Source organism: Leptidea sinapis, chromosome 16 (genome assembly GCF_905404315.1).
Source record: "Leptidea sinapis chromosome 16, ilLepSina1.1, whole genome shotgun sequence".
Taxonomy (NCBI): domain Eukaryota; kingdom Metazoa; phylum Arthropoda; class Insecta; order Lepidoptera; family Pieridae; genus Leptidea; species Leptidea sinapis.
The window spans coordinates 2,595,404-2,883,761 of NC_066280.1; the positions used below are offsets into that span (position 1 = coordinate 2,595,404).

General features: G+C 35.0%; 1 protein-coding gene across 1 annotated transcript; it reads left to right on the forward strand.

The window, feature by feature from the left end:
- The first annotated feature begins 11,913 nt into the window (after positions 1-11,913).
- Positions 11,914-211,875, forward strand: LOC126968590 (hemicentin-1-like). The gene is made up of 18 exons (XM_050813599.1): positions 11,914-12,123; positions 40,164-40,339; positions 61,090-61,231; positions 84,574-84,782; positions 124,690-124,800; positions 143,329-143,535; positions 145,427-145,572; positions 146,307-146,457; positions 170,163-170,293; positions 173,202-173,361; positions 179,043-179,219; positions 183,905-184,039; positions 198,832-199,014; positions 203,099-203,257; positions 207,391-207,648; positions 209,776-209,847; positions 210,094-210,170; positions 210,249-211,875. Exons 2-18 carry the CDS (start codon positions 40,252-40,254, stop codon positions 210,540-210,542), a joined length of 2,700 nt encoding a protein of 899 aa, XP_050669556.1. The 5' UTR covers positions 11,914-12,123; positions 40,164-40,251; the 3' UTR covers positions 210,543-211,875.
- The last annotated feature ends 76,483 nt before the right edge of the window (positions 211,876-288,358 follow it).

Consider the following 288,358-nt stretch of genomic DNA (forward strand, 5'->3'; position numbering starts at 1 on the left):
AGTCTTTGAGGCGAGAGTATACTATTGGAGGTCCCTAAGTCTCATGTATTCGTATTACCAGCTAATGCCTCAAAGTGGTTGTATGCAGCAAGAACTTTGTTGTGTATCGCGGTTTTCATTGCTACATATTAATATAAATGATAAGGACCAAATCTCGCCTTTTGTGTCGAACAATTCCTTTGAATACACCGCTTATTATTCCCAAATGGACATATTAAGTATGGATTTGAGTAATTTAATTTTTAACTCTCTCAATTGGATTGTTTTTTTTTTTTATTAAACTTATTACGTTGAGAATTATGATCCGATTTAGGTGATTCTTCTTTGGTTTATTTTAATTAGTTTCATTCATTACAGTTAGTAAAGCTGTTTTCAATTTTAAGGTTTATTTTGTTTAGGGTTTGGCACCTACTTCAAACCTATCAACTAATAATAGTATTTTATTAATATTAGAAGTTATTTAAGGCTTTGCATGTTTATTAAAGGTTTGCATAAGAGTTATATTAAATTTAATCTTTATAAAGTTAATTTATACTTTTTAGTTTTTGAAGTCGGTTTTTTGTTATTTGTTAAATCTACTCAAATGCTTCAAAGGAAAGGGATGCCAGCGCTTGAGTTTACAGTTGTTCTATTGAAGAGCGTATATAGTACTTTGTACATTCTCCGCGTCTCTGAAAATCATCTCCCAAATGACACAAATATGTAAGATATAAGACCGACATATTTGAAATGAAATGAAAAATCCAAAAATCTCAGGTTATGGCTTCATCTACAGGGTCTACTTTACAGTTGATAACCTACTAAACCCTAATATTTGCATATTAGGAAATTAACTAGAGATGTCGCTCTTATAAATCTAAACAATATGCTATGTTTATAAAGTGATAACCCTCACTTCTAGGATTAATACACAAATAAATTTTTGAAAAACAAAAATTCCTAATATGCAAATATTGGGGTTGGGCAGGTTATCAACTGTAAAGTAGATCCTGTAGATGAAGCCACAACCTGCGAGTTGAACAAAGCACACAAGATTTTATAACGATACGTTACTCAAATCAAAAAAATGTTTATTTGAAACGTATAATACACATAAATACAAATAAGTAAAGAAAAACTTATGAAAAAGGTAAACAATAAACAAAAAAAGAACAAACAAAATCTGAAACAAATACTACCTATACGTTACAAAAATGGTCCTAGCTCAGTATCTTTGCTGGTTTGTTGGTACTCCGTTAGGCCCTAAACAAAACATATTTTAGGTAGTAAATTAACGTGGCGAGAAATTAATGCTCTAACTAATATATTATAAACTTAAATGTATAATTTAATATATGTACTTGTTTAACCTCTCCGTTCCAAGAAACACTGATCGCGTGGTATTGGCGCTCGCGCAGCATTCTATCAATGCGTATTATATTACGTGTAGGAATAGATTGCTCACAATTATTATTATTTGAGTGAATGTATGAGAAAGCTATTGAAACAAGCTATAAGATAACACAAAATCAACCAACTTAAAAACAAAACAGGGTCAAAAATTGGTCAGGGAGTAGGATGCCGTACGGCAGAATCGGCTTTAATGTGTCTGAAAAGTCTAGTGCCCTGGCGCACTGCTGATTTGGGAAGCTCACGGCCGTTCCCAATATACTATCTACAGATAGAGATCATTACTATTTTCTACTGTCAGTAATTAGCTGTCAATAATCTGAAGCTGTCCCAAGAAACCCGATGAGTCATTCTTATCGCCTTATATTATAACTTCTATCGCTGATAAGCTATACGGCATCCCGTTGACAGACAGCGTGTACGGATAAGATAAGTTACCGTCCATAAGTTTATTGGGACAGAAAAGTCAACGATAGTTACGATTTTTATCTCAAGTATATATAAGAAGATTGGGAACGGCCGTCAGTGGCTGGCTCAGTTTGCGACGTTTTCTTTTCAACAAATCATAGTATTGTAAATATAGTTATAGGTATAGTGTTAATATGGAATACAAGTGTTTACTTTTAAGTGCTTCATTTGCATTCTTAATTTAACCAAAAACAAAAAATATAGCGTAGAATTTAGCGTTTTCTGCTAAAGCGCCTCTCAAAATTTCCTCTTTACTTCCATTAGGGAATTGTGTGATGTCCTCTAAGTAATACAATTTTCGCAAGATTTTAACAACGTTAGCTGAAAGTATTTTTTAAGAACATTTACTTCAGAACACTGAAAGTCTGGGCAGCGTAAAAGTTTACTGAAAAGTGAATTATGTTAAGCGACTTCAGGAATAGTAAATAGGAAGTTATCATGTGTATTCTGTACTTTTTATATTTGTTACTAAACAAAATTATATTGTAAAACTCTACCGTTAATAGGCTTCTTAAGAATTTTTTTGAAGTGAAAACTTCCTTAGCGGCTTTGATCACTTTTCTTGGGATGGGTTTAAAATAGTAAACTCGCGTCAGGACACGTGGCCTGATTGATATTTCGTAAGGCAGTCGATGAGATTATGGATGAAAGATTTTAACTTCTAACCAACTATAGTTCGGTTATTTCAACTTAATGATCATTGGACCAGTGTTTGAATCATTGTGATTGCGAAGCCCAAACACCGATCGAAGGATCGAATCTCAGCCGTGAAATATTTTTACAGTTTAAAATGGAAGAAAGTTTATTTTTCTGAGATACTCTTTAATGTAAAATCATTGTCATAGTTATTAATGATAGCGCAATAAATGAATATTTTATTTAACCACATAAATGCTAGTAATTCTATTCGGATAAATAAAGCAATTTGTGCGAATTTATCCCTAACCATTCCAAAATATTCAAAAATTCACAACGTTGATGATCAAGTTTTCACTTCTGCCGGCACTCCCGGAGTGCAATCCATATTTTTTTTACATTCGAAAGGGATGTAATTGGCGATGAAATCTATGACTTACAAAGGAAACGTCTTAAGTTTTTAGATACACCTTTTATACAATTTTCAATTCTAACAACAACAATTATTCAAACAAGACGGATAAAAAAGTTATCAATAACCAAATTCAAAAACTTTTTGTTACCACCATCCTACCGCAACCACCACAATTACTTATATTTTATTGAATATTTTCAAATATTAAAATAATAATATACATATATAGAGAATTATTAGATATTAATAGGTGTGTACTATATTTTACTAAAACATTTCCACTCAATTGACTAATATAAATAACATTAAAAATTGAAAAAAAAACTCTATGGTACGTCAATTGCTTTCGGACCGTTTGTCTCTTTCAACCGAACCGATAACGCATGTCGCATTCGAAAATGGAACCTTAAAGCGACAGTTTTCGATTTTAATTCCACAATGTAGTAGGAATTGGTCATTGAATAATTACAACAAGAAAAAATGAAATATGTACGAATTATTATAATAATTACATGAACTAGCACAACTTAATTACACAAAAGTGGATTATAATAATATAAGAATGAAATAATAATAATAATACAATTAAACAATAAGCCGATATATTCCCGGCTTGAATAACAGCGTGCACCACCATTAACAAGTAACAACAAATTTATTTATCACAACATTTCAGTTCTTGTCAAGTCTGAGGCATCGAACAAGATCGGCACAAACAAATTAAATGTAAATATGCTATCTGTACTTAAATGTAAATACTTGTCTTGTTATCTGTACTTCAATCATTATCTATTATGTCAGTAACTGTGTACCTTCACCTACCGGTATCTAACATAAGCACACACTAATTGCCAAGAGGCATACGTCGTTAAAGGATAAACAGCTGACGCCACGTCCCTTAGCGTTATCGTTTTACTGCAAGATAAACTCGAGCATATCTCTGGAGAAAAATCGGCGGCCCTGTCACAGTAACGCGAGGGAACCATTTCTCACCCACACGAATCACCGAGCGGAATATTATATTAGAGTGCGTTTACACTACGCCTTCAATTTAAATAAATTTTCTTGTTACTTACCTTATATTACCTTATCGAACCGATTGTCATTTAATTAATTTATGAGATGAACAATATTTGACTCACAAATCAATTAAAAATTTTAAATTCAAAGAAGTCCAAACAATGTCTTTTACTTATAGGTAAGAACCATCCCAATAACATCAGTTTTCTAAAATCGCATGAAGAGTTGTGCACTCTAAATGAAATTCGAAAAGATAAAAATTACAACAATTCTGATATCTAGGCTCACATTCACTAGCAATCGGAGGCTTCATTGCATGACGTGGGCTAGGTAAGTACGATGTCGCGCCTTTTGGTGCAAACATTATAATGTTTCAGTTTGCGGGGCGTCTTTGCTATAGTCCGACAACTTCGTGCGGGACTGTACGGCAGTCTCACGCGTTGCTCTTCCCTGCTACCCACTGACATCATAAGTTCACCGTCCACCTATGTCTCAAAGTGAATATGGTAATTATGATGCCACACAGAAATTTGACTACAACTAAAGGTTCCCCAGCGGCACATACCGAGGGGAACTTATTGGTCATCTCGTCAATTTTTCTTACAAAAAACAATAACTTGGGTTGGGTGAATTAATATTATATTCATAGTTATACTTGTCATCGTTGATTCTTCAAAGCACTATGCATATATTTGAATTAAAATAATATTTGCATTTAGTATAAATGCACCCTTACACCTGGCTACGAATTGCGTAGACACGCTACGCTTCGTCGCGACATATCGCCCAAAGCGCTACGGCGTCTCCTCATTAGTTGCTATTTTTTGTATATGTACAACAAACACATTTTTCCAGAGAACAAGTTTTGCATATTATTAAGTTAATATCACCTACCTCAGTGAGCACTTTAAGGATCCTGCACCTTTTAAAGGCTTTAGGCCTTGAGGACGTGATTTAGATACAATAATAACACAAATTATGCAAAGGAGAGTTTTTATAATCGTTTGCCCAAATCTCCTCACCACAAAGAGTGTGATTATTATAAGGGCGTGCTTCTGAGCATATTATGCTGATGCAAGTGCTTCAATCTCCAATATAATCAATCATAATATGATGTGATATGTAGAAGTGTAATGATAATAATCAGGACAGAAAAGTATTTTGATAAACAAAAACAATGATATTAATTGTTAATCAAATTAATATGAAAGTTACCAGAATAACATTAATAAACAGAATCATTAGAAAACTTTTAGAACTTTGAAATTTTAGCATTGTTTTTGTTGAAAATTCAAATTACAAACTCTCCACTGTAATTAGTATGTAAGATATTATAGTAATGTAACAATGCAATGTAATATTATAATATCAATATTCTTATTCAAAACAACCTACGTTGGTGTTAAAATATACTATTATTTGACTTATTGCTCAACTCATTGTCGCACAGAGGGCAATGGAAAGAGCTATGCTCGGAGTTTCCCTACGAGATCGAACCAGAAATGAGGAAATATAGCCCAGATGGTTGTGAAACTGAAAAGGCAGTGGATAGGGCACATAGTTCCACGGACAGATGACCGTTGAAGCAGTAAAGTCCTGGAATGGCGACCACGTACCGGAAGATGCAGTGTTGGTAGACCCCCCACAAGATGGACCGACGATCTGGTCAAGATCGCTGTAGTAGGTTGGATAAGGGCAGCACAAGACCGATCGTCGTGGCGTCCTCCGGCCGAATTGATGAATGATTATTTGACAAATTTACTGACTCAATAAATATGATATCTCTCTGCCGTTCAAATATTACTGACAAACAAAAGAGAAAATTAAACCGATCATAATTGAAGTTGCTTACTTCTATATAATGGAACCTTTAAGAGATTCGCTGGTATAAAGCATTATCTTGACGTCTAAAGGTCGTGCCTTATCTCTCAAAACCGTCGCAGACTCTGTCTGGTATTATATCTCGATGATATCTGGTAATTTATTGCCGTACCAAAATGTTCGCTGAGTGATTTAAAACTGCCACTAATTTAATCGTTTGAAAATAGACTTAAATTAAACATAGCTAGTTGCTATAAATACTCAGCAACTGTTTCTTGTTTCTCAGATATAAACGATTATTTCGGATAAAAATTGACGAAAAGAAAGTGAATACATTTTTTTGTGAACTACAGATATTATAATAAATAATAATAATATTGACACACTTTTACACAAATTATCTTACCCCAAACTAGGCATAGCCAGTACTATGGGTACAAGACATCGATAATATATTTAATACAATATCGTTACTTAAATATACATTAATAGATTTAAATATCCATGACTCGGAAATAAACATCCATATGGATGTTTATTGAATATCATCATATACATGATTGCACCTACCGGGATTCGAACCCGGGATTTCTACCTTGGTAGTCAGGTTCACTAACCATTCGGCTGCATCGTCAAATTAATTGATTAATTGTTATTGCTTTGTATTTATTAACATAAATAGCGCTTATTATCAAGTTATTCATATTATTTTGTTGCATCTCTTTGCATATATTGTGATTGAAATGAAAATGAAAAACTGTAATACCTAAGTTATTTTGAAAAGAGAGTAACCTTAGAGTTTCCCCCCAGATCTCCTCTAAGGAAATCTGCATATTTCAATTTTAATGTAATTTAAATAGTTTGTTATTGTTTTAAGTGATAACCCTCACTTCTGGGATTAATTACACAAATCAAATTTGAATACAAAATTTATGAACGATGCGTGACTCCAAATAATTGGTGCAAAACATCTACATTCAAAATCAAACTTATAAACAAACACACTTCTTCTGTCCATAATATTCGTGAGTACGTATTATATTAATAATAGATTCAGATTAGTTTTCCTTTTACACGGTTAGTATTCAAGACAAAATTCTGATAGAGAAGCTAGCAAAAACATACTATGCATATAGTTTTATGATAAAATTGTGTGCTTTGCCGTCACTATGTTGGCTTAACACTATGTTGTGTTAGTATAGTAACCCTTCGCAAACAAACAAATTTAATTATCCATTGAGACCCACGCCGGGATAATGTATGTATCGAACGTTTTACTGACACGATCTCTCGCGATCAAAAGCTCACTAAACAAACAGCTTCAGCTAAGAAATTAACTTTGAAAATCCAATAAAACTAAACTGTGTAAACAATTTTAGCTATCGACGTCGTGTGTTCGTCTTTTATATCCATTACGAAATCTTTAATACTTTGATAGCGTGTTCAATAATTCTATTAATATATAATTAAAAATTATTCTATTGACTAAATTTTACCCGTGATTTTGTCAAACTACTCTTACTCTACTCTACTCTACACGGCCGGCGCGGTGCTCTTCTACAATACAGCGGATATTCCTTGTCATTGTGGACAGTCTCTTTAATAGTATTTCCCTGCGAACTTTAATCTCCTACTTCATCTCCCATGTAGGACTTAATATCAAAAATGCTGGAACAAATTTTTATAATTACTTCTTAGCAAGTGCCTAAATACAAAGCTTAATGGTATTATCTCCGAAAATGACGAATTCCCATGCAAACTTTCATCCCTTATTTCAAACCGTCCATTTGTTTTTCGCTACAAAAAATTAAAATATTTCATCGAAATCGGTTGAGTGGTTTAGACGTGAAACCGTAACAAAAAAACATCCTATCACATTTTTAATATTAGCAGGGGTTATTGAAACGTGCCTTTATATTTGTAAATTAAAACCACAATATTTTTAATAAATCCGTGATGCTATTTAAATGCCAAAACTTTCGTATAACTCGATGTAGATATCCAGCAATGTCATGTAAACAAATAAATAAATAATATAACGTAACGTGTTAAACGCTTTAAACTAATGGAATGAAGTTTATTTGACTTGGAAGCAAACACTGTCACTTGTCAAAGTCAATTGTATCGCAGTGTGCTACCATTATAGGTGATTTTGTGATATACTACCACTTAACCCTAGGTAAATTAACGTAACAATTATTTTTATTTATATATGACTTTACAAATTTAAATACAACGCCTCTGTTATATAGATTACTTGCTGACCCGATAGACGTCTTTCTGTACATAATAATAAATAAAAACATTATTGACATTTTTTTTATGAATTTGTCAATAATATTTCATAACATGAAGAATTATTTCGTAAAATATGCTCCCTTTTGTTATAATGAAATTTTTTCACAGCAGAAACCGTTTTTTCAAACCCTGCGTCAATAATTTTTATAGAAAATATGTCCATACAAAACAAATATTGGAAATTAATATAATTATGGGTCCCTAATCGAAAAAAAAAACTATCCTATCTCTCAAGTTTGATTAAACTGCACTCCATGAAGCAATTCCCATTAAAATCCGTTCATTACTTTTGGAGTTCACTGGGAACAAACATCAGAACACTAGATTTATATTTATATATATATAAATATCTAAGATTATATATACTATGTATTTAATATATAACAAAACTATTGACATAGATACAAAGTCAAAACAATCTTCCAGCCAACAAACGTTCTGGTGGAATATGAAATGAGTTGAAGCACGTGTTTAACGAACTGAACATTATTGTTTTCTGTTCGCTGTTCCTCTGAATAAATCCAGCCTGTTTACTTTGCTGAAAACGTCTTAACATCTAACAACTGAAATTCAAGTTATATAGTGTCCTGCTTTTGGCAGTATAGCCAGTTGTTTAAAGGATTTTCTTTGGTATTAATACTAATTTAATGTTTACAATCAGCAAAATAATATAAAAGGTTAATTAAATTCTCATTATTAATAAAGATTCACTGAGATAATATTAAATAGTTTAACATTTCATGAACCTCAACGTAATACTCGAAATCAAAACTTCTTTTTTCTATTTACCGGTTTAGAATACTTATATTGGAGGACCCTTACAACTCAATAATTTTAAATGATATTTAGATCTCTTTAGCGACAATTTCAGACAAAAACTACATTTTTTGATCATAATAACTGTATACTTGTATACATTTTAAGGGGTTCAGTACCTTAAAAGAATAAAACGGAACCTTATTGGATCTATCCGACTGTATGTCTGTTACATTATATTTTTGTAAAAGTTAAATTTTAGTTTTTTAATTTCTCAGTATTGCCTTTGCCTTTGCCAATGCAAGTAAAGTCCTCGAAATAATTACTTCCCCCACACTTATTTCTTTTTAAATGACGAATACCTTCTTATGAGTTCAGGTTTCAAGGATATTAGTTTCCGGACATTTTTAATTAATTGACATATTTCATCTTAAGGTTGCATTTAGTGCTTGACCGACGGTCAGCGCTGACGTCGGTCAAGCGTAGCTAAGCGCGTCAGCGAAACCACATTCGCCGAACCGACGAGCTCAACCGACGATTCTCGTTAGCGTGACGTAGCTCTACGCGCCTAGCAATTCATCAGTGCTGGACTGAATACGTTCATATCTTTTCATAGTTATAGCTACGCTCGACTGACGTTTGCGCTAACCGTCGGTCGAGCACTAATTGCAGCTTTAGTCATATGGCGTCTCTTCAAAATCGGCGTTCGATTACACGCGAGCACGATCGTGTGGAGGGTTATTGGCTTATTATTCTAATCGTCTACAATCGTCATAGTTATCGCGGCGATCGGTGACTTGTCGCTTTTTGGGCACCCATCAAAGAGAATTCTCGTGTTGTTTCGTGGGCGCACCCACAAGATCGCCGGTCATTCATTTACTGGAGGACACTGGACAGTGAGCAAAGCCGTACCGACCACCCACAGTATTCATTGGAATACTGGGTGGTCAAATGAAGAAGCATTTTAATTCATTGAACTTTATCAGAAGTACCCAATAATATGGAATCCCAAACATAAATTTTGTATACTGAAATTAGTTGAATGGTAGCAGCAGCGATAAACTCCATGTCTATCTTGAAGGACTGCCACTTAATAAATGATCACGGACGATGCTTACACGATGATCAACGATTTACTTGCCGATAACCGACGATCATACAAGTAACGATCATCGCCGATAGTGGACAGGAGGTAAATGATTGGTGTTCTGTTGCACGACTCATCGCCTCGGGTCGTTGTGTAAGGTGATACGAGACCTATCATTTTGATAGTTGGATATCACTGTCGCTTATTGGCAGCTTGTTGGCAACCACGATATTTTGCAACTAGTCTAACAGATTTTTATGTATAAGTATGTATAAATACTGTTTTCAATATATTTGTTAATATAATGTAATTAAAATGAATAAAAATATAATCATAGTTTCCGATAATTACTTATATAATTTTTACGTCTGGAAAGACTGAGACATGTGTGAACGGGTTGAAAAAAAAGGCAGCTATCTGTGAGCTCCTTTTTTCAGCAATGCACTCACGCTAAAACAAAGTGACTGGCGTTTTGCGAGGTTAAGACTTAGCTGTCATTACACAAAAGTAGTAAAAATAGCATGTAGTCATGCGTTGCCTAACAGCAAAAGGCTCTATCTAGACGCATAAATTATCTAAGTCTGTAACAATATCAAACAAGAGTTTGAGAGTTTGAATGTGAGATAGACGACAGATAATAAAATTAGTATTAAGCGTTATCTTCCTTTGATATTGGTGTGGTAATAAAAACTTCTTAAAAATTAAAATGTATACCTATAAAAAAATGGGTTGAACTCTGGGAGTCCCGGTATTTTTGAATATTTTGGAATGATTAGGGAATAATTTCGCACGAGTTGCTTTATTAATCAGTATAAAAGTAATAAAGTAAAATAGCATTTATGTGGTTTAATACAATATTATTTTTGAGAGCATTCGTACACAAAAAAGACTATTAATATTACATTAAAAATTTTACACTTCGGAACTATAACAATTATTTACAAAAAAAAAATAATTTCAATCTCATCCATAATTTCAACGAATGTCTTAGGAATTTTCGATCAGGTCACGTCTTCTGACGCGAGTTAACATTTTATACCCGTCCCAAGAAAAGTGCTCAACGACGTTAACGAAGTTTTCACTTCAAAAATATGAATAATGCTCATACTACGAATTATAAGTATTACGATGATTTTTAAGATCATTTCTCAAGAACCTCTGTTCATTTATCAATCAATGTAAATTATATTTCAATTTTTTTATCAAAGCATGGAACTAGACGAGTAGGACGTTCGGCTGATGATAGTTGATACGCCCTGCCCATAACAATGCAGTGCGGCTCGAGATTCTTGAAAAATCCCAAAAAAACTGAGTGACACTACAACTGCGCTCGTCACCTTGAGACGTAAGATGTTAAGTATCGTTTGCCCAGTAACTTCACTAGCTACGGCGCCCTTCAGACCGAAACACAGTAATGCTTACACTCTACTCCTTCAGAGCAGAAATACGCTCCGTTGTGGTACTCATAATCTAGCCGGCATCCTGGGCAAGGGAGCCTCCCACTGGTCTTATCATATCTAACTAATTTTATGTATCATATAATTAAATGTATTATGTATCATATATATAATAAGTAGAAGAAGAAGAAGTACTTAACTGAATAAAATAATTAATTATATTATTTAATTATTTATTGTAAATATAAACATAATTATAAAATAATAACTTAATAAAATGTTAAGTGGAAAATATTATGGCCTTTGAATACCAACAACGTCTTACTTCAATAGAAATTTAAATTCAATGGAGTTAAAATTTTCCTGTTTTCTTCGGACTGCGAACGTAAATACAAGCTATTTGAATGATGTTGCTTTCAGGCTGTCTCGATTTCCTTTCAATGTATTAAGAAATGCCTTTCAATAAGAAATGTTCTTATTCCTGAAATATGAAATTCTTTCAACAATATATCGAGTCGAGAGGGGTGCGGCGAAAGTAGCCGATGTTGGACGAGAAGGGGCGAATCGCTTACCTTTGGAAAATATCCTCCAACGTATTTCAGTATTCGTTCGACTTTCAGCGTGAATGTTCGTTTCCCTGATGTCGAACTCTATCGAGAGAGTCGCGATACGACATACTAAAATATAATGACGTGATTAATTTTATGTGATCTGTGTTTTGTTAAAACTTCATTTAATAAATTTGACCTGCTCTTGACACCTAGGATGTTTTTAAAGCAATGGATGTTTCGTACAAAATATTTTAAAAGTTTACTTTTTTGAATATGTGTTGTAATGTAAGTACTTAGATAAATATTTGGTTAACGTTTTTATGTATATGTATTTGGAAAACTTTTGTTGTTGATATTGAGTTTAATTTAACAGAAGTTCAATTGTTATTAATATAAATATTTTTTTTGCAAAAAATCTAGTACTTATGATTATTGTATAATCTAGTAATTTTATCGTTGGCACTATTGCACAAGACTGCCATTTATAAATTATTAGACTATTAATTATACCATAAAATACTTTTTAATAAAAATTCTTACACTAATTTTGTTTCTGTCCACAGCATTTTCCTAATACTAGATTCGATAAAATGTTTACAATGACGCCTGAATTATTGTTATATAGATGTTATAATACTTAATTAACTTTCTTGCACTATTAATACTTAATACTATGCATGAGAACCTTCCAAAAGCGCAAGACTTTCTTTCCGAAAGCGGCGGTAATTACACCGCCAGTTAACAAGAGAAAACTTTTGATTTATCACAAATTGTACTTCATATATTTTTGATTGAACCACTTGATTACAATACTTTGAAATAGCCGGGCCCTCTATAGTAAAATAAAGATCTCAAATAACTTAATTATTTAAATTATTAACGTATGTCCTTAAAGATTTATTACAAATTACCGGAGACTATTAAAAGTCCATTATGAAGATGAATTTTCAAGCGACAAGTAATAAATAATTATAAAATAATTATTTGTGGAAGTCCAGAGAAGGTTTAAAAGGTTTTTTCTTTTACAATTAATTAATTAAACAATTTTGTTTTTCCTTTTATGTGTCCCCGTCGTTCAGTAATTAAATTGAAAGAATAGTTTAAAATGAATAACTAATAAGAACCTTTGTATCTGTCTAACTTTCTCAGGAGTTAAAAAAACAAACTTAATTTTAGCTACCTATAGTTGATAGATTAACTACAGTTCATGATGATACTATGATGGCAATACAACGATGCCGACTAGATTATGTGTACCACAACGGCGCCTATTTCTGCCGTGAAGCCTTAATGTGTAAGCATTACTGTGTTTCTTTCTGAAGGGTGCCATGGCTAGTGAAATTACTGGGCAAATGAGACTTAACATCTTATGTCTCAAGGTGTCGAGCGCAGATGTAGTGCCGCTTAGAATTTTTGGGTTTTTCAAGAATCCTGAGCGGCACTGCATTGTAATGGGTAGGGCGTATCAATCACCGTCAGCTGAAAGTCCTGCTCGTCTCATCCCTTATTTTCATAAATGATACGCCCTGCTCGTAACAATGCAGTTAGGATGCTTGCAAAACCCAAAAATTCTGAACGGCACTCCAATTACTTTCGTTGCCTTGAGACATAAGATGTTAAGTCTCATTTGCCCAGTAATTTCACTAGCTGCGGAGCGCTTCAGACCGAAACACAATAATGGTTACACATTACTGCTTCACGACAGAAAAAGACGCCGTTGTGGTACCAATAATCAACCGAACATCCTGTACCAAGTTACTACTGATAAAAAATGGTACACGATTGAAACTCGAAAACGAAAGGAATTGAATTGAAGCTATTCTTATAACGTACTGTAAATCAATCGCGTATTTCGTTTACTTGTAAATCTGACTATTGAATTCGATTAAGTTTGTAAATTCATTAATTTTAATCTAGACTTAGTTCGTTCGCCAGGACATATAATATATACACAGAGAGATTGAACCAAAAAAATGAATTAGTTTTCTTGTGTAAGAAACGCGACATGGTAAGAGCTGTTATTTTCATATTACAACAACTTATAATTTTATTAAAAGCAAATAATTATTTAAACAGTTATCGAGTAATATTTTCATTCGTGTAATTTCTGACAAAGATAAAAACTCTTGTAAGTATAACAGAAGTCATATTTCACAAGCGTTGGAAAACGGCATCTTTCTCAAACTCTATGAATGATAGAGGGTGCAGATAAGAAAGGCAGTTAGCGTGGACTGAACTTACAGCCTTTGCCTATTGCGGTTGAAAATGACACAAATCTTTGAGTTCGTTCAGGGAAAATGTTTCCCGCAGCAAAGAAACTGGGACGCCTTAATGTGACTGTGATTTTCTTATTTTATATCAGATAGGTTAACAAGTACAGCATGGTTTAGATGTTTTTAGGGCCAAAAGTCTAATGAGTAAAGGTCTTATCGGAAAAATATTTTTTTCCACGCAATTGCAGGAATAATTGAAGATATCGAATAGAAATGAAAAGAAGCTAATGTGACTGGATTTGATAGGAGAATACTAAGTCCATAATCTGTTGAGTTTAAGAGTTAATTACCAATTATAATAATAAGCTAAGCAATTCAATGATTCTAAGTTGTTAGTAAAATAGGAAGCGATGTTGAGTTAAATAAAAAGTAATGACAGGTATTAAAAATGGTATATTTATAGCACCAAGTACCAACCATATTGAATTACATACAAATAGTAGCGATATGTATTTAAAAATATATCAGCTTTTTATACTATAATTTCTTTGCTTCTTTTTTCGTCTCAAAGACCATCAAAATCAATATTGATTAAAAGATACCTTTTTACAATGTGTCGATAGTATTTTTTATCAGACTGGATAAGATATAAAACCAAAGTAATAAAAAACTTTAGGGTCATAGGTCTGTGCTGTGATACAAAACAATATTCAAATTTTAGAGTAAATCTTAGTCTTGAAGATGGTGAAAACTTCTTTGATTAGATTAGTTCTGTAATGATGCAATTTTAAATAAAACCCTTCAAATTCTTTTGAATCCTGAAGAATGTTTTGAAGCTAAATTCGTATTGAACAGCTCTTCTAGAGAAAAATTAGCAAATAACTCAAATTCCGCTTTTAAAAATCGTATAAATATAATAAAACTGATCAACAAAAATAAAAGAAGTTAAATTATAAGCTAGATTTACGTAAAGTGAATGTTAAAACAATAAAGATAACAAGAATATTAAAAGTTTATTTAATTGTAGAAAGTAGTTTTATAATCATATTATTAATAACACCAGCAAACAGTTAAATAACTTCTGTACTCATATAACTACCTAGGTGATGAGTTTTGCAATCGATCTCCTCGTGCTATAAATTCTAAAGTAACATTTATTTGAACTAGTTAGAACAAAGAGGCAAACTTTCACAAATTCGATCACCTTACTTTAGTTTTGCATATGCATGACTACTAACTTTTAGATTTTAATAGCAGAAGTTTTAGTGACATTTGTACCTATATGTTTTTTGAAGAGTGTATTGTTTTGAAGAAGGCACGCTGTGTTTTCTGTAACTGAAAATAAAACGTACCATATATTAAATAATAATAATAAATGTTTATTTAAGATACAAACCCGTACTGCATAATCTTACAAAAACACAAATACAACTATTACAATTACATAAGAATTACAACAGATATTCAAGAATGATATCTAGATGTTTCTAATTACTATGCACAGCTAATCAATATTTAAGAATGGGATGGGAAAATGTATCAATAATGTTGTTGCTAGAGGAGCCTATACGCGACCAAAAGGTTTCTATTCGTAATCTAATAATTGCTAAGAAATAATTGATGCCGTCTGCAACATGCGATACAAGTATGCATCATATACCTAACAGAATAATACGATTGCCTGGGTGAAGTAGAGTTAGCTGGGTGGGCTAGCCCTATCATCACGTAAGTCACAGAAATAAAGCAGATGAAATTATTGTGGGTATTATACACCACTTCTAAAACATAATAAGCTATAAAATCTTTAAAAATAAATAATTATCAACGAGTACATTGTGCAATTTGCTAGTAATATAAATTGAACGCTTAAGACGAGTGCTTTCTCGCTCACAAATTTGAAATATCACAACAATAATGCTACTTATTTCACCTTCTTTAATGATTCTATGTTAATGATTTTATGTTAGATTCGGTGACGAAATAGTTTCACCAGGGAGTCCCTTTGCCGATCCTCACCCGCCACGTACCGATGTATTTTCTGCTTTCGAATTCATACGTACGTTATTCGATGCTTTATAAGGTCTTGCGATTCCTCTGGTGTTACAAGAGAGTATAGGATGTGGTGATCACTTACCATCAGGTGACCCGTTTGCTTATTTGTCCTCCTCCTTCCATATAAAATGAGAAGGTAAAAAGGCCCGATCACTTTGTCGTATTTACTCAGGAGCATTAATTTCTAAGCAACTGCACACACAAGTATTAAATATTAATTTCAACTTGTTTACCTAAAAAGTTATGAGAGGCGACACATGAGACCAATAATTTATTATTTAATACATCATTTTCTCTTTTAATATTTCAATTTATACTGGAATTCGTCTGCGTTATTATCCTAGGCAACTCATCTAGTCAATTAGCCATGACAACCCGGATAGCCGAATGTTTAGTGACCTTGATTACTAAGGTGGAATTCCCGGGTTCGAATCCCGGTAGATGCAATCATTATACGCTTTATATTAGCTTCACCTGTATGTTTGTGACCGACTTCTTTGGGCGCGATTTTGACCCACTTTAAACGGCTAGATTTCGTTCAAACTTTGTAGATTTATCGAGGACCGATGACATTACACTAATTTGACTAAAAAATGAAAAATAAATAATAGTTAAAAAAAAAACTAAAAAGCACGCTTTATATAAAATTCAAATAAGAAATATAAAATAAATTTAAATTGAAAATAATGTAAAAAATATATATTTTATTGTAAAAAAAAGCGTGGGGTGTAGAAGAATTATTATTTTAATAATATCTTAAAAAGCACCCCACGCTTTTTTTACAATAAAATATATATTTTTTTAACTATTATTTATTTATATAATGAATATGGATGTTTATTTCCGAGTCATGGATGTGCATATGTATTTATGTATGTTTAAGTAAGTATATTGTATTAAATAGGGGCAAGATAATTTGTGTAAAAGTGTGTCAATATTATTATTATCTCATAATCATCATCCGATTGCTTCTCGGCCTTTCGGCTAAGAGCAAAGTTTTGCATAAGATTATTTGTAATAAAAGAGTTTTGATTCCGAATTTTAATCGTATCAAAATGCTCTAACACAACTACGAATGATCAAAAATCAAAAACACTTTCTAATAAATATCTCAAGGATATGACGATATATTTTCATCTGGCGATAATATGGTAATATCGGGCTTAAGCCTTAATAAAGACTAAAGTCGCATCAATATCGATAGTTACAATATTACCTTTTCTATCATTGCGTAAAACACGGAATGAACAGAAAATTATGAATAAAATAAAATATATTTTACCAGTGGGAGGCTCCTTTGCACCGCATGCTGGCTACATTACGTGTAACACAACGGCGTCTTTTCCTGCCGTGAAGCAGTAATGTGTAAGCATTATTGTGTTTCTGTCTGACGGGCGGCGTAGCTAGTGAAATAACTGGGCAAATGAGACTAGACATCTTATGTCTTAAGGTGACGAGCGCAGTTGTAGTGCCGTTCAGAATCATTGCGTTTTTCAATCATTGTTATTCTTGAGTGGCGATGGATTGTAATGGGCAGGGCGTCATCATTATCATTTACCATCAGCTGAACGTCCTGTTCGTCTCGTCTCTTATTGTCATAACACGGTAGGCACAAATAATAATGAATAAATTAAATTTGTAACGTAGTAACTTGCTGTTTAATTATTATTCCGGCTTGAACGTAAAAATACAAAAAGACAGAATATATTTTGTTTACAAGATTAAGATAATTTATGTGTTAAATGTCCCCTATTTTGTCATTTTTCTATATATATAAAATTGAGTTGCTGTTCGTTAGTCTCGCTAAAACTCGAGAACGGCTGGACCGATTTGGCTAATTTTGGTCTTGGATTATTTGTGGAAGTCCAGAGAAGGTTTAAAAGGTGAATAAATATGAAAATATTCGGAATTAAAAAAAAAAACCAACAATTTTGTCTTTCCTTTGATGTGTCCCCCGTCGTTTAGAAATCAAATTGAAAGAATAGTTAAAAATGAATTACTAATTAGAATCTTTGTATCTATCTAACTTTCTCAGGAGTTAAAAAAACAAACTTAATTTTAGCTACCTATAGTTGATAGATAAACTATAGTTGATGATGATACTATTATGGCAATACAACATTTGCTGGGTCAGCAAACGTTGTATACTATACAACATAATTACATAACCACAAGACATTCTCGTAATAAATTAATTCTGAGTAATACTGTATCCGTTTTATTGCACAAATTAATTGTATATGCAATAAGCACTGTACATTAATTCTTACAATCGACATATATATACACAAATGCCGTGTTCATTCCTATGTATATTACTAATAGTCGTCAATCAGCCGACGGCGCGTTTAACAGCTATTAAGCTTCGGACACGGCTTTGTAAATCAATAAAAACAGTTGGATACTACGTAAACTCGAATTATGTACAATGAATATTGTTAAGATGAGGGCAGTGTTAACTTTTTATATTATATTACTAGCTGACCCGGCAAACGTTGTTTTGCCAAATAAATTATTTTTAGAGTAAGACTGTTTCTCGGACATTGTAACATTACTTTATTTTTCTAAAATAAAATATTTTTTCTAAAATAAACGTACTCTAAATTACTCCTTATTACATCAGCTAAAAAACAACAAAAAATTTGTAAAAAAAAAATACTTTCGTGTATATTTATATATATACATGTAGTAATAAAAGGTTTATTTCAATATTACAAAACATACATTCCAATTTTATTTATATGTATATCATTTTTACTAGCATGACATGTATACAATTATCTTACGAAAATTTTCACATACATTACCTTCTTCAAAACGTCAAGCACAGATGACCAAATAGTAACATAGCTTTTGCGTTATGACCTTACTAAGGTCACTAGATAGTTAAAAATATCCATATCCGTAAGAAGAAATCGAGTCTTTTAATCATAATGTTTTTCACATTTATTTTGAATTATATCTGGGGGCATTGTAGTGCACCTCCCATGTCGAGCAAAAACAAGCCGCATGGCCGTACCATCCTTTTCTCGAAGCAGTTTTCGACACCCTATAAATTCGTTGTGGATATGATTAAAAACCTGAATTTTAAGTTAAGTTTAATTTTAAACACGGTATATTTTAAATTTCATTCGATTTCAACCAGTACTTTAAGAACTATAACTAGTCAAAATTTTACACTCACTGACTGACTGACTGATCATCAAAAGTTTAAGTTACTTCTACCAAACATGGAAGCTTTAAATTTAGAATAAGATTAGTGCTTAGTGTATAAATTAAGGAAAGACTAAAATATTTTGCAATATCGGTCCAGTTTTCTAGATACATCAAATGCATAAATAACTTTGTAATTCCATACATTGTATATGAGATTACCAAGTCTAAATGATATATACATCTATTGATGCAAATTTAAACGTTTCACCAAAACGAGTTTGATTGACGTGCTACTTAAAATAATATAATAATTTTACACTAAAATTTCTTTAGTTAATATATCCACAATGTCGTATGATTAGATAGAGTCTCTTGCTGTTAGATAACCGATAAAAACAGGCCAGGAATGTTAGTTTAGTGTGTGTGACAAGCTACGTCTTACACTCACAATTTGTGTTAGTGTGCACAAAATAGAAGTTAGTTCTAAACATATGTTTTTTCGATGTTTTCACATGTCTATCTAGACGCATAAAATATGATCTATGGCAATTTAATTGCCTTTATTTAACAATTGTATACCAATTATTTTCTAAGTAGACCTTACAATTTCAAAAATACGAAACAATCAATAAAGTCTCTTTTCGTATTCATGTAAAATATGCAAATGTTTTGTATGCTTCATAAAATTCAAATTCTGTCGTAAATCGTGAGTAGCGCTCGACAAACAATTACAGGTAGAAGTATACAACCCACGCCAATGTTTATTCGTTTTGGAACGCCCGATTCCAGTATCGTAAAGCGAATTTTCTTCAAACGAATTTCCTGATACTGCTTCGTGTTGGCCTAGAATTCAAGTATTACCATTCAATCGAAAATCACTTGTTATATCTTTCTGAAATCATTCAAGAAATTTCAAATAAGGCATTCCTAGTTACATGCATGAAACTTAAAAAGTATATTATTTAGAGTTCCTTTTGTATTTTCTATGACTATCGCGAATGTTACACATTTAAATAAAACACTTTTTTTTTTTTTTATGAAAATAAGGGACGAGACGAGCAGGACGGTCAGCTGATGGTAATTGATGCGTCCTGCGCATTACAATGCAGTGCCGCTCAGGATTCTCAAAAAACCCAAAAATTCTGAGCGGCACTACAATTGCGCTCGTCACCTTGAGACATAAGCTGTTAAGCCTCATTTGCCCAGTAATTTCACTAGCTACGGCGCCCTTCAGACCGAAACACAGTAATGCTTACACATTACTGCTTCACGGCAGAAATAGGCGCCGTTGTGGTACCCATAATCTAGCCGGCTTCCTGTGCAAAGGAGCCTCCCACTGGTTAATGGATTAAAACTTGTGTAATTGTATTTACATTAGATTTTTGCGTAAAACTTACATTTATATTTTAGTTAACTCGAAGTTTTAAGACATTTCCATTCATCCGTTTTCTCAGTCCCCCTGAAAACGAGATTTGGCAAGGTCTTGAAACGTCGAGTTAGCTAAAATAAAAATGTAACTTTTACGCAAAATATCTAATGTAAAAACAGTTATAATTATTACTTGCGTTATATTATTTAATAGTTCCATTTCTACCTGAAAGGATACCAACGGGAACCATATTTTATAGTGGCTCTAACGTCCGTCTAGCTATCTGTCTGTCAGCTAATTTTATCTCACACACTACAATAGTTTCACTGTTGGACATTTAAACTGTTAATATTACTACCATAAACAATCCAAATTTAAAAAATTCAAAGTAATACTTATGTTCTATAATATTTTTGTGTAAAAAGTTATGCAAAGTAGCATAGATGTGACCCACATTATGATAAGTGATCACCGCCGCCCACATTACAGCACTAGATAAATCACAGAAGTGTTATCACCCTTTTCGAAAATTGTATGCGCTTTTTTTTAAAGGTACACTGTCACTAATATAATTCTATCTTGCTCTTCTATACGTTGATAAGTTTATAAATTTAGATAATTTTTAGCAAATAAGTAGAGCCTCTTGCTTGTAGGGAACGCAGGCCAAGTTTATTACTTTAGTGTGCATGACAAGCTACGTCTTACACTCACGATATTTATGTCACTTTGTATTAGTGTGCGTGCGTTGCTGAACATTGAGGTTAATTTTTTCGACTTGCTACACAGCTGTCAGAGTCTCTCTAGTCGTATAAATTATCAAAGTTTTTAAACTATGCTACCCCAAATACTTTAAATACTTGTAGCTTACTCTCACTAACTCAACTTAAAGCATTATATTTTTAACCAACTTCAAAAAGGAGGAGTGTCTCAATTCGATTGGATTTTTTTTTATGTATGTAGTTATACACCTATTACGGTGAGATTTATGATCCAAATTAAAAGATTCTTCTTCAGTTTCATGCAGAATAATTCTGTATGTAGTCTTCATTTTATGAACATAATATTATGTAAATTTATTGAAGTAGGCGTTACTTTGCGGAAATCCATTATTATACAAATGATTTAAGTTTTCTTTAGTGTTAAATGTTAAGACTGGCACGTGCCAGACTTTGGCGAGACAACACGTCCTGAGGATGCCTCGTGTAGAGGCGAAACACGTGTCGAATTGTTTTAAATACAAATATTGGCGGAATTAACACTAAAGAAAACTTAAATCATTTGGTATAATATTGTGTTAACGTGGACGATGTAATTTATCATTTCCTTGTGTCTTTTGCTTCGGAACCGATGTAACGTTGGTAGAACGTATTTACATCTCAAAGAATTTCAACACATCTGTTTTTATAAGAAAATCAACGATGACCAGGGACAAGACGTTTACCTAACGGTAAGTAATACAACCTGCCCATTACATTCAGTTCTGCTCTAGATTCTTGAAAAACACAAAAATCGGAGCGGCACTGTAAATATGCTCGTTGATTTTAGACGTTAAGACTCAGTGACCTAGTATTTTTAAAAAAAAACTCAATTTTGGGATTCATTACATAAAATATTAAACGTGAAAACAAAATTTATGAATGATGCGGGACTCAAACCTGCAACCTCTCGCGTTCCGTGCGAGCACTCTTTTAACTGAGCTTTTGATATTTAATACTATCGTATTTAATGTATTGTGTATGCTTAATTAAACATACATAAATACATTTAAACATCCATGACTCGGAAAAAAACATCGAACGAACGGGATTCGAACCTGTGACCTCTAGCTCAGTAGACAGAATTACTAGCCACTGCGCTGTATGGTCGTCAAAATTAAATGGTGAGTACTCACCATACGACATGAGTTAAACTTTACCATAGCAAAGTAAATAAATAGTTGGAAGCATAACTATTTATAAAGTAACTAATATGAATATTACATTTTTTTTATTTTGGCCACAAATTTCGAATGAAAATTGAGATACAATTCTTATAATAATATAAATATTGTCTTATTACAATCAAGAAGTAAACATTTATTCATAAACATAAGAAATTTGAACTATTTAAATATAGGATTTTAAATCACTTATTCAACGTGAAAAACTACCACCCATTCGAAAATTTATGCATCAGACCTGAGAAGAAAAGAAAGACACTCAGCTGACTTCTTAATTTATTAGTAAAATTTTTAAGAAAATAATTTATGTAATAAATATTCGAAGTTGATTCAAGTCAAATAAATATATTATACTAGTTATAAGTTGACCCAGCAAACGTTGTATTGCCGATATTAAAATCGCGATGCAAAAGTAACTGTTGATCGTAGATGGTTCAAAATTCCAAGTTGTATGTATTTTTTAATGCTGACTCATAATCAAACATAAAAAAAAATGCCAAAAAAAAAATCGTGTGGACCACCCTTAACATTTAGGGGGATGAAAAATAGATGTTGTCCGATTCTCAGACCTACCCAATATGCACCCAAAATTTGATGAGAATCGGTCAAGCCGTTTCGGAGGAGTTCAAAGTTTAACACCATGACACGAGAATTTGATATATTATAGATTAATAGTATCCTCGCAGCGGTTTCTAATTTTATTTTATTTTCAGAAGCCAAAACACGCATCTCCCTTTATTCCTTTCACGAATGGTTCATTACCGTACCGGAATAATATTTATATTTCTCCCCACACAAGAAATCCTTAAGTTGAAGGATTAAGCGATTACAGCTAATTAGATTTTACCGACCTAATAAGCTAGCTTTAAGGCACTTTTCAGCTCCACAATCATTTAATATAACCTTTGTACGTAATTATTGCTATAAAAACCGTTAATTCAATCTTAATGATGGCACAATCGTCAACTAATCGTCTTAGAAGATTTAAAACAGACCCCGCGACTTTTTCGTCTAAATGAAATTAGCCGAAAACGTTCCGCCATTAAAATTACATTAGCATAAATAAGAGGAATGCTAATCTAAGAGAAATAAATCTTGCTTGAGAAATAAAAATAATCCCAACCGGCCGCTCAATGAAGCTGTGACAGATTTACATTGTGGCTAACCCAAGTGATATTATTGTTTTATAAAATAAGTTATAACTTTCTTTTTTTGTTAGCAAAGATTCTGTACCATTTTGCTATTCTGTGGCTATCTAGATATAATTTGGTATACTATTTATATAGTCTTACTATATAAAGAGTATATTGGATCTTAATGATATTTTCTATTTGTAATTAATTTATTTTGTTAGATTATTTAAGTTTTATTTTATTATTATTTATATAAATAGCGTTATTAATTATTAATTCATATGTAAATAATTTATAAACAAACATTAGTACATAAATAAAAAGTCTAGCTACATATTATATATATACTAGCTGACCCAGCAAACGTTGTATTGCCGATATTAAAATCGCGATACAAAAATTACCTGTTGATCGTAGATGCGTGAAAATTTGAAGTTGTATGTATTTTTTAATGCTGACTCATAATCAAACATATTAAAAAAAATGTAAAAAAAAAAATACAAAAAAAAATTCGTGTGGACCACCCTTAAAATTTAGGGCGATGAAAAATAGATGTTGTCCGATTCTCAGACCTACCCAATATGCACTCAAAATATCATGAGAATCGGTCAAGCCATTTCGGAGGAGTTCAAAGTTTAACACCATGACACGAGAATTTTATATATTAGATTCAAAATACTAATAAGTGATTCCAAACGTGGCTGACCGCTTATGCCTTGTCAATTGTAATCTGTTACAATAACAATATATTCGCTTTTATTTTCAATCTTACTGTATCATAATTTCCTGACAGACGGTGGAGGCTTAGGCAGTCATAATATATACAAACATTGTCGCATTTACTCGAGTAGTTTAAAATATTCTTGGTCATTAAGCATCAATGTAAAACATTCATTCAGTTCCGTTTTGGTTCGGCAATTGACAGTTGACACACGACTAATAAGAAAAGTGTACTTTATATTATCTTAAAGTCTCTCAAGTCTCTCGTACGAGCTGTTAGGTATCGGTCGTGTTACTAGTTTTAATCCAAATAGATTGAATAAGTATCATTTTTGTGTGAAGTCTCAGTCATTTGTGCAGTGTCATTGTAAATTAGCAGTGTAAGTACTGTATAATCTATCTCTCTCTATCAAGATACACTTCTACAAGAGGAAAAGAAAAACATGCTTCGCACACCAGAAAAACTGTACCATTCAAATCCCGACCTAAGTGCGTCAGAAGAGTCGAGTACATCAAAAATTACATTAAGAAAAAGAAAAAGGACTGAAAATGAGCATTCTTTTTCCTTTGAGAAATTCGAGGAATTAATCTCAAACAAAATGAGTAGTATGTTGTCTGATCTACGCTCTGAACTTTCAGAAAATATATTAAAAATCAATGATAACATCAACTCACTAGTGAAAAATGAATTAATAAATTTAAACACAATAACCAGAGAGATACGAAAAGAACTCAATGAAATAAGTGCAGAAAATTCTAGCTTACGTAGTCATATTTCTGATTTGAACTCGAAACAAGAATGCATGGAAAAGGATATATTGTCTTTAAAAGAGTCATTGGAATTTCTACATAATGATCATACTGAGTTGAAAAAATGTTCTAATGAATCTGCCTTAAACAATCTATCAGGACAAGTACAGTTTTTACAGGATAAAATAGATTCAATGGAGCAACAATCACGGCAATGTAACATTGAACTTTGCAATGTTCCCGAGAAGCGAGGTGAAAACTTATTATCCATAATTGAATCTGTTGGAACCGCTATCAAATTTAATATAGATCCTAAAAGTATATTTTCGATACATCGTGTTCCTCATGCCCGCAATGAAGATAACATTCGTCCGAAAAATATAATTGTCAAGTTATCATCGCGTGTGACTAGAGACAATATACTTAGTGCATTCCGTATGTCTAAAGGCCTTAACACTGAACAACTAGGTTTCACATGCAGTTCTCGTTCCATATATATGAACGAACATTTAACATTAAAAAATAAATGCTTATTTCGTGAAAGCAAAGCAGCTGCCAGAAAAAACGGATGTAAATATATTTGGATTAGAAATGCTACTATATTGGCTCGTCGATCGGACACATCACCCATTTTTGCCATTAAAAATCAAAATGATTTGTCCAAATTTACTAAGAGTATATCACAGTGCTCGTCCAATACCACTACTACGGGTTGATGTTAAAATAAAGGTAAAAACGTTATCCACTAATCACATTGTAAAAAATAATTATGTCTTTCTCTCAAAATCACCTCTTTATTACTACTCTTTTAATTTTTTCATTCACAATCATACCAGTATAGCAATAACTTTAAAAACTATATCGATTCACTTATTCCATATCTACCTTACATCTCAACCTTGCACACAAAGAACCGTAAAATCCAAACAAATAATTCACAAAACTGACACCTTGTTGTCTAAAATAGATCATAATAATATTACAGTAATTGAGCAATCACAATTTTTCTTAACTATGATTCACAGTGTTGACTGTATGTATATATATAATCGCTTTATTTCAAATACTTATATATTATTTTCATTTAAATACCTAAATACTGGCATTTACTTGCACTCAAACCTAGCATATGAAATTTGTGTCTCAATATAATGGCTAATAACAATTTTTCAATATACTTTCAAAACTGTCGGGGGTTCCGTACTAAGCTTCACACTTTATACATGAACATACTGTCACATTCATATGATATCATTGTTTTAACAGAAACCTGGCTTACTTCCGATATTAATGACGCAGAGTTCATTGATAACAGATACATAACATTCAGATGTGACCGCGATCGCTTAGCGACTAACAAGCTAGACGGAGGTGGGGTGGTTATCGCCGTAAGGCGCGAGCTCAAACCGGTTGCCGTGGCCATACCTAACCAGGCAATTACGGCTAGAGCTATCGAACATGTAATTGTCGCCTTGCCGTCCAGATCTCGTGCAAAGCAACATATAATTAGCGCAGCCTACGTACCACCAAATACTACTGAAGACTTTTATGCTATGCACTTTGAAACACTGCGTAATATAGTAGTACAAAACAACATTGAATCATTCTACATACTAGGTGACTATAATTTACCTAATGTGCAATGGATATACAGTGATTCCAATAGTTGTGGCATGCTAGGAATATGCACGAGCAAAACCGGTGACATTTTAACTGAATTTATGGCTTTATCTGACTCACGACAATTTAATGATATTAAAAATAATATTGGACGCATACTTGACTTATGCATATCCAATCAAGAGTGTTGTGTCCAACCGTGTGGCTACCTATTACCACCAGATAACTACCACCCCTCATTCAACGTAAATATAAAATTGAATGTTCGTTATAAAATTATGAAACGTCTTACTATGCTTAAATTTAACTATAAGGCTGCTAATTATGACACTATAAATACAGCACTGAATAAAATTGATTGGTCTATCGAGCTATGCAACATTGATACGGATATGGCTGTGCGTAGGTTTTATAATTTGATTTATGATATAATTAGATCGCATATCCCTACAGTCCGTTATAAGTCTACACAGTTTCCTTACTGGTTTTCCCCAGGCTTAGTACATATTTATAAGAACAAAGAAAAAGCCTGGAAAAAATGGAAAACATACAATAACATTTGCGATTACGAAATATTTTCTCTATATCGAACCAGGTTCAAAGAGGAGTGCAACAAATGTTATCTTAATCATATTAAATTAATCGAGGAAAATATCACCAAAAATATAAAAAATTTTTGGACTTACATATCTAAGCGTAAAAATACGAGTGCTATACCTGCCAACATGTATTACAAGAATAGTACCTCTGACGTCCCAATTGATACATGTAATTTGTTTGCCACATTCTTCCACTCAGTCTACGCACCTTCAACCTTAGACACTAACAACTGGCTGCCGAACACTACCCTTGCTGATAATTCCACTCTCATAACGGAGATACAAATCTCGATGACATCAATCACTAAAACACTAAGCAACCTAGACGAGTCTAAGGGGCCAGGACCGGATGGTTTGCCTGTTATATTTTTAAAGTCTACAGCTAGATCTCTGACAAAACCGCTTCATATATTATTCAACAATTGTTTAAAAAATGGCTTGTTTCCAGATATCTGGAAGCAAGCATATATAACACCAGTTCATAAAAGTGGCGATAAGCAAAATATCGAAAATTACCGACCTATTTCGATACTCTCTTTAATATCAAAAGTTTTTGAAACCCTGGTTCACAGCATTATTTATCCTAGTCTACACAGTGTGATAATCCCTGAACAGCATGGTTTTGTGAAACGTAGATCCACAACTACTAACCTATTAATTTTTACGAACTATTTGTTTGAGCATTTGGACCATCGCGTGCAAATCGATGCTGTATATACTGATTTTCAAAAATGCTTTGACAAAGTGGACCACGAACTGCTTCTCAATAAAATAGCTTTTAATGGTATCAGAGGAAATCTACTCAGATGGTTCTCCTCTTACGTAACTCGTAGAAGCCAGGTAGTTGTAATTAATGGTTATAAATCAGATATCATAGTAAACACAACTTCTGGGGTCCCACAGGGATCCATTTTAGGTCCTTTATTGTTCGTTATATATATTAATGACATAAAAAATTGTTTCCAGAACTCACAGTTCTTAATGTACGCCGATGACCTAAAAATTTATAGAAGTATTAGCAATGAGTCTGATGTCGACCTACTTCAGCAGGACCTAAATAGATTTATCCTTTTCTGCCATCGCAATAAATTGAAAATTAATTTTGACAAATGCTATTCCATCTCTTTTTCAAAAAATAAAAACGTTATAACAAATAATTACAAGCTATCTGACTCTATAGTAAAGCGCGTTTCATTAATTAAGGATTTGGGAGTTCTATTAGACTCGAAACTGCATCTAGATCAACACATAAGTACCATCAGAGATAAAGCGCTCAGATTATTCGGCTTCGTCATGAGGTCATGCAGTGACTTTAAGCGTCCCTCAACATTTTTAATATTGTACACAACACTTATACGCTCCCAAGTAGAGTATGCCACACCAGTATGGAACCCCTTATTTAATAAATATGCTGACACTTTGGAGAGAATACAAAGTAAATTCCTTAGTAGAATTGATATCCAATATGGGCGTACGAAACGAACGTACAGTCAATTGCTTGAAATTTATAAACTTCTTAGCTTACGCAATCGGCGTACTCTTTTGGGTGCAATGACATTGTACAATATTTGTCACAATATATATGATTGCATAGAACTAAACAATAAACTTAATTACGCAGTTCCACGCATAGCATATAGGCGGGCGGTGCGCACGCAGCGGCTATTTCACACGCCGCGTTACCGCACGCACGCTGGCGGTCGCGCCCCACTACACAGATTAGTCGACACACATGACAGACTTTTTAATGACCTTGACATTTTCTTTTCAACAAAACCAAAATTTAAAAAGCAAGTTAATGATATTTTAAGTGAACTGGATTAATAAATATATATATAGTTTTTTTATACATATAAAATCGCATTAGGTAACTCTTTTGTTTAAATATAAAGTAAATTTTGTAAATAACTTAGTTTTAAGACATCTAATTTTATATTTCTTTCCTCTTTATGTTTGTAAATATTTCTTTAATTAATGTTAAACTTTGTTATTCATCATGTAAGATACCAGTAACTATAAAATTAACCTGTGGATAACGGTGTGGGTTCTCACTAAAATTAATTTAATATCTACTTTAATTTGAAATTGTAAAATGTATTGTGTGAACTGTTTGTTGTCCCTAAGAAATAAAATAAAATAAATAAATAAAAGCACACTTTTGCTATTCTGCGGTCCTTATATGTCCTTATACATTCATTCATATTATATAAATACAGTGTCCTGATGTTTGTTTCCAGTAAACACCTAAACTAATGAACAGTTTTTAATCTGGATAGTCCAACTTGATAGATAGGATAGATTTTATTTCGATTTCGGAATAATTATTTTTATTTCCAATTATTGTTTTGTATGGACATAATATTTTTTTCTATGAGAGCATTTAGTGACGCATGGTTAGACAGTTCTGTTGTGAAACAATTTCATTATAACAACAGGGAGCTTATTTACGAAAAAACTCTTGATTTTATGAAATACTAGCTGACCCGGCAAACGTTGTTTTGCCATATAAAGTATAATTCACGCGATAGTTTTATAAATAATAAATAGCCTATGTGTTATTCTGGTGTGTAAGCTAAATTATTGTAGAGATTCATCAAAATCCAATCAGTAGTTTTTGCGTTAAATAAGTTCAAACATACATCCAGACATACAATACAGTATTTTATTTATTATGTACAGTACAACGTCTATCGGGTCAGCTAGTATAATATATTATAGGAATAAACATTTAAAGTATTATTAATCATTAAAAGGAAAGTTATAATGTTTTGTGTTAATGAAGATATTTTCCGAAAGTAATGCCACTTTCGGAAAAATCAAACACGAAGAATGTAGCTAATTAACTTAATTTTATACAGTATACAAAAAATTTTCTAAGATTAAGTACGCAGCCGTAGTTAACAAAAAGGAATTTTATCACTGGCTGTTAAGGTTTTCTATTTACTGTTATTCCAATTTACTACTCACTCAAGACTCTGATTTGCCTCGATACTTGTACACATTTTTTTATGTATGTTGAGAGAAATAAATTAATATAATATAATTTATAATTATATCATATAATATTGACTCGCTCTTACACAAATTATCTTGCCCCAAACTAGGCATAGCCTATAGGCTATGCCTAGTATGTGCCGTAGTATACTACGGGTGCAAGACAACGATATATTTAATACAATATACTTACTTAAACGTACATAAAAAACAAATAATCTTCCATGACTTGGAAATGCAATGCCTACTCGGTTGAGTCGAGTTAGTTATTCTTTTATCTTTTACATCCCAGAAAATGTACAAAACGAATGTGTTACGAAATTTAAGAGAATTGTTGAAAAACGTTGGTGTGGTAAAGGTTCTTATAACATAAATGATTTTCTTATTGATACCACAGACTGGGAATGAAGCGGACACCCTCAGGCTCTTTAAATTACATTGTAATCCAAACTTTTACAAAAAAAAGCCCGCTGATTTCTTGATTCTTCTCAGACCTGAGCCGATTTTGATAATCCTTTTTTTATTTGAAAGCTGGTGCTTCCCGTGTGGTCCCATTGTAATTTGGTCCAGATCTGGCAGTGGCATCCAGGAGTAAACCATAAAAGTCTCAAATTTACTATAGGTATGTGGACGACGAATAACTCAATATCGCCCCAACCGACTTCGATGATTCATTTTATTAATCATAGAGATTATTTTAGTAGAAAGGATATACTTCAAAGGTGGTTTGGTGGGAGTTTGGTTGGGTTTTGATTAAGGGCTCCATGACAGAGTAACGGAACTCTTCAATTCTTAGGAGCTAATAAACGATACTCGGCCGAATCTGTTTTATGCTTTTAAAATAATTATTTCAATTACCTACCTAACGTACATATGGTCAAGTAATTGTCGTAGTCTAATATGATGATCAATGGGACTCTTTACAGTAAGGGTGCGATCAGAGGCGGAATTTCTGTCTGTAATCAAATTGAAAAGCACTTACGTTCATTGCTGCATTGAAAATTTTTGTTAATGTACTTCAGATTCACCAAATATAAAAAAGAAATACAAAAATACATCCGACTTCTAAAACACTATTCCAAAACAATAGATTAATATGCACTAAAAAGTATAAAATTATTGCATATTTTTATAAAATCTAAATCTAGTTACGATTATTGTAATTTTTGGAATCGGTGTCAGCCAACTACCTACTATAATATGATGAGATGTGCTTGAGTCGTGAGGAGGCGAGAGGCGGGAGGCGGGAGCGGGTCGCGGCGGAAGGACACCGATTGCAAAAATAACAATAATCGTAACTAAAATTAGATTAATTAATTAGATTGTTTAAAAATACGCAATTATTTTTATGCTTTTTTGTGCATATTATATCTATTGTTTTGGAATAATCTTTTTGAAGTCGGTTGTTTTTTAGTTAAAAATTTTGAATAAAGATATTGGGTTACATACATGTGTGGTTAGCCTGTGAGGTTTACAATTTCTATCTCAGATACTTAAGAGTGTACTAACGTACATTCTTAAGTGAAGTAACGTACACTCTTAAGTGTTCTTATATTCTATAGAATAAGGATTAATATTGTGTAAATGAGCTTCCTATTTAACAAAAAATGTAAACAATTTGTTATGTTTTTAAAGTGATAACCCTCACTTCTAGGATTAATACACAAATAAAATTTGAAAACAAAATTTTATGAACGATGCGGGATTCGAACCCACGACCTCCGGCAGTTAAGATTTACAAGAGCGACATCTCAAGTCAATTTCCTAATTTGCAAATATTGGGGTTGAGCAGGTTATCAACTGTAAAGTAGATCCTGTAGATGAAGCCACAACCTGAGAGTTGAACAAAGCAAACAGAATTTTATAACGAGGCGGTAATCGAACGGTTAGCTCAGTGGCTAAGAGCACTGGCACGGAACGCCGGAGGCCGTGGGTTCGAATTCCGCATCGTTCATAAAATTTTATTTGTGAAAAAATGTAAAACAGGCTTGTATTTTTACAAACAATTGTATATGAACTAATTCATCAATATGATCGTCAAAATATAGTAGAGTGTACAGGGAATTGGGTAAATTTTTGAACTGTCATTTAGTAGCAAGCCTAACACTCTTTTATTTAAATTAGTCTTATAAGCCGGGACTTGAAATGCTAACGATGGACCAAAGCATCCCAAGGGAATGTAAATGTACCCAAATGAAGAGAGAATGTTATGAAGCATTTAATAGTTAATGTTAATCCTTATTCCCATAGAATAAAATAATGCAGGTATAAACTTTAAAAATCTTAATCATTATATCAAGCAACAAAAGACTTATTTACTTATTTTATAATTCTTAGAAATCATAAGCAAAATCCAACAGGTTAACTTACATCCACAGTTTGAAGACATAAGTTATTTAATATGATTTTTTTTTGGTGTATCATGTGATTGGATTGAAAAAAAAAATTAGTATATTTATTGATTTTAGGCTTCGAAGAACTGAGAAATAACGAGTTTCTAAGCCAGATGATAAAGACAAACATGAACAGGCATTAAACGTGTCCCCTCAAAGCAAAACACTTCTTCTTCTACAAGTACGTAATACTACAAATAAACGCTTCGCTAATTGGTTGTTAATAAAAACATGACAAGACGAAAAATCCCAAACAAAACACGACGTAAAATAATTTCCATACATTAAAAGACAAAACGGCGACAAAATGTTATAATCACCTAATAGACATCTCCAAAAAGCATACAGTTTTATATCTTTCACTCCATTTAAGAGCGAAAGTGCGAGCGCAAACGTACGTTAAAATATTCAAGCTTTATCGCGATTACACAGTGCTGGGAGAGCTCCAAAAATGACAACCATACCATATTTTAAAGAATTCCAGCCATTTACAAAAGAAGCTGCGACGAAGTTAAACGTTAAACGACCTGAAAAAATGTCTAATAATACGTTTACAGTTTGAAGGCTTCGACGCTGGGGCTGATTCTTAAAATATTTTTCGTTATTTAATTCTCTCCAAGCATTTATCTAACTAGGTGGTTAAGTGTATTTCATGTATAATTTCGACTGGATTGTGCACTAGTTCATATTCTATTCTAAAGTTTTCTGATGCTTGCGTCATTCGTTATTTTATTTTTTTGTTTCTTCGTTTCTTCGTCCATTATTAGGACAGGCAAAGCGTTCAAGCCCATACAGCCGTATTCATTATTTAATAATTAATTGTCAAAGCCATCTTTGTAAGATTTTTACAAAATTGTTCTTTTAAAAACGTAGAATAGCACGAGGAATAATAAATTATTGTAATGATTTTTGCTTCGTTAGTCCAAAGAAGTATAACTTCTTGCGTGCATACATAAGTACACACAAACTTTTTATTTGATTATTCATATTATTTTATTAACGTGCCTCAATAAGGCTACTGGAAACCCAAGCGCTGGCAGCTATTTCGGTCAACGGATCAACCTAGCTATACAACGAGGAAATGATGCCAGTATTCTTGGTACTTTCACGAAACGATAGTTTTAATTTGATGTAATCATATTACTGCAAATATAGTTATAATATTTGTTTTATTTGAATAATTTTTGATATTATTAATTAGGTATACCGATAAGAAGAGATACAGTGGTTACCGAAAAAATTGTTAAGAGAGTTTTATATCCCTACTACTGTTACTATCCGTAACCATTTTTACATGTTATTAATTACTTTTAAATGTTTTAATCAAGAAAAAATTAACGATCCATTACGTTAATAATATAATCACAAACAACTGTTAAGAAAGAAAAAAAAATAAGTGTAAATAAAATGGCTTACATTGCCAAAAATAAATTACCTTCAAAGAATCCGAATCCTAAAATAAAACCGTATAATACAAGTTTTCTGATGACACACAATACACCCATATCTGCTGTTTCAGCGATTGTATTCCCCTACCAACAGGAATATGTCGATTTCAATTCATCCCTAAAATATTCCACGTGCACAAAAATACTGGAATCGGCTTCGGCTCAAATCGATGGAATGAGGCGAAAGTGCCCGGGGAAATATCGCGTAATATAACAACAGATGTCTACGACGGTTACGTCAACTGGCCATCCATTCACAGGGCTAATAAAAGATTCAGGATTGTCGTTCACCTAAGGAAGGGTCCTTCCGAAGCATTGGCGTTAACTGGACGAGAAATTTCGCGGCCGGATCTCGAATATTATGAAGCTTTGTAAAATGTTCATGAATAATTTATTAATTACATTCAACTAAGTTAAATAGATTATATTATCTTTCACATAATTTTGAGATAAGCTGACTGAAATTTACTAGCATTCAATAGCAATGTTCGTTACAAATTAATGGGCGTTCGAATTGTTTAACAACTATGCAACCAGATGAAAATTAACGTATTTATTTAAGAATCAATTGACCAGAGACAAATCCTCGGTTTGTTTCAGTTATTTAAATAAATTATAGTCTACTTTTATGTATCACACATTTTTGGAAGAATTCCGCACATTTTTGAGACGTTGGATTATAATATTATTGCAATTTTTGCAGGCATCTTTAATAATTGTTGTAAATAAAATAGTGCCCATGTTAGTTACGAAGTCATACTTTGAAAATCGGTCAGGTTGTGATTAAATTTGTCGATAAAAAATTAATTATTACGAGTATCACTTAAGATAGTAAATTATGCACTGTTATGTCAATATGAAGAAAAAAGAAATATAGTTTGGTTATTGTTGGTGATTTCGTTTGCAAAGATAAAAAGTCTATAAATATTACTATAAAGGCAAATATAATATAAGCTATGTTTGTCCATCTGTTCCCTCTAATCTCCAAATCGGTGCACACTAACTCATGCTATAGTGCGTTAGTTATCATAATTAACCAATTACCAAGCTAAAATAACCTGACCTAGCCCAAGGAAACTAAAACCTTTCTACTAATCTCATATTAAATGTACGGGAGTGCTTAATATCAAATTTTTGGATACTTCTCATTTGATTTTAAAATAGTTATTGATGTCATTTTACTGTTTAGTTAACGTTCTTTCGATATCAGCTTAAAGTTTTTGATATCTGTAGTAGTTACGGAATAATCGTCTGGTCACACTTAACCATTACATCCTGTATATTTATTAGACGTTTAAGTGTTTTAATATCAAATGTGTGTAATAATTCTATATAAACACTAGCTTTTACCCGCGACTTCAGGCGCGTGCAATAGTTACCTTGGGCCTAACTTTGCAAATAATACAAAAGTGCTGTGGTTAATATATTTTTATAAGCTACCAACTACAGAACTTTCATCCCCATTTTTCTTATCCACACATGTCTAAATTTTAAAAACAGAAGAACAATTATTAATATTTAAAAGTTTCATGGTGTTATCTTCGTTAGTGACGAGCTTTCATACAAACTTCAACCCCCTATTTCAACCCTGCCAAGCTTTTTAATCGCGATAAAAGGTAGCCTAGGTCCTTTCGCAAGCTCTTGGCTATCTCTGTAATAAATTTCATCAAAATTGGTTCAGTGGTTTAGGCGTGAAAGCGTAACAAACAAATTTAGATTCACATTTATAATATTAGTAAAGAAAGTATTTCATTTACCAGAGGGGTAGGCTATGATTACAGTCATACATTTAAAATTATTGTTGTTTTTATATTCTTTCTTCTGTGGCTTTATTCATAATATATAATAAAATAATTCATGTTGCTTATTCTTGCAAGTGTTTCTTTAAATCTTTATTAATTTATAAATATTTAATCATTTAATCACAGATTGAACATGTAGTAACTATATAAGCTATATAGTTTTTAATTTGTTTCTATTTTCGATTTCAATTTCCGCTTACGTTATTAACTTTTCGACGGTTTTGCGGAGTCACTCTCTCTTTTACATGGTAAATGTAAAAGAGTGAGTAACTCCCTTGAGTAGTCCTTATCATGATATTAAAGAGAAAAGCCGATATTAAAGCGAAAAAAGTAATAAAATACATAAATTGTGTAAAGGCTAACTGAATACGACCTAACATCAAACAGCAATTGCCAATTTCGAGTCGGAAAGGTTCGAGCTATTATGTACGTGAGGCGGTCTAAAACAAACTTGTGTAATAAATAAATCTGTCCGATAAGAAATGGAGCTCTGGCATTTATATTCAAGGCGTTTGATAGTCTTAACCCGCGGTCTTAACCTACGTTCAGACCTAAAGCTTTGATAAGACCGATATTCGTTCTGAGAAAATTGCGGACTTTTAATAGTTTAACAAGCATCCGGGTTTGAGAAAGTATTTGTATAGCGACAAGCGACTAAGCGAGCTTGGATTTCTTTGAAAAATTTGTTTTGCATTTTATTGGGTTCGAGGAACGGAAGGCTGAAAAATGTTCCACGGAAATATTATAATGAATTAGTTTATAAGGAAAATTGCATTCAGTTTTTTTAGCAAATGACCCAATTTTATACCTATTATTATTTGTATTAACTTTACTACGACTTTATTTTATATCAACATTTCTCTTTTAAAACGTCGTTGAAGCTGGTATATTTTTTCCGGTAGGTACTTCATTAAATAAACTAAATTGGGACACTGAAATATTAAAATTTATTTTTTGAGATAATTCGTAATCGACTCTCAAAAAAAGAAGTAACACTAAATAAATAGTTCTTAACAGGCATTATTGTTTTTATTCTTCACAATTCATACATATTAGGAGAGTAAGTAAATAGTATAATTCTTATTACCATTTAGTTAAACAAGAACATACACAAAACAACAGCCATATTGAATTTGTTTATAGATATAATGTTACATGTGGTAATTTGGAAATATGTAGATTCATAATTTTATAAGTATTAAATAGATGAACTTTAAAATTATAAGCAGTTTTAGTTTTAGTTTTATATCTTAAAGAAAATAAGGGACGAGACCATCAGGACGTTTAGATAGAAATTAAAACGCCTTGCCCCTTTTAATGCAGTGCCGCTTAGGATTCTTGAAAAACCCAAAAATTCTGAGCGGCACTTGCGCTCGTCACCTTGAGACATAAGATGTTAAGTCTCATTTGCCCAGTAATTTCACTAGCAACGGTGCCCTTCAGACCGTAACACAGTAATGTTTACACATTACTGCTTCACGGCAGAAATAGGCGCCGATGTGGTACCCATAAACTAGCGCGCAAACTGTGCAAAGGAGCCTCCCACGGATATCTTATTGGTAAGTATTTATTCATAAATGAATAAACTAAATCATTGCCTCTTTATCTATAATAAAGACTTGTGAATAAAATATGAATCAATAAATCACACAATTTAATGGGATCTTGTATAATTTAGTCACGTTTCCGTGTTAAATCTACCGAGAAATCAAGTAAACGGACCCACTTACACCACCCTTTCCATTTGACCGAATGTTGTACAACATAATCAAAAAATAAATTTTTACGGTATTGCTCCGAACCTTCCTGGTAACTTTTTATTCCCCGAATAAGGGTTAGTCGTTTGTGTGTAGATTAAAAGACATTATTTACCCTCGTATGATGTATGTAACGCTTCAGAATTATGGCTGTGTTTGACACGGGTATCAACGTAGATCGAGTTACAGTATTAAGACTGTGATATATTTATAAACTTACATTAAGAATTGGTCTCCGCTCTGCTACAAACAGATACCGTACTACCTAAGAACAATAGCTTTTTTATTGCAGCAACTATTAGATGCTTGTGTAAATGGCATCTTTCAAATTTTGTAACAAACGCTTCGTGTTATTTTACATTTAAAATAAATAAAATGCAAAATACTTACTGATGCCATGTGATCGCAGTGTATTTCTTATTTCTTGCAGAATTATTAACATACTTTAACAGAACATGTGGCACCTCAACGTTACGCATTGTTTGAGACTGACTCGAGTACCCCCATTTGGGCGTAGTAAAAGTTGGAGCACAGCAGAGACCAATCTTTAATCTTAATTTGTATTGTAACATCGTAGTGTGTTCCGTCAGATTTTTATAGGTACTTACTATTTTTTCTTTGTAGGTTGCATCAGTGCATATAATTTTTTATGGAGGGGTTGTACCCCATTTTTTAGAGGACACATATAATATTATGTTTATATTTTATTTAAAAAACAATCAAACGTAAAGACAATACGCTGGTAATATCCCTCTATCTATTTCAGCTTATTCATTACAATATTTGATTTAGCATACTCATAGAGATATAACTAAAATTATGCGTGTTTATTAAGTCTGTAAGGTTTATTTAAAGTTTATAATTTCATTAAAGTTAATAAAGTATTAAAATACAAAGTCAGTTTTAGTGGTGATTAAACAGCTCTTTGTAGATACCAAATCTTAAATGTAATAATAATGCTACTGACACACTCTTACACAAATTATCTTGCCTCAAACTAGGCATAGCCTGTACTATGGGTACAAGACAACTATAATATATTTAATGCAATATACTTACTTAAACATACATAAATACATATAAACCATGACTATCCATGACTCGGAAAAAACATTCATATTCATCATATAAATAATTGCACTTACCTCTACCTCAAGGACCTCTATAATTTTGACTGAACCAAAAATTGCCGTCAGCTGACGTTAAACGTTGCTGAACATGTCATAATAGATGTAAGAAAATTTATTGAATTAGGCGTTACTTTGCGAAAATACCATAATTATACAAATAATTTAAGTTTTCTTTAGTGTTAATTCCACCAATATTTGTTTTTAAAACGATTCGACACGTGTTTAGTCTCTACACGAGTCATCCTCAGGACGTGTGGTCTCGCCAAAATCTGGCACGAGACTGTAGTCTCGTGTCTCGCCAAAATCTGGCACGAGACTACAGTCTCGTTCCAGATCAGTCGAATCGTTTTAAAAACAAATATTGGCGGAATTAACACTAAAGAAAACTTAAATCATTTGTATAATAGATCTAATTACAACTATTATATTTAGGCGCAATTCTTAATATCATATCGTCTTTTAACTGCACATACCAATAAACATTGACATTATTCACAAAAGTAAGGGAATACCTAAAATAAATAATTCGGTCTTATTAATTTTGGTTTTATTCTGAAAAAAAAAATGTTAACGTAAAACACTTACATTACATGCTTTCAGAACAACGAAAAATATCAATTCCTGGCAGCATAATGACGTTGCTAATTCGATGGCGAGATTAGAAAAAACCACACCTAATTTCTTATCACTTGTGCGTATGTAAAAACAAATGTTAACTTACTATCAAAATATTCCAATTAGGACGATTTCAGGTAAGGGAATGAAACAAAATATTACTATGTCACTTATATCTTGCTCGCGTCAGTTAAAAAAGAATAACTTAATATATATAAAGTACGTATCACGTTGTTTGTCCGCGATGGACTCCTAAACTAATGATCGGATTTTAATGGGGATTACTTCATAGAGTGCAGCTTAGTCCAACTTGAGAGATAGGATAGTTTTAATTTCGATTTAGGACCCATTACTAGTTTTAGTTTTGTTTTGTATAGACATACTTTCTATGAAAGAATTTAGTGACGCACGGGTTGACAGTTCCTCTGTAAAACAATTTCATTATAACAACAGGGAGCGCTTTTACGAAATAATTCTTGATCTTTTGAAATATTATTGGCAATTTCCTATAAAACAGTATTTTTTTTTACTATCAACAGAACAACATCTGTTGGGTCAGTAATAAATGTATTTTAATATTTTTAATTTAATTATATAAAGTACGAACATCCATTGATTTAAATCAAAATATCTAGGTAATGTTTCTACAGCTGAAAATAAAAGTAACTGTCTGTGTGATGTGCGAGTTATCGATAAGTGTATCATAATGTAATTAATGTGACCATGTGTGTGACGTGGATCCGGTTGTTGGTGATGCTCGCTGCTAGCTGGGCTCAGGAAGGTGAATGGAGCGAGGATGCTGAAGACTTGGGTATGTAGTTTCATTTTTTTTAACTAAAAGCTTATTTAATGGCGTTTGGTACTTAGAGAAGGGTTAAAAACGTTAAGCCGCGTCACCGACATGCTCATGTAAATGTGATTATTAATAACACATACTGTGTCTATGATTTTACGTATGCTCATTGCTTACTATTTTTAATTATAATATTTGTGTAAATAATGTTATATGTATATATTGATCAGTCAGTTATAATATGATTGAATTAAAAACACCTATAAATAAAAATAACGTAAGTGAAACTTTTCTTCACAAATGAATTAAAAAAGGCTATATTTGGCAAAAACAGAATAAATAAAATACTTTTAAAGGATTAAAACGCGTGAAATTGTAACAGTTTTACATTAGATGTTTGCGTAAAAGTTACATTTTTATTTTAGTTAACCCGACGTTTCAAGACCTTTCCAGATCTCGTTTTCAGGGGGACTGCAGAGTGAGTCAAAGATAGTATTTGTAAGTTGTTGTCGGGTTAACTAAAATAAAAATGTAACTTTTACTCAAACATCTAATGTAAAACCGTTACAATTACACGCGTTTTAATCCTTTAAAAGTGTTTTATTTATTAAGTTAAACAGATCTAAAATGGATGAACTAAGAATAATAATAGGTCCTTTTAAAATAGAAGAAATGATATCAGAATCATTATGTAGAATCAACACTGGAAAGAATAAAAAGTCCCTGGGATTGTACCATGTGACAAAGCTCATTCCTCAGTTGGATTATTCAAACTAACCCTAACTAGTTTGCACTTCTGAGGGGGGGAGATGTAAGTTTTGTACACAGTATGTGTACGCGGCCTAACAATTATGAGGTTACACATGAAGAATGACATTGACAGGAGCACACCGGAGAGAGAGAATTTAAGCCTGCATGTGGAGGGATATATTTCTAATTGTATAAAAGTATTGAAAAGAAATAAATTTCACAAAATAACTAGTTTAACTTAAGTAAAGTAATTCAGAGTCGATCTACTAAAATATTGTAAGTAAAAAACCTGTTAATTGTCGATTTTTATATTTTTAGGTTAGTAGATGCACAATGTGTCAATATTTTTGTGTGTTTTAATAGTATGATAACAAAAAATATTTCTATTTTCGATACATCAAGTTGTGCGTTATTTACTCCAGTATCATCTAAGATATTACATATAAATCACAATAATGTACCACACACAAAAAAAAAAAATTTACAATTACCCGCTTAGTAGAAAAGGATGCACCCAAATGTAGAAAGCTGCAGTGTTTGTTGTAACGATCTAAACCAAGAAATTACTGGCTAAAATGTAAACAGACAGATACATATTAAGAAATTTATTGAATAAGGCAAGAATTCAATAACAATCCAAATGTTATAGATTTTCTTTAGTGTTAACTCCACTAAGATTTTTCTATAACTAATTCGAAACGTGTTTCGCCTCTACACCAGGCATCCTCAGGAGATGTTGACTCTCCAAATGCTGGAACGAGACTACTTGAGTCTCTCTAATAAATAATGATAGAGGTATATAGTATTTATATTAACAGTGTAACAAGTCTAAAATTCAGTAAGTTTGAGATACGCATGAAAAATTGTTCTACGATAACCCACCACTATTACCAGAGAGAAACAAGTCAGAGGGAGTCTCCTTTACACAGGATGCCGGCTAGATTATGGGTACCAACGGCACCTATTTCTGCCGTGAAGCAGTAATGTGTAAAAATTACTGTGTTTCGGTCTGAAGAGTGCCATAGCTAGTGAAATTACTGGGCAAATGAGACTTAACATGTTATGTCTCAAGGTGATGAGCGCAATTGTAGTGCCGCTCAGAATTTTCGGGCTTTTCAAGAATCCTTAGTTGCACTGCATTGTAATGGGCATGGTATTAATTACCATTAGCTGAACGTTCTGATCGTCCCGTATTTTATAAAAAAAAATAATAACTAAACCCAATTTAGTTACTTCCTATATATCTGTATAAGTATAGGATATTATCGTTTCGTACAGTAACAACTGTAGTTGTTCTTACACGCTTTTTATTAGCTTCACCTGTATGTATGTTTGTTCAGATTTCGTTCAAACTTCGTAGATTTATCGAGGACCGATGACAATGCATTAATTTGGTAAAATTACTCTATTTTTCAATTTGCAAAGTTATTTTTTTGTTAATTTATGTCATTTTTCATCTATCGTCAATAAGGCAGGAATTTATGTTAATGTTAATTTTCAACCGTTATCTTTTCAACCAAAGCGTGTTTTTTAGTTTTTTCAAACTATTTTTATTTAAATTTTGCTTGAGAACTCTTTTGTGAATTGTTATTCTTTAGAACAATATTTTTTTTAAATACACTCAACCAACATCAAAATTTTCCATAGAAATTTAGGTTTATAGGTAGGTAGCATAAATCTTTCAGATTTTGTTTGTTTAATGTCTTGTATCGTAAGTTTTTTTTAAGTTATTTGTACGTTTTAAATTATCATGATTTCATTTCATTTTGAATATGCACTCTAAATAGAATTACTTCTAAAACTATTTTATTTCATTTTAAATATGCATTCAACTTTAAAATAAATAGAATTACTTTTAATAATAATACACAAAAGATTTATAAACGACGAAAGAGAAAAAAGTCCCACTTAGTTGCGTACTCGTTGAGTCTTACGACGTTATTCGGGGTGAAGAGTTCGTCTGTGCGCGCCCTTAGGAGTTGTCAGGCATTTGTCTCAATTATTCTTAACTAGCGGCTCGTGACTCAGCAACCCCTTTCCGCTGTTTCAGCAAATAATTCCCACTATTTGTTGTTATAACAACTTTTACTGTTTATTTCAACTTGTCTACGCTTTTATTAATGGTTTTTGTTTGTGAGCATATTTTAAATGGGTAGACTTTTAGTTTTGGAATATTATAAAAAGAATTAGTTTTTTTTATGAAACCACGATGTAAGTGAAACTTTTTTCACAAAATATACTTTTTAGGGCCGGCAACGTTCCTGTGGTCCTTTGGTGTGATAACAGTACAGTAGTTTGATCACTTAACATCAAATTAAATTTTGCTACCAAAATCTATGAAGGATGCGGGTCTCAAACCCGCGACTTTTCGGGTTCCATCCGTGCGCTCTTCCGGCTGAGCCAACCGTTCGAGTGACGTATGGTTCGTACATCTCTTAAGTGTGAATTCCGCTAAGATCCGTCTTCAATCAATTCGACACGTCTTTCGCCTTTACATGAGGCATCCTCGGGAGATGTTGACGCGCCAAATGCTGCCAAGAGACTGAAAAAGCATTTGGATAACTGAATATTAAAAAAAAATTTCAAGAAATAAATATTATGACTGTTTATTGTCAGTACATTTATGAAAATTTAATATATGTTCACAAAAATCGTCACCTTTTTGCTCTTAATAGTGATTTTCATTATTATAACACTAGAAATAAGGGATTGCTTGTAACTAATTCTAGTAGGCTTCATAAGATACATAATAGCTTTAAGGGTAAGTGTATACACTTCTACAATAAAGTCCCAGCCACTGTTCAGGCATTATCTATAAAGAAATTTAAATATTTTATAAAAAAATGGCTCTGTCGTAAATCCTATTACTCCACTGCTGAATATCTAAATGATCGGACAGCCTGGGACTAGATTGTGATTATTTTATAGCGATAGAAATGACTGTATAATATTGTATATTTTTATTGAAAAGAGCGCATAAAAAAAGAATGCTGGGAGAGTTTCTTGCGCCGCTTCTTCTCTCTCAGAGCGCCATTTGTTTCCGAAGCGGTAGTAGTATCTAGTAGTATAAGAAATGACATCAAAAAGAATTCTAAAGGAATCAATTTTGAGAAATTAAATGCCTTTTATGCCTTTATTATTCAGAGATAAAGTAATTACGGTGAAAATAGCATTACATAATAATATTATAAATATTGAGCAAATAAACAATTACTTTGTATAGAAAGAAAACTATCTTGTAGAAATATATTAACTAAGCAGCCTACTAACAAAGGAAAACTGTAAAATATAACCCTTCTTAAGAATGCTTCTTAGAAACCGGCGTCTGTTTATGACTACATAAACGTTGTTTAAATTAATATTCCATAATTTATTTTGTAAATCTAGCAATGGAAATATGTAGTATTTTTCTACCGTGAGTATTATGAATTATTTATTTATAACTCAGCAATGTTTTCAGCGGTTATAATTACGAATGAAAAAAGGTCCATGAAATTTGGTATGAAATAATTTTTTTATATTTAATCCCAGAAGTTAGGGATAATCTCTTAAAAATAACAAACTGCTTAGTGATAAAATAACGAAAAGTGCTTGTGTCCTTAGTTTATTGATATTATTGATCTCCGCAGTGCTCCAACTAGATACCGCACGACCTAAGAACAATTGCTTTTCTATAACAGCAACTATTAGATGCTTGTGTGCGTGGCATCTTGACTCTTAATGGAATCTTTCAAATGTTGTAACATACGCTTCGTGTTATTTTACATTGAAATTAATAAAACACAAAATACTGATGATATGTGATCCCAGTGTCTGTGTCAAAGTTTTACTACACATCCCGGCATTTTAGTTTCAAAGTTAAACAGAACATAATATGGCACGTTAACGTCACACATTATTCGAGACTGGCTCGGGTACGCTCACGACGACGCCTAACGTCGTATTAGCTCCCGCATAAACCTAAAAATTCTGAGCGGCACTACAATTGCGCTTGTCACCTTGAGACATAAGATGTTCGATGTTGATGATCTTCAGACCGAAACACAGTAATGTTTACACATTACTGATTCACGGCAGAAATAGGCGCCGTTGTGATACCCATAATCTAGCCGACATCCTTGCAAAGGAGCCTCCACTGGTGAAATGAATTGTGGAATGCCAGTTGTCAAAGAGATGCGGGATATGTCACATATTTACATTACATTAGTAAAAATATAAAACAGTGTATACTTATGACCACACGGCTGAAGTGAATATTTCATCAAGATGAGATTAATAATATGAAATACAAAAATCTCTCCGATAAATTTTACTTTGAACTTGAGCCGACGTGACCCGAAGCTGCGGTATTGCCCATCGTGACGATTTACTCTCGTGCAATACCTACAAAATAAAGTGTTTTAAACCTAAAGAAAATATTTTCACTTCATAATTGCTAACTTTAACATTGCTGTATACTTTGCCTTAGCTTAACTCTGGCAACAAGTAAAGAAAACTTTCTTAGGCAATAGGAAAGCGAACATAGAGAAAGATCTGTTTGACGTGATACTAAAAGCGAAACAATTTAGGTTATTAATTTGAAATAAGAATTTCGCTAAAACGCTAGTATAAGTCTGGTTAATATTAATTCGGTATGGATACCGATGAAAAAAGAAAAAAAACTTAAAATAAAACCGTATACGTTACCCAAATTTCATTTCCATTTCCATTTAAGGATTTTACTTTAGTAAGACGAAGGTTTTCAATCAGTTTGCATTGCCAGTGATGACTAACGGTACGTAGAGTGTGAGAAAACTGATGAAAAATGGTGGCAGAGGGCAATAGAGAGGGCTATGCTCGGAGTTCCTAAATGAGGAAAACCTAACTCATCGACATAGCCCAAGTGAAGGCGAAACTGAAGTGGCAGTTGGCAGGGCACATAGTTCAACGCACACATGGCCAGTGGAGCCGTAAAGTCCTGAAATGGCGACCACATATCAGAAGGCCCAGTAGGCCCCACCCAAGATGGACCAAAGATCTGGTCAAGATCGTCGAAATACGTTGGATGAGGGCAGCGCATGACTGATCGTCGTGGATATCTTTGAGGGTGGCTTTTGTCCAGCAATGGATGAAGAAGATCAAGTTATTATCAATTTGATTGAATTTGAATCAGAATACCATACTATGCACAATGCCAATATATATTTACACAAATTGCTTATTTATTTGTAACAAGATATGACGTGTATTTATACCTTTTGATTGTTATGAAAGCCACAAGCAAGGTGAGCAATCCAATTTGTCCAATAAGAGCCTTCCCTAAAGGCAATCAGGAAGAAACATGGGATAACGTGAACTGAACAAACTGAAATATACTCCCCATTTTAATTTTCGACAAGCAATCGAGCTTAATGGGTTGATCGCGATTCCCACTTGAATTTGTTCGATTTTGTTTAATTTGATCGCTTCGACGATTCATTGCCAGGAATGTAGGGAAATACCGGCTAAGTTATATATGATTCGGTTTGGGTAAAATCTTAATATATATAATTTACGTGTCACGTTGTTTGTCCGTGATAGACTCCTAAACCAATGAACTTCGTTTTTTTCATTCGTTCAGTCCAACTTGAGGGATAGGATAGTTTTTATTTCAATATTTGTTTCGTATAGACATATTTCCTATGAGAGAATTTGGTGAAGTACGGCTTGAAAGTTCCACTGTGAAACAATTTCGTTTTAACAACAGGGAGCATTTTTTACGAAATAATTCTTGATATTTTGAAATATTATTGGTAAATTCTTATAAAACTGTATTTTTTTTATTATCTACAGAACAACATCTGTCGGGTCAGCTAGTTACTTATATATTAGTGTAGGTATTAAGCTGAGTAGATATCGCTATGACGATTATTACAAAGATTAAGAAGAAAGGTTTTTGAGTGTTTTGAAGGTATGGGTACCTTATATATGATAAATAAATATGGGTATCGTTTCGACCCGGAAACACCGCACAAGGTAACTCATTCCACAGCTTGGTTATTTGTCAATTTTTATGACAATAAGGGTACAGACGTTCAGCTGGAGGTATTTGATACGCCCTGCCCATTACATTACAGTTCCACTCAGGATTCCTGAAAAATCCTACAACCTGAATGGCACTACAATTGCGCTCGTCTACTTGAGACATAAGATGTTATGTCTCGTTTGCCCAGTTATTTTACTAGCTAAAGCGCTCTCTGACCGAAACACAAAAATTTTTATACATTACTGCTTCACGGCAGAAATAGGTGCCATTGCGGTACACATAATCTAGCCGGCATCATGTGCAAAGAAGCCTCCCACTGGTAAAGTGGAAGAAATTTTTCTTGAAGACCGCACTGTAGAGGAATGCCACACATCCAAATGTTGGGGATGATATCCGAATTTGTAGGCGTGTCAAGTGACGGTCGAATTCGGCGGCAGGAATCAGGTCGAACAGCTCTTCGGAACTATCCCCGTGATAAATTCGGTAGAAGATACACAATGAACCGACATCCCAACGCAACGTTAAGTGATCTACTGCAAAACCAATCCAACCCGATCTTATCTGTTGCAAAATGTTTTCACTCCCGTCTTCTTTCAGTATTCCTACCTTTTCTTCATATGACGTTTCATGTTTTGTTTTGTCACTGTTTTGGGTCAAACTTTTTTATATAGCTTCAAACCAGATATAGTCCCAAACGCGCCAGCCAGATACTCGGAATTTACGAGCACTTTCGGCAACATGAGTGTTTATCACCGAGTTTTTATGAATGGCAGAAATTAGAGAATACGAACAGAGCATTTCAAACTACATTGAACGAAATTTGAAGTCAAAGTCAAGTGAACTTTATTCAATAAGGCTTAAATTAAAGCACTTTTGAATCGTAATTCAATAGTTTTAAAGTGTATTTCAGAAAATTAAGAGCTTGTAAAGAACATACAATTAACTTAATCTTTTAAATTAAATAGAGTATTTTACCAATTTATTCCTCTCCTTAACAAAATTGGGCAGAAGTTATTGCAAGCCATTTTTATTGTTAAAGGATATATTGTGTGAACAATAAACGAAATAAAAATTAAGGTACGAAATAATATTATAAACAAGACAGTTTGCAATTACAAGTACAATTGCAGGTCTATATTTCATCGTTCATATTAAAAGTCAATGTTCATATTGTTAGTTATACATACATACATACATAAAATCACGCCTCTTTCCCGTAGGGGTAGGCAGAGACCACTTCTTTCCACTTGCTACGATCCTTACATACTTGTTTCGCTTCGTCCACTTTCATTATTCCTTTCATACATACTCTCCGGTATAGGGTACTCTTGACCTGGCTTTTTTCAAGACGTCCTTGATTTGATCTTGAAACGTCCGCCTAGGTCTTCCCCTTCCAACAATTTCATTCTCACTGGCCTTATACACTTTCTTCGTAAATCGTTCTTCATTCATTTTCTCGACATGTCCAAACAGTCTCAGCATACCTTTCTCAATTTTTGTTACAACATCTTCTTTCAGACCACAACGTTTCCTTATCTCACTATTTCTTATCCTGTCACTCAGTTTAACTCCTATCATAGTTCTCAACGCTCTCATCTCAACTGCATTTATTCTGCTTTCATGTTTGTTCTGCCATACCCAACTTTCACTTCCGTACATGAGTGTTGGAACCAACACCGCCTCCAAACGAGCCTTATTAGACACCCTCTGCCTGTTAGTTGTGATCCGATTAAATTGAACATAAAGGTTCGAATCAGTTAAACATTTTCCGAGATTAACGTGCACAAATAGACAAATCGACAACCTGACAATAGTCTCAAGTCTTAGTAGTATGGTTAGTAAATTGTTTTTTTTAACCTGTTATAACAGTAATAACTGTAGAATCATTTAATTATTATATTATTACTATAAAATTAATAATTTAATTATGTATGTATTGTAATTAAATTTTTAATTTATGTCACAATCGTGATTTAATTTTCAAAACATAGAAATTTTTACTATTTAATGTACTTGCTTTTTATATAAGAATGTTATTTGTGCCTATAATTGAGGTAGCACTCAACTTATATTTTTTTTTTGGCATGATTTCGTGTGTTCTTTGTTGGTGCGATAAATAAATAAAAAATTTAATCTATATTTTTGGCTTTGGCAATACAAATACCAAGATTCAAATAAATCATTTACATATAAAGAATCTACGAAATAGCTTTAATAAAATAGCAAACTTAAGATAGATTAAACGATTGAAAATAAAAAACGACGCAATTTTAATTGTTCATGCATGGTGGAGTCTTTTCTATTGGAATTTTATTGAGGCGATTAATTTTATTGCGAAAATTTCTGGACAGCGGAACGAATGGAAAACGGGAACGGTAGCTTTACCGACCTTTTGCGGTTGGTCGATGGATATGTTCAGAGCCAATCTAATCAAAGAACAGAAAAGCAAAAAGCTACAACAACTGCCTTGTTATTGATTGTATGAAATGGAGTTTTAATGTAATTGGAAATTGTAAATGATCATTCGTTTTACTGTAGTGAACTGGGGTATTCAATATTGAATCATTGTCGATTTGTTCACAATAGCATTTCGCTTAACGTAATGTTTTTGTAATTTATTTAAACGACAATAATAATTTGAGGCGATAAATGAAGGTGACGTTAAAAAACCCTTGATGAAGTTAATGTTAAAGTAGAATGCCGATCCTTGTATTAAAATTGGGCTATACTTTCGTCTTAACCAAATCATAGGTAAAACATTAGAAATATTCTCAAAATTATGTTAAAAAATCAGTAAGATATAAATAGGAATAGGAAATTGTAGTAACCTGATTTTTAAATTTGAATTTTGATCAAATAAAGAATAACAAATACATAAATTATCAAAACTTTCGTGAGTCAATTCAATTTACAATTACTGTAAAAGGTGGGATAACGTTATCGCGAACCCACCACACTCACCCTGATGAAGGACCTCCGAATGGCCCGAAACTAGTCGGTACCGACACCGACAAAACGTGAGTAAAGCCGTAATAATAGATAATTAAAAAGTACATAAATAAATAATAATAATTAAAATATATACGAATTATAATTCAAAAGGAATATTTTGTATGCATACGAGCTTCAGACGCATTATAGTGAGCAATATAGCACATTTTCCGCCATTATCCTTTATTATGTAAAGCAAAAATGAGGTATATAATAGAGATGAAACTTTACGCCTTACCAGCTGATCCGACAAACGCTGTTCGGTCAATAGAATAAAAATGTGAGTACTCGGGAATACTGTAGTTTAAAGCAATCTGAAATGTATAATTACGTATTTCTGATTTAATCTAAATTATTAATGATCTTACGAATAATTTTATAATAATCGTATTTTTGTGTAAACAGGTTTTATATTACCGCTTTATAATTGCCAATTTTTTTAAAATATTAACATGGATATGATATGTTCTCCTTAAGAGATAGATATTATATACCATCTCGGACTTTTCTGTGGACCTTTATAAGATACACAATTCCATTATTTTGTTATATCTCAATGGGCTTAGACAGTGTTTTCGTTGCAATCTCCAAGACGGCTTAATTTTTTGCGACACCTTCAACAAATATCATTAATGTTTAAAAATATATATTCAAAAACTTTACACACTAAAACCTTCCTCGAGTACCATGCTATGGTTAATGCATGCATGAAAATCGGTGCAGTAGTTTTTGAGTTTATTGCGAACAGACAGAAGGGGCGGAGGACTTTGTTTTATAAATGTAATGACAAGATTACATGAGACCTTTGCACTCAATCGTCATATAAAAATAATAAAATTTATTAATACTTGAGTTCTATAAGTATGTTTAATTTATATGTAACTATCTTTCCCCGCTCTGTGGTTAAACATAATACTGTCAAATATTGATTTTCTTTTGCATCTTTTATTTGGAAAATTTTGCTTACTCGACAAATAATCTTGAAATCTAATGAGGGAAATGCCTAATTTGGTGTTTCTATCTATTGACAAAAAAGATATTATCAATTCATTTGTACAAGCCGGCTGTTTAGAATCTATGTACATAATAATTCCTAAAAGTATTTTGTCGTAATTTTTAACAAAAAATTTTCATATACAGCCATTGTAAAATACCCTAATGATTGAAAATCTCGTTGTGTTTCTTTTATGTTCTTCCCACGGGCTCTACTTTTTCCAAACATAATGGTAGATTCATTAATTTAATAGAAATATTTATAGTGAGCGCTTAGTTTAAGCCTAATTGAGTAAAGTATATTTGATTTTGACTTTGAATAATATAATGAGAGGCAATATAATATATAGGTAATATTTGTTATTTTTATAGCCATACCTCACTTCTAGTATTAATACACAAATAAAATTTGAAAATAAAATTTTATGAACGTTGCGGGCCTCGAGCCCACGACCTCTAGCGTTCCGTACCAGTGCTCTAAAAGAGTTTGAATAAATTATTAAGATTTACAAGAGCAACATCTCAAGTCAATTTCCTAACATGCGAATATTGGGGTTGAGCAGGTTATCAACTGTAAAGTAGATCTGTAGATGAAGCCACAACCTGAGAGTTGTTCAAAGCATAAAGGTCATATGTTGAAGATAATTTTATAAGTAAACGAGCGGTGAGTAGGTCAAGCTAAGCTTACTTCATGTACGCGTCCCCACAATAATTTTATTGATATTACCCCTGGAAACCTGTCATACGCTCCACCGCAGTCGTATATCTTCACAGTCGAGAAAAAATATGATATATCGAGAGAACGGGGACGTGAGAGCTTTCTTAGCAGTTCTTTAGCAAGTTTAATGTCTGTTAGTGTTGAAACCTTGTACTTATTGCACGAAGCGCTTTTGAAAACAATATATAAATGTTTATTTTCGTGAGATGCTCTTTGTAAAACTAGTATGGAATAAATCGTGTTTCAGAAATTTGTTATTGTTAAGTGGGATTCCTTTATGGGAGTAAATGTACAAATTTAATTTTATACTTAAATTAAGCTAGCTATACGGACGGTTGGCTTAGCCGGAAGAGTGCTGAAGCTGAACCCGAAAGGTATGGGTCTGAATACCACATTTTTCAAAAATGTTGGTACGATTAAATCTATAAATCATATTCAGTTTTCTCAGTAGATATTTACTCCAAATGGCTTTGTAGGCTATAAGATAACTTAATAAATAATATATATAAAACGTGTTTATATTAAATTCCCATAACTTTAGGATTATAATCTCTATCTAAAAAGAAAGAGAAAAGTCCAAGAAACATGTGTATTAAAATGAATATTATGGGTGTAAAAATGTTTTTAAATGTACATTGTGTCTTAATTTTCAAGTCCTAATCTTAGCGACGTCTTCGATTAGTCAAAGGACATAATAATCAATGAAACTAATATAGTGACATATTTTTCATTGATAAGTAGGTAAGTACAATTATTGATAATTTGAAGCTCTTACCATGTAGAGTTGCCAATTTTATCGTAAGGGCGAATTGTAAGAAACGCAAATTAAAAACAAAAAAAAAAAACAGAATACCTTAGAGTTATGGGAATTCAACATAAATACGTTGTATGTACACACATTAAATATGATCCAGTTTATTGGACGACCCCTATTGCCCAGTGGTTAGTGACCCTGCCTACTGAGCTATAGAGGTCACGGGTTCGAATCCCGGTAGGTGTAAACATTGAATATGAATGTTTATTTCCGAGTCATGAATGTCTGTATGTTTGTTTAAGTAAGTATATTGTATTAAATATATCAATATTTGTGTGTCAATATTTATTTATTTATATTTCAAGTCAAAAATCAATGACAACTCCGTACTCCAAGGTCAATAAACAGGAAGTGTTGTTCGTTTTCTATTGTTGACTCTATCTAGACTTATAAATTATCTGAGGTCATCACCTCAGATAATTGGTATATGTAGGGCTAATCAAAATTAATCTCTTTAAACTGAGGGCCTACCATCAACTTTTAGTTAGCGATGCGATTCCGATGCAGTTCAGTTTAGCTATCCAAACTGAATCGCTAAAATTCGTACCATGAAGTGCCTTTTACTGAATGGCGTTTGGATCGCTTATTAAGAATGAACGAAATAAATTTGTCTGTGTGAGAAAGAGATGACGCTCTACAGTCGTTGCATAAGTTTGTCTCTCTTACTCGAACCATATGCGTTGCGTTTCCAAACCTAAAATGATATGATTTTAGAGGTTTTTTCGCGTAGAAAATACTAAAAATACATTTTGAAATTGCGCTTTATAGCGTCAAAACCATTAAGCCCTTTTATGTACTTATTAAATGATAGTAATATAAATATAATATATAGTTCTTTGAATTACAAATTAAATGTTTGCTTAGGTGTTTTCGTTTTCATAACTCGTTATTCTTCAATAACGAGTTATGAACGCACCTCCATTGATGTTTAATTTGACAGGAGCACAGAGTACATTTTTTTTAATTCGTTCTTGCGAACAGGCTATACCCCGGGCCCATACTGCCTCGTCTTTAGTATTTTCATTTTCAGTATTAGTTGTTTTACCAAAAGTATTCTCACCTCATCTTTCATCAATAAAATTTTACTTTTCTGTATGTTTTCACTATTTTTTAAAAGTTGTTAATAACACGATTCACTTTCCTCTAAGGAAGTAGCAACTTTTTTCGAATCCGTCACTTTGACACATAAGCTATATATAGTTTAGGTTGAAATATTCCTCATGGTACGAATGAATGAACGAACTAAACGAGTTTGCATTTGCTTTCTGACTTGATTTGACGTCAACCTAAATTAAATAGCTCCAAACACGTCATGGTAAGAAATAGCAAAACGGTTCATTTTAGGTTGTCAATTGAATCGCAATAAGAGTTCATGGTAGGCCCGCTGTTCTGTAATTAAAATAGACTTTTGCAACAAGTGTACAAAAACATACGCATTTAGAATTTCAATTTAACTATGTTAATGCAAAATAATTTATTTATGGTCAAATTGCGAAAGTGATTTGGAAAGAAAGCAAGGCATTTTATTTTCTAATTACATTAACAATACATTTGGAATAGTAGCAACATTTTGTATTGCATGTCTACATCGGCACTCAACCCGCCGTAATTATGAGTGGCGCAATTCTTTAGTACCCCCAATCACGATATTATCCCTACATTATGGTACAACAATATATCAAAACCCTAAATCTTATACAATTTATATTTCCGATACGTTACTCGTTGCAGCTGAGAAATAATTAAGGGTAAAGTTGATACTGGATTTATTATTTTAAATAAAATACTAAGAGACCGAGGAATTTTTTGATCTTCCAAAACCTTACGACGAATTTCGTATTTTAAATTGATTTTGCTTACAATTCAACAAGCTTTGATTTTAATGAACGGAAATATCTACATATTATCATAAAAAAGCCATCCGCTACGTCTGTCTGTCTGTTCGCGATAAACTCAAAAAGCACTGCACTGATTTTCATGCTGTTTTCATCAATGGATAGCGTGGTTTTCAAGGAACGTTTAAGTGTATTATTTGTTTAGTTTTTATTTACGAACGATATTTGTTGGAGGTGTCGGAACACAATAAGCCGTCTAGGAGCTTTTAACGAATACGTTGACTAATATAATAATGGTAGAATTGTGTATCATATATAGTTCTACTAAAAACTTCAAGATGGCATATCTATCTTAAACATAACATACTATGTCCATAATGCTTTAAAAATTGGCAATTATAAAGCGGTAATGTAAAAGCAGTTTACACAAATACGATATTAGTCCTTATCATTTTATTACAACATATTACAAAATCATTTAAAATACGTTTTTGTTTCATTTTTAACTCATTTACTATGACTACACATTTCCGATGGCTTTAGACTACATTATTCCCGTATACTTAAGTAGGTACATAATTTTTCCAATTTTTTGACAGAACAGCGTCTGTCGTTTCAGTTAGTTCTATATAATATATTGGGGGCCTTTCTAAATCGATCGGCTTAGACTAATTCCAAATCTAATATCCTGACTACGGCCTTCGACGTACACTTGGTTCAAGTGAACATAAATATAATAGTGGTTATAGTAATATATTTGATAAAATATATCCAGATTGTGTTATGTTGATGAAATTTATCGGGACATGCGTGTTTACTGACGTCGCAATACTAAAGAGGTTTGCATTTGAAATAGTTTTAACTATGCGGCCTTACAAAATATAAACTTGGTATAAAGTGATACGCTGACAATGCTGTTGAAACAATGATAATTCTGACGTTTTCCGAATGTCAAACAGAATTGCAAATAAACGCGGGAAATGTTAAACGTCCAAATAAAAAAATCATAAGTAAAATTTCTATTTGTAAACATTTTGCTTGTTCCTGCTTTATTCTCAGCTATAACTTTATACCAGGTTTATTCGTAAGGCCGTTGTAGTTTATGTTTAATTTTAAACTTGTTGAACATAACAAGTTAATATGATAAAATTACAACTTAATTATCTTTCAAAATTCTTTCGCCAATATTAATAAATGGAACATTTTGTAAATGTTATTATTATATAAATAAAGATTTATAAATTTATTTATTAAGTATTTTAGTGTTTTTTTCGACACCTTTGCCAAGTTTTTACTTCTGTTGTCGTCAATGCACACTTTTTTTAATTTTCTGTGTTGTTTTGTTACACTCTCGGCTTAATAATCGCGCTCGCCTCTAGCAGAATCAAGAAACCTCTTGGATACAAAATGAGTACCACATCGAGCTTAAGGACCAATATTAAAACAAACTTGTTTTATAATGCGTTACTTAGAGTTGACAATGAAAAATACGTACTGTATACGATAATACAAATCTTTTCTTTTTATAATATTACTAGCCGTTCCCGACTGCTTCGCTGGGCGAATTTTAAAAGTAAGGAACGTTGGTTTTCAAAAAATTTGTAGCCATAAATCATCTAAGATAAATTTCGCATCGAATGGTGGTAGTTTCATATTCATACGATCAGTCATTTAGGCGTGATTGAGCCTCAAACAAAGACCATTTTCATTATATATAATATTTATTTTATGTAGATAAAAAAGAAGGTAGATATCTCATCAACTTTCTTAAACTGTGCTAAAACTGTGTAATAATGAAGTGTCATCGCAACGTGGTAATCTATCTTTATTTGGACAATCTTCAAGAGAGGTAAATTGAAAAGTCCAACTAAGTATGAATGATGGTGCATATTACTTGCTCGCAACACGTTGACAGAGTCTCGTAAAGAAAAGAGGATTATTTGATGCTGTGTGAAAGCGAGGCATTTTAATATTATTCGTATTTATATTCATGTTCCTTTTATTACAGACGGGAATCAAGGAATGGAGTTGGGTTGGCAGTGCTACAAAGATATTTACTTAGAGTCTTAATAGTATACTATAATTCAATACTTGGGGTCGAAGCATTTATGTACATTCGTTTCTATGTACTGCTAATTTGTACCCGATAATTTGAATTTCAGGGAGCTTACAGTAAGTCAAAACCAAATTTAAATTGGTTAAACTGTTTCTATGTGCATACACACAAGACACACCAACATATGTATTATACTGACCCCGCTTATAAATTTTTTTATATTGAAATTTTACTGTAAGACCTAAGCAATGTTTAAAGATTGTTGAACGCTAAAAAACAGAACGACATAGATTTGTAATAGAACTCTTAAAATCAAGTGTTCGATACATATTTTACTTTATTGTATATCACAGATAGTAGTTTATTGTGTACATCTGTTATTGGTACTCACATCGGTAATTTAAAGTCATAGAAAGATAGTATATTTATTATTAAGAATAAATAAATAAAACACTTTTTGAAGGATTAAAAATTGTGTAATTATAACTATATTTTTATGTTAGATTTTGAGTAAAAGTTACATTTAAATTATTATTTTTGTCAACCCGGCATTTCGTCATCTTTCCAGAGCACAGTCCCGCGAAGCAGATCGATCAGAATTTTAATACAACATAATATACCCAAGGTTCCTCTTTATTTTAATTTAAGTAAAAATTTAAAAAAATAATCAATTTCATCTGGTTTCAAAATTTACACATATATTACAAAAGCAATTTCACAACAGTTTGATCAATCATAATTTTGAGTAGTAAAAACCATTTTAAAACAGCTTAGTTTTCCCTGAGGTTGTAATAATGCGTTGTTGAATCAAGTCGTTAATTAAATGCTACGTATATTTCACACAAATTTAATTATTTTTCGTAAATGGCGGGAGTCTGCTCAAACACGCTTATGTTAATTGCTAACCAGAAGCGTGAATTTCTAATTACTATGACGTATTCGGTGAAAATAATGTTTTTATTATTATATAAATTTCCTGCTCAATTTCTAAGGGAGATGTAAATTATAATTTATTTGTATTCATTTAAAATTGTTTTGCTTATACTTACATTTAATCTTGATATAAAGTTATACCCGAGAATAAACCAAGAATATGCAAAATGTTGACCTTATCGCTGACAACACTGTCAATACAATGATAATTCTGAAGTTTTCCGAATGTCCAGCAGCCTTGCAAATAAACGCGAGAAACGTTATAAGTCCGAATAAACCAATCATAAACAAAATGTCTATTTGTAAACATTTTGCATATTCTTTTTTTATTCTCAGGTGTAAATTTATACTAAGTTTATTTGTAAGGCTGTAGCTGTCTGCGACTTTGTCCTCTTTAAAATGGTATCGCCTTAAACTTACAAATTTTGGAATAGTACAGCTCAAATATTTATATACTTAAAAATAAAGAAAACTTATTAAAGGAGAATGCCAGAAAATGGGCTATTTTGCTCACTATATGCGTCTGAACCAGGTATGCATACAAAATTTTGTTTTAAATTATAATTTTACATATATCTGTTTTAGTCAGATGCGAACAGGGGTTTAAATGTTATTTGAATAGAAAGTAAATAATCGTCTCGAAACAAGCGGAACTGTCATATTAGGCCGGAAACGTCACTGTCACTAAAACACTCACCGAATGATACCAGTATATTATGAACTCCCTTTTTAAAAGGAAAAGCAAAGATAACTACAAATTACAGGAAATAAATCGAATGAAAACCGAAACAAACCTAACTTTTTCCACACCACTGGTTAAATATTATTTAATAAAGTCATATTAATATGTTCCGTTTGCCGAATATTCAAAAACCTGCACACTGATTAAAAATAATATCAGTATTAATACAAATATATAATATGGATAGGTATCGATATCTTTTTAACTGGTATCTTTAGTATGCCAATTAGATCTACACTTCATGTTTCTTCACCTTATTTTTGGAGCTGTTTTTATGAAAGCAAAGTGTGCCTCGCCGAATATTTTAACTGCGACAAACAGCAGCAATCAAGGCCACAGAGTATTTACACTACCACTACACACACAACAGACTATTAATACATGTATCGTGTTGTTTGATTTTTTAACGCGTATCTAATTTTGAAGAAAATATAATACATACCATCCAGATCGTTAAGAAATCCTACGGGGATTAAAAGCTATTCATTTCACATTATTATAATACTATAATTTCCATTATACCGTGGACTCATAACACTAATAATCATTGACACGATTCTACTAGGTTATCCGTCACCACCGTTGAAACTAGGGTAAAACCAAAATCGTAAGTAGAAACACTGGTTGAAATGTCAAGATGATATGCCACTAAATAAATTAAAATTAAAAAAAAATTAAATGTCAAGATGATAGTTTTTGTATCTGTATGTTTTGTCAACATTGTCATCAATCAACTTAGATTAACGTCAATTCCAACAATCCTACACTAAAACTGACAACAATTTCGTTGTAAATTGAAATTGAAAAAATCAGATAACTACAAATTTTTGTTTTACATAATTTTAAGAATATTTCTAATGTTTTACCTACGATTTGGTTAAGACGCAAGAATAGCCTAATTTTCATACAAGGATAGGCATTGTCCTTTACAACTATACTTACCTACAGCAAATAGTTTATCTGTCGTCAGATATAACTTAACACAAATTGTAATAGGTATCGTTTACCTGATAAAGACGTTGCTGAAGGTTGCAAAAAATCTAGATACCAATCATAGATAGTGATGTTTTAGAAACAGCCATTTATTTATTTATTTATTATTTTCATTAATAATCTTAATATACAAAAAAGTAATTTGTTTTCAGGGTATCCAAATGGCAAAAAACGGAACGCATTCAGATTTTCACACAAAAATAGAAAAAAAAACAATAAATTTTGTGGGTTTCCCAAAATAAGTACTCAAACTCAAACATTTTTTTTCGTCAAACCCATTCGTATGGTCTTCAAAAATGATATTGAGGTTTCTGATATAATTTTTTTCTAAACTGAATAGTTTGCGCGAGATGCACTTCCAAAGTGGTAAAATGTGCCCCCCTCTCCCGTAACTTCTAAAATAAGAGAATGTTACAACTAAAAACAATATAATATGAAGTACATTACCATGCACACCATCACCGAAAATTGGTTTAAACAAGATCTAGTAAGTATTTTTTTTATACATCATAAATCGTATTATCAATAACTTAATTGAAAAAAAAATACACTATTATTAAAACATTGATCAAAGTTACAACGAACTGTAAGAACTATTATATTCTGTTACTTGCTGCTACGGAACCCTTCATGGGCGAGTCTGACTGGCACTTGGCCGCTTTTTTTTAATGTGTCCACTTTCGAAAGTAAGTGATCTTAATATAAATCAAAATGCCTTACAATTATTTAATTTTATTTAACTTTTACGAAATTTCATCTATAACTCTGTTAAGCCAGGTTCATATATTATGGATTCAGATGAGCAGCGTAATCCGATAACGTTGAAGCCCTCAGAGTTGGCGAGCTCAATTTATATTTAATCTCTTTAACATGCTTAATAATAATAAAACTTGTAGCAGCCGCGACTTTGCCCATAAACTTTTTTTTACCACGGGCACTTATATAGACATACATATATAGAGGTTCTTGCACCGTTTCTTCTCTCTCAGAGCGCTATTTGTTTCCAAAACGGTAGTAGTATCTAGTATATTAGAAATGACATCAAAAATAATTCTAAAGGAATCAATTTTGAGAAAATAAATGCCTTTTATTCCTTTTATAACGAACGATGTCAAAAGAGAGCTAACGAACTGTATTAACTACTTACATAGGTCATACTATTAATATTCTGGATTAGAATTAATAATGCTACATTATGTTTATGATTTTTTATTGTTTTTTCAAATATATATATATATAAACTTACGGACCTGAAAGACGTTATCCATAAAACACGACTTTAATTTGAAAAATCCGTCCAACCGTTAGGAGAAGTTCACTAACATACACATGCGCAGAAGAATTATACTCAAATATTTCAAATCTAAGCAGTTTGTTATTTTTAAGTGAACCCTAAATTCTGGGATTAGCTATTCAAATTAACCTTGTTATTAAGTTTGCATATGTAATTATTAATCAAAATAAATTAATATACCAGTGGGAGGCACCCCTTGCACAGGAGCCCGGCTAGATGATGGGTACAACGGCGCCTATTTCTCCCGTGAAGCAGTAATGTGTAAGTATTACAGTGTTTTGGTCTGAAGGGCGCCATAGCTAGTGAAATTACTGGGCAAATGAGACTCAACATCTTGTCTCAATGTGACGACCTCAGTTGTATTGCCGCTCAAAATTTTTAGGTTTTTCAAGAATCCTGAGCTACTGAATTGTAATGGGTAAGGCGTATCAAGCTAAACGTCCTGCTCGTCTCGTCCCTTATTGCCATAAAAAAATATTACAATACTTTAACTCAATTCAAATTGAAAAAATGTAATTTGGTGCTTAGATTAATTGCTATTGGATAGTTTTTCGTACTTACTATCTGCTACCATGCATTTAATACAGAAAAATGTACTTTCAGTCTATTTTTGATGTATGTCCTTAATGAGTTTGTTTGTTTCAGTGTCAACAATGGACGTTGACGCAGTACTCGGTCGAACGGCGTCACTGCCTTGTGACGTCACACCGGAAGCTAACGAGGACCGAGTCTATATGGTGTTGTGGTTTCGAGCTGGAAAAAGCACTGGAGGAAAGCCTATATATAGGTATGTTTTCTTTTTTAAATTACTATAGGTTATAATAATACGTATTGTTTTTCAGTATTGGTGTAGGCAGGGAGCCGGAGATGTAAGGTCAAGATTACATAGAGATTTAAAAATAAATTGTGCTTCGTAATTTTTTATGTGTATGTACAACAATACGCACACAATTAAAGTTTATTATTTGTTATTTTGCGTGGTATACTTTTTTTTAATTTGTTTTAATTTTATCACGAGATTTTGACAGTTCTTTATACTTATTATGAAAAGAAGAAGTAGCGAAACAAAATGTCTTCACAGAGTTTATTGAATCCTGATCCAGAAAATCCCAAAAATTCTGAGCGGCACTACAATTGCACATGTTACCTTGAGACATAAGATTTTAAGTCCCATTTGCCCAGTCATTTCACTAGCTACGGCGCCCTTCAGACCGAAACACAGTAATGGTTACACATTACTGCTTTACGGCAGAAAAAGGCGCCGTTGTGGTACCCATAATTTAGCCGGCTTCCTGTGCAAAGGAACCTCCCACTGGTACTTACTCGAGGAAGTTGAGAAAAAAAAATGTAGATTAATAATTAAAAGAAAACTTGTTGCTACAAACAGTACCGAATCTAAGAAAGTGAATTAAAGAATATTTGTCTCTTTGTCCGTTTTTCTATTTGTCTACTGCCAAAACTAATGAATATATATTAACTTATATAATTTATATGTCTAGATAGAAGTCTCTTGCTGTTAGAAAACCGATAAAAAACAGCCAGGAATAAAAATAAAATTTAAAGGCCGGCAACGCTCTTGTGATTCCTCTGGTGTTGCAAAGAAAATGTGGGCGGCGGTGACCACTTAACACCAGGTGACCCGTACGCTCGTATGTCCTCCTATTCCATATAAAAAAGAACATTAGTTTATTGTCCCTGATAATCGCTACGTCTTACACTCGCGATTTATATGACACTTTGTGTTAGTGTGTGTGAATTGCTCAAAATAGTGGGTAGTTTGAAAAGTCTATTGTTTACGACGTTTTCACAGCTGTCATGGTCTATCTGGACGTATAATTGATGACTGAATATATAACTAGAGATTGAGATGTGATAAATATCATGCTAGATTCAATCACAACATAATTAATTGTTACTTTACAGCGCCAATGCGGACGATGTCGATACGGAAGTACCTATAAGATAGTATTAAGTATTTAAAAAAATGTGTGTATGTACCTATACACGCAGGAAGTTAGTTTACTTCTTTGGCATAACAAAGCAAAAATCATAAAAATGGTTTATTCCTAGTGCTATTCTACGTTTTTAGAAAGAACAATTTTTAAAAATCTTGCAAAGATGGCTTTGACAACTAATTATTAAATAATGAATACGGCTGTATGGGCTTCAACTCTTTGCCTGTTCTAATAATGGACGAAGAAAAACGAATGACGCAGACGTCAGAAAATTTTAGGAACCTACTTCAACCTGTTACATTTTTGTTACAGTTATATGCGCGCTCCTTAATCTTTCACTCTCATAATTTTTTCGTAACGTGCCTAAAGAAGTATAACTTAAAAAAAAATATGCCACGATCACGGCATGGACCACCCATATTGAAGTGAAGAAGAAGCCACAAAGAAGCGCGTTTGCTAGTAATATATAAAAAAAAATAGGATATTTACTTCTATAACGATTAGCCTACTATTCCATAAATAACAATAACACACTTGTTTCTTGTAAGTAACGAAACGCACGAACTAATCCAATTCGCCCTTGGCCTTTATAGCATTCAAAGCAATGTTTAATACAAGTCTTAAACATTTTCTTTTATTGAAAAGGATCAAAGCCTTTATTTTTATTTCCAAATTGTTCATTCACATGATTGATCAAACTGGAGACAAAGTAGATATAGTTGAGAAAAAATGACGATCCATCAACTTTGCCATTTATCAATTCAGATGCAGACAAAGATCTTTTAAGCCGCTTACTCAATTTACAATATCCAAGACTATAAACTAGTCTATTTATGATATTATGTTTGATCCAATGTAGATAAAAATATGCGTAAGTGTCGTGGATTACTGGGTTGGAACGAAGTTCCTTTCGTTGTTATTATTATTGGTAAACTTATTACATTATGATTAACTCTATACAACAATAAAAGGCTAGGCTAAGAATATATATATATATATATATATATATATATATATATATATATATATATATATATATATATATATATATATATATATATATTGTTCTAATCTACGTACAATAAAAAAATAAATAAAAGGTATTTATTTCAGGCATAATAAAACCCATAGTTACAAAAAATTTTGGACACTGTCTTTACAGCCTACAGTCTTTACACCCCTTTGGGAGCCAAGTTAAAAGTAAAATTAAACTAACTAAAACTATATAAATATTGCACAAATTTGTGCAGTCATTTTTTGTTCTTGTCCATGTGAACAGAGATTCAGCGCTTAAACACTGGATTCCTGATGTCGTCAGAGACAGCCACGAGTATTTTGTTGTCTGAACGTTGCAGTCTCCGCCAGAAAGAGGCAACGCGAGACCGAATTATGGCGAAAAAGTCGGGGACCCCAGCGTCTGCGAACATGCCCGACGCGCTACAGCAACGCGGGAGCCACCACAACATTGTACTGGACTCTTATTCAACTTATTAACAATCACTTATCATTTTTTATATTACCCGATAAAGTATCTAAAGAAGGTGAACACCAGATCTAAGTCCATTGCGTGGTTAAAGAGGTATTTCCGAATAAACAGTAAGACAGATCCGGATCACGACTTTATTATGTTGATTTTTTATTACTATGTAGAGAAAGTCTATCTGTTATTGCTATTTGTTTAACAATACTGTCATTGATAAAATAAATTAATACAATTACTACCAGCGGAGGTGGAGTAAGACTAAATCAGATAATTGACAAGTCAAAGTCAGCTTCTCGCACTGCCCTCAGTCTCATTGTATGTACGTATCAGTACGAATCCCTGTTCATATCTATATTCTATATATATTATGTAAAACAAAGTCGTGTTAGTGACACCATTTATAAAGTTCAGAAGAAGAACGGCTAGACCATTTTTTCTGTTGTTTGATTTTTTGGGTTTCTCTTAGTCCGGAATAGGATAATAAGTAATAAAATGTCGAAAAAATCACAAAAAAAAATATAATTATAAAAACATTTATTTTCTCATACATTTTGTAAGGATTGACATTTTCATGACATCTCGAGAATAGAAAGAATTTAATGAAGTTTTTTGTTAGTTTCACGCTACATGAGTAATAAAATAGAACTGACAGTGCACGTCATGTTATTCAAGTTGACTGGTGCGTGCAATGACGTTCTTATGTATAGAATGTCATTGGGTTGGTGTGTTTGTTTCAAGTTTCTATTAGCTTATTGTGCCATCTTTCCCGACATAGAAGCGAGGCTGCCAGTAAACCTCAGAGATCAACAACTAGATATTTTACGAAATTCCATCGGCGAGAGTTTTCATTTAACAGATTAACGTCTGTCGGGTCCGCTAGTATGTATGTATATATATATATATATATAGATAAAGGACATATAAAGTAGTTATAATAATAAACACATTAATAACGACATGTTTTATACAAAGACACCAAAAAGATGAGTTCTGATGGACTGACTCAACCTGCGTCAACACTCTGGCTCCTTCTCATGGCCAAGATAGGTCAGTTGGAGCCGGGACTGCTGCTTTCTTTGATGAAAATAAAGGATGAGACGATCAAGACGTTCAGCTGATGGTAACTGATACGCCTTGCCCATTACAATGCAGTGCCGATTAGGATTCTTAAAAATCCAAAATTCTGAGCGGCACTACATTTGCGCTCGTCACCATGAGACATAACATGTTAATTCTCATTTGCCCAGTAATTTCATTAACTACGGTACTCCAGACCGAAACACAGTAATGTTAACTGCTTCACGGCAGAAATACGCGACATTGTAGTACCCATAATCTAGCCGGCATCCTGTGCAAAGGAGCCTCCCACTGCTAAAAAGACTTAGACTGTAAGTAAGACGGACGACAAGGCTTATACTGTCGAAGACAGCAAACTTCGTAAATATGTCTGTCTCTATGAGTCTTATATCTTTGTGCCGTGTGGTTTCGAGACACTTGGTGTCCAGAGACACAGAGAATGTACAAAGTACTATGTACGCACCTCAATAGGGCTACTAGAAACCCACGCGCTGGCAGCTATTTCAGTCAGCCTAGCTATCCAACGCGGAAGTTCTGTCAGTATTCTTTGTACACTTTCCCTGAAACGATGGTTCACAGAACGCCAGAGGTCGTGGGTTCGAGCCCCGCGTCGTTTATAAAATTTTGTTTTCAAATCTTATTTGTGTAAAGCATTGTATTTAAATATAGTCATTTCTAGTTATTAGTTATAGTTACAGACCAAAATTTGACACACGCTTCAATCATTGATGTACAATAATGAACGAGACTCACAATCACGCTCAAAAATTTTCTGAAGCAAAACTCTGCCTACGCGTCTATCAGGCAGAGTTTAATACTAATGGACTTTGAACATTACAGTCACGAAATAAGGTTTTATATTGAATGAATGTTTTAATGATATCTGTATAATTTGTATATACCACGCAGCTCGGACAGTTTTTGACGAATTTTAATAGGCGATTAGGAGTTTAGCTGTTTAAAGTATTTATTTATTTATTTATTATATACAGACACTTTATCACATAATATTACATTATATTTGGTCCCTACACTAGGCGTAGCCTGTCCTGTAGGCAACCAATTTACATCCTAAGGTTAACAATATGAACCGAAAGGTCAAAAAGTGCACTCTGTATATGTGTGTGTGTACACGTGTGTGTCTCTGGATGTGTGTGTATGTGTGTTTGTGTGTGTGTGTGTGAGGGTGGGTGTGAGTGAGTGTGAGTATCTGATTAATCATGTTACAAAGTATTAACATTATATGAATGCTAAGCTATCACTTTAAGAATAGCTTCCATGTCTGCATAAGTGAGTGTGTGTAACCATCTCTGTATTTTAAATTTGACCTCATGGACCGAGCAATTTTTAATAGAACATTTTAAATTTACCTTGTTGTATATATATGTATGTAAGAATGGGCTAAATCTACTTGCAAATGTTGTATTTATTATTGGTGTTGGAATCTTGTATGAACGGCTATCTAGTAGGTATTTATAATTAGGCAAATTCAAGACCTCCTTATGCATGCTTGTCATAACACGCAAGATAAATATACCTCGGACAGAAAGAAGTTCTAAGTCTTTATATAGTTTATGTGTTGGGTATCTAATAGGTTTTTCAAAAATCACTTTAAGGACAGCTCTCTGTGCTCTTTCTAAGAGTATCATGTGTGAAGTAGCTGCCCCTCCCCATACGGTGATACAATAAGATAATACAGATTGACCGATTGCAAAATAAATGGTTTTTAGCAGATTTAAAGATGCCGAAGCGCGTAAGTTCTTAAAAATATAGATCAGCTTGCGGACTCTTTTCGCTGTTGTATTAAGATGTTGCTTAAAGTTTAAGTTTTCGTCCATGACGACTCCTAAGTATTTTATATGAGTAGTTCTACTTATACTATTGCAAGAGCAAGGGCCAGACAGAGCAACAGGACATGTGTGGACTTTAATATCAAAAATGTGGGAAGGGGATGAAGTTTTCGTTTTATGGAAACAGATGTACTGTGTTTTAGTGAGATTTAAGGTGAGAAGATTATTTTGTAGCCAAGTTGCAATATTCCTCATTCCTTGTTCCGCTGTGTGTAGTGCAGTATCCCAGTTTTTCCCGTAAAATAAAAGAGCTGTATCATTGGCATAACAGATGACGTCAGAGCTGGATACTTTAGTTTTGATGTCATTTATATACAAAAGGAATAACGTGGGGCCTAATATACCTCTTTGGGGGACGCCAAAATCTATTGTACTTGGATTGCTTTTCTTATGATCCACTATAACACACTGAGTTTGGCACATTAAATAGCTTTTGAACCAGTTCAGGCAATTACCTCGAATACCTAGGAGCTCAAGTTTTCGTAAAAGTATAGGAATACAGACTGTATCAAAAGCCTTCGCGAGGTCTAAAAATACACCGATACATGCTTGCTGCTTATCTAGTTTGGATTAAATAATTTTTGTTACTAAGTCTACAGCGTTTTCCGTTGATTTTTTAGTGCGAAACCCGAATTGTCTGTCAGATATTATTTTATGTGCGTCAAGAAAACTTGTCAATCGCTTGTGTACTAGTTTTTCCAAAATTTTTGAGAATGATCCTAATAAAGAAATCGGTCTATAGTTCGTAGGATTCAATTTGTTACCCGACTTATGAATAGGAACAATTGCAGCCATTTTCCAGGCAGTAGGAAAAATGCCTTGAGATAAACTTAGATTACATATGCTCGTCAGGGGGGGAGTAATATATTTTTTGCTAATATTCAAAAGGCGGTTTGATATTCCATCCAGTCCAGGAGCACTGTCAAGATTAGAGTTACTTATCAAGAATTCAATTTCTCGTTCATCAGTGGGTCCTAAGAAAAATGATTGCCCGGGAGTATTTTCGAGTATTATCTTACTAGCGAGTGAAACGTCTGTTTCATTGCATGCTGTGAGTATCTTGTTTGCAAGAGTTTTACCTATGCCTGCAAAATATTCATTGGAATAATCCAGAGATTCCGTTACAGTATCTTTAAAATTGGTGAGTTCTAGTGGTACTTGATTTATTTTCTTGGTGTGGGAAATTGTTCTTATACTCTTCCAGAGCTTTTTAGGGTCGTGTTTGTTTTTTTCCAATTCAAATGACTCATGTTTGTGTTTTAGTTTTCGCAAAAGATCATAGTAAAAATTTCGGTAACGTGTGTAAATGAGTCTGACCGTGTTATTGTTGGGATTATTTAGTACATAAATAACTTTAAAAAAATCTATGAATTTATATCATAAGCCAACACTTTAATGTAATTTTAATTTAAAGATAACTTCAAAGTTACTAATTAGTAATAGAATAGTTACTAAAACATCGTAGATAATACAAAAAAAAGTATTTTTAAATCGACTGCTACAGATAATTTTTACGGCTGACCACATTTTAACGGCTTGTCGTATTTTACACAGATGAAGTTTTAAAATTAAATATATATACTATATACTTTCATAGTCTGTTAAATTACCTTTCTTGTGGTTTATTAATATTAATAATGTTGACACACTTTTACATAAATTACCTTGTACCAACTAGGCAGAGCCTGTACTATGGGAACAAGACAACAATATATTAAAAGGCATAAAAGGCATTTATTATCTCATAATTGATTCCTTTAGAATTCTTTTTGATGTCATGTCTAATATACTAGATACTATTACCGCTTCTGAAACAAATGGCGCTCTGAGACAGATGAAGCGGCGCATGAAACTCTCCCAGCATTCATTTTTTGCGCGCTTTATAAAATTGCTATTTCTATAAAATAAACATAATCTAGTCCCAGGCTGTCCGATCACTTAGACATTCAGCTGTGGAGTAGTAGGACTAACGACAGAGTCAATTTCTTAATAAAACATTTAAATTAATTTATAGATAATGCCTGAACAGGGTAAACTTATATCTTGTAATATAATTTAAGACGTTAATCTTCCGCATTTTACTCTACTGCATTGGACAACCTACGAGTACTACGCTATTATATAAAAGCGTCAGAAATCTTGGAAATAAGACAAACATCATTCCCCAGAGGTCACTGAAACTGCGGACTTTATAATTTCATTTCTCCAAGCTGTATTCCGCTTTGTGTAAGTTTTTACGTTGAATATTTCAAAACGCCCGCACTTACCACAAATTCCAACACTAAAACTTACTACTGCAGTCATAATTTTATTAAAAAAGTCACATAAATTTAATTTAAGCCAGAGGTATGAGCCCCTTTAATATTTAATATGTTGAATAGCCACTTTTATGGGTATAGCGGAATGAACAACTTTAAGTTTATATTTATTACCTCCTTAGATAGCCAGTTACAAAATTATTAACTCAATTTTGCAGATGAAACCACAACCTGAGAGTTGAAAAAGCATACAAAATTTATGAACCATACGTCACTCGAATGGTTGGCTCAGTTGGACAGAGCGCTCGCACGGAACGCGATAAGTCGCGGGTTCGAGTCCTGCATCGTTCACAAAATTTTGTTTTCAGTTTTATTTGTGTAATTAATCCCATAAGTGAGGGTTATCACTTTAAAACATAAAAATTGTTTAGATTTGCAAGAGCGACATCTCAAGTAAATTTCCTAATATGCAAATATTGGGGTTGAGCAGATTTTCAACTGTAAAGTAGATCCTGTAGATGAAGCCACAACCTGAGAGTTAAACAACGATACCTCACTCGAACGGCTCAGTTGGAAAGAGCGCTTGCAAAGGACGCGAGAGGTCACGGGTTCGAGTCCCGATCGTTCATAAAATTTTATTTGTGACATTATTTACTTCTTAATACTTTAACTAGTCTGTCGAGAACTTCATTAAATAATAATGAATTTATTTTTTATGTCGTAGTGACATCTCAATTGAACTTATTTTACCTATGTATTTTTTATTTATTAATGTATTAGAATAAAAAAAAGTGTACGTCTCGGCACGCCCTACAGAAGTTATAACTTAAACTTATCTAAGTTGTACTATTTAATATTGAAATTGCTTAACTTAAGAAAAACTTAGTATAAATTGTATTTGAATATGATAATAAGTTTATTATAAGTAAGGAATGTTTATTTATTAATAAAATCTTTTATTCATAATAAAATATATTTTATCCTTAGTAACAATCCTTAAGGATATTAGAATTTCGTGCAGTTGCATTTAGTGCAGTTTTGTTTTATTTTAACACTACATTATATTCTTGAGATTTTATATCATTAACTTTGAACTGGTCTCCGCTGCGCTCCAACTAGATACCGCAGTGTCCCAAAGTGCGGCAACTAATACTACGCCCAAATGGGTGAACTCCAGCCAGTCTCGAACAATGTGAACGTCACAAAGTTGACGTGCCACATGTTCTGTTAAACTTTGCTTATAATTGAAACTAAAACGCCAGGTTGCGTAGTAAAACTTTGTAAAAATAATACTACAAGAATTAAGAAAGACACTGGGAATCACATATCATCATTAAGTATTTTGTTTTTTATTAATTTCAATGTAAAATAACACGAAGCGTATAGTAAATTCTTTTAAAGATGCGATTGAGTGTCAAGGTGCCATGCACACAAGCAATAAGTAATATTTGCCGTAATAAAAATCTATTGTTCTTAGGTACCGCACTGTTGGAGCGCAGAGGAGAAAAATCCTTAATCTAAGGCTCTAACTACATGCTCATATATTTTTATACGCTTTATATTAGCTTCACCTGCATGTTTGTATGTATGATTGTATGTTTGTAACCGACTTCTTTGGGCGCGATTTTGACCCACTTTAAACGTCTAGATTTCGTTTATCGAGGACCGATGACATTACACTAATTTGATAAAATATTAAATTTTTCAATTTGCAAAATATGATTTTTGTTAATTTATATAATTTTCATCTATAGTCGATAAGGCAGGAATTGATGTTAAAGTACTTAATAGTTTTAAAAAAATACGATTTTATAGAAAATTTAACTAAAAAATTAAAAATAAATAATATTTTTTTTTAGTTGAATTTTATATAAAGCGTGTTTTTTAGTTTTTTTTAACTATTATTTATCACTCAATTTCTACTTCAGTGTAGTCAGGGCGAGGTACTAGTAATAAAAGATTCTTGACAGTAAATTAAAATCGTTCAAAGATCGTTTGACCAACAATCTAATTAAAAATATATTGCTCAGTACATAAACTAATGTATCACGCACAGTTAGTATCAGATCGTGTAAAGCAATTAATTATAATTACGAACACAGTAATAATTAGAGCGCGTGATATAATTAATGCATAGAATATATAAGTTATTCTCTTGCAGGTCATTTTGTGTACCATGTTGTGTGGATAATTATGTGCAGCCCGTTCCAGTTTTCAAAATACGAGAGTTTCTCGAAAGTTCCTACACTCGGCAAATTCAACCTACTTCTAGTATAAGTGAGAGAACGAAAATATAACGAGACATTATGGTTACATTTTTAATTAGCTCTTAGCATTTGAATTTTTGAATTAAAATGTCTATTTATTAACTGTAAGGTTAGCTTTGGTGCCAGTAGAATAGCTTAACGGTGTACAAAAATTAGTCATATAAGAATTCTTTGTTGGTATCAAAGTATTATTTTAAAGTACTGAAAATATTGTAGATAGACGATTAAATTATTTTTTTGCAATGTAGGTCCGACATTTTGCCAAAAAACATACCTGACGAGGAAAGAACCTCTGTATTGTTTTAAAAGGTGTAACGTCATTACTGTTGACATCACAATTGCTATCTTGCTGAAGATCACTCATTGGTTCTTCTAAAGAAAACTACACGAGTAAGTATTTTATTACTTTCGTTTATTCAACGTGTTTTGAAATAGGGCCGTATTTATGAGGCTCGGTGCACGTGCACGTGTTTTCAATTCATGTTGTAGTATTTGCGCCGATATACCATATATTTTACCATATTTTTCACAGTTTTACCGTCTTTCGAGCCGAGTTCTTACTTATCTAGTAGTACATTAATCGTCACTTAACAATGATCAGGGTCACTTTGATTCCACCGTCTATCTAAAACTTAATTGCAAAGCCATAGTTATTCGACAAAGCTCAAATAGAGAAGCCGCGCCTCGTGTCGGTCCTTGTATCATTCACGGTGTTACAAACTAAGTGTTATTTACATTGTTTTTCAAACCACTACACACATTGAACCGTTTCGGAAAGAGTCAGTTAATAACTTTATCCTAATGTGGGATTAACTTGTTTGTATAAGGGTCTAATTTATATTTCAAATTATTATAATATTTTACATCAGAAACTACAGACAAAACAAAATAAAATAAATGATAATAATATTAAAATAATCAGTATGATTTCGGAAACTAGCTTTTGAATAAATCATTTAAAAGTATTAGTAATTACATAAGTGAGCTATTCGTATAGTAAATCTATAAATAATTTAAACAGCAATGTTTACAAACGTGTTTTATGTGTAACACGAACGATAAATATTACAGAAAGGGCGTGTGTAGGTACCTTATCTTTCTGTGTGCGTGATTCAATAAAACAACATTATAAATAAGCTAAGACTTTAGTGATAGCTCACGGAATAAAAACTGTATTGTTAAAATGTGCAAGACACTAAACAATATTATTCATTGGTTGTCGTGAAGTCGAGCAATAAATAATATCTTATAATTAATTAGTTATGCCTGGTTCGATGCGTCAGTTACAGCAGCATCTGACTGCAAAAAACAGGCGTATCGAGCTTGGGTTGCGGCGCTGGGCGCAAAGGATCCGAACTGCACAGTTCTTAAGAGGAAATACAACCGTGCCTCCAGATTTTTTAAGTGGCAAATCGCCCGTGCAAAGTCAAAACACGTCGTCATAATCGGCGAGCAGCTTTCCAGTTACCCGACTGGAACACGCAAGTTCTGGTCGTTGTCGAAAGCTGCTCTTGGTAACTTCAGCCAGCCGTCCCTGCCGCCGTTGCACATGAGGAATGACACCCTGGCCCATATGGCAAAAGAGAAAGCCGATCTCTTGTGCACTCTTTTCGCCTCCAACTCGACTCTTGGCGACAACGGAAAAACACCGCCGACCATCCCGCGGTGTCAGAGCTCTATGCCTGAAGTACAGTTCAGACAGAAAACTGTTAGGCGAACTCTGTTTTCGTTGGACGTCAGGAAGTCGAGCGGGCCGGATGGCATTTCTCCAATCGTGCTTAGAACGTGTGCCCCTGAGTTGACGCCGGTGCTAACGCGTTTATTCCGGCACTATTATTCTAAAGGCGTAGTCCCTGACATATGAAAGTCAGCCCTTGTCCATCCGATCTAAAAAAAAAAGGAGACAGTTCGGATCCGGCAAACTACAGGCCTATTGGTATTACCTCCCTGCTCTCCAAAATCATGGAGAGCATAATTACCAGTCAGCTCTTAGTATGTCTAGAGGGTCACCAGTTGATCAACGATCGACAATACGGGTTAAGCCATGGTCGGTCGGCAGGTGAACTTCTGGTATACCTAACACATAGATGGGCAGCGGCTATTGAAAGCAAAGGGGTAGGCCTGGCAGTTAGCCTGGATATAGCGAAGGCCTTTGATCGTGTATGGCACAAGGCGCTCCTCTCCAAACTTCCATCATTTGGGCTTCCCGAGAGCTTGTGCAAGTAGACCTCCAGCTTCCTCACTGGGCGCAGCATACCCCGAAGCCCGTGAATGCTGGAGTGCCCCAAGGCTGTGTACTGTCTCCCACGCTGTTTCTTCTGCATATAAATGATATGTTGGACACCTCCAACATTCATTGCTATGCAGACGACAGCACTGGTGATGGCGTATACACTGGCCATGCAGGTCTCTCTCGGGAAATCGTCGACCAGTGCCGGGAGAAACTTGTGTCTTCTATCGAGTCCTCTCTTGAGAAGGTCGCGGAATGGGGAAAATTGAACCTTGTCCAATTTAACCCCCAGAAGACTCAAGTTTGCGCGTTTACCACTAAAAAAAACCCCATTTGTCGTATCACCGCTCTTCGACAACACTTCCCTCAAAGCCTCGCCTAGTATCGGAATACTGGGTCTAGAAATCTCGAGCGATTGCCAATTTCGTGGTCATCTGGAAGGCAAAGCCAATTTGGCTTCAAAGAAACTGGGCGTCATTAATAGAGCACGGCAATACTTCAAGCCGGCCCACATACTAGCGCTCTACAAAGCGCAGGTCCGGCCACACATGGAGTATTGCTGTCATTCTGGTCTGGCGCACCCCAGTATCAGCTCGATCCATTTGACCGCGTGCAACGCAGAGCAGCTCGAATCTTCGGGGACACAGTGCTCTGTGAACGGCTGGATCACTTGGCGTTGCGTAGAGACGTCGCTTCATTGTGTGTCTTCTACCGCATTTATCACGGGGAGTGTTCCGAAGAGCTGTTTAACCTGATTCCTGCCGCCGAATTCCACCTTCGCACGACACGCCACAAGTTAGGATATCATCCTCACCATCTGGATGTGTGGCGGTCCTTCACAGTGCGGTTTTCAAGGAGCTTTCTTCCACGTACTACAAAGCTGTGGAATGAGCTTCCTTGTGCGGTGTTTCCGGGACGATACGACATGGGTACCTTCAATAAAAGCGCGTACACCTTCCTTAAAGGCCGGCAACGCTCCTGTGATTCCTCCGGTGTTGCAAGAGATTGTGGGCGGCGGTAATCACTTAACAACAGGTGACCCGTACGCTCGTTTGTCCTCCTATTCCATAAAAAAAAAATAGATTTTTGCACATATCGAATACGACTTTATCGGTTGGAATCGACTTTGGTTTTACGGTTTTGCTTTTTATAACAGTTTCTCATAACTCTCTCAGATCGTCATTTGCTTCCATGTTGGTTAGAATTCTGAGGTTATCATTTTTGCGTAAACTTTAATAAATTTTACAATAGGTATCTAATCTCACGATCAATTTCTATATATTTAATATATATATTTCAATATTCTTCTATATTGTAATTGAAATGATTTGTAAATCGATGAAATTGTAAATCTTGATATAAAAGAGTGGCAATGAGTTTCTTGGTACTTCTTCTCATTAGTTCAACCTTTTACGAAGTAGCGGTAGATTCAATAAGAAAAATATTTTTTACATTTAATTGTCAATTCCGTGACCTATAAAGTGATTTTGATTTGATTTGATATTCGATGATAACCCAATCTGAAGGTCTCTAGAGTGACGTGTGCTTTGGGCAATATAGTGAGTAGTAAACGATGTTTTCTTTTTAATTATATCTTAAATTTTCCCTATGTCTGCTTTATCTGTTTTCTTCTTGGCATAAACCCACCCTGACCAAGCAGCAACTATCTTTAGCAGTTCTTTACTAGAATTTCCGACCATATGTTCCGAATTTCCATTTCAGTTTTCTTATCAGGTATACGAATTTTGGTGGGTTTCTTGATTCATTGATGAAATGAATGAAATATGACGACAATCATAGCCCAGTGGTTAGTGACCCTGCCTAATGAGCTAGAGATCCCGGATTCAAAACCCGGTATGTGCAATCATTTATATAGTGAAAATGAATCTTTTTTTCTGAGTCATGGATGTTTATATGTATTTATGTATGTTTAAGTAAGTATATTGTATTGAATTTATCGTTTTCTTGCACCCATAGCTATGCCTAGTGTGGGACAAAATAGTTTGTGTAAGAGTGTGTCAATATTATTTTCTACATTTATATACAAAACATATTTATAAAAAACAATATTACAAATATAAATATAAAAAATAGAGTCCCGCCGGCGTTGGTTCACGACAATTCCGCCCGTGGTTAGCGCGACAAACTGAGGAACTTCCGCACGTTGCGTGCCGTTCCCAAAACAGCTGCTTCCTGTAACTGACCCTTTATCCAGTTACTAAGTGAGAGACTCATGAGATGATGATTGAGGCTCTTTGCTATAAGACCGTTTACGAAAACGACTATTGGGACAATTATTGTTGAATCAACATCCTGCATGTCAGTAACCTCGTGTGCTAAGTCTAGGTACTTCGACAATTTGTCTATTTCAGCTTTCACAAGGTTATCAGCACACGGAACAGTGATATCAACAATAAATGCCCGACGCTGTAACCGATCTACCAACACAATATCTGTCGCCCCATAGTACGCTCGCATGACATTTTCGTTGATAATATTCGTCCATCTCATGCGGCGCACTGCACCACCGACGGCGGGAGCCGGATGCAGGACAGGGCGTCCCACTGACTTGTTATTATTATTACTGATTCCTTTTCTTTCTTACACATAGCATATATCTCTACAAGGTGGCATATAAGTAGTTTATAGTTCTGTTAAGACCCCAAGTCTAAGGTGTGTAAGTCAGTCTATAAATGAGTTAACCAGCTTCCATTTCAGTTTCATACTTAAATGTTTATTCTTCATTACCTACTTCAATTACCGCTTCCATGCTTTTGCTATTCGTCTGTAAACATAACTTTATTTAAGGTTTTTATGCTAGAAGTTGTACGTATGATTCATAGTAAATATGAAAACCATTTCTTCAAATAATAGTAAACTATCTTAAGTATGTTTCGCGGTTCTTCACTAGAGCTTCCGACTACATTATTTACATACAAAATTTTCAGCATTAAGTTCTCACCAACTATATCTTCGGTCTGTCCATAATCTCTTGCTTTGTACACCTGTTCATAAAACTTCCTTTTTCGACAATTCATTTGCTGTGCAAGCTGTTAACCTATGGAATTCTCTTCCCTCTGAAATCAGAATATTATTTATTACTGTGACAAATTCATTACTAGTTCCTTTCTTGGAATTAATTACTGTATGTGTATGTTTAAGTTATATGCATATCGATAACACCACCTTCTGTTATGTTTTCAACTAAAACTACTTCATTACAGGTTGCCTGCTAGAAATCGCTCTTAAGCGATAAGGGCGCCTATTGCTTTTTGTAGTCTCGATTTTTGTTATGTTTAATTATTTTGTGGTGTGCAATAAAGACATATTTCATTTCATTTCACTTTATTATCTTCCGGATTTCCACTTCAGTATTCTTACCATATAGACAGGATTTGGTAGGTTTTATAATTTTGTTACAGATTCCTTTTATGTACCTATTAACTGCATACTACATAAGAAAATTATAGACAAACAGATTATTCATAATTAACATTTACAAAAAAGAAAGAAATACAAAATAGACGCAGTAATGACCACTTCATACTACCTAAGCGAAGGACCAATCATGGACTAAAAGCAATTATCTACGATGGTGCTAAACTGTACAATGGACTATCTTCGGATATCAAATATGCAGGCACTTTTAATTTATTCAAACTACGTTTAGCCAAACCTATTAATATTATGCTTCCTTTATCTAGTGCACCCACTTATATTTAGTTTTATGTTTATCATTCGGACGATTCATAGATTATTATTTATAAATATTGTTCTCATGTAAGTGACAGTTTTAATGATTTTAATGAGAATAATTAATGATCTTAAAACCTATCCTATTACTTCGTTATCTACCTCAATGACCAGTACCGCTTTCATGCCTTTACTGTATGTCTGTCAATCTCACTTTATTTAAGTTTTGTGTAGTATAAGTTGTACCTATAAATAGAAAACATGAAAACGATTTCTTCAAAGAATAGTGAACGAACCGGATGTCGGAAATTCGGGCTCCATTATCGAAGTGCTAAATCGTAACACCGTGGGTGGGCCATTTATCATAATTCGTCGCTTGCCCTTATTATTAGGGTAACTGCCGAAGCGGCCTTTTAAATATTGTCTACAGCCCACGATAAAGTTCTGTAGTTGACATCAATAGCAGTAGCTAGTCCGTAAATAAGACTTGTGAATGGCTTAAGTATAAGATATTTTTTTTATTTAATGGTAATAAAGTGACTGACTACCTCTCCTGTCCATGTATGCATGCCTGGTGAACAAACCACATTTTCTATCTAACTCTATGGGAAATTTTAGTTAGCTTTTGATCCCGACTACCTAGAAACCTCAACTCAACGATTTTAAGCTATTATGGTTGCTGAGGAATATTTCAAACTACGTCTTTTTGCTTTATATATACAGAATGTTACAAAATACCCCAACAATAAGCAGCATTGTAAAATATTTATTCAAATCGGGTTTGGTTCGGAAAGTGACAGTTTACACACTGTTTACATTGTGCTTACATTGTCTATAAGCACACTTTTGCCTTTCCGCTATCAGACTGCGAATATTTATAATAATATAATTACGCACTAAAGAGTATACCTACTGTCATTTTATTGTTGCATAAAAACAATTTATTCGTGTTTTTGTTACTGAAGCGATGCAATGACGAAGTAACAAAATCAATGTCCGACTGAGGTGTCCCAAATGCTTTACTGTACTGCACTCTGGAGGCGTAATATGTTTTTCGAGTAAAGTTGACACCCTCTGACTGTAAGTGTAAAATGACGACCAACGATATTTTTTTAATATACAAAGTTGACCTAGTTTGATGAAAAATACGCCTGGCACCCGCTGAGAAAAATTAAAGCTATCTAATAGATAAAAAGCATGAAAACATGGTTAATAAAAATTGCACAGTTATTAAATACTCACTTATATAAAATCTTAATATTATTCATGCTAACATAAATAATATTAAGATTTTATACTGACGTTTTAGTAGATATTTCGCTGGCATTGCAGGCGCTTTTACACTTAAACCCTTAAAAATATATAATTTACTTATGTTAATCAAGAAAACATTACGAGAGAAATGTTATCTAAATAATTTATGTACCTATTTATTTAATAAGGGACGTGACGAGAAGGTCGCTCAGCTGATGGTAATTGATACGCCCTGCCCATTACAATGCAGTGTTGCTCAGGATTCTTGAAAAACCCAAAAATTCTCAGCAGCGCTCGTCACCTTGAGACGTAAGATGTTAAGTCTCATTTGTCCAGTAATTTCACTACCTACGGCGCCCTACAGACCAAAATTAATTAAAATTAAATTAATTCAGGCGCAGAATGACAAGCGCAACAACATTCAATTGATATTTTAGTTCACTCAAAATAAAAAAATATAAAGTTACTTCAGATGTATCAGATAAAAAAGACCTCCTTTTTGCGAAGTCAGTTGAAAAACCTTTGATTATTTGTAATAAAAGTGCTTAAATAATGGTTTAAAGGTGAAACGCAACATGGTGTAGTCATTAATTTCCACGGCAATTAACTGCTACGGGGAGACAACCGATTTATTTGTAGAAAAGTGTTGCCAACCACTGTAGCGCCTTTTAACGATTACTTGTTGACACATTTAAGTCAAATAAACATTAGTATTATGGAACTTAAGAATAAAAAGTTCCAGGTCGACCTGCTATAGTTATAAATATATAATAAATCATTGTATTTGTTGGATGCAATTACTAATTGTAACAGTTATCACGACCATCATATTCGCGAAGCATCCTTACACAAACAATGGGTTCAAGCTCTAAAGATGATGCATCCAATATACGATAATTTATATTTATACATTTAATTCTTTATTACTTTTCATAAAATATTTTATGTTATTTATTTAAACACGACTCATACATTGGACGCAGCACAGTACCAACTTATTTATTATATATATTCCTGCCATTGTAAAGTACTCTATTTGATTGAAAAGAGTGGCCATTGAGTTTCTTATATGTTCTTCTCAGGAGCTCAGGTTATTACGAACATAAGGTAAATTTAGTAATTTAAAAGAAGTGTGTTGAAGTAAGTAATAAGTAAGTGGAACTGACGATTCAAAAGCGCCTAGTTTATGCCTCTTTGAATAAACCTAATTCGACTTTGTATTTGGCTTTGAAAACTGAAATGTTTTCCGGATCTTTTTTATAATGTCGTCAAAATATCGACTACAAGAACCTACTTTGTTCTAGGAGAGATTTTCGTCATTAACCTTATAAGGTTAGTCCTTACCAAGTTTTTAGTCATCACCTTATCAAGTTATTCCTAACAAGGTTACAATTGACGACCTGTATAGCCGAGTGGTTAGCGATCCTACCTACTAAGCTAGAGGTCCCGTGTTCGAATCCCGGTAGGTGCAAGCATTTATATGAGGAATATGGATGTTTGTTTCCGTGTCATGGATGTTTAAATGTATTTATGTATGTTTATATGAATTTATGTATGTTTAAGTTAGTATATTGTATTAAATATATCATTACCTTGTAACCCATAACACAGGCTCTAAGTATGTGCTTAACTTGGGGCAAGATAATTTGTGTGAAAAAAGTGTGTCAATTTCCACGGTTTCCACTTAGAATTACAATAATCATTGTGTTTGGGCAGAGTTATCTTAGAATTTACAATAAGTAATGAGTACTCGAACTTAGCTCTAGCTTAGATAGTACACGACTGTCACCCGTAATAATGCTACCAACTGTTAGTTGGCACTACAGCAGTGCCAACTAACTTACACGAATCAAGTTAACTAAAGATCTGATTATTATATGCTATTCTAGTTATTTCTAATCATAGTGATAATTATAGAGAACAGCGGTACTAAGACAGTAATGAATAATATTAGTTAAATAAATGTAATTATTAATTGGGATATCTTATGGACCCATGTCGTTAATACCGCTTGTTAACACATGAACTAATCAATATATTAATATTGCTGACAAAGGTTAGGGCCTTAGCATACCGTAGTATTAAATATTGCGTATGTAAATCGTTGCGTGTCTGGCTGTCCTAAGTTTAACTTTAATTATATTGATCACGGCGTTTCGCTGATTTTTCCAACATGTGTGGTGATAATCAAAAAATAATCCACGCAAGTGCGTCTCTGTCCACGCACTGTTCATTATAATATATGCAAAATATATAAATTCCAATAGTGACAGTAAAAATATATTTGTATGCCGATATATTGGCGAATTGTGCTGTACATGCACATCTACCAATTGTTAAGAATTATTTTACCATGATTCATACAAATAAACTAATTTCATTTCAATTTCATCGTGTTATCGACGAAAATTCTATGTTGGATTCACGGACTAGTAAATAAAGAAAAAAATAAAGAAAAATACATTGTAAGTATAGACTTTTGTGCCCACTATAGTATGATAAGCACGGATTTGTAAGAAAATAAGGACTCCATGTCACCTTACATAACAGTGTAGCACCAAAACAAGCCGATTAACGTGTAAATACATAGCCCCACGCACACACTTACACTACAACAGGCCGATAGGCGGCCATTATGAGAATTGTCATCGTCTGTGACAGATCAGTGCGTCTCAATAAAATATTTTAAAAATGTCGGAAGTGTAAATCGATACTTTATAAGTATTTTTGGCCACATGTGATTATTTAAGGGAGAAAAAATTGTGAAACTTGTATCCCTCGTAACCGCACACACACTAACATAACGGTGCTTCACTTGCTAATATCACGGCGCGGAATCCTTCTTTTTTTACTAGTCCGTGGTTGAATTAAATTAAATTAAGAAGTTAACTACACATGAATATTCAATAAGTTAAATAGTCGATCTTTGAAGTTATGGCTCAAACAATTTGTACTTGAGTTTACTTGAGTGTAAGTATAGTTCACTGTTCGAACTTTTCAAAATATAGACCCTATTTTTATATACGTCCCGACACATAACTATATTCATAACTTATATCATGAATAATAATGTAATGGGTAGGGCGTATCAATTACCATCAGCTGAACTTCCTGCTTGGCTCGTACCTAATTTTCATTTAAAAAAATTTGTTTTTTTGTTTATTTGTTACGCGTTCATGATTGCCATTAAAATGAAAGACAAGCCCTTAACAAAATAAAACTTTATATTATAATAAGCTTACTTACTGTTATTATTAAGGTTGTCTGGCTATGCGTGTCTGTCCACTTGGGTTGTTTTGTTTTAGACGAAGCTATCCCGCTCAAAGTCACGCGTGGCGAGTGTAGGTACCTACTATTACATTTGGCTTGGCACCGACTTCAAAGCTATCAATAGGTAGGACATACAAATAATAGTATTTTATTAATATTAAAGGTAATGGTTTGCATAAGAGGTGTATTAAATAAAATTTTTAGTTATTTGTTACTTTTCAGTTTCTGAAATCGGTTTTCTTAAACGTAGCTTTTTTAATATTTTTACTTATAAGTGTCTGTTAATAATAACAATTTTTAATCAACCGGGATGAAAACTCCTATAAAAGCCGTACACAAAAATAAATTATAGCATCCGCGTACACAAAATTTTTCATATAATGAAAACTACTGCGCCAAACTATGTGAAATTGTTATGGGACCAAATGGCATCTATTCCGCATCGAACTTAAGAAGAATTATATAAATTGGATCGTAAATCTCAGCGTAATCGGTTTACATACATAATAAAAATATCGATCGATTTGAAAACCTCCTCCTTTTTGAAGTCGGCTAAAAAACTAGTCAACGCACACATTGACAAATCAAAATTAGCGTTATCGAGCCGTCGGGTCACCTATACGCTTGTATATTGTAAGTATCTGTAAGTATGTAAAGCGAATGCTCTCAGTTTTATTTTGTATTTGAACAAGACCTATTTAGAATGAAGTCACGGGTAGAAGTTAATTAATTAATAGTATAAGTAAATCTTACGCAGCTACAAAAATAATAAAAATAGTTTAAAAACTCTGAATAACACGCTTTGATTGAAAAGACGTAAGTTAGTTGAAATTTAAAATGAACATCAATAGCCTTATCCACGATACATGAAAAAATTATATAAATCAACAAAAATTGAAAATTATTTTATCAAATTAATGTATTGTCATCGGTCCTCGTTAAATTTACAAAATTTTAACGAAATCTGGCCGTTTAAAGTCACGCCCAAATAAGTCGGATACAAACAAAAATACATACAGGTGAAGCTAATAAAAGGCGTGTAAAATAAGATATATTTCACTAAGACAACACTGAATATAATAAACCCAACACTATATTGTAGCTATCATATTTTATAAGCTTACATTAAAGGTGGAAGCGGTATTCCGTTCGCGCTAACTAAGCCATCCCAGGGGAACAGTGTAGGTAAACCAGAACATAAGGCGGTCTACTCGTATACCTTAATCCAGAGCACAAACTTACTTGTAACCTACAACAACAGCCTTGTACAGATTACTTTAACCACATCTGAGATGTGCGTCTAATTAATTTTTAATTAAAACATTTTGTTTGCAGTAAGAAGCCTGTTACCGTTGGCTTTGTAATATAGTCTATGTTAAATTAAATCTTATTTTTAGAGGAATGAATGTGAAAACACAAAGTTGCATAGTTACATGATTGAGTTCTTATATTATAATCAAAATATTTAATAGGATGTATAATACGTTAGTAAAATATATTTATCGTGTTTTAATTAGATTGTCAAAGACAAATAAACTTTATTATTCATATACGCTTTTAAATCCTCACTACAAATATAATTGGTCGACCTGGCACCATAAGCAGCACCCGTTCACGAGTTGACGCATGACGCACCAACCATCGTTCACCTCGCACATATTTGAAGGAAGGTGTCGACAAGGCACACGACGCCGCCGCAAGATTTCCTTTTGGAATGATTATTATTAACAATATGGCAACAATTTTTAAACAGTTTAATGTTGATTATATTTAACGTAATATTAAAAACTCAATTACTATCCACTATAAGACATTTAGTAGTTTAAGTTGGACCACATGTTAGCGTTCTATAAGTTGCAGGTCTGGCCACATAATAACTGGAGTATTGTTTTCCTCTATGGTCTGGTGCAGCCAAGTATCATCTTGAATTATCAGGGACCCATAAGTATATTCTGTCAATGGCTCGATTATGTGAAGATACATCACTTCGGTGCACGAGTCAAGGAACCCCACATATTCACAGATTGGCTTTGTCAACAAGAATAAACAAGCTAACTAAACACTTTGGTTCAGCGTAGTCATTAATTATTTGTAAGATAAGCTAAATATTGTTAAATTAATTAATTCTAATTTTGTTAATCTGCCTGAACAAACGTATTTTGTAAATATTTCGTCGTTGCGTCCTTAAATCATCCCTTATGCCACTTTCATCTGGCAGAATGTTACGAAAATCTGGTTAATCTGACTCTTACCATTAAAACTCAAATATTAACTTAACTGTCAGGGATGTGAGGCATTCATCTATGGTTCAATTTTTACGGAACATTCTACCAAGTACAGTCGAGCTACGAAATGAAATTTTTCCAATGTTATTTTCCTGACGATACGATACGGGTACCATAAAAAGCGTGTACGAGAGTGTTGGTGACTGCGATGACTAACTATCAGGTTCCTAATGCTCATTTGTCTCTGGATCTGTATGTGTAGTGTTCCAGCACAGATCATTGCTTACGCAACAATCATCCTAGTGCATCCCAACTCTGATGGACCTTCATTTCATAACGCTTCCAAAGTCATGACCATTAAACATTTACCAAAACAGTGCATTCATTGATAATTTAGCTACAGTAGGCCATTATTTTCATATAAAATTCTACATGTAACTGCAGTCAAATTACAGTGAATGTAATTTTCTAGACCTAGTAAATAATCTTAAAAATGATTATTTGATTCATTATCATTATCTTTTCCTCTTTCTTTTATAATGTCTTTTATTCTTTTAATTGTTACAGTTTCGACGTCCGCGGCCGCTCTTTCAACAAAGCTCTCCAGTGGTCCGATCCTAAAGTATTCGGACCCCGGGCGTACTTCGCCACGGTAGCACGACCAGCGTCTCTGACCCTCGACACAGTACAGCTAGATGATGAAGGTGTATACCGATGCCGTGTCGACTTCAAGAACTCACCCACGAGAAACTTTCAAATACGGCTTTCTGTTATAGGTAAGGTATCGTAAGAATTGCGTTTTAGTATATAAATGATAACTTCTACGATATCATACTCAAAAGGGGTACTGCTGGAGTCATGGAAGTCAGCTCTCGTTTATCTGATCCCAAACAAGAGACACGTCGGATCCGACCAACTACAGGCCTATTAATATTAGATCCCTGTTCGCCAAAGTCATAGCAAGTAGAATTTGCTTACTATAATGCAAAAATAGGATGAATTGTGCAACATTCAATTGATTAAATTAAAGGTAGATTATTATACGGGGCATCATTAGCAGTCCAAAGACATGCTGAAAATACGCCTCCCCGAAAGACTTTCACAATAACGATTCTTGGGCAATATGCATTCTTAGGTTAGACACTGCTTAGAGAATTCGGCCTCACTCGTAGTACCGTTCTCCCCTTTGGGCGGGCGCTCGCTAGTACCACCTTCCTTAAAGGCCGGCAACGTTCCTGTGATTCCTCTGGTGTTGCAAGAGATTGTGGGCGGCGGTGATCACTTAACAACAGTTGACCCGTACGCTCGTTTGTCCTCCTATTCCATAAAAAAAACAACTTCTTCCATTTGACGGCATACAACGAAGAACGGCACGAATCATCGACGATTAATTCATCTCTGAACGGTTTGATTCTTTGGCGTTGCGTATAGATGTGGGTTCTTCCTGTACTTTTTTCCGCATACATCTCGAAGAGTGCTCAGAGGAGCTTTTCACAACCACGTGCTTAGCGCTGAGTTTCGCGTCTTCCACATCCACGTTTGCACCCTCTTATTAAAAAAAAAATTGTTCGTTGTCACGATTTATCGATTCACATCTTCCACTAAAATAAACTCTTTGGAGCCTCCAAACGCTGAGCTGCAATCCCTCGTTGCTTTTAATATTTTTTCTTTCTATACATTGATCGATTCAGATGACGTTGATCACATGCTTAATAGAAACGTAAGATCTATCTTTTTACTATCGAAGTCCATTTCATGGAGGGCTTCTACTTGAAAAAATAATCATAAATAGATTTCGTTGAAGTCAGTATTGACTGACTTCAACATTTGTCACAGAAGGTTCCTCGATCCAATCCGAAATAGCCCCAATTTTAGCCTGTACTTTTTCATTCCGTTGCCCTTATTTTATATTTTCTCCCATGGCTCTTAACGAATCCTTATACATCGCCTCCTCATTTTTCAAAACCACGACAAAAGTAGGAGGTTTGCTGAAAATTGCCGTTGGGCAATACATCTTCTGCCGAGCCTAGTAATCAATCATCGACATTTAAGTAATTTTTATTTTGATAGGCCATGCAAAATGTATTCAATTTACGGTGCACATAACAATACTCACACTATTCTATCCGTTAAATTAAACAGAGATTTACCTGGAGCGTACTAGAAAGCGTATTATATACTGCCATGTTATTTCTTTACTTGTTATACATATAAAGTTCTTCGTAGTAAATTGGCACGAAGATAATTTGTTCATCTAGAGGGCAACACAATATATAATAGTGACATATCGTCCTTAAGAATTCGTCCACACGAAACATCCAGATACGGCTCATTGTTATCGGTAGGGTCACGCAACACCGCTCCCAACGAATCCATTTCTGCTTTTATCACTAATACATTAGTATTATCCATCAGCCATGTATTATTATTATGACGTCTAATAAACTAGCTTTCTGATTGTCTATTACTAGCTACTGCCTGCGACTTCACTCGTGTTCAGTTTCGTGTGGCACTTGTTATTAAAATCGTTTTATCAGCTTATTATAATCACGGACGAGTAAAAAAGAAGGACTCCGCGCCGTGATATTAGCAAGTGAAGCACCGTTATGCTAGTGTGTGTTACGGGGGATACTAGTTACACAATTTTATCTCCCTTAAATAATCATATATGGCCACAAATATTTATATAGTATAGTTTTTACACTTTTTCACAACGCTCGACGGCATTTTTAAAATATTTTATTGATACGCAAAGTGATCTGTCAAAGACTATGACAATTCTCACAATGGCCGCCTATCGGCCTGTAGTAGTGTAAGTGTGTGCATGAGGCTATGTATTTACACGTTAATCGGTTTTGGTGCTACACTGTTATGTAAGGTGACACGGAGTCCTTATTTTCTTACAAATCCGTGCTTATCATACTATAGTGGGCACAAAAGTCTATACTTACAATGTATTTTTCTTTATTTTATTTCTTTGGGATATCAAAATTTCTTTGGGATGACTGGTCAAATACGAAGTGAATAAAAATTATTTTATTATAATTACTTTCTTCGAGAAATGTTTTCCTTCCACATAACGTCAACCTCTAGTTCACCCAATAAATGATTGATTTTGGGATAGAAACAATCCTTCATTCCTTTGCTGGTTGTCAAATTATCGATTTCTACTATTTAAACTGAAAACTTGAAGGACATACAGAGTTACATTATTATAGTTATCATATTTATAATATAGATGTAGAGTTAGGGATGTTGTCATCCAGTCTGCTAAATTGCAAAAATTTTATTAACTGTTAATTTTTATACCTGCCAACCGGTGACGAAAGCAATTGTAATGCCGCGCAGAATTATTGGGATTTTGCAAAAATCTTGAGCGACACTGCATTGCATTGTCCTGCTCGTCTCGTTCCTAAATTTATTAAAAAGTACATGACCTAATAAAATAAATATCGAAGCAAAGGTTTTAACATTCATATTAAATAATGCCATACAAATTAAAAAAGAAATATAATCTACTTAGCTATGTATCGAAACAAAACATTTGAGGCCATAACTCATAAGCCGTCCAATTATTATTGAGAAACATATAATTAAGAACACGCAACTTAACAATACAATATAGGAGTTTCAGACGCTCGAGTTACCCAAAAACTAAACGCTCACTTCAAGTATATAAGAGAACTTTATCTAAAAAGGAAGCCTTTCAGAAGCTTGTGAGCGATGCAAAACAAAGCTTTGTCAAGGCTGCTTTGAATTTTGGTAAGGAAAATGAGAAGTTACACACGACCCTATCTTGTCAAAGAAACTCAAATGGCGTTATACAATAATGTACAGACATAATATTCTACCATACCTACTCACTCTTGTGCTGAATAATAATTTTGTTATAACCACAGACTGTAACGTTAGCATAAATATTATTTATCTTTATAGTTCCAATTACCAGAGGCTCTTTTGCACAGGATGCCGGCTAGATTATGGGTACCACAACGGCGCCTATTTGTGCCGTGAATTAATCTGAAAAAATTACTGTGTTTCGGTCTGAAGGGCGCTGAGGCTAGTGAAATTACAGGGCAAATGAGACTTAACATCTTATGTCTCAAGGTCACGAGCGAGTTTCAATAATCCTGAGCGGCACAGCATTGTAATGTGCATGGCGTATCAATTACCATTAGCTGAACGTCCTGCTCGTCTCGTCCCTTATTTTCAATAAAATAAAATTCTAAAATTTGTCTTCAGTCTGCTATATAGTTTCTATGAGCAGAGATAATATGAAACTGTTATATGAAAATGAATTAAACACATGGGGAGCGCCACAGGGCACAGCTAGTGAATAATAAAACTTGTCTCCACTAACCTGCGTGTATAATTCATTACAGTACAAAACGTGATAAAGGCTGTATGGTTGACATACTACTACACTAGAGGGAGGCTTCTTTGCACAGGAAGCCGGCTAGATTATGGGTACCACAACCGGTGCCTATTTCTGCCGTGAAGCAGTAATGTGTTAGCATTACTGTGTTTCGGTCTAAAGAGCGCTGTAGCTAATGAAATTACTGGGCAACTGCGACGAGCGCAGTTGTAGTACCGCTCAGAATTTTCAGATTTTCAAGAATCCTGAGCGGCACTGCATTATAATGGTCGTCTCGTCTCGTCCCTTATTTTCATAAAAAATAATAAAAATACTACAATCCCTCAATTATGAATGAATGAATGAATAAAAACTTTACTAATAACAAACACAAACCACACAGAATAATACAAGTAAAAAAGACTTACAGAGGAGAAAATAAATTAAGAAGTAATAACATAAAAAAATACAAAAAGTCAAAAATACAATACATATTTATTGTTATAAGATTTATTTTGTAAGGACAATTATATTCAATTATATTTTATGTACTATATTATAGTGATTACTTAAAACTCACTAAATATATTTTATCTAATTTCAATAAGAAGAGAATCACTGTCAGCATGTAAAAACAATACGAAAGATAAACACATTCCTAGCAAACGTTGTTTTTTTTTAATAATAATTCGAGTGCAACAACTACGGACATATATTTAATGGTTTACAAACTTTATCGACGTTTAATTGGACTCCAAATTGCGATTTCTCATTATAATACCACAGCCGGTACGAGAAAAGTTTACTGCCGTTCCTGATATAAAAATCCTTAATTATCTGATGGAAACACCGCAAAACTCATTCATTACAGCTGGCAACATTCATTATTGTCATAAACCACAATACGAGTGTGCCTATATTAAAATACAAAAGTTTAAATTACAGCACTGATTAAAAGCATGTTGAATTTGAGCTTCAAGAATATCTTAATAAATACTAATATTATGATGAATCTGTTAAATTTGAATAGAATTTAATAATTTATTTATTAAAACTTGTTTGAAAATATTCATTTCATTTGGGTTTTTACTTAAGACCATAATGTTATTTACAGAATTTACTATTTATTTGTAGTATACCACAGTATGATCAGGTACGTTCCATTGTGTTCATCAGATGGGACCTTGAAGTTTTTAGCAACAAAATGTTGCAGTACGACGTTGTCTGCAATTTTTCGCCTTGTTTATATGCTTACATTACATACATTACTTTTTTAATTTCTTAGCTGTTTCTTTAGTTTTTTTAATGCCTAGCTTATATTTAAATTTATTGTCAAACGATGGCTGCGTATATAACATTTTTCCAGCATTGTGTTATTTATTCTATGTACACCTATGCTTTAAATCTTCTATTTAAGATTTTGAAACAGTTAGCTTATTGCCAATACGAAAACACCCAATGTCCTCATAACCATTACATCGTCTAAACGGATGATGTAATGTTGTACTGAATTTCATAATAACTGTCCTTTGTTTTTCTTTTCCATCCCTTCATGCGCAAAGAGTTTCAACAGACAGCCATATTCTAATTGCTCGATGCGTGGTATCTGTATGAATTTCAAAAAAAGAACATTTTCGTTTACGCGCGTTCCACACTACCAGAACGTGGCGCGCCGTATAAAAAAGTAGGTTATCCAAATCCCGCCCGTTTTCTTCGATATTTTATATTGTTTTGTTTACAAAAAATGAGCGATTCAAGTTTTGAGAGCACACCGCCAGATATTTTAAACGCTGCAAAAAAACACAATATTCAAGTGAATTTTAATAATTGCACTATACAAAATGTAAATTACTTCTAAAATAAATAATTGTTTCATTAATACTTAGTTTATTTGTATATAATCAGTAATGCATGATCTTAGGCTACTACTAGGACTGGCTGTTTTAATGTAAGCACTAAGCAAACTGTTTACAAATGTCACTTGTGTGATACTATTATCAAACTCGCCTTCGCCTCGTATGATAAACCCACATTCGTGTTTTAATAATAAGGGGCATATTACACAACAGTTGCATAAGTAACTATTGAAGCCGTCTGAAAGTCTGCGGAAGTTTTCAATTTTTATTATTTTCTTTTTGTATATATTTATGATTGTTTACTCATAGTAAATTAAATTCATTGCTTTATTTTTCTGTTGCACTACTTACCATAAACCTTAAAAAAATGTAAATGCTGATGCTGTAAACGTTAAAATAATTTAGCATAGTGTAATTAATTGATCTATGTGAATAAAATTATAAGAAATTTAATTTAATTTCAATTACGCCTAAGTTGATATCTCTCTCTCTCTTGCATTATTCTCGGTGTTGCTCTTAACTCGGTTTCTAAATCTATCAAAAAGCCTTAACTGTTTTATATTCACTAGCACTGCCTTAAATTATGTGCACAGCTCTGATCTACATATGTTTATCGCGAAATTTTAAATTGTAAATGAACTCTACTTCGTATTCAGCAGACAGAAATTAAACGCTCGCCTAAATCGAACCTTTAATCGAGGGACGGCGATAAACACGGCCTGTTGTTATACTGCTGATTTCGCAAGCTGATTGTTATGTTTTCGAGATCATTTATTTTGTATGTTTCGTACTTTGAAAGGAATAACGGACAATTGTTGTTATTGTGAATGAGGATTCAGTTGAATTAACTGAAACATTGGAATTGTAAGGATATAGATGTTACATTCAAAAATCGTTTGTGTTATAAATTGAAACAGTGACTAAACTTGGCCCTTAGAAAGAGTAATTCAGGGTGATAATCGCGCCGTAGCTTATGAAATTGCAGGGCAAATGTGCCGCTCATAAATTTTGGGTTTTTCAAGAATCCTGAGCGGCACTGAATTGCTATGGGCAGGGCGTATCAATAACCATCAGCTGACCGTCATCTTCGTCTTTTATCTTCATACAAAAAAGTAATGAAGTAGAGTGGCGTTCAACTCCTGCTCACGTTGTCTGCGGTTGTACCCATTTGTTCAATTGCGCATCGGTACTAGTTTATCACATGAATTCTTATGGTGTTCTCAAGTCACAACATAATTTGTTATATTTAATAATTAGTTCTATTTATTATCAAATTAGTACTTTTTTATACTATAACTAGCTTATCCCTGACATATACTTAACTACTAGACACTTACGGCCTTACAAATAATATTGGTATTAAGTTATAACTAAGCATAAACCAAGTATATGCAAAATGTTTACAAATAGACATTTTGCTTGCGATTGGTTTAATCAGACATTTAACGTTTCCCGCGTTTATTTGCAAGGCAGCTTGTCATTCGGAAAACTTCAGAATTATCATTGTATTGACAGTGTTGTCAACGATATTGTAAATATTTTGCATATTCTTTGTTTATGCTTAGTTATAACTTTATACCATGTATAAAGATTATTATTATTATATTTATATTTGTAAGGCCGTTAGTGTCATTGTGATTGTAAATATTTAGGGTCAGAAAAAAAGAGCTGTCCAAGTATTTGTATTTAATACACTTTGTGTTATACACCGCATTATTCATGGGTCACTGTTAGGAGTTATCTATTGACGAAATCCAAGATTGTACCACATGACACTATCTAAAGAATCACAGTACAGTTTTTAAGAAGCTCACGCCAACTTTAAGCCGTACTGTAATGTGATTCCAAGTGCGATGGTAACAAGTCGGAAATGCGTCAAAGGATATAGAATGCACATCTACCAATAAGACCAGACCATACCAGAAACCAACAACCATCACAGGTAAAAAAAAATAACATCACGTAACGAAGTAAATTTATTACTACACCAGGCTCCACTGTGAAATCCCCAGATACGTTTCATCTAAGGCCTTATTGAGCCTTTTGCAACCTAAAAACAATCATAATAGATTCTACTAAAAAAGCCTTAGAAATAAACTTGGTATAAAGTTATACATAATAATAAACCAAGAATATGACAAAATGTTAACTAAATCGCTGACAACAATATCAATACAATGATAATTCTGAAGTTTTCCGGATGTCTAGCAGCCTTGCAAATAAACGAGGAAAAAATTATACATCTGGAAAACAAATCACAAGCAAAATGTCTATTTGCAAACAATTTGCATATTTTTGGTTAATTCTCAGTTATAACTTTATACCAAGTTTATTTGTAAGGCCGATCATATTTTACGCTTATGTCATTTCATTGACCTATATAATTCAAGTAGACATGAATTTAAAAATACATAGTAAACTGGTATTTTTTCAAAACGGGTATCAAGAATCTACTTAATTATGGAACCTTTTAGAAAAATTATAAAGAATAATAAGAAATTAAGAACCTTTTTTTTTGAGAAAATGTGACAAGACGAGATGTCTCATTAGCCCAGTGATTCCATTACTTACCGCAATCTATTAACCAAAACACAATTCTGCTAGTAAGCAGAATTGTGTTTCGGTTAGTTAGGTTAGACAGTAGTCTTACGGAAGAAAAAGGTGCCGTGGTGATTCCCTCCTAACTGGAATCCTGTGCGAAGAACCCTCACACAGATATCTAACCTATTACTATCTCACTAGTTAACTGAACTCCCACTGTTTTAGTTATGGGTATGGTGGCGCTGCAATGGTAAAATATGTGGTGTTTCGGCCTTGTAAATAAACATGGTGTAAAGTTAAAAACAGACATTTTGCTTACGATTGGTTCATTCAGACGTATTAGGTTTCTCGCGTTTATTAGCCAGGCTAGTTGCCATTCGGAATACTTCAGAATCATCATTGTACTGACATTGTTGTCAGCGATATAGTCAATAGTTTGCATATTCATGGTTTATCCTAAGGTATAATTTTACACCATGTTTATTTGTAAGGCCGGAACGCCAATTGTTTATTATCAGGTATAACTTTACACCGAGTTTATTTGTAAGGTAGTTTTCGGTCTTCTGTTCCATAATAATAACCAGTGCTTGAAATAATCATTACGAAGATCAGAGGAGAAAAGCCGTGATAATAAAAAGATCGAGGACTCAATATCTGTGTTCGCAGCCCCTTAAAAATTTTAACCGTACACTTAAAGCGCTCGTTAATAAAAGTCAATGTTGTTGTACGTATTTCATGACCCGAATTGTGAATGTATACGGTTGTGTCAGATTCGAGCGTTGGATTAATTTTTCCTAGTCGCAAGTGTGTGCAGTATTCATTTGTAAACAATTCGATCTATTTGTTCACTAATGACAGCTATTTGTCTAATCTTGTGCACAAGCTGGATCGTTAAGTCGTTTATTCAGCATGTGAATAAAGTTTATAAGGTTATGGGTACCACAACGGTGCCTATTTTTGACGTGAAGCAGTAATGTTTAAGCACTGTGTGTCGATCCGAAAGGCGCCGTTGTTGGTGAAATTACTGGGCAAATGAGACTTGAGATCTTACGTGTGAAGTTGACGAGCGCAGTTGTAGTGCCGCTCCAAATTTTTTAGTATTTCAAGAATTCTGAGCGGCACTGCATTGTAATGGGCAGGGCGTATCAATTACCTTCAGCTAAACTTCCTGCTCGTCTCAACCCTTATTATCATAAAAAAAGTTTATGTGATGAGTAACGCCATCGAAATTATATTGATTATCTTCTGATTATCACATGAATTCATTGCTTTGTATGTTATTTCGACAAGAGCTTGCTAGATAGTATCGGGTTGCAGGTTTTACGCAATTAGACTCACAATCACGCTGAAAAATTGTCCCAAGTAAAATTATGCCTACGCGTCTATTAGGCAGAGTTTTCGTAGACTTTGAACATTACTGCCACGAAATAAGGTGTTAATTTGAATGAATGTTTTAATGTTTTCTGTATAAGTTAATGTCAACGCCGTTCGGACATTTTCGACGACCTTCACTGGGCGATTGAGTCTAGCTGTTTATGGTTGTCAATTAACTGCTGGTTCAATTATTAGTGACTATAAAAATAAATATTACTTTAAATATTATTTTCAATATTTATTCTCTCGATAGGAATAGATCATGGATTCCAAAGAATTGTAAAAATATCGTCCAACATAAGGCCGTAACTCATTTACGGCATCCTTTTGAAAATTCCCACACTGCTAAAGTTTTTTTTTAATATTTAATAGCAACAATATTAAGGGACAATAAATACCCAAAGTGAAATATAAATCAATTATTATTTGCTCGATCAACGTAATGATTTCATTGAATAATTTAAATCTTAAAAATAGTTCAGATTGTAATTTTTGTAAGATTTTTCCAATAATCCGATTTTCCACTTATATTGTAGGTACTTATACAACAAAAGGAAGTGCTTTTCGAATCTTCATAGACTGTATAAACACAACACTATGTAAGCGGATACTTTAACAAGTCTGTCAACATTTTGTTGATAAAACAAAGTAAGCCGCGCTTTTTGGAACTTGATATTATGCTATCGACAATAGAAATACATATTTTATTCATGAGAGATGGTTTGTTTGTTCAGTTGAAGCGTGTTTTGGAGATATTTTTAGTATTCTAGTGATCTCAAAAAGGCTTTTGATACCGTCAGGCACACCCTGCGCCTAGAAAAACTGCAACACATCGGTATAATAGAAACCGCACAAAAAATCCTAGAGTCATACTTAAAAAGTCGGTACCAGATTGTAAAAGTTGGAGCTCATCAAAGCAAATTCAAGCTGCTGACATGCGGGGTTTCTCAGGGATCCCTTCTAGCACCTTTATTATTCCTGGTTTACGTAAATAACATACATCAAGCAGGTTAGCAGGGTCATCTTACCCTTTATGCAGACGATACATGTCTATTTTACTTCGGCAAAAACTTAGAAGAACTAATGGGAAATGCATAAGATGATTTAAATATACTGCAAAAGTGGTTTCAATGTAACCTTTTAACTATCAATGCCTCCAAAACATCATATATGATATTTAGAAATAAAAAACTACCTAACATTCCTAATCTTACCATCAACGGAGAAGTATTGCAAAAGACTTTTGAAGAAAAATACCTTGGATTGACACTCAATAAACACTTAACATGGAAATCACACCTAATAAATATAAAAAACAAACTTTCATCTCTAGTAGGCTCTCTACACAAAATAGTTCGGTGTATTCCAAAACAAGCTCGACTATTGATATATAATGCCCTAGTTAAGCCACACTTACTCTACGTCATTGAAATATGGGGTAATGCAGGTAAGACTAACATAAAACCAATCCAAACGCTACAAAACCGAATAATAAAAATTTTATATAATTATGACTACTTAACTCATACAGAAACTATTTACAAAGAAACGAAACTATTGAACATTACTCAACTTTACAACTACTACACATGCATACTTATATATAAGATAACTCATAGACTCATTCACTCAAATAAATATGTATTACGTCGCGCCAGACACCTTGTATTACCTAGTATTAGAACCAACTATGGTAAAAATAATATAACATTTGCAGGAGCACAGCTATACAATAAGCTTCCAAAAACTGTTAGAGAAGCGACTTCGCTCAACAACTTCAAAAAAAGGCTGCTATATCATTTACAAAGCAATTAATAAAAACAGCTTATCATAATAACAATAAACTATATCTTGTAACTTAGACCACCGCCTTAAAAAACTGGAAAGCAGCAAAGAGCATTTCACCTCTCACTCACTGATTTTATGTTCTCATGTAAGTGACGACAGTCTTAATGAGAAATTAAAGTTCTTTAAACCGATTCTTTATTTAAGAATAAGGATAATAAATAGTTGTTACAATCAGTCTTAATTACTAAATTACAATTGAATTAAATTAATAATTGTAAAATTCTCAACATTATACACAGTTAGGTATTGTTAAATATTCGCAATATAATTAATTCAGTCAGTGACACTTCATACAATGAGCAAAGAGGACGACTTTTAGTTAAGTATGAAACGTGCAGTGATTTGACATAATTTTGAAATAGTATTTACAATAACATGGCGACGACGTATAATCTGGCTAAGTTTGATAGCAAATATTTGCTTAAAACGTAGTGGATTTCAGCTATCTCCGCTTTTTCCAAGATTATCGTCGTCATCTGTCAATGTATCGATGACTGCACGTTTAATACAATCGCTTTTTTCTTAGAGAGTTTCGCTAGGCTGACAATGAGCTGGCGCGGGGTACTTAGTTGATGTGGCATAACAACGATTGCTCGGTCATCAGATGTACTTAATATGACATGAAGTATAAGCCTAGTAAATATAAGTTTACCTAGTAAGTGTAATTCCGCGTTGGATATCTAGGCTGATGCAATGGTTGGAATAGCTGGCTAGCGCTTATTTTTTCATATTGAGGTGCGAATATAATAGTACTTTGTACATTATCCGCGCCTCTGGGCCCCACAGGCCAAGTATATCGACATCAAATGACACAAAGATGAAGACTCTCAGAGATCGATATATTTGCAACAAAAATTTAAAAAAGTTTCAATGTATGATAATATAAAGTAAAGTAACAATAAAAATTTAATTATTACTATAATTTAAAATTAATTAAATTTAATTGATATTGTGAATTTAGTAATAAATTTTAAGTCTTAAGGACTAGATTATTATTACGTCCTTCAATATATTATAACTGATTTTAAAATTATTGTGAGTTAGTATTATAAGGCCATACAATCACTGAACACCCAGCACGTTTGTTGGAATAGAGGTGTCAAATGTGCCATTTTGATACGATTCAATAATAATTACTTTTTGCGACTTCGTAATGAAACTTTATGGGTAATTATATGAGATCCATCAAATTCAAACTAAGGGTTTTAAGCGTATTTGTTTTAAACAATAATAATATTCAGTTTATGGCAATACATCAATAGTAGTAGTCCGGCTTCTATAGCTGGTGTGATGACCCCAGTTCCTTTGAAAAATTTTGGCCGGTTGTAGGATAAACGAATATTCATCCCGGATGTACGCTTATAACCGTAGGGAATGTGATCAATCAAAAGAGCGTTGCCGACCTTTTAAAACGATAAATAAATGAACGCTCATATGAATTTGAAAATCAACAACACATTGGTACATAGCAGGCGAAAATCGAACCGGGGGCACTGTAGAGAGTGGTATCGATTCTACCTATTACGCCATCGGTGCCTTGCCTTCCAGTTAACCGCGCAATTATTAATCGCTTGGAATTTCAACATGCTTATTTGCAGAATGATCAGTGTTGTAAGTGAGCTTTTTGTGATTAACTCGCAGATGTGAGTCTTTTGAGGGCTTATTTTTTTAAATGATAATAAGGGATGAAACGAGCAGGATGTTCAGCTGATTGAAAAACCCAAAAGATCTGAGCGGCACTACATCTGCGCTCGTCACCTTGATGTATGTTAAGTCTTATTTGCCCAGTAATTTTACTGGCTACGGCACCCTTCAGACCGAAAGACAGTAATGGTTACACATTACTGCTTCACGGCAGAAAAAGGCACAGTTGTGGTACCCATAATCCAGCCCGCATCCAGGATGAAGTTTGTGGGAGGCTTCATTGCACAGGCAATGAAGCCTCCCACAAACTAAGTTACTAATATAACATGAATTAACGACTGAAAATTTTTGCCAGGTCATTTTTAAATTATATGGTCGATATCTATATATATATCTATATATTTATTCACATTTGCTTTAATAATTTATGTATTAATTATAATAATATATTCTCGTCTTTCTCCTGTCTATCACCAAACCCCTAGCAGTACTTTCTCAATGACTGTCTATATTTACTTTTAAACTTTTAATTCTTTTAATTAAAATTGACTAGATTAATCTTAAATAGGCAAGTGCCCGAGGGCATTAGATTTTTCAGATACACGAAAAAGTGAAAGTTCTCACCAAGTTCTGACCCTTGTTTTGTTTATAAGATGGTTTATTGTGCATGGTCTTATAGCATTTTTCAATACCTTTCAGATGCATTCACTCAAATCATTCTAATTATAAGGAATCTATTAATACACGTAAAATAATTCGCATTGCCTTGACGCTGCGTGCGCGCCAAAATCATGCCGATCTGAGGCATACTTGTGTGTGTTTGCCGATTTCGGAAGGTTAAACCATAGCGATTAGACAGTAAAAACTTCTGCTGTTTGCTGTTTACTAGATAATGCTTCACCATAATTACATTTCCACTCATTCCGCTCTCCAATCTAATCAAGATTGTTCCCATTCGCACTCCACCCACGTTTCGTTTCCACGTTTTGAAATGTCTTTCTCTTTTGATGTAAGCATAAAAATAATACACAGAAGTTGAACTTAACTATTTATTCCAACTCTCTATTCAACAACAATTTGTTGTCGCTTTTGCTATGTTTATTGTAATATTATTTAGAACAGTTGCAATGTTTCAACATAATAAATTAAGCCAAGTCCTTCGAGAAACATATCAAAGTATAAACTTGGGGCAATGTGATTATATAAGTAAGTTTAAGTGAATTGCGAAACATGAACTACCAAACTTGTTTAACTGTAAACGGCTTAACAGTAAACTTTGCTTTCATAGATTTTGACTTTCGCACTCTGTATACTTAAACTATACATTCAAATTATATTTAGTATATGATTTCGGGTTCAAATTATATCTAGCGTAATAAAATATTTTCTGGAAGATTTTTGTTTTTCCGATTGTTATGTTGATCATAATATTAATTGTGCATTCTTTGAAGTTATTATTTTTAGGTGCGTAATGAAAAAATAATGAGGTTGAAATTTATGATGCGCGCACATCACTGTAACACAAAAGTAACAGGTTGAATTTGGTTCCTAAAATTTTCTGACGTTTGCGTCATCCGTTATATGTTTTGGTTTCTTCGTCCATTATTAGGACAGGCAAAGGGTTGAAGCCCATACAACCATCTTTGCAAGATTTTTACAAAATTGTTCCTTCTAAAAACATAGAAAAGCACGAGAAATAAATCATTTTAATGATTTTTGTTTCGTTAGGCCAAAGAAGTATAACTTCTTGCGTGCATATATAAGTACGCACCCACTTTCAATTTATTTAGGAGGGGGCAAATGGGCTAGAGACTCATGTGATGCGAAGTGATGAGGTAAACGCTCATGGAGATATGCAAAACCAGGGGTGAAGAAATGCGTTGCTGGCCCTTAAATTAAATCAAATCACTTTATTCCACTGACGCCTACTATATATACCACATTACTGGCGACTTTCGCAGTGCTTTTGTGCCTGTTTGATATTCGCCATTTTGGCGCTGTTGGCCTTGAAGCGAGAGTCTGCGGTACTAAAATTTATGATGACAACCTAGTGAATAACATAGATGGCGGGAAAATGGCGCGGATGGCGGGCACTGCTTTTTAATTTGTAGGGCGTATCAATTACCATCAGCTGAACGTCCTGCTCATCTCGTCCCTTATTTTTATTAAAAAAACACAATGCCTTACCTGATGTTAGTCAAAGAAATACGTTACAACGAACATTAGTTTTGAATCAGTGCATACGAGTAGCTTATATCAATCAAGAAATCCGTACGTGCTAAGGGCAACCAGACCTCCTATTCTCCATCAGTATAAATTAACCTCATTTTCACAATAAGTGCTTTTAGCAGCGAATACCAGAGTATAAAAAGCACCCTGTTCACGATGTGCGGGAAAATGCTCGCTTGAATTAATAAGTACAACACGAAATTTGAATTTAATGAAACAAGTTGGCGGAGCAGCTGAGAAAGTATCGATCTTATAAGAAACGAAAGGCAACGTTCTTGACTCATGAATTACTTGGGCCTTTAATGGAATTTTAAGATTAGTGCTAATGAAATGAACTTTGCGTTTAAGCGTTCATATTTTATTTAAGCCATGTCTTACCATCAGCCAACACTTTATGTTGGGTACCTCCCTGCCAAATCTGGTGCTCGTACTTCGGGGATCTACTACTCAGTGAATAATATGATCACTTGGTGTTGTGTAGGGATGTCGCTTCATTGCGGCCTACCGTATTTATCACAGGAAGGAACCTCAACAGCTGTCTTGCCTGACTCTTACCTAATTACCTAAATTGAAATTCTTTGTGTAGTATATCCAGATCGATAAAATATCACTACTGGAGTCGGTATGGTGTAATTCATACTCGCCGATTCTTCCTTTATTTGATATAATTACTGATTTTCACAGTAATCACGACAATAGTTTTTACGAACCATGTTTGGACAAGTTAATGAATCCATGCTCTACGAGTTCATTGATTATTTCACTATGTGACATTATTTATAAAGTTTTATTAAATTTTTCGTTTCCATAAAATATTGGATATTTTAAAAGATTTTAACATAAAGTTTCTAAATGTGTAATGTTAAGATAATTTAAGATTACGCCCATTTACATAAAGTTTTTTTTTGTTTGTGAGCATTGAACATGATGAGACAATCCCCCAAGAAAAGCGAGTAAGCACTAAAGGCCGTCAACGAATTTGTTATTCTTCTGGTGATACAAGATAGTATTAACGGCAGTAATCACATTTTTCTTCTTCATCGTTACACGGTAATAGTCATCACGTAGTGAAATCTTTTGAGGCAGATGTGATTCGATCCACAAGAATTCTCCACTTTTCCCTGCTGGCCGACAGTCTGGTGCACTAGTTCAATGGACCGCCCACAGCAGACGTAATTTCGTCGGTCCATCACATGGGCAACTTTCCCTTCCACTTTGCCCTGCACGACAAGGCGCTCAATGCACTCACTCTCGCGTCGGAGATGTCTCCGAAGAACTTAAGAATGCGACTCTGTATTAACACCGAAAGGCGTTGTTTTCAAGTTCTTGGAGAATGAGGACGTTGGTGCGAAACTCGGCCCATGAAACTCCAAGCATTCTCCTCCAGCACCACATCTCCAGAGCATCAATTTTCTTTTTCTCGGCTTGTCGCAACGTCCACGTCTCTGCAGCATACAAAAATAAGAGAAAAGCAAGTGTTTGGACGAGCCGGATAAATCAGTAATCATCACCAGGAGATAAATAATTATGCATTCAGACTGATTTCTAGCACGAAAGTGCTTCGTTACCAAAAGTACAATGACTGTACTTTGGGCAACCATGGATCGTTGCCCTTTCTGAAATTAATTATCTTACATCCCTACAAGCATGAAAGTCTTAAGATTTTCATTAGACTAGAGGCTATGTTAAATATTATTTAATGAGATATCTACATCTGTAGCCGTAGTATGTATAGATCTGTAGCTTCTTATATCAGATATATCTTATTAAAGAATTATTTAGTAGGTAGTAGTATCTAGTATATTAGAAATGACATCAAAAAGAATTCTAAAAGAATCAATTTTGAGAAAATCAATGCCTTTTATTTATATTAGATAACTATGAATTAACTTATGAACTATGAATAAATTGAGATCATTTGAATTATACTACATTATTCTAATCAATTTTATAAACAGGAAATTCTCAATGAAGCTGTCATGCATGATAAAATACAAATATACGAGTATGTTATAGTGTTTAGAGTAAAGTCTGCACATAGAAAGCAGCAAGTATTTATTCAGCAAAGTCGCGAGGCAAACAAACCCTTATAAGCATTCCATTTCTGGCTGTTTGGTTTTAATACACGCACGTTCCTTACTTCACGATGTACATCGTAAAACAAATGTAGCTGTTAGAATGGTTATAGATTTTGTCGTTGATTCAAATTCCTGAGTTAAGGTTACGCTAGACGATCATTTTTCTATACAAACGTAGTATGGCGATTACTTTCTTGATTGACGGTGTATGTTTAAAATGAAAAGTCAATTTTATTTTTCTCATTATGATCTAGCCTTCTGTGGAAACAAAAGAGTAAAAAACTTAATGTGTTGAAAGTTATTAGTATCAAAACTTCTACATTTCAACAGTATTTTTTATGCATATTTGGGCGTAAATAAACAACTTATGGAGTTTGAAAATGGCGAAATTGTTACCATATCAAAATCACTTTATTCATGTTGGTCACGGAAATGACACTTCGTATCTTGAGAAGAACAAAGGCATAAAGTGATCCTATGTCGATTTGTTGATTTTTACGTCATCGTAAAGAGCAAAAGAAATTACATTAGCTCAATTTTTTTCAGATTTTTCTTACAAGTAAGGGTGAAGTGTTAAAATTTGTTATTTGTGTATTTTTACGTTTGGCAAAAATATATTGTGTAACATGTAAATAGTTTGACACCTTTTTATACCTAATGAAATGTTTTCGTTAATTTTAGTAAACTTTTGAATGCTTTTTTGTCGCAAAATTTTAAATATTGTACTTTAAGTAAACTTTACAACAACACTTTACCTTGTTCGAAATTATTGTTCCCCACGAACTATCGCGATTACCACCCAATGTGCTCTAAGCTTAAGTACATTTTTAAGCGTAATATAGATTACGGCCTTGTCTCAGCCAAAAAATAAAAATGTCTAATTCAAGTAAGCTTGCATACTTAAGAATTGCTTGTTAGGAATCCGAATTATGTTCGAATACGATTGAAGTGCGGGACCGGTATCGTAGCAGATTTAATTGCATACCCTTTAGTTATTTACCCAAATAAGAACACTGCTGGTGATAGTGATATAAGGTATCGAGTTTATTACAATAATGTTTTCAAAGGAGTTAGACCATTGTCACTCTCAACACAAATATTCAATCCAAAGAAAATGCTCTGAATTTGAATAACTGACACAGCTCGAAACGCAGATTAACGCAGAAAAAATTTACGAGCACCAAAATATAATCCCATTATCTTTAACAGTTACAAATACCGGTCCATGTTGTTATTGGTTTTACATATTACAATGTTACGGATACAAATGAGGTTGATCTACTGAATCTCGAAGAAAATGATTACGACGATATCTTAATCATGTCTCACACCATGGAAGACTAATCAAATTTGCTCGATAGCGTCGATACAGCTTCTCAAGGAGAAGATCTCGAAATGAACATGGACAAGACGAAGATCATGTCTAATACCCATGTCGCACCTACTCCCGTACAGTGGGGAACTGGACTATCGAAATATATAATGAGTACTTCTACCATGGAAAATGATCCAGTTTAGCAGGTATAATTTCGTCCAACCGCAATAACCATCTGAGCCATCCGTTTGAATGACATTCATTTTAAATCTTTGTTTGTCTATTTCATCAGGTTGTGGCCCCATCTACTGGATCTACTGTACAGTTGATGACCATAGATAGTTTGCAAGAGCAATCTTCAATTTCTTCATAGTCAAATATTGAGGGTGAGCAGGTTATCAACTGTAAAGTGTATCATGTAGATTGAGCCACGAGCTGTGAGTTGAACAAGGCATATTAAGATTTACAATCGATGTGCCACTTACACGATTGCCTCAAGGCAAGAGCGCTCGGACGGAACTCGAGAGGCCGGACTTTTCAACTCAGGTGGGCAGCTTCGGGGAGCTCCGTTAAATCTTCTCGTTCCAAATACCACAGTGTCTCAAGACGATGACCAATGATGACATACGGAACGCAGACGTGGTCGCTAACTATGGGCCTTATGAGAAAGATTAGAGTTGTTCCGAGAGCAATGAAGAGGGTTTTGTCTTCCAGCTGAAGTGATGATGAAAGTGTATCATAGTTAAAAATAAAGGTACAAAGTTTGCCAGTAGAAAAACTAAACGAACTATTGCAGCAAAGAAAAAAGTGGTCTGGCATATAAGTTGCCATAAAAAGTAGTGGTATTTCATTTTAAATTATAGTAAATTATCTAATAAAAAAGTTGATAGAGTTGATAGAAAGCGAGTTGTTATTCATACATTACGATTCTACCGTTCAAAATTAAAGTTAATTATTTGCAGAGCATATTGAATTATTTTCTTGTATAGTAGTAGTAGTATTCATATTATTTAAAAGAAAAATCTACTAGACACTACTTTTAAAATATTTCAAATGTGTAAGACAGACAGGATACAGATTGGATGTCTGAAGCTGTAAATTTCCAATGTATACAATTTGTCAGTTAATATCAATCCAAACAGAGTATTCAATATTAAATTTATATTTATCTTCATTAACCAAAGAAACATATCATGAGCCAAATATGTATAGAGTTGATAACGAAGGTAAGATTAAATGACAGGATAACTAAAACAGTCAATATAAATCTATTGTGAGAAAAATGAGAGAACAAGAAATGTATACATCGAACCAAGCATTAAAAGAGTTGCAGTTTATGATTAAAAAACAAATTTAACAGAAAGAAAATACCCTGTGTATAATTTCACGGCTTTTGATATAATCTTATTATTGGTTATCGCAAAGAGAGGGCCCGATGAAATTTCAAGTTGCTTCTTACTATTTACTTCTATCACTCTAAAGGCGAAGAACTTAAACGGGGTAGAAATCAGCTTTCATTCTATTCGAATAACATTATTTTTAATGATTTTTAATGCACATGTTTAATGGTTCACCAAAATTTAAAATACATATTGGGCACAGGTTTATTATGAATGAAGATGACCAATCTAACATTTACGATTTTACATCTATTTCAACAGAACACTGAAATTGGGCATATGAGGTAGGGGGCATAAATAGTTTGCTGTTGCTTTTAATGTAAATATAAGCAGACCCTAGTTTATTTGGAATTTTAGTATCTATAAATGAAATTTTGAACCAAAAAGCGTACTGGATACTTATAACCGTTCTTCATCATGTTAGCGTAAATCGAATGGAATCTTCTGAAGTTCAGATAAGACCTGCATTACAGTGCGTAACCTATCACAAAAGATCTAAATATATAAAAATGAAGATTAAATAGTTTGTGTAAATTAAAGCCATACCAGTTCCTTACCAATGATTCTTTCTTTTACACCAGAAAATTACATACTACAGACACGTACGGAGAGGATGACTTTTGTTGTAAAATTATTAATTTTTATTTCATGTCAGCAGTTCCTTGATAAATATTTTTGAATTCTGTGAGCTCATTTCATACTAAATATACCGTTATTAATGTTTGAATGCTATAATTTCATTTCAAGTGTGATTTTATCTCATTGGTGTTTTTAAAATAGTAGATAATTTTATTTTGTCAAATAAAAAACAGCATTGCCTGGTTCTCATTTAGATAACAACTATTTGATTTCAAAAATAATATGTTTATTAATATTTCAATAATTAATTAAGTAATTTCCCGTAACAACTTATAGTTCCGCCATAAGAAAAAGTTATCTAGAGAGATATTTTTAAAGAGAATAAAGGCATAAAGAGCACTTATTTTTATAATTCAATAAAGATGATTTGATTTGAAAAAAATCGGTGAAAAAAAACGTAATTATTCCTTCCGTTTCAGTCTGATTCCATTGCATGGCGATGTATTCATGATTATTTTTTATGTAGATATTAATTTTTCAATGAACATTGACGTATTTATTCATACACTGTTCTTTTAGAAAAACTGTCTAATAAAGAGTCGCGTAATTTACAAAATAGAAAATTACTAATTAAGTATTAACTTTTACTGACAGCTTGTATAATTAGTGAAAAGAAGATTATTATGACACAATTTTTCAATAATAAAGTGGATTCGACAGATAACAAAATAAAAAGATATATTTTTTTTTTATGGAATAGGAGTCACCTGTTGTTAAGTGATCACCGCTACCCACAATCTCTTGCAACAACAGAGGAATCACAGGAGCGTTGCCGGCCTTTAAGGAAGGTGTACGCGCTTTTTTGAAGGTACCCGTGTCGTATCGTCCCGGAAACACCGCACAAGGAAGCTCATTCCACAGCTTTGTAGTACGTGGAAGAAAGAACCTTGAAAACCGCACTGTGGAGGACCGCGACACATCCACTTGTTAAATAGTTTTTTCGCTCTCCTGTAAAACATACTTTTTACAGTTATGCTTTTGTTCTTCTCAAGGTACGACTTATGAATGTCAAAAAAAAATTCTTATTGAATTTGCCGCTACTTTGTAAAGAGTCGAGCTAACGAGATGAAGTAGCAAGAAACTCATTGCCACTCTTTTAAATCAACATTTACATTTTTACTTTGGATATCATCCCCATAATCTAGATGTGTGCGATTTTCAAGGATCATTCTTCCACGAACACAAAGCTGTGGAAAGAGCTTCCTTGTGCATCGTTTTCGAGACGATACGACATGGGTAACTTCAAAAAAAGCGTGCACACCTACCTTAAAGGCCGACAACGCTCCTGTGATTCCTCTGGTGTTTCAAGAAAATGTGGGCGGCTGTAATCACTTACCACTCGGTGACCCGTACGCTCAGTTGTCCTCCTTTTCCATAAAAAAATGCTGGGAAAGATTAGTTACTTAAAAATTTTAATATATTAGTATGAAAAGTTACTTTTCGATTTAATTCAAAATGTCCATACGCCCAAAAGTCTATAATTTTTTATACCGGAGCACTTCTTACAGTGCGTATCACTTACGCACATAATGTTGGCTCAGATAACGTGCATTTTAGCCATGTCCAACACGTTGTTGGGTGCGTGGTTGGGAGTTGTGTCGACTAGTTTACCCTTAAAACGCGACGTGGTAGAGTCGTAAGCACATGCTGTAATACACAAGAGTAATTTGTATATAAATAGATCTACGACCGGTCATAGCCTCTTTGTCCTAGCGTGTTAATGCATTATTCAAACTGCATAATTTGTGCCGTACCTTAGACGCTATAAAATGCAGTAAGACTATATGTACTTTTCTTTTGAGTGGTGGAGTTTCCATTTACAAGCGCTGTAAAGCTTAAAAAGAAGCTTTAATCGCTTGAATGTAACAACAGTTAAAGTGAAACTTTCATTAAAACGCCTCAAATTTTTTCGCCCATATACCGCATGTCGCATTACAATCGGCCTCGGTACTCCGCGTTGAATTGAATCTTTTTTTAGACATAATTTTTTTTAATTAATTTTTGCTATAATTTTTTATAAAAAAAATTAATGGAAGTTTTTTTTGGAAATATTTGTTTTAAAATATTGACAGGAAATATTGAAATATATGTTTTTAAGCTTTTTCCGTTGCAGTTTCACTTATAATAAAAATATATTCCATGAAACAAATGTGATGCTTCAAGACATGGTAATAATTTACTCGGGGCAATTAACTTGTTAATTACTAAGATTCAAAAATAAAGGCCAACATGAGCTATTTACTCTTAATTGCCTGCATATTTGTGAACTTTGATTGTACCATATTCATGAAGCATTTGTATAACCCAAACATTCACTGGACAGGTGTTTGTATGGTTGTAAAAATGTACTAAAAATTGTTTTGTGTTGAACGTTACCTGAGCGGATATTCTAAATGTATAGATTGAGCTGTTCTCATTTTTCTGGGTATAGTCGGTTTATACAAATATGAAGGTGATGTAAAACATGATTTATTTTCATTCGTGATAAAACACAGTGAAGCCGTAGTATTTCTTCAAACGCACCGAGTAGATAGAATTAGATAGAAAATTCATTTGAATCGCTTAAGTTGATTCGATTCACTTGTCGAGTAAATCGTATCAACCTTCAACGGCACAAGTGTTTGTTTAAAGTATGTGTGAATTGTGCTTGTCAGAATACAAACAAAATTAACACGTAAACGTAAATCTAGGCTTAGGCTGTTTGTGATCAAGGATATTAAAAAAAAAGGTTTATATATAAACAGATGATTACTAAATTGAAGAGGCACTGGGAAGGGCACATTGTTTGACGGACAGATGGCCGTTGGGGCAGTAAAGCCCTCGAACGGCGACCCCGTACCGGAAGACGTAGTGTTGATAGGTCCCCCATAAGATGGACCGACGATCTGGTCAAGAACGCCGGAATAGGTCGGATGAAGGCAGCGTAGGATCGATCGTCTTGGAGATATTTGGGGAAGGCCTCTGTCCAGCATTGGACATCTTCCTGCTGATATGATGATGATAAGCACAAAAAGTTCAGTTCATCACTAATTAAGAATTGACACGTCTTCTTCAATTCAGACGTCAAACTGATTTGGGCAATCCCGTGGGATCTTTTTCGAAATCGGTTAAAAATCTGCTTACGATAGAATACCAAAAAAATTATATACTAAGCGAGGTTCCTTCAAAAAATATCATAAAATCTCTATACATTGTGAAGTTGGTGCCAAAATTAAACATAAAATTTACGTCGTGCAGTACCTACTTAATTGCAACGCGAAACATATTGTTTCCGAACACATAGGAATGTTTATGTTTAAAAGAATACTAATACATCATCAGCCTTGTCAATCCAATAATTGTATATTAGAAAATTGACCTGATATTTTCCTGTTTAATATCCAAGAAATTTATTATTTCTGTGAAAAACCTCAAAACTGGAAGGAAATACGTTAATTTAAATTGTACCAAAATTTTACCAGTAGAAGGCTCTTTTCCACAGGATGCCGAATAGATTATGAGTGCCACAACGGCAACTTTGTCTGTTGTGAAGCAGCAATGTGTAATCAAAGTCAGACTCAAATATCTATAATTCAGTTAGACATAAACTATGTGCTATTAAATTACTGAACTAACCATAATAGGTTCAGAAATAGTTCGGCTCGTGAGAAGAATATACAAAATCTCAACGGTCACTCTTTTAAATTAAATAGGGTATTTTACAATAGCTGTAACATACATAAAAAATTAGTAACATCCAATATATGAATCATTTCATAAAAAGTAATTAAGAATAAACTGTATTTTTTTTTTTATGGAATAGGAGAACAAACGAGCGTACGGGTCACCTGGTGTTAAGTGATCACCGGCGCCCACACTCTCCTGCAACACCAGAGGAATCACAAGAGCGTTGCCGGCCTTTAAGGAAGGTGTACGTGCTTTTCTTGAAGGTACCCATGTCGTATCGTCCCGGAAACACCGCACAAGGAAGCTCATTCCACAGCTTCGTGGTACGAGGAAGAAAGCTCCTTGAAAACCGCACTGTGGAGGACCGCCACACATCCAGATGGTGGGGATGATATCGTAACTCGTGGCGTGTCGTGCGAAGGTGAAATTCGGCGGCAGGAATCAGGTTGAACAGCTCTTCGGAACACTCCCTGTGATAAATGCGGTAGAAGACACACAATGAAGCGACGTCTCTACGCAACGCCAAGTGATCCAGCCGTTCACAGAGTACTGGGTCCCCGACAATTCGAGCTGCTCTGCATTGCACGCGGTCAAATGGATCGAGCTGATACTGGGGTGCGCCAGACCAGAGTTGACAGCAATACTCCATGTGAGGCCGGACTTGCGCTTTGTAGAGCGCTAGAATGTGGGCCGGCTTGAAGTATTGCCGTGCTCTATTTATGACGCCCAGTTTCTTTGAAGCCAGTTTGGCTTTGCCCTCCAGATGGCCACGGAATTAGCAATTGCTCGAGATTTCGAGACCCAGTATTCCGATACTAGGCGAGGCTTTAAGGGAAGTGTTCTCGAATAGCGGTGATACGGCAAATGGGGTTTTTTTAGTGGTAAACGCGCAAACTTGAGTCTTCTGGGGGTTAAATTGGACAAGGTTCAACTTACCCCATTCCGCGACCTTCTCGAGAGAGGACTCAATAGAAGACACAAGTTTCTCCCGGCACTGGTCGACGTTTTCCCGAGAGAGACCTGCATGGCCCATGTATACGGCATCACCAGTGCTGTCGTCTGCATAGCAATGCATGTTGGCGGTGTCCAACATATCATTGATATGCACAAGAAACAGCGTGGGAGATAGCACACAGCCTTGGGGCACTCCAGCGTTCACGGGCTTGGGATTCGAGCAATAACCGTCGATAACGACCTGTATGCTGCGCCCAGTGAGGAAGCTGGAGGTCCACTTGCATAAGCTCTCGGGAAGCCCAAATGATGGAAGTTTTGCGAGGAGCGCCTTGTGCCATACACGATCAAAGGCCTTCGCTATATCCAGACCAACTGCCAGGCCTTCCCCCTTGCTTTCAATAGCCGCCGCCCATCTATGTGTTAGGTATACCAGAAGATCGCCAGTCGACCGACCATGGCGAAAGCTGTACTGCCGGTCGTTGATCAACTGGTGACCCTCAAGGTATACCAAGAGCTGGCGGTTAATTATGCTCTCCATGATTTTGGAGAGTGGGGAGGTAATAGCAATAGGCCTGTAGTTTGCCGGATCCGAACTGTCTCCTTTTTTTGGGATCGGATGGACAAGGGCTGACCTTCATGAATCAGGGACTACGCCTTTTGAATAAGAGTGCCGGAATAAACGCGTGAGCACCGGCGTCAACTCAGGGGCACACATTCTAAGTACGATTGGAGAAATGCCATCCGGCCCGCTCGACTTCCTGACGTCCAACGAAAACAGAGCTCGCCTAACAGTTTTCTGTCGGAACTGTACTTCAGGCATGGAGCTCTGACACCGCGGAATGGTCGGCGGTGTTTTTCCGTTGTCGTCTTTCACTTTTGCCGTATGGGCCAGGGTGTCATTCCTCATGTGCAACGGCGGCATGGACGGCTGGTTGAAGTTACCAAGAGGAGCTTTCGACAACGACCAGAACTTGCGTGTTCCGGTCGGGTAACTGGAAAGCTGCTCGCCAATTTTGACGACGTGCTTCGATTTCACACGGGCGATTTGCCGCTTAAAAAATCTGGAGGCACGGTTATATTTCCTCTTCAGAACTTTGCAGTTCGGATCCTTTGAGCCCAGCGCCGCAACCTTAGTTCGATACGCCTGTTGTTTGCAGTCAGATGCTGCTTTAACTGACGCATCGAACCAGGGCTGTCATCTGCCACCGATCGGTACTACAGAGCTTGGTATAAAAATATCCATGCCCTGCAGTATCACATCGGCTACTGCAACGGCGCAGGCACTAGGATCATCCGAAGGGAAACAAACCCTGCCCCAAGGGTAGGATGCAAAAAAGGAACGCATCCTATCCCTATCTGCTGACTTGTAGTGCCAAACGCGTCGGCGACTCAACCAATTGGGACAGACCATACGCCAATGCAAAATTATGCACAGATCGCCCTGCGTAGTCTGTGGTACGTGATCCAAGCCATTCGGCATTGTGCCCGTTGAAATCACCCAAGACTACGATTTCAGCGGAGGGGATCTGAGCGAGCACGTCATCAAATGCCGCTTGAACGCAGCCCATGAGGTGATCCGTTTCTACGTTACCACTATGGGACCTGTAGACACACGCATAGATGCGGACGCGGTCCTCTATATCTACGCGGAGCCAGAGAGTAGACAGGCCCCAACCCTCAAAATTGCCGAGACGGCGACAGCAGATATCCTCCCTAACGTACACACATACCCCGGCATGAGGCATGAAATTATGCTCAATTTTGTACCCGGGGTACGTTAAATATGACGTATTTCTGAGAGAAAGCGGATGGAAATTTAAAGTCGCCAGCGGACGCTGGTAAATATAAAACTATATAAACAGTTGTACACTAAACAAATTGTCCACAATCGTATTTATTAGTACACGATCGTATTTATGAGTATACGAGTAATAAACTATATCTTTGCTTTGCAAAAAATCTAGGCAATTTAAAAACCCAAATAGATTTTAATTTTTCTAGCTTTAATAATTATTATCGTTTAATTATTATGAATGGTAACGTAGTACATTTAAACCGACAAAGCTAGTAACTGAAGCTTTAATATCTAAATACATTTGAGACCAACAAATCCATCGAAAATACTACCAAATAATAAATCGTATTTTATTTTACTTTTTCAGAGAAAGGATAAACCGTTTCCAACTATCGCACAGTACAAAAAACAATTTCAAACTTTTGAAACACGGTCCTTTATTCGTATTTTCACCGATAAATCTTTGTTCATTACAAAGAAATGAATGTTTCAATACCAATTACCACCTTAATAAATTAATTAAATTTTATACAAAAATCTAAATGAACCGTAAAAATAATGGTTGATTAAATTAATGCTCTTCAAATTGGTTTGTATAGAGCGGAACAGATCTGAAACACAGAGCTTAATTGAGAAAGCTGACTATGAAATTCTCTCTAAATTGGACGCCGTTGTTTTGTCCACCAGTGATTCCGTTATCGGAGGCGGCCTTTGTAATGACTACTAACTAGCCTTGTGGATGTTCGGTACCCGTTCGCTATTTTGTGGCTTTGAAGGCTTTACTTTCCTCGCAAACAGCAGAAAGGTTTACGTGTAAATCGAATTTCGTGGTCAACCTCTCTGTTACGTGCCCACCAATTGTATTGTTTTGGGGTTAATGGAACTGAGTCTGAGTAATGGCAGTATAGGCTTAACGACTCTGGGATATCGATTAAGGATTGTATTTTGATAAAACTCACTGTTGCTCAGGTATAAAAGGGCTTTTAAAGGACGTTTATTTTATTGAGGAATTGTTTAAGCTATTCAATTTGACTTTCTTGATGATATGCTGATGCAAAAAATGTTCAAACAAAAGTATAACTTTATTCAAAAGAATTGTTAAAAACGTTTGTGTGATAAAGGTTACTATAACATAAATGACTTTCTTAATGAAACCACAGTTTGGGAATGGAGTGACCGCATTCAGACTATTAAACAATAAGTTTAATTGTACAATATTTCTTTGTAAACATATTTATTCGATGAAAAAAAATCCCGCTGAGTTTGTTGCGCCCATTCTTCTCAGGTCTGAGGCATTCATTTTGGAATGGGTGGTAGTTTTTTTGACTTTCAATAAGTAATGTCACATCCTATTTTGAATAAAAATATTTGAATTTGAATACCACAGAGCGATCACCGTCAGACAATTTAAATTATAAATTTGAATGTATTGAAATGTTATTAAAAAAAGAAGAAGTACTTTGAGTTTCTTGCGCCCATTCTTGTCAGGTCTTAGGCATTAATTTACGAATTACGTATTGACTTTCTGTAAGTGATTTCATATCCTATTTTAAATATGAAATATTTTAATTTGAATTTGAATTTCAATAAATTTACTTATTTTATGAGTTTCATAAAAATGTATCTCGTTTTGTACTTTTAATTTGAATTATTGTGTCTTATAAAGTGCAGTGTAGTGCATGTACCCTCTGTAAGTTTTAAATTATTACTCTTTGATATAAATTCGTGTTTATATTGTTTTAATTACAGTAAAGGACGAGACAATCAGGACGTTCAGCTGATGGTAATTGATACGCCCTGCTCATTACAATGCAATGCCACTCAGGATTGATGAAAAACCCAAAAAAAAATGAGCAACACTACAATTGCGCTCGACACCTTCAGATATAAGATATTAAGTCTCATTTTCCAAGTAATTTCACTAGCTGCGGAGCCCTTCAGACTGAAGCACAATTATAATGCTTAAATACCCATTATTGCTTCATGGCAGAAATAGGCGCCGTTGTGGTACCCATAATCTAGCCAGCATCCTGTGCATAGGAGCCTCCCACTGCATTGCAATCGATTATAAAAGCAGAATCAACATAACAATCGACTCTACTACTTCGACCTGACCACCCAACCTCCCAATATGGTGACCCAGCCAGGGAGGTCTGTCATCTGAGTGCCGCGTGTTTGACACCACCGCCTTCAGACGAATTACTATTATAACACTAGAAATAAGGGATTGCTTGTAACTAATTCTAGTAGACTTCATAAGATACATAATAGCTTTAAGGGTAAATTAAACTTTTACAATAAAGTCCCAGCCACTGTTCAGGCATTATCAATAAATAAATTTAAATGTTTTATTTAAAAATTGCTCTGTTTTATATCCTACTACTCCACAGCTGAATATGTAAGTGATCCAACGGCCTGGGGCTAGATTATGTTTATTTATAGCGATAGAAATGACTGTACAATATTGTATATTTTTATTGAAAAGAGCACAAAAAAAGAATGCTGGGAGAGTTTCTTGCGCCGCTTCTTCTCTCTCAGAGCGCCATGTTTCCGAAGCGGTAGTAGTATCTAGTATATTAGAAATGACATCAAAAAGAATTCTAAAGGAATAAATTTTGAGAAAATTATTGTCTTTTATGCCTTTTAATGCGTTATGCATGCCATGCCATATCGAAATGCGTTAAGTTGATAGGTAACGAAAGCTTTATATCTTACTATCTGACCCGACAGACGTTGTTCTGTATATAATAAATAAAATAATGTTTTATTATGAATCTATCAACAATATATCATAACATCAAGAAGTTCCAGCCGTTCTCGAGTTTTAGCGAGACTAACGAACAGCAATTCATTTTTATATATTATATAGATATAGATTTTTATAACTTGTTTATGAAACGAGAAACATTAAAGTCCTTATGTGAGACGCTGCCAGAAGTTAGTTACACGTTAGTGCGTTGTTTGTAGAATTTTTATCTGCTTCTTCTTTCTTACACTTAATCCCAGACTTATTTGTATACCTATTCCCAGAAAATTTGTATACTTAATCCCAGAAGTTAGGGATATCACTTCAAAATAACAAACTGTTAATATTGATGTGATTAAACTTGTGGAACCTTTGAATATTATAATTTTTATTCTAATAATTAACTGTATTATTGTTTAATGGTATTCCACGTAAAAAACCTTCATCAATATTTTACAAGTGGGAGGCTTCTTTAAACAAGATATTGGCCAATTTGGGCACTACATCACCAGGATTTCTGCTTGAAAGGTTTCGTAGCTAGTGTAGCACCTGTGCTATTAAGACTTAACAACTTATGTCTCAAAGTGAAATAGCAACATATGTCTCAAAGTGATTGAACAACTTAATATGTCTTTAAGTGGGGTTATCTACTGCAAATCCTAAATCCTAAAATCAAATTCAGTTAAGTAAGCTAATATCTGATAAGTTAGTAATTACTGCCGCTCTTCAAATATATATTAGTCCTTAAGGATGGACTTATCCTATAAAGGTAGTTATTATCATCCAAATGTTGAGAGCTTTCTTGAGTGCAAATTCCGCTTGTATTTATTCTTAATCGATTCGACACGTGCTTTGGCTCTACACTAGGCATACTCAGAAGATGTTGACTCACCAAATTGTTGACGCACGAAATATTTTTTTGGATAATTATGTGTTTCCGCAAAATAATTCCCAATTTAATAAATGTTCTTGATATTATCAATAAAAATAAAATGTTTACTACGATTATTCATGAGTATAATAAATTAAAAGATTCATAGTGAATTCCTTAACCAATCCAGCTCCGAACTTCGGGTTCAATCAAGATTCCTACTTAGCACTGCATTGCGTATCACACATCTGAACTTCTTACTCGTCTCGTCTATTTCATTAAAAAAAATTATCAAATTGTCTCGTGCCAGACTTTGTCGAGTCAACATCTCCTGAGGACGCCTCGTGTAGAGGCGAAACAGGTGGCGAAGAATTGATTAATGAAAAACCATAACGGAATTTACACCCAATAAAAATCAAAACAACATTTGGATAAATTATTATTCTCTCTTTCCAACTGAGCCAACCTTTGAGTGACGTATCGTTGATAAAATCTTGTATGCTTTGTTCAAATCTCAGGTCGTGGCTTCAACTACAGGATCTACTTTACAGTTGCCTGCTTGAGCATATTGGGGTTGACCCCAATATTTGCATATTACGAAATTGACTTAAGATGTCGATCTTGCATATCTAACGCCCTCCCGCATCGTTCATAAACTTTTGTTTTCAAAATTTATTTGTGAATGAATCCCAGAAGTGAGGGTTATCACTTTGATAAATAAAAAATTGTTTATTATTATGGATTTCCACAAAATAACCCCAAATTCAACTTAAAAAAATATTGACTTCAAGTAAGCTTTCCACACTAAAAGAAAAACTTTTAAAAGTCTAATAGTTTCTCGAGGAAAACATTCTGAATTTCAATTCACCCTAAGCCTTTTAAACGAATATAGAACCAGTATACATATTAGAGCGCCTCGTAAACAAATCGCCCTCACAGGCCGTGGGGCCAAGGGGGAGGAGAGGGGGGAGGGGGTGAAAGTGTCTTCCGTTTCCACTTACATGCAAGTTGTTTGTATAGTCGATGCTGTATAAACCTACTTGAAAGGGTTATTGTTCAATTTTAAGAGGACATACATTGATGTTACGTTTGTGTATAGAAATATTTGGTCACTTGTAAGTTCGCTGTTTAGAGATATAATTGCTTGGGCTCTTCAATGCCTTCTGTATAATAATTAATAACTAATTTGTCACAATTTAAACGGCTAGGTAAAAAAGAGCGTGTACTGATAAACTGTATATTAAAGACTCGTCCGTCCTACAAGGTGCCATGCCGCTAAGAGAGAAGTTCTCCGCACGTACGACACAGTGGCGCCAAACTTGCAAGCACCATAGAGTATATTATTATAGTCTGTTATTGACACAAGAGTAACTATTTGTTATTAACTTATTTGTTCTCCGAACAATAATCTTTAATGGCAAGACTACCACTGGTTTCTATTTTTTAAAATAAAATAGCGTTTTTCTTAAAATGTAACGTTAATGTGACACTTGTTTATTAAAAAGCGGCCAAGTACTAGTCGGACTCACCCGTGAAGGGTTCCGTAGCAGCAAGTAACATAATATAAAAGTTCTTGTAGTTCGTTGTAACTTTAATCGGTTTTAATAATAGTGTATTTTTTTAAATTAATTTATTTATGACGTATTAAAAAATCTACTTACTAACCGATTTATAGATACAAATCATATGGGCTATTTAAAAAAAAAATATGATTTTCAGTTCAAAGTATGGGCAGGGGAAACCCGAAAATTATTGTTTTTTTTTTCTATTTTTGTGTGAAAATCTTAATGCGGTTTCGGAAAAAAGTTGCTGTGACATACGGATGGACAGAGCGACAGACGTGACGTTCCGTTTTTTTTTTGCCATTTCGCTACGGAACCCAAAAAAAAGGCATGTGATAAAAACGAAAACATTAAATTTAAAGTGTAAAGTTTTAATGATTACTAAAAATGTCTAATAGTTATGTACCTTCTTACGCTATGGGATTATTGGTACGTGAACGAATATGGTTAATTATCGATAAAGGTTGTAATATACATAATGTAACCAATACACTCGTATAGTGATATTTTATCAGCTTTAAATATATCTTTTATGCCAATACGGGACAGGACGAGCAGGACGTTGAACTGATGGTTATTGATACATCCTGCCCATTACAATGTCGTGCCACTCAGGTTTCATGAAAAATCCAAAAACACTACAATTGCGCTCGTCACTTTGAGACATAATATGTTAAGTCTCGTTTGCCCAGTAATTTCACTAGCTATGGCCCCCTTCAGACTGAGCATACGGGTCACCTGATGGTAAGCGATCACCACCGCCTACATTCTTCAACAACAAGAGGAATCAAAAAAGCATTGCCGGTGTATTAGAACAGTGTACTTAGCAGTACTTTTAAATAAAAGGCTCGTTTTTTATGTGAAATGTGTATCGATATATTTAATTAGTAAGTTTGTCCGGGCTGCTTACGGTCTTAGCCTATTGATTACGCCATTATGCATTTTCATTCGGCTACTTACCCCAACCAGCCCAGGATGTCCTATTCCTGGTTTGCACAGTAGGTTAAAAAAAAATGCGTGCGTAAAAAGTACACAATATTATTATGTCAGAAGTGAAACCTGCATTGTGCATGAACCTCTAAACTGCATTTGGAGTCCTGGTACATGTTGCTAGGATAAAGGCATAAAAGGCATTTATTTTCTCAAAATTTCCTTTAGAATTCTTTTTGATATCATTTCTTATAACTAATAGATACTACTACCGCTTCGGAAACAAATGGCGCTCTGAGAGAGAAGAAGCGGCGCAAGAAACTATGCCAGCATTCTTTTTTTGCGCTCTTTTCAATAAATATATACAATATTGTACAGTCATTTCTATCGCTATAAAATAATCAAAATCTAGTCCCAGGCTGTCCGATCATTTAGATATTCAGCACGGATAACATATGATTTCAACCGATAAGATAGACATCACTATCACCGCTGCTATATTTATGTTCTCCTTGTGTCTATGTAGTGTTACGTCGTGCGATCTATCTCATTTTCTTTCACGTTAAATCTAATGAATTTATGTCTGTCATTTTACTGTCGCTTTTTTTTGTTTCATCGACTTTCAATTCACAAAGCTACTAAAGATTTCCCTTCAAAAATAAAAAATGCACTGTCATAAGTATTCGATACGTTTGGAAATCACATTCAAGGAATATAATGTAACATTTCGATACCTCAGTTCCAAAGTGAAATAAGTCTAAAATTCAGTAAGTTTGATATATAAGTATAAGAAATTGTTCTAAACGATAACCCACCATTACAAAGAGAAACAAGTCAATAAGTGAATGCAGTTGTTACTTCCAATATATCTTTATAAGTCTGAGATATTTTCGTTTCATACAGTAGCAACTCGAGTTGTTTTTTGAATTTTGTTTGAGAACACTTTTCTGAATTGTATTTAAAACTTATGTATTGATAATATACAGATAGAGTCGAAGATGATAATAAGGTGGTGGTGAACTGGCTAAATTGGATTAAAATAAAACATCCTTAGTGCAACACGTCAGAGAGAAATCCCTTCACAGCTAGAACATCAGCTATTTACATAGAAATTTTAATATCTTGACGATTTTAAAAATGTATATTAGTTTCTTATACTTTCGTTTGTTTTTTCATTCTGTATTAAAAGATAGAAGGTATGCGATACAATATATTTTATTAAAAAAAGCATGCTGTGAGATTCTCTTGCGCCGCTTCTTCTCTTTAAGAGCGCTATTTGTTACCGAAGCAGTAGAAGCATTTAGTTTATTAGAAATGACATCAAAAATAATTGTAAAGTAATCAATTTTGAGAAAATAAATGCCTTTTACACGAAAAGCCAAATTGACTTCTAAGAAGCTGGGCGTCATCAATAGAGCACGGCAACACTTCAAGCCGGCCCACATTCTAGCGGTCTACAAGCCGGCCACACATGGAGTATTGCTGTCATCTCTGGTCTGGCGCACCCCAGTATCAGCTCGATCCATTTTTATAACTTTTTTTTTTATATATTTGACCGCGTGCCACGCAGAGCAGCTCGAATTGTCGGGGAAACAGTGCTTTGTGAACGGCTGGATCACTTGGCGTTGCGTAGAGACGTCGCTTCACTGTGTGTCTTCTACCGCATTTATCCCGGGGAGTGTTCCGAAGAGCTGTTTAACCTGATTCCTGCCGCCGAATTCCACATTCGCACGACACGCCACAAGTTAGGATATCATCCCCACCATCTGGATGTCTAGCGGTCCTCCACAGTGCGGTTTTCAAGGAGCTTTCTTCCACGTACTACAAAGCTGTGGAATGAGCTTCCTTGTGCGGTGTTTCCGGGACGATACGACATGGGTACCTTCAAAAAAAGCGCGTACACCTTTCTTAAAGGCCGGCAACGCTCTTGTGATTCCTCTGGTGTTGCAAGAGAACGTGGGCGGCGGTGATCACTTAACACCAGGTGACCCGTACGCTCGTTAGTCCTCCTATTACATAAAAAAAAAACAAATCGCCTACGTAGAGGAATATTCGATTAGAAGAATGAATCTCAAGAAAAACTAAAGCCACTAATGTATAAAATTGTGAATTAAATTCAATTAAAATTTAATTAAAATTAAATGTAATGGTAGAAGTATCGCATCAAACTACCAAGGAATTAGCGGCATGGTATGATGTTAGCATATCAAAATGTTTCCCCATTTCAATCTACTGGATAATTTTTTTATTAATTCTGTGCTTCATAAATGGGTGCGCCATGATTTAACAAACCTACAGAGAAAAGCAATATTACCACAATGACGCTACCGGCTCTGAAATTAAAGGAGTTTCAAACGCTGTGATAAAATGGCTTCGCGTAGAAAACTAATGCTTGGTGATCAGAACAGGTCAAGCAATTAAAGGAGATTTCGAAACTCGCAAACTCGAGAGACAGCACTTATTCGTCACCCTCTCTTCATCATTATAGCTCCATAATAACGTAAGACCTTACACAGGTTGAGAATTCATTTTAATCTACTGAAACTTTATGAAAAAACCCGCTGACATAATTTTTACCAAAAAAGACTAATGGGATTTTCGCGATTTGGACAGTTTATTTATATGGCGAAAAGTTTCATAAGAAGCAATTTAAAAAACACCTTCTCATAATTTTTTGAGTTGTGATCTCCAGATTTCTACTGCATCGGTATATATATAATGACGTTCTATACATATGGACATATCATTCGCAGTCTGATAATAGAATGGCAAAAATGTGCTTAAAGACAATATAAGCACACTTTTCTCCTCAGTCGTGTGTCAATCAACAAGTCTTAGTGTGGTACAAAAAGTGCTTAAAGAATACATTAACGACTCAAGAAAATAATGGTGTGACTTATCATCGGTAAGGATATTTTATTTATATAAGATTGTAATTCAAAAAGCGGAAGTATTTTAATAAAACGAATATTTTCTCATTTAATATGGTACAATATTATTGACAAGTCCCCAGACAAGACCCGCTTGTCAGAATGGGACAGACGAAAGGACACAGTCAGAAATGAAAACAATAGAGTCGCTCTTTTTAACCGACTTCAAAAAAGGAGGATGTTCTCAATTCGTTTGATTGATGATAATGATGATGATTTAACCACATTTAAAACTTGACAGAAGCTGTCATACAAATATATGTTGCTGTCCGCTTACACTACATTTAGCAAAAAGATACCCTGGAAAAGATGTCTAAGTCTAACAGACAAATTTTATTTAAATCAAGGAAATTAACATTTAAATAACCAGTTTATCTAATAATTTTATGTAAATAAAAATAATATGATATTTGAGGATTAGTTTCTCTCATTAAAGTTTACCTTGAATTACTAAATCCTAATCCCTTTACAACGTAAAATAATGTAGAGATATCCAGGGTAAAGACTTCGATTAAATAAATATTACACCTTACAAGAAAACGCTTGAAGTTTTCAGCACAAAAGGGCAATTTGAGAATAGTACTATACAGTACAAAATAAAACAATCTTTCATGTGTAAAATATGCTCTAGATTATGTGTAAATAATTTAGATTTACATCAATACCACGAATCATAAACTTCATAATTTCGAGGCAATCTTGAATTAAGCTCCTTCCCTTGAGGTTTTCAGCTTCCATTGAGATGTAAGATTAAAATTTATGGCTCAATCCTGATAGCTTATTATTTCGATACAGTTGAGAGGTACAGATTGACAGTTGAGTGAAGTGGGATATCTTTTTAGTCCAGGAGGAATCGAAGCATGAGTATCGAAAACTATTCCATCTCAAAATTTTATGCGATCCTCTTCTAATTGCCCTACTGATATTATAAATGCATGTTGTCATGGGGCAACCCCGTGCCATATTGTTGAGAACGAAATTGCTTAAACAAATGCAAGGAATTGTTATTTTTAAACCGAACATTTTTTTTTATATTTTTTATCAAAACAAACATAAAAATGGTCCTCTGACTTTTCACGATAAAATCAATATAATATTTTTAGAGATATACATTTTAAAAGGTTCGAAAAATCTCAGATTTGTGCACTTTTAACCCATGAAAAATATATTATAAATATAAAAAAAAAAACAAAAATAATAGTTTGAAGTTATACTTCTTTACGCGCGTTAAGAAAAAATGATAGTGAAATTATAAGATGCGCGCGAATAACTAAATCATAAAAGTAACAGGTTGAAGTAACACGAAAGTAACAGGTTGAAGTTGGTTATTAAAATATGTCTTTTAAACATTTGACATGTTTGTTGTTTCGAACCGGGGACTCTAAGCCGGGTTCTAAGCGGGGGCAGTAGTCAGGGTCACTAACCACTGGCCTATATGATTGAATCGAATTAACTTTTAATTTAATGAAGAATTATGTTCGAAACTTCTAATAAAATATTTCCTAGTTTACGAAGGTTAGTAAGTTCAATCACAGTAAAATAATAAAGTACAGAGTTATGCCATGCATAAAATTAATTTCTAAATCACATTAACCGAGTATTACCGACTAATGACTGGTATTTAAAAACACTACGAATCACGCAAACTTATTTCATATCTTTTCAATCTGGAGCGTTTTAAATATTTAAATTTCTATTCTTGTGAGTGCATGGCTGTTTGTACAAATGACTTAGTTTTAAGATTAATTTTATAACTACTTATGCAGTGCTTTTGTCATTTCAATTACATTCATTTCTATTTAATTAAATAAAGTTTATTCTATGTTTATTAATTTGTATATTCTTGTGCATTTTATGTGGTTACTCTGGAAATCAGATGAATAAGTCACTTCAAGTATTATGGGGTGACTAAATTTTTGCATTAAATCTTTGCACTGTTTTGGAAGACCCAATATTAACGAAAGCCATATGATAACATTTTACAATCGCAATTCATTCAGCATGTGAATTCGTGGTAGAAAAAACTGAAAGCTATTAATTAGTGATATAATTAACAAATTGTTATGTTTTTAAAGTGATAACCCTCACTTCTAGGATTAAGACGCAAACGTCACTCCAACGGTTAGCTCAGTTGGTTAGAGCACTGGCACGGAACGCCAGAGGTCGTGGGTTCAAATTTTATTTGTGTATAATTAACAAGTTACAAATTTCATACAATCTATGCGACGTGTCATTTGTTTTAGATAAGTAACTTAGATGTCATTGCATAGTATTACACAAAGTTTTTACAATATTACAACTTACAATTATATAAAAACTAGCTGACCCAGCAAACGTTGTATTGCCGATATTAAAATCGCGATACAAAAGGAACTGTTGACCGTAGATGGGTGAAAATTTGAAGTTGTATGTATTTTTTAATGCTGACTCATAATCAAATAAATTTAAAAGAGATGTCAGAAAAAATTTAAAAAAAAATCCGTGTGGACCACCCTTAACATTAAGGGGTATGAAAAATAGATGTTGGCCGATTCTCAGACCTACTCAATATGCTCACAAAATTTCATGAGAATCGGTCGAGCCGTTTCGGAGGAGTACGGGAACGAACATTGTGACACGAGAATTTTATATATAAGATACTCAGATTTCATAGATCATTATTTTCCAGGTTTTATTTGCTAGTGCAATAAATCAAACATATAAAGATACACTGGGAGACATCTCTCGTTACTCTGTTAAGATATTCAAATTCAAATTAAAAAAAAAACTTTATTCACTGTAGAACTAAAGTTATTTAGTGGATGTCATGATGAATTACAAAAGTATAACATTCAAATGAGTATAACAATATTCATTAACAATAAATTTAGAAAAATATAAAACATAAACGTAATCCTAACTATCTTCATTATTCAAATAATTTTTCACATTATAATAGGCCTTAGATATTAATTTATTTTTTACGAACCATTAAAAATTTTTAATAGGTAATATCTTAATATCATTTGGGAAAATATAATACAATCCTCTTTAAAAGATTTAGCAATTTTACGGAGCCTAGTAGATAGAATTGCGAGCTTATGTTTGATTCCAGTGTTGTTAGTGTGTACATCGATTATTCTTTTTAATTTAGATTATATGGTTAGGAGAGAGAGTAGGAGAGCTGGCACCAATGTTTGGGTAGGTATTTGAGGCAAGCTGAAGACTTGTTCCATATCCCCTTATTATACCCCAACTCGAAGCTGCAGACCTGGCTCGTGAATAGCGGGGCTAAATGAACCCCTAAAGTCATAGTAAATAAAATTTTTATATTCCCAAAAATATGCTTGAGGCAATATGCAATTATTATACGTTGTCGTGTTATGTTTAAAAAATAAAATAAATAATAAGCTAGACTTTAATCGGGGTTTTAACATTACCAGACGCGTGCAAAATAATTTTGGAAAAATATAAAAAATGTTATTGCAACTTGATATTTTAATAAATATTTAGAACTAAGAAATAAGATCCTCGAAAAGAGAAATTATTTTTTTTAAAAGGGACTTTTTACCTGCCAGGTGATCTAAGAATTATATATAGGTGCGATTGAGTGGCGCTATAGGCAAGAGAGCGTTAATCGGTAGTTACCGCGTCACTATTGGCTCTGACAAGGTCACGTGACCTACAATAGCCATTACTCATGGGGTTTCTAGGCGAAATTTTGGAGTCGTATTATTCTAGTAATTCTGTTATAGGAAGAGATAGACATATACGATCCTGGACTTTTTGTACACCTCATTAAAGTGTACAATACTGTGGTAAATTATTTTGTTATATCTCGTAGGGTTCAGCCTGCATTTTTAATGTAATAAAATGTAAAAAATTTGTTTATTGGCAACATGATATTAGAAACCTCTAATATGATATCGTATAGTACCCATTACACTAAAATCCTTTTTAATATTGTTACAGTGCCTCCCCACCAGTTGATACTGTACGACAAATCGGGTCGGGACGTCTCAGGTGTGGTCGGTCCGTTAGAAGAAGGAAACGAGCTTGTGCTTGTGTGTGAAGTCAGAGGAGGTAAGATTTGTATTGTATATTATTCCATTGCTACTTATATATGGCAAATTATTTGCTTGATAGTATTAAAGTGGTTATGTATAATTAACTCTCCTTTCTTTCGCCAGTTTTATGGAATAAACTTAGCTACAATTAGTAGATACAAAATACTCGAACACAAAATAAATACAAGAATCACTCTTTTATAACTATTCTCTTGGCTCTTTGCTGTAACAGTGACAAAGACATTACGGCAAACCTATCAGAGTTACAAATAAAAATACATTTAATTTTAAGCTATTGTATAGCTTCTATCGCGGGCCTTGAGCGTGGAGACCGAATCCAGAAATTCTGTAACGAAAATAACCTAACACTTACTTACTAGATGTATATAGATATTTCGGCACGGTCATTACAGTTGCCGTGGAACAGCGGTTATCACGTATGCTTTTTATGCAGAAGGTCCCAGGTTCGAGCCTGGGGTACATCTTGATTTTTTTAATTTCCTTATTTTTTTCATCACGCTTTTTTAATTTTTATTATTATGACAAGCATTTTTATTTAGTTTCACCTGTCCCGTTGTCTGTCTGTAATCAAATCTTGCAAGTTAAATTTTACTCACTTCCCGTTTTCCTTTTTTAAAATTAATTTTATCAAAAAAAAATACTGCATAAATAAATAATTATAATTGCATAAGTTGATAAAAAACGCTATGCAATAGCTTTACCGCGGCAGTCCCCGAGTGCCACACGTCTTTTTTTATTTATTTAATCTACGTAACCTCATCTAAATAAATTGTATGTGTGGTTATCAATTTATTGAAGTCAAAGCAATAAATAAATATTTCATTCGATATGTGTCTTTGATGTAGACCATAAGAGCGTTTACGCCCTATCCGAATCCGATCCGTACCCGTGGAAACACGGTCGGGTTTAGTCGTAGAAATATTTCTAAGGGCTTACGGAAAGAAATCGAATGACGGAAGCCGGATCTAGTGCGTAAACTACCATAGAAATAGTTCTACTACTAATTCGTACCGTGCTTTCACGGGTACGGAGCGGATTCGGATCGCACGTAGTGCGAAAGCGCCCTAAATCTGTACGCCCACGGAATTTATGGATTTACGCACTGTATCGATGGGAAATTTAGTCCCTGTTTGTTCTAGAGTTTTCATAAGAGACTCGACGTTGGCCTGTCGCCTCCAGCATGCCATGTCTATGGAAACTGACCATAACTTGGAGTCCAATTAATTCAGATCTGGGCTAGACTATGGCCAGTTTTCAGCTCTTTTAAACTCTGGGAGGTTCAATTCCAGCCAAGCTTAGATAGGTTGTGCTCTGTGACAAGGTATAGGCTTTAGTATGGTACTCATACATATAGGGTCCCAGCGAAGCGGAAATCTTCATTTTTTTTGTGTTGTTACTGGATTTCGGCGAATTCTGGATTTAGCACCATTAACAGCGTTTAACAGCTTACTTCTGGGATTAAATATACAAATTAAATTTGTAATCAAAATTTACGAACGGTGTGGAACTCGAACCCGCGACCTCTCGGGTTCCGTCCGAGCACTCTTCACCTGAGCCAGCCGTTCGAGTGACGTATCGTTCGCAAATCTTGGATTGTCTTGTTCAACGCTCAGGCTGTGGCTCCATCTACAGGATCTACTTTACAGTTGATAGCCTGCTCAACCCCAATTGTTGCATATTAGGAAATTGACTTTAAATGTCACTCTTTCAAACCTCAAAAAAAAATTTTAAAGTTTAACATTAAAGTGATAAAATTGACTTGAGATGGAGCCAAAACCTGAGAGTTGAACAAGACATACCGAGATTTACCATCCATATGTCACTCGAACGTTTGGCTCAGTTAGCTCCCAACAGCTCGGACGGAACCCGAGAGGTTGCGGGTTCGAGTCCCGCATCGTTCATAAATTTTGGTTAAAAATTTAATTTGTATAGGATTTTTATCTTTTATTGTGATAGACAGAGCATGTGTTGATATATATAACGATATAAGGACATACCTACATACGACTGATGGCTAGCTGCTAGCTAATACAAGCAATTGTGTTTTGAAGATGTACCACTTATTAAATGTCATCTTACAATCCATTCTTGTCATTTAAAATTAACCTCAAAAGAAATATGTGGAATTGCGGGAAATGCTCAAAATATATCTAAGAAAAAATAAGTTTTAATTCGTGACAATATGTTTTTAAACGAGTATTTTATTAAAGAACCTGCTTTATATTATAAAGACATCATTGAGTAAAATGATATCTTTTAAAATTATGGTTTTAATATAATTTATTAACATACAAGATGAGAGAAAATAGAAATTCAATATTTTTTCAATATTTAAATAAAACACTTTGTAGAGGATTAAAACGCGTGTAGTTGGAACTGCTTTTATATTAGATTTTGCGTAAAAGTTAAATTTTTATTATTATTTTAGCTAACCCGACGTTTCAAGACCTTTTCAGATCTCGTTTTCACGCTTTTTATCGCTTCAAAAGTGTTCTTTTAAACTGTGTAACACTCGCGTTAATGACAGAAAAAATTCCAATAATTTGTTGAAAAAGAATTTATTGAATTCAAACTAATATGCTATATTATTAACCAAATCGGAACGATTTATTGCAAAAACCATTAGACCCTTAGGTTAAACTTAAGATATCTCGAAAGAATATCGTAAACATAACAAAAGAAGTACTACAAAAGTTCGCTCTCTTGTAAATTAATGTAGTAAGACAGGCTTATGTATTAATCATATAGAATAGAGCTATTCAAACATCTCCAGATCGCAATAGCTCGAAACATTATTTACAAAGCTAACATTCACATCAATGCTCTCATATACAACCCGAATTTCATTATACGAAGTTACTCAAGTTAATAAATACACAAGTTTACTCCCAAGTGGGAGATGAGAAATTAAATCGATTACTTTGATATATTGAGCTTAAAACTTATAGATAAGTCACTCGAGATCCCAAACGGCAACCGTGTTAAGTTATATATTGCCTGGAGATAACGTACTTTATTGCTCTGAAATATTTTTGCAACGGATTATTACTACGATAAGCAACGGCTACAAATACATTGGTATTACAATATTTTGTTGTAAATAAAACTATTGGGATTCTTATTTTAGTATTTTTTGGTTTAGTATGGTAGTTATGAAACACGTAAAATTCGTTAAGCAAATACTTATTCTCAGAGTTTTGTAACTATCATTTAAATCATTTTTTTTTAATTAATGATAGTAAGGAACGTGACGAGCTGAACGTGCCACTGATAGTAATTGATACGCACTGCCCATTACAATGCAGAGCCACTCATGATTCTTGAAAAATCCAAAAATTCTGTCCAGCACTTCAATTGCGCTCGTCACCTTGAGATATAAGATGTTATGTCTATTAAGTTACGGCGCCCTTCAGTACGAAAATCAGTAATGCTTATCCATTATTGCTTCACGGCAGAAAAATGTGCCGTTGTGGTACCCATAACTTAGCCAGCATCCTGTGCAATGGAGTCTTCCACTGGTAGAATGAACGCATTACTTTGTAGGTCTGTTTGTCTGTCATAATACTTTTTATTATTAACGCTTGGAGGCAACTAATTCTATATTACTGCTGGATGCTAGCAAAGTTCATCATCAAACTACAAATGCCTTATAGTTATGTTCTATGCTCAAGGGGCGTTTTCCCTCGCACAACATCATATAAACAGATCATCTAAACGGACTAGGTACTTCTACGTAATTAAGGTGTGTCGTCTTTAATAAAAGTAATTTAAAAGCCGAATTGCTTTAATTGAATGAGAGCATTGCAACCGTTACATTTGTGATTTAACTTTATGGAAAAGGAAGACAAATGGGCATCCAGTTTACCTGATGTTAAGTCATCGCCACCGCCCGCATTCTCTTGCAACACCACAGGAATCTCAGGAGCGTTGCAGGCTTTTTAAAAAAGTATACGTGCTTTTTTTAAGGTACCCATCTCGTATCGTCATTGAAACACCGCATTGCGTAGGAACACCACATACCCAGATGGTGGGAATGATTTCCATTAACAGCGTTTATAGTTTTAGCAATACTTGTATCTAGACAATTTGTTATTTTTAAAGTGATAACCCTCACTTCTGGGACTAGCCACAAAGTGAGAGTTGAACAAGACATACCAAGATTTACGAACCGTAGGAATGGCTCCATCTATATCTAAGATATTAATCTTAGATAATTTATACGTCTAGATAGAGTCTCTTGCTCTTAGACAACCGATAAAAACCACCCAGAAATACTAGTTTAGTGTGCGTGAGAAGCTACGTCTTTCACTTGCTATTTATATGACACTTTGTGTTAGTGTGCCTGAATTACTCAAAATAGAGTTTTTTTTTTACATTTTCACAGATGTCATAGTCTATCTAGACGTATAAATGATCTCAGCCTAGATATAACCTTATTTATTAGGTTATTCTATGAAATCGACAAAACGATTTCCAACGAAATATTACAGAAACAACATCCTGAGTGCATAGCGCAGCTGAATTAAAAGCTAAATTTACCAGGAAAAATGCAATCGTTTAACGCTACTTATGCTAGTCTATATCAAAATAACAAGCCATTTTATATTCAGAGAACGGATAACCTCAATCGAGTTTGCGCTATTTTTGCATCAACTCAATTTATTTGCAGAACTCCATAGTACTTGCGGTATAATTGCAAATTATGCAATGGAGTTGCAGCGCATCTTGCAATCTAACTTTTATTACTGGAATATATTTTTACAAGACAGTTGTGTTGGATCATGATCCAACACAATTTCAATCAATACTTTCATTATTAATTAGTCTGGCTTACAATAATAACGAAATTCGAAATTCTTTGCTTATCTAATATATAAAGTTCTCGTGTCATGGTGTTAAACATTGAACTCCACCGAAACGGCTTGACCGATTCTCATGTAATTTTGAGTGTAGGTAGGTCTGAGAATCGGACAACATCTATTTTTCATCCGGATAAATGTTAAGGGTGGTCCACACGAAGTTTTTTTTTAATTATTTTTTTAATTTATTTGATTATGAGTCAACATTAAAAAATACATACAACTTCAAATTTTCACCCATCTACGATCAACAGTTACTTTTGTATCGCGATTTTAATATCTGCAATACAACGTTGGTCAGCTAGTATTATATATAATTTGTTATGTTTTTAAAGTGATAACGCTCACTTCTGGGATTAATACACAAATAAAACTGAAAACAAAATTTAATAAACGATGCGAGACTCGCCTTCCGTGCGAGTGCTCTTCCAACTGAGCTAACCGTTCGAGTGACGTATCGTCATAAAATTTTGTATTCTTTTTTCAACTCTCAGGTTGTGGCTTCATCTACAGGATCTACTTTACAGGATAAGTTTAAAAACATAGCAAATTGTTTAGATTTGCAAGAGCGAGATTTAACGTCAATTTCCTAATATGCAAATATTGGCGTTGAGCAGGTTGTTTAGTGTAGTGTGTGCCGTAAAGCAGTAATGTGTAAGCATTATTATGTTTCGGTCTGAAGGGCGCCGTAGCTATTAAAAGTGAAATTACAGGGCAAATGAGATTTAACATCTAATGTCTCAAGGTGACGATCGCAATAGTAGTGCTGCTCAGAATTTTTAGGTTTTTCAAGAATTCTGAGCGGCACTGCATTGTAATTGGCAGGGCGCATCAATTATCATCAGCTAAACGCTTGTCTCATCCCTTATTGTCATAAAAAAAGATACATAAATAAAAAAGGTAGAAAAAATTTTTAGATCGTAAATACGATGAAATCAACGTTATTGTCTAAGTACATAGTATACATATCTCAGACTTCACATATTTATTGAATATATTTTCAGTTGTAGTCGGTTTTATGAGACGTAATAAGTGACTTAAAATGATCAATACAGCCTGAAACGAAGCTTGGGACTACGATAACGTAATTACAGCGAAAACCTCGCCTGTTTCTTACAGCTATTTTATATCTAGGGTTGTCTTGGAAATTCGTTCCATTAAAAGATTTTTAAATTCGTTTTTTAATTATCTGTAATGATTGGTTTCAGATGAATGCATTTCTATGTTTTATGATATCTTCATAATGGATTTGTGTGTATAATTTTTTTTTGGGTTTTTAAAAAAAGGCTTACCAACTAGATGTTCAATTAGTATTATGACTACTTATAATTTAAATTTCTTATATTTAATACTAATGTATCTAACTTATAATTAACGAATTGTTAAAAAACGTTTGTGTGGTAAAGGTTACTATAACATAAATGACTTTCTTAATGATACCACAGGTATGTATTGGGAATGGAGTGACCACCCTCAGGCTATTAAATAATAAGTTTAATTGTACAAAATATTGTGTAATAAGTAACAACTTTGTAAACATACTAATTCGATGAAAAAAAAGCCCGCTGATTTTGTTGCGCCCATTCTTCTCAGGTCTGAGGCATTCATTTTGGAATGGGTGGTAGTTTTATGACTTTCAATAAGTGATGTCACATCCTGTTTTGAATAAAAATATTTGAATTTGAATTTGAATATAGGTACAGGTAATGCACAGCATTGCCTTCATTTATTATTGTAAGTTAATCAATACTACTACTAATGTACAGTTACTACTACTAAAACTGTAAGTTTATATTATATCCAAATTATAAGGGTTCAAAAGCGTATTTTTTAAACGTACGCGTGCGTACTATTACTATTATTTCTTAATGTATATTTATCATTTTACTGCATTTAACACGCAAAAGTCGCAACATTCCACCACAAAATATCAAAATGCGAAATTCCATCCGCATCATGTTCATGTCTGCAGATTGACGGAACCAATACGACTAAGGGTACTTCAAGTTTTGAGCAAACTCTCAAATTAAAGGCCAGAAACGCATCAAATCTCCCCAACACCAGGTGGTGTTGGGGATGTCCATGGGAGGTTTTCTCACCACATTCCATAAGCTGAACCTGTCGCTCGTCCAACCCCTCTTACATAAAAATATATGCTTCGTATCCGAAGGGATATAACGAGAACCTTCCTATTACTAAGACTCCGCTGCCCTTCCTTCAATACCTTTTCCATATTCCCTGAAATTTCAACATAGCATACTTTCACATTGCCAATAAAATACCAAATTTAAATAATTAAGGTGGAATTCTCTAAAATGGCTGCAAAGTTAAGGTGGAATACTCCAAAATGGCTGCCAGGCAACTAAGACAATTTTTTATCAATATTAAATGAACATGTGATGACTGCTTTTTTATGGTAGAAGAAGGAAAAGGAGATGATGATGAACTCATGTTAAGTGATCACCGGTGCCCACATTATTCTGCAACACCAGAGGAATCACAGAAGTGCTAGGGATCCTTACTTGTGACTAATATCTCATATAAATACAATACGTTAATAGAATTTGTTTGAAAATATAATGCAAAATAATATTTTAACGTTTATAGGTTGATCTTTTATTTTTGTGGACATGAATTTATTTATTTAACTTAAGTTATTGAAAGAAACAGGTCATTTGCAAGTCGAGCTCGAACACAGAGAGTTCCGTACCATCGTACAAAAAATATGACGAAGTTCTTTTTTATGAAAATAAGGGACGAGGCGAACAGGACGTTCAGCTAATGGTAATTGATACGCCCTGCCCATTACAATGCAGTGCTGCTCAAGATTATTGAAAACCCCAAAAATTGAGACATAAGATGTCAAATCTTATATGCCCAGTAATTTCACTAGCTACAGCACCCTTCAGACACAAACACAGTAATGCTTACACTTATTAATGCTTCACAGTAGAAATAGGTGCCTGTTAGGCGACTTTTGATAATTTTAGTCATATATTTTTGTGTGATGCTATTTTGCAATTGGCCAAGAAATACTAGCTGTAGTACACAAACATTCTATTAAAATTTCATGTGTAACTATTACCAATATAATATATGAATACCACGCCCGTTGACAGATCGGGGACATGGACGGACAAACAGTATTAGGGTTCTCGTTTTCTAACTATCCCTTGTAAGATTTGATATTGAGTTGTTTGCGAACTCTCCCGTCTCTATCATAAAAATGTCACAGCCTTAAGAATATAACTCCAAATCTGAATAATACGATACTTTATAATAAACGAAATAATATCTTTGACTCAAGCACGTTGCCACTTTTTGCAATAACACTTGAAACAAAACAAGAGTTTCCAATTGCTTGGCCATTTGCCAGCAGAGGTAGATAAAGAAAGCTAAAGCCAGGAATGAATCTCAATAATATATTCTGTTCGAATCCAGGAATCTTCGGGAATGATTGCAAGAACATCCGTCTTTGTTAAACTTATATTGGCAGTTATTTAAGTGACAATTTATTTTAGGGATTCTTTTCTTGATCGTATATTTCAACAACATAGAAATTATACGAACATAACATTGTCGTACAATTATTTTACTGCTACCCAGTAGTTACAAACCACCGTTATTATACAACAGAGCAGGGATAAATAATTATGTATGTAATACTAGCAACCCGGACTTTTGTAGGACTAATCAAAATTCATGCGTGGAAAACAGTTTATATGCTTACAATCCTCGTTATTCACTACTAATCTGAATAACCTACATAAAAAAGTACAAGCTATAAGAATAACTTTTCTGAGAGAAGTACCAAAAAAATGCGTCACGCCATGCCAAAAAACTTGTTTAACTTTAAAGAAATGTGGTATTTCAAAAAGGCACGGAAGTGTTAACTTTAACTAACAGCAAGCATTAGCAACCTACAAATAAGACTTAAGTATATGTGTAACAGGATTAAGTAGTGTTCATAGCTCGAAAAGCTATACTTTCACCACAAAACTTGTCTAAAAACACCATGTTTGCGTGTTTTCTGCTTACTCTTCGCCTTAAGATAAACATTTCCATTGTACATTTTATACGTGTAACTCCAACGGGTTTTGCGGCGCACGCCAGAATTTTTTTCTACTTACTTGACACTTATCGTTATATTTTGGATAATTCACATTAAATCTTTATAAATTATAGCCTATGTGTTATTCTGATGTGTAAACTATATAATTGTAAAGTTTCATCAAAATCCATTAGGTAGTTTTTGCGTGAAAGAGTAACAAAAACACACATCCACACATTCTTACAAACTTTCGCGTTTATGTTACTAAGTAGAATTATTTATTTTAATGATATATGAAACTACTAAATATAAATACACACATTATATGAATTTACTTGCATTATTATAGGCAGTTTTACTCGTTTTCTTTTGTATTGAACAGGAAATACTGTGGAAGTATGTTCGTTCCATAATTTTGTTTGAGAAACTTCCATTGGAGACTGTATGATGTTGTAAGTGAACGCTGCGCATTCAGTAAGTCGGTTTGGTGTACCAAGAGATCGATAAAAGTGTTCCTTTTAAATATATTGTTATTATATTGAAGAAAATATTCAATTCCGTTACAAAATTGACTGTTTTTCAGAATACTGTGAAATTATAAAATAAACACAATTGTGAATTTTATATTCTCTCAGTAAAAATTAGTATTCAATTTAATTTTATCGTTCAGTTTTTACGCTTTAACAATTTCCTGCTGACTAGAAATCTAAATATTACATTTAATATTCACTTCATCAAAAACTGTGTAATACTGAAAGTGTGGCCAGAATATTTCGTTGTTATAAACATTGTTCACAAGCTAGTCCAATTCAGATTAAATACAAACAAAAATATATAGCTAGATCATTAATTTTTTATATAAAAATCTTATCGATTTGTTTGTTCGCGATGAATTCCGAAGCTACTTAATCAAATGTTCACCCTATGTACATTTTGATCCAACTTTAGGATAGTTTTTATTTTGATTCGTGATCCATTATAAGTTTTAATTTCAAATATTTATTATATAATAATTCTATGAGATAAATTTTTGACGCGCAGAGGACAATGTCACAGTAGAAACCTCAAAAGGTTTCTACTGTGACATTGTTCATTACAGGAACAGGGAAAAACTATATATTCATAAGCTTTAACGATCTACCGTTTGTGGTAGATGATAGCCATGAGATTGTATTGTTTGCTGATGATACTTCACTTATTTTTAAAGTGAAGCGACGTGCAGATATTGATGACGAGGTAAACAACGACGACACTACGGTCTTCTTGGGTATCACGTTAGATAAAAAGCTTCAGTGGGGTCCACATATTGCCCATCTAGCAGATAGACTCAGCTCTGCGGCATATGCAGTTAGAAAGATTAGAGAGTACACGAATGTTGCGACCGCTAGATTAGTGTACTTCAGTTATTTTCACAGAATCATGACGTACGGTATTTTACTATGGGGTCATGCTGCTGACATTGATATTGTGGTTGTTTTGCAAAAGAGAGCTGTTCGTGCTATATATTGGCTTAGCTTGGTTATAGACAGTCTCTCAAAGAAAATTTTAAGAAATAAATATTATGACTGTTAATTCTCAGTACATTTATGAAAATTTAATAAACGTTCACAAAAATCGTCACCTTTTTGGTCTTAATAGTGATTTTCATTATTATAACACTAGAAATAAGGGATTGCTTGTAACTAATTCTAGTAGGCTTCATAAGATACATAATAGCTTTAAGGGTAAATGTATACACTGCTATAATAAAGTCCCAGCCACTGTTCAGGCATTATCTATAAATAAATTTGAATGTTTTATAAAAAAAGTCGCTCTGTCGTAAATCATATTACTCCACTGCTGAATATCTAAATGTTCTGACAGCCTGGGACTAGATTGTGATTATTTTATAGCGATAGAAATGATTGTACAATAATGTATATTTTTATTGAAAAGAGCGCAAAAAAAGAATGCTGAGAGAGTTTCTTGCGCCGCTTCTTCTCTCTCAGAGCGCCATTTGTTTCCGAAGCGGTAGTAGTATCTAGTAGATATTAGAAATGACATCAAAAAGAATTCTAGAGGAATCAATTTTGAGAAAATAAATGGCTTTTATGCCTTGTAGGCCTTTTTATGCCTTAAGTGAAGTGAAGTGCATCATTCAGCAGCTAGTAATATTATATGTATGGATAGCCAATATATATAATTACAATACTTAATTGTTAAAACTAGCTCTCCGGGGATGTGTACCAAGTATACTGGCAGCACGTCCGCGTTTGATATCAAAGCTGATTCGGTGGCCAAAATAGCTTCCAATGCTTGCTTTTTAACAGCTCTATTGAGACGCGTAGATAGTACTTTGTACCTTAGATAATTGTCAAGATAGAGTCTCTTGCTGTCAGACAACCGATAAAAACAGCTCAGAAATATTAGTTTAGTGTGCGTGACAGGCTACGTCTTACAGTCGCGATTTGTATGACACTGGGTCTGTGTGCGTGCATTACTCCAAATAGAATTAACTCAATTTTTTTTGACGTTCTCACAGCTGTCAAAGTATATCTATACGTATAATTGATTTACTGTTTGTACATTTTCCGCGCCTCTGGGCCCATGGGCCAAGCATCTCGACACCAAACTTAACAAAAATGTAAGACTCACTGAGTCCGATATATTTGTAACGTTTACTGTCTTTGGCAGTCTAAGTGGCAATCCCAGTGCCAACTGAAGTTGCCTGTACATGAAAACGAGCCTGAGGGTAGACGCAAATCGCTTCCCAACCCTACCCCGTTTCCCGCTTGCCATCGCCACGGGCATTGATGTGTTTCATTTAATTTCATTCCTAGCCGGAGAGATACGCATATTGACACTGTCGTTTTATCAAGTAGCTTGCCAATTGGTGCAGATGGCAACGTTTATAGCCAAAAGACTGACTCATTTAGTGTCATGGCCAAATAACGGAGAATTGAGATGTATCTTAACAGTAAATGTTAGGATTCAATAACATGACAGAATTTTCGTTAATCTAATGTTTATGAATAATTTATAATCAGTAACGGTAAGTGAATGTTTGATTTAGAAATCAAACAAATTACAGATCCTAATTGTGTAATGTTTTTATATATTGTATTGACAGTTATGTTTGTAACATCATATTGATAGTTTCAACACAAGTTAAACAAACATCCCTACTAATATTATAAATGTGAATGTAAGTTTGTTCGTTACGCTTTTACGCCGGAGCTACTGAAGTAATTTTGATGAATGTGGTACAGGCTACATTTTATCCCAGAAAAAATCTATGACTCTGAAATGCACGTCGATGAGCTATAACTATACCAATAGGAGGTTTAGTTTGTCATAGCAATCTTCCTCCAAATGAGATTTATATAATGTGTTGGGAATGGGAGCGAAAACGGAATCAGGCACTGGATGTCCTATACATGAGATAATCTTCAATTCCAAACTTTCATATTATTTTTAAAAACCCTTTATCTACGCGAACGAAGTAGCGGGCATCAGCTAGTTTTATATAAAATACATTACATCCACCAACATGATTAATTGCAAGCTCGTAATGTTATACACCAGTAAAGTGCACATTTCCTGAAGCCACGATACAATCTTGTTCGTATATTTTAAAGTTCCTGTTAATTGTTGATTGTATCATTGTTACAAGCGTTTGAATGAAAAAGGTTCAGACTCAAAGAAATAGTGTTGAAAACTGTCCGGATGTTGTGAAAAAGAATTCGTGTGGCACGTAACAGCTGCACTTTTAATTATTTCGTTTTGTTGTCTCTCCTGTTACAATGTGAACATTTTTGATGCTCATGCATGTCTTTTAGCTGACAGTGAGTTTTATTGTTTCGTTCTACATTAATTTGTTGAAAACATTGTAATACTATAAGTTGAAATATTTCTTGCATTACTATCTATTTGTATGGCAGTCCTCCACTCTGTGTTTTTCAAGGAGCTTTCTTCCACGTACTACAAAGCTGTGGAATGAGCTTCCTTGTGCGGTTTTTCCGGGATCAAACGACATGGGTACCTTCAAACAAGCGCGTACATCTTCCTTAAAGGCCGACAACGCAACGCGTGTTGCAAGAGAATGTGGGCGGCGATGATCACTTAAAACCAGGTGACCCGTACTAAATGTTTGTCCTCCTTTTTTCATAAAAAAATGCAACATTATTGTATTCAACGAAATAGAATTTCTTGAAATTATTAAAGGGTGACTAACAAAATGTTAGTCTGCATTATCTTACTTGGCCCACAATAATCTAGTCAATTAAATCGATTACTACGTTAAGATTTCTGATAATTTTATTTCTTAGTTGAATATATAAATTTCATTTCTTCTATCCGTTCACAATTTAATTGCAACAAAAATCGCTCATTTTTTTAATACTTAATTAAAATATAATATACAATAAAGTTATTTTAAACGTATGGGGCTGAGACTTGGGTATTTAGTATAAGGAGATCCTTCACAAACTTCAGGTGGCTCAAAGAGCAATTGAGGGAAAACTGGTAGGAGTTACACTGAGAAACCGGAAAAGAAACGAATGGATCAATCGGGCAAAGCAAAGTGAGCGATGTAACCAAACGTGTTACGAAATTGAAATGGGAGTGGACTGGCCATGTCGCCCGTAAGCATGGCTCGTGGTGCAAGGCAGTGATAGAATGGAGACCGTGGGGTTAGAAACGCCCGAGAGGAAGACCGCAGATGCGGTGGTACGACAATATCAAAAGACTGGCAAGAACAAAGTAGTTGGAAACTGCTCGAGACCGGAAAAGATGGCATAAGCAAAAACCTTAGAGGTTGAGAGTGGCTTAAGAAGAAGAAGAATAAGAAAGTTTTTTTATTGAAATAGAAAAATACTAAATTAGTTTTAAATACATATTTTACAAAACTAAGATTTAAGAAAGATTCGTAATCATCATGAGTTCTGACTGTGGTACTCACACAATATTTTAATAGGCAATCGTGATTTATATGAAATTATTTCTGTAATATTACTTACCTTTTGTTGTGTTATGATCCTAGCACTATACAGAAGTGAATTACAAATACATCATCAATATCCCGTTGCACAGCTAGGCTGATCCGTTGGACGAAATGCAGCTAGTGCTCGGGTTTCCGGTAACTCTTTTGAGTACTTTGAACGACCTCCGCGTCTATTTGAACTGAGTATATTTTCCATTCTTAATATACATAGGATCAAGTTTATATATATTGTAGTACAAGATAGTATAAGCTCTCTACGAAGGTTATACTGCTCGAATATTAGCATTTTACGGGAAAATAAAATAAATTAATGTAAACAGCAACGTAACCGACCACAATACCTCAAAGCTAAAATAAACTAATTGTAGTGTGTAAATTATTATAAAAAAAGGTTATGGGATAACATAATACCTCTACAGAAATTCGCAAGTTGTTTGCAGATTCTATCTGGATTTTTCGAAAATTTATTGTAGTAGGCATTATTTTGCGGAAATTCATAACTATCCAAATGTTTTGAGTTTCCTTGAGTGCTAATTCCGCCAATATTCATTCGTCTTCAAACAATTTGATACGTATTTCGTCTCTACACGAGGCATCCTCAGGAGATGTTGACTCGCCAAACTCTGGAACGAGACAGAATTGAATGAGCCGGATACCGCTCTTTTACACCCTATTCGCATGAGTTGGTGCGCTGAGATTGGTCGGCTGTTGTGACGTATTACCCCCGAAAGAGATACGTAGCAATGGTGAAGAAACCAAATCTGTATATTCATTCAACAATGTAAACATGTTAAGCGGAATCCTTTTTCACATGTATGTAAAATATAAAAATTATTATTGTTTCCGAGTGAGTGACCGGTGTCAATTAAATGTATAGCGAAATGTGATTTGTCGGAATGATTATTTGAATTTTACGACTTCCAAATCTGGAAAAGAATTTGTTTAGATTGCAAAATATATAAATCTGCTTGAATCGGAAAAAAAAATATTAATTATATTATTTTATTATTAAAAAAAATATTATATATTATTTATTAAAAAAAATTATATAACAAACAAGTGTGCGCAAAAATAGATATCTATAATAATAAACTTGCGATAGTTGTTAATTGTTGAGGTTAAAATGTTTAGTCGACGCGTGATTATTGAAACTAGATCTTAACGCGAACGCATTGTTTCCCCAACCAAATTATTTTTAGCAACTTTACTACCATATAGAAGCTAAAAACTTAAAATACAGCAAGATTCCTATATATCGGTTACACAGTCCTCAAACTTACACACTTCCAACCCAGTAAATGGGCAATTGTGACGCGGACGGTACACGGGCGTTTCACTTTCATTGCAGTAGCATATTTCTCGTGAATATTAACATTTTTTTATGGAAAAGGAGGACAAACGAGTGGACGGGTCAGGGCCAGTTACCAGGCTTCTTTGTACAGGATGCTGGCTAGATTATGGGTACCACAACGGCGCCTATTTCTGCCGTGAAGCAGAAATGTGTAAATATTACTGTGCTTCGGTCTGAAGGGCGCTGAAGCTAGTGAAATTACTGGGCAAATGAGACTTAATATCTTTCGTCTCAAAGTAACGAGCGCAATTGTAGTGCCACTTAGTATTTTTCGGTTTTTCAAGAATCCTGAGCGGCACTGCATTGTAATGGGTGTATCAATTAACATCAGCTGGACGTCCTACTCGTCTTGTCCCTTATTTTCATAAAAAAAAACCTGTTGATAAGTGATCATCGCCGCCCACATTCTCTTGCAACACCAAAGGAATCACAGAATTATTATTACTAAGTAAATCACAGAATTATTATTATTCAATAAATCACGTTATCGCAAAAAATCTAAAGGGCCCGTTCTCCAAAACAGAGACGTTCGACATCGAATCATACCACTACACTGACACCGCTCAAACACATACACGTACTTAAAGTTAATTGCGGGAATCAAATGAATTTGATACTTTAGCAAGTTTGAATTTTGTTTTTTTTTAATACCTATGTATTTTTGATAATTGGTTGATGTATTCGTTTAGCGTTAAATATTAGAACTTTAGATGGCAATTCTGTCGCATAACGTCGTGTGCAGTAAACGCCGTTTTTTTTAAATCCAAGATGGCCTCTGCGCAAAATTATGATTTCAACAATATGGGTATCATATCCGTGGTTCTCGAGGGCGCAGAGAACGAATTTGCGATCACTTTTGAAATACAAGATGGCCGCCGCGCAAAATTATGATTTCAATAATATGGATATCGTATTCGAGGTTCTCGAGGGAGCAGAGAACGAATTTGGGGTCACTTTTGAAATTCAAGATGGCCGTCGCGCAAAATTATTATTTCAACAATATGGATATCGTATTCGAGGTTCTCGAGGGTGCAGAGATCATTTTTGAAGTGAAACTTCTTTGGTCGCATGAGGGTAAAATTTTTTCGGATGAAACGGAATAAAGTGTCACAAAAATTGAGATTTGAGTTTGATTGAGATAGAGTGAAAAAATGCGAATGTGGCATGAAGCAGACGGTACCGCTATGAAGTAAAACAATTTCAGTACTATCGTTGTATCATGCAGGTTTAGCGTGCGGCCGCGAGTAAGTAGAACATCTTCCCTACTAGCTTTGTATTGTGCAGGTTTAATGAGAAATAATAAGTAGTAAAACATCTAATAATTTCTAATATTGACAAAAATCAATTGGTTTAGAGAACAGATTAGGATAATTATTAATAAAAACGGGATTTAAAATTGGTTTTAACAGATAAGTTTCACTTTTGACATGTGTACTTTGTACGAACGCCATTTTTTGTGTTGTCTGATGCTTTGGACGTAGCTTCCCCCCTAAGGACACCTCCCCTAAAAGTGGAGTTGAAAAAAATACTGGAGACTTACCTTGTGGGGTATCGTTTGATAGGTCTTTGAAAGTTAGATTCAGGTTTGATACATGACATTTCCTTTGGTCTTTTGAAAATAATGCGGGATTAAGGAAGATATACGTTACATTTATGCAATAGCTTATACCTTATGATTACAATATCTATTGAAATAACTCTTCTTGACATAATATAGTGGTAATAATTGATAAGAAGGGTAGAGCTTCTTGTGGTTAAAAAGAGGATGAAAATTTTTTTTGCATGTAGGGTATCATTAGATAGGTCTGTTAAAATCAAATTTTGAGATTATTTAATTAGGTTGGTAATGGAATGTGTTTTGTAAATATTGTGGGTGAAAAGTCGAAACGTGAATATTTCTATATTTAGGGAATGAAAAATTAATTAAGCATGTGGGATATTGTTAGACAGGCCTTTTATAATATAATTTAAGTTTATGAATGAATTCTAATTTTGACGATGTAAATGATACCCATGAAGAAAATTTTCAGATTTCATAGGCGCCAGCATGGATTTCGATTTTGACCTGATATTCGTTATTGTTTACCCCAAAAACCATGAAAATGACACCCATGAAGAGAAGTTGCTAAATTTCATAGGCGCCATCTTGGATTTCGATTTTGACCCGCTATTCGTTATTGTTAAAGCCCGAAAACCATGAAAATGACACCCATGAAGAGAAGTTGGTAAATTTCATAGGCACCATCTTGGAATTGGATTTTGACCCAATATTCGCTGTTGTTGACCCCGAAAACCATGAAAATGACGCCCATGAAGAGAAGTTGGTAAATTACGTAGGCGTCATCTTGGATTTCGATTTTGACCCGATATTCGTCATTGTTGACCCCGAAAACCATTAAAATGACAGCCATGAAGAGAAGTTGGTAAATTTCATCGCCATCTTGGATGTCGATTTAATATAGACCTTATGTTTAGAAATGAACTTATAAATCACTAATTCTTCAAAAAAATACAGAAACATTTTTTTTTAAATCTGACTGCGTACAAAATATGTAAAGTATCAAAGACAGTATTGTAGAGCTTATAAAAATATTCATGTTCGTACAGCGAACTTTCCGAGTACCAGCTGCTGCATTCAACCGACAGTGTCTACCCACGATGGCGGCCGAGCGCGGACTAACGTTGTTTCGATAGATCTTTCAGTGCAATGCACACGGAGTGACAAAATAAAATAAAAGGGTTATTTTATTTTAACACCACACTTTAAAGCTCATGCTTATCAAAAAATATATGAATTTTAAACGATTCATTTATATTTTGGTCTGAGATTATTTATAACATATTCATTAATTTATTTCCCGTGTTTTTGAAAATATTATATCTGCTTTCCTTACCTAATTTTTAAGAGACAAAATTATGTAAGTAGTACCAGAAAACTGATCCTGAATGAAGCCCCATTTCGTCAATTTTGTGTGAAGAGGTAACGGATAATCGTTTTTACGACATAGAATATCAAAATTTCAAAGCAAAACTTTCCCGCTAATTGGAGATAAAGAAGTAATCTAATTGTGGCAATTTTTAGTTTTGTTAAATTTAGTGTCATTTCATCACAAACTCTACCGAAAAATATCTTATTTTTGTCGGATTCGTAAACGCGTCCTTAAAGGAAAAGGTAAAAGTAGATATCTACACAACCTCAAGCGAACGATCTGTTAACATAGAACTGTATCCCGATAATCGAAGCAGCTCTTGTTAAATTGTAATATATTTATCTCTTTAAGGTCGACCAGCCCCAACGGTTGAATGGTTGGTTGACGGCGTGCCGGCGCCACAGTTCATCGGAGAGAAAACAGACACACACGTGGTTGTAAATAAACTGGAACTTCCACATTTGAAAAGATCTCATCTGAATACCACGTTCAAATGCCGAGCGTCAAACACCAATCTCGTCAGTCCTCAAGAGAAGTCAGTTAGGTTAGAAATGAATTGTAAGTATTGATAAAGTTTCTAATGTAGACGGTAGTTTTGAAAAAAGTTGACTTACAAGAGCAATCCACTATTAGCTGAATTGTAATGTAATGGGTCTGCTGCCCCAATTTTTTAACAAAACATGTTAGCAAAACCGTCCCACCGCTGCACTTGATTTGTGTATGTTTTTGTTTCATTTCAAAAATGAGTTCCGACGAAGTGCATCCAGCTTTTTGTATTTATTTTTATGAACTACTAATGTAACATCCCAAGTAACTGGTTTTTCTGTTCTCAGTTGTAAAAAGACAAAGTATTTTCCTTATTTCACTCCATCACAAATAAAAACAAATAGAATTATCGCTAGCTACGAATTATAGGAACGTCTTCATTCAGTGAACGCTTACAAGTTATGCGTTATAATTTTCAACGAATTTCCATAGATCACATTTGATCTACAATAATTGATCTCTAGAACTCTAAGTAAAAACAAAGCCGATCTCAATTTATGGCCGTTTTCAATAACCTATCAATCCTTAGTTTAACTTGTTAGTGGTAGACAAATCTATCCTTTTACGCTTACTTACATTTCAATAAACTATCGACATAAAGCATTGGACATAACTATGGATTAAACGGTGACAGAAATGTATCCGTAACTAGAGATACGTTATTGAAAACGGCGGGAAAATACTAGATAATATTAAGATAGCTATTGGAACTAATGGAACCCCTTTATTTGAAACTCATTGCAAGTAATCACTGCCTCCCACTCTCTCTTGTAATACCAGAGGGGTTTCAACAGCGCTGCTGATCTTTAAGTGGATTTCCATTTTTTTAAAAGTACTCATTTGTACATATACATATCCAACATCGCGAAAAGATTCTAATGCCACGGTTTGGTTGTACTTTGAGGAAAGTTCCTTGGCAAACGCACTGTGAAAGAATGCCACATCCAGGTTATGAGGATAATGTTTTAGTTTATGGCATGTTTTGTGATGGTGGGGCTCGTCAGCTAGGATCAGGTCAAAAGAACTATAGAACATATTTAAACATTCTGCTTTTTTTACAGTTTTATCCATAACTTCTGGGATTAAATATACAAATTATTCAAGTCCCGCATGAAAGTTGATACAAATTAAATTAGTATATTTAATCCCAGAGCTGAGGGACATCACTTAAAAATATTATACTGTTTAGATTTGAAAGAGCGACATCTCAAGTCAATTTCCTAATAATATTAAAATATTGGGATGTTATCAACAGTAAAGTAGATCCTGTAGATGAAGCCACAACCTGAGAGTTGAACAAGACATTCCAAAATTTCGGTCAATGCGTCACTCGGACGGTTGGCTCAGTTGGTAAGAGCGCTCGGACGGAACCCATAAATGCGCGGTTTCAAGTCACGCCACGTACATATTAAATTTGAATGGCACATATATAGTTATACTAGCTGACCCAGCAAACGTTGTTTTGCCATATAAAGTATAATTCACGCGATAGTTTTATAAGTAATAAAATATTGCCTATATTATAGCCTGTACATCATTTTGTTCTATTGCACGCAAAAATAGGTTTTCGATTTTACACCTTGTGTTACAAAATAGCAATTTTATTACGGATCCCTAATTTTGAAAAAAAAACATAGCCTATAGCCTTCCTCGATAAATGGACTACCCAACACTGAAAGAATCATTCAAATCGGACCAGTAGTACCAGAGATTAGCGCGTTCAAACAAACAAACAAACAAACACTGCAGCTTTATAATATTAGTATAGATTCTGTTTGAAGCAAACCGACTTGCTAGTGACAGGATTATTTGATATCACATGGAAGGTTTTGTGATAAAAATTCGCGGTAGTGATCATGTTATATTTACCACAGCAAGAAATCATGTGGAATATATATTACAGTGAGGCCAACTTCGGTTCAGATAGTGAAGAAGCCTCCGACATTATCTTCTGAGCGAGGCGTCAGCTTATCGTGTGTTGCCGAGGGTAGTCGCCCTCCCGCCGAACTCACTTGGTTCAAGGACAATAGAATATTCTCTCGTGGAAAGGTATTTATATTCAAATATGTTGATATCTTTTTTTGTTTTTTTCCAAACTCAATATATTTCCTTCTGTCATCTCGCTCTCAAAGATATTTTTATTCCTAATTATCTTCAAAATAATATGACCGAAGCAAGTTTCGGTCTGTAGAGCGCCGTACCTAGTGAAATTACTGGGTAAATGAGACTTAACATCTTGTCTCAAGGTGACGAGCGCAATTGTAGTGCCGCTCAGAATTTTTGGGTTTTTCAAGAATCCTGAGCGGGACTACATTGTAATGGGTAGGGCGTAACAATTACTATCAGCTGAATGTCCTGCCCGTCTTGTCCCTTATTTTCATACAAAAGCATTTATTTTATCCATCAGTTGTATAAGAAGTGTCAAAAATCGCGAACGTCGCAATGAAAGACGCCACCAGCGTTTTTTGACTTAGTTATACAACGTGTTGCATACAAAAAAAATTCTACGACTTGGTAATTTAATTTATTAATTAAACAAACAAATACCACTTGTTTTCGAGTTGCCGCTTAAATGTATCTCTCTGTATATGTCGAGAAATGTATTGTATATATAGGTACCTGTCTCCGGTGAGAGGTTTTATTTCTAGTATAGATTTTTAAAAGACAATAAAGTATGTACTTTAATTACTGATCGTGGCTGCCTAAATGACAGATTAGATGAGTAGAAAAATTTGTTTTATATATATTATAACGTGCTGTTTTGATAAAGGTTTCAATTGTAGGTAACAGAGTCTTCAAACGACACCTGGGTTAGCAGTACAATAAAATTCACGCCACTAGCCGAAGACGACGGAGGTACAATAAAATGCCAAGCCGACAATAGCGCCCTTCCCGGACAGAGTATTGAGGACTCCTTTAAATTGGATGTTGTGTGTGAGTCATGATTACATAGTATTGTTATTATTTACTATATAACATACACATATATATCAGACGCTGAGGCACACATCTTTATCTTAATAGATATTCTAAATGCAATGTCCTGATGTTTGTTTCCAGTGACCTACTAAACTAATAAACTGATTTTATTGGGGATTTCTTCATGGAGTGCTGTTAGATAGTTTTAATTTAAATTTTGGTACCCATAATTTTTTTTTTTTCCCACCTCGATGAAAAGCTCACTTTTAGTCCCTGGTACGAGGGTCAAAAGTGGCCGATTCTCTACCGGCAAGACGAATTTTGTCCCTCGCACCACGTGAGATAAGTAGGACATTGCCACCCGCGGATATTGACAATGTCAATGAGATTGACCTACTTTTGTACCTAGGTGCGTAATATACTATTATTTCTAATGTTTGTTTTGTATGGACATATTTTCTATGAGAGCCTGTATTGTATGTAAATAATTAAAAATATAATTTTTCAATTTATTATTTTAACTTATTTACAATAATATATTAATCATACAAAAACACTATTTCAACAATGCGCAGTATATACACATTGAACTTTTAACTAAATCCATTCAATTTTACTTTTAAAAACAGCACCAATGTTGCACAATACGTCAGCTGTAAGAATTTCGGTAACGCTAAACTCACGTGATTGCAACTATCCAAAACGCATTTAACCTTATATATTTTATGTATTTTGAAATGAAAACTTCTTTAGTTTCGTTGTGATTTGAAAGTCGATGAAACGAATAAGTAACTGTAAAAAGAGACAGACATAAATTTATAAGATTTAACGTATAAATAGAAAATGAGATAGGAAGCATTAAACAGTGTTTTGGTACCAGGCGATCATAGTTGGAGAAGATATTGTCATATGTTTGAGTATACCTTAATATATTCTGAGGTCAGGTGCACATCGTATTATAGATAGACACCAGGAGAACATAATTACGGCAGTGGTGATAGTAATGTATTTCATAGCGGTTGAAATCATATTTCATCCTGGCAACATGTACCAGGCCTTCATATGCAGGTTAGAGGTTCATACACAATGCAAGTTTCACTTCTGACATGTGTAATTTGGACGTACACATTTTTTTTTAATTTTTTTATTTATCAGCTTGTCGGTGACGTGAACCCATAAGATTGTCCCCTACTAAGAATTGCCCAACGCGGTTATAGAAACTGTCACTTCAAAAACTTGAAAAGTTAATGATACTTAAGTGCACATTCATTCAGGATAATTACCTTCGTAAGGGAAAATTGTTTGCAAGATACGCTAAATGTCGTATTTGTCAACCATTCCCACAACAAGAACTCAAGCTTGTGCTAATTTCCTAAATTGCCCCACGTATTTGCTCAAACAAGCAACGCGGCGCAATTTACTCAACTTCTTTATTCTTGAACACATTACCTAACGTACACGGCTACAAAATAAGCAATAAAGGGGCTTAGTTCAACCAGTTCATACATCTCGTTAAACTTAATTGTCATAGCAGATACTTAGAGTGTACAAGTAATCGTATAAATTATTCTTCGTCTCCTCTTACTGTTTCGTATTTATTTATATCTAAATGTTTTACGAGAAGCAAAACAATGATAAATATAATACCAGTAATATAAAATCATTGTTTTTAGGGAGATTTAAGAGACATTTCTTGGGAATGAGCGCCGATGATTCTGGCCACATACTCTAGGAAATAGCTATTACTAAAGAGCATAGCCTAGGTTGTCTCATTTTTTCAATATTTCTATTGTTTTTCTTTCTTTTTATTTTGCTCGTATCCTTTGCTGTTTGATTCAGTCATGTTATTGTGTGTAATTTTTTTCGACTTTAGTTAGATTTTTTTTAGATTAATAATTATTTAATATGAAAATATTTTATGTTTACAATAAGTGAACTCGCTATTCCTCACATAAACACTTAAGTTTTATGAGGATTGCTTAAATTGTTTATTAGTTTGTTTCTTGCATATTTTGAAAAATAAAAAGAAATATAATTCGTGATGTATGTTCAATATTTTTACGAGCAATTCCTGTACATACAGTATAATAATAAAACATATAATCCTATTTCTGTACATATATTTTGTGCATCTCGTAATCGGCTCTGACAATTTGTATGATATTTACTACATAAAGCACCCCATGCTCATTTTTCTACGATAAAATACATTTTTGTAAATCACATAAATCCTTATTTAAACTTCTTGAAAATTATTTACTGCTTCTTCGCTTGGTTCTCTATTAAAGCGTGATCTTTAGGTTTTTTTAACTACAATTTCGATTAGGTAGTATTTGTATAAATGTGAGAGTTAAGCCTTTTCTTTATTAAGGATTTGGAAATTTATATTTACATATTGAAATGCAGATTCTGGATCGACTGAAATCGGCTTCCGGTTAGATAAAATTTCATATCACATGCGTTTTAATAATTAACTAAGTTAATCAAAGAAAATTTCTGAGGCTATATTTAAATCTGCCTAATTTCTAGTACTACGATTGAAGAGAAAATTACTAGTCACATATCAGCCTGTTAAAAATACGATTTTAAACGTACTAGTAATTCCATCAAAATAGAATATTAGCAGCATTTATAAGTAACAAATTTTAGGGATCAAAATTGACAAATCTAATGCCAGCTGTTTCTACTACCAGAAAGACATTAACCACAATAACGGAAATGAGTTTGTCGTAAGAAATTCATATCATACACAATGTTAAGAAATGTTTAAAATTAGCGGCGCACCTACAAACAATTTGAACAAATACAAATTTGTTTTATTGAAATAAGAAATATATTTATTTACTGTAGGAAGTGACAATATCATAATATTGCAACAACACTTGGTAATCGTCATGAAGCTACGTTAGATCGTAAGGGGCTTTGAAATGGAGAGAAGAACTGAAACGAAACAGCCCTTCTCTTAAATGAAATAACAACATAGCCTTATTATTAACAAGATTATAACAATTTGTCGATTTGAAGTGATAGCCCTCACTCACCAGTGGGAGGCACCTTTGCACAGGATGACGGCTAGATTATGGGTACCACAACGGCGCCTATTTCTGCCGTGAAGCAGTAATGCCTAAGCGTTACTGTATCTCGGTCTGAAGGGCGAAGTTAAATTACTGGGTAAATGAGACTCAACATCTTACGTACTCAAGGTGACGAGCGCGGTTGTAACGCGCGCGGCTCAAAATTTTTGGGTTTTTCAAGAATCCTGAGTGGCACTGCATTGTAATGGGCAGGACGTTTCAATTACCATTAGCTCAACGTCCTGGTCGTCTCATCCCTTATTATCATAAAAAACATCTGGGGCTACTTACACAAATAAAATTTGAAAACAGAATTACTGAACGATGCGGGACTCCAACCCGCGACCTCTCGCGTTGCGTGCTACATTGTAGATGAAGCCACAGTCTGAGAGTTGAACAAAGCTTACAAGATTTATCGTCGACACGTCACTCAAACGGTTGGCTCAGTTGGAAAGAGCCCTTGCAAGGAACGCAAGAGTTCGCGGGTTCGAGTCCGGCATCGTTAATTAATTTTGATTTACAATATTTATTTGTGTAAGATTATAACAATTTCACGCTCGTATCTGCATTGCGAATAACGATGTTGGGCTTTAAGTGGTGTATCTCAATAACATACACCTTATTTTTTAAATTCAAAGTAATATAATAAATAAGATACTACAGAAGAGCAAGTTTATAACGATGCAACAGCTCTCTTGTCTCGTTTGTTAAGGGAGCTTGATCTTTAGAATATCTGGCTAACCGCACAACTTTGTAATATTCATGACCTAACTTGTGGGTCACATCTACATTCATGAATGCTAGATTATAACGTTAACAAACCGTATTGGCACAAAGTTCTTTAACGCGGCTTGTGGGTGTAACTTGAGTGATAGAATTAAAATGTGGTATGCCAATTCAGTTATGTCCGGTTGTTCGGATATTATCGTCATGTGCTGACCGCATATTTTCTATTAACTTTATTATGAATGTTTTTTACATAATATACTTTCATGTTTTCGCTCCTTTTAATGTTATTTATATAATTTCCTTTTCAGTGGTTTGGGATTTTCGTGTACGACATATTATCCTCATATTACATACAGTAATAGTGATTTAATTCACACCATTAAGAATTCTAGAGGAATTTTGAGAAAGCCTTTTTTGACAGACAGAGTTTTTAAATATTTCATGGGTTACAAATATTTTCCAAAAGATCAGACTTGTATTCTTGTCACGGACTCATAATACAGACTTACATTAAAAATATATTAATAATTGAGAGTAGTAATAAGGTCGTAGGACTACATTTTTTTTTATGCAATTAAGGGCTGTGACGAGCAGGACGTTCAGCTGACGGTAATTGATACGTCCTGCCCATTATAATGCAGTGCCGCTCAAGGTTATTGAAATACCCATAAATTTTGAGCAGCACTACAACTGCGTTCGTCACCTTGAGACATAAAGGCATAAAAGGCATTTATTTTCTCAAAATTGATTCCGTTAGAATTTTTTTTGATGTCATTTCTAATATCTACTAGATACTTCTAACGCTTCGGCAACAAATGGCGCTCTGAGAGAGAAGAAGCGGCGCAAGAAACTCTCTCAGCATTCTTTTTTTGCGCTCTTTTCAATAAAAATGTACATTATTGTACAATCACTTCTATCGCTATAAAATAATCACAATCTAGTCCCAGGCTGTCCGAATATTTAGATATTCAGCAGTGGAGTAATAGGATTTACGACAGAGCCACTTTTTTATAAAACATTCAAATTTATTTATATATAATGCCTGAACAGTGGCTGGGACTTTATTTTAGCAGTGTATACATTTACCCTTAAAGGTATTATGTATCTTATGAAGCCTACTAGAATTAGTTACAAGCAATCCCTTATTTCTAGTGTTATAATAATGAAAATCACTATTAAGACCAAAAAGATGACGATTTTTGTGAACGTTTATAAAATTTTCATAAATGTACTGAGAATGAACAGTCATAATAATTAATTCTTAAAATTATTCTTTAAGAGACTGTCTATAACCAAGCTGATATATAGCACGAACAGCTCTCTTTTGCAGAACAAACACTTATTCAATGTCAGCAGCATGACCCCATAGTAAAATACCATGATGTCATAGTCATGATGCTGTGAAAATGACTGAAGTACACTTATCTAGCGGTCGCAAGATTCGTGTACTCTCCAATCTTTCTAACAGCATCTACCGCAGAGCTGAATCTATCTGCTAGTTGAGCAATATGTGGACCCCACTGAAGCTTTTTATCTAACGTGATACCCAAGAAGACCGTAGTGTCCACAAGTTCCAATCTCTGGTCATTTATAAGTACATTGGTTTGTACCTCTGCTGTGTTTGGTGTAATGAACCGTAAACACTTGGTTATTTTAGTGTTTAAGTGCACATTATTCGTCTCAAACCAACGCACTATCTTTGAGAGCGCATTGTTAATCTCGTCATCAATATCTGCACTTCGTTTCACTTTAAAAATCTCATGACTTTCATCTACCACAAACGGTAGATCGTTAATATATATAAGAAACAAGAAAGGACCGAGAATAAAAGCCTGCGGAACACCTATTCCCACAGGTTTACCCGAAGACCGTTTGCCATTTACATCGACTATCTGAACTCTTTCGCTTAAATAGGATTTTAACAGATTAAGGGCTCTATTTTTTACTCCATAATGCTTTAGTTGTAGGAGTAAAGTTTCATGGTGGACGCAGTCAAATGTTGTGGATAAATAAAAAAAAAATGCCCAATGCATCATGTGACTCTTCCCAGGCGTCAAAGTCTCAATGGGCTCAATTAGTCTAGTATCCGCATTAATTGTTGATAAGCCCCTAGTGAAACCAAATTGATTTTTTTTTAATAATTTACAAAAAGGCATTTGTAGCTGCTGAAGCAAAAGTTTTTCAAAAATTTTACTTAAAACAGGCAGCACTGAAATAGGTCTGAAATTAGCAGGGTCAAAAGAACTGCCCGATTTAAACAAAGGTATAACTTTGCTGTATTTCATGAGGTCAGGGAACACCCTCATCTATGCATTCATTAAATATTATTGCTAATTCAGGTTCTATAATGTCAAGTATGTATTTTACAATATTATTCGAATGGCCCCATAGGTCTTTTATATTTTTAAGGTTAATTAATTTGAAGATTTTTATTATATCGCTTACCTGTAACATACTTAAATTTCAAATCAGTGGAAGATACTGGTACGTGTAATTTAAGCATATCATGTGCTGCTTTTGGTGAAGAGTTAAGGTCTTTGGTCGTGATAATCAGGTATTCGGAGAAGTATTTATCAAATTCATTTGCAATTTCTATTTCCGAATTTATACAGGAACAGACATAAACTGATGATGCCTACTACTCGGCTAAGTTGAGTTAGTAAGTCTTTTGTGGTGCGATGTATATGCTTTTAATGTAGACGTTACTACATAGATTTTCTATTTTCTGTTAAAACACGTCCAGAGAGGTCCCGTCACGTCCCAAATGAATAGTGCATTAGGGTTACTAATTAGATCTAATTTAACTCGCTATGTTACAAAGCTAAAGTCAACTAACAATTGGCCTTAAGAAAATTTCAGTTCTTATAGAATACTACAATTTTTATAATATGTGTTTTACTTTCATTTGCAAAGGTAATAAATTGCTAACCAACATATTAATATGTATAATAACATCTAAGATAATTTTTACGTCTAGATAGAGTAGATCTTGCTGTACAACAACCGATAAAAACAGGCCACGTTTAATACTTGAGAAGGTCGCGGAATGGGATAAATTGAAGCTTGTCCAATTTAACCCCCAGAAGACACAAAATTACGCGTTTACCGCTAAAAAAAACCCCATTTGTCACCGCTCTTCGACAACACTTCCCTTACAGCCTCGCCTAGTATCGGAATACTGGGTCTCGAAATCTCGAGTGATTGCCAATTTCGTGGCCATCTGGAGGGCAAAGCCAAATTGGCTTCGAAGAAACTGGGCGTCATTAATATAGCACAGCAATACTTCAAGCCGGCCTACATTCTAGCGCTCTACAAAGTGCAGGTCCGGTCACACATGGAGTATTGCTGTCATCTCTGGTCTGGCGCACCCCAGTATCAACTCGATCCATTTTACCGCGTGCAACGTAGAGCAGCTCGAATTATCCAAGGCTCTCAAGGCTTCAAGGGACCCAGTCCTCTGTGAACGGCTGGATCACTTGGCGTTGCGTAGAGATGTCGCTTCATTGTGTGTCTTCTACCGCATTTATCACGGGGAGTGTTTCAAAGAGCTGTTTAACCTGATTTCTACCGCCGAATTCCACCTTTGCACGACACGCCACAAGTTAGTACATCATCGCCAACATCTGGATGTGTGGCGGTCCTCCACAGTGCGGTTTTCAAAGAGCTTTCTTCCATGTACTACAAAGCTGTGGATGAACTTCCTTGTGCGGTGTTTCCGAGACGATACGACATACGGTGTATGCACTTTTTTTGAACAAAACTGGAGGTCATTAATAGGAAATGACCTCCAGTTTTGCAAGCACGGCAACGCTACAAGCTGGTCTACTTTCTAGCTCTCAACACACTATGCACAATGCACAGGTATGGCCGCATAGATCACTGGGCGTTGCGTTGAAACGTCACTTCATTGTGCGTCTTCTACCGCATTTATTATTTATCACGGGGAGTGTTATGAAAAAGTTGTTCGACCTGATTCCTGCCGCCGAATTCCACATTCCCACGAATACCATAAATAACAGATAACATCCTCACCATCTGCATGTCTGGCATTCCTCTACAGTGCGGTTTCGAAGGAACTTTTCCATGTATAACCAAAATCGGAATGAGCTTCGTTGTACGCTGTTTTCAGAATTGACACTACTCACGTTGTGCCTTCGAAATAATCTTGTACACTTTTCGAAAAATCACTTGCAGAACCGTTGGTTACAGAAAGTTCACAAGTTAACCGATCACGGGTAGAAAAACTAGGTACGGAAGAGAGACGCCAGAACTCTGGTAAAGGTGTAGCCGTGAACAGTTGGTGTTAGGTCCACCCAACATCAGCCATTGTCAAAGTCTTTGATGAAGCCATTGTTTAGCAGTGGACGTCTTTACACTGAGGATGATGTAAAACTTAAAACTCACGAAGTTTCAACAAATTTCCTTCCATTAATATTCAATCTGACCATGAATGGAAGGGACTTTTTTAGTACCGGGTCAATTAAAAACTAGCGCGAATTCGGGAGTTGGTTTTCCCATATTGCATTATATTTCATGATAACATCTGGGATATTTACTGAAAGAGCAATAAGAACAAGTATGAAAGATGAATGGAAATGGATGGAGGCAGAGAATGATACAAGGCATGTGGTTATAAAGATCAGTTATCTTTACTAGCCCCTTTGGAGACGAGCGTTAATGTTTGTATACTATGTAGTAGAAATAATAATATGATGCTTCCTAGTGAGGGATTACTGACGAGAACCTTTTAACTTAATCTGTTCTACCTGTCCGTCTGTCTCATGAAGCAACAATATAGGTAAGATATCTGAAAATTTTACAGGACATATGTTACTATTGCCGTTATAAAAATATAAACGGCGTCAAGGAAAAAAAAGTTTCTTTAATAAAACCTATCTCAGAGTTATATAGTTTTATAATAGAGATCGAGAATTTTTAAGGGAAAAATTCAAAGAAAACCATTATATGACAAAACATTATAATTATTTAAACTGTAAAGTAAGCAACAACCATAATTTAAATACTAGAAATAACTACAAGCTTATAGTGCCCCCTACTAGGCTCTGTAAAATAATCAATTATTTTGCCTGCAATGGTATTAAATTTTACACTAAATTAACAAAAAGTGTATCTGAATTATCAATAAATAAATAAAAATAAATCTAAACTTATTAAACGCAGACTTATGTCGAAGTCTTATTACAGTATTGAAGATTACGTAAACAATATTACAATGTGGAATTGAATAGTATTATAGTTGTTTTTTTATGGATTTTATGGTTCGGCCTTGTTTTACTGGATTACATTTTTTTTAAATATATATATATTTTTTTTGTAATTAGTATGTATTTGAATTGTATTTTTTTGGTGATTGACGCTGACGAGCAATCTTTTGATTTGATATCAATAAAATATTTTTGACTTTGACTAAATATCATCGTGGAAGTAATTCTTTATCCGATTCGTACTTGACCAGTATTCAAATGTATAAAATGCACATTTTCAAAAGATAAAACATACTATAAAAATTAGTGACTGAAATTCAGTTAGTGAGATAAAATGCACTAGTTGCAATTGTCAGCAAAAACTAGTATCAATAAAAGAAAAAGTGGAGAACTTTTAATTGCATGGAGTTACTTCGGAAACAGAGCTAATAGAAAGTCGTAAAAGAGCTATCATTAATTTTGCTGACTTCGCTTTTAGTGTTTGTGTTAAGGTTTTTACCTTTATTTAATTTCAGTTAAAAGCTTTATTATTATTTATTATTACAGTTATTTTAAAACATCAGGTACTTAATTTTGTATTTATTTCTATATAAATAAATGTAGTGTGGTTTTAACACTATTCATGAGTGTGCTACTCTTTTGTTAGTGAGCGCAAGCGCCAACATGTCCGTTTATCCGGTTTTCCCCCCACCCCGCGATTAGCGTGTAATCTGTTCGAACGCGAGGTGACCACGCGTTGCATAAATAAACATCTATTTTTAATATTATTTTTTCTTCTGATATGACCGCTTAATATCACATCTTTAAATACATTATCGCTAGAGATAGAGCAAATATGCTAAATAATATGCAAATACATAATCATGGGATGCTTATAGTTTTGGGCTTCATATTAAAAGGCCTGAGTGGAGCAAAGCATTCAAACCGTCCAAGTCTAAGTCTAAGTCTAGGCTTTATTTCAGAGTTGAATACTCCAGTTTCGAATTATCTGTAAGTTCGATTATTTTATGCTATTCTTAGCTAATTCATTCGTCTAAATATAATCATCATAATCTTATGACAGCTGTGAAAACGTCGAAAAACACTGAGTTTATGGTTAAGATCTATTTTAAGTAATGCACGCATCACTAACACAAAGTGACAAGAGAAAGACGCGCACACTTTTTTTTATGGAATAGGAGTACAAACAAGCGTACGAATCACCTGTTGTTAAGTGATCACCGCCGCCCACAATCTCTTGCAACACCACAGGAATCACAGGAGCGTTGCCGGCCCTTAAGGAAGGTGTACTCACTTTTTTTGAAGGGTACCTTCTATGATATACTAACTTGTGGCGTATCGTGCGAAGGTGGAATTTGGCGGCAGAAATCAGGTTAAACAGCTCTTTGAAACACTCCCCGTGATAAATGCGGTAGAAGACACACAATGAAGCGACATCTCTACGTAACGCCAAGTGATCCAGCCGTTCACAGAGCACTGGGTCCCTTAAAGCCTTGAGAGCCTTGGATAATTCGAGCTCCTCTATGTTGCACGCGGTCAAATGGATCGAGTTGATACTGGGGTGCGCCAGACCAGAGATGACAACAATACTCCATGTGTGACCGGACCTGCGCTTTGTAGAGCGCTAGAATGTGGGCCGGCTTGAAGTATTGCCGTGCTCTATTAATGACGCCCAGTTTCTTCGAAGCCAATTTGGCTTTGCCCTCCAGATGGCCACGAAATTGGTAATCACTCGAGATTTCGAGACCCAGTATTCCGATACTAGGCGAGATGGAGAGGCGAGAAATGACCTTCAGTTTTTTCAAAGCCAATTTGGCTCTGCTTCCAGAACACTAAAGAATTGTAAATCGCTCGATATTTCAAGACCCAGTCTTTCGATATTTGGCAAGGAATTAAGGTAATAGTGGTTGAAGAGCAGCGATACGAAAAATGGTGCTTTTCGGATTCTTTTTCGTTAAATTGAACACGGATCATTTTAGGCCATTCCGCGTCTTCTCAAGAAATAATTCTATTCTACCAGAAGATTGGCTTTCCCTTTTTCGTATGTCAAGTGTCATTCCCCTTGTATATTTACAGCTTGTGTATTTTAGATGGCTAGCTTGACAACTTTAAGGCAATTTTGATTTCGGCGATTTGACACAGAATTTGGAGAAGAATCGAACTGTATCTGAGAATAGCTGAAACAAAAAGAAAGACAAGTAGTTAAAATATTATATACCTTAAATAAATATAATCCTATAACAAAATATTTTCAACTTAAGTCATAAAGTATTAACCTTGTTATTTTACTAGGACACATATTATGTAACTGGGTTTATACTGGACATTAGATCTTGTTTCAAAGTCAGTGAAGTGTAATTAAGGTTTGTTTGTGTAGCTTTGTTGGGTCTTCAATGTCAACATAAACGTAGGTCCACCCGAAAACTAATCTCAACTGTAGTATGTGGGTTTTACATTTTATCTATTGAGCGGTAAAAAATTATATACACATTCAATTTGATATAATTATAGTGTTGTTATTCTTTTTACTTTTATTTGATTATTGCTTTAAAGAGTTCGTTTGTTAGAAATCTCTTCTACTCTTCTCTGTCGTGTTGTCCATTGCTGAAGATCCTTTCCACTCTGGTATGAACCTGGGTCATGATTAAATCAAGTTTCTCCACTCCGCACTGTATTTGACTCCCCTCAAAGCTGTGAATCACTTTAAAGCATTAAGTAGTAGTTGTTTGTAACTTAGTGCAAACACCGGGTAGATGAGAATTAATTATTTGACGTTATAATTTTCCTACTTACAAATATGATTTACTTAACAGTATTCGCATCTTTTATATTGCATTCTTCTTTTTCTCCTTCGTTACACTCTTGACAGAGCGGCCGTGGTCATCACGAATTGAAATCTTTTGGGGCAGATGTTATTCGCCCCACGAGAATTCACCACTTTTTCCTGCTGGCAGACAATCTGGTGTACTCGTTCAATGGACCACCCACAGCAGATTTAATTTGGTCTGTCCTTCCTTCCCCGCCCTCTAGTGCCCTCCACTTTGCCCTGCACTACAAGGCGTTCAATGCACTCACTCTCGCGCCGGGAGACGTGTCCGAAGAACTTAAGAATGCTACTCTGTTTTAACTCCGAAAGGTGTTGTTTTATGTCAAGTTCTCGGAGAATAGAGACGTTGGTGTGAAACTCGATTCATAAAATTGTTAGAATTCTCCTCGAGTACCACATCTCCAGAGAATCAATTTTCTTTTTCTCGGCTTGTCGCAACGTCCACGTCTCTGCAGCGTACAAAAATATGCGAAAAACAAGTGTTTGGACTACCCGGATTATTGTAGCTTGTTTCTGTTCTTCCATATTTTTTTCAATTTGTCCATCGCAGTTCTTGCTATCTTTAATATTCTTATATTATTCCAAAATTGATTTTGAAACTTATTGGGCGTGCACACACTGAACAAATAATTCGTTTCCAATTGTAAGCTTAAGATATTGTGCCCTTAAATTTTATTATATTTTACGTAAAATAAACACGCACTAGACCAAGCTTTATTATTCAAAGATTAATGAATCTCGTAATATGGAGAAAGCACAATTTAGTAATTAGCCTATATTTGTAAATCACGTTTTTCCTAAGCAACATTTTCTTAATTAATTCAAAGTGTGCCATCACCAATCATTGCTGAAACGCGGTCGTTATTATACTAACTTCATTATGTAACTACAGAACATATTAATTTCCAAACATAAATAAATTCTATTTACTTCTGCTTGGCGAACTATAACGCGTTCAGAGCGAGAGAATTTTCTCCGCTCCCGGCGTGAATCGTTTTGGCAACAATTTCAACGGAGGTATCGCAAATGTTTATTTGTAGTATGTATCTTGCGACGCGGGGCAACGGGGACGTCGTTATAGATCTTTAATGGCCAATAAAGTGTCAGCACTCGTTCCTGTGGGATGCAATCTCTGAATCTACACCTGCATATCGAGCGTACGTTGCAGCCGAGATGAAATCAATCAATTACTTCTTCTAATTATATGTAGGGTTTTCAAGCTATCGTTGATTTTGTATTTGGAGAAAAAAAAAGAACAATTATCGAAAATGAAGGTTAATTTAAGTGGCTTATAATATATAATGCTAAAACAATTGGACGTAATTCCAGAAAAACGTTCCAAACCACAATCATTTCGAAATTGGGTTAAGAACACAAAACTGGTCACGTGGTTCATATTAACGGACTGACAAAAAATGGCAGCTCTACTGTCAGTCTTTAAATGACATCATAACTTAGTAGCCCAATACATATTGTATGGAATACACTAATGTTTATTAATTAAGCTTTAAACACGAATTCCTTAAAATATGATGATTGTGGATTGGAACGTTTTTCAGGAACTACGTCCAATTGTTCCTCAGAAATTTCTCACTAAGATTTAAAATTTCTAATGTGACAATGACAGTTTAATAATTAACGATTACTGAATAAGGACATATAAAAAATAAGACTAATGTAACAGAATGTATAAGCATCATTATAGATCATGTATTGCAGTAATTCACTTGTTTATTTTATTTTTATATTGTGCTAATTTAATTAAGTTAAATCTAAATCAATATCAACAGAGACAAAGTTTTTATTGAATAAATTCATAAGTCTATTAATTGGAGCGCGGAAACCAGCATTTGTGCGTCATCTGTTAACTATGAATGGTCCTTGCGATCTAGTATCAAGTGTGTGTGATTCTCGCTATGTGAAAAGAATCTGAATTGAATATATTTAACGTTCACGTGAGCTGCTGAGAAGTCGATTTAGTTCTTGTTTGCTATTATGCTTTGGTTGCATCTGCGTCTATTGTAACGTTTCACAGTAATTAGTTATAAAGTAATTTAAGGATTTTGAGATTTAGTGATGTGATGTCTGAAAATAGTTGTAGTTAGACATGTTTAGTGGTTTAACTAGTTATTTGTTAATACAATTTATTGAAGTAGGGGTTACTTTGCGGAAATACATAATTATTCAAATGATTTGAGTTTTCTTTAGTATTAATTCCGCCAATATTTGTCTTAGACTGATCTCAGTCTCGTGCCAGATTTTGGCGACTCAACACTTCCCGAGGATGCCTCGTTTAGAGGCGAAACACGTGTCGAATTGTTTAAAGACAAATATTGGAGGAATTAGCTAAAGAATAGCTAAAGAAAACTCAAACTACTTAAACTTACTACAAATATTTTGTTATAAAAATATGCGTATTATATTTAACAAGCTAAGTAAAAAGTAAGTAAATTATCTTTAAACAATTTTGAAGTTTTTTGCCAAGCTAAACATTATGTGACTCACTTAAAAATGACGATTTTCAATACATACCAATAAATATAAGTACCTAAAGTAATACCTAAAGTAATGTCAATTCGAACTATAATATAGTATTAGGCAGTCATTACTATGTACCACCAATTTCAAAGTGTTGCAGAGAAAAAATATTTTTACCTTTAATTTACTATATGATGTTTACCAATAAATTTGAGGAATTCTCTCAATCACTTCGTCAGATTTACTACCATCATCAGATCTAGGAACAATCTGGTAGTTTTCATTCAAACAAAAAAAAATCGATCTATAAACAGAGAAAAAATACTGCCACTCTTGTTTTGGAGTCGGTTGATAAAATAATGATTATCTCATATATAAAATTCTCGTGACAAAATGTAACTAACATTTAAAATGTTAGTTACCTTACTCTTCCGAAAAAGCTTTACTGATTTTTAACAAAATTTATATGCATATTCAGTACGTCTGAGAATCGGCTACTATCTATATTTCTTACCCTAAAGTGATAAGGGTTGTTCACCCTTAACTTTTTTTTAAATTTTTCGACAATTTTAATTTTATTATGATTTAACATTAAAATTCATCTATCATTATCAACACCTATTTTTGCATCGCGATTTTAATATTGTTCTCTTCCATCCACAGATACGCAATAGAGTTGCAAGATGGCAATCGAATATAATGATTATTGTAGTACAATAAATTTTATTTACGATATATTTAGTAGGTCTGAGAATCATGGTCATCTGTTTTTTATACCCCAAAAGTTTTTATTATTGATTTTTTTTTTATTCCTTTATATGGCAATACAACGTGTGCTGGTTCAGCTAGTGCTATACAATATTTAATTAAACATTATAAATTTACAAAGATCCTTTGTGTACCGTACCTACTAAATTACTTTATCGTCATATTACTAAGCTGTCTTTATTAAATATTACAGTGACTTTAATAATCTAGTTTCGGGAAAAGTCCTTTGATATTTACATAAATAATAATGTTATATTTTAATTGTTAAAATTAATGCTGATATTCAAACAAATTTTAATAATTCCTGTCAGAAGATAATGAAGGAGTAAAATGATGAAAATGATTATTCAAATTATTTGTGTTTATACATTATGTTATCTAGCAGCAAATAAAAAACTATCCTTAACCAAAAGAATATCCTTATGCACTATATTTAAAACTATAAGAGGGGGTTACAGTTAAACTGAAATGTTTAACATTTAATTCTTAAGTTAGTGTTACTATCAAGAAAGATAATAATAATTTATCTAATTATTTTCTCCACACAAAAGATCTTTAAGCTAAAACAGTACATAAGTGTTACATTTTTGACAGCTGGTATTTGTATGGGGCTGGTGTCTGAAGTAGGTTGACCCTGTATCCCAGATCACCAGAACTTCACCCCAAGATATAAGGATCAGAAATTATTAAAACACTAATTGACCCGGCAGACTTCATACTACCTCAATCGATAAATAAAAGACCTAAACTTTTGTATAAAATAAACTTAAAACAAACAAAAGGACTCCTTTTTTTAAGTGTTTACCCGTGTTTTAAGGAAGTTTATTTTTACCTCCTTAGAAAGTTAGAAAAATATAAAAATTCTAATTCATTTTAAACTACTATTTTTATTTGATTTCTAAACGACGGAGGACACGTCAAAGGAAAATAAAAATTGTTGTTTATATTTAAATCCGAGGATTTTCATGTTTATTCAAACCTTTTAAACCTTCCCTGGACTTCCACAAATAATTCAATACTAAAATTAGCCAAATCCGTCCTGCCGTTCTCGAGTTTTAGCGAGACTAACGAACAGAAAATAATTTATATATATATAGATTACATATCTGTACTAGTAGCTAGAGAAGATTCAAAATAACAATAGATTACTTTAAACTAATAGATTACTAGCAATATAATATAGTGTGTGTGTGTATGTGTGTGTTTGTATGCATGTGAGTGTACTATACTCGCAGTTATTATCAGTGTAGAAGGTTAAAGAAATAGATTTAAGACAATATTTTTACAATTTGTATTTGTTTTGTTACATTAGTTATGTATAATTTGGTAAGAAGCTTTAGTTGGTAATATAATAATAATGTCTCAACTGAATAATTAAAAACTAAAAACCATTCTTAGTTAGAAATTTGATACAAATTTGTACAAGTTTGTAAAAAATTTTAATTTTAAAACTTACTTGATTTAATAGCTAAAATGCAAAAAAATCTAATGAGTGGCAAAATTAATTCTACTAAGAAATAGTCTCATTTACACCTTTAATTAATTAATTTATTGATTGCACAATTATCTTTCTATTGGAAAACTGAAAAACTATCTATATATCTATAACTACGTATAACGATATTCAAAAGAATTGTTAAAAAACCTTTATGTGGTAAAGGTTACTAAAACATAAATTAATTTCTTAATGATACCGCGTATAATGATACAGACTGGGAATGGAGCGGACGCACTCAGGCTATTAAATGATAAATTTTAATGTACGATATTACATTGTAACTATAATATTATATTTATAATTAAAAAAAAGATGTTCATGTCTGAGGCACACTTTTTCCAATAGGTTGCAGTTTTTGACTTTCAATAAGTGAGTACATACTATCCTATTTTAAATAGAAATATGTATGTGAAGTTTTATATCTTTTATTGAATTTTTTTTATAATTTAATCGCAACTCTTACTCAATTGTTCTATCTATTGTTTGTTTTATGTGAGTAATAGTATATTTTACTATCCCTCCAGTTGTCTTGCAATGAGCTCCGCTGAAGACGAGCTCTGAAGCAGTCGATTCATAGTGCATTGTGGTACAAGGATGGAAAGTAGATTATTTATTGATTGGCACACACCTGTGTATTCACACGACGTTTATCAATACAGTTGTGGAAATAGGTAAAAATTATTCAAAGAATTAGATATTACATTTATTTCAACATACATACGTAATTTTGAAATATAATAATAAATTATCGAGCAATTAATAAAATTCCAAGAAGCTGTTCTGCACGGGTTGAAGAGCGCTCAAATCATTTACTTAAAAATTTAAAACTAAACTGCTCATATCATATATCAAGCTCGAAAAATAATGTCATGACCGCATTAAATAAAGATGCTTATTTAATTTTCGAATTATAATTTATAACCTCTGTATCTTCGTCATGTTCACCAAATGATTGTCCACTTCAAGAGTTAAGTCAAAGAATGGATAAAAAAAAATTATTGAAGTAGGCGTTACTTTGCGGTAATCCATAATTATACAAATGATTTAAGTTTTCTTTAGTGTTAATTCCGCCAATATTTGTCTTTAAACAATTCGACACGTGTTTCACCTCTACACGAGGCGTCCTCAGGACATATTGTCCTGAGGATGCCTCGTAGAATCAAGTCTCGTGCCAGATTTTGGCGAGAGTTGTCTCCTATCCTCAGTATTACGTAGTACTCGTGTAGAGGCGAAACACGTGTCGAATTGTTTAAATATAAATATTGGCGGAATTAACACTAAAGAAAACTCAAATCATTTGTATAAAGAATGGATAAATACTTCGATAATTTATACATCTAGATAGAGTCTGTTGCTGTTAGACAATCGTTTTCACGACCGTCAAAGTCTATCTAGACGTATAAATGATATAACGGTAAATAATATAAGAACTCATTATTCCTTTGGAAAAGGAGCAATGAATATTACTAATTTTATTATTCGCAGCCAAAGTTGGGTTGAGAGGCTTGTAGTACATAATTCCTTAATACCCTAGCGCAGTATTACTCAAGTTATTCAATGTAATTTCAGCCTAAAACTGAAGTTCGCCAAGGGAGGGTCCTTAGCTTTAATCATTTTAAGAGAATCTTGAATACCCATTAACTTATGACAGTCTACATGCAAATTGACATTTATTAATTTGTCAAAACTTCGTGTGTTAGTTAATTAATTTTGTTATTTTCAAGACCTTGTCGAACTACTAATAGAATCCATTAGATGTTGAACTTTAAAAGCCTTTGAGTTCGATATTTATGTAAGTAATTTCATTCTTATAAAATGAAAGATTTTCTACTAGTATCATTTTTAGTTTAATAATTTTCTTTGATGATAGTGGGACAAATTTATTTCTATATAAATAGCCAGAAATATCAGCCACTAACTATTATAGATCGTCAAATTGAATGAAAAATTTATACAGTGTATTCGAACATGCCAGAACACAAATTTTTGGTTACAATTTTTGATGACGATGTTACGAACGCGCGTACGGTCGGTCGCTCGGTTAGCGTCGTACCATAGATAATACACTATATACCAGAGATAGATGTGCCACTGATGTTTTTATTATGTAAAATCAGTGTACCCACGCTGCGTTATTTTTAGTAAAATGATGTTACGCCCGTACCCGTTGTGTACCGCCTACTGTCGCTAGATGGCGCTCATTATATTTATACTTTATCTATTGTAGTACACCGTATTGATTACATATCCTTTCCGCATCAGCCGTGCCCGCGGGCACTGGTAATTCAAAAAACAATGAGAGCGGCTGTGCCGCGGGGCACTCTTTTACCTCATCCAGTTTTCACCCTTATTAGGTGTACAAGATGGTTTATTTGCCTACGCAGTTATGAACGAGTGAATTCCCAAACACATTTCGATCCGTTACGATTCAAGGCCACCAATATTCGACGTCATAGCTTTACGGACAAAGCACTTATGTGTCCACTTGTTCCCGGCCGGCGCAGCGAGCGGTCGTTATCAAGACTTTACACGAAGATCGTTCTTTGTGGAGATTTAAGCTTAATTTTATAATTAACATATACTATTCATTACAAAAACATAAAAGGAAATAAATAAAACAAGTAATTAACAATAATAACAATATTTATTTTAAAATATACCTATTTTTACACTTTTTTTCGAATGAAAAGTCTTTGTGAAATAAAAAAGAAAGACAATATGAATAATTTATACATGGTCTTATAGCTTGTTTCAATAGCTTTCAGTGACAGTCACTCAAATCACCCTAGTTATAAGCATTTTATAACTACACGTAAAATAATACACACGGGGAAAATGCCGCGAAAATGCCGGAAGCTTGCCGATCTATAGTGTACAGCGAGATCCGGAGCGCGCTGATGCGGAAAGGATATTGCGATATTGATTAATATTGTAATTTTTTCTTTATATGTGGATAGAAATACTTAATCTCGTTAGAGTAAAAGTGTTCCGTGTTTTTAATTGTGTTCTATAATACTTTGGCACACGTGATGACATCTCACGCGCGCCCGAAGGGCGCGTGGGGGATGATGATCGAGGCGATAGCCTCCTGCATCAGGTATCAGCGCTGGACATGACTATGTCCAGGTCATTGGGGTGGGGTTCTTACGTCCCCCATGACGTTTTTCCTTCCGTTTTTCATCTTTACTTCCTTCATTTGGCTTCTTGGTTGGCGCCCCTGCTTGTCCCGAGCGATCGAGCCCCGTAGGAAGGATACACGGGGCGATCAGCTGGTCGGCGAGGATTTTCGGCTTCAAGACTTCCGGGGCTAAGTGTTCTAGTTGGAATGCTTTTATGAAGGAGCCCAACATTCCAAATGCCTCGTCACTTATGTCCTCACTTCGCAATGGTGGTTTTTCCATTATGCGGGTACTCTTCTTTTTTCCCTTGGCCTCTCGAGGCAGGGCTTGATTTGTCGAGGCCATGGGTTTGGGTTCGTCTGCCGCCACGTCTTCTGGTCGTGGGGTTGGTTCTGGGCGCAACAACTCTTCATGGTTGTTGCGGGTATCTACAAAAAACCCACTGCGGGTAGTTTCATATTCCTCATCTTTTTCCTCGACTTGTGAGAGGGGCGGCGTGGGGGAGGCAACAGGCTTTCTGGAGCCGGTGCGCGTAACCGTGCTTGCGCGTCTGTTGCGAGCCTCTTAATACTTTGATTACCACACGATAGTCAAGTCTTGTTTTAATAAAAAATAACTTAAGTAAGTTTTTTACTATCACTAGCTCCATCTATCCATCTATCATGTATGTAAAATGATCGCCATCGTGATGAATTTGCAGCGTACCTAATAGAATAGATGGCAGCACTTTGAATGCAAATTTTTATCATGTGCCAAAGTAGGGAAGTGGCACCCCCCTGCGTCGTACTGAACGCACTTATTTATCTACATAGCGCGTCTGCGGACCGACCGCGTCGATTCTTGTCAGCGCGACGTAGCAGTCCGCGCGTAGCAACTCATCAGCGCTGGATTGAACGCGATCATAATATCATATTTTCATTGTTATATGTTATATTTCATGTTCGCTTGACCGACATCAACGCTGACCATCGGTCAAGCACTAAATGCAGCCTTATATGTATAGATAGTCTGTCAAAGCTGTGAAAACGTCGAAAAAAAAGAGGTTTACTGTTAACCTCTATTTTAAACACGCACATTAACACAAAGTGACATACAAATCGCGAGTGTACGATGTAGGTTGTCTCTTGCACTAAAGTAATAAACCTGGCCTGTTTTCATCGGTTGTCTAGCAGCAAGATAGCTCAATTTAGACGTATAAATTACCAAAAATCATAAGTTAGAACTCTGGTATTAAGCTACAATACAATCTATAGTCGCATTCACCAACAAAAAGCTTTTATTGGTTAAAGAATGAAAATGCTTATAGTAATGAAAAAAAAATTTTTAATGAGAGTATCTACCCTTATTTTTATACATTAGTGAATCTTACAGGAAGATCATTAATTTATGCTCTTGCAATATAACTGTGGGGACCTGAACTCAAAAAATTCTAAAATTTTGAACCATTTAAAAAACATCTCAAATTGCGGGGAAAATGGTTATCAGCTGGTGCCATATGGTTATGAAATAAATTAAAAAAAAATCATCAGGTTTCTATATAAAACATGACTTCAACTTGATTATAAAGGTAAGAGCTATTTCGTCACCATGTCAGTTAATTCATGGGTTACACAATTTTTCAAGCTTTCTTAGTATTTCGATTTTATTTCAAATGGATTAATATTGTGGGTATACTAACATTCTGCCAATGCATTCAACTCATTATTATTTACTTTAGTTGCTGGTTTTTCTCGTAGTTTAATCTTAAAGTCAAAGTCCCCTATACGGAATTACTTAAACCAAAGACACGAGAGAGACACACTAGCCCGACCCTGTTCAAAACAGCATTGAAATTCAGTCGAAGCCAACAGTCAAATCCATGCCGGATCTTTATCATAAGAAAGTTATTGTGAGTCAAACACACCATGTACAACACAGCACCGTTTTCATTATTTCCATAGTAAAAAAATTTTTGGTGTCATATAATAAAAGTCTCGCTCTGAATCTGCGCTCTATGTAGATTTTAATTCAGTTTGACAATTTAAAACTTAAACTCCTGATTTATATACTGGAATAGCAACCAAAAGATTCTTCTTAAAAATTTCTAATATAATAGAATCAAGAAACACAAAATGTTACATAATTTTCGAATACGTCTATTATTTATTATTTATTATCGTATTATTGCTACTTCGTCAACAATATTTACTGTTCAGGAATCTTTGAATATATTTCTTTGTTTAATAGTGGTCTGAGTATCGCAAATTTGTTTTATTTGGAAATTCTTTCTTTTATTTTACTTACATTCCACAGTATATTAAATATGGAATATATAACAATTTTAAGAATTATTTTATATATAATTTATAATAATTCACTGAAAAAAGACTTCATTTAATTTTTAAAAATACGTAAGATGGTATCCACAGATTGATAAAAAGTGCTTGTTCAACTGCGAATCGAAAGCTAAAAAAAGATATTCTGATAACGGTTGAAAGGGTTAATTATAATGATTATTTTTTCTTTAATAACAAATAGTGTTTGTTTTTTTAATTGTATTTCTGGGACTAGCTTGTAAACGCTTTGAGTAAAACTGTAAGTTTATAAGTTAATGTAATAAATAAATAGTGAGATTTTTTTTTAATTTATTAAAGGTAAAGGGATTATTTTTATTTTAGAATTTATTTTATACGCATTTAACAATTAATCGTATTTTAAAATTATTGGTAATTTAATTAACATTAATGTGTCGAGTAAGTATTATGGCTGAGAGAAGCGAAATAAAGCGAAGCTCCCACATTAGTTACTTATATTTTGTTAAAACTCTATACACCCCTATCAAGTCTTACTATCCAAAAATCTAAATTTAAAATAGTGTCCTAACTGATTATACCTACATGCTTTATACCCAAACTAACTATAATTATTTCTACATTTCAAAGCTTTTTGCGTAGCTCCAGAGAGCTTAAAAATCAATTTATTAGACTAACTTTATTTCTCGGACTAAGAAAACAAACAATAAAAAAGATAAAGGAGGCAAAAACATTGTAATATTAAAACCATCTTCAGTTCTTATCTTTTCCATACAAAACCTTCATATTAAGTATTGTGAAAAATTACTAGAAAAAGGATAAAATTTATAACATTTCATATATGAAAGATACCGTACTTAAGGTAGGTAATGTTTATAGTTAAATATTTTAGGGTTCCTTTACGCAGCCTAGATATTATATGCAATTCATTTAACCTTAAAACCTCTGCTTTGAAAAGAAAACATCCAACTCATTAACGACAACTTCTTAGGCATTATTTCCAAATTGTTTAATCCAATAATCTCACATTATTTGCATTAGCAAACAAATTTTTTTTCTATAATATATTTATTGATTTTACATTATTTATAATATCATCAATAAAGTAAAATCACACTTCTAGGACAAAAAAAGGACACAAATACTCCTATTTTTCGTAAATTATAATTACTTTTATCACTACAATGAAATTATTGTGAATATAAAGACAAGAACTTATCATATATACCAGTGGGAGGCTCCGTTGCACAGGATGCCGGCTAGATTATGGGTACCACAACGGCGCCTATTTCTGAACCGTGAAGCAGTAATGTGTAAGCATTACTATGTTTCGGTCCGAAGCTAGTGAAATTACTGAGGAAATGAGACTTAACATATTATTATGTTAAGTCGACGCCGACAATTGTGGTGCCGATCAGAATTTTTGGGTTCTTCAATAATCCTGAGTGGCACAGCATCAGCTGAACGTCCTGCTCGTCTCGTCCCTTATTGTCATAAAAAAAACTATTTAATTTGTGGAAGATGCTAAAAGAGATCTAGCTGTAAAGCAAACTGGGCCTAAAATTTATTGTATTATAAAGGCTTTTATTATTGTTATTATTTTATCATAACCAATAATCCACTGTCATTGTATTGCATAAGATTTCGTCGTAACAATATTATGCTGATCATTCTGATACAATAGAGTTAATAGATATTGATGTTGTTGCAGATCCCCCTGTAGTATCATTATCGCTGGGAAGTACCCTCAATCCTAATGAAATTAAAGAGGGCGATGATGTATATTTCGAATGCTCCGTTCGTGCCAACCCCAAAGAACATAGGATTTCATGGTACCATAACGTAAGTTTATACTTGAATGATTTATAATTAAAATTATTCTATTTTTATCTTGTTAAGACATTATGAGATTTAGAGTAAGTTTGAAGAAGAAGTGTAGATATAGTTATATATGCAACTGTTGTGTAATAAGGGGTATTAAAACACGAAAAAAAGGCGAAGCCAAGTGTGATAATAGTATCACATGAGTGTTTTAATATCTATCAACAGTTGCATACAAGACTTTGGATGGTGTAATTGTCATTACGACATTAGGTGTTTTAATATTGGCAATAAACTAACTGTTTTAGAATCTTTAATAGAGGATTTAAAGCATGGGTGTAGATAAACTAATAATAAATTTAATATTTATTTCATTATAAATCTGATGCAAATGTCAGAATGTCTTATAATTGGCAGATTACAAGATTCAGTCATAAACGAAGAATATACCTTAAGAGAGGTCAGTCGCCTCTTCTATTGATAATCTTTGCCAGTGGGAGGCTCCTTTGCACAGGATACCGGCTAGATTATGGGTACCACAACGGCGGCTATTTCTGTCGTGAAGCATTGTGTGAGTTCCAGTATGAAGGTCGCCGTAGCTAGTGAAATTACTGGGCAAATGGCACTTAACACCTTATGTCTCAATCATATTTAATGGTTTTATGTTTAATATTAACATAAATAGAGAAGGCATCCTACAAGCAATGGATTTCTGGATCGATCCTATTAAAACATTCCACATTTTTCTATGCCTTGATATATAACGAGTAATGAATAGTTAAATTAATATTCTGACATGACAATGAACTAATGATCATTATTATGGCGCATTGTTGATAAAAGAAGTTGAGCTGGAATAGGAGTGGTGAAAAAAATTTACCACTTCTTATCGTAGAAGATTCCCAAGAATAGCCCACATCCGAGGACTGTGTAATCGTAAGCTTCTTGCAACTGGTAAATTTCGTACTGATGCAGGAATAAGATCATCTCTGCGTCAATTAGTTGACGATTACAGCACAGAATTCGTCAGTGCTGATATATTCCATTTATCGGAGAGCCAGTTCAATTGCTAAATTAAAAAAAAATCGATTTATATATATACATAGTTTTAAATACCTACTAAACATCATAAATACTTTAGGTTAATATCATTGTAAATATAGTCATAATTTAGTATCTATACGTTTGTGAAGACAATTATTTCTTTTGTTTTCTTTTTTGTGTTTATTAATTGTTTGATTGAAATAAATTTAATTAACTCCAACTAGCCATAATTAAGAACATTATTTATTTCTCTTATGTTTCAATTAGTATTGCAAAAACACTTTTTCTATGTACCTAACATTGAATACCTCAAAGTTTTACGTATTAAGATGTGGATAGCGTATCTGACAACAATTTTATTAGACTTATATGTTATTTCTTTATGTACCTACTTTTTAAGTTGTTGTTGTTTGCTTTTTCTAATAAAAAAATTACTTATAGAAAGAGACAAATTGGCAGTGCTCTCAATACTGATAGCTTTTCTGTAGAAAAGATTTTAAAATAGTTGAACCAACCCGGTGTCAGAAAACAGAGAGTTTTAATTGGCGAATGCGCCAAACTGAATTCTAGAAAAAGCCAACTTAGTACAATTTATTTACTTGTTCATAAATTACATCAGGGTTTATTTTAGTTGAATTAACGGGGTTAGCTCCGGCTTACCAAAAGTGAGGACATACATTGAAAACTTATTTTATTCTTGATTCACAATTTCTCTCTCTTTGAGACACAAGATGTTAAGTGTCATTAGTTATTGCAATGCTGGCACATTTCTGCTTCAGTACAAAGAAAAAACGCTGCTAATATACAAACATAACTAGCTTCATATGTACAGGATCATTACAATGCAGTGAAACCCAGGAAAAACATAAGACGCTATGAAAACGCTCGTCTCTTTTGAGCGTAAGATCTCACTAGCCCAATAACTTAGCTACGGAGCCCTTCGAACCATTCTTCGTGCTTGCACATAATTGCTTCTAACTATATTATATAATATAAAACTAGCCTCCTGAATATATCCTCCTCCTATCCTGTTCCAATCAAGACTCTCAATTGTTAACAAATACACTGAAGAGCTGTGAATTTTACCAGTGGGAGGATCCTTTGCACAGGATGCCGGCTAGATTATGGGTGCCACAACGGCGCCTATTTATGCCGTAAAGCAGTAATGTGTAATCATTACTGTGTTTCGGTCTGAAGGGCGCCATAGGTAGTGATATTACTGGGCAAATGAGACTTAGCATCTAATGTTTCAAGGTGACGATCGCAATTGTAGTGCTGCTCAGAGTTTTTGGGGTTTTCAAGAATCCTGAGCGGTATCAATCAACTGAACGTCCTGCTCGTCTCATCCTTTATTATCTTTAAAAAAAGCTTATTTAATATTTAAATGCCAGTTCCTTTGTTAAAACATGATTTTAGTTTTAAATTTTCTCTTAGATGTATAAAGCATAATGTATCAATCGGTGGAAATTGCGATTCCATTACTCGGGTATATTGATGGTCTCGTTAGAAATCGCTTACACTCTCCCCTTGGTGTGCAATACACAAAAAAAATATATTGAGTGTATTTCTGACTGTACTTAAATACAAATATTAGAACGACGAAAATAAATATTACGAGCAACATCAATACAAATAAAAACTTTATCTAAGATTATTAATTTAACTCCTAATTACAGTAAAAATTTGTGTTGAGGTGCGAATGTTTGTAGAATTTAAATGACTGTATATTTTCTGGTAAATTATAAATATTTCTTTCAGCAACGCATTAATTCTTTAGGTGTCTAATTATGTGCATTATTTAAATAATTTCACTGATTTGGTTATTTTTTTAAATTTAGATGCAACAATACTTGAATTAAAGATTTTATTTATTATATTTTACTAGGATAAGCCAGTCGTCCATAACGTTGTGCTGGGTGTGATAGTAAGCACCAAGTCGCTGGTGCTGCAGAAGTTAACGAGAGACCACAGCGGTGACTACTCCTGCAGAGCTGCCAATACTCTTGGAGAGACAACCAGCCAGCTCACATACTTGAGTATTCAGTGTAAGTCTAATTAATTATTTGTATTTTATGTGATGGAATGTGCAGATGGTATACTTAGTAACTCCTGCGGCGCAGCGAACCCAAAGTGGGACTTGCTCTCCGACATGAAAGTCCTCCACTTGCTTAGGTTCTATAAGATATGAATACATATTTTCATAATTCATTAGAAACTTCAGTTCTAGTACTTTACTTAACAATCCTTGCATATTTTGGTGCATCTGGTTTATCACTTTACAATTACATATTATGTTTACTAGTACTTGTACATTGTGTATTTATATTGCTAGCTAGCTCCCCTATTGTCTTATTGACTAACTTACATCATTTAGAACATATTCCAAATCAATACATAAACTATAACACTGCTCAATAGAAGCAGTGCTAATCAACTTACTAACCTGCTCAATAGAAGCAGGGGACAAGGTTGCCAAAAACAAAATAAATAAAAAGATAGTGATATAGCTATCTGTGCACCATCACGTCAATTTATGATTTGCATCTCGCACAGGTCAGCGTTCACCTGCTCTTTACACCTGTACTTAAGGCGACCTACTGAGCGTCGGCTTTCTACAATTCTTTAGTATGCTTTTCTCACTTAACGATCCTCTCCCATGCGTTCTACGTGGTCGAGCGAGCAAAGACGGTGGGTCTTAATTTCTCCAATAATGTATTGGCTCAGCCACGAGGTCTTCCATCTCGGCATTCTTGCGGACTCTCAATTCTCCAATTTCAGACAAGGTGGGGCCCGGGATCTTACGTAGGATCTTTCGCTCTGATATAAGTAGTTTGGTCTCCTCATTATTGTTACAGTTGATTTACAGTGGCTTATTATAGTGACAGGGTAACAACGCATCTAATATTATAAAACTACTTAGGATGCATCCAAACATGATATGAGCCTGACAACAATGCGCCTGAATTTTACCTTGCGCTGCAACTATTCTTTTTTTTCAAAAATCTAAATTTCTATATTTGTAAACAGTAATTTTACAATCACATATGAAACTCTCCTGGTAGATTTAGATAATATATTTGTTATAAACTATTAATTGGACGTTAATTAAATATGTGATACTTTGTTATTAGAAGCATTTCAAGCTTGAGTCGTGGCACAAATGTAAGTTTCAAGAAGTTATGAACAAAGTTGGATCGTCCTTGTTTCGTTGGGTTATATTTTTCAATTGACGTATTTCAATACTATTTCTAACAGTTATAAGAAGTTCAAAAGAATCGTAAAAAAAAAACGTTTGTATGGTAAAGGTTACTATAACATAAATGACTTTCTTAATGATACCACTTCGTGTACACGTACGCCCTTTGCTTGTGGCCCAAACATGACGGTTCCGGCTGCGGATGTTACTTTGCGATAATGTTAGCATGAAACCTCCACAGGTGGAAGTTACTTCTGAAGCGGGCAGTGAATGTGGCTCTGACACGACCTGATCCAACTGACCAGCTGCAGAAGACTCTTCCCCTTCATAATCAGATGGGTCGTCTTGGAGGTCACTTTGCATATCATCATGTTCCAAATTATCTTCTACTTCATTGTCAGTAATACTAATACCTTCCGAAATATCTTTTTCTAGCAACAAACGCGTCATTTCCTCATCAGATAGTACATGTCTTACAGCCATAGCAAAAGAACTGCAAAATAAATTGCACATATTTTAATGCCAATATAACACAATCCCTAACCATTCGTCGAAACGATGAGTAAAATGGCCATATTTTGTAAAATAATACTTACCTGTTTAACACGTCTTTCCGACGGTAGTGTGGGGCAAGAACTGAGTTGGTATGAGACAACAAAACTGTAGACCCGCGCAATATAAAGAGACAGACATATGTCTGTCAAATATTTGTATCTCGTATTCGTCGAAACGACGAAGGTTAGGCGTCTAGGGTTAAAAAAAATGCCCGCAGAGTTTGTTGCGCCTTATGCAGCCTGACAAAAACTATAGGACTATTGACAATTATCGGATACGTCGCGTCGTAGGGAAACTTTTCTTTACCATTTCTGTATACAGTTCAAATTACGAATTGTCTACTCATTTGCCAATTCGGTTTTTGATCTTCAAGTGGAGTTGCGCAGATGGCAGTAGCTGAGAAAAAAATGCGGTAATTTTTTTACCAGCGTTTCTCGCCTAAATTCTTCGTGTAAATTTTATGAATTTGGCTCATACCAATCCCCAATAGTCGTTGAATTGTCTCATAGGTAATCCGCGGGTTTTCTTCAATTAGCCGCTTAATAGTAGCTAGATTATTTTTTTGTTGACGGCAGTTGCAGGCCGTCCTTCACGAAATTCGTCATGTAAAGAAACCCGACCCGTTTCAAATACAGCAAACCATCGCCTCACGGTTCTCAAGCAAGGTGTTTCTCTCCCAAAAGCATTTTGAAGACGAAGAAGATGGTACAGTCTTACGGAGAGAGAGAATTTTTTAAAACTATATTAATACCATTATTTAAATTGGAAGAACTTATTAGTTAAAGTTATTTTTAATTTAGTACTTGATATAGAAAATAAATCTAGATCTACGTCATTTGACAAGTCGTTATAACATCTGCAGGATCTAGTAATGAAGCTATTTGCACGATAGTTACACCTCGCCATGGGAGTATGTAAAAGGCTAGGGTTACGAATTGGAAAGGCATGTGCTACTAGTCCAAGCATGCTAAGTAACTCTGGACAGTCGGTCTTACTGTTCGCTATACTGCATAAATACGCCAAATCTGCTGTACGACGCCTATGCCGAAGCGGTAGCAAATGAAATTTTTTTCACCTGTCAAAGTAGGTATTGGAAAACGAATGAATATTCTAAGATATGTACCATTCTCAATATTATGACTAGATGAGTTTCTTCGGTAAGCTCAAATATAATTATTCTTTATTTTTAGATAAGTATTTCATTATCACATCCATCACTATTGAAAGGGAAACTATAAGTAATGTATTGGTATCGCAATAATCGATTCATCAATAACATATTATGAAGTTGTTGTTGAGTGAACTTCATTAACATTAAGTTGTGCATCAATCATAAATTTACTCCATTTGAAATTAATGTTGACAGAATCAATGTAAATAACATTATTACTTCCTGTTTGATTTTAGGTAGAAATAGATTTGAATAATTTTAGGATTGCGAAATAAATTACAACTCCGTGTAGCGTGGGATTAATTTTAACTATGAGTGGGAGTTAAAATATATAAAAGTTTAGATAATTTAAACGTCTAGATAGTCTCTTGCTGTTCGACAACTGATGAAAACAGGCCATGAATATTAGTTTAGTGTGCGTGACAGGCTACGTCTTACATTCGCGATTTGTATGACACTTTGTGTTAGTGTGCGTGAATGGTCGCCATTTTCATGGACTTTTCTGCCTCAACGGCCATTTTATCTGACGAACTATGTGCCCTGTCCACTGCCACTTCAGTTTCGCAATCATTCGGGTTATGTCGGTAACTTTGGTTTTTACGGATCTCCTCATTTCTGATTCGATCTCATATGGAAACTACGAGCATAGCTCTCTCCATTTCCCTCTGAGCGACTATGAGCTTTCTCATAAGGCCTATAGATAGCGACCACGTTGCGTTAGTGTCACATTGCTTCTCCGCAATGAACAACTGAACCGATTTTAATCAAATTTGTGTAGTGTTCAAGTTTGATCTAACTGGAGAGATAGGATCATCATCAGTTAATATTTCAATTCGTGAACCTAAATAATTTTTCATATTGTAATAATTACTGAACTTAAACAATTTTCGTAACTAAGAAAGAATTTTTAAATTCTGATATAAAATTTTGTTTATATAATTATATGCATTGGTTGAGGTGAAGCAAAGCGCTCCTATCATCAGGTAATATTATATAAAACAGTATTTGGTGAAGAGAATCATGTAAGCCTGGTCTAACGTCCTTGTGATTCCTCTAGTTTAGCAGGAAAATATGAGCGGGATCGCTTAGTATCAGATCACCTTTAGATTAAAAAAAAATCTTACTTTCACTATTTATTTAAATTAATTTCAATAGGTCCATTTATTATAATACTTGTTATTTAAATATTTCTCTATACACTCCTCAAATTAAGTAAAACGCACGGTGCCGTGACCTTCCAAAAAGGCAGAAAATGTGCCGATTTTTTCAATATGGTGTCGGAAAGGGTGACGATTTTAGTAGTTGTAGTATCATTCCAAAAGAAATGTCTTGCCTCGCGCAGCCACTTTGTGGACTCAACTACCAGTTTTCCTGAACCGATACGACTTAGGGACCTTCAAGAAAAGAGCATAACTAACGGTCGGCAACGCATCTCTTGACACCTGTTTTTGCGTATGTCCATGGTCGGTTGCCTCACTACTACCCATCCCCTGAGCTTCTTTCTCGCCCACTCTTATATAAAAAAAAACCAAATTGGCGGTACAACAAAAGGGATCATTCATACTTTGATTATTATGCCATAATGAAATATGCCGTGCGGCAAAAGGAGCAACATAGACTCTCTTTAGCAGTGTTAATTATAAGATTCCCTTATATGAATTGGAATACGTGCGGTGCTTTATTGTTGTAAGAGAGATGTTTTATGATGTTTCAACTTCCGACTCGCATTGTTACGATCGCTATGAACTTGTTAATACGAGTAGGTTTGCAGCTAGCACGTACAATTGTGAGCTTTGAAATGCGAGAAACTGATGTACGTTTACAATTAACTCATCCGTACGAACGTGTTGAAACAATGTTACATTTGTACCCTCCTTACATTTAAGATAATATTATTTATTTAATGTTACTGAAATTTATATTTTATAGTAGGTTCTTCTTTGTTCAGGCCATAAGGAGGCATAAAAGGCATTTATTTTCTTGAAATTGATTCTTTTAGAATTCTTTGTGATGGCATTTCTAATATACTAGACATTACAGTAGTGCTTACCGATTTGGAAACAAATGAAGCTCTGAGAGAGAAGAAGTGGCGCTAGAAACTCTCCCAACATTCAATATTCAATATAACTTTTTTGTATATCAAAATACAACTGGAATTTTCAGGAATGAGAGCCCAGAAGTTTCTTACGTAATGTGGAAGAGCAAGAAAAGAAACTCATACTCAAATATACCCCTCAATTTAAGAAAACTTTTACTTTTATAAAGTCCTTAAGGATTTCAATTTAATACATAAATGAATTTTATTCTTACCACTCGATAACAGCTCTTTTGTATTTAAGAATTAACCTAGTAACGTTCAAGATTGGAGCATACTCCATAGCCAGCAATAGTGATTTTTCCTCTATCGTTTCTATCTCTTGTCCTGTAGTATTGAAAAAACTGTATAGGGAGGATAAAGCTTTCCATTCCTTGTAGGTTCTTTTCAAAACAAGGCCTTCTGGTAGTCTTTTGAAGCGGTGGTATCAAAATTGAGTTTCATGAGCCTACAAATTATAGCCATATGAATAAATAAATTTAATTTCATTTCTGGTTTTGCTAATGTCCATGGGCACCTGGTTTTTAAGTCGTTTGCCCGTATGCTTGTGAATATTTAACTTCAATTTAAAGGCACAATAATTTATTCACATTAGATTAAACATAAAACACTTACATGAGAATTTTATAAATATTGTGTTACGTTAGTTTAGGTTATTACGACAAAAAAAAGTCCATTCTTCAACTGTTACTGTTTTTCCTTTTTTTAGATGCTCCCGTGTGTACACATTCATCGCCTCAAGTTCTAGGAGCACAGCTTGATGAAACGCTGCGGGTTCGATGTTCAGTGACTGCCAATCCTCCGGATGTTACATTCTTCTGGCAGTTCAATAGTAGCGGAGAAAGCCTCGATGTTTCACCATCAAAATATGGCAAGTATTATACTGGTAATAATTTATTTTAATAGTTAACTTATTTATATCTCTTAAATTTTAAACTGACAAGGAACTGATTAGTTTATTTATTTTATTTTTATTTATTCCTTAACTTTTGGGTACATATTATTATCCAAGTATTGTCCGTGGGGCGTTCAATAGAAAGTGCGAAAACAAATTTTGACGGTAACTTTAGTTAAATCTAATTTTATTTTTCGATACAGTTGTTTTTGTTGTAACGATGATCACACCCAACTTTTGCAAGATTTGTAGAATTCGATAGGTACTTAGTGGCGTAAATCTTGACCTTGACGTACCTAGCTGTTTTTGTAAGCTAAGTTGCTCAGAACATGTTGATTTATTTCTTGTGTTCTTCTGCGTTGCGTCTTGAGTGTTCTAGAACATTCGAGACGTATAAATAGAAGATCCCTTTGTTCGTTGAGTCACACCAAAACCGAGTGATAAAACTGAGGATTCAGGACATTACTTAATGGAGTTTAGTCCAACTTGAGAGATAGGATGGATTTTTATTACGATTTGGGACCCATAATTATTATTATTTTCAATATTTGTTTTGTATGGACATAATATTTTCTATGAGAGAATTTAGTGACGCATGGTTTGACTGTTCCTATGCAACAATATCATTATAACAACAGGGAGCATATTTTACGATATAATTCTTGATGTTTTGAAATATTATTGACAAATTCCTATAAAAATAAAATAAATAATTTTTTTTTATTATCTCCAGAACATTGTCTGTCGGATCATAAAATACTATTATGATATAACAAAAGAAACCAGTGTTGAAGTTATCATCAGTATTAATATTGTTGTTACATAGTATAATATTATACTGTGGCTATGTGAAACAAATTATTTGTTGAATAATTATATTAATATTTTCCAAACCCTGTAATGCTGACACATAACAGTATTATACAATTGTATAATATCTTTCTTTAATCTTATTATTCCTTCCTTGTCTTCAACCTGCACATTTAAAAATTCTTGTACTGCAGTGACTGTATCTTCTTCGAATATATTTTACCCTTTCAAATATTCCTTCAATCTGGAAATACAGAAATCACTAAGTAAATATGAAGGATGCTCAAGTATTTTAAAGCCAGCAGCTTAAATTGCACCGACAGAAATGTTGGATCTGTAAGCTAGGAAATCATTTTGATAGAACGAAATAATGTTTACTAATTTGCCTCGCCGCTTCTACAAATTTGATTAGTCAGTTTCTTATTTATTCTGCATATTATAAAGAACAAGTAACATTAGCTCTATGGTTGAAATATTCAATAATGACCACCCCTTTACTATCCCAACATACTACCGAACCACTCGCATTTCTTATGGATTGAAGATGACGGTCTCTTCGAGGTCATAGACTCTAATTGTGTTTGTAGCTTAAAGGGGACGTAGTTCCTGAAAAACGTTCCAAGCCACAAACATCACATTTTAAGGAATTTGTGTTTTAAGTTTAATAAATATTATATTCCAAACACGTGGGTTGGGCTACTAAGTCATGTTGCCATTTAACGAGGGACAGTAGGGCTGCCATTTTTTGTTAGTCCGAAAATATGAATCACGTGACGAGTTTTGTGTTCTTAACTTAATTAAGACATGATTGTGGTTTTTCTGGAATTACGTCCAAGGATGAAGCAATGCTTCATCTATGATTATAATAAGAAATCTTGTTATAACGATTCCAAAGAAAGCAATTTTTTTCGTCTACGAAGCATAATATTATAACATGAATAGCTGACCCAAAAACGTTGTATCGCCTTGTAGATTATTAAAAAAAAATAATAAAAAAAAAATGGGTTAAAAAAAATAGATAACGACCGAATCAGAGACCTACCCAATATACATTTTAAAAAATGATCAAGCTGTTTCGGAGGAGTACGGCAACAATCACTGTGACATGATCCCCTTAAATAATCTGTTCAACTTTGTTATCCATTTTAATCCGGTCACTGAAAAGGCAGCTAAAGTTTTGTCACAATGTGTATTATAATTATTGTTGCTGTAACAAAAATAATGGCTCCAAGTTTTATAACTTACTATTTTTACTAAAGTCTTTTGGTAGGACAGAACGGAAACCTTCCTGTGCATGACTGACCTGAACCTAAACTTTCAATTGTAATAATAAGAGTACCCGTAACGTTAAATTCATCCAGGATCCGCTATAATCTCTTAAATTGTTTTGGTTAATTTTACGGTATTCAAAATTCTCAATGATGTCTCCAAAGATTCTAAAATATATGATTCTGAAACCTACCTGGATTTTCAAGTTTACTTCTAAATTATGTCCGCATGAAAATTTATTAAATGAGGCATCATATTGTGGAAATCCAAAACTATTCAAATTCTGTCATTGTCGTGCCAGAAATTGGCAAGTCAACATCTTCTGAGGATGCCTCGTATAGAGGCTAATTAATTGAAGACGAATATTAGCGGAATTCACACTCAAGAAGTCTCACAACATTTGAATAACTATATCCGCGTGTTTAAAATCAATGATTTCTCCTTGAACTCTTAGTTAAGTTTAACACTGAGAGCCTACTCAAATACATAATTTAACTTTATCAAAAGTTGAGAGAGAACACATCACGGAACTAAGAAGAAACAAGAACAAAGAACAAATTAAGGCGTCACAAGTAGTAGTGTTGAAATCTAATTGTGCTAAAGATGTGACTACTTGTGAGTCAGAGCACGTGGCGCCTGCTCGGAACTTAAATTGAGGAAAAGGATTTCAAATTAATATCTCCAATTGTAAGCTTACGCTTAGAACTAAAGTTCTCTCTCGTCTTGATAACTTTAATTATGAAATATTAGTGAGGAATATTATTGGCAAGGGATTTCTGGAAATTATAATTAGAAGTCGTAACATTTGCGACAATTACGCGTTATATTTCGATGTTATTTCATCTTCATAGCGTTAGTAGTAATTAAGATATATTTTATTATTATTATGATATATTCAGTCAATTGTAGTTAAGATATATTTTTATGTTAGTCATTAATAAAAATCACTATTTCAATACAAATTTTACCAACAGGTGGCTCCTTTGCACCGAATGCCGGCTAGATTATGGATAAAAGGGGTAATCCCATGAAGCTCTTATTTGTTTATGAGTTTAACTGTAAAAAGTAGCCTATCATTATTGAAATTGATTTTTAATAATGAAAATAAGGGATGAGACGAGCAGAACGTTTAGCTGATGGTAATTGATATGCCCTACCAATAAACATGAAGTGCTGCTTAGGATTCCTAAAAATCTCACAAATCCTGAGCGGCTCTGCAACTGCGCTTCAGCTGCGCTGAGAGGCATAAGATGTTAATTCTCATTTGACCAGTAACTTCACTTGCTACGGCGCCCTTCATACTGAAATACAGTAATGCTTACACATTACTGTTTCACGACAGAAATAGGTGCCGTTCTGTTACCCATTAATATATATATTATATGGACTGATAATCTTTAGTATTGAAAATACAACAGCCAAGTTAACTCATTGCTTAGGTTTGTAACGTTTATTTTAAGTTATCTATACAGTGGGAAGCTGCTTTGCACAAAATGCCGGCTAGATTATGGGTAGGTACCACAACGGCGCCTATTTCTGCCGTCAAGCAGTAGTGTGTAAACATTTTTGTGTTTCGGTATGAAGGGCGTCGTAACTAGTAAAATTACTGGGCAAATGAGACTTGACATCTTATGTCTCAAGGTGACGAGCGCAACTGTAGTGCATGAGCAGCTCGTATCAATTACCATTAGCTGAACTTCCTGCTTGTCTCATAAATGTCCTTTATTTTCATAAAAAAAGTATGATTGGTCAGACACTAACGATGTTAATGGACTCGGTACTCGATTCTCTATGAAATGAAGTGTGTATACATCGCCGCTGAGTGTGCAACACCTCATTAGTTAATAGCTTGCGCCGACAGGTCCGTATGTCCACATACACGCTTCCCTTTTTTTATTGCAAAGGAGAAAACTGCACTGTGGAGGACCGCCACATCCAAATGGTGGGGATGATATCCTAATTTGTGGCGTGTCATGCGAAGTTGGAATTCTAACACTCCCCGTGATAAATGCCGTAGAAGACACACAATGAAGCGATATCTCTACGCAACGCCAAGTGATCCAGCCGTTCGCAAAGTACTGGTTACCCGACAATTCGTTGCTGCTCTGCGTTGCACACGGTCAAAGATCGAGCTGATACTGGGGTGCGCCAGACCAGAGATGACAGCAATATTCCATGTGTGGCCGGACCTGCGCTTTGTAGAGCGCTAGAATGTGGGTCGGCTTGAAGTATTGACGTGCTCTATTAATGACGATCAGTTTCTTCGAAGCCAATCTGGCTTTGTCCTCCAGATGGTCACGGAATTGGTGATCGCCCGAGGTTTCGAGGCTCAGTATTCCGATACTAAGCGAGGCTTTATGGGAGGTGTTGTCGAAGAGCGATGGTAGTGGTAAACGCGCAAACTTTAGTCTTCTGGGGGTTAAATTGGACAAAGTTCAATTTACCCCATTTCATGACCTTCTCGAGAGAGGAGTATATTTATATTTATAATATTTTTTTTACTTCTTAATCATTATTACATAATATTAAATCTTTGAGTATCATCAATGTCTTACCAGTCATGCTGCAGCTCTGTAAATCGCATGATATGTTTGTAGGTACAGCAAATGGCAGTACAAGCGAACTAAGCTACAAACCTCAAAGTGAACGCGACTACGGCGCATTGAGCTGTCGTGGAAGCAATTCCGTCGGCAGACAACTTGAGCCTTGCGTCTTCCAAATTGTGCCAGCTGGTAAGATTTATTTCACTTTTTGCTCTGTCTTCTTTAATCGTTGTTTCATTCGAATTATGGCTTTAACTACAAAACTTCCGTGTTTGCCAATTTTACGAACTTGTTATAATATTCGGACATCTAGACAATTTTAATTACTATTTAATTTTATAACTGCAGCACGATCTGAATTCATAATTATTTGTTTTGAATTTAATATGGTTGTTTGTTTCCGAATCATGGATGTTTTGATGTATTTATGTATGTTTAAGTAAGTATATTAATTATATCGTTGTCTTGTACCCATAGTACGGGCTATGCCTAGTTTGGGGCAAGATAATTTATGTTTTTTTTTTTTTTTTATGGAATAGGAGGACAAACGAGCGTACGGGTCACCTGGTGTTAAGTGATCACCGCCGCCCACACTCTCCTGCAACACCAGAGGAATCACAAGAGCGTTGCCGGCCTTTAAGGAAGGTGTACGCGCTTTTCTTGAAGGTACCCATGTCGTATCGTCCCGGAAACACCGCACAAGGAAGCTCATTCCACAGCTTCGTGGTACGAGGAAGAAAGCTCCTTGAAAACCGCACTGTGGAGGACCGCCACACATCCAGATGGTGGGGATGATATCGTAACTTGTGGCGTGTCGTGCGAAGGTGAAATTCGGCGGCAGGAATCAGGTTGAACAGCTCTTCGGAACACTCCCCGTGATAAATGCGGTAGAAGACACACAATGAAGCGACGTCTCTACGCAACGCCAAGTGATCCAGCCGTTCACAGAGTACTGGGTCCCCGACAATTCGAGCTGCTCTGCGTTGCAGGCGGTCAAATGGATCTAGCTGATACTGGGGTGCGCCAGACCAGAGATGACAGCAATACTCCATGTGAGGCCGGACCTGCGCTTTGTAGAGCGCTAGAATGTGGGCCGGCTTGAAGTATTGCCGTGCTCTATTTATGACGCCCAGTTTCTTTGAAGCCAGTTTGGCTTTGCCCTCCAGATGGCCACGGAATTGGCAATTGCTCGAGATTTCGAGACCCAGTATTCCGATACTAGGCGAGGCTTTAAGGGAAGTGTTCTCGAAGAGCGGTGATACGGCAAATGGGGTTTTTTTAGTGGTAAACGCGCAAACTTGAGTCTTCTGGGGGTTAAATTGGACAAGGTTCAACTTACCCCATTCCGCGACCTTCTCGAGAGAGGACTCGATAGAAGACGCAAGTTTCACCCGGCACTGGTCGACGTTTTCCCGAGAGAGACCTGCATGGCCCGTGTATACGGCATCACCAGTGCTGTCGTCTGCATAGCAATGCATGTTGGCGGTGTCCAACATATCATTGATATGCAGAAGAAACAGCGTGGGAGATAGCACACAGCCTTGGGGCACTCCAGCGTTCACGGGCTTGGGATTCGAGCAATAACCGTCGATAACGACCTGTATGCTGCGCCCAGTGAGGAAGCTGGAGGTCCACTTGCATAAGCTCTCGGGAAGCCCAAATGATGGAAGTTTTGCGAGGAGCGCCTTGTGCCATACACGATCAAAGGCCTTCGCTATATCCAGACCAACTGCTAGGCCTTCCCCCTTGCTTTCAATAGCCGCCGCCCATCTGTGTGTTAGGTATACCAGAAGATCGCCAGTCGACCGACCATGGCGAAAGCCGTACTGTTATGTGAAAGTGTATAAATATTATTAAATTATTATTATTTACAAGATTACACTCTTACAGTAAACTGAAATAAAATAGCTTTTTTAATACAGTTTCTAAAGTTAATAAGTAATAATGTCATCCAAGGTATTAAATAAACAAAACAGATTATGTAAGTATATATATATATACCTGTGTAACGTAAGTCCAGCCGCTTTAAATTTCATCTGATTTCATTACCTTAATATTTTACCGAAATACATTTTCACAATAGGTTGTAGTTCTCTCTCTACTCACAGTTATTCTTTTCAATACTGCAGATAGCTATCTATACGCAAATATTAGTTAAAATTAATCGTTTCGAACCGTCTAAATTCAGCATCAAACTATCCTCTTTAACATGGCCGCACAGAATTCCAATAATTGTGCATTTTAAATCATTTGTGATTTAAGTGCATTTCACTGTTTTATTTTGATGACTTTTAGTGCAGACAGAAGTATTTGTATCTTTTCGAAATGAAATGCTAAGAAGAACTTAGTTAAAGGATTGGTGTTCGCTTCGCAACTAGATACCGCAGGTGTAATCGTAAAGTGCAGCAACTAGTACTACGCCCACGTGGGCGTACTCGAGTCAATCTCGAACAATGTGTGACGTTGACGTGCCACGTGTTTGTTTTAACTTTGCTAAAAATTGAAATAAAACTGTCACGTTGTGTAGTAAAATTTTGTAAAAATAATATTAAAAATAGTCACAAAGACACTGGGATCTCATACTATCAGTAAGTATTTGGTATTTCAATGTAAATTATTTATGTATAATACATAAGTAAGTTACAATATTTGAAAGATGCCAGTGCGCGTAAAGATGTCACGCAGCACACAAACATCTAATAGTTGCCGTAATAAAAAAGCTATTGTTCTTAGGTTGTGCGATATATAGTTGCATTGCAGTGGAGACCAATCCTTAATCAAAGGCTAAGAAGCATATTCAATTAATGAAACACGTTGAAAATTTCTTTCGTATTAAAGATTCATGACGTTCAAAGATTAGTAACGGCCGTTTAATTACTATGCTATGGCAAGAAATTACTGTGCTATTGCCCTGTTCTTCCCCGGGGCGTAATAAGAATAGGGTAGTCCCAGGCCCTAGGGTGTCGTAAGAGGCGACTACGGGCTTATTGAAAGTGGGAGAGTCACGCTACAGTCTTTTGACGTCAGCACAATCGGGCCAGACTCGTCCGGGTTACTTACCATACTCGCACAGAATACCGGCGTGAAGTAGCGGCCTAGTGCCGCTATGTTTCGCATAGGTTAGTGTCGAGGAACGGAGGCCATCCCCCCCTCCCCTTCCAACAGAAAAAATATGAGAGCGGCATCAAAAGATAAATTTTGCCGGGAGGGTACCGGCTCCTGTAGAGCCGGAGAATCCCTCCCCGAGCATTCGCACTCAGGCTGACCCTCGTATTCTGAGGAGGGCACAGTACCGCGCATGACCAAAGCCAAACTAGGCAGTAACACCACGGCACCCCGCTCCACGCTTAATGTGGACTTTTGTAACATCAGGGGAATTCACTCCAAATTAAACGCCGTCCACCACCACCTTGAGACGGCGCAGCCGGTATTGTGTTTCCTTACGGAGACGCAGATATCTCGACCTAGCGATACCTCATATTTATCGTACCCCAGGTACAAAATTGAGCACAATTTTATGGCTCATGCCGGGGTATGTGTGTACGTTAGGGAGGATATCTGCTGTTGCCGTCTCGGCAATTTTGAGGGTAGGGACCTGTCTACTCTCTGGCTCCGCGTAGATTTAGTGGACCGCATCCGCATCTATGCGTGCGTCTACAGGTCCCATAGTGGTAACGCAGAAACCGATCACGTCATGGGCTGCGTTCAAACGGCAATTGATGACGTGCTTGCACAGATCCCCTCCGCAGAAATCATAGTCTTGGGTGATTTCAACAGGCACAATGCTGAATGGCTTGGATCACGTACCACAGACTACGCAGGGCGATCTGTGCATAATTTTGTATTGGCGTATGGTCGCCAACGCGGATCCCGGATGTGGATAGCCACATGCCGTCCTTGTTAGATCTTCTGCTGACTACACATCCCGATGGTTACCAGCTCTTTGTCGACGCCCCTCTCGGAACGTCCGACCGTTGCCTGGTCAGGAGTGTAGTGCCCATCCAACGCCAACGTCACAGACCACCAGTGGCCCGCCGCGTTTGACACTACAAGCCTACCCTTGGGGCACGTTTTGTTTCCCTTCGGATGATCCTAGTGCCTGCGCCGTTGCAGTAGCCGATGTGATACTGCAGGGCATGGATATTTTTAAACCAAGCTCTGTAGTACCGATCGGTGGCAGATCACAGGCCTGGTTCGATGCGTCAGTTAAAGCAGCATCTGACTGCAAAAAACAGGCGTATCGAACTTGGGTTGCGGCGCTGGGCACAAAGGATCCGAACTGCATAGTCCTTAAGAGGAAATATAACCGTGCCTCCAGATTTTTTAAGCGGCAAATCGCCCGTGCGAAGTCAATGCACGTTGTCAAAATCGGCGAGCAGCTTTCCAGTTACCCGACCGGAACACGCAAGTTCTGGTCGTTGTAGAAAGCTGCTCTCGGTAACTTCAACCAGCCGTCCATGCCGCCGTTGCACATGAGGAATGACACCCTGGTCCATACTTATTTATTTATTTATTAAGGAAACAAACAGATACATCACTATAGTACAAATAAAGTTAGATAAATATACAAATTACAATATTGGATATATCCTAGAACAGTTTCACTGAGAACACAAAATAATACAATTTTACATACATGACAACAGAACGATAGGATAAGTAAACAATAGAATATTTAGGCGAATACACAGTATTATATAAATAAAGACACAGACAGGGATATAATAATGAATAAAGATACAAGGTTTAAGGTAAGGACTGTAATTGTTGTTTTAACTTAGTCTTAAATGCAGCAGTAGAGGAGTGCGAAAACAGGTCGACATTCATGTGAGAATCCAATGATGTACACATTCTGTGAAGAGACGCGGGAAACCCAATATTGGTTCTAGGAGTCGGTAGGTTGAAAGTTCTGTGCGTGCGTAAAGACCTGGCAGGAACATTGAATGGCAAAAGCTCGAGAAGTTCATGACAAGCTAGTTCATTCACACATATTTTTCTTAAGGTGACACAGTCTATTAAGTGACGTAATTTCCTCTTTACAAAAACATAAATTTTTTATAAGGATATGCGAGTCACTGGAATGGCTCTCGTTAACCGTGTAACCAGTGTCTCGACTTGAACCAGTTTGAAATTCAAAAACTGACTTTATTTTGAAAACATGTCTGCTATTTGTTTAGGGTCGTCAGGTGTAATAGGGCCATATTTCATAAGCTTAGGGTATCCTGAGTTAGTATGTTTATTTGTCGACGTGTATTTCCAAAATTTTTTGATATTTGTTTTTAGCGAAAATTCAATCCCTTCTATGTATCGATCAAAGCAATGTCTTATAAGACCCTTCACACGCGCTCTTAGTAAAGAGAACTCCTGGTAGTCGCACAAGTTTTTGTAGGTCTTCCAACGATACCAGAGTTTTTGCTTACGATTAGAGTTCTTATCAAGCCATTGTTGAACCAAAGTGGATACTTTCGGGATTTAGGTTTACAGAATGGTACATAAGCAGCAATAATCTCATTTATTTTTAAGTAAAACATGGCAACAGCATCTTCTGTAGAAGACGAGGCCAGTAGTGTCACCCAATCAACCTTGTCGATAGCATTATTTATTAACTCGTAATCTGCAGTAAAGAAATTTCTTCGATTGACAGTAGCTGATGACATGATAGTTGTCTTATCAAAAGAACATAGAAAATCTAAAGGCGGGTGATGAGGAACCGGATTAAGTAACGGATCAATGGAGAAATCAACTTTTCCGGGAAGAGTTGACAGTACTAGGTCTAAAAGCCTCGCATTGTTATTGTAAACAGCATTAATCAGTTTTAAATTCATAAAGGACATGGTATGCACCAATAATTTAGATGACTCAGTATTTGCAGACTGTAATAAAATTTCTGGAGTGGATGACCATATGAGATTGGGTAAATTAAAATCGCCCATAATTATGTAATTAGAAAAACGTGAGCTGAGAAGAGTCAGTCAGTGAGTGAGTGTGAGAATATGTCATGCAATTTATCAAAGAATTTTATGTATGCAGAGTAGTGAGAGACAGGTGTAAAGTAACAAGTATTGAGAAGCAGACCAGAGTGAGATGGCAAATTTATGTATATTTCCTCTAAGTCCGGGGCTTCAAACTCAGTCAACCGTATAGCTTTAATTTCTCTCCTCGCCATGACCATGACCCCACCGCCACCTTTTTTACGAGAGAGTTCAAGGTTTCTGTCTCGTCGAAATATGTCATAATCCCCCGAATGCAGCTCTCCATCAAAAATAGAATCAACTAACCAGGTCTCTACCAGCACAATAATATCGTAGTTGCTAGAAAGAACACTTTGTCTGAATTTGTCAAGCTTACTCTTCATGCATCCACAGTTTTGATAGTAAATAGATAAGGCATGTTGAACCATTATCCGTAGTCACAAAAGATGAATAAGAAAAATATAAAAATTATAGATAATACCAGTTTCGCGCTCCGTACTGCAATAATAGAGTATAAATACAAAATTATAATAATATGACATAAGTAAAAAAGACGAGTATTAGATATAGCAAAAACAGCTAAATGCCTGTTAAGGTCGAACAAGATAACAATAATAAATATAGGTAATTTGACTATAATATAATATACAAATAAATGGCAATATAGTCATACTAGTTTAGCTATATCATCATTGGATCTCACTTGAATGACTTTAGCTTCATCAGTTTTTCTAACAAAAATACTACAGTTTTTTATCCATACATACTTATATCCTTTTTCCTTTGCAAGAAGCCTGACTTTTCTGAACAGTATTTTATTTTTCAGAGTTAGGTGCTCATTGACGTAGAATCGATTATTGTCATTAACACCAGGAGCAACTGCAGATCCGCTGAGCAATTGATCAATTTTCAGAGAGCCCCGCACACGTGCAACAGTTATAAAATCATCACGTTTTCTGCGAGTTGTTAATTGCAATATAATATTTTTCGGGCGATTTGTAGGTACACCTGGCGCAACGCGATGAACAGTTTTTATGTCAGAGTCCTTTAGTTCAACGTTTAAGATCCTGCTAAGTGTATAAGAAAGCTGTATTAGATTTTCACCTTTTCTTTCGGGCACATTTTGGATCTCAATGTTGCAGGTTCTGGAGGCTTGATCGACGTCGTCGAATTTGTTGCGTAGGGTTTCCAGCTCCTTACGCAGTGCCGCATTTTCCTCGAGAAAGTTGGACGGCAGGGAAGGAGGGTTTGTGACATTTGCCGATTCCACTTGAGCCAACCTTTCTTCCCATGTGCTCATGCGATTTTATAGGGCACATATATCGTTCCTAAGTGTTCGTGAGACCTCCAAGATAGCAAAATTGAGATCATCACGCCACTGCTGCCTCAAGTCTGCAAGTTTTGTATCCATATATCTAGTTAAGGCCTCAGTGTCTACGTTTAAGCATGCGGCTAAGTTAGGTGTGGGCGAGGTGGTCGTTGAATTTATAGCTTTCTTTTATGCATTACATGCAGAACACCTCCACTTTATTCTGTTCATAGGAAAAATTTTTTTAAAGTCTGTTTCAACAATAAAAATGCAACCATGTTAAGCAAGAGGTACATTTAATGCCCTCTACATCAGATATACTTTTTAAACATTTACGGCAGTCCATTATTATAATTATCCCAATCAGAGTTTAATATAAGAACAATCCAAAGAGTATATTGTAGATTAGGCCAAAATCTTTGTATCCGACCGGTTGGTCTGCTAGGTGTGGCAATAGTGCTGCTGTCAATTTTCAAATGCCAAATATCCTATTTAACAGTGACGTTGACTGACGTGTTTGGATATTTATATTATTGTGGCGACAATAATTTATCAATTATTGTGAGGGTATTTATACAAATGGTTCATAGAATGCTTCGTATATTTTGCTTATTATTTAAATAAAACGGGATGACTTAGAGAAACCTCCAAAGTATGTGGTTTGCAGTACCTTTATAAATGGTTGGATGCACTTTTTGTAGAAATCCGCTTGGTATTTCCTAAATAATTTTAATAAAACTTTACACACACTGATACTGCTGTCACGTACACGTCACGATGTTGTCACGAGCGATTGCCAATTTCGTGGCCATCTGGAGTGCAAAGCCAAATTGGCTTCGAAGAAGCTGGGCGTCATCAGCCGGCTCATATTCTAGCGCTCTACAAAGCGCAGGTCCGGCCACACATGGAGTATTGCTGTCATCTCTGGTCTGGCGCACCCCAGTATCAGCTCGATCCATTTCACCGCGTGCAACGCAGAGCAGTTCCAATTGTCGGGGACCCAGTGCTCTGTGAACAGCTGGATCACTTGGCGTTGCGTAGAGACGTCGCTTCATTGTGTGTCTTCTACCGCATTTATCACGGGGAGTGTTCCGAAGAGCTGTTCAACCTGATTCTTGCCGCCGAATTCCACCTTCGCACGACACGCCACAAATTAGGATAAGGGACCGGCAAAGCATCTATGATTCCTCTGGTGTTGCAAGAGAATGTGGGCAGCGGTGATCACTTAACACCAGGTGGTCCGTACGCTCGTTTGTCCTCCTATTCCATAAAAAAAAAATAAGGAATCACTAGCAAGGCTGATCATTTACAAACAGGTGACTCGCAACCGTGTTCTTCGTCTAATATTATAGTAAATAATCTAGTAACAAAACTATTGGATCAAGACTGTTGCCGATTCGATACTCACTGAGCTGTTTTTCCTTAGTTGTATTTGTTACAATTACAATATATTAACAAAGTGGGATATCTAACAAACGAATCTAAAAAAGAACAACAAACAAAAAAAACACACAGAAAACGTTTTGACCTGAGCAAGTAGGGACGAATCCAACTATATCCAATGACTCTCCCAATATCTTGGGAGAAGAAGTACCAGGGTATATGTCTCAGCCTTGACACCCTGCCACACAGGGTGTGAGAAGACAACAGTACGACGATACTAATGACTATTATAAAAAAATACCACAAAATAATTTATGTACGATTGTTTAGGTTTTAGTCAAAATTCATTCATTATTATTAATAATTCATAATCATTCATTTTTACAAAATTTTACATTCAAGATAAGGTATTTTAATTTAAATTTAGACTGTTGGAAAAACCATGATTCTTGATAGAAGTCTAGCTTCAGCTACGCTTACTACGAGACTTCTATTGTGCTCTTAATTTCCGATCTGATCAGTACATATGCATTGCTGAAAGCGACGAAGATAATAATTGTGAAGATATTCCACACTCGGGTTTTCCCTTCCTGAACATAGCAGCTGTCTCATTAACTGGGTCTTAAATTCAGCGACAATGCGAATTTCTTCGTTCTCTTATCGCTCGGTTCCATTTATATTATTAGACATAATCTCGGCACGTTTCAAAGTTATGATATTAAAGTCTACATGCGGATTGTATTAAGATTTGCTTTGTATATTATTGCGATGTGAACATTTTTTGTTTTTTTTTTTCATACATCTGCTTAGTATAGGATGATTTACAAATTTGTCACAAAATTTCATTTATAAATTGAACTCACTGCTTACATACTGTACCTATACGTACTAATGATAATGTAAATAAATAAAAACATCTGCGTTCACTTGTAGTGCAGGATGTAATACAACAGAATTTCATGTAAAGTTCTAATATTTAACTACTTAACAAATCCGTCGACTAATATCTTGCATTTTTCTTGATGGGACATCTTTCTCACTCGCTCGAGCCCTACTCCGGCTCCATGCTTATATTATGCTTCATGCTACGTTCGGCCTTTCTCACTCTCTCTCTCAATCGGTCAATCGTTCGCTCCCTCTTCTTCGACAAAAACGTCCCACATTTTCGTGCCACTTTATTGCGTTTCATGCGTAAAAAATTACCTTCACGTGCGCAAAGGAGTTTCACTTCAAAAATTAATGATTATAAATGAAAATGATTTGAAAATAAAAACAGTTGTAGAGGATGAACAATAATCTTATAATGTTATTTCATAAACATAATATATTTAGAACAATAAACCTTAGTAACAATACCTGATTAATTAATTCCTTGTTTAGTGCCTATTTATTACGAATAAGGTTTGACGATTTCATTTTCCATTTATACTTCAATTTATACAGTATTCTTGTATTTTGGGAAATTCTCAATGTAATATTTTAATTGTTAGCTGTCCCTGGGAATTTATCCGCATGGAATAGCAAAATGTGGTGATATTTTTATTAGTATTTTTTTTACATTCATAAATAAATGAGAGAACATTTTTATTTCAATCTTTTGCATCACGATTTATTATTGTGAGGTGTCGGTGTTTAGGGCATGCTCTGCCACTGCCGAGGTGTTGCTGTCTAATTTTCGTACACTGCGGATGTGCTCTGTGAGTCTGGTTTTTATGTTGCGTCCCGTTCACCAATATAGCTTATGCCGCACTCGCGTGGGATTTCGGTCCCGATCTCTAGGAGATCGTAGAAGACTACCAATCTGCGTCAGTGGGCGTCCGAATGGTTCGAATCTAGTCGGTACCCACACCGATAAAACGTGAGTAAAGCCGTATTAATAAATAAGTAAAGGCATTTTTAGGTCATAGAGTAAAGGCTTACTATACTATACCTATAATACAGATCTTGGCTGTATAAATGACAGACAAAAGAAGAAAAATTTATTTTTCTAGGTATGGTAGGATCATATAAATATAAGGTAATACATAGTACATAATATTTCCATATTTAAATCATAGGCTAAATATTTTAATGACAACTTTAGTAAGAAATAAATAAATTCAATTACCAAGTCATAGAAGAAGTATTGAATGCGACCAGTTGTTTAACTAAGTCAAAAAACTGCGGCTTACATCAATATGAATGAGACGCCACGAGCGTTTTTTAACACTTCTGTTGCATAAAGTACTATAAAACGACTATAATATGCCTAAAGATAAAATGATATACACAAATAAAATTTAAAAAACAAAATTTTATGAACGATGCGGGTTTCGAACCCACGACCTCTGGCGTTCCGTGCCGGCGCTCTAACCAACTGAGCTAACCGTTCGAGTACCGCCTCGTTATACAATTCTGTTTGCTTTGTTCAACTCTTAGGTTGTGGCTTCATCTATAGGATCTACTTTACAGTTGATTACATTTTATAACGAGGTGGAACGCCGGCGGTCGTGGGTTCGAATCCCGCATCGTTCATAAAATTTGTTTTTCAAAATTTATTTGTGTATTAATCCTGGAAGTGAGGGTTATCACTTTACAAACATAGCATATTGTTTATAATGATATAAATAAATAATAATAACAAAATACTAATATTAATAAAAAGATGTAATGCCAAAAAAATAAAAAAAAACAGATGGTTAGTTTACATACTATTACTTATTTAGTTGCCCCTTACTTTTAATGCCGTTTATTTATTTTATAAGCACTTATCTTTAATGAATCTTATTAAGTACTTTATTTGTCAATATCAACTTAAATATTGCAAAGACTGTCCATGTACATGTAAACAATTTATTTTGTTCCTCCCCTTCGCATCGTTTTCCTCATTACTGAGGGTCGTGACTCCCCCGCTGCATCAGTTTACCTCGTACGATTTCCCTCCGTCTTCTGTTCGTCTTTCCTTATCAGCTTCAGAGAAAATCGTATTTGGTCTGACCATCTTGTGGGACTGCTTCCTCTGAGACGTTTGCCATATACCTTGCCTGTCACCATCAGCTGTTCAAGATTGTGACCCTCTTTGCATTGCTCGTAAGCAATATGTCCGAAGAATTCCAACACCCCACGAAGGCATATATAGTGGAGAGACTAGTTTTGACATTAAGCTCTCTCAGAATAGACACGTTGGTGCGAAAGGCGTTCCATGGAATCTGTAGCATTTTTCTCCAGCTCCACGCATCTATTAGGATCTCTGTCGGCTCCATAGCTGAATATGGAGTTAACTTTATTTAAACTTTATTTTGTTACAAATGATAAATAAAAGGAAGTGAAATAAATGAACTTCATAATTTTATTGTTTAATTTCTCTTTCCATTTAATATTTAAATATAGGTTACTCGTTTTAATTTCGAGTAAAATTTCCACCGAGTTGTAATCAACATTTTAAAACGCGAATGACTTGTTTCGCATTCCGCGAGGTCAATAACGATGAACTTGTTTTTAAATATAATTTGGCAAAATTGCTGAAATTGTACAAAACTACTTAAAATTATAATTAGAAAAAATTTTAAAGAACCTTTTAGAGTGTAGAGAACTTTTAAATTTTTTGTTCAGGCATCATGTAAGTATAAATAAATTTAAATGTTTCATTAAAAAATGGCTCTGTCGTAAATCCTACTACTTATTCCACAGCTGAATATATAAGTAATCCGACAGCCATAGACTAGATTATGATTATTTTATACCAGTATTGCTCAATACAATATTGTATATATTTTTAAAAAGAGCGCAAAAAAAGAATGCTGGGAGAGTTTCTTTCGCCGCTTCTTCTCTCCCCTTTGTCTCCTAAGCGGTAGTAGTATCTATTATATTAGAAATGACATTGAAGGTCCCTTATGCAGGTCCTCTACTGTTAAATTCAATTAAAAATATTATTATTCAAGATAGTATTTAAAATGACTAATTATTGAACGTTAAAAAATGGCACTCATTCGAAAAAGTATGGCTCGGACCTGAGATGAACGGGTGTCAGAAACTCAGCGCGATCTTTATAAAATTCCGTTACAATATAATATCGTACATTAAATTTTATGATTAAACAGCCTGAGGGTGGTCGTTCCATTCCTACTATGTGGTATAATTATGAAGGTCACTTATGATAAAGTAAACATTGCCAAACAAACGTTTCTTACCAATTAAATACAACTCAACTAATGCCCAAAAAAAGACTTATAAATATTTGATTGATGTAAGATTTCATGATTTTCTTTATACATTCTAGAAATAAGATTTTTATCTATTATACCAATATCATCACTTACCGCTAAAGAATCTTTCACCGAGGTTTCTGAAATTAATCTTAATACCGACATATCTTTAAGCTATTCAAGCCACTACAGCGGTGCCAGATAGCTTTTATCGAGCTTGAAAGTGCACATAAATTGTCAGCTACGCCTTAGAAATATATCTATGACACAGCAGCTGCAAGGAGTAATATTAGTTAACTGTTAGGTGCAACGAAATACCGAATGAAACCACAATATTTAATATGTAACATGTTAAATTGTCGACCTACCCTCTAATATCTCATGTTGAAATTAGTGAGTTTAGTTCTCCCGTTTCGTTTCGAGGTGTCCTGAAAATTATTAGGTTTGAGATTGTCATGATATATTATGTTATATAACAGTTAACATAATTTAAATTTAATTTAATTTGCACTATAATTACTTGAACAATTTAGTTAAATATTATTAAGCTTAAAGCGAAAAATTTATTAACTATGTGGTACTCGAACCCGCGACCTCTGGTGTTCCGTGCGAGCGCTCTTCCACTGAGCCAACTGTTTGAGTGACGTATCGTTGATAATTCTTGTATGTTGTTCAACAACTTCAGGTTCAACTCTCAGGTTGTGGCTTCATTAACCGGATCCACTTGACAGTTGATAACCTGCTCAACCCCAATATTTGCATATTCGGAAATAGACTTGAGATGTCGCTCTTTTAAATCTAAACAATTTGTTATTTTTTTTAATGATAACCTTAACATCTGGGATTAATTACATATTTTGTTTTCAAATTTAATTTGTGATATTAATCACCTGAAGTGACGACTTTAAAAAATAAAACATCGTAAGAAGGTATTGCTAATTAACAGCTTATAATAATATGTTTATGTACTAAGATTAGGAATCGCTCTCCGCTGCGCTCCAACTAGATACTGCAGTATAAAGTGCGGCATTAATACTACGCCCAAGTGGCCATACGCGAGCCAGTCTAGGATAAGGTCAACCAATCTAGTTGGAGTGTAGCGGAAACCAATATTTAATTTAAGTATCTAAGCCAGGCGGTGCAATCTGTCTCTTACTGCCAAACAACTGACTGATAGTTCAAATGACGCCTGAGCTCAGGTTACATTAAAAAAGTTTACAAAAAAAGGTAGTTGTTAATTTTTTAAATACTTAAGTTTTTGCGCAATTTTATTAAAAATTTTAAAACATGTACGATGCTACGAAGTATAAGAAAACATTAAAAATCGGTAAAGCCGTTCTCAAGTAATATCGTGACAAATAGGGAATCGCATTTATCACTTGGAGTGTTCCGAAAAGCCTTTTCACCAGATTCTTGCCGCCAAATTCCACCTTCGTACGACACGAAACAAATTAGGATATCATCCTCTCCATCTGGATGTGTGGCGGACCTCCACAGTGCGGTTATCAAGGAACTTTCTTCCACGTACTACAAAGCTGTGGAATGAGCTTACTAGTGCAGTGTTTCCGGGACAATACGACATGTGTACCTTAAAAAAACACGTACTCCTTCCTTATAGGCCTGCAACGCTCCTTTGATTCCTCTGGTGTTGCAATAGAATGTGGGCGGTGATCATTTAACACCAGGTGAATAGCGACCACGTACCGAAAGACGCAAAGTCAAAGTTCCTTATTTGCTATTCGCAAACATTGCCAGAAACATTCACAAGTAAAGTTGTTACAAATAGAAGAGCAGGCACATGTTTCGTCTTGACAGACTTGCAAATATTTTTGTGGTTTCTAACACAATCAATAGTAATTATTAGTGCTACATTTAATTTAATCAAAGTAAAGCCTACAACGCAGTGTTGGTAGGCCCCCCACAAGATGGGCCAACGATCGGAGAGCAGCGCAGGACCGATCGTCGTGGAAATCTTTGGGGGAGGCTTTTGTCCTGCAGTGGATGTCATGAACGTGTGATGTGTGATGATGATGAACCGTACGCTCGTTTTTTCTCCTTTTCCATTAACAAATAGGAGTTCATTTGATAGATATTTAACTTACATTTGACTTATGTTATTTCTTTCTTCCTTAGCTCGACCTGCACCGCCACGGAACTGCTCGCTCCAAGCTGGTGTGAATGGCACCGAGGCCACGGGCATCCTGTTCTTAAGATGCGTGGCTGGTTATGATGGTGGCCTACCCCAGTCATTTGTACTGCAAGCCCTGGATCCCATAACTAATAACAATAAATATAACATCACAATCAATGATACTGGTAAGATTAAATTTTTTTCTGCTCAACAGTTTTGTGATGATTGAAATAAAAAAAATTCGACGGATCGTAATAGAATAGTAGCGGTATTTATGAGTTGAGGAATTAAGTTTGGTAAACTTGTAATAAATTTTATTAAAGCTTCACATGAAAATATTCTGCCTTAATTGATTTACGTTACAATAATAGAAAATATGGCGCTGAGAAAAATTGCGCTCGACGGATTTGCGCGCTAGCTATCTCGTCGCTACGCATATACAGTTACGTTACGTTACTCTAAAAAATTTTGTTAAATCTTATGATAAAGTTTATACAAACTACACAACTCCAGTTATTTCTTGTTTAATGTGCATTTCGAACTTCACATCTCTTTTATGTATGGTTAGTCGTTTGCTCCGTTCGCATGAATGAAAATTCATTATAAGTTTTGAAAAAAAAGTTTATTTAAATTTACTGAATTTAATATTGAATACACTATCACGAATTTGGCTGCATCGTTAAGGTCAAGCTATCTATATTTATAAGCGAGCCATTATTAAGGTATATACACTTAAATCAATATATATCCTTTGAAATAAACATAATATTTTTAAACGTTTTGTAGTATAGAAGAAATGTATATTTTTGATAATACATACTATTGCTAAAGTTGCTTACTGCAGTTGAAAGAGAAAAATAAATAAACTACGATACGCTTTTTTAATGAAAAAAAGACACGACACGAGCAGGATGTTCAGCTGATGGTTATTGATACGCCCTGCCCATTACAATGCAGATTCGCTCAGGATTGTAAAACCTAGCAAATTCTGAGTGTACGCTTGAAACATAAGATATTAAGTCTCATTTGCCCAGTAATTTCACTACGGCGTCCTTTAGACCGAAACACAATAATATTTACATTACAGCTTCACGGCAGAAATAGGCACCGTTGTGGTACCCATAATGTAGCCAGCATCCTGTGCCAAGGAGCCTGCCACTGGTAAAAGTATAAGTGTTATAATCTAGACAATAATATTGTTTGTCTTATACAAGTACAAATAATAGTTTGCGATTCAAGGATGCTTTTGGAATAAATTGAAAAGACTAGTCTTTTTGTACAAACAATGCTCTATAATAGAGACGACGCGACGCCAGTTCACTTCACGTTGAACCCTCTTCAGTAGTTCAACATCCCTGATTCATTAATTTATAATTGAATTTATTATTAAATTTCTGATTCCAATTTTAAATCGAGCTTATTGAAAAATTGTTGTTAGTTCCTTTACAAAAGAACTTAGATTTTACCGTATATCAGTGTAGATATCATGATTATTCTTGTATAAAATAGTATTTTGTATAAAAATAGAGAAAATTGCGCACTCCAGTTTCTTTTTTTGTTTTTGTTTTTCTTAATTGGACGTACGAGTAGTGCCTGAAAAACGTTCCCAGCTACAATCATCACATTTTATGGAATTCCTGTATGAAGTTAAATAAATATTAGTGTATTCCATACATGTGGGTTGGGCTACTAAGTCATGATGTCATTTAAAGAGTGACAGTAGGGCTGCCATTTTCAGTCCGTTAATATGAATCACGTGACCAGTTTAATGTTCTTAACTCAAATTCGACATGATTATCGTTTGGAAAGTTTTTCTGGAATTGCGTCCAATTTCCTATTGATGTGAAAACTTGTTTAGGCACCGCTTTTCTCTCTTTACCTTCACGCAAAAGATTGATCATAATTATGATAAGCATATATAATTTATACGTCTAGATGGAGCCTCTTGCTGATCGACTAACGGTGAAAGCAGGCCAGGCCTTAGTGACAAGCTATGTCTTACACTCACATTTTAGTGTCACTTTGTGTTAGTGTGCGTGCAGTGCTCAAAATAGAGGTTAACTGTGAACCTTTCATTTTTTTGACCTTTGCATAGTTTTTACAGTCTATGTTCAGATTCTAGAAGTATAAATGATTGAAGTATATTATAATTTATAACATACATCGGATAACACGAGAAAAATATTGCTTGATAAATTTGCCAATGAGCGCTCTACTTAAATGCCACGTATTTGATATTTGAGAGGAATTAAAAATTTTATATAATAATATTTGTTTTTGAATTGTTTGAAAGTAATTTTGACAATCCAAACGATTTTTTTTTTAATTCATTTGTGTATAGATGTATATAATGATCATAATATTTCATTTAAATAAACAATAGTTGCATTACCTTCCTAAAAACACAAAAATAAAGTTTACGAAACTGCGATGTTAAGTTTTCAATTCTGCTACGGAGCCCTCCAACTGACATTTTTTAATTTTCAAAACGAGTTTAGATCACAATTTAGTTAGAAAAAATGCATCAGTAATAATTTATTCAAAAACAATAATTTATAATTGATTATTGGCAATTTTGAGATGAAAATATTAATCAATTACAATGTTCACATTCGTATCATTTCATACCAATACCACAAACATTTCAATCACGTTGAATCCCTTTAGAAATGTTTTCGTTTTCCCACCACCGCTCACGTACTAGTTAATGACGTCACGTATCGCGCCTGCATTCGTATGCATCCTACAGTACAGCACCCCAAGGATCTCTCTGTATGTCTTAATTAATGACCTCTCCATAGCTTTTTAGTTTTATTCGATCGACTTAAGATGTTAACGTTCTTTTATGTTCTATATTGACCAACAGTAGACGAGAGTAGAAACTACTTAGAGTCACTTACAAAAAATTGTATTTAAAATCTCCTTGACATTTAAATCTTTATACATTCATGACTCTTATCAGCATTATATATTTAAATAAAATACTTTTCAAAGGATTAAAACGCGCGTAATTGAAACTATATTTTTATAGTAGGTGGCGTATAGTATGGCGTATATAGTTGATTCATGACCTTTATAGAACATGTTTTCAGGGGTTATTTCTACAGTCGTAGATTAAATTAGTCAAGATAGTATTTTTCATAGTTGTCACAATAAAGTTTAGCGGCATTTATCGCCTCGGAGTTGGTATTTGCTGTCGACAGATGTTTTTGGGCAAATATACTCAAAGTGTCCTCTTCTACATTCAAAAAAAGATGTTATGTTTAATTAAATGTCTAACACGCGAGTGTTTACTAAAAAAGTGCTTAAAGGCCGGCAACGCTTCTATGATTTCTCAAGTGGTGCAGAGAATGTGGGTGGCGGTGATCACGTAACACCAGGTGACCGCTTGTTTGTCCTCCTTTTCCATAAAAAAATATATATAAACATAGCTATAAGCATAATAATAATTATTAAAAAAAAACAATTAATTCAAACAATCAGTGGGAAAAGAAGGGAGGCTTCTTTGTAGTGATTACGAACATCAGCGGCCACGGCACCTTTTTCTGTTGTCAAGCAGTTAAGTTAATAATATGATATTGTTTCGGTTTGAAAGTCGCCGTAGCCCGTGAAATTACCGGGTAATACTCTATTTTCGTCTGTCTCAAAGTGACGACCGCAGTTATTGCGATGCGATTTAGAATTTTTTGTTTCGAGAATCCTGAGCGACACTGCAATATAATTCAGGGCGTATCACTTATAATTTGGTGAATATATTGGTCGACTAAAAATACAACACTTTCTTACTACGTTGTATATGAATCCCTTATTTTATATTTGTATTTATATATTATATTTGTTTGTAATGTGTTGTATTCAATTAGTATGTCTAAACAAATCAGAATTGAGATAACTGCAACTTGTAAATATATGAGATTCTGTGATGACCTCATGTCAGTTACTAGCCTAGAGAATCTCTCTAAGAAAAAAGCGATTCACTCTATGGTATGAAACGTGCAGTCATTGATAGATTTAACAGATAACAGATACTCAGATATAATCTTATAAAAAAACGGAGATAGCTGAAATCCGCTGTGTTTGTATCGGTTCGCTTTCAAACTTAGCCGGACTATACTTCATCGCCAATCACCATTCTGTAATTACAACTATTTCAAACCACTGTACGTTTCTTACTAAACTAAATTTTAATGTTTACTATGGCAGTCCCGCCGCTTCTTAGTTAGTATTTACATCCTCTTTGTCAGTTACTAATATAACCTCTTATTACAGATGGCCTTGTAACATTTAAATTAGATCTCTCACAAATATCTGGTAGAAATATAGAGGGTGCCACTTTCAATCTACTTATTTATGCAAAAAACTTAAAGGGTGAATCTGAGAAGACGCTCTTAGAGAATATTGCATTCAACGACGCCGCAAGAAGAACGGGTGAGTCACTCAATTGAAATATTAAATCTTACTGAATTAGATTATTATATAGTTTTAAAGATAGTTCTTATTTAATTTAGTGGCTCAATTTAGATAAATAACATGTCATTTTCGCCTATAACTGAGGCTTCACTTACCATATGAATGTTATTATTGTTGTATTATATATTATTTATTATTATATTTTTAAATAAATAAATATACAATTCGTATCTTTTCGAAGTTCAACATTTTGTAGAATTCGGGGAAAAATAATTATGAGAATAATTTTTGGAGTTTACTCCTTAAGAATCGATTTTCATATAAGGCGCCCGGTATGAGAAAAATATAGAGAGTAAAACCTACTCATCAAATCGGATAGTAACGTTTTTGGTGCGCATCATTTCTCGTGCACCTTTCACTTTTCAGTAGTGTGTGTGTGTATATATATACTTGTGTGTAGCCAGCAAACACAGTATACTGCGTGATAGCTTAGGCATGTAGTAATATACCAATTATTAGGGTGTGCCCAAATGTAACTTCCTTGATGGACCTTTTAAAATTGGAATTTTGAGTTCCACTTCTAACAAGAGTTGTGTTTGGGCATTTCCTGACATATGAGCGTAAAGGATTTCTTTGATTTTTTAATTAATACGCTTATATTAGCTTCTGCTGTGTGTTTGTTTGTAACCGAATCCATTGGGCTTGATTTTGTTTAGTGCCTGTTCAAAGACAATCGTTCTTGAGGAATAAAATTCAGTCGTGCGTCAGAGCTGACACACACACTTTTTTTTTGATGTGCGAGTAAACCGACATGATTTTCCTACGTTGTGTAGTAAGTTTATAAGTCTCCCTCTAGTATAGTGTGAAGAGACATCTTTATACAGGATATCAATTCATGGGGACGGGTAACTATATATATGTGTATATAGGTATGTATGCATTATGCACCCATGATGCAAGCTCTGATAAATTTTATTAAAAAAATTTAAATGGTTGATCAAATTCAAATTCAAATATTTTTATTCAAAATAGGATTAAGAAACACTTATTGAACGCCAAAAACTACCACCCATTCAAAATAGACTGCCTCAGATTTGGGAAGAACGATCAATATAAGTATTTTCAAGATATATATCAACATAAAAACTTTTTGCCTGAAACGATTGAACCGATTTGAAAATGACATTAATTTATCGCTGTAAGTTCGCTTATTTTATTATTTTTTGAACGGTTCTCAAAGAAAAGCGATTTGTCAAATTCAGATAATATCAATGGTTATTAAAATATTTGTCTATTAGAAGAGATTTAATTCTGCAGACAATCTGTTCAGCAGTTTTGTGCTGTATTTTAATTTAAATCTTACTTCGTACAATTCAGCAGTGGCTCCTTTGCACAGGAAGCCGGCGAGGGTACTTATGAGTACCACAACGGCACCTATTTCTGCCGTGAAGCAGTAATGTGCAAACATTAATGTGTTTCGGTCTGAAGAGCTCCGTAGCTAGTGAAATTACTGGGCAAATGAGACTTAACATCTTATGTCTCAAGGTGACGAGCGTAATTATTGTAGTGCAAATCAGAATTTTTGGGTTGTTCAAGAATCCTGAGCGGCATGGCATTGTGGCGTCTCATGCCTTCTTTTCATAAAAAAAAAACAATACATTTTATGATATCAATAAATTAATAAACTATGTATTCAACTATAAGTGAAACTCGTCAACATTTTCAAATATCCATCATATTTTCCGCGTGCAATTTCAATACGTTTTTAAAATCCACTTTTACAAAGTGCCACTTGTATTGAAAAATATTCTAGTGTTGAACTATTTCAGGAAGAGGAATCCAATTTTGAATAAAGCTTACATTTTTATTAACCTGAAAAATTCGCTCTGCATCCACATACAAAAATTAGAAAAACTGCAATTTTTCGCAGGCTTATCTTTTTTCACTAAACGATCAATAATAGGCGGTTGTTTTCGAAAAGCAATCATAACAGTTCAATGTATATATAATATCTCTAATCTGATTTCAATATAAGATAGGGTATTTCTGAATGTTAAGTACCATTTGAGAGCTTATATTTCCCGCTATTCAATAAACTAATGTTTCAAAATATCACATTTCAAAAATACATAAAAATTTTCGCTGGAATCTATTGACAGGACAGTCAAATTTTTTTTGTATTTTTAATTAAGGATTATCCATCAAGACGACTTTTTATCATTTATAACCGTTTTATTAGACTTTGTGCTAGTGCGAAGTATTTACCCAACTCAACTTATCTTATTAGAACTTAAATCATAAAATTTTGTACTTATTCAAAACAAAATGGAAGTCTAATTTTCATTATTTATTATACATTTTGTAAAGCGAGTAAATATAATTTATAATCAGGTGTTGCTAATTGAATGAAACCCTAACACATAATATAGTTACTAAATTTGCAACGTAAAAATTTTTTTATGGCGTTAAAAAAATGTCTAGACTAATTGCCAATGGCACTTATAGTTTTAGAGTTGTATATGAGTGATTGCTAGCCGATTTAGGAATAATGCTTGATTATTATATTCGACTAAAAAAGGCTTATATCATACTAATATAAGCCTTGTTTATGGAGAGGAGCAAAATACATTTACGTATTGAAGAAATGGTTCAAAACGGGCCCATATACAAACACCCTCTACTGACTAAAACCTCCTCTGTGCTGTCGTCCCTAAAGGCTTTTATAGCGAAGCCGGGCGAGGGCCTTGGAGGCCAAGAATGTAGCTCACAGGGGCGGGCGTCTCGGGAAGAAGACTCGAACCTCGGACTAACTGCTCGCTAGGCTGGATGGAGAGAAGATCACTAACGATCTAGTATATCTCTTAGTTAGTTAGATAATTTGGAACTCTCAAATCTTTCCTTGGAGAAAGCGTGCGTTTTAATCGATAATTGGTCACAAACTTCAATGGATTGTGTATACTGGTTGTACTGAGTTTGTTGGGCACGTTCTTCTCAGGTCTAAGGCATAATTTTTGGAAAGAGTGGTTATTTTTAACTAATAAAATATTTGAACTTGAATTTATAAAGGGCATAAGAGATATATTATTATTCTAAATCTGTATAGTTTTATTTGTTTGTATGTATGCGTTAATCTCAGTATCTACCATTTGGACTTAAATAATTGTATTATATTGATTTTTGTGACGAAAAATGGAATGGAAACCGCTCCCTAACGTACTGAGTGATAAGAGATACATAAATCATCAATCAAAAAGCTGAGCACTAGATTTTTACTGTCTTTAAAGTATTGTTATTTTTTTTAAAGCGCGCAGAATAAAAAATGACTAACAGAGAGATTGGTTTCCGAAACGACTGTGATCTAATTATCATAAAAAATTAAATATTGAAAAAACATCTTACAATATTTTATCACTTTATTGATTGTTCTACCATCATTATGATCCCAATAACATAAAAAATAAAAGTCTTATGCCTTTTAATACGACTAAATAGCTATTCGGGAAGTCTTTTTTTGATTGTCTTTCAAATAAAATACTTTTAAAAGGATTAAAACGTATGTAATTGTACCTGTGATTTTACATTAGATTTTGCGTATACAGTTACATTTTTTTATTATTATTTAAGTTATTAATCAGACTTGTTAACGATTCCGGAGCACGTTTTCAAAAAGTGGACTGTATTATATTATATATTAAACTCCCAAATATTACTAAAGTATAAAATTATAAAATTTCAATGTATCCTAAAAAATAAATTAAAATCTAAGGCCTATTATAATGTGCAAGTTTATTTGAATGATAAATATAGTTGGGATTAATGTTTCTAAATTTATTGTTAATGAATATTGTTACACTCATTTGAATGCTATTGTAACTTTTGTATTTCATCCTGACTTGCACTAAATAATTTATAAAGTTTTACAGTGATAAAATATTTTTTTGAATGTGAAATGTACCTCCTTTTTTTTCACAACGTGCAAAAAATCTAACTTTTACGCAAAATGTAAAGACACAGTTACAATTACACGTGTTTTAATCCCTTAAAACGTGTTTTATTTTAATGTCTAACACTCGCGTTATTCAAAGAAAATACTTAGTAATTTTTATAATAATAAAATTTAGTGATGAATATTCTCCATGGTTTTTATACAGATGGCAAGAATACTATGGCTGGGGCAACACTTGGTATATTAGTTGCTGCAGCATTAGGATTAGCGTTGGCTGCTGGTGGCATAGCGTTGGTCGCTCTTTGTGCCCGCAGAAAACGTGCTCAACCTCCAAATAAACATCCCCCAGGAGACATGCTTGAACTAAGCGATGGTGGCAGAAGATATGTAGTTGCATATACCATTAAATCATCACCCGACTCCAAAACACCAGAACCTCAACCGGACATTTTAAATGCACCAGGTATGTCATTGTGGAAATGATTATTAAATTTAACTAATCTAGCCAAACGCGGACAAGCTTCACTCTAGTGAGAAAAGTGATTTATCTCTTATTATATTATTAAAAAGTTGATGCTTCGCATTCGTATCTTGTCACAATCGTTGTAACGAAATAAAAGTTGATATAGCGTTACATCAAAGTACAGAAAAATAACAGTCTTCTTCGTCAAATCCTTCTTTGATATCTACACTTTTATACAGGAAAAACACGGCATAGACAACAAATATATGTTCATTGACTTTTGTTTATAAGAATAAGATAGCCTCTTAACTTACCGGGGTGAAACTTTCTATTATAGTATTATACCATTTGTGGAACGACGAACGAGATGGGATTCAAAAAAATCCGTTGAAAATAGTTTTATTTAAACTCTAATCATTACACTTGTCAATTCAGTGTCGTTAAGTTTAAGTAAAGGTTCTTTATTTAATATTTTCCTTATTTTCCTATTTAACAATCTTATTTATTCCCTTGATATACAATTGTAAAAGGGAAGAAAAATGCTTCTATTAAAAGCCAGAAAAACTTATCGACGAAACTTATTCCATGAATTCTTTCTGCTCACGTAGCAAGGGGAAACAGAAAACTTGCTCGGGTTATATGAGGAAAACAACCAATCAATTCCAAAGACGTTCTAGTGAATCTTTTAATAATTAATTTCAGGTCGATTTACAATGTACATAAGTATTTTACTTACAAGTACGGTACTAATCAAATTAATTCTGCCATTCTTAAAAATCTCGAAAGCAAATTTCCACACATTCTAGAGTGTCACTTACAAAAATAAATACACTTTTGCTGCAACGTCGATTCTTACTTTTGACAGTAGATTCAATAAAAAGGTTCTATTAATAACTTGACGAGCTTCTAAAGTTGTGATCAAATCGCTTATTATCTGATTTAAACAACTAATAACATAGCCATTAGGATTTATATAAAAAATATTTTTATACCTTTGTGCAAAAAAGGAATGCTGGGAGAGTTTCTTGCGCCCCTTCTTCTCTCTCAGACCGCCATTTGTTTCCGAAGCGGTAGTAGTATCTAGTTTCTTAGAAATGACATCAAAAAGAATTCTTAAGGAATCAATTTTGAGAAAATAAATGCCTTTTATACCTTTTATGCCTTTTGCACATGATGTCGGCTAAATTATGGGTACTACAACGGCACCTATTTTGGCCGTGAAGCAGTAATATGTGAACATTATTGTGTTTTGGTCTGAAGGGCGCTGTAGCTAGCGAAATTACTGGGCAAATGAAACTTCACATTTACAGCCTTACAAATAAACTTGGTATAAAGTTATAACTGATGATAAACAAAGAAAATTTTCCGAATAACAAGCTGCCTGGCAAATAATCGCGGGAAACGTTATACGTCCGAACAAACCATTCGTAAGCAAAATGTCTATTTGTAAACATTTTACATATTTCTTGGTTTATGCTTAGTTATAACTTAATGCCAATTTTATTTGTAAGTCCACTTATATCTCAAGGTGACGAGCACAATTGTAGTGCTACTCAGAATGTTTGGGGTTTTTCTAGAATTTTCAGCGGCATTGCATTGTAATGCGCAGAGCATATCAATTACCATCAGCTGAACATCCAGCTCGACTCGTCCCTTATTTTCATTAAAAAATATATTCATAGTTAGTAACTTTTACAAAGAGCAATCTTTTATATAAAATTATTGAAACCATAAGAATGAAATTCTAATTAAATTTTACAGCGTTGCACGTCCGTACCCAAATTAAAAGTGTTTATTTATAATCATCCCTGATGTTTTCTTGTAATCATGCGGTAAACTTTGTGAATTTTCTTCGACATAATTCCCTGTTACAAAAAGTGTTTTCGCCACAACGCTTCCGGAGAAGTCCATTATAGGTACTAATAAAATTTCGCTCGTGAATTTAATAAAACAAATTTTTGAGTTCTTGTTTTTCTCCGTTAAAAATGTTGTTTTGGTAAAACGGAACAGTTAATAATGAAAACAATCTCATTAATACCAAGCACGATTGAATATAGCATTTTAATTTTTTCCATTCTCTCTGTCCTTTTAATATCCTGTTGATAATTGCCTTATTTTTTGTTACAGATGGGGAATGTCAAAATATAGCTCCAATAACATCAGCATCGGAAGAATGGCCTAGTAAAAGAGAACTTACTGGTATAATAATAATAATCATAATTTATTTCAGGCATAGCGAACCCATAGATAATACAATTGAAATAAAGATAATATTTTAAATTACAATTAAATTAATACTAATAACAAGTTCCAAAAAAATTAAATTAACTGATTACAATTACTTAATAAATGTATAATGAACAAAATAAAAAAATAGTAAAAAAAAATGTATCTTCCTCCTATATAAACCTATCAGTATCGTGATTTCATTAAGTTTTTTTTTAGGTGAGTGGAACAAGACGGGGGTGATGTTCTGCGCTGAAGATCTGGCTCTTTTAGATTCAGCAGGTCGTCCACAGAATGTAAGAAACACAATCTAGTACAGATAATATTTTGACAATAAATAAATATCTAATAATAATATGTTTTTATTACTTTAGCTAACAACTGGATGTGATTCAGCATCAACCACAGAAGAGGATGTAACGACCCAGAATTTATCACTATCCAACAATTTTAGGCCTAATTTAAGTCCGACACTAGGTAGCCCAAATTTTGTATGCCCTAATGGAAATATGGGTTCACCTTTTGGCAGCCAAACATTAACGTTAAGTGGACCAACTTTAAGTTCAGGAAGTTTATCGACCTCAACGCTGAGGAAAGGAAAATCTAATGTTAGAAGAAGGGAGCACGTTTTAGCAGAAAACTTACCTGGTCCTGAAAGTTGTGTTTGAATAATGATTGCAATAAACAACTTTATTTGGCCTAATTATTTTAATATATTCTCTTTTTGACTTTTTCGATAAAATTTACAAGGTACAGTGTTTCTATAAAACCACTTCACAAAATGTTATGTTTTATAATTCATTCCTTGATGACGTTAGGACTTAATTTTCTTTGCCAACTATTGTGAATAATTTATTTAAAATTATCTAGATTCATTCTTACATTTGTATATAATATAAATTTTGGCCAAAATACTCGTATTTGTGAATTCCACTTAGACAATACAAATTTTCCTATAGTTATATAGTATTTTAGTGAAAAGTTCTTTGTAAGTCCGTTTTATTTTAGAGCTTTAATTTAAATTGTTGCTCAATGATTGTCGAATATTATATATGGCCTGTATTAAGTGATACTACGTACTTTGCCTATAAGACAAATTTTTAAATAAAATCTGATAATGACAAATATTTACTTTTTGCAAGGGAAATGAAAATATGTTTGCAAAAGAGGCAACCCTATATCCGCTTTGTTTTATTTTCAGCATAAGTTATTCTAAGATGTCACTACTGTAAAATCTGTACAAATGTATATAAAGCTAGGTCAATTGATATAATTTAATAACTTCCAATATCTTTGATATAATTGCTATAAAATAGTTTAACCGAAACGTGAAGAAATCTATTCAATGAAAGGGTTGTGTGTAAATATAAATTAATGTTGTATCATGGACGAGTAAATAAAGAAGGACTCCATGTCGTGATATTAGCAAGTGAAGCACCGTTATCCTAGTGTGTGTGCGGTTACGGGGGATAATAGTTACACAATTTTTTCTCCCTTAAATAATCATATATGGCCACAAATACTTATATAGTATCGTTTTTACACTTTTTCACCACACACGACGGCATTTTTAAAATATTTTATCGAGACGCAAACTGATCTGTCCCAGACGATGACAATTCTCATAATGGCCGCGTATCGGCATGTAGTAGTGTAAGTGTGTGCGTGGGGCTATGTATTTACTCGTTTAACGGCTTGTTTTGGTGCTACACTGTTATGTAAGGTGACACGGATTCCTTATTTTTTTACTAGTCCGTATTTTGTATAGACAATGATTTTTTTGTAAAATAGGATTATAATAGCTTTTGCTTTTCGTTGGGCTGTTGTAAATATTATATAAATATTTTAAGTAGTGCAATTATAGACAAATGCCTAAATGTTTTAATTTGTGTTAAGTCTATAATAGAGTTTAATGTCATGTCGTGTTGTAGAGCAGTGAATTTTTATGCGGCCCTTACTAACTAATGATAATTTTATATTCAGCAATAAATTAAAGTTTCTACAAAAATAACAATTCATTTAATTACTAACCCTTTGAACCCAACTAGCACAAAATATAGTAATTATCAGCTATGAACAATTTGGATATTATATATTTTTAAAGTGATAAACACTCACTTCTGGGATTAATTACACAAATAAAATTTGAAAACAAAATTTATGAACGATGTGGGACTCAAACCCGCGGCCTCTCGCATTCCGTGCAGGCGCTCTTCCAACTAAACCAACCGTTCGAGTGAAATAATATGTTGTATACAAGATTTATCAACGCGAAGATCGCAACCGCGAAAGGTCGCGGTTTCAATTCCCACATCGTTCATAAATTTCGTTTTCAAACTTTATTTGTGTAAGCACAGGTTTTATTGAAAATAAAATGGTTGTAAGAGCTGGCTAGAGCAGTGATCCCAGTAAAGGCCTTGCTAGCTTTAATTTAGTAAACCAAGTTGAGTTTTGACAAAGGCTCAGCTGTGGCTTTCATTGTGACACATGCTGATAAGCATGTGTGCAGGTAAACTGGGACTTAGCTTCTGCAAACCGAGTGTGGAGATTGCTTGAATCTTACCGTATGCATTCAATGTAAACTTTGCACAGATTCCACAACTTCACAAAGCTTTAAGCACAATATCGAAGTTTACATAAGCTTACGACGTTGATAGAAAAAAATGCATTCTCTCGAGAAACATTAAAGAGCTAAGTTTAATATATGGTGGATGGAGAACGTCTTCAATATTCTTATACTGACTAAAGTGTCTATGTAATAAAATTTTTCTTATTAAATATATACACAATGATATGACTTACGATAAAATACAAATTATGCTAAACTTGTGAAGATTAATTTTAATTTATATCTGATAACTAGCTGACCCGGTAAACGATATTTGGTAGTTTATGGTTTAGTAGATCCATAGATAAAGGTCGGCAATGCTCTTGTGATTCCTCTGGTGTTGCAAGAGAATGTGGGCGACGGTGATTACTTAACAGCAGGCTGCCCATACGCTCGGAACTATTTGAATTTCGAATGTTATATATTTGAAACATTGCAACCTTCTTTTTAATAACAAAACAATTGGAAATCATTTGTCAATTGTTTTTTATCACACATGAAAGTTCTACGTACGCAATGAAAATGGAATTAAGTCGAAAAGATTTTAGAGCGATGATTTTTATAATTTTAAAAGTTCTCTGTCTCCGCAAGACTGTGCCGCTTATCTTCTAAATGCTTTTGGGAGAGAAGCACCTTGCTTGAGCACCGTGAGGCGAAGGTTTGCTGAATTTGAGAGAGGTCGGGTTTCTTTACATGATGAATTTCGTGGAGGGCGGCCTTCAACTGCCATCAACGAAAATAATGTGGCTACTGTTAAGCGGCTAATTGAAGAAAACCCGCGGATTACCTATGAGACAATTCGAGAACTATTTGGGATTGGTATGAGCCAAATTTAAATTTTTTTTTACATTTTGAAGAATTGAAAGTTTGGAAACTTTGTTGTCGTTGGATCCTTCATGAATTCACAGTGGTGGAGAAGCAGGCTAGCATGCAATGGGGCTCACAGATGCTTATAAGTACGACCACGGACGTTTATGTTTTTGTAACAGGAGACGAAACGTAGATTTATTGTTTTAGACCCGAAACAAAACAGCAATCTTATGAATGGGTGTTTCAAAATGAGAACAGGCCAACAAAAGTGAGGCAGGCGAGAAGCGTTGGTAAAAAAATGATCTCATTTTTTTTCTCAGCTTTATTCTACCATTTTTATACCCAGGGTGTTAAAAAAATGTCCGCAAAAGACGACCAAAAAACATCTCCTACAGACATGACAACGCTTCAACTAAGTCATTTTTAGCTTACGAAAAATTACAACTGGTCACCCATCCTGCACATAGCTCCGACCTAGCACCCTATGATTTCTGTACTTTCCCCAAAATCAAAGATTTGATGAGAGGTTTCACTTTTACCAATTCCGATGAGGCAGTGATAGCGTTCAATCAGCACGTAGAAAACATGCCCTCTGATCTGTGGATCTCCTGTTTTAAAAAAAATTATTCGATCGCATGAAAAATGTTTAAAATGTAGAGAACAGTGTTTTGAAAAGCAATAAACTTAATATATTGGTTATAACATGTTGTTTTTTTAAGTTACGCAAAACTTTTAGTGTGACCTACGTACTTACACATTGTTTTACCGGCAACATAAGGTACAACTAAATTAGGTGAATAAGTTGTTCTGTACTAAGCTATATAAGAAAGATTGTATTTTATTTTTCCTACGGGAACTCGTTAGTTTTCCAGGATGAAAGGTATCCAAGATGTTGCCCGGCAATATAATTATCAACATGCCAAATTTTATTAAATTAGATGCATAATTTGTTGTGCACTAAGGTGTATAAGAAACTATAGCTTTTTAACTGTCCCACGGGAACTTTTTATTTTATGGGATGAAAAGTATCTATGATGTTGACCGGCAATGTAAGGTATCAACATGCCAAATATTATTAAATTATGTGCAAACGTTGTTGTGTACTTCGCTATTTTAGTAAGTAGAGGTCTTAAACTGTCCCACGGGAACTCTTTAATTTTATGCTAAATTTCAATTAAATCGGTCCAATAGTTTTAGAGATTAGCCCGCACAAACAGACAGAGAAACAAACATTTCCAAAAAACAGAAATTTGATCTCTACAGATTTACTGTATAGATTGGCGTAATCTGTCAGAGATAATATATCTATAGTTATTTATGCAAATGTTGTCAAATAAGGGGTATTAAATGACGAATGTGGCTTTGGTAGTATCACATGAGTGTTTAATACCTAATTATCAACAGTTGCATACAAGACTTTATCTCCACCCATAATATGAATCCTCTATAAAAGATTCTGAAACAGTTAGCTAGCTTACTTAACATTAAAAAAGCCAGTCCTAGTAACCATAATATCATCCAAAGGAGTGATATTATGATAGGGGGTGATACAATGTTGTACTGAATTTCATTACAACACTCGTTTGCATGATGTAATGATTATTAGGACATTGGGTGTTCTGATGTTGGCAATAAGCTAACTGTTTAAGAATCTTTAATAGAGGATTTAAAGCAAAGATAAAATACGATTTTATGCTAAACTTGTGATTATTTTTGAAAGAAAATTGGAACATGTATTTTAGGAAATGGGCGTAATCTGTCAGAGATACAACTAATAAAATGACATAACTAGATTATTTATTATTTATTACTTATTTCTACAGTCTCAATAAATATTAGTTTTATTTCTATCAAGTTCATTCCGACCGATCCACTCATGTTAAATCCTTTTGAGCAGCATCAGAATATAAGTGATACTCTTTACTCATTAGAGGGAGAAGACGTCGATACTGTAATATCCAACTACATGTCATCCTATTCATATAAGCTTCTTGATGTTATACTAATATTATCCAAACAATTCCAACGTAATTTTATTGCAACGTAATGTCAGATAGTTTTACAATCTTCAAATAGTTGCAAAGATACACAGAAGGTTTTTTTTTTTTAATTTACATACATACACATAATTGCGCTTGTCTCTTAGAGCCTCGTATTATAAAAGTGAAAAGATATTTAGTCATATAATTACACTTAAAAATGTCAAAATTATATATTTTACAATTTACCTGCACTGTGAGAATGTCTAGTTTTAACGAGATGAAGTAGCAACTAATTTATTGCCAAACATTTAAATCAAGATAGAATAGAAATAAACAAAAAAATTATACACATACATTATAATCTAATATATAAAATTCTCATGTCGCGGTGTTTGTAGTTGAACTCCTTCGAAACGGCTTGACCGATTATCATGAAATTTTGAGTGCATATTGGGTAGGTCTGCGAATCGGACAACATCTATTTTTCATCCCCCTAAATGTTAAGGGTGGTCCACGCCAATTTTTTTTTTTAAATTTTTTTGACAATTTCAAAATTTCACCCATTTACGATCAACAGTTACTTTTGTATCGCGATTTTAATATCGGCAATACAACGTTTGTTGGGTCAGCTAGTTTATATATATATAAATAAATATAACGAGTACACTATATATAATAATTAGTTTTTATTTGAAAGCTGATGCTTCCCGGTGGCTGGATGCCTGGATAAATTTAATTAATTAAAGTACTTCTTGTTAGGATTATTTTTATTTTTTGAGTTAGTATCAGTCAAGGTAGGTTTTAGGTCTAGGTTTTACATACATAGTTATAGGTGAGATGTGCTTGAGATGCACGCGCGACGTGAGGATGCGAGAGGCGAGAGCGGGGCCGCAGCGGGAGGACACCGATTCCAAAAATAACAAACTAATAATCGTAACTAGAACTAGATTATTTAATGATATTGCATAATTATACGCAATTATTTTTAATGCATTTTATATCTATTATTTTGGAATAGTGTTTTTAAGTCGACCTTTTTTCTATTGATGTATAATCTGTTTAACATTTATACAATCGCTTAAGAAAGTTTCAATTCATCACCATAATATTTAAAATAAACTTCATTTAGTTGGAATAATGGTTATTAGAATACAAATTCTTCTATCACATAGGTATGCATACTTCAACCTACTTTAAACGGCGAGGGTAGCGTATAACTCGGTAGGTGCAGGTAATAATACCTTCTTACGTGTTTCAAAATATTTTTCTTTGAGTTATATACAGGTAATAATATATAGTAGGACATTACATCTTTTTTTAAATATAACGTTATTTTCAGTAAAAGCTTTTTTCTTTCGTTAAAATAATAAGATCGATTAACTGTGTAACCAAATATTTTATTTAATTTATAAAAAAAGCTGATTCAAATGACGACCCCTATAGCCCAGTGGTTAGTGATCCTGCCTACTGAGCTGGAGGTCCCGGGTTCGAATCCCGTAGGTGAAAACATTTATATGATGAATATGAATGTTTGTTACCGAGTCATGGATGTTTATAAGTATTTATGTATGTTTAAGTAAGTATATTGTAGTAAATATATCGTTGTCTTGTACCCATAGTACAGGCTATGCCCAGTTTGGGGCAAGATAATATGTGTAAAAGTGTCAATAAAAAAAATATTACTCCAGTTTGCACCATCACTAAGTTTTAACAAACTAACTCTAGCATGTCACTACTACCTATAATTTTAATAACACGAAAGGAAAAACATACGTCCTGCATATAACAATATCGTGATACGATAAGTCTGATTAGCCGAACAATTATAGTAGCTACAGTGTACTTCAAACCAAAACAAATTATTGTACTTGCTCTCTGCTCTTTAGCGGCAGAATAACTCTATATAGGATTTAAATAAGCTCCTCGATGTAATACGAAGGTCATCCAAACATTTCCAACATGGTTGGAATGTGTAGTATGATAATGTATAAATAATTTTATTCTTACACACAGTTGCAAAGATATAATACGCATACTTCTATAATTTGTAGGATTGTACGCTGTTGAGGTTGAGCATATAAACAAACAAGTTTTTTATTCACGCAGGTCAAAAAATAAACTTTAGAATGTTAAAATAGTAACTAATTTATATCTAATATATAAAATTCTCGTGTCCCGGTGTTTGTTACCAAACTCCTCCGAAACGATTTTTATGAAAATTTGTGTGCATATCGGGTAGGTCTTAGAATAGGCCAACATCTATTTTTCATACCCCTTAATGATAGGGTAGGGTAACAAATATTTAGGGGTACCTAAATATATTTTTTAATTTTAAGACGATTTTTTTTATTTTTTTATTATGATTCAGCATTGAAAAATACACACAACATAAAATTTTCGCAATCTTCTACAATCTCCAACTCTTTTTGTATCGCAATGTTTATATTATTATCACAAATCCGCTATAGGGTTGCAAGATGTCATACAATAATTGTAGTAGGTCTGAGAATCGGTCGTAATCTATTTTTATACCCCAAAATATTTTTTTATTACCTTAATTGGCAATACAACGTTTCTTGAGTCAACTGGTAATATATATAATATGCTATAAAATGCATTTAAATTTTCGCGCGTAAGTCAACAAACATGACGAACCGACGTCATAGCTTACTATAGCTGTATCGGGACATAATGTACGTTACAAAATAAAAAAATTGATTTCCAAACCCGATTTTGACAGATCTTTCACCGGCAGAGTGCTTATGTAATAAGAAGAAATAAATTAGTTATAATAATAGCTTACATTATTTGTTCTGTTTTTATAAGTCATATCATAGTAATATGATTTCAAGCAGTCAGAAATTTTATTGACTTTGTGTTTTTGACAAATGTGCTAAAAAAATTATTTTATAGAAAAAATATCTATGTTTGCCCTCTAGTCTCGTTTTATGAAATTTTGCTTCAAAAATGAACATTTCAGTGACTAAAATCCCAATTAATTATATTACTAATTCGGATTACCACATAAACGATATCTAGTCGGGCGAAGTCACGTTTGACACTTGTTTTAAAATTGAACATTTAAGTGTGAAAAAAAACCGAATTAATTATATTAATAATCTGGATTGCCGCGTAAATGACATCCTAGTAGGGCTAAGTCACATTTGACACTTGTTTTAAAATTGAACATTTAAGTGTGAATAAAATCCGAATTTATTGTCGGATTGCCACGTAAACGACATCTAGTGGAGCGAAGGCACGTTTGACATTTCTTTTAAATAAATTGAACTGGAATTACAATGAATTTATAAGAATATAGACCCTCGGAACATTATCAGATGTTTTCTTCTCTATATTTGGCCGCCCTATAACAGTCCTACACCAGCCCATCTCGATCGCTGAATATTTAACAAGCATAAGTGCCCCTTAAATGCTACGCTCGACGCATGCTAATCGTTCTATAAGTAAAACTTTTTACGTTTATGTGAGCATTAAGAATCCTCAACTGATATAATATGTAATTAATTACCCTCACAAATAAATGAAATGATATAACTAACGACAGATTGCAGCACAGCTCTGTATAAAAGGCATAAAAAGGCATTTATTTTCTCAAAATTGATTCCTTTAGAATTCTTTTTGATGTCATTTCTACTACTATTATTATTTCTACTACTAGATACTACTACCGCTTCGGAAACACATGGCGCTCTGAGAGAGAAGAAGCGGTGCGAGAAACTCTCCCAGCATTTTTTTTTTTTGCGCTCTTTTCAATAAAAATATACAATATTGTACAGTCATTTCTATCGCTATAAAATAATCACAATCTAGTCCCAGGCTGTCCGATCACTTAGATATTCAGCAGTGGAGTAATAGAATTTACGACTGAGCCATTTTTTTTATAAAACATTTAGATTTAATTTATAGATAATGCCTGAACAGTGGCTGGGACTTTATTATAGAAGTGTATACATTTACCCTTAAAGCTATTATGTATCTTATGAAACCTACTAGAATTAGTTATAAGCAATCCCTTATTTCTAGTGTTATAATAATGTAAAATCACTATTAAGAGCAAAGAGGTGACGATTTTTGTGAACGTATATTAAATTTTCATAAATGTACTGACAATGAACAGTCATAATATTTATTTCGTTAAATTTTTTTAAAACAAATTTGGCAATGGATTTAATAAAATACAGAAGCCAAAATAATGTCTTAAATCTAGTAATTTACTAGAATATCTAGATAAGACGCAGACATTTTCGTAGTAGAAAATCCTTGGATTACTATACCTTAAAAATAATTTTTATTTAATTTATTATTTTGATAAATTCTCCGTAAGTAATTAAATTAAAAAAATATTTCGTCTATGAAAGGAAAAGTCACTGTTAAGAGTAGTTGTTTTAGACTTTGTTAAATAATGTAGGTACTTAATGTATTTCTTGGAACAAGGAACTCTAATAAAATTATATTTTAAAGAACTTATTAAATTTTATTATAGTTTTTTTTTTTTTTTTTTTGAGAGGAGGAAATACTGTTACGTATTTACGCCCCGGAACGGGCGTAATATGTCGGACTCGAGTGTCCGCGTAAACGGACGCCCCATACCGACTAAAACCTCCTCTGTGCTGTTAGCAGCCCTGGCTTTCACAGCGAAGTAGGACGTGGGCCGTGGAGGCCGCAAAGATTACGCAACAACATTCGCGGGGCGTCTCCTAAGGAGACTCGAACCTCAGACCGGCTGTGTGCTTGTGGGAAGGAGAGAGAATGAAAATGAAAATGAAGATGAAAAAGAAATGAGAAGAACACACTCGCCGGCGAGTGTGGTGATGTTTAGTGTAATGTATGTAAGTGTGTGTGTATGTGTTTATGATTGTATGTATGTATGTTTGTATGTGTGTAAGTAGTGTAAATGTTAGTGTGCATGTATGTTTGTGTTTGTGTCTGTTTGTGGAGTGTGTTTGTGGTTGTGTAAGTGGTGTATGTCAGTCCGTGTGTTTGTGGTTGTGTAAGTGGTGTATGTCAGTCCGTGTGTTAGTGAGTGTAGTGAAACTATTACAGGACGAGGACTAACGTCTCGTCGGGTATCAATACAATGTGTGGTGTATCTAGGGTACGGGCCGCTGGCCATCGTCAGAGTGACGAGTGCCAGGTGGTTTGCGGTGGTTGACCGCGCCTACGCCTGCGAAGGCGGTGTGTGCGTGTCTGTGTCGGTGTTTGTGTGGGTGTCGCGTTCGCGATGGTGATGTCGTCATCCGGGTCTACCGTTACGTGTCTGGGACGTCTTATTGGGTTGAGACTATGGTGAAGGGGGGTGTACCCGCATGCCTTCCTAAACAAGATGTTGGGATGGTTAGGCGCCTTGTCAAAGAAGCGTCGCGAGATCTCTTTAAAGTGTTGAGCTATCGTCGGAAGCTCTAGGTCGCGGTGAAGGTCAACGTTTCGGATGAACCACGGGGCTCCGGTTGCCATGCGCGTGAATTTATTTTGAACTACTTGCAAACGACGTAAGTAGCTTGGTCGGGCGTGCGCAAAAACGACGCTTGCGTATGACAGTATGGGCCGTACGATGGTTTTGTACAGCGTCACTTTGTGTTTGAGCGGAAGTTTGCTTCGCCCACACACAAGTGGAAAAAGGCGACTGAGGACAAATCGGGCTCTATTGCATACCGTATCAATATGTTTCTTGAAGTACATATTGCTGTTGAACGTGACTCCTAAGTATTTGTAATCCTTCACCCACGGTATGGGTGTTTCATACAATTTAATGACGTCGGTCGGTCGTTGTTTAGCGCGGATGCTATTCGCGTTACCGAAGAGTACCGCTGCACTCTTGATGGGGTTCACTTCAATCCGCCATTTTCTGAACCAGTTGCCTAGTTCATCGACGGTGGCTTGAAGCACTTTAATGTTCCTGCTCAAGGTTGAGCGGTTCAATAGAGCGGAGCCAAAGTAGAGTGCCGTATCGTCAGCGTACTGAGCGAGCTGGACATTCAGAAACTTGGGAATGTCGCTCGTGAAGAGCGAGAAAAGAGTGGGAGAGAGGACTGAACCCTGTGGCACGCCAGACCTGATGGGTCTGGGTGAGGATAGGGTGCCCTCTACTCGATATCGGAAGGAGCGATCAGTAAGGTAGGCTCGTATGATGCCCACGAGCCTGTCTGGCACTCCCAGTTGATACAGCTTGAATACTAAGCCGTTGTGCCATACCTTGTCGAATGCCTTCGCGACATCGAAAAACACGGCTGCCGTGGTAGCGTGAAGTTGACGCCGTACGAGAATGTACTCGGTGAGTCGGTGAGCCTGCTGGGGACACGAGTGAGCGGTTCTGAATCCGAACTGTATGTCGGGTATCAGGTTGAGCTCCGCGATGTAATGATTAAGACGCGCGAGAATTAATCTTTCGTAAAGTTTCCCGATCGAGTTAATTAAGCTAATAGGCCTATAGCTACTCGGATTAGCTTTAGGTTTATTGGGTTTTGGGATACCGATAACAATGGAATCTTTCCATTGTTCGGGGAACGCGCTATTAGACAATAGAATATTAAAAATGGTAACCAATAAAGTAATAAGAGTCGAGGGTAGGATTTTAAGAACCCTATTGTTTATAGTGTCGGGCCCCGGGGCCTTCTTGGAGTGAAGCTCCTTAATAATTAGCTTCACCTCTTCGTAAGAGGTGGGTTTTATTACATTGCCTGAAGGGCTCAGAGCGGAGCGACGTTCAACTTCACGATCAACTTCGTCAACGTGTGGCGGGTCGGCTGCTGCATTTGGAGAGCACTGACTCTCGAGACTATCGGCGAGGCATTCAGCCTTCTCATCGTCATCGAGCGCCGGCTGCAGTCCCGGTCTGTCCAAAGGAGGCATGACAGTGGGCGGCTCCTGTTTGAACGCGCGAGGCAGCTTCCAGAAAGCCACATGTGATGGCTTAAGGTTGCCGAGCAAGCGGTCCCAACGTTCGCCGCGGAGTTCCGCGATACGTTCCCGTACCACCCGCTGTAGGTAGCGGAGGTGGCGCCTATTCTCGACCGACGGATACCTGTCGTAAAGTCTAGTGGCTCTGTGCTTCTGTGTGAGTAAGTTCCTGACCTCTGGAGGCAGGTTTAGGCGATGCGGTTGCATCGTCGGAACCTGCCTGGAGCAGGCCTTGATCCTATTCTGTATGTGTGACGTCACATGAGAGATAGCACTGTGAGCCGTGTCCGATGACGTCCGGTATAAGGTCAAGGTCGTCGGACTTGATAGACTCGAGATCCTTTTCCAGCCGTTGCCAGTCGATCACTGTTTTCGTCGGTGGTTGAAAGTTGACCGGTGGGCCTAGATTTAGGACGACGGGCCGGTGGTCTGACTCTAATTCGTGAAAAACCTCGATTGAATTTACATTGAGCGTTACGTTCTTAAGTAACGCAACGTCTAGAATGTCGGGTCGGTGCGCGACGTTATCCGGATAATGTGTTGGTTCGTCAGGTGCTATTACTGAAAAGTTCAGCGTGTCTGTCAGCGAATCTAATAAGATTCCGTTTCTATTTGTGGCTCTACTGTTCCAGCTGGAGTGTTTGGCGTTAAGATCGCCACCCACTATGACTGCAGCCCCGTGGCCGAGTAATGCTTCTATATCTGTGTATAATACTTTTTTGTTAGGCGGAAGATACGCTGAAATAACAGTGATCGGCTGGTGATTCGCCATACTGACCCGGATGGCAGAGGCCTCGATGTTAGTGAGGACCGGAGGATCTATAGGTATACAGTGTAGAGACCTTTTAAAATAAATGAGGGTGCCGCCCATACGGGTGGTGCGATCATTCCTGACTAAGTTATAATTAGCGATACGCGGATCGCGTATACGTGGTTTTAGAAATGTCTCTTGCACTAAGAATAGGTCTAATTGATGTTCGTGAGCAAAATCCTTCACCAAGTCTAGTTGAGGCTTAAGGCCTTGGGCGTTAAAATACGCTATACGGAGCGTATGTGGTTTAACCCGTCCGCTTACGTAATTAGGCATCGCGAATGTTTTTATACTTTCTCCCTATATCGGTGAGGGCACGGAATATTTTGCCGTTGTCTGCCATAACTTGCAGTAGCGACGGCGGGTCGTCCCGGACAGCATCGAGCCTGCTGGCCAGGGCTGTGATTTCATCAATGTCGAACAGCTCTGACAGTTCGAACATGAAGACGCGGGCGCCGGTGGCCTCGGTCGCGGGACCGACGCCGCCGGGCGGGACGCTAGCGGTGGCTGGAGGGGCGCGGGGGCCGCGAGAGTGGCCTCTGTGGCAGCGTTGGCAGCCGGAGGAGACCTCGCCCAGGCGTTTACCTTCGGAGGCGGCGCAGGTTTGAAGGTCGGAGTGAACTCCACCTTCTCTGCTCTGCCTTGCGGCTGGCGGCACCCTGGGTGACGCTTGTGTTTGGGTGCCTTGGGACACCCGCGATAGCTCGCGGGGTGCCCCTTCTCCCCGCACAAGACGCAGGCCGGGGGCTCCGCGCATTGCGCTGGTCGAGGGCACTCCGGCGTGCCATGTTTGCCGAGGCACTTCACACACCTCGGGGTGTGTTCACAGTTGCGTGCCGAGTGCCCGTATAACTGGCATCTGTGACACTGACCGGGCCCACCGCGGTTGCGAGGAGCTTCGGCCTTGATGCCCTGAAGGGAGCAAATCGATTTAATATTGAAAATTTCCTTTCCCTCTTGCGTGAGGTCGAGGACGACGAGAACCATGTTAAATGGTTGTTTGTTGGTGGTTCCGCGCATACGGTGCACCTTGTGTGCAGGGTAACCCTGCTCTTTGAGGTCCGACAAAATGTCGGCCTCGTCTAATTCTCTGGGGACGTTCCTAATAACGACCCTCAGACGCTTCTCCTCAGGCAGGGCGTACGTCTGGAAACCCACACTCAGCTCTCTAAGAAGAGATGTCAAGGCGCGGTGGTCCGCTACCTCTTTGGTCTCTAATTTGATGAGAGATTGGTACGCCCTCGCCTGGAAGGAGAGCGTCTTCGGGATCCTATTTCTGATAGCTAACCAGCGGCCTCGGTCTCCTATAAAAATAAGAGGCGGGCGCTTGGTTGGAGGCGGTACGCGGGCTTCAGCGGGCGCGGGCGCGGACTCGGGAGTGGAGCTAGTCGTGGCCGCGGCTTACTTGGCGGGTGTGCCATCAAGAGAAGGCGATTCGCGACCGCGCTTCTTCTTGCGACTGACGATGATGAAACCGTCAGTATCCGACGCGACACTCTCCGCTCTCGACGGTAGAGCGGATTCCGGCTGGGCCGGTGAAGCACTGGAAGCCTGACGGGCTTCCGTGCGGTCAGGACTGACCGCGGGGACCTTAGGGGTCGCCTGCGCGTCAAAGTACGCCTGAAGGACAGGCGGACGGGCTGATCGGGTGATCACTTTTCTCGGTTTGACCGAGGCCACGGAACTTGCGTCGGACGCATTACCTATCTCCATTTCGGATTCCCCGTCGGAACTCGAAACGTCAGATAACGATTTATATTTTTTGTATTTGGCTGTCTGGATATCTATCGTTTCCTTAATTAACGGAGCGATCTTCTCCGTAAATAATTTATCTAGCAGGGCGCTTATCGCAAGCCCTCGTCGGCAACCATTGGTGAAGCCATGGTTGTTATTAATTAGGTTAAGCGGGTGACAACCCCCGCTGCCCGAGTCAGGCAGAGGGGGAATATAATAATAAAGTGGACAACTATAGTTTAGTTGTACACTTGCACATTAAAAAAATACTATTAATAATATTTATTATAGTTATTTATAACAATATTTCATGATTATGTCATATGTCATAATGGTCACGCCCAACTGACTTATTATGTAACACTTTTTTTTTTTTATGAAAATACGGGACGAGACGAGCAGGACGTTCATACAGTGCAGTGCCGCTCGGGATTCTTGAAAAGCTCAAAAATTCTGAGCGGCACTACAATTGCGCCCGTCACCTTGAGATATGAGATGTTAAGTCTCACTTGCCCAGTAATTTCACTAGCTACGGCGACCTTCAGACAGATACACAGTAATGTTTACGCAGAAAAATGCGCCGTTGTGGTACCCATAATCTAGCCGGCATCCTATGCAAAGGAGCCTCTTACTGGCAAATAACATATTTTAATCCTCATAATAAATACTACCGCGGATCCGGCAAACGTAGTTTTGCCATATAATTAAGTACCCCATGTGCGCTCATCTCAGTTGCTTGACTTAATTATTTGTATATGGAATATATAAGTAATTTGAATTTGGCGTTATTTTGTGGAAATTCATAATTAATCAAATGTTATGAGCCTTCTTGAGTGAAAATTCCGCCAAGACTCGTCTTCAATCTATTCGACACGTGTTTCGCATTTACACGAGGCATCCTCAGAAGATGTTGACTGCATTGGTATTTGCTTACTGTAATGCAATGTAGACATGAAGAATAAAATAACATGCGCAACTGCTACTGTAGTTCAAAATGAACCAGGTGTCCTTAAAATGAAATAGAAATAACTTAGATGAATTAAAAGAAATGAATAACCGATCGTAAAGAAACAATAATAAGTAAAAAATTTACCGAAATTTCTGAAGTACAAGAAAATCCTAAGAGAAATCCCTTGCTCAACTGTAGGATTAATTTGAACTATTCCAGAGAACAAGTTGCCGAGTTCCGAGCCTCAAGCGGCATGCAAAATTTTAGATCTAAATCTCAAATTAGGATCTCCGAATAAGTATATTTATTCCTATTCGGTTTCGTTCCAATTAAATTTCAACTTCCATAGTTAGATAATTCATACGTCTAACGGACGTTCCAAATATTCAGTCCATCTCTTACTTGAGATAAAAATCTTAATTATAGTTGACTTTTCTGTTCCAATAAACTTATCTATCGACGGTAACTCACCCTATCCGTGCACGCTGTCTGTCAATGGGACGACGTATACCTTACCAGCGATATAAAGTTTGTATGGAAAATGAAATTCACGCGTCCCAATATAAGGTGATAACAATGACTTATACCCGTATATTGGGACAGCTACAGATTATTTACAGCTAATTACTGACGGTAGAAGGCAGTAATTGATCTCTATCTGTAGATAGTATACTTGGAACGGCCGTAAATGATCTAAGCGTCAATATATAAATTTTGGTGAGTTTTGTGGTCGACATATGTAATTAGTTTTATAAAATACAGATTATTAGAAAAGATTGTAAATTCGTTTTATAGATATATTTTCGCGTAGCAACGCTTCGACGTATATGACGAGAGTTGTCAAACGTCATATCGTGCAGCAACGTACATGACGAACTTCAAGACATTGATAATTTCAACAGATCCTTGAGCAACACTCGTAGCTCTAGCGTAAAAGTGTTTTGTAAAGTTAATGGAAATTTCTAGTAAGTTCAGGATCAAATCGAACAGAAAAACAGGGATGGAAAATGTGTAAGCAGGATAAAAATAGTTAAAAGAATTTTCTAGTACAATTTAAATTTAAAGATGGAATGGGAGAATCATTTTGAAAATAGAACAGATCCGGGGGTATATAAGCCGTACTAAGCGTGGCCTACGGCAGTTCTAGTTCTGACTCGAAAGTGTAAAGAAGAAGAAGAAGAAAAGAAGTAGTAGTGAAAAGTGAAAGTGTTCCAAGAAGAAGAAGATAGAAGAGAGTTAGTGTTTGGTGCGGTGTGACGCGTTGAAGGTACCGCCGCCCACAAGAGGAACAGCGGCAGACCGGCGAAGTGCAAGTTGAGAAAAAGTGAACGCAAATAAAGACTCGTTCCTATAAACGGAGTATTATTTCCAATCCCTCGTGTCAATATCATTTACATATTCGTGATCAACGCGTACTCTTGGATGCACTACATTGCAAAAAAATGTATCTGTCTGTCTTTAAATTTATATTCAATTAGGGCCATATCTCTGTTTACCTTCAGGCTCGATTACAACATAGTTTGATTGTATTTAGAACCCCATATGATTGGTTGGTCATCACCTTCCTTAATATATTTATCACCTCAATATGGCCTCAAAACACTTATGCATCCTGTATTTTTGCTGTAAAAGCCTTTAGGGAGATCAGCTCACAAGAGGTTTTAGTAGGCAGGGGGTGTTTACACCTGAGCTCGACATATGGGCCCTGTTTCGGGTTCTAAACTCATAAATGTAAATACAACAACTTCAATCTCCAGTCCAAAAAAAAAACCTGCAAGCATATTTAAAAAAATATGAGGAGGACTTTTAATTCTTTATTTATTTTAGCATGCAAATACAGGGATCTAGGCTCCAAATATGATTTTGTCCCATTCGGTGTCGAGACCCTTGGTCCATGGGGTCCTAGCGCTTTTTAAGGAAATGGCAAGAAGGTTAGTCGACATCACAGGAGACCGAAGAGCTGGCAGCTACCTCGGACAAAGAATTAGTCTAGATATTCAAAGAGGAAACACTGCCACGATCTTCAGAACCTTGCCAAAATTGACACCTTTTAATAATATATTTTAGTTATCATATTTATATCCTTTAAGGCTTTTAGATACAGATTCTGCTTAAATTTGTAATTATTAAAATTATTTATTTGAGTTACTTATTTAAAAAAATATGGCAATTAAATAAAGTTTATTCTTTATGGACATCAACATCAGAGCTACTTTTTTTAAATGGAACTAATCAGCTGTTAGTATAGTTATAGTAAAATAAATGAAGTTTGGTAAAAAAATAAATATACATACCTATCTTGCTTAGTAACTTCTGTCAGAATGCAACTCTATTTCATTTTAAAAGACAGTGTTTATATAAAATAGACAAAAGGAATTTCGAGGATCAAAATGCTCACAAGTCAGATAAACTCCACAACGAATCCCGACTCCGCGTAACGAACACTTGTTTGTTCTGAAGGATTGTGCGGTGCTATCAAGGCTTACAGACTCGTTCAATTTATACAGGATTATATGTTACTTTAGTTTTTTTTTAATAATATTGACACACTTTTTTTTACACAATTTATCTTGCCACAAATTAGGAATATATAGCCTGTGTTATGGGTTGCAAGACAACGGTATTTCATCTTTTTACTAAATTTTCTTTAATACAAATTGAAAATTTTCCTCTTTGTTTAGACTTGATTACTTAAAATTAACCTTATTACTTTATAAGTTGCATTTTTTTTTTCGTTTTTTCGTAGTATCGTGCGAGCACTCTTCCGCTGAGCCACGACCAGAATCTACTTTACAGTTGATAACTTAAACAAATATTGGGATTGAGCTGGTTATCAACTGTAAAATAGATCCTGTAGATGAAGCCACAACATGAGAATTGAACAAGACATGTCAAGATTCATGAACTTTACGTCACTTGTTTGGTTTGCTCAGTGGAAAAGCGCTCGGAACGCGAGAGATCGCGGGTTGGACTCCCGCATCGTTTTTAAATTTATTTTTCAAATTAATTTTATTAATTAACTTATTACATGTATGTTATTTAAAAAAATCTTAAGCAAATCGAATTCCTTACAGCATTGTCTGTTGGAAATATTTGTCGAGGAATTTTATTCTGAGTGGGTACATCGACCGTTCTATATCAGAACATCCCCTATAATGGACTAAGGAAGATAAGAGATATAACTTACATTGTGGGTGAATAGGCTGATGATACACTAGAATACTATTTGATAAGAACAAATTAATTTGATAGGATAGGACATTTTAGTAAGTAGTTGTTTTGTCTGGTGATATTTCAATTCTGGTAATTTTCAAATTCAAATTCAAATATTTTTATTCAAAATAGCATGTGAAATCACTTATTGAAAGTCAAAAAACTACCACCCGTTCCAAAATGAATGCCTCAGGCCTGAGAAGAATGGGCGCAACAAACTCAGCGGGCTTTTTTTTCATCAAAAATATGTTTTACAAGAGTAAGAAAGTGCGATAAAAGATACGAAATGAAAATTAATATTATTCTATTAAAATAAGGGATGAGAATAGCGGGACGTTCAGTTCATGGTTATTGACAAGCCCAGCCCATTACAATGAAGTGCCGCTCAGGATTCTTGAAAAGCTTCAAAAATTCTGAGCGCTCATCATCTTGAGACATGAGATGTTAAGTCTCATTTGCCCAGTAATTTCACTAGCTATAGCGCCCTTTAGACTGAAAGATAATAATGCTCACACATTACTGCTTAACGGCAGAAAAAGGCGCCGTTGTGGTACCCATAATCTAGCCGGCATCCTGTGCAAAGGATACCGGCTAGTAAAGGCCTCTCACTGGTAAAGGCTCATTTTCCAATAGCAAAAACTGCCGGGTTACCAAGACCCAAGACCGGTTACCGATTGATCGACAGATTGTGCCTAACTCGATTAAAGATGTATGTTATATATATAATCTTTGAGTGCATAGGATAATAAAGCCTGTTATTATCCTCAATTTTTTTTGGGATTGGATAGTTAAGTTCAAAATTATGTAGTCTAGGACTACCCCTTGAGGACCTAAATATAAGTATTAGCATTGGAGTCAACTCAGGGACTGACGTTCAGAGCACAGGGGAAGAAATGCTATCCGTCCCACATGGTTTCTTAGCTTACAAAGAAAACAAAACTCCCGAAACAGCTTTTTGGCTAGCCGCTGAGCAGAATTCTATAGCGCCCAGAACTTATGTATTTCGGCCGGGTCCACGACAACCAACCTTCTTATAATACGTAAGAGTCAATATGGCTGAATGCACATTTCAGGCTACTAAATATATATGTATAAAAATATCGAGTAGTAAGGTATTTAATATTATACTTTCATAATATTTAGTAATACTCAAAAATTTCAAATGAATTGAGAAAATTATGGTACAAACAGAACGTAATTATGAAGAAAGTCTTTAACAAACCATAAAATATAATGTTATTTTAAGTGTAGAAATTTCGCTTAGTGTAAAAGCAGCCTCTGGGATGTGCCTTAATGTTTCGAGACCAGCTGATGGCTCGACCGAAAGACATTACCCTTTTGTCTTATAGCCCATAACATTCAATCAAATACCAACCTTAACTGAAGCATGATAGTGATTAAATTTGAACATTGCCATTTTAAATATTGTTTTGAGGTAGAAAATTGCTTGGAACTCAAAAGTGCATCAATCTTGCCATTTGTCATTCTCTCGTCAACATTTTAATAGCGTTAAATGAGGCAGTTTCTTAATTATATTCTTAAAATTGATGATTTTGAGTTTAAAATTTAGAGGATTAATAATTATATATTGGCTTATTTGTTTAATCTTCAGGTTAAATAACTGACAAAATTATCTGCTGAATAATGATTGGAAATTGTTTGCTTTTTGATTTCAATAGTTTTTGAGGCGTATTGAGCATTTGACTTTGTGGGCATTTAATGAGATTGTGTCGTCACGCTTGCCTATGTAACATGGGCTTAGTTGTATTTTATATTTTTATCGTCACTTTGATGTAGTTATTCTTGCCAGCAAACCGTATCATGAATACAGATAGTAAATGAGCCATTTGCTCGTCTGATTCAAAGTGAACCCATAGACTGTTGATATTTACAATTTAATATTTCACACGCGCATCAGGTTTGCAAAGTAAGGAGGAGGCGACGTCAATATATTAGAGATCTTAGGTAAAGTAAGTTCAAAATGAAAGAGGTGGTATGGTGGGGGAAGAGGGGCTTACCGGCAATCACTACTTGAGTGCCAGCAGAGCAGTCGAGGTTAGCACAGACGACTTACTCAGGTAGGTAGATTTTCAATTGGGTAGTGGTAAAGGTGTGAAAAAAGCAATTGTGTTGTTTTATGAAACCAATTGCAAAATAACTGAAAGGAAAAAAAACGAATGCTTTACTGAAACTAAAATGCCGGATTGCGTAGTAAAACTTTGTAAAAATAATACTACAAAAGAAGAAAGACACTGGGATCACATATAATCAGTAAATATTTTGTATTTTATTAATTTCAATGTAAAATACCACGAAGCGTTGAGTGTCAAGATGCCACGCACACAAGCGTGTAATAGTTGCCGTAATAAAAAAGCTATTGTTTTTAGTTAGTGCGGTATCGATTTGGAGCCCAGCAGAGACCAATCCTTTATCTATGGGATAAGATAATAATTTATAGACATTTACTGTAGCAACTTTATTAACCTCTCTCTATCGACCATCTATTTAAAACACATCACAGCGCATAGGTGCTTACAAACCGTATAGTGAAAATATTTGTCAACAAACGATGAAAACGTAACAAGGTAACGTTTATCCTACTTTAATTAAACTGCGGTCGCACCAAACAAAAACCACGACGGCAACGAATCAATTCCGCGTCAGGAGATTACTTTGTAAAGTTGAAAAGGGTTGCGCAATTCGGTACCAAATTGAAATTCTTTTGTAATGTACGCGCCTTTCCACGTCCTAAATGCTACCTGCCTTTGAATCAGACCGCAATGTTTTCAATAAAACTTTGCATGTTCTATAAAACGTATTATGAAACTATTTTGTAATACCAACACACAGGTTTTAACTGAAACTGTATCCAATTATAACTTTATCAAACTGTATCAAATTGATTTTTATATAAAATGCTAATTTTTTCGGATACATTGGAGGACTTGAGCTTCCTAGTGCGATGTTACCGAGTCGATACGACATGGGTACCTTAAAAAAAGTGTATACACCTTCGCTCCTGTGATTCCTCTGGTATTGCAAGAGACTGTAGGCGACTATGATCACTTAACACTTACTAGGTGACCCATACACCCGTTTGTCCTTCTTTTCCATAAAAAAAGAACCTCCTTAGGAGAACGATAGACTTGACCTCGCGGCAAGTCACCCATGTACCAAACAATCAAATCTGCTGTGAGTAGTCTCAAACATGAGTCCCATAAAAAATACAAGAGTTGTAGAGTTTTATATATATATATATATATATTATTAACTAAATATGGATATACTTAGAGCAATAAAAAATGCATGTCGTTTCCAAGATTCGCGGAGGTGCAAAATTGAGAAATTAGGGATCAATTTAAAATCCACTAGGTCCTCCATGGGTACAGAAAATGAATTTGTAAAATCATTTTTTAAATACAACATAATTTCCCGTGTAAAGTTATCATGCTCACTGTATACAATAAATATCGTTTCCAATGTTCTTGGAGTGGGTAGGATCGAATTCAAAATTCCTATTTTAATATGCATTGTAATTATATGTTAACGGACAAACACAATTTTAGGACAATAAAATTTTTCCTAGGCCAAAAAATTTATCCCTTAAAATATTGTTTTCCTTTTCTCTCTATAGTTATGGACTAGGCCAAACCCGTTTATCCAGGGTTGTATTTATTCACGTTAGGCTCTTACTAGTTCATTCTAGGCTAAATGGGTTTTTCCAAAGGCCAATAGAAGAAACTTTGTTTAGCCTAGTCTGTACCTATATATCCGATTCTCCTTAGGGATTGGCCTAGGAAAAACTATATTGTCCTAAAACTAGGTTTGGCCAGTAACTCCGTGACCGTCATTTCCGTGACCAACATGAATAAAGTGATTTTGATCTGAATTGATTGATTTGATTTGACCACTTATACGTATTTATATACCAATTAGTTAAAAATACAATAATGGGATCATTCATTCCTGCCTGTCTGTCCACCTGTCATACATCTGTGATACATCTAATCTAATTTAGAGCAATTATAATAGTGTTTTCTTGTTTATACTTAACTTCTAATTTCTAATTAATTTTCAGTTTATATTAATGAGATTTTTGAATATTCACTGAGATTCACAGCATTAACACTAAACATCGCATAGTTTTTAAGAGGCACAATTAAGCCCAATACGCACATAACGCGGACAATGACCTGAATAAAAGTTATGTTTAATATGATTTTATCAGCTTATGTCAACTCTTTTTTAAGCTTCTTTTTTTATGAAAATGAGGCACGAGACGAGCAGAAAGTTCAGCTGATGGTAATTGATATGCCCTACCCATTACAATGCAGTGCCGCTCAGGATTCTTGAGACATAAGATTATAAGTCTCATTTGCCCAGTAATTTCACTAGCTACGGTGCCCTTCAAACCGAAACACAGTAATTTTTACACATTAGTGCTTCACGACAGAAATAAGCGCCGTTGTGGTACCCATTATCTAGCCGGCTTCCTGTGCAAAGAGGCCTCCCACTGGTTAATGAGCCTCGTCTCATTTTCATTATTATAAAACATTTTAAATATATAGGTACAAAACCTACAAACAAATGGCCAATACATAATTTACGTTATTTCACTACTTTATTAATATTATTATTACCAACAGTTAAATCTATCTAAGTTTTTCCCGTTTCTTTTGATTAAATGAAAGATTAGACTTAGTTAAGGAACGAAATAAAACCACAGGAGTTGAGCGAAGCATGAAAGCACTTACCTAGAGGATATTAACTGGCAACCATCGGACCCGTGGGCGCAGCTTTGCCGTGAAATCAATTAGTTTGAGACTAATCGCCTGAAAGGGTCACTACATCACAGTTCAGCACATGAATAATGCGACAAAGGTCGTTTTAAGAAACTTTAGCAGCTGATGCTAAAGCGATGTGGTCTTATTCTAATTTGATAGAATCAATTAGATGGGGATAATAATGGAGCTAAGTTTTAAAGGTTAATACTGTACCTAACCTATCTAATTCTTCAGCCAATAAGAGCTGCGATTTCAACACGTAACTTATCGTACAACAAAAGCCACATAATAAATGAGGTTGAACATCAGTGTTCTAGCTTTGTTCCTTAATATAAAATCATTTTATATGTAATTTGTTAGCAACTTTTTCACATGTGGAATATGAGTTTCGTTTTCGGAATGACGTTTTAAAACTAAACAGTAAACTAACGTGTGTTACGCATGATTTCAGAATAGAGTCGTTATCTTAGATAAATGATTGAAAGGTAAAATTTTGTAAAAATATTATTAAAAGAAATAAGACACTGGGATCACATAACATTAGTAAGTATTTTGTATTTTATTAATTTTAATGTAAAATAACACGAAGCATATGTTACAAAATTTGATGCCACGCACTCAAGCATATAATAGGTAGTCGGTAGACGGGAATCGTTGATCAGTTCGTATTTTTTCGTACCTTTAGGTATAGATCTTTTAAGGCCTGCTACTCTAATGCAGAAGAGTAAGGGCCACCCCCTCTCTCTTATTTATTATATATAATCATACTCTGCAATAAAAGCAAAATTTGCTTTCCATACCTATGTTCGATCGCCTGCATCTTACCAATCTATATTTCATTACATACTTTTAATAGAATTTTTATTAATACGGGTACCGTAAACGGTAGACGGAATATTAAAAACGAACTTTTAAAAAAGAAATTTAGAACTAGAAAATATAATTGAAATGTATGAGTGGCTCAGGATTCGGAAGGAGACTGACTGCTTTTATATTTTATTAGGTGACGCCTTGGTCTTAAAGTGCTGACGCTATTGTTATGTCTGCATTAAAGCATACATATGTGCATATATAACAACCACCCCTTTAAGAGGAAACTTATCGGAAATAATAAAGATAAGTTTTCAGAATATTTTAACCAACTCTAAATTGCGGTGGAGGACCACTGGAGGATCATTGAAATTCAATATCTATTTCTTCAGAATCCTTAGCCCTTACAAAATATTTTGAAAGTAGGATACACAATTTCTTACATATAAAAACTACGATAAAAATACAACTAGAAATAGTGAAATTATACTTATAACAGAATTATTTGAATTATCATCACTAAAGGTATCAACAGGATTTGCAATATATAGATCACTGATATCTTTTATGTTAAATTTAAGATCTTTTAATTGATGTAGATTAATATTACTAATTTCAGAAAAGTTAATTTTGGAAATATTGAAGCGGCTAAGATCACATTTATCAGATATTATATTATAAATAGGTTTTTATGTGTGTCCAAAATGGCCAACATGTCAAAGCTAATCCGTATCCAAATTTGAAAAACATATTTATTTTACAATAGTATTTAAAATTATATCACGAAACACCCTCATTACAGATAATCTGAATATGAACATGGATTAAATAGTTAATCCAATTATGAAAATTTGTGAAAATATTAGGCTAATGTAGAACAGAAATTGTACAACTGTTATTCATCAACTGCGGTTTCAGCATAACCGTGAGCTTAACAATAATATTGATTATTCATTATATTCTGTTTGTTGACAATAAGCGCTTTTACAAATAATGTTTGAATATTGCGTCTTTATCACGAAAGCTAATTGGACTATAAAGCTAAATGGATTTAGTAATCAGTCCCTCAGACTTTTTTTAAAATATCAACTAATTAATTTTTTGAATCTTATCAGAGGGTACTTCTTACGTAAAATGTCTTGTGTTGTGGTAGCTCACAGTGGATTGGTTATTAGTTTTTTAAATTGACAATCGAAATAAATATTATTTATATATATTTATCTTTAGTCCTTAGCCACCTTACAACGGTAACAGTGACACAAACGGTTTTCTAACCGAATTCAAAAAGGAGGAGGTTCTCAATTCGATCGGATTTTTTTATGTATGTAGTAAGATTTATCTTTCTTCATTTATGATTTTGATCTGATATACATGATTCTTCATTAGTTTTACGCGGATAGATGCAATTTGGTCCTATAAAAATTTCAAATAGTTTGGCCCAGTAGTTTTCATTTTTGGAACATTTTTTATGAGCATTCACGCTTACGTGGATGATGGTTTTGTTTACTTGAATGATGTGATTTTATTTTGGGTACAGCTCGTTTAGGTGTTTTCATTTAGGTTGATTATATATTAATATTAGCCCATGTCACGATAATGGTGGTCCCGTGGATGCTGAGGCAACCTGTCATTCATAGCTAACAAACGTTCATCACGATATTTCATTATCTTAAAATAACGTGAAATAGAGTTTCGAAAAGCATTTTTTCGGAGTCAATTTATTTTTCCATTCCCATTTACTGGGATATATATTGTTAAAGGCACGCGGCCTTTCGTAGGCCTACTCATAGCTACTTAAAAAAATTGATAATAAATATAATATGACAAAATAAAGCAATGAAATATTATAATTTACCTGATGTTATCAAGAAAAAACCTACTGTGGTTTACAGAACAACCTATTACAGACACTAAAAAGTATAAAATAACTTCATAAAGATTTAATTTAATGCACCTCTTATGCAAACCTAATACTTTTAATATAAATAAAATACTACGTATTTATCAATACCGTCTTGATAAATACGTAGTATTTTATTAAAATACTATCGGTTTGAAGACGGTGTCAAGCCAAATGTAATAGTAGGTACCTACACTCGCCACGAGTGACTTTGAGCGGGATAGCTTCGTCTAGAACAAAATAGTGGCCAGGCACCAACTTAAACCTTATCAATAGGTATTATTTTAATTATTATTAATACTTAAATAAATTATTAATAATTAAATCTTTCTTAAGTTATTTTATACTTTTAAGTTTTTTAAACCGGTTTTTTAAACGTAGTTTTTTTTTTTGTTTTTTGAATTGAAAACTATTTAAGGCGCGTTAAGCAACTTTTGGTTGAATAAAAATCATAGAACTCACGTCATCGTCACCAAACGCTTTCAGAAACAAGCGTCAAACTCGTATCATCGTAACCGCGCTCTTTTATGAAAATAAGGGATGAGACGAGCAGCTGATGGTAATTTTATACGCCCTGCCTATTACAATGAAGTGTCGCTCAGGATTATTGAAAAACCTAAAAGTTCTGAGCAGCACTACAATTGCGCTCGTCGCCTTAAGACATAACATGGTAAATACTCATTTGCCTAGTAATTTCAATAGCAACGGCGCCCTTTAGACAAACACACGAATTCACGAACGAAGACGAAACACAATAATGTTTACACATTACTGCTTCACGGCAGAAATAGGCGCCGTTGTGGTACCCATAATCTAGCCGGCATCCTATGCAAAGGAGCTTCGGGAACTGGTAAAAAACTTCCATATTTTAAAACATTATACTTTTTTAGTTTCTCTAATAAAACGAGGATCACACAATTAAATAAAAAACCCTTTCTAACATTTCTAAGATTAAGCGGTTTTAATGTGTTTAGTTATTCATTGTTAATTGTAAAAATTGAATTGTAATAAATATGAAAAAAAAATATCAGGTATTTTTTACATTTTTTAATAGATTTTTTATTAATACGGGTACCGTACGAACAATTCATTATTATTTAATATGTTTTTGGGACCTACTAGGAAACCAGGACCGATTCGGTTCTGGCATTCGCTAGTGTGCGTTTAAGAATAAATATAATTTATTCGTCCAGTACCCGTACAAATAGTCACTTCATTTATAATACTAAGATCATTTAATAAGTCCGTTGCAGTGAGAGGCTTCTTTACACCCAATTGCGACCACGTAAATACAGCAGCGGCGCCGTTTTCCGACGTGAAGCATTAAATTACAACATTATTTTATTTTGGTTTGAAGGGAGAATGACCTCTGGGCTAATGAGTGAGGAGCCCATTGTGATGCAGCTCAGAATTTCGTGGTGTTAAGTGATCACCGCCGCAAACTTTCTCTTGCAACACCAAAGGAATCGCAGGAGCGTTGCAAGCCTTTAAGGAAGGTGTATGCGCTTTTTTTGAAGGTACCCAAGTCGTATCGTCCCGGAAACACCGCACAAGGAAGCTTCCTTTCAACAGGTTTGTAGTACGTGGCAGAAAGCTCCTTGAAAACCGCACTGTGGAGGACCGCCACACATCCAGATGGTGGAGATGATATTTTATTATTTACCTTATTTGTGACCTGCCGTGCAAACTCGGCGGCAGGGATCAGGTGAAACAGCTTGTTCGTCACGTTGCGTTATTTCATAAAAAAAAAAAAAAACAAAAAAAATATGAACACATCAATCATCTGTTGACAGAAAGCACTTTAGATACAATTAGGGAAATAATGTTTCGTCTTTGTCACAACAGACAGATAGACGATAAATCGAGTTTAATAGACAATGTCCCAGCCCTTCCTTAAAATATCGATAAATTACTTACTAATAGGCTTCTTTAAAACTGAACAGTTACTTTTATTTATAACTAGCTTTTATCTGCGTTGTTTACTTCATCCATGTTGAATAGTTACTTCTGGCCATTTTTCATACTTTTATTATTTTTTAGTATACTTTGAAATAATACACATACAAACCGCTCTTTCCGCTGCTGGCAGAAGCTCTAGTCTATCTTTGCACAAAATTATACCAAAATTGGTTCGGTGGCTTAGGCGTGAAAGCGTAACAAACAAACTTACATTTACATTAATAATATTGCTTTTTTATATACGAGGGGGCAAACGGGCAAAAAGCTCACGGGATGGGGAGAGGTAAAGCAACCGCCCATGGACATCCGCAACAACAAGTATGTCAAGAAATGCGTTGCCGGCCTTTAAGGTGGGGTGGTGGGTATGCTTTTTTCTTGAAGATCCCTAAGTCGTATCTCTCCGGGAAAACCGCAGCTGGTATATGATTCCACAAAGTGGCTGTGCGAGGCTAGAAATTTCTAGCGAAACGCGCGGTTGTGGAATGCCAGACGTCTACGTGGTGCGGGTGGTACCTTGCACGTAGTGTTCGGTGGTGGAATTCGGCCCCTGGAATCAACCCGGACAGCTCCTCTGAGCACTCCCCGTGATAAATGCGGTAGAAGATGCAGAGAGAACCACATCTCTACGCAATGCTAAAGAATCAAGCCGATCGGAGATGACTTGATCGTCGATGATTCGAGCCGCTCTTCGTTGAATGCGGTCAAATGGAAGAAGCTGGTACTGTGGAGCACCCGCCCAGAGGTGAGAACAGTACTCCATGTGAGGCCAAATTTGCGACTTATAAAGTTGCAGGCGGTGGCTTTTAGTGAAGTACTGTTTCGCCTTACTGAGTACACCAAGCTTTTTAGAGGCCAGTTTGGCCTTCTCTTCCAAGTGACCACGGAACTGAACGTCGCTCGATATATCAACGCCAAGTATGCCAATACAGGCTGTGGCAGTTAGAGGAGTGATCTTAAATTGAGAGATCTGAAATTCCATAACTTAGTTGAGTGAATAATTTAGTTATTTATTAATACAGTTTAGTTTAAATTAAGTGACCGACTACCAAACGAATCGACCGGTCGAAGCAGCCCACCCCGCATATTATCCACCGTTACACTAATCCCACCCCGCGTTTCATTCCTGAGCTATAACACCAATATTTATCTATTGGTTTTAAGATAACAAACTTCACTTAATAATAATAGAGGGATAATTAAATGCATCATAAGGTACTAATTGATTTAATCGATATGAAAATGAATTTACAACTTCATTATAAGAGCAATGATAAATCATAAAAAACCAAAAATTATTTTTTGATAAACAAAGTTTAATATGATTGTCATCACTTTTTTCATTTAATTGAATTAATTAAAGTTGTTTAATATGTCTTATTATAAGATTATTGTTTATAATAAGTAATTAAGCGCAGTTAATGACTAATAACCAAGTTTCGTTCGTGAAGTGATTCGTATGTCATATTTAACCATAATCACTAAATAACATAAATGAGTAATTGTTTATTATTTCACTACTTTGATTTTTTTTAAAGTTAACAAAGTGATTTAATGATTTTAATATAATCAATAGTCCCAAAAGTGTAATTATCAACCTAGAAAATACCAAGCTAGAAATACGTGAGTTTTTGCATTCTTTAGAGCTCGTCAAGACGATGTTCGCGCAGTTATTAACTGCACTTAGTAATTTCTTGCACTTTTTGAGTTCTTGCAGTAAACCGACGATATATTATTAAAGAAACCTTGAATTGTAATTAATAGTGAACATTTTATGGTTTTCGATGAGAGAGTGGTTGTCGTTGTAAACGCTTATTGATCATTACACACTCGATTCCCTTATCACACTCGCCTCATTTGTGAATAACTGTAATTCACGTCGATGAGATGTAACTATACCGATACTAAGTTTAGTTTGCCATAGACACTATTTCCTCGAAATAAAATTCATAATATTGTGAACGGGAGTGGAAACAGGAGCCAGAACTGGAATAGGATATGAGATAATCTTCAATTCCAAACTTGCTTATTGTTTTTAAAAAGCCTTTATCAACGCGGGCGAATTCGCGGGCATCAGATAGTATTAAAATAAAAATATTATTTATAACAAAAAAAGTTCCAATCTGTCATCGCACTGAGTACATAAAGCTGAAAAACAAAAAGCTAACTAAATATTCAAGAAAAATTCTTTTAAATATAACTCACCTTCACAAATTTTATTTATTTTATTTTATCAAAATACACACTATCATTACAGTATATTCCAATGCAATAGAGGTACATACAATATTTCACTTTTTACTTCCTTAAATTTTATAAAATATTATAAATAACGCTACTCTCGTGAATTCACCCTGAGTGCAACAAAACAGATCCGCCTGTGAGGCTATCTCATTAATAGTACGAAGGGCACGCGTCACCGCTCCCTGGCTTAACAAGTTGGTGCGCGCGGAAGGCACCATCAGCAACGGCGGCCGACGTCGGCGCCATACGTACCTATCCGAAACAACAAAATACAGTCTACTCAATATACCCGCATTATGCACCTTCCCTCTAAGTACTTTGAACAGATATGAGATCAGCGCCAGGTCCCATCTTACCCTCAGCTCGCTGTTTTTACTTAACAACAAAATGCACCTGCATCGAAACCTGTAATGATTCTAGGACAATATATTATATAGTTCAAATCATTCTAATTATAAGCAATGCATTAATACAAGTAACGTACAGGAATAATTAAAGATTATATATAACTTACTGATTTATATTAATTTCTTGATGAATTGATTTGGTGACAATTTCAAAATGTTAGTAACGTTTCAATAATTACTATAAGTTGGTATTACTTCGCCGCAGAAATTAATGTTTTACTATCATTACCATGTCGCCGTGCAAACTCGGCTTACAATCACGTTAATAATATGAGGAATAGGCATCTACAAGCTGTCCTTGGTGAAGCGTAGAAATGGGTTGAATTATTTCCCTTGTGCCTTCCTTGACAGTATAAAACTTCGCGTTATTTTTTACAAAACAAATCTATTTTATATTTGTAACGGACTAAAAGAGACCACAATAAAGGTGTATAGTTTTTTAACCACTTTGATTTCTATCGTATGTTGGGGGATTGTTTTGAGGTGTTAATAGATTAACGGCCGTTCCCAATGTACTATCTACAGATAGAGATAAATTACTACTTTCTACTGTTAGTAATATTTTTTTTTTTTTTTTTTTTGAGAGGAGGAAATACTGTTACGTATTTACGCCCCGGAACGGGCGTAATATGTCGGACTCGAGTGTCCGCGTAAACGGACGCCCCATACCGACTAAAACCTCCTCTGTGCTGTTAGCAGCCCTGGCTTTCACAGCGAAGTAGGACGTGGGCCGTGGAGGCCGCAAAGACTACGCAACAACAGTCGCGGGGCGTCTCCTAAGGAGACTCGAACCTCAGACCGGCTGTGTGCTTGTGGGAAGGAGAGAGAATGAAAATGAAAATGAAGATGAAAAGATGAGAAGAACACACTCGCCGGCGAGTGTGGTGATGTTTAGTGTAATGTATGTAAGTGTGTGTGTATGTGTTTATGATTGTATGTATGTATGTTTGTATGTGTGTAAGTAGTGTAAATGTTAGTGTGCATGTATGTTTGTGTTTGTGTCTATTTGTGGAGTGTGTTTGTGGTTGTGTAAGTGGTGTATGTCAGTCCGTCAGTCAGTCCGTGTGTTAGTGAGTGTAGTGAAACTATTACAGGACGAGGACTAACGTCTCGTCGGGTATCAATACAATGTGTGGTGTATCTAGGGTGCGGGCCGCTGGCCATCGTCAGAGTGACGAGTGCCAGTGGTTTGCGGTGGTTGACCGCGCCTACGCCTGCGAAGGCGGTGTGTGCGTGTCTGTGTCGGTGTTTGTGTGGGTGTCGCGTTCGCGATGGTGATGTCATCATCCGGGTCTACCGTTACGTGTCTGGGACGTCTTATTGGGTTGAGACTATGGTGAAGGGGGGTGTACCCGCATGCTTTCCTAACCAAGATGTTGGGATGGTTAGGCGCATTGTCAAAGAAGCGTCGCGAGATCTCTTTAAAGTGTTGAGCTATCGTCGGAAGCTCTAGGTCGCGGTGAAGGTCAACGTTTCGGATGAACCACGGGGCTCCGGTTGCCATGCGCATGAATTTATTTTGAACTACTTGCAAACGACGTAAGTAGCTCGGTCGGGTGTGCGCGAAAACGACGCTTGCGTATGACAGTATGGGCCGTACGATGGTTTTGTACAGCGTCACTTTGTGTTTGAGCGGAAGTTTGCTTCGCCCACACACAAGTGGATAAAGGCGACTGAGGAGAAATCGGGCTCTATTGCATACCGTATCAATATGTTTCTTGAAGTTCATATTGCTGTTGAACGTGACTCCTAAGTATTTGTAATCCTTCACCCACGGTATGGGTGTTTCATACAATTTAATGACGTCGGTCTGTCGTTTTTTAGCGCGGATGCTATTCGCGTTACCGAAGAGTACCGCTGCACTCTTGGTGGGGTTCACTTCAATCCGCCATTTTCTGAACCAGTTGCCTAGTTCATCGACGGCGACTTGAAGCACTTTTATGTTCCTGCTCAAGGTTGAGCGGTTCAATAGAGCGGAGCCAAAGTAGAGTGCCGTATCGTCAGCGTACTGAGCGAGCTGGACATTCGGAAACTTGGGAATGTCGCTCGTGAAGAGCGAGAAAAGAGTGGGAGAGAGGACTGAACCCTGTGGCACGCCAGACCTGATGGGTCTGGGTGAGGATAGGGTGCCCTCTACTCGATATCGGAAGGAGCGATCAGTAAGGTAGGCTCGTATGATGCGCACGAGCCTGTCTGGCACTCCCAGTTGATTCAGCTTGAATACTAAGCCGTTGTGCCATACCTTGTCGAATGCCTTCGCGACATCGAAAAACACGGCTGCCGTGGTAGCGTGAAGTTGACGCCGTACGAGAATGTACTCGGTGAGTCGGTGAGCCTGCTGGGGACACGAGTGAGCGGTTCTGAATCCGAACTGTATGTCGGGTATCAGGTTGAGCTCCGCGATGTAATGATTAAGACGCGCGAGAATTAATCTTTCGTAAAGTTTCCCGATCGAGTTAATTAAGCTAATAGGCCTATAGCTACTCGGATTAGCTTTAGGTTTATTGGGTTTTGGGATACCGATAACAATGGAATCTTTCCATTGTCCGGGGAACGCGCTATTAGACAATAGAATATTAAAAATGGTAACCAATAAAGTAATAAGAGTCGAAAGTAGGATTTTAAGAACCCTGTTGTTTATAGTGTCGGGCCCCGGGGCCTTCTTGGAATGAAGCTCCTTAATGATTAGCTTCACCTCTTCGTAAGAGGTGGGTTTTATTACATTGCCTGAAGGGCTCAGAGCGGAGCGACGTTCAACTTCACGATCAACTTCGTCAACGTGTGTCGGGTCGGCTGCTGCATTTGGAGAGCACTGACTCTCGAGACTATCGGCGAGGCATTCAGCCTTCTCATCGTCATCGAGCGCCGGCTGCAGTCCCGGTCTGTCCAAAGGAGGCATGACAGTGGGCGGCTCCTGTTTGAACGCGCGAGGCAGCTTCCAGAAAGCCACATGTGATGGCTTAAGGTTGCCGAGCAAGCGGTCCCAACGTTCGCCGCGGAGTTCCGCGATACGTTCGCGTACCACCCGCTGTAGGTAGCGGAGGTGGCGCCTATTCTCGACCGACGGATACCTGTCGTAAAGTCTAGTGGCTCTGTGCTTCTGTGTGAGTAAGTTCCTGACCTCTGGAGGCAGGCTTAGGCGATGCGGTTGCATCGTCGGAACCTGCCTGGAGCAGGCCTTGATCCTATTCTGTATGTGTGACGTCACATGAGAGATAGCACTGTGAGCCGTGTCGACCGAGTCGATGACGTCCGGTATAAGGTCAAGGTCGTCGGACTTGATAGACTCGAGATCCTTTTCCAGCCGTTGCCAGTCGATCACTGTTTTCGTCGGTGGTTGAAAGTTGACCGGTGGGCCTAGATTTAGGACGACGGGCCGGTGGTCTGACTCTAATTCGTGAAAAACCTCGATTGAATTTACATTGAGCGTTACGTTCTTAAGTAACGCAACGTCTAGAATGTCGGGTCGGTGCGCGACGTTATCCGGATAATGTGTTGGTTCGTCGGGTGCTATTACTGAAAAGTTCAGCGTGTCTGTCAGCGAATCTAATAAGATTCCGTTTCTATTTGTGGCTCTACTGTTCCAGCTGGAGTGTTTGGCGTTAAGATCGCCACCCACTATGACTGCAGCCCCGTGGCCGAGTAATGCTTCTATATCTGTGTATAATACTTTTTTGTTGGGCGGAAGATAAGCTGAAATAACAGTGATCGGCTGGTGATTCGCCATACTGACCCGGATGGCAGAGGCCTCGATGTTAGTGAGGACCGGAGGATCTATAGGTATACAGTGTAGAGACCTTTTAAAATAAATGAGGGTACCGCCCATACGGGTGGTGCGATCGTTTCTGACTAAGTTATAATTAGCGATACCCGGATCGCGTATACGTGGTTTTAGAAATGTCTCTTGCACTAAGAATAGGTCTAATTGATGTTCGTGAGCGAACTCCTTCACCAAGTCTAGTTGAGGCTTAAGGCCTTGGGCGTTAAAATACGCTATACGGAGCGTATGTGGTTTAACCCGTCCGCTTACGTAATTAGGCATCGCGAATGTTTTTATACTTTCGCCCTATATCGGTGAGGGCACGGAATATTTTGCCGTTGTCTGCCATAACTTGCAGAAGCGACGGCGGGTCGTCCCGGACAGCATCGAGCCTGCTGGCCAGGGCTGTGATTTCATCAATGTCGAACAGCTCTGACAGTTCGAACATGAAGGCAAAGGTGCTGCCGCCTTTGTTACCTGTTGCCGCGGACGCGGGCGCCGGTGGCCTCGGTCGCGGGACCGACGCCGCCGGGCGGGACGCTAGCGGTGGCCGGAAGGGCGCGGGGGCCGCGAGAGTGGCCTCTATGGCAGCGTTGGCAGCCGGAGGAGACCTCGCCCAGGCGTTTACCTTCGGAGGCGGCGCAGGTTTGAAGGTCGGAGTGAACTCCACCTTCTCTGCTCTGCCTTGCGGCTGGCGGCGCCCTGGATGACGCTTGTGTTTGGGTGCCTTGGGACACCCGCGATAGCTCGCGGGGTGCCCCTTCTCCCCGCACAAGACGCAGGCCGGGGGCTCCGCGCATTGCGCTGGTCGAGGGCACTCCGGCGTGCCATGTTTGCCGAGGCACTTCACACACCTCGGGGTGTGTTCACAGTTGCGTGCCGAGTGCCCGTATAACTGGCATCTGTGACACTGACCGGGCCCACCGCGGTTGCGAGGAGCTTCGGCCTTGATGCCCTGAAGGGAGCAAATCGATTTAATATTGAAAATTTCCTTTCCCTCTTGCGTGAGGTCGAGGACGACGAGAACCATGTTAAATGGTTGTTTGTTGGTGGTTCCGCGCATACGGTGCACCTCGTGTGCAGGGTAACCCTGCTCTTTGAGGTCCGACAGAATGTCGGCCTCGTCTAATTCTCTGGGGACGTTCCTAATAACGACCCTCAGACGCTTCTCCTCAGGCAGGGCGTACGTGTGGAAACCCACACTCAGCTCTCTAAGAAGAGATGTCAAGACGCGGTGGTCCGCTACCTCTTTGGTCTCTAATTTGATGAGAGATTGGTACGCCCTCGCCTGGAAGGAGAGCGTCTTCGGGATCCTATTTTTGATAGCTAACCAGCGGCCTCGGTCTCCTATAAAAATAGGAGGCGGGCGCTTGGTCGGAGGCGGTACGCGGGCTTTAGCGGGCGCGGGCGCGGACGCGGGAGTGGAGCCAGTCATGGCCGCGGCTTTCTTTGCGGGTGTGCCATCAAGAGAAGGCGATTCGCGACCGCGCTTCTTCTTGCGACTGACGGTGATGAAACCGTCAGCATCCGACGCGAGACTCTCCGCTCTCGACGGTTGAGCGGTTTCCGGCTGGGCCGGTGAAGCACTGGAAGCCTGAGAGGCTTCCGTGCGGTCAGGACTGACCGCGGGGACCTTAGGGGTCGCCTCCGCGTCAAAGTACGCCTGAAGGACAGGCGGACGGGCTGATCGGGTGATCAATTTTCTCGGTTTGACCGAGGCCACGGAACTTGCGTCGGACGCATTACCTATCTCCATTTCGGATTCCCCGTCGGAACTCGAAACGTCAGATGACGATTTATATTTTTTGGATTTGGCTGTCTGGATATCTATCGTTTCCTTAATTAACGGAGCAATCTTCTCCGTAAATAACTTATCTAGCAGGGCGCTTAGAAGGCCCTCGTCGGCAACCATTGGTGAAGCCATGGTTGTTATTAATTAGGTTAAGCGGGTGACAACCCCCGCTGCCCGAGTCAGGCAGAGGGGGAATATAATAATAAAGTGGACAACTATAGTTTAGTTGTGTAATAAAATACTATTAATAATAATAAAGTATGCAAAATTAAAATAAATTAATAATAATAATTAAGCTTAAGACTTAGCTTTGCTGGATGTAGACTGGCTGGGCCGGAACCCCGATGCACGCTGTGCAGGCACCCACGGAGAAGACACACACGGCACGATCTGCAACACTCACAACACACACGATTAGCGTGCAGAATCGCGAAACACAGCACAGGTGCTAACTAACACGATCGTAAAACCGGGTAATTAACACAGATAATAACTAAGCTACGTTCCGCGAAGGAACGTAACAGGTGCGAGACTCAAAGAGTCCCGAACAATAGCGCGCGATAACAATAGCTAGCCCAGGTGGCCTGAGCAGATAGTGCGATAACGCAGGTAATAAAAATATTCGAAGGAGGACAGATAACGCGGCACGTGTGCTCGCGTTGCCTGCCTGAATCGAACTGGCTAGTAATTAGCTGTGAATCATCTGAGGCTCTCCCAATAAGTACTCGATAAGTCATTCTTATCACCTTATATTGTGACGCGTGAATTGCAATTACCATACAAACTTTATATCGCTGGTAAGCTATACGTCGTCCTATTGGCAGACAGCGTGCACGATTAAGGTGATTTACCGTCGATAAATTTATTGGGACAGAAAAGTCAACGATAGTTACATTTTTTATCTCAAGTAAGAGATAGGGATGAATATTGGGAAGGGCCGTAAAACGTGTAAATTTGTTTTTTTATAAGTTAAAAAGGCTTTATTTCAAAATACTAGTACCTACTCATATTTTTACGTGTAATATGATGTATTTTCATTTCTTTTAACTGTCGTAAATCTTTGATATTTTACTGACCTTAGTAGCCACTAATAAAATAGATTTTTAAGTGTTAAAACTTATATCGTACCTTGAGAAGAACAAAAGCATAAGTGGTTTTATGTCGACTTGTTGATTTTTACGTCATAGTAAAGAGCAACTTAAATTACATTCGCTCAATTATTTCAGAGTGTTCTAACAAGCAGTAAACAAGTAGTATAATAATTGGTTATTTGTATATTTTTACGTTAAAAAATTATATTGATTAAAAAAGTAGTTTTGTGGATTACACAGAAAAAAATCCTTATATCCACGTAAATAGTTTGACACCTTTTTATACCTAAAGAAATGTTTTTATTTATTTAAGTAAACTTTTGAAAGCTTTTTTTGTCACAATATTTTATTAGTTGTAGTTTAAGTAAACATTATAACAACATTTTACCTTGTCCGAAATTATTGTTCCCCACAAACTATCGCGATTACTACTCAATGTGCTGTAAACTTAACTACATTTTTAAGCGTTATTACGCTTAAGAATGTCGTTACGGCCTTGTTCCCCAAAAAATAAAAATGTCTTACTCGAGTAAGCTTGCAAACTTATGAATTGTTTGTAAAGAATCCGAGCTATGTTCGATTATAATTGGAGTGCAGGACCGGTGTCGTTGCAGATTTCAATGCATTAGTTATTTGCTTTAGTTATTTACCCAAGGAAGGTAATGATGGTTTAAATTTAAAAGGATTATCAGCTGATGATAGTGATATAAGGTATAGAGTAAATAAATTAATAATATTTTCAAAGGAGTAAGACGATTGTCACCGTCAACAGATATTTTATGTTGATTGTCATACTGTTGTTGCTGTTGTCGCTGTTATCGCTGTAGTCAATGTTGTCACTGTTGTAACTATTGTCACTGTTGTCACTGTTGTCACTGTTGTCACTGTTGTAACTATTGTCACTGTTGTCACTGTTGTCACTGTTGTCACTGTTGTCACTGTTGTCGCTGTTGTCGCTGTTATCGCTGTTATCGCTGTAGTCAATGTTGTAACTGTTGTAACTATTGTCACTGTTGTCACTGTTGTCACTGTTGTCACTGTTGTCACTGTTGTCACTGTTGTCACTGTTGTCACTGTTGTGACTGTTGTCACTGTTGTCACTGTTGTCACTGTTGTCGCTGTTGTCACTAAATAGAAACTATTCTATAATTCTACACTAGATTATAGAAGTGTAGCAAAATGAATTTTGATTTGTGACAGGTATTAGATTTTGACTCGGTAAATTTATCTGGTTCATGACAATGGTTCACAGTATTTTTGGAATACTTTTATAGTTACATACATATAGTAATTATCTAATTAATCCTGAGATCTAACCAATACAGAAAAGTTGAAACATACTAGTAAGCTTTTTATACACCATATTAACTTGAACAGTTTTCATTCCATGTCATGTATTGTAGTATGTAATGTTTGTAATAATTGCAATTTTATAATTAATCGTGTTTTCCGACGCAAGCAAAGCCTTTTAGTAGACGCATTGTTATACATTTAGTTATTTAGTAATTACTTTCTTAATTATAACTACAATAGAACTCAATTATATATTGGTCATTTAAATAGGAATATTTCAACAAAAGATTGCAGACAATTATTATATTCTGGTTATAAAATAAGTCTACTACAATTGTTCGATTATTAATTGAAACAAAAGAGAAAACATTCAAATAAAATCATAAATTTATGATTGTGATAGAATTCTTTTCATTATCGTTCGTCATTTCCTTTCTTATAGTAAATTAAGTTTAGTAACAGAACGAAATTAACGACAAGAGCTGAGCGATGAATGAAAGAGGCAGGGGATATATACTTGTCACCGCAGTCGTGGGTGAAACTTAGCCCTAAAATCAATTAGTTTGAGACTAATCGCCTGAAAGGGTCAATACATCACAGGTCAACATGTTAGTAAAGTGACAGAGGTCGATTGAAGAAACTTTGGTCGATGCTTTAGTGATGTGGTTAGATTCCGTGTTTGATCTAGAATACATTAGTGGTGAGCCACATATCCCAATTTCTCTGCACAATCAATCTCAGCTAATGCTAAATAGTAATTCTGTCCTTTTATTCGTATTATTTATTCCGAACTTTATAAAATAAATTATATACTGAGATCTGGAATACTGTAAATTTGCTATATAATTTTTATTCTCTAACCCTAATGTGCAAAAAGATTCCCAAAACGTCATATTATAATAAATTAAAAATAATGTAGAGAAAAAAAAATTTCTCTAAAACATTTTTAAGTTGGTGCCAAGTTTAACATAAAAATTGTAACATTCAATACGTGTATTATATAAGACCTAATATGAAGTCAATATAAAATGGTCTCAGGTTTATTTGGTCGGCTGAAAAACAATTGGAATCTTAAAATTTTACTTTAAAAACACAATTATAATTATCTCTGTAAACACATAATTTGTTTGTTTTTAAAACTTCAACATAACACAATAAACTTCATATTCAATTTCTTTCAAAATACAAGCCTCAGGCCATAATATTATAAGTATTAGTAATGGAGAAATTCTTAAAACTGCGACGCAATATTCTGTTGTTTCGATACAAACTTCAACTATATAATAAAGCCAGGTGCAACAGTAAGGCAATGCACCCAATATGGTTAGTCTAAAAAGAATGTTATAATATTGCATTACTTCAAGCACAGAGTTAAGACACAATACAGTAATACACTTCAACTTCATACAAAAGCAAGCAAGAGCGTCTGAATTGATGCACCCACACAAACTTACGATTTACACAGCCGCTAAGCAATGTTAGGAATACAAAATTATTGAGTGCAACTCAGTGTGCGCCGAACATTTTTTGAAAATTAGTGATGAGACGAGCAGGACGTTTACACATGCCCATTACAATGCAGTGCCGCTCAGGATTCTTGAAAAAACTCAAAAAAATCTGAATGGCACTATAAATGCGCTCGTCACTTTGAGACATTAGATGTTAAGTCTCATTTTCCCAGTAAGTTTACTAGCTACGGCGCCCTTCAGAACGAAGCACAGTAATGTTTACACATTATTACACAGCAGAAATAGGCGTCGTTGTGGTACCCATAATCTAGCCGCCATCTTGTGCAAAAGAGCCTCCCACTGATCAAGTGCGTGGTCGCTGTCCGACTTAAATTAACTGCGCCGCGCCGTCCGCGTCAGCAATCTTTTTTTATATAACAACCCTTGCGCTCTGCCCAGTTGATATAAGGATATAAATTTTAAAGAGACCGCTGAGTCAGGCCCAGTATCCACCAAAGCGGAGAGAAGACGAGACGAGAGGAGAGAAGTCGCAAAGCTAGGAAATAACCTACCGGTTATTTCCACCAGAGCGGAGAGGAGATGATGATTTGAGTTTTCTTTAGTGTTAATTCCGCCAATATTTGTCTTTAAACAATTCGACACGAGTTTCGCCTCTACACGAGGCATCCTCAGGACGTGTTGTCTCGCCAAAATATGGCACGACACTGAATCAAATGAGCCGGAAGCCGCTGTCTCATACCCTCATCCCATAAAATGACGCGCTGTGATTGGTCGGCTGTTGTGACGTATTGTCCCCGGAAGAGATACGTAACAATGGTGAAGGGACCAAATTTGTTTGTTCATTCAATAATATAAACATGTTATTTTTGTGTTTTTTATTTCTAATTGCTCTAACACATTTAAGAAGACAGCGGGGAAAACGGTGCGACGCGAGTGTGGGCCACCCGGCCGACCGCGTACACGCATGTTCGCTACGCCGCGCCGCTTGAACGCTAGAGGCGGCCCAAAATTCTATAGATAATTTCCACCGAAGCTAGGCGAAGAGGGGATGTGGAAATAACGAAGCATGATTGGTTGTCAAAATATATCTTCTCTCCTCTCTGATTTGGTGAATACCGGACGCTATGGTATGATAGTATGTACGCTTGCTGTCACGCGTCACTTGCCACATAAAAAAAGCAGCCAGAGTTGGAATAAGTATGTACAGTCCTCTCTACCACGAATTCTTTTTAGGACAAATTTAACAAGGAACACGTACCAACGCAACAGCAGTGAATCAAAGCCCATATGTCCTTGTAAAAAGAGTGTAACTTACACAAACGTATAGTGATATTTTGGCTTCGGTAATAAAAGTACAAAGCTTAAATTAAAATCGTTAAAGACTATTACAGGAATTAAAAATAGCTTTAGTAAAAGAGCTTCATATTATATATTAAAAGATTAAAAATAAAAACGCCGCAATTTTAATTGTTCATGCATGGTAAGTATTTTCTATTTGAATATTATTAAGGCGATTAATTTTATTGCGAAAATTTCTTTTTTCAACCTTTTGCGGTTGGTCGATGGATAGGTTCAGAGCCAATCTAATCAAAGATCAGAAAAGCAAAAAGCAACAACTGCTTCGTTTATAAGTATTGTATGAAATTAACTTTATCAAAGGTTTTTAACATCGCCTTATTTATCGCCTCATGCTTGTTTTGCCGTTTGAATAAATTATAAAAACATCCATCCATCTCTCTCTCGTCTCCATTGACTGCAATACAGTCCTTTAAACGTTGAGGCTAGTTATCAATAGAAGCAAGCACTCTTGCCATGGAAAAATTCTTCACTGTCAATCGTACGGATTGTTTTACCATAAATCATAATACAACGGATTAAGTTCAGTTCTAGACAGCTAGTCTTCAGCTTGACGAAGTCCGAAACGTTCGTTTCCAACCAAGACTGCGTAGTCCGAGCTTTATGACCCGGCACTGAGTCTTGCTGGAGGGACCGTTCTTTATTATTTAACATAGTGTTGTTAAGGGGCTTCACTACCTTCTCAAGAATGGTATCTTGATAAACTTGTGCCGATGTTATTTACTACGATTTTGATACCTTTGTTACAAAAGTATGGCTCAGTCTCTCCTTCATAGCTTACTTCCTTACTACCTTAATACCTCACCAAACCATCACTGAAGTCGGATAGTACCCACGTTGCACTCTGTCGACTATTTGGTAAGCTTCCTAAGACCTTTGAACATAATACGGTCATTTTGTTTGTTAAAATGTTGCTAAATTGTAAAAACTTTTTGTCATCCGTTAGACATGCACTTCTCTCTGTCTGTCTGATTGTCTATGCAATAGTATATAGTAAGCGTATACATAAGACATACCTCGAGAACCAATTATATATATATATATATAAAATTATTATGTTATTAGTGATGATTCGCTATTAATTATAATTTGGGGCTCGGAGCATGTACTAATTGGCTCAGAGTGACGTTAATATGACAAATATATAATTTCATGTGAAGCATACCGTTGAGATATGGAAATGTGTTGAAATAACTTACATTATTACTATATATATATATATATTACGTTGAATGAATTTTTAATATAGTAACTATTAGGACGTGATAAAACTTCAGGATTTGCTTATATCATCTATTTAATATGTCTATAGTCTGAGGCATCTAATTCTTTAAGTTAACGCTCACTATGTTTAAAGTTACAAACCTACCTTGGCTGACACCGACTCCAAAAATAACAATAATCGTTACTTGAATTATATTTATTAGATTATATAAAAATATGCAACTTTATTTTTTTATGAAATGAAATGATTTATGTTTATGAATCGTGGTAACATAGTTGTTAACAATTAATTGGTGTACAGCACAATTCGCCAATATATCGGCATACAAATATTTGATTGTCAATATTGGAATTTTTATGTTTATACGTCACTAATAAACATTACATAGTTTTTAGTCAATAATATAATATTAGGCATGAGGTAGGCACCTCTCAAAAATTACATTTTAATACTATTATTTTTGGCTAAAGAATTCTTTTAAACTATAAAAGCATTTATCTATTAGCCATAATTTTAATTTTTTATGCATTAATGTTTTTGGCATCTCTCTAATATTCTTTGGAAGGTGGTTAAAGACCCTAATACACATAACATTTGCGTTATTTTGATGAAGCGCTGTTTTACAGTATGGCATCAGAAGGCGAGTTGGATCTCTTAATCCTAATATGGAATAGTCCTTTAGTGCATACTATATCTATTGTTTTGTGTGAATCTGTAGTGAACTAACTCATTATTCTGAATATGTAAATACTTTTTAAGTTTTGGAATGCAGTATAATGAACGTAAACGCCTGCCAATTTGATTACAGACAGTTTGAAATTCTGCCACAGATCGCTCCCTTACTGTAAAGGAGTTCCTTTGATCATCGCCACATACAATTTTTAAATTGACTAAAGCCAATTTAAAAATTTTATGGCCTTCTCATAGAGGTCATTGTCAGATCTAGACTAAATTGGACCACATGGGAAGCACCAGATTTCAAACAAACGAAGAATCATCGAAATCAGTTCACCCAGTCGAAAATTCTGAGGTAACAAACATAAAAAATACCGTTGAATTGAGAACCGACTTTTTTTTATGGAATAGGAGGACAAACGAGCGTACGGGTCACCTGTTGTTAAGTGATCACCGCCGCCCACAATCTGTTGCAACACCAGAGGAATCACAGGAGCGTTGCCGGCCTTTAAGAAAGGTGTACGCGCTTTTTTTGAAGGTACCCATGTCGTATCGTCCCGGAAACACCGCACAAGGAAGTTCATTCCACAGCTTTGTTCTGTTGCAACACCAGAGGAATCACAGGAGCATTGCCGGCCTTTAAGAAAGGTGTACGCGCTTTTTTGGAAGGTACCCATGTCGTATCGTCCCGGAAACACCGCACAAGGAAGTTCATTCCACAGCTTTGTAGTACGTGGAAGAAAGCTCCTTGTAAACCGCACTGTGGAGAACCACCACACATCCAGATTGTGGGATATCCTAGCTTGTGGCGTGTCGTGCAAAGGTGAAATTCGACTTCGACCGAAGTCGGTTAATAAACTGTATAAATATAAAATTATCTTATATTTGATGCATCAACCTGTAGAGCTTGAAATCATTGTTTGTGTAAGGATGCTTCGTTAGCATGATGGTCGTGATTACTGTCATAATTAGTGATGCGATCACCTGTCGACCTGGCCCACAATAGCACCCGTTCACGAGTTGCTGCATGGAACAGCCGTCATTCCCTTTGCACATATTTGAAAGAAGGTGACGACCCGGCACACGATGCCACGGCAAGCCTTGACCGTTAAAAACCTTTCTCTATCAACAACGAGACCATATCAAGGTAAAAATTTTCGAAAAACAATTAAAATTTGGTCACAGCAGACAAAAATCGTGACGGCAACGAATCTATTTCGCATCAGGAAATTACTTTGTAAAATTGAAAAGGGTTGCGCGATAGATCCAAAGTGAATTTCTTTGTAGACCGCGCTTTTCTATGTCCGAAATGCTTCCTGCCATACCGCAATGTTTCAATAAAACTTTGCATATTTTGCATTTGTATTTGTAGAACATTTTGAAGGAGTAAGAATTATATTGAATTTTAGATGTGATGATGCCACGCACACAATCATCTAATAGTTGCCGTAATGAAAAAGCTTTAATAATAATAATATATCTTTATTAAAAGGTATGCACCCAGTTAAAACTACAATAATATGTGTATAAAGTGAATTAATATAATACAATTAAATTTAAAATTAAATCAATTAAAATACAATTCTGTATTCAGGTCTATTTATTTCCTATTAGCCTCCTGGTGCACTGAACGCCAATGCTTGTTAATTGAGCAATCGAGACACCCGGCCAGCGTGCTCAGGATATCATTCTTGGATTCTCGCAATCGGCTCCAGAATGTTGCGATACGCCATCTCATGATCGCAAAGAAATCCGGTACTCTGGCCTCGGCTAACATGGTCGACCGTGTTCGCGCTACAGTACCGAGGCAACTTCATCAGGATACGATACGCATCATTGTATTGCACCCTGATGTTGTTGATGGCACGCCTGGTGTACTTCACCCAAAGTTGGCATGTATAGAAGCTTAGACAGTAAGCTCTAAACAGCGTCACCTTCACTGGGTCAGTACACTTAGCAAAGCGACGCGACAGCATATTACACCTAACAGACAAAGCACGTCTCTCCCGTTCAATATCTTCGTCGTCCTTGAGGTATTCAGTCACAATGTGACCGAGATATCTGAACCGCTCAAACCTCTCAAGTGTCTCTCCATCCAAGAAAACCTCGGGGATCGACTCCGGACCTCTGCCTGAACGGAACACCATCGCAACTGTCTTTTCAACGTTATATTTTAAGCCGTGTTCTGCGTTCGCAGATCGCTAACAGTATACGGAGAACCTTGATTAAGGGTCTCAGAAGCACCATGTCGTCAGCGTAGCTAAAGATATTCATACACGTGGAGCCTATGTGACAGCCGACCCTGGTGCCTCTCAGTTCTGCAATCAGGTCATTCACGTACAGGCTAAAAAGGTCGGGAGAGGTCAAACCTCCTTGGCGCACGCCGCATTCTAGCCTATAATCGCTAGAGGTCGCGTCGCCCCATCTTACACTGTTTGTTTGATTTCCGTACCAATATCCCAACAGATTCACCGTTTTCGTTTGTACATTCGAGGCGCGTAATTTCTCCCACAGTAAATTGTAATTTACGAGGTCGAAAGCACAACTCAAATCGAGAAAGTATGCGTAAACAGATGTTGCTCTGCTGACGTAATGGTTGATGGTTGCTTTAAGACAGAAAATTGCTGAATCCGTCGAGAGACCGGGTCGGAAACCAAACTGAGCATCATTTACCTCGATGCCTCCCTTCAGACTTGGATGAATCATACTTTCCAGTATTTTCCCTATCACAGTGCCTAGCGAAATCGGTAGTTTTTGACACAAGAGAGGTCACCCGTGTTGTTCTTTGGGATCGGAACTACCATAGTATTCATAAGCTGTTTCGGTAAATAACAAAAATTTATACAACTATTATATAGGTTGGCTAAAACCCCATATATTGACTCACCAGCATACAGAAAATGTTCCGGACTAAGTCCGTCGAGACCCGGAGATTTTCCCCTCTTTATCTTTCGAACCACCGTAGCCACGTCATTAGCAGTAAAACATACATTGTCAGTATCACCAGTAAGTCGCTCATTGGGCATACAAGCAGTCCGGGCCGATATCGGGTTGACCCTGAAGTAATGTGAAAATAAGTTGGCAATCTTACTTCTGTCATTTTCACCTTCGACTGTCACAGGTACATTATTTTTGTAGTTTAAAGAGTTCGTCTATCGCCAGAACTTAACAAAATTTTGCACCTGATGACCTGTGCATTGCTAATACGTCTAGTTTTATTCTCTCCTCATTATTTTGACACCACTTCAGTTTGTTCTTAAAGGTCTTACGACTTTGCACCATGTTGTCATATAGCTCACCTGTACTGGGCTTACCACTACAGCTCCACCACTCATAATACATTTTAGCTACTTGATGACTATCTTTGACGTGGTAGTTCCAACCAAAGATTTTCTTAGGCCTCAGTTAGGCTACCCGCGCTAATTTTAGCGCCCGTCTGAAGTACAGAGACTATCCTATTATAATATTCGTCAATTTTATACAAATGCTGAGTACACTTAAAAACTAAGCAGTTATCACAATGACTAGATATATTTGGAATACTTAAATTATCACAGCAATACTTATTGTAAACATCAATTTGAGCATCCCGCCTATGCCCCCATTTGATTCCTTGCAAGGAGTCAAAGCCCGTTAAATTAACTTTACTTATAATAGCACTCATCTCACAAGTTATCACGAGGGGCAAGTGGTCCGACCAGTAAACATCATACTCGACGTGCACGGTTTTGACAGTGTCGCGGAACTTGTTCTTAGGTAGTACAGTAACTAATTGGAGCTAAACGGAGCGAAGCGGAGACTAATCCTTAATCTAAGACTACAATGATACAACCCCATCAAAGGACAGGCAATTGAGATCAATATTTTAACAAATAAAAACATGGACCTTAAACGTTTAATCCTTCCAAGCAGCTTCCAACTAAACTGGAATCTTTAAATTTGTCAAGTAATAATGTCTCACAAGAAAAGCACATAAGATCTAAAAGCTCACAATTTCTCAAAAGCCCTATTTCATGGTGGAGTAAGCATTGTTCTGTTTAATTAGATACTAATCAGTTTTATAGTTAATTTAAAGTATTTGATTTTGTAATTTTTTTCAAAACAGACAGAACCGGTGCGCAAGCCATACTCGCACTGGTCTCGTATCTTTCTTATACTCTACTTTGTCTTAAGATTTCTTTAGTATTTCAAATATTTAATAATCACATCCGCTTTCTAACCTAGAAACTTTCTAACAAGAGAGAAACCGCTTCAAAACAAAACAATTAAATATCACTTTATTCATGCAGGTCATGGGGATGACACTTAAGAATGTCTAAAAAAAATTTTATCTTATTGAGTTTACCGCCACTTCGTAAAGGATTGAGCTACTGGGCAGAAGTGGCAACTCTCTCTTGAAATCAACATTAATATCTTCAACATTTTACAAATCATTTCAATTACAATATAATATTATGTAAAGTGATGCAACAAAAATATATTTTTTTTCTAGCTACGACGCCAAAAAAAGATAAATAAACTAATACACATATCAAATTCAAAATCATATATGCAATTTATTTTACAACTAGCTGTTATCTGTGACTTCGTCAGGATTTACCAATGTAACTACGTAGGTAACACTGAAAATGTTTAGAACTGACCAGAATTAGGCAGGCATATTGGCAGGCTTAGAATCCTTGCCAATGAAAACTTTTTTTGAATTTCAATTGTAAAACTCTTTGGTAACCCAATGCAGTATATTGCGTTCATTTGTCATTGAATTTTTACCGTTTTGAATTGCGCGTTTACAGATCGTGCATGGTCTCAAGCCTCTTTACCGATACGGTTTGGTGGTTTGGGTACTCGCAAAGTTTGGGGCGTGGCCTTACCAGCATTTCTATCTTCAGTTCATAGTGCGCAGCCTTTGGTTACTAGAATTGTAAATCATTTACCAGGTAACTCAGAGATTGTGTATTTGAACGAAGCTAGCAATGCTTGGCTAAATATTGCAAACATTCAAAATTTTCCAGACGATTTAAAGTGTCAAAAAGCATGGGACGCACTTCTTTCTAAGTCAGCCTTTGATGATCTTTTGATCTCATCTACTGACATAACAGAGCGTGCTCGTCTTTTGGCCGTGACACAAAATGAGTCGGGCTTTTGGTTACAAGCCTTGCCTTCTGCACCGATTAGAACGCTACTTGACAATATGACATTGTCAATATGCGTATCACTCCGGCTAGGTATAAAACTGAATGAACCACATTAATGTAGATGTGGCGTTCAGGTAGATGGTCTTGGACGTCACGGGTTATCCTGCCTAAAATCGGCAGGCCGTATCAGTCGTCACGCCAGCATTAATGAAGTCATCCGCAGGGCATTTGCCGCTCTTAATATACCAGCTGTTTTAGAGCCAAATGGTATTACCCGCCGCGATAGCAAGCGTCCTGGTGGAATGACGCTGGTGGCTTGGGCACGGGGAAGGGCCCTGGTGTGGGACGCTACTTGCGTCGACACTCTGGCTCCTTCTCATGTCCAAGTTACGTCAGTTGGTGCTGGGACTGCTGCTTCAACTGCCGAAGACAGCAAGCGTCGCAAATATGTTGGCCTCAGTGAGTCATACCTCTTTGTGCCGTTTGGTGTCGAGACACTTGGCCCATGGGGCCCAGAGGCGCGGAGAATGTTCAAAATACTATCTTCGCGCCTCAATAAGGCTACTGGAAGCCCAAGCGCTGGCAGCTATTTCGGTCAACGGATCAGCCTTGCTATCCAACGCAGTAATGCTGCCAGTATTCTTGGTACGCTTCCACGTAATGATAGATTTAATTTTATTAGTCGTAGTATTGTAAATATAGTTATAAGATTTGTTTTTTATGAATAATAATTATAACATTTGTCATTTGTTTTTATGAATTGGCGGCAAATGTCAAACTCTTGTTACATGTGAAAATGAACATAACGCGAGAAAATTTTCGTTCAATGATTTATTATGACTTTCGTTTTGTGCTTACTCAACAACAAAGCTTTGATAGGCTGCTATTAGCATTTCCTAATGAAGCCCCATCTCGTGCCACTATTAACAATTGGTTTAACGAGTTTAAGCGTGGACGTAGCAATCTCAATGATGAACCGCGTGAGGGACGTCCTTTAACAGCGACTACTGAAGATATCATCATTTCTGTGCGACGCATGATACAGGAAGATAAGAGAGTGACCTATCATCAGATACGGGCAAACCTAGGCATTGGTATGAGTCAAGTTCAAAAAATATTACACGAACATATTATAGGCGTCAGGAAGCTTTGTACCAGGATTCCCCATACTTTAACCGACGACCAGAAACACCTTCGCATGGACTGGTCTCGCCAAATTTTAGATAAGTTCAAAGGCGGTGACTCAAATGCTGTATTTTACACACAATCAGCTCAGTGGGTGTTTCCTTTCGAGGAACGGCCAACTATGGTAAAGAAAGGAAGAAATCAAGGAAAAAAGATGATTGCCTCGTTCTTTTTTTTTTTTTATTGAATAGGAGGACAAACGAGCGTACGGGTCACCTGGTGTTAAGTGATCACCGCCGCCCAGATTCTCTTGCAACACCAGAGGAATCACAAGAGCGTTGCCGGCCTTTAAGGAAGGTGTACGCTCTTTTTTTGAAGGTACCCATGTTGTATTGTCCCGGAAACACCGCACAAGGAAGCTCATTCCATAGCTTTGTAGTACGAGGGAGAAAGCTCCTTGAAAACCGCACTGTGGAGGACCGCCACACATCCAGATGGTGGGGATGAAATCCTAACTTGTGGCGTGTCGTGCGAAGGTGGAATTCGGCGGAATTCTTCTTTGGTCGGAAAGGTCATTTCGCGAAAAGTTGTACTAGAAGATGGAAGGACAGTTACTGCAGACTGGTATGGTAATCACTGTATGCCTGTTAGCTTGGAAAAAAATCGACAGCAGTGCACTCGAAGCAGGATCCTCCTTCATAACGATAATGCTTCAGAGCACTCCGCAAAACTGTTGAATATTTGACTATGGCAGGTGTCAAGATAATTAGTCATCAGACTTTTATTTATTCCCTAGAACTAAAGACAAAATTCGATGTATTCGCTTTACGAGCCCTGAAGATGCGGTGAAAGCATACGAAAATGCCATAGACGATACCCTTAAGGAAGAACGGGCCTCCTGCTTTTCTCAGTGGTTCCATCGAATGCGACAAACTATAAAAGTATTGGCAACTTTCTTCATTTATTCTAGGTATAATAGTTAATGGTGTTTATGATACATTGCTGATGAAGCAGCATATATAGAAAACAATCACATATCGTTAGATTAAGAATTGGCCTCCACTGCGCTCCTATTAGATACCGCAATACCTAAGAAAAGATAAGGCAACTACTAGGCAACTATGCGCGTGTGTGTGTGTGACATTTTGACACTCAATGGCATCTAACAAATTTTGTAACATACGCTTCGTGTTATTTTACATTAAGGACGCGTTCTCAAAACAGAGAGGTATCGAATCGCACTACTACACTGACACCGCTCAAACACATACACGTACTTAAAGTTAATTGCGGGAATCAAATGAATTTGATACTTTAGCAAGTTTGAATTTTATTTTTTTAATACCTTTGTATTTTTGATAATTGGTTGATGTATTCGTTTAGTAGTTAAATATTAGAATTTTAGATGGCAATTCTGTCGCATAACGTCGTGTGCAGTAAACGCAGTTTTTTTTAATTCAAGATGGCCGCCGCGAAAAATTATGATTTCAACAATATGGGTATCGTATCCGAGGTTATCGAGGGTGCAGAGAACAATTAGATAGGTCTTTCAAAATCAAATTTTGAGATTTTTTAATAAGATTGGTAACGGAATTTGTTTTGTACATATTGTGAGTGAAAAGTCGAAACGTAAATATTTCTATATTTAGGGAATGAAGACGTAATTTAGCATGTGGGATATTGTTAGACAGGCCTTATATAAGATAATTTAAGTTTATGAATGAATTCTAATTTTGACGATGTAAATGACACCCATGAAGAAAATTTTGTAGATTTCATAGGCGCCATCATGGATTTCGATTTAGGCCCGCTATTCGTTATTGTTGACCCCAAAATCCATGAAAATGATACCCATGTAAAGAAGTTGGTAAGTTTTATAGGCTTTTATGTAAAAGGCATTAATTATTTTCTCAAAATTGATTCCTTTAGAATTATTTTTGATATCATTTCTAATAACTACTAGATAGTACTACCGCTTCGGAAACAAATGGCGCTCTGAGAGAGACGAAGCGGCGCAAGAAACTCTCCCAGCATTCTTTTTTTGCGCTCTTTTCAATAAAAATAGAGAATATTGTACAGTCATTTCTATCGCTATAAAATAATCACAATCTAGTCCCAGGCTGTCCGATCATTTAGATATTCAGCAGTGGAGTAATAGGACTTACAACATATAATATATACTTACATAAAATTACTTATAGTATTTATGGTAGCAGTAGACTCGGGGGATTATAAATATATAAATATTTAATTCTCAAAGTCTGTGTCTCGGTGTCTAGAGAATACCATCTTTGAGAAGTAAAATTCCTAACATAATGCTGACTAGACACCATTTTGGTTCTGTAATGTCCATAATATTGTTATTAGTAATAAGATTTCTGTATTTTTGAACCAAATAAAGTTTTTAATTATTAATTAATATTATTAAAAAAACATGAAAATGACACCCATGAAGAGAAGTTGGTAAATTTCACAGGCGACATCTTGGATTTCGATTTTGACCCGATATTCGTTATTGTTGACCCCGAAAAACATGAAAATGACACCCATGAAGAGATGTTGGTAAATTTCATCGGCGCCATCTTGGATTTCGATTTTGACCCGATATTCGTTATTGTTGACCCCGAAAACCAAGAAAATGACACCCATGAAGAGATGTTGGTAAATTTCATTGGCGCCATCTTGGATTTCGATTTTGACCCGATATTCGTTAATGTTGACCCCGAAAACCATGAAAATGGCACCCATGAAGAGAAGTTGGTAAATTTCATCGGCGCCATCTTGGATTTCGATTTTGCCCCGATATTCGTTATTGTTGACCCCGAAAACCATGAAAATGACAGCCATGAAGAGAAGTTGGTAAATTTCATAGGCGCCATCTTGGATTTCGATTTTGACCCGATATTCGTTATTATTGACCCCGAAAACCATGAAAATGACACCCATGAAGAGAAGTTGGTAAAATTCATAGGCGCCATCTTGGATTTCGATTTTGATCCGATATTCGTTATTGTTGACCTCGAAAACCATGAAAATGACACCCATGAAGAAAAGTTGCCAATTTTATAAGCGCCATCTTGGATTTCGATTAGACCTTATATTTCACTTATAAATCACTAATTCTTCAAAAAAATACAGAAACATAATTTATTGAAAATCTGACTGCGTACAAAATATGTTATTTCGATAGATCTTTCTGTGCAATGCGTACGGAGTGACAAAATAAAATAACCCTTAATACCACACTTTAAAGCTCATGCTTATCAGAAATATATATGAATTTTAGACGATTCATTTTTATTTTTTTCTGAGATTATTTATTAGATATTCATTAATTTATTTCCCGTGTTTTTGAAAATATTATATCTGCTTTCCTTACGTAATTTTTAAGAGCCAAAATTGTGTAAGTGGTAGCAGAAAACTGATCCTGAATGAAGCCCCATTTCGTCAATTTTGTGTGAAGAGGTAACGGATAATCGTTTTTACGACATAAAATATCAAAATTCCAAAGCAAACATTTCCCGCTAATTGGAGATAAAGAAGTAATCTATTTGTGACAATTTTTAGTTTTGTTAGACTTAGTTTAATTTTATCACAAACTCTACCGAAAAATATCTTATTTTTGTCGGATTCGTAAACGCGTCCTTAAAGTTAATAAAATACAAAATACTAACTGTTAATATGTGATCCCAGTCTCTTATATTTTCTCCCGCTGGAATTTATTATTGTGAGTGTATTTTCGAATGTACCTACATCTTTCGATGTCGAACACCATATATTTATAGCACTATTTTGAATTATGTACTTAATTATTGCTGCTAATAATACTTACGTAATTAGAAAATTCGAGGACAATTATGACCTTGTCAATGTACCTATTAAATTATTTTCATCCATCTTATAAGTCATAAAATTTCATATCAAAACTTTATTAACATTCTAAATCTCATTTTAGAACGTATTCACAACAGTCATAAAGCATTGTATATCTTCTCACAAGAGTTCAGCAAAAAAAGGTCTAAATCTCCCTCACAATATCATTTCATATGTCACACGCTTTCCGTTTTCAACTTTCCAAATGCCATTACGTGTTCAATTCGTAATTTCATGGGCGTACTAAAGTCACTCAGGAAATCGCAAATTTGAATTATTTTAGCCGAAAGACTTAGCTTGACACATGTATTATTTGAACGATTTAACAATTTTGAGTAGTGAACTGTTTGTAAGGAACTCCATTTGATTCATGGAACAGTTTTGTAATTTAAGAGGAAGTTGTTTAAGAAACTTTAATCAACCACAGACTAAGAAGTTCCTCTTTAGGGCTAACGAATAGTGTCCAATTTAATGCAACTTTTGTGGAATGAGGGTAGATTACAGGTCTAGTCTAATTTTCTGAGTTCCCAGTACCCGAAATTTTCGTAAAACTCGTTTATCGGCGCATTAATTGTAGTGATAATGACAGACATAAAACATATTTGAAGGAAATAAGTCAAGGCCTATTTGTATCTTGTATTAAACAATCTGCATTTATATGCAATTTTTTATAAAAATTAAAATTAAAAGAAAAGTATAATATGGGTAACATTACTCTTAAAAGGGTAATGTTACCCATATTATACCAACAACCGTAAGTTTTAGCTAATACCTCCATAAATTGGACAATAATTACTATCTCGAGTTCTGTCTACTTCAGTCCCCCATGTGGATGTGCATGTGATTAAGTATGAAAAACTTAAGGATGAATTAATAATGTAAAAAAGTGTAAAAGTCTTTTTATTAGGATCTTATTAGATATTTATTAATCATCTTATTTATACTAAAACGTTTATCGAATGTATAAAGCAAAATTTGTCTAAAATTGTTAATTATGCATGGCTATTGAGTGTTGGTTAAAGTCCTTTATCTACACCCATGCTTTAAATCCTCAATAAAAGATTCTGAAACAGTTAGCTTATTGCCAGCATTAAAACACCCAATGTCCTAATTACCATAACATCATCCAAACGAGTGTTGTAATGAAGTTCAGTACAACATTAAAACACTCGTTTGGATGATGTAATGGTTACTAGGACTGGCTTTTTAGCAATAAGCTAACTGTTTCAGAATCTTTTATAGAGGATTCATATTATGCGTGTAGATAAAGTCTTGTATGCAACCGTTGATAATTAGGTATTAAAACACTCATGTTATTATCACACTCATAACACCACATTCGTGTTTTAATATCCCTTACTACACAACAGTTGCAAAAATAACTATTATTCAAAATAGTTCGTTATACCATTTCCATTTCGATAACTGTTATGAATCTCTATCGTATACAATTTTACCATTACGGAGAAGTAAAACGTGATTTTAATCTATTTGTCGAGGTTCTATTTTTAAAAATAGACAACTCATAATGATAAAAAGGTGTCAAACAGATTACATAGTATCATGAATGTAAACATAACAATGATACTAAAATTAACGCGGAAATTTAAAAACTATTATGCAAGAGCCACATATGAGTACTATCACCAATTTGAATGCGTTACGAGATTAAGACAAAAAGATTGAAGTTGATAATTTCAGACTTGTTGAATCTCCTTTACAATCAAATTTTATCATTTGATTTAAATTCTTAAGCTTAATGTGACCCCGACTTAAATATAATAAACTGACTGTTATCGAAATACCGATGTTAAATAGGAAACAGCTGATCGATGCCAGCCATTTTTGGTATCGAGAGCAATAAGGCTTATAGAAGGCACATCAATTTTGTCGGAAAGGTGGTCAGTGTTTTTTTGTTTTATGGCATTAAGGGACGAGACGAACAGGACGTTCAGCTGATGGTAATTGATACCTGCCTATTACAATGCAATGGAGCTCAGGAATCTTGGAAATCTAAGAACTCTGAGCGGCATTACAATTGCCCTCGTCACCTTGAGACATAAGATCTTAAGTCTCATTTGACCAGTAATTTCACTAGCTTCGAAACACAATAATGCTTACACAATACTGCTTTACGGCAGAAAAAGGTGCCATTGTACACATAATCTAGCCGCCTTCCTTTACAAAGTAGCCTCCCACTGGTAAATGCAGTCGCATCTTACCACATCCTTGGACTTCCTTAATCTTTTTTTATACCCCGGGGAAGCACAGGGCATAGTTTAGCTCTAATATGGTGATATGAATACAATTTTAACAAGCGTATAGTTACCGACGTTTTAAACCTCCGATAAGTCATTATAAATGAGACCATAAGTGTATTGGATACATTATGATGTCCAAAAACTAGCTGTTTTTATATTACACATTCAAGTGCACCTCCAAAAACGACAGATTACGTATTAGCAAGTAATTTATCGACATTCCCGGGTAGTATATCAAGAGGCACGTCTATTAATCTCGCTCTATCGGCAATCTGTCTGTCATCACATCGCTGGCGGACAACTGCAGCTAACAAACCGTCTAGTGAAAACTTTTGTCAACAAACAAAAATAACGTAGGATGGTAATGTTATTCGTAGTTTAATTAAACTGCGGTCGCACTTCCCAAAAACGGTAATGGTGACGAATCAATTCAGCGTCAGGAAATTAGTTTGTAAAATCGAAAAAGGTATTCCCGATACGATATCTATTTGCAATTAATTTTCAAAAAGCGCCTTTTCATGTCGGATATGGTACGTGCCGGTGTATCAAGCAGCATTTTTTTTTTATTTATTCGGAAACCCAACATTCGCACACTAATACATAAATGACATACAAAAATAAAAAATATATATATCTAAGTGTACAGATAACTTACAGGGTTACACATCTTTCATTATCTGTTACCTTCCCGACCATACTATACAACTTGTTTAAAGTTAAATATTATGTTAAAATTAAAATTAAGTCTAAAACAAAACAACAGCATTTAAATCTTATAAATTTTAGTACATTTATTTATAAATGTTGTAAACCCATCTGCACCAATGTCCAAGTCTGGTATTTTTTTTTTAGGTACTCATTATATTCTCTTGCCATTCGCTCGATTGGAGAATTTTTACCCAGGTTTGTATTTACTTTCATTAGTGCAAAAAATGGACGTTGACTTCGAGGTACATAAATACAGAATTTCGTCAGCAAGTCTGGGCTATCAATTAAGTTGTGAAACAGTTTATGTAAGAACTTTAAGTCTAACAATTTACGCCTCTCTTCCAAACTCTGTATTTTAAAGAACTCAAGCCGGCTACAGTAGCTGTCCAGTATTCTGGGTGTATGAAATTTATAAGTTAAATATCGTAAGAGTTTTTTTTGGATACTTTCTATTCTTTTGATGTGGATATTGTAGCACGGGGACCAGACTTGACATCAATACTCGAGCTTGCTTCGTACAAGGCTATTAAATAGTGTGATAAGAGTAGCTGGTTTCTTGAATTGCTTTCCTTGTCGCATCACAAACCCTAGTGTATTGAGTGCAGAATTTGTAATTTTATCTACGTGACTGACAAACCGTAAATCTTTGTCAATTGTATTACCTAAATCTCTGATTTCATCAGTAGTTTTTAAAGTTATATTGTCAATCTTATATTGGTAAGCCCGTTGATATTTTTTTTTTTTTGAAAATGTTATTGAGAAGCATTTGTCAGTATTAAGAGACATTTTATTATACTTACACCATTTCGTAAAGTTATTAATGTCATCTTGTAGTAAATTACAATCATTTTCACTATCGTTCGGCATATTTTTAAATCATCGGCAAATAGAAATATCTTGCAGTTCTGGATAACATTAGGAATATCATTAATAAATAAATTGAAAAACAACGGACCTAGGTTTGAGCCTTGAGGTACGCCAGATGTTGCAATGTAAGGGTCAGACTATTGTACGGTCTATTGTACAAATAGGACTGACACCATGCCAAGAGTGAATTTGAGATTCCAAATTTATTTAATTTATTAATAAGAATGTGGTGATCTACCTTGTCAAACGCCTTTGAGAAATCCGTGTAGATAACATCAACTTGTTGGGTTTTGTCCACAGCATCAATTAGACCAGTCAAATAACTTAGAAGGTTAGTATTGGTAGATCTTTTATCTATAAAACCATGTTGGAAAGAGGATAAAAAGCCACGAACATGGTGGAATATCGACTCATGAACTAGACTTTCAAAGACTTTAGAGCATGTTGATAGAATAGAAATAGGATGGTAATTATAAGCCAATTTCTTGTTGCCGTTTTTATATATTGGAATTATTCTTGCCTCTTTCCACTTATCAGGAGATATGCCCTTTTCCAGAGAAGCATTGTAGATGATGAGCAGTGGTGTTGTTAGTGAGTATGCACAATGCTTAAGAAATATTGCTGGAATGTTATCAGGGCCAGCACTTTGTTTGATATCAAGTCTTTTTAATTTTTGAATGATACTTCTTTGAGATATGTAAATGTTGGGCATATCATTTAAGTAACTGTAATTGTTATCATAGCTGCCTGTAGGTGCCGCTAAGTTTTGTTTATCAAATACGCTACAGAAATGCTTAGCGAACAAATTGCAAATACTGCTTTTTGAATCTGCTTGTACCCCTTTATAAATTAAAGTGTCAGGGTAATTTGAATAGCTTTTACGAGTATTTTTAATATAAGTCCAAAAATATTTAGGGTTTTTTGAAATATCATTTTCAATGCTGATTATATAATTTGAATACGTTTTTTTTAATTAGTTCATTGCAGTCACGTCTTAAATAGTCAAATTCATTCTTGTCAAGAGGGTTTTTATATATTTTTCGTTTCTTTAATTTTAATTTCGATAACTTTTTTATTTGTGTGGTGTACTAATTAGGATATTTATTATTAAATTTCTTGCATTTCGGAACATGTTGTTTTAAAATTTTGTCAAGTATTGTATAATATTTTCTTACCATATCATTCACGTCATCATAAATAAGCAGTTCGTCAAACCATGGTACTTCATTCAATGCTTTGGTGATTAGTGAGTAATCAGTCTTGTGGAAATTAAACCGATAAATTATATTTTGTGTAGATACCAAATAAGGTGGTAACATGATCATTATTTCAAGAGGCGTATGATAGGCGTCCACGTTTCGAATCGGTTGATGACACTCTGTGAGGGTAATTATATCCGAGTTACACAAAATAAAGTCAAGAGTACGTGTTTTACAGTTAACAATGTAATTGAACTGTTTTAAGTCATTAAATGCAAGAAAATCCGAAAACTGGTTATGGATACTACTGTTAATATTAAAAATAGGAGATAGATATTTGATGTCATGATTTTTTTGTTAGTTTATATTTCTGAGATTGAAGTCGCCTGCTATGAGTGTATATTTGCTTTTAAAAGTACTGACTTTGTTAGTAGATTCAATAAACTTTTTAAGATCCGTCATGTTTAGTAGAGGTGGTAAATAAACGGCGCAGATATGAATTACTTCAAATTGGTTATCTGAATTTCTCAATTTTACCTTCACCCACAAGTCTTCACACTCAGACTCCCATTCTGGCATCGGCAGTGAATGTATTTTTTTCTTAACGGCTATTAAAACTCCACCTCCATTCCTATTACCTAACCGATCTCTTCGATAAACTACGTAGCGATCATCAAATAACTCAGAGTCATAAACTGAAGCATTTAGCCATGTCTCCGTAAAAATCACTATATCGTAATCATTGGTTTGAATTTGCAATCGAACATCTACTGTGCTCGACCTGAGTCCTCTAACATTTTGATAGTAACAATGTAGTCGTTCAGCCTTTAAAAATTAGTTATCCATTTAATTACATGAAAAATATTACAAAATAAAAAAATGATATTAAAAAAAAATTGTGCATTATTCTAAACTTTTAAGACAGTCATTGTTCTTAATGTATTTATATTCCGATGTTTCTGATTTACGGACATATATTCTTCCAGATTTTACCCATACAAACTTAAATTTTTTTTGTTTCGCTGTCTGGCGAGTGGCAGCGTGAAGGGCTTTTAAAGATGGCGAAAGATGTTCCATTACGAATACAGGAGTATTACCTGAAATGCCTAAATGACTAGTGTTTAGTCTATCACATTTATTGGCTTTATTTTTGTTAAATTTAATAATAGCAGCTAGAAAACCATCCCTTATTCTAGGGGAGCTAAATTTTACTAGAACAGTACGAGGACGTGTGTTAGTTTTGTCAATTTTTGATATTCTCGTACATATATGTATATCTGTCTCTACTAACTGAAACCCCGTCGTTTTAGCCAGGTGTAAGACCATCTTTAAAAGATTTTCTTGTGCCTTGTGTTCCGGTATACAGTGAAGCTCTAAATTATTAGCGCGTGAGTGTTGTTCCATCGAAGCCAACCTTGTTTTAAGATCAGATACAGTATTACTCAACTCTCTATTTACATCTTCAATCTTTTTCACTATATCAAACTTTTCCTGAACTTCCTTTACGACTTCCTCGTATTTTTGTTCCATAAAATGTATTGAGGTTTTTATGGAATCTATCTCGTTCAATAGGTCTTTGTTATAATTATCTATCGTTTTTAACGTGGATGTCTGAAATTCTTTAAAAATTATGTTTAATTCTTCACGAATAATAGTACGTATATTTTCCTGGAATTGGCCTGGTTTAGCTGGTGAGTCTTCCTTATCAACAGATTTTCTAGTTGTATTGTTGTCTTTTCTATTTTTTGGCCGTATTGTAACATTACACGATGACGATGAAGTTGCATAGGTGGCGATGTTACATCGCACCGGTGTATCTACATTGATACTTTTTGGCTGTTTACTTTGACAGCATTGACAAATCCAAGATTCTTTCTGTTGTTTTTTCATAAATTGAAATGTTTTTAATGAAACATTTGCACATAACAAATCATAAGGTACCAAGCAATTAGTGCATTTTAAAAATTCAGATTTTGATACACTATTAGAACAACCACCACACACAATAGACATTTTTTTTAAATTATTTTTATAAAATAGATATAATAAAAAATATATAAGAGAAAAAAAAAAGAATTACAAAAATAAAATCAACAACTTTTTCCCAGATGCGAATCATAGTCCTCGATAAGTGTGTGCAGTAATTCTAAGTGTCAAAGCTGTGGTGCTATTGAAAGATTGTGGTTTGAATTGAAAATACGTTGTAGTTGGTGTAACTCAGGCAGGCAGTACTGTAATTCTCTCAAATTGAAGAACTGGTTTCCACAAATACGAGTTTTTTCACTATGCACTGACACGAGTTACTAATTCACAGACAAGTTACAATTTATTATAATTTGAACACATCACTTTACTCAAAAACAATTTAAACTTTAAAGTACACTCCAATAAGTAGGATTTAATTATTATACGATGATTGATACTTTGTTTATTTGTAGGTTTAGCACAATTATTCACATTAATATTAGAATAATCAAACTAGTTTTAGAAGTGGGTAATAAAGATAACGTCCGTACAGTATAAATATCTGTTACTAACTGATATTTTTAGAGATTTCAATAGAACACTTTTGTTATACTGTGTTGAAGTGTAATTGTGTTTGGTTCCTTATTTAATTCATGTTTAATTCACTTTTTCGTGACGCCAAACCAGCTATTTTGACAATAAGTGACAAATATAAAATTTTCATTATTCCTTCTGATATTTGTGTGCTGAAAAAATAGCAAAATAACTTCAAGTTCTTCAAAATAAGTGTCATAAGCTGTTCAAGCTAAGTTGGTTTCAGTGTCATTGAGAATTTAAATAATTTCTTAATGATTCTTCAGATTTATTTACAATTTAATAAAAACTTTCAGATTTTCAAATGTCAAATGGGAATAAAATCTGTTTAACTTTATGTAGGTAATATTCTCCTGCTACCAAAATGGCAGCAGCTCCAAGAGGCAAATTGACCCGATACTACTAATGATATGCCCAGACGTAAGCCAGTACGAGATTAGTATGGCCCTAAAACAGCTTAATAACAACAAAGCACCGGGCGATGATGGTATTACAGCCAAACGTCTGTGAGCTGGTGATACTTCTATGGTTAAGATCCTCCAGAAGCTATTAAATTCCGTCACCGTCGAGGGCAAAACGCCGCAAGCAAGGCACAAGAACAACGCCGTTATGCTTCTATAACAGTGTTGTTCTTCAAAAAGGGCGATAAAATGCTTTTGAAGAACTTTAGACCCATATCACTTCTGAGCCATGTATACTACAAGCTGTTATTACGAATCGTCTCGTGTAACCCCTCGACATCCAGCCTCCCGAACAAGCCGGATTCCGAAAAGGCTTTAGCTTAATAAGCCACATAAATACCCTGCGGCAGTTTATACAGAACAATGAGGAGTATAACCAGCCACCATGCTTGGCGTTCGTGGTTCGGAGAAAGCTTTTGATTCGATCGAGACCTGGGCGGTGCTACAGTCTCTACACTGATTATCCACATATCGAAGCGTTGAAGTGTTTTTATGGAAACGTTACCATGTCAGTCCATCTCCAGGATCGGATCTCGAAGCCTATCCAACTGCAGCTGGGAGTCAGACAGGTAATGTCATATCGACCAAGCTGTTCACCGCTGCGTTGGAAGATGTCTCATTTGGGCTATGTGACTTTGGTTCTCCTACGGATCGGATCGAATAATTCGATCTCGCAGGGAAACTCCGAGCATAGCGCTCTTCATTGCTCTCTGAACGACTATAAGCTTTCTCATCAAGCCACGTTTGCGTACCGTAAGCCATCACTGGCAACACACACTAGTTGAAAACCTTCGTCTTTAGACACTATGGTAGTTGGGACGAGAAGATTTTATGGAGCTTCCCGAACTCTGCCCATCCGAATTGGATTCGATAAGTGACCTCTTTCACGAGATTGGACCCGCCTAACTGGATTGTGTGTCCAGGGTAAACATGCTCGTCAACAATTTCAGGAGTACAGTTTCCAATTTTTACGGGGTTATGCAGACATGGACATTTGACATGATCTTCGTCTTGTCCATGTTCATTTTGAAACCTTGTTCTTAGGGAATCTGTATTGAGAGCATCGAACATATGGCTTAAGTTTTCCATGGTCTCTGCCATGATTACGATAACGTCTGCAAATCGAAGGTGAGTGATGTATTCGCCGTTAATATTGATGCCCAGTCCGTTCCAGCCTAGAAGCTGAAGAACTGCTTCTCTGTTAGAAATTTTCTTCTCTCACACGCTTAGTTTTTCTTACGCCAGTATATTTTAAGTCTATGGTTTTATGGTTAAAGAACCATAATCTCATTAAGAATATAGCATTCACTTATATGAGAAAAACAATATAAACAATAGGTATCTTATCCTTAGTACTGCAATTTTATACAAAACAAAGTGTTTAGAAATGAAATAACTACGTAAACATTATGATCAAGTGCACGGGCGACGTGTACAAAACATGCATTAAGAACTACTAGATACAGCATGGCACGTCAGGTAAGTATAGTTTGATATATATATATAAAAATGAATTGCTGTTCGTTAGTCTCGCTAAAACTCGAGAACGGCTGGACCGATTTGGCTTATTTTGGTGTTGAATTATTTGTGGGAGTCCAGGGAAGATTTAAAAGGTGAATAAATAGGGGTTTGACAGTTCTGCTGTGAAACAATTTCAATACGACAGCAGAGTGCATATGTTACGAAGTAATGTTTGATGTTATAATATATTATTGACAAATTCATATAAAAACATTATTTTATTTATTACTAGCTGACCCAGCAAACGTTGTATTGCCGATATTAAAATCGCGATACAAAAGTAACTGTGGATCGTAGATGGGTGAAAATTTGAAGTTGTACGTATTTTTTAATGCTGACTCATAATCAAACAAATTTAAAAAAAATTAAAAAAAAAATTTCGTGTGGACCACCCTTAACATTTAGGGGTATGAAAAATAGATGTTGGCCGATTCTCAGACCTACTCAATATGCTTACATAATTTCATGAGATTCGGTCAAGCCGTTTCGGAGGAGTACGGGAACGAACATTGTGACACGAGAATTTTATATATAAGATATACAGAACAACGTCTCTCGGGTCAGCTAGTATTTTATATTTATTTATTTTACACTTCTTTTATATGACACTAAATACGTGTGTGCATTTCATGTCATGTTGAAGAGTTGGGATTTAAAATATGCACAGTACGTATAGTAAATTTTCTGTATATTTCCGTTTTATTTTTATAGTTTTTGTATAAGTATTATAGTATTATATTTACGTTAGCTATAACAATAACTTTATTGACGTGTTCACGTATAAATATATAATAAATAATTTTATACTTTGCTGTACAAAGTACATAATAATTATAACGGACAGCTTGTAGAATCTATGACGCGATAACAGCCACTAAACATTTCCCGGCACGATATAAGTGAGTCAATAATTGGAAAATATTATCCGTCGCCACCCGCTGTCTTGGATCCCTCACTGCGGGGATTGTCCTATTTCTATATTAATATTGTATTTCTAAATCGTGCTGAGGATTAGCTTTTTCGTTATGGGAACATTAATAAGTTAGCTAGAGTTAAGGGCATATCTTATACATAAAATTCTCGTGTCGCGGTGTTTGCAGTTAAACAAGCAAGTCAATTATAATGTGTGGAGATTTTAATATAAACTTGCTTGAACCTTCGGCCAATTGTACTAGCCTTAAAAATTTATTTCACAGTTTTAATTTGTTCAATGTATTTTGGGAACCTACTAGAATCACTTCTACAACAGCAACCTGTTTAGATAATATTTTTACAGATGTTACTATTACTAGTAAACTCATAATTAATAATCTTCAGTCCGACCATAGTGGGCAACTTATAAAAGTAAATACAAAATTGGACAATGTCAGACCAAAAAAGGTGACGATTATACCAGTTACGGGTAGCCGTCTTGAGAGGTTTAGAAATAATTTGGTAAATACGATACCATTTTTACACTGTGGTGAAACTGCTAATTTTCACTATAACTTAGTCTTCAATTCCTTCTGTAAGGAATTTGACAGGATTTTTACTCCAGTTACGGTGACAGTAAACAACAAACATAGTTTTAATGATTGGGCAACAATGGGTATCCACAAAAGTCGTAAACGCTTATATGACCTTTATTATTAGAAACATTACAATAATAGTGAAGAATTTAAAATATATATAAAAAATACTCCAAGCTCTTTAAAGTAGTTTGTCATGAAGCGAAAACTCGTTTCATTGATATATAAAATTAAAAACAGTAATAATAAAGTAAAAGCTACTTGGAGTGTAATTAACAATGAAACTGGTAGATCGAATTGCCGTAACACCTCTATCTGTTTAAATATTAATAATCGCGTTATAAATTCGGAAATAGAAATTGCAAATGAATTTGATAAATACTTCTCCGAAATCCCGATTGCCACGACCAAAGACCTTAACTCTTCGCCAAAAGCAGCATATGATATGCTTAAATTACACGTACCAGTATCTTCCACTGATTTGAAATACAGGTAGCGATATAATAAAAATCTTCAAATTAATTAACCTAAAAAATACAAAAGACCTATGGGCCCATTCGACTAATATTGTAAAATACATACTTGACATTATAGCACCTGAATTAGCAATAATATTTAATGAATGCATAGATGCTGATGCATTTTTTAATGCTGAATCATAATGAAAAAATTAAAAAAAAAATTGCGGTGGACTGACTACCCTTAACATTTAAGGGGAGGAAAAATAGATGTTGTTTGATTCTCAGACCTACCCAATACGCAGACACAATTTTCATGAGAATCGGTCAAGCCGTTTCGGAGGAGTTTAAAAGGCATAAAAGGTATTTATTTTCTCAAAATTGATTCCTTTAGAATTCTTTTTGATGTCATTTCTTTATACTACTACCGCTTCGGAAACAAATGGCGCCCTGAGAGAGAAGAAGCGGTGCAAGAAACTCTCCCAGCATTCTTTTTTTTGCGCTCTTTTCAATAAAAATATACAATATTATACAGTCATTTCTATCGCTATAAAATAATCACAATCTAGTCCCAGGCTGTCCGATCATTTAGATATTCAGCAGTGGAGTAATAGGATTTACGACAGAGCCATTTTTTTATAAAACATTTAAATTTATTTATAGATAATGCCTGAGCAGTGGCTGGGACTTTATTGTAGAAGTGTATACATTTACCCTTAAAACTATTATGTATCTGATGAAGCCTACTAGAATTAGTTACAAGCAATCCCTTATTTCTAGTGTTATAATAATGAAAATCACTATTAAGAGGAAAAAGGTGACGATTTTTGTAAACATATATTATTATATTTTCATAAATTTACTGACAATGAACAGTCATAATATTTATTTCTTTAAATTTTTCTTTGAGGGACGTTTACGACTTTCTTGAGAGACTGTCTATAACCAAGCTGATATATAGCACGAACAGCTCTCTTTTGCAGTGCAAACACTATATCAATGTCAGCAGCATGACCCCATAGTAATATACCGTACGTCATGATGCTGTTAAAATAACTAAAGTACACTAATCTAGCGGTCGCAACATTCGTGTACTCTCTAATCTTTCTAACTGCATATGCCGCAGAGCTAGTTAATGTTAAGGGTAGTCAGTCCACCGCAATTTTTTATTTTTAATTTTTTTCATTATGATTCAGCATTAAAAAATAGATACAACTTCAAATTTTCGCCCATCTACGATCTACCACTATTTTTGTATCGCGATTTTTATATTATTCTATTCCATCCACAAATCCGCTATAGGGTTGCAAGATGGCAATCGAATACAACAATCGAGTACTATAAATTTGGTAGGTCTGAGAATCGGTTGCATCTACTTTTTATAAACCAAAAACTGTTTTATTACTTTATATGGCAATATAACGTTGCTGGGTCAGCTAGTGATTATTATAAAAATTGCAATCAGTTATGGCGATCTTTGAGGGAGGCCTTTGTCCAGCAGTGAACGTCTTCTGATGAAATGACGACGATGAAGTAAGATTAATTTTATCATTTAATTTGCAAGTTATAATTATTGTGTAATTATAAACTGTGATTAAGGCTAGTAATGCTCCTGTGGTTCCACTGGGTCACCGACAATTCGAGCTGCTCTGCGTAGTATGGTCAAATGGACCGAGCTGATATTGGCGTATGCCACACCAGAGATGACAGCAATACTTCATATGTGACCGGACCTGCGCTTTATACAGCGCTAGAATATAGGCCGGCTTGGAGTATTGCCGTGCTCTATTTATGACGCCCACCTTCTTCGAAGCCAATTTGGCTTTTCCCTTAGATTTTGAGACCCAGTATTCCAAAACTAGGCGAGGCTTTAAGGGAAGTGTTCTCGAAGAGCGGTGATACAAACTACTACAAGGGAACATCATGGTTTGTGTTTGTTCATGTGTTGCCGAATATAATATATAATATAGTTTCATAAGTTTACTTCCTCTATAATTACAGAAATTCTGGTAAAGTTTAAAAAGTTTATATGAAAAATAAATTAAAAAATATGGTAAATATAAGATATTTCAGTTATATCTCAGCAGAATTTTTAAACTGCAATCCTCTGAATTGAAGGCAGTTCATATATATTTAATGTAGAAAACTACGGGAGTAAAACTTGATTGTTCTTTTTTGTTGTTATATTACATAGTTCGTAAGACATAACACTACGTAAATGTTTTCTCTTCCACAATACACAGATAGACACTAAATTAAGATTAACTGAAAAATTTTCACTGTTTTCTTAAAATTATTACAAATGAATTACCAAAATAAATTTCCTTATGTATTTAGAAATGTTAAAACCTATAAAGTTTCATTAATTTATTAATCCTCAACTCAAATGAATGAAAATAGGCATACTGAAATTGGTCGTTAATAACAACTTGATTGCATAAAACTATCCCCGCCATGTCTCAACTTACAAAAACAACACAGAAAACACTTTTAATAGTAACAAAAATATAAAATAAATTAATATGAATATCTAAATACAAACATTACATATACTTACTACCCAATAAGTAAGGAAAGATGTATGTAAAAATATTACTGTTCTTTTTTTGAATTCTTGTTAACATTTTTTAATAGCAATAATTTATTGATGGATATATTGATGGGGTTATTTAAAACTGGGTGCTCAAATATTATGATTAACAGCTAACCTATAAATTCACTACAGTAATTGTATACTAAATCCGTGATATTTGATAATTAATGAAATCTGGACCAGAAAATGATCTTACTTATATAGAAAATATAAAACGCACCTGTCGAAGGTATGACATTCCATTTGCATTGAATCACAATTTGGATATTACCTCGGGGCACGAATTAATGTATTACTAGAGTATTACGAGGTCGACGTACAAACTTGCCTCAGACTGACGTTAATATGACAAATAATTTCCTACGAAGCCTACACCGAGGAGGCGCGGAAATGCGTTGAATATGTTAATAATTTCCCTTGTGCTTTCCTTGCTAGTTTCATACTTGCCAACATTTGTTTCAGAATGCTCATATTTCATTCCTGTATCCGTTTATATTATTTGTAAAGCAAATATAAAAAGCAATACACCATAAAGTATGTGTCAAAATATCTAGGCTTGTTGATTCGTATTCATTGTTCGGGATATATTAATTATTTTGATAAATTCAATTATTAACGAACTTCATAATTATAGCAAAGGATTTCTAAACTAATTTAATATATTATGTCTTAATAGAAGTATTGACAGTCTTTTTGAATCAATTTAATATTTGTACTCAATTTATGATACTTTGTAGTTTAGTAAGTATTTAATCTTTATATCACTACACGTTTTATGCTAAACTAAAATTTCAATTTTTACTTAGGTAGTCCCGTCTCTTATTACGTAGCAGTTACATCCTCTTTGCACTGTAGCGGAAAAGCAAAGATTGTCGCGAGACTACTTGTGGATACCACAAGTAATTCGTCATATAATTAATACATAAATATTTAGGAGTGACTTTTATTCTGGTATGTTATGTAGTATTTTACTATTGTAAAAAATAAAACTCCCCTATTAAAATAACATGTTTAATTTATGTTGTAATAAGAAGCAAAACGTTTAATATTGTTGAATATTGTTCTATGAAGCTCCGATCACAGAGCTGTCAAACGCATACAATGTCTGTAATGGTCCCATTAGGGACATCAATTTGTTCAACTGTTACAATACATTCGTTACAATTCTTTGCCGAACAGCACTGAAACATTTAAGTTGGTTTTCAAAATAGTGAACACTAAATCTGTTTTCTTTTATTAAAGATTTTATGACATACATGTCCTTTATGTAACCCATTACAAAATTTTTATATTTTTGAAATTAATTCATAAAAAATTAGAAAGTAATTAAAAGTAAGCGTTGGAAAAAACAATTTAAAATAACGCCTTGTATTTCTACTCTACTAGCACTGCTTTTCAGATTATCTACCATTAAATTTTTGTGTTTTTGTAGGCTCTGTACTGACATGGTTTATAATACTATTAACAAGTTTTATTAAAAATGAGTTAGACTCACTCACTCATGAGTTTAATGACAAACTAAATTACGTCCAGTGAGGTTTTCTTTTATTTTAATTCACCCGTGGACTGTATATAATTTTCCTAATATTTTATTATGAAAAAGGAGGACAAACAAGCGTACGGGCCATCTGGTGTTAAGTGATCACCGCCGCCCACATTCTCTTGCACCACCAGAGGAATCACAGGAGCGTTGCCGACCTTTAAGGATTGAGTACGCGTTTTTTTGAAGGTACCCATGTCGTATCTTCCCGGAAATACCGCACAAGGAAGCTCATTCTACAGCTTGCAGGTACTTATACATGTATTTCTAAATGTCCTTTTTTATGTTTTAAAACTATATATAATATTTTATTTTATTTATTTATAGTTTTATAAACAGCAAGAAAATCACATCAATTAAATGATTAGTTCGTTCCACTATCGTGTCTGCCGCTGTTTTTTTTTTTACTAAGCTGGTGATTTTGTTTAGGATACAAGGCTAATTAAAAAAAGAAATTGTGTGTTTATCGATGTAAATTTTCATGTTAAATTAGCTAGCAAGGCCCTAGGAATCTCCGTTCTGGAGGATAATTGCATTTCTGCGGGTTATATAATATAAAATCAATTTACGATTTGATATTTAGTATTATTATAATTTCAATGCTTTTTGCCCGATAATTTAAATTATAATGACTGTGATAATTTCAACGATATGTGATACTATCTTGGAATCAATTTAACTCAAGCATATATAATAGTGAACTCACTAGAGCTGCTTATTGTATAGTTTGTATACAATAAGAATAACATTATCTAGTTAATTAAGTTTTTCTTTTACGAAATATGTTTTTAATTACAGAAAGATAAACATTACAATTATAAAATAGTGAATCACATCGTTGGGTACATTTTTACAGATATTAGTGTTTTTATGAATCGAATCTAGTACAGTCCTGTTACTAAAAGATTGCGAGTCACCATTCTGAATCGAATATAGGACTTATATTTACCAACCCGCAGGTAAACTCATCCGCAGTTTGAAAGAAATACGGGAGAGTTTCATGGCTAGTTAGAGGCAGGGAGAGTCGTGAGCAGCAATGAAGGCACGACGCCGTTCAAACGTAATCAATAAATTTGCACCATTTGAAGGGAATCCTTTTGTTTTAAACAAACAAAATCCGATAGGCGACGAATCTCTTTGCACAATCTGAAGTCGATTGGATTTTTAAATCTAAGCAGAGCTTGTAGGCCACACAAATAAATACATTAATTGGTTCGTTTCCTGAATACAATTATTTGAGTATTATATAAGCCATAAGGTTTTAAGACACGATTAGTTGTAGTTTCCTTAACAGTTTAAAATTAAAAGCTATGTTTAAAAAATAAAATTAATCGGTAGCACGGTGTAAATGTAAATAATACGCACTCTATATATATGTATATTACGTTTTCTGGAATATCTAATTCCATACCAGAATCGATTTCGTCCAGTCTGATTTCGTCCATTATTGCATTATGGCAATTCGATTACCAGCGTATTACTATCATAGTTGTTCATTGTGGGTCAAAGATACAAGATATTTATTTAACCCGTAGAATACAAAGTGCCCCTTGAGTATGTCAATAAAAGTCGAAACTTATATCTATAATGAATTTACCTACAGTTCATGGCAAAACTTAATGTCTACTGGGAAAAGAATTGCAAATAAAAACCCAGCACAACATTATTATTACAGGGTAATACAATTTTATTACAGGCTAGAATTAGAATTTGTGTTGGTTACCTATGTTGGATGGTCATTAGGTATTTGTAGTAATATGTATTTTGCGGGTAGTTTGAGTCAATGAATACAGAACTACATCAACCAAAACAATAAAAATAGTCAAGTTATATTTTGAGGTATTTTATGTGATATTTTTATATAGGTTATAATATAGATTAATATGAAACGAATACACGGTCTATTAGTTTCGCGTAGAACAGCAATAAAGTAATTTCGAACCGTCAAGGTATCGTTACCGGCTTGATAATCGAAGTTAGAAAGAGTTGCTTTGATAAGTAGTGATGGATCGCTGTGGATGCACGCGATCCTCGTATTTACTCAGCACAACCATTTTGTGATAATACCGATATAGAATACTGTTGCGAATCTGATGTACGCTTATTTATTACCAAGTAGTTGACGCGACAGACGCTGTTTTGTCTATAGAAAAAAAAATGGAAAATCCAAAAGTGCACGCCTCGAAATCTCATGCTATATTTTTTAGAAAAGTTAAATTTCGAATAAAATCGAATCACCTGCGTTTTTTAAGAAATAACGAGAAGGCCTACAGTAGTGATTTTCTAAAGGAATCTTCTCTGCTTAATTCTGAAAATTGTGAAAAAAAATTTAAATCGTTTCGTCAAGTCATTCTCGAGATATCCATACCACGCCGGTTTTTTGAACCACAGACTAATGGACGTCCACGATAAAAAAAATTAACGAACTTTTTGTTATATTAATAATTATTCGACAACTTAAAAAAAAGAATCAGGATTATTCATTAGTGTCTCAGCTTTATATTGACGTGCTTCTTATAATGTGTAAGAGTAATAGAAAAACAGTATGCAGTAATCCACCTTAAAAGATTTAGGAACTTTACGGAGCTTAGCAGATGGAATTGCTTTGTTCGACTATATGCATTAAAATCACTTGTCTAATCCAAGGATGACCTGAAAAAACATGAAATATTAAATAGACAGTACTAATGAGAACAGCCTAATTAACACTTTATTTACTTTATCACAGCACTTATAAAAAATATTTCAATGTTTTGTTTTTATAAAGATTATAATATTAATATACTTTCTAACCTCATAATTGATAATAAAGAGTAAATTTATACAATAATGCCATCTGTACAGCTCTACAAGAACTGTGACAACTTTTCTATGTTGAATGTTGAACCATTTGCGTCGAGGTAATGTGATGATAATAATGTTAAAGCTTACACCACTTTTATTATTCAAAGTATTAACGAAGCTAAAACACGTTTCATATATGCAAAGAGCTACAGTTAATAAGTAAGAGTAGACATTATATTAATTGTTTTATAATAGGTGTCTTATTTCTTTTGTTACTAGTGTAGTCTAAGCAACATTGGTTATACCTATTTTACCAGTGTGAGACTCCTTTGCACAGGATGCCGGCTAGATTATGGGTACCACAACGGCGCCTATTTCTGTCGTGAGGCAGTAATGTGTAAACATTACTGTGTTTCGGTCTGAAGGGCGCCGTAGCTGGTGAAATTACTGGATAAATGACAGTTAACATCTTACGTCTCAATTTGACAAGCGTAATAATTGTAGTGACGCTCAGATTTTTTGATGTTTTCATACATTGAAAACATCAAAAAATCTGATCTCATAATTTTGGAATTTATTAATTACAAGAGTTAACTATACCTACCTAAACCAAAATATTTTTTTTTCTCTTTATAATTTTGGTATAGAAGAGCTTTTTATTTTTTTATGAAAAAATGGGACGAGACTTGTCTCTTGCTGCTAGCAGAACGTTTGGTTGATGGTAGTTTATGCGCCCGGCACATTCTATTTAAGAATCTTGAAAAATACAAAAAATCTGAGCGGCTATACAAAAGCGCTCGTCTCCTGAGTCATAAGATGTTAAGTCTGTTTTGCCCAGTAATCACACTAGCTACGCTTAATGTTTACACATTACTGCTTCACGGCAGAAATAGGCGTCGTTGTGGTACCTATAAACTAGCCGGCATCCTGTGCAAAGAAGCCTCCCACTGGTGTAATGGTAATATTATTATTAAAGCAAATTTTAATGCTTTCAATATGAGTTCATTTAGTAGTTGATACATTAGAGGACACTTCACTTAGTAGTGCAAAAGCGAGGTATTGAGGTAGATCGAAATTGAGATCTCTTTAACGTGGTTAACCTTTGAAAACTTTGTTGAATTGCTTTGGGTTTTCACTTTGGGTGACTGCTATTTTATTTTTGTTTAAAGAAAAACATTTTCGTCTCGGAAAACCCGAATGAAGTCTTAATTAAAACTGATCTAAGTTGCACTTTATAATATTGAAATTATTTAACTTGAGAAAAGCTTAGGTTTTTACAGTCATTTATTATTAAAATCTTTCATTGGTTAGACAATATATTTTAAGCATTTTGTTAATTTTTAAAGTGATAACCCTCACTTCTGGGAGGGTTGGAGACAATTACACAAATTAAATTTGCAAAATCCGAGCACTCTTACCACTGACGTACCAAGTGACGTATCGTCATAAATCTTGTATGCTTTGTTTAAATCTCAAGTTGTGGCTTCATCTTCAGGTTCTACTTTACAGTTGATAACCTGCTCAACCCCAATATTGGCATATTAGGAATTTGACTTAAGATCTTTCAAATCTAAACATTTTATTTTATTTTTTAAAGTGACGCACGAAACGCGATAGGAACGCGGGTTCGAGTCCCGCATCGTTCATACATTTTATCTTCAAATTTAATTTGTGTAATAAATACATTTTATTCTTAGTTATTTATATATTATAGTAATTCTTGAATATGTATAGAATAATGTGTTTGTACATTATTATTATCATTATTTTATCCAATAACAGTAACAATGGTGTAATCACAAAAGCCTCAGTGTACCAATTCGCAGATGACACTTGTTTGGTTGTTGCAAACAAAAACCTCAAATTAGCAGAACATGATATGCAATCAGATTTCAATAATATGTGTATGTGGGCTTATGATGTCGGATTGGTTATAAATATTGACAAAACTAAACTTATGTATGTACATTTGTCTCATCTTAAAATACAAAATGAACCCGCTATTATCGCCCACCACCACCGTTGTTTCCACAATCCAATACAGACGTGTGATTGTATTAAAATAGTAAATGTACAAGAATACTCGTACTTCGGGCTTGTGATTGATAATAGACTCAATTGGGGACCTCATAAAAACCATGTTTGAGCTAAATTGAGCTCGGTGCTTTGTAAACTTGCATACTTAAAATTTAAGTTATCTTATAGTGCCCTAAGATTATTATATATATAGATTCCGTTATAAACTACGGACTAAGCAGTTACGGAAGGACGTACAAGTCATATTTAGAGGATATAATATACAAATTACAAAAAAGAATTCTTAAAACTATTCTTCCAAATTATTTTTATAAACACAAACAAAATACGGACCTTGCACTATTTAAACATTGCAAGGTTATAAATATCTTTGATAAAGTGAAATTCCGTATATTGTCAGATATAAATGAATCAAAATTCCTTCGAAAAATTTAAAGACTGCCTCATCTAAGATAATTTACAGGAACAAACATGTCATTTAAATTACATAAATCTACAAATATATATGGCACCAGAGCAAACACCTACGTCATTCCTCTATACTTAAACGAGACTCCCTTAGAGATTCAAAAATTATATATAAATAAAAATAAATACATCATCGTTGAAAAAGTACTTTTTACAAAATCCTTCATTAATATAATTGTATCTGCGGTAAGCTAAGTAGACAACTAATTTGTAATTACTAACATTTACTTGATAATTATTTTTTTTTCGCATTTTATTGATTTTTATACTTAAAATAAGATCTTTTAATAACTGTATTAATTAAAAATAATTGTTCTTTTCTTTTTAAATATTATGTATTTTAATTTTAAGCGGCTTCACACACAGATAAGCCTCCTAAAGTTTAAGTGTGTTTTATTATACTGTAAGCTATAATTACATTGTATTTTAAATAAATATTATAAAAAAAATGGTTAGAGTGAGAAAGGAGGAGCCTACCTACCGATGCCGTATACGTGAGAGAAAGGGAAGTCAGACAGAAAGGCGCCGTAACGCGTTACGTTACGAAGCGGTTTACCATCCCATGAGAAGTCATCACTTCCAAAAACAAATTTTGCCGTTAAATTTCTTAGCATTTTAAGTAAGACATGGTTGTGATTCGCTTGACCATAGATAGATATAATATAAATTATATATATTACTAGCTGACCCAGCAAACTTTGTATTGCCATATAAATGGTAGGTAGCTAAAATTAATTTTGTTTTTTACCTCCTGACAAAGTAAGAAAGATATAAAAATTCTAATTAGTTACTTATTTCAAGCAATTCTTTCAATTTGATTGATTTTGCCCCCGCACATCAAAGGAAAAACAAAATTATTGTTTTAATTTCATTTTCATATTTATTCACATTTTAAACCTTCCCTGGTCTTCCACAAATAATTCAAGACCAAAATTAGCCAAATCGGTCCAGCTGTTTTCGAGTTTTTGCGAGACTAACGAACAGCAATTCATTTTTATATATATAGATGTATTTAATTTTTTATTTGTTTTTATTATCTATAAAAGTAATCCTTAAATGTTTATCGATAGTTTGGCAATAATTATACAATCACTAATGACTTATTGTTTGTCGAGTACCCGACTATCATGTAAGTATTAGATTAAGGATTGGTCTCCAATGCGCTCCAACTAGATACCGCAGGCGTAGTCGCAAAGCGCGACAACTAATACTACGCCCTGGGGGGCGTACTCGGGCCAGTCTCCAAATATGTGTGACGTTAACGTGCCATATGTTCTGTTAAACTTTTCTAATAATTCAAACTAAAATACCGGGTTGCGTAGTAAAACTTTGTAAATATAATATAACAAGAAATAAGGAAGACACTGGGATCACATATCATCAGTAAGTATTTTGTATTTTATTAATTTCAATGTTAAATAACATGAAGCGTACGTTACAAAATTTGGAAGATGCCATTAAGTGTTAAGATGCCACGCACACAAGCATCTAATAGTTGCTGTAATAAAAAGCTATTGTTCTTATGTCCGGTATATAGTGCATTATCTAGTTCGAGCGGTAGTCTCCGCTACCAATCCTTAATCTAGGATATAATATTAATTTTCCGTTCCATTCCAAGTCAGCAGTCTGACGTGTTATATTATCAGCAAGACTATTAACTAATGCTGGAGTGCTGCACGAACTAATGTAGATCAATTTATATCTCTTGTTTCTGGACACAATTTACTAATGGATGTACTTGTAACCACACAGTTATTACTTAGTAAATGTAGGTACATATTCCAGTAATACTAAGATATATTATGATTGCATATTCCTCTATTAAGATAGGCTTAATTAATCACAGCGACTAGCTTCTTGCAATCACTCACAGCCTGCGTTTAATGTCTATTGCACAATTCTCTATTTAGATGACGATAACGAAGGACTAAGATTAAATTATTAGATTTTATGGTCTTGTAAAGATGAGACAATTAACTGACTAAAACATGGCTATGTTCATACTAATTTTTCCTATTTGTGTCCAATATGGGCTATATTAATAAGATTTTTTAAGTGAAAACTTATTTAGCAGCGTTGGGCTCATTTTGGTAGGTGAAAATCTTATGGGGTCACGTCACCGACATGGTAATGACTGGCGCCGTGTACTATGCGCGTAAGACACTTTTTGGAGGGGTGAAATCTCGTGAGTTCGCGTCACCGAAATGCTTATAGCAGTATATCTGTAGCTATACAGCTAATGTATTGTGCAATACTAGTGTTCAATTACATTTTTAATTCAATTTAATAATTTAATAAATTAATTGTTTTTGAAGATTGTGAAATTTCTAATTTTAATATTAAAAATTCTAAGTTAATACTTCTACATACTGAAGACCCCGAAACGGGGTCCATATCTCGAACTCGCTTACGCGGACACCCCCTACCAACTAAAAAGCTATAAGCTATTAGCGCTGAAGGCTTTTACAGGGACATAGTACGTAGGCCGTGGAGGCTGCAAAGACTACGCAGCAGTCGCGGGGCGTCTCCTAAGGAGACTCGAACCTCGAACCGGCTGTGTGATTGTGGGAAGGAGACAAGATGATGATGCAGATGAATTGAAATGATGATGAAATGGCAAGAAGAACAACTCGCCGGCGAGTGCAGTTATGTATTGTGTAATATATGTAAGTGTGCATGTATGTGTCTATCTATGGGTGTATGTTTGTTAGTATGTCTATAAGTAGCGTAAATATTTGTGTGCATGTAAAGTAAAGTATGCATTTATTCATGAGAACACAAAACATATATTATACATAGTAAACTTAATAAATAAGAAAATCGTATGTACGCATGTATGTAGGTGTTTGTGTTTGTTTGTGGAGTGTTTGTGATTGTGTATGTGGTGTGTGTCAGTCCGTCAGTCAGTCCGCAGGACGATGACAAACGTCTCGTCGGGTATCAAAATAATGTGTGTGCTTGGTTGTTTCTAAGTTGCCGGCCCGTGGACCATCGCCAGAATGACGAGTGCCAGCGGTTTGCTGTGGTTGACCGCGCCTACGCCTGCGAATGAGGTGTGTGTGCGTCTGTGTCGGTGTTTGTGTGGGTGTCGTGTTTACGATAGTAATGTCGTCATCCAGGTCTACCGTAACGTGCCAGAGGCGTCTCAATGGGTTAAGATTATTTTAAATCGGGTTGTACCCCACATGCCTTCTTACCCAAGATGTTGGGATGGTTAAGTAGCTGGTCAGAAAGGCGTTGCGATATCTCTTTAAAGTGTTGAGATATCTTCGGAAGCTCAAAATCGCGGTGAAGGTCCACGTTTCGGATGAAACGGGACCTTTGGGGCTCCGGTTGCTTTATTTTATTCTGAACGACTTGCAAACGGTCAATGTGTCAGTGTCTACGCTAGCAATGATTTTATGTGAAAATATGTTTATTTAAGTGAGATATGTATTTTTATTTTTAAATTTATTTTCTTATGATTAACATTAACCAGCTTTTCCGCCACGCCAATATTTATTCAAACAATATACTATATACTAGCCGCTGTGCGAATTTTAAAAGAAAGGAACGTTGGAATTCGAAAAATAAGTAGCCATAAACCATCTAGGATAAATT

Coding starts and splice junctions, on each gene's coding strand:
- LOC126968590 (XM_050813599.1), top strand. CDS start 40,252: ATGTGTGTGACGTGGATCCGGTTGTTGGTGATGCTCGCTGCTAGCTGG. Junction 207,649..209,775: donor GGACATTTTAAATGCACCAG/GTATGTCATTGT, acceptor TTTTTGTTACAG/ATGGGGAATGTCAAAATATA. Junction 209,848..210,093: donor TAGTAAAAGAGAACTTACTG/GTATAATAATAA, acceptor GTTTTTTTTTAG/GTGAGTGGAACAAGACGGGG.